This window comes from Numenius arquata, chromosome 11 (assembly GCF_964106895.1).
Source record: "Numenius arquata chromosome 11, bNumArq3.hap1.1, whole genome shotgun sequence".
In the NCBI taxonomy this organism is placed as follows: Eukaryota; Metazoa; Chordata; class Aves; order Charadriiformes; family Scolopacidae; genus Numenius; species Numenius arquata.
Genome location: NC_133586.1, coordinates 3,109,525 through 3,384,035, shown reverse-complemented (window position 1 = coordinate 3,384,035; position 274,511 = coordinate 3,109,525). Strand labels below are relative to the sequence as shown.

The following is a 274,511-nucleotide window of genomic DNA, read 5'->3' as shown; positions in this document are numbered from 1 at the left end:
GTCCTTCCTCCCTCTGCAGCCACGTTATTCCCATGTGGCTCATGGAAGTTGATCCTGGCTCGGAGCTCCTGGGTGTTGCACGAAGCGGGCAGCCATGTGCAAGTGAGTTCCACTCGCTCCTGCACCGTGGGGCAGGAGCCATCCTGGAGGGATGGGATGGGATGGGATCAGCAAGCGGGATGTGCCGGCGGTGTCCTGGGCTGCCTCTTAGTAATCCTTGCCGGCCCCACTGCCAGAGGGAGCGGTGCAAGAGGAACATCGATCAAGGTGTCACATAAAAAATACTTGGCGGTGGCCTGCACCGGCTCCTGTTGGTGTTTACTACTACGGAAAAGGAAAAAACACCTGAGATGTGCCAAAAAAATGGCAGAATATTTATCCGGTGGGCAAGGAGCACCTGGTGCGCCAGGGCCCCCTGACCTGCAAGATAAACACGGAGCTCGGCTGTGTTTCCCTGCTGTGATGAGGACAAGATGTGGGGAAGGTGCTGAGACCAAGAGCAAGGAATTAATCTTCCCCGGATGGCATCTACCTCCCACCACGGCTGTCCCATCCCTGACACAGCACTGATGCCTCAGCAGACGGCCCCCGTCCTGCCAGCTGGATGCCACGTGCTGGTATCGATATCCACCAGTCACGCTGCAGGGTATGGAAATGTGTTTTTCTGCAGAAGGCAAAAGATGTTTTTCTTTATGTTATGGAAACCAAGCGTTAGCACTAGCCCAGTGCAGCCGCAGGTGTTTCTGCATGGGATTTTTGCAGCCTCCTGAGCATAGGTGTCTCCTCCCCAGCGTGGTTTCTGCGAGGCCAGCTCAGGAGACGCATGTGTGGCTTCGGGAGTGGGTTTGGGACATGTGAGTTCATGCAAAAACCAAACCTCTAGAACAGTCTGGTTGCGCAATCTCGCTTGGCTTGGCCATCCCTCGCTGCAGCTCCGGCGTGTGGCTGACGTTGGATGGAGCAGCACGAGCAGTGTCCCAGATGTTTCCAACGCTGAGCACCACCGGCTGCACTGCGGCTCCGGAAGATGCTCGGCTGCTTTCCATCCACCCGAGGTGGACGATGCCCCAAACTGTGGGGCAGAGGGGAAATCCCGGTGCTGCCCCATGCCCAGGGTGGTTGTTCTGCAGACCTGTAGCACCCTTGCCTGGTGGGAAAGGATGCAACCCAGACCAAACTGCTCTTATCTCTCTGGCTGTGGGTTCAGGTGTCCAAGGCTGGTGTTTCCCAACCAAAGCATCAGTGCAGCAGAGCCACAGCCCCACAGCCCCATTCACCTCCCAGATTAACCCCCAGGGGCCCTGCCTGGCTCTCATGGGATTTTCCCATGATTTTGTCACCGATGTGTAATTACATGGCCATAATATATTTATGCAAATGCTGCCATGCTTAATGCTCCCCCCCATGCCAGTGCCAAGGATGGGGCAGTGTAAGAGGACTGTGATAGCTGACGGTGCAAGAGCATTTCCCTCTCCACACTCCTCCATGGTTGTCTCCATCGCTCTTCTCGTGTCCCTCTAATAAATGCAAGGGAAAACAGGCTACCGATCCTCATCCCTGCTATTCGTACCTCCCACCCTTTCCAGCACGGCATCAGCAGAGTGACCATTACCAAAAGCCAACTGCACTGCACCAGGAGAGGGATGTGGATGGTGGGTCTGCTCTTAGGGCTGTGTGTGGGATTTACAGGCTGTGGGGTCGGTGAAATGCTCTGTGGGGCCCATGAAATACTCTGTGGGATCCATGAAATGCCCTTTGGGGCCAACACTGTGCTCAGCTCCCCGCCAGCTGCCCCAGTCCTCCCTCCCCGCACCCTCTTCGCTCAACCGAAGGGAGCTGACGGTTATTTTCCCCTGCTGTGTGTTTCTGGTCTCTCTCCTGTTTACGGAGATGGGAGTTAAAATAACTGATTGATGACTTTGTTCCATCCCAAACACTTTGGGGAAGTTTGCTTGGTTTCGGAGGGCGAGCTAGGAGCTGGGATTTCATTAAGCACTTGGCTCCCGGCTCTTCCCCAGCCATGCTCCAGGGGTGGCTAATGTTGTTTTTTAAATCCTGTTTTGCTATCCCAGGAGCCGGACTGGCGATTTCCATGGTTTGCAGGAGAACTTGGAGATGTGGCGGGTCCCCAGGGTTCACTCTGAGCTCTGAACCACCAGCAAACCTTGCGGCCACCGCAATATTGTTTCACTTAAGCCCTCCTCCACCGCTTCATCAGCACAAAATCACACTCCAGCTGCCTAAAAGCTTTGGAAAAGAGCCCAAAAAATGAACTACTGGAGTTTGTTTTGATTGTGTGGACGAGGATTTACAGGCTGTGGCTGGGAGAAAAGGAGCGAGCGGACCTTTTCCCCCCGGAAAGATTTGCTTAGGAGCTAAAGCCTCCACCACGGCTCAGCTCCACGTACATCATTTATGAAAAAGATGCAAAAAGCACCACAGAGGGGGGCACACCGTGAAAGCCAGGAGCCAGGGAAAGACTGAGTTTAGCTCTGGAGTTTGGGAAGGCTTTCTGGAGGGGTGAAAGGGGGAGGCAAGCGGCTGTGACCATGCTCCTTGTGGGGTGTGGCCACGGGGTGAGCCCCCAGATGCCTGCTGGCACAGGCACAACAGGATTGAACCCCCTGGCATGTAAAACCGGGGGTGTCCCCTGCTCTGTCATCCCATCTGTTGAGGAAAAGGGCTTTTCCTAGGGCTTTTGCCGGGCACAGCTGTTATCTGAGTGCCCAGGGACTGTTAACTGCATCCCTGCTGCACGCATGCAGCCCTGCCTCCAGACCCACATGCCCTGAAGAGGGGTTTGCTGGTCACTGCGATATCCTGGACTGCTGGAGGGTCCCGCTGGCATTTCCCTCCTGGATGCCATGTCCATCACTACCATCTCCCCTTCCCCATAACAGCTCAGAAGAGCAGAGACGGGAGATGCTATGAGAGTACCAGAAGTGTGTCAACAGTGAATCCCTTTTTAATTATATTGCTGAGCTGGGGAAATTAAAATAAGTATTCTGGCTCATTTAAAAACTCTCTGTGAGATGGAGAAGGCCATTATTTTTGAGCCCTCCATGAGAAATGCACATCCCAGCCTCTCCCTGCATTACCTCCAGGGTAGCATCACGGTACCGCATCAATATTTGCCAGGAACATCTGTCGGCAGATGCGGGCAAGCGGCAGGGCCTGAATTATTGCACAACCTCGGATGGATGATGGCAACGCGGCTGCAGGATGCGAACGGGCGTGATGGGAATTCGGTGAGGTCCGAGCCAGGGCAGCACCTCAACGGGGACATTTAAACCACAGAGGAAGAGCAGGAGCAGAGCTCCCAACCCACAGCCCGCCAACTGTTTGCTTTAGCTCTGGACAGGCTCTGGTGGACAAAGACCATCCTGTGTCAAAGCACATGTTGCTTTGGGCAATTAATTGCTCCTGAAGAAATCCTGAATTTATTGCTCTAATTTACGGGCATTAGCCTTGGGCTCGGACGTGCTCTGGGCAGTGCACCCATTCTGGCAGGGAGGGCAGCCTCCCACCCATGGGGTGACGGTCCCTGGCCTCATCTGTGCCTTTTCCTCCTCAATTAATTTTTGCTATAAACCATGTCAAGGTGGGCAGGTTTGCACCTGATTTACACCAGCAAAGCACTGGCCGGTTTTTCCGAAAAAAAAAATATAAAAAAATGGTAAAATCCTGCACGTTCTGCCAGCGTGCTGGGGAGGGCTTGGGTCTTCTGGCCCGCTGCGATTTGTGTCCCTCCTGCTCTGCAGAGGTTCCTGGCTGATGTGCACCGGCAGCACACAGGCTGTGCAAGCCAGACCAGAGGTCTCTGGTGTTGGCAACAAAACTGGAAGCATCAGGCTAAAAGTTGCTTTTTAGTGTGCGGATGAGCCTCTGCTTGAGCTGGGCAGAAAACGAGGAAGGGGTGGAGCTGGGTGGGTGGCAGGGACTCCTCGTTGATTTTATTTCAGGTGAATTTATTTCAGGTTAATTATAGCAACGTGGAGCTGAGCCTGGGCTGGGGTAATCAGCGCTGATTGGAGCTGATCAGCTCCAAAAGAGTTTGCCTTCATCTGTGCTGGCAGAAAAGGGCAGAGAAATGCCTCCTCTTCCCAGTGCCTGTGCTTGTGGGGGTGAGCGGAGCTGTGAAATATCTCACCACCTCCCGCATCGTGCCGAAGGTATGCTTGGAAAAGCTGGTTTCTGCTGAACTAATTCTGGTGCTGCTGGGATTCCCCTTGGGGCAGTTGTGGCTGTACCAGCTTGTGCTGGAGGGTAAACGTGCATTTACCAGCAGCTCGGGCAGAGGAGTTTGGTGGGGGCTGAGCACTGCCCAAGGGAAGGGCTGGCTGCATCCTGGTGCGAGCGCCTTGGATGGGCTGAGATGAAAACTGCCGGGAATGGGCTGGGAAGGCAGCACAGGAGATCTTCCCGAGAGAGACACAGCGCCTAAGCTCCCAGCATCGTATCAAGCTGCCTCCTAGAAATGCTTCCCTGGGAGGAGATGGGGGGAGATGTCAGCACCAATGCTCATCCCAAGGGACAACAGGGTCCCACAGTCCCAGGGTTTGGCTCGGAGCAGTTTTCTTGCAGGAGGGTAAAATCAGGGTGGGGGAGCAGAAATTATATTCCTCTGGTTCATTTAATTTGGCTTTAATGGCATCTCTCCCCATTAAGCCACTGATTCTTTCCTAAAAGTGGTCATGTCCCCACATAAAGCTCACCCAAGGGTGTTTTTAAGCCTTGAAAACTGCTTGGAGATATGAAACACAGGGGAAAGAGGTGCCGGGGGAGGTTTTCCTGGCTTCTCCCTCCTGCAGTCCCTGGGTAGCGCTGCCAAGGGTCCTGCAGGGCTTTCAGCTCTCCGCACATCTCACGTCTCCCCCAGCGAAAGGAAGGAAGCCAGCCCTCAGGTCTAGCCCACATTTGGGAAGGAGCATCCAAAAGGAGCACTGAAACATGGCCTTGGGGCACACAATCCGATTTGGAAGCACAGAGAGAGGAGGATATTTGATCACAGAATCACAGAATCTTCTAGGTTGGAAGGGACCTTCAAGATCATCTTGTCCAACCATCAACCTAACTGACAAAAATAAACACCCACAAAACAACAAAATGCAACACCATCACTAAACCATGTCTCCCGGCACCACGTCAACCTGTCTTTTGAACACTTCCAGGGATGGTGCCTCAACCACCTCCCTGGGCAGCCCATTCCAATGTCTGATAACCCTTTCAGTGAAAAAATTTTTCCTAATATCCAGCCTGAACCTCCCCTGGTGCAACTTCAGGCCGTTTCCTCTTGTCCTGTCGTCTGTGACTTGGGAGAAGAGACCGACCCCCCCCGGCTACCCCCTCCTTTCAGGGAGTTGTAGAGAGCAAGAAGGTCTCCCCTCAGCCTCCTTTTCTCCAGGCTGAATAACCCTAGTTCCCTCAGCCGCTCCTCATAAGACTTGTGCTCCAGACCCCTCACCAGCCTTGTTGCTCTTCTCTGGACCCGCTCCAGCACCTCGATGTCTTTTTTGTGGTGAGGGGCCCAAAACTGGACACAGCACTCAAGGTGGGGCCTCACCAGTGCCCAGTACAGGGGGACGATCACCTCCCGAGTCCTACTCGCCACACTGTTCCTGATACAGGCCAGGATGCTGTTGGCCTTCTTGGCCACCTGGGCACTCTGCTGGCTCATGTTCAGCCGGCTGTCCACCAACACCCCCAGGTCCTTTTCTGCCAGGCAGCTCCAGCCACTCTGCCCCAAGCCTGTAGCGCTGCCTGGGGTTGTTGTGACCCAAGTGGAGGACCCAGCACTTCTTCTTGTTGAACCTTGTTGAATTTGATGTTTGGAGAAACGCAATGGGCAGGTCCCACAGGGAGTAAAAAAAAAAAAAAAAAAGCAGAGGATAAAAGAGGGCACGAAAGGCAAAGACAAGGAGAACAACTAAAACCCATCCAAAAATAAGGGCAAAATTCTTCACTTCCATGGATTAGTCACAATGAAAACATCGGGATTTCATAATTTCTTCCAGTTTAAGAAAAATACCCAGTTAGGGCGGTGAAAGCCCTGGCTGGGTCAGTGCATGTTGGAGCTGAAGGGGGCCCATGGTCCCTCCATAGACCCCGTGAGTGATTTTCCTGGTTTACTGGGAACAGGAGCATCAGGGGACAGGGATGCTGAGTGAGACTTCCCAAGTAAATTCCCCAGGCTGGGGTTTCCAGCCTGGGAAAGGAAGAAAAACTGCTGTGGGAAAGATGCACCATGGGTAGAGCAGCGATGCACGCATCCAGATTTTATCACTTGATGGTGAGCGGATGGGGCTTGGCACCGAAGCCCACCATGTTTTCTTGACCTTGACCTCAGGGTTTGGTCTAGGGTAATAAATTCAGCCTTCTCTCTTGTCTAGTTTAGAGATAGGGAAAGGGAATTTTGCTCTGGTGCAGCCATTCTGGTGAAAGATAGAGGAAAGATCCCAAGAGCTGCTGCTCCATGTGGGAAGATGTAAATTTGGGGAACCTCTGGGAGTGGATGGTCTGGACATTTGGTCTCCCCTGCCAGTGGGGTCCTTGTCCTTTTACCCATCCTGGCTGGGTCTGTGACTTGGAGATCCAGCATGATGTGCTGAGCTCAGCAACACCAGGAGCATCAGTCAAGGTATTAAAAGATGAGAAATGCATCAGGTTTGAGCACTGAGTGCACGTTTTCTCAGCAACACTGTCTGATGGCACAATAACCCCTGGAGAAGGGCTTTTACCAGCAAGGGCTCCAGCAAGGCTCCGATATACAAAGCCAAATCAGAAACAGAGCGTTATTTCATCAAGAAAAAATACAAAGACACAGTTTGCCAAAATATTGAGCCCGGTGGGCAGGAGAGTTCCCTCCCTTTACTTTAAACAAGGACTTTTAGGAGGAGGATGAGATGACCCAGATTATCCCCCACAAGGGACAGCAATTATCGTCCCTCCTGGCAGGCTCGGCCGGGTGAGCAGGCAGAATGAGATGCTGGTTTCTCCCCGGTGAGCACTGAGCTTTGGTCCTCTGCCTTTTGCTCAAAGATTTGGGGGAATTTAGGGTGATTCCCTATGATGACTGATGCCCAAGGTCAGTCTGCAGCACAGAGCTGGAGGCAGCACCGCATGGATGCTGTTTTTTAATGAGAAGGATGAAAACTGGGAGCTTCACAACCGCTTGCCTTGTGAACTTTGGGTAAGAAGAGAAGCCGTTCCAGAGGTGAGCTCATTTCTAACCCCGGGAAATGACTTCATGGACGCTGGTATTTACTCACAAAAACACCGCATGTCAGATGTCCCTGACTAGACTTTCTGTTTCGAGTCCAGTATGAGACAAAAATTTCCTTGGACGAGCTGCTCCTGAGACAATTCAAGGTTTGGAGGAGAAGAAGAACTCTGAAATCATGAGGTTTTTCTGAGCAAAGGGGAATTTTTGGACAGCCAGCCCGGCAGAAGCACCTGCCTGGGGTGATGGTGCTGGGGGTGAGAGTGCAAGCGGTGGGTGCTGCCATGGGATGGCCCTGCTCGAAGAAGAGCCATCATTACCCCCCTGTAATGCCCAGCAGCAGGAGTTCCTCTCAGAGGTGAAAAGACAAGTTTTTCCTCTCTTTTGTGAAGCCAAAGCACCGGCAGTGATTTATTAGGATAAACAGCAGCAGGCTCCCTGCCTGCATTCGCACGAGGTTAATGGAAATTATATCCCGTGCTGCTTTCCCTGCATGAGATTCCCATTTATATGGGATGTCCGATGGAAAAACACAGTGCTTGTATCCCTGCTCAAGGTCAGCTCGTACAAAAAATTGCCACCGGGGCTGTGCTACCTGGTGTGGCTTTCTGCTTTCTGTTTCCTCCAGCATCCTGGGGTGATCCATATGGATTTGGGGAGGAAAAATCCCATTTTGGGGAGCCTGGAGATGCTCTGGCTCCCTGTGACCAAGCATTGGGCTGCACCTCCAGGGATGTACCGGGGCAGCATCCCAAAAGGAGGGGATTTCGGAAAGAGCAGAGCCAGGGTGTATGGAAACAAGCCCTGCCTGCCAGCCCTGTTTCCTAATCCTGGGGACCAAAAACCTCTGATTGTTAAACCAGCGTTCAGAGATTCAGCTGAAGGCTGCTGAGCAGACAACATCCAAGCTGACCTTTGAGGAGACGAGCAAAAAAAAAAGAAAAGAAAAAAAAAATAGAAAACACAAGGGGGTTACTGTGCAAATGCCGGAGAAAAATAGTCATTTTAATAAGGGACCCCACCCTTAAAAGAAGACTTATTGCTAATGCATGCCCAGGACATTTCTGCGTGATGGCATGCTAAAAAAATCCTCTCTGAACAGGGACCAAAGGCTTTGTTGTGGCATTAGCAAGACTTACAGTTCCTAAGAAAAATCCTGTCCCTCTCTTGCATCATACAGTCGGGGATGGAGAGGACATTTCTAGACAAAAAGGCAGCCAGCCGGGAAGGAGGACAAACAGGGAATACATTCCTGACTCGCTATTTAATTGCTTTTGTGCAGGTGCAAACAGCTAAATGAAAGGAAAAATAAGGATGAGCATGTGGGGCCGAATTAATCTCGGGTTTAAGCAGGAGCCTAATGCAAGAAGGAGGTGGCTGCTGCGATAAATGGGCTTCCACCCAACTTCTTTGTGGTTTCTGTGCTTTTTTTTCCCCCTGGGGCCAGACTGGTGGACGATGCCCCTGCCAGGCACGGAGGTGATGGTGTCGGTCCCCTCCTGTGTGGCAGAGGTGGCTGGTGCTCACTGGGTGCCTGTCCCTCCGCACTGCTCGCTGGCGATGCCGGGAGTGGGCCTGCTTTTCTCTTTCCCCTTGGATGTAAAGCATTTCGGATCCATAAATTGCCCTCCATGGCTCTGAGCAGAGAGTTCCCAGCCTGGTCCCTTTCAGTGGTTAAATGCAGATGTGACAGAGGGTTTGGGGGACTCCGATGGACTGTGATGCCCCAAGGGCTGATGTGGTCCAGCGTCTGCAGCATCTCCTGGGTGTCAGGAGCTGGTCTCTCTGCCACACAATTTGACTCTTAGACCCACAAAGAGGAAAAAGTCCTCTTTTTTCTGCTGTTCCCAGGAGCACTCCTGCAAGCAGAGCAGCCTCAGAGATGGTGCAACCCCCGCTTAGACCTCAGGCATTTCCTCCCGAAAATAAGTGGGAATAAGTTTAACAACGGAAAATCTTCTATCCCAGAAAATGAACCTTTTCCTCTCAGGGAACAAGGCAGAGACACTGCCGTCAGCCTGGGACCTGTGGTCACCCTGTACACCGTGTACTTCTTAATTTAATAGACCGTGAGATGTGAAGGTCTGTTTGCATGTAATTAAAGTCCCCGTGATGCCCCGGGGAGCATGTTTGCCAGTGCTGACCCCATCAGGACTTGGGGCTGGCCCTCAGTCATCCCCACAGCTCTTCTGCTTGTGCTGTCCTCGGTTTCCCTCCCTATTTTTTAAGCCTTTGTGAGCTCTTTGTCCCCCCAAGGGTTTCACGCTGCACATCGAGCTCTCACTGCATTATGCTGAAAGAAATGCAAAAAGAATAAGGTGGGAACTCATAGAGTGCAGGAAAAAAATGTGGATTCATTAAAATGGCAAAATGACCCAAGTTTCTCCTTATTAATTACCTCCTTACAGCATTTTCAGTCCAGGCACGTACCTGTGTTCATCTGTGATGCTCCCATGGACCTGAGTGGTCCAGGAGCATCGCTGGGGTGTGTGTGTGTGTCTGTGTGTGCTGCGAGTCTCCCGGTTGTCTGAGCAACGGGATGCTCATCACTAACTCCAGGGATAATTAACTCATTTTCCTGTATTTATAGAAAACTGATGCAGGGACTGTTGGCACTTCTCCCTGATGGGGCCACATTTGGCCACAACATCTTGAATTTTGGCCATTTCTTGCAATACGGCGGCTTTGTCATCATCCCTGCCGCCTGCTCATTAAGCCTGAAGTCGGGCAGCTCGTTAAGCCCGCAAGGGCAGGGGTGCCCTCCTGGGGGTGAAACACCAGCAGATGCCTGAGCTGGGCTGCCCGTGAGTGCCCACCTCCGCCTGCCCCGCTCCTGCTTTGCCAGTGCAGGGGATGTTCGCATCAGCATTACCATCTCCAGATTCCTCCATACGCCTGTGCTAAAAACACCGTAGCTCCCGGCTTGGCCGCCAGCAAAAGGGAAATTTTGCTGCTTTAAGGGGTTTCTTGCAGGGATGTGATGCAAAGACACGCTGGAGCATCCTGACTCGGCATCGCGGCGGTGGGAGACCCCTGGGGCAAAACAAGGAGCATCTTCTCCTGGCATCAGGGCATGCGTATACCAGGTATGTTCCCATCAGATGGGACAAATCCAGACCTCGACATGGGTTTCCTCTTGTTTCTCCCAGACAGCCAGCAAGCAGCTTGGTACTTTTAAACTGCTTGCTTCTTTTCGCAGCTTGCTGGTTGGGTTGGTCTTTGGGGAGGGAGGGGGGTGAAGGTGACAAAGGGGCTCGCTCTCAGAGGCGCGGGGTGCGGGCGGTGGGACTGGAGGAGGGCGGTTTGCTGCAAGGTGTTAGCACCTCCATCCCGCAGAGCTGGGGAGCCAGGTTTGATCTCTGCTGCTTGTGTTATTTGTGCAAAGGTGGGGAATGTTTTATTTTGGTACCTGCAAAGCAGAAGGTGCTTGAAACGGTAAGGGACATACCCGACCTGCGGCTGGGGCTGTTGACGGTGTCCCCGAGAGCTGGAAGTATTTGCCCTTGAAATGTAAGTTATCCCCGAGCTGTTTGTGCTCAGGCAAAAAGGGCAATTAAATCAGGCTGTGGGGGACCACAACGCTGCTCATCACCCCCTAGGAACCCCCCATGTGGGTGTTTTTCTACCTTCACCTCCTCCTCCTGCTTCGCCTCCCAAAGGCAAAGGGACAGAGGTGTTGGGCTGGTGCTACCCAGGTCCTGGAATGATCCAGGCTCCTAAATGCCACCACGATCCTCTCCTGAGAGCTGCTGTCTGTCCCCGGACAGCGTGGGATCCCCCTTCTCCCCTCCTGGCCGCCCCCAGGTTTTTCCACCCACGGCTGTGGATCCGGTGCTGGAGATGGTGGTGGACCATTAAGGTTTAACACACTAATGGAAAGTGCCATGGGGTTTCCAAAAAGCTGGGCCCTGTTTGCAAAGCCCCTTTGGAAGGTCAAGTCCCTGAACTGAGCACGGCTGCCCCAGCACAGGCTCAGCCAGCTCCGGTGTGACTCATTCCCGACCAGGGGCACTGGCGGGCAGTGGCTTGTCCCGTGGTCCTGGCCACCGCTCCCGCTTCCCAGATGCTCAACTGCCTTGCAAAGAGCTAAAAATATATGTCTGTGTGAGCGATCGCTATAGCTACGGCAGGGGTTAGCCAAAGAGGGCAGCCGGGCAGTGTCACTGTGACCGGGAGGTGCGGTGGCTCGGCAAAACAGGCAACACAGAGGGGACAGGCAGGGACAGGCCAGGACTGGCAGGTTGCTGTTGGTGCCTCCAGTGCAGATCCCACCACATCCCCATTTCTCCTTCTGTTGAAGCTGCAGCACACTACCCAGCCCCTAAGAGGGGGTTCACTTTGCTGCTTGTGTTTCGGCAGGGGATGAGTGACGAGCAGCTCCCCGCATCTCCCCACCGCCCCGCTGTGGAGGGGGATGCCAACGTCTCGGCCTCTGGCTGCCCTGAGCACTGGGTCGAGCCCCGGTTCACGCAAGCGGCGAGGGTCCGTGTGATCATCACAGCCATCTTCTTCTTGCTGGCAGCGGGCAGCAACGCGGTGGTGCTCGGCAGCCTGCTGAGGAAGAGGAGGAAATCCCACGTGCGGCCGCTGATCCTCAGCCTGGCGCTGGCCGACCTGCTGGTGACGGTGGCGGTGATGCCCCTCGACGCGGTGTGGAACGTGACGGTGCAGTGGTATGGAGGGGACATCTCCTGCAAGCTCCTCAACTTCCTCAAGCTCTTCGCCATGTACGCGGCCGCCCTGGTGCTGGTGGTCATCAGCCTGGACCGGCACGCGGCTGTCCTCCATCCCTTCTCCCGTGCTCGCCGCCGCAATGGGCTGCTGCTCCGTGCCGCCTGGGCCAGTAGCGTGCTCCTGGCTTCACCCCAGGTAGGACTCAGTGGCCTCCCCATGTGGTTTGCCCAGGCCGGGGTGGTTTTGGAGAAGGGCTTCCCCATCCCAGCAGCGCTGACAAGTCCATCTCAATCCATAAACTCCACCACCATCGCGTTGGCTTTGCTGCGTTGGGTACTCAGCGCTGCTTTGCACCTTCCTTATAGCACCCGCTCATTGCTACACCATCAGGGTGTTATGTTGAGGGCTGGGAAAAAACGGTGTCTGCTATTTTTTATTCTTCATGAGCGTGGTTATGTTCTCCTAAAAATGCATCACTGCACCACTGAAAAACATGTTGGAGCAGACCAAGAGGAACCTGAGCAGTTCCTCACCAAAACAACATTCAGCATAGCCAGAAAATGGGATTTCACAGCCATCAGATCCCTTCCATCCTGGCCATAGCCATGAGTTAGGTGCCCAGAGCCCCTCTCCCAGTCTAAAAGTGGCAGGGAGGTGCTCTCCATGCACAGCCAGGAGCATCTGCAGGACGTGGTGCCCTGTTCCAAAGCCTCCTTGAGTTATTATTTGGTTGTCCATTTCAGCTTTTCCTTTTCCACCTGCACACGATCCCAGGAGGGAACTTCACCCAGTGCGTTACTCACGGGAGCTTCCGAGCGCACTGGGAGGAAACTCTCTACAACATGTTCACCTTCACCACCCTCTACATCACCCCCCTGAGCGTCATGATTGTTTGCTACATCCGGATCATTTGGGAGATCAGTAAGCAGCTAAAGATCAACAAAGGTAAGCAGGTCCCAGCCCTTTAGTGTCCACCATGACTCTATGACCGAACCTGCTCCAGTCTGGAGGGTTGTGGGGTCTGTCCCAACACCCTTTGAAGGGTAACCTAACTAAGAGGCTTTATGCAAACTTCTTGACCCCCCCCTCCTTGCTGTCTTCTGCTTCCTGTGGGCCATGGACCAGATCATGAGCAGGTCTCTCCTCTCTGGCAGAAGCACAGCCATGGATGGTTATGTTCTCCTGGTTTTCTCCCATCTCCAGCTATCCTTTTGGCTCTCCCTGGCAGGTTTGATAAGAAATCAAAACGACCACATCTCCAAGGCACGCATGAAGACTCTCAAGATGACCATAGTGATTGTTGCCACATTCATCATCTGCTGGACCCCATACTACCTGCTGGGCTTATGGTACTGGTTCCAGCCAGCCATGATCCGGAAGATGCCGGAGTATGTCAACCACAGCTTCTTTCTCTTTGGCTTGCTGCACACCTGCACTGACCCTGTCATTTATGGACTGTATACCCCCTCCTTTCGGGAGGATGTGCAGTTGTGTCTCAGGGGCATTGAAACAGCCATTACCAGGCATGAGAGACACAAACCCATCTCAGTCTCGGAGAAGAACATCAAGGATGGTGCTGTAACTGGTGGGGTGGCATCAGGGGGCTCCAATGGGACAACTGTCAACACGGTCTGCTGAAGAGATGTACCCACAAGGAGATGGGAGGAACAGCTTTGGGGGTGCTTTGTCCCATAGGATCATTCTGGAGACTGTCATAAGGAGGTTTGCCACCCAGCTTTGGTGGGTGAGGGTCTCTGGCCAGAAACTGGGAATGTGTCTCCTGCCTGTACTCAGGGTGAAAAACATTTGGGGGTATTTGTGATCATTCTTCAATATTCTGGCAGCCCCACGACAGCTAGAAAACCACCCCTTTTGCACCCTATGCATGCCTTAGCCCTGATTCTGGGATCAAGCATCTACCACCCTTCCAGCATTGACCCCTGGGAGGAGACGTGTCTCCCAGTGTGGCCAATCTGTAAGTGCCCTTTGCACTTACACTGAAGTGTGGAGCTGCACAGATGCACAGCGCTATGTGGTGTCACCCTGAGAGGCTGCAAAAGTGCCATCACAGGCTTTTACTCCATTTTCTCCACCTGCTGCAGGAAGGGCTTTCTTGAAATGTTGGCTCTCCCGGCTCAGACCCTACCTGGTTCTCCCACGGCTGTGTGCGAAGCCCTGGGAAGGATGTAAATCTTTGGGGAATGACTAATGCAGGGGCATTAATACCCCTGGGGTGCCTCCACGGCAGGGAGGGAGAAGGTGCTGTGGGGATGGAGGGGCTTGGGCAAGAGGGTATGAAGAACCACAGTGGGTTGGGTTGAGCTGGGATGGGATGGGATGGGATAGGGTTTCTTCTCCCTTTTGGATACAGCCCCTGCTGCCTTGTTCTAGAACAGATCCATACATAGCAGCTCTCTGGGACACAGGACTGACCAGGAGAGAGAGTATTTGGAGTAACCAGAAGGTGACATAGCCCAGTCCCTCTTGGCTGTCTCTGTCCCCAGCTTCTCTCCAAGGCACAAGCTGGCAGGTGTCAGACCACACACTGGGCTGTCCCCAGCCACCAGCACAGGCTGATGGAAGCAAATCACACATATTCTCCTGTTTTCCCCTCTCTCATTTATACACATTTATACACATTTTCTTTACCTTAATGGCTTAACCCAACACCAGCACCTTGTCTCTACCCCAAGCAGGGTGGGGGCAGCCACCCCACAGGTGATGCCTGGGGTGTCCCAACGAGGAAGATGATGGGAACCACCTGTGGGTGGAGGGGCCCATCAGCATCCATAGGTAGCAGGTGGGTGCTGATGGTCCTTGGCTGTGTTGGGAGGGCAAGGCAGGCTGCAGGAGGGGATCGGCTGAGCTGTGGTGAGTAAAATGGATTTTTTGCTTTTCACCAATGTGCAATAAGTTGCTTGTGAAGGTGGGTGCCTCTCCTCTGGGTGTGGGTTGAAGAGGTGGCTTTATTCAACTGTTTTGTTCCCTTCTGTGGAATTAGAAATAGTGGATTATCTCTTTGTTCGTTCTTTGCTGATTGTTATCAAATGTATTTTCTGCTTTTGAAGAGAAATTTAGTTTTGAGCCAGGTGGGGGTTTGTTTTTTGGTTTTGTGAAATCTTTGGGCAGCTCAGGAGCTCTGGACTTGGCAGGAGGCTGTTCCCTGCACATTTCTGTGGTGACTATAGTTTTGAATGAGCATCTGGATTTTATCAGGATGGAAGAGCTTTGTTTTAAAAACAATTCTTGACTTGCTGTGGTTGTGTGCTTAGGGAAGCTGTCTGCCCCCAAGAAAGCAAATCTCCTTTAGGCACTGAGGGGGCTTTCTCAACCTTGTCTCTAAGAGAGGATGGATCCCCATTGGTCAGAAAGGATCTGGACTGGTCTCCCAGTGCCTCGGCTAACAAATTATTAAAATTGGAGAGGTGGCAAGAGGTGTTTGCAGATTGGCTGAGGTTGGGCAGTGAGGATATGTGAAGCCACAATGCTCAGGGTGATGCCAAGCTGTGGACGGGTGTCGAGACCTTGCCTTTCCCCATACTAAGTATCATTTATGCTAAACATGATGCCCATGGAGAAAAAAATTCAATTAGAGCTGCAGGAGCCCAGGCTGGCTGGTGGGGATTAGTGTGAGCCCTTTAGGAAGCATCCAAACTCCAATGAGATGCGTAATCGCTGTTTGGCTTTCCTGGGCTCATTCCGCTCGAGGTTAATTACGCAATGCTAACGGGAGTGGGGCTCGAGGCTGCCAGGCTGGCTCTGCTCGGCTCGACCGATGCAAAAAAGAGTTTCTTGTAAGGTGATGGGAATGACTTACGGCAGGGGAAGCTAATTTATTCATCAGACACTCATTTGGTCTGTTTATATTACTGATGATCGCTAATGGGAGGCAGACCTTGGAGGTGTGTTGGTTTTCTGGCAAACCTCAAATAAGCAGGAAAGTGTCTTTAATCTTCTAAAACATTCTTCATCTGCTCTCTGCTGAGTGGGAGAGAACAGGTCCAGTGTAGCTCACACGCTTAAGGCCACTTGTCCTCTCTTGCACAGAGGCAGGAGAGCTCTGAGACCTTCTCTGGGGAGCATGAAGCACTTGTTTCCCTTGTGGGAGGGACCCACCACCTTTACACCCCACGGGTATGATAAGAGGGCAGAAGGAGGTTTGGCTTTAGGCAAAGATAGGACAATTGGGATGCTGGCAGGGATGTGTACCTTGGTCCTTGAGGGAAGGACAGCCAATCCCTTGGGATGTGCTGCTCCTTCTCCCCGCCTCTTGATGCTTTCCCTCCCATTGCTGGTGCTCAAGGCTGACATTTTGGGAAGCCTGGAGTGTGGGCAAGGTGCCCATAGCGACAGCTTTCACGATAGAAGGAAAATGTCACCAGAAGAAGGTGCTGCCAAGCCATGTGCCCAATGCATGCAGAAAGGGGGAGGGAGCAGGTGGGCAGCAGCTCCCCAGGGGAGATGGGGCAGCCGTTTTCCAGGCCATGGGCGATGAGGTGGACCAAAGCCCAGGCCTGGTTTGAACATCCCCGCGTGTCTGATTCTGCAACTCTCAAATCCAGTCATATTTTAGAGAGCAAAAGATTTTTGCATCGCTCATCCGGAGCCCAGAGCCTCGCTCCTCCCCACTCCGGGGATGATCCTGCTTTCTGAGCAACCTGGTCTAGTTGGATGTGTCCCTGCCCATGGCAGGGGGGTTGGAACTCGATCATCTTTAAGGTCCCTTCCAACTCCAACCATTCTATGATTCTGCGGTAGTTCCTTCTCTCCCCGCATTGCCTCAAAGTCCTGGTCTCCAATAGCACCTGCCCTTCTCAGCTGGCTCCTGAGATTTCTCCATATATATATATCTTGTACAGATAGATAAAGAAATACTTATATACGGTATCTGTTTCCCATTATGGGAGGAAAATTCTCCCACTTCCCCAAAATCTTCCTGTTCCCCCTGGGAACACTCAGCTGCCACGCTTCTTGCAATTACTGCAGGATCCGATTTATCTGACTGGGTAACAGCTCCTCAGTATTCACCGGAGTAACGCAACGACTATATTAATAAGCACAGGTAGCTCTATATTTTACAACTCCTCGACCTCGCCCTGGGTTCCCCGCTTCGGATACAGCGGTCCTTTGTTCGGGAGGAAATTCTGATTCATTCCCCATTAGCGTTTTCGTAGGGCTGTGCGTGCTCAAAGAGCCACGCAAGCGGCTCGAGAGGTTAACGGGAACCTGGGGTTAATTCCTAATACCCTGAGTTACTCCGCACAATACTCGCATTTAATTCAGCTGACTGCACCTCGCCACGTTGGGAAACACATGCTGAAACCAGCAGGGAGCACAGAAAACAAGTGTGGGAGCAGGATATTAAGTATTTTGCCGGCCCGCTAAGGTAGGATCAGAGAACCTTAAATGTATTTATTTTCCCGTTGCCTTTGAGGACGGTGTTACCTCGCCCCCCCCCAGAAGTGGGGCTGAAGAAGGGAGGAGGCTGTGCCCAGCTTCCCTGCAGGTCTGGGAATGTGTGGCACTTGCGATGGGTCCATGGGGACTCAGCCCCCACCTGTAGCCACCTCTTTGTGTGGGTCTATTCTTTTCAAAGCAGAAAAAGCCTTTTTTTTTTTTTTTTTTCCCCTTTGGTACCTGCTGATTTAATTGCAGTGCTGGACTGCACGTGTCCTCCCTGAGAGCCCCCACAAGACTTTTTCTCTCTGGGGATGTAGCCTGGAGCACCTGGTGCCGAAGATCAGCTTGGGAATGTGCTCCCTGCAGGGATGCTGTTGCCCCGCGCTCGGGAAGAGAACTCAGCTGAAGGGCTTAAAGCCAAATAAAAACCCAGACAGACGTTAGGAGACAGCGCTGAACAGCCGCTACACGTTCATTCCTTTTGCTTACTCTTCAGAAGCTTTCCTATGCAAAGAAACCCTGAGAAGGGAGCCTCAAAGCCTTCCCCGTCTGCTCCTTTCACCTGACTCGTGGATGCTCGGGTTCGTGCCTCTCCCTGTGGTGCAGACACCATCCACCCCCCCAAGCGCTGCCCATCCTCCTCTTCCAACGGGCTCTCAGGGCCCTTCTCTTCCTAAAGATGTTTCGTTTGTGGACCTACAAGCCTTCTAACAACACAACAACCCTTCAGGCAGCATCAAATACCTCTAGGTTTTCCGGCTGGCACGTTACCTACCCTAAACTGTCACAGGATGACCATGAGCCAGCAATGTGCCCCTGTGGCCAAGAAGGCCAATGGCATCCTGGGGTGCATCAGGAAGACTGTGACCAGCAGGTGGAGGGAGGTCATCCTGCCCCTCTGCTCTGCCCTGGTGAGGCCCCATCTGGAGTACTGTGTCCAGTTTTGGGCTCCCCAGTTCAAGAAGGACAGGGAACTGCTGGAGAGGGTACAGCAGAGGACTACACACATGATTAAGGGCCTGGAGGATGTCCCTTATGAGAAAAGGCTGAGGGACTTGGGTCTTTTTAGTCTGGAGAAGAGAAGACCGAGGCGGGATCTGATCAATGCCTATAAATACTTAAAGGGTGGGTGTCAAGAGGATGGGGCCAGTTTTTTTTCAGTGGTGCCCAGTGACAGGACAAGAGGTAACAGGCGCAAACTTGAACATAGGAAGTTCCATCAAAACATGAGGAGGAACTTCTTCACTTTGAGGGTGGCAGAGCCCTGGAAGAGGCTGCTCCAGAGAGGTGGTGGAGTCTCCATCTCTGGAGACATTCAAAACGTGCCCAGACACGTTCCTGTGTGACCTGCTCTGGGTGGACCTGCTTTGGCAAGGGGGTTGGACTAGATGATCTCCAGAGGTCCCTTCCAACCCCATATCATTCTGTGACTCTGTGATCTATAGGGCACAATTATATATATATATATATATATATTTATATATATATAACATGCTGAGGTGGACCAAAAATGGGCAAATATTCCTAGGAAGGCCATGCGTGTCTCAACCCCCCAGGTTTCTGCATTGGAATATCAAAGAGTAAACTACTACAAAGTAGTCGAATTTGTTGTGCCATAAATTGTTAGTTTATGTATATTTTAATTGCAAATCAGTGCTATAATTAGCATGTGCATTTCTTGGGCTGAGGCAAGGCAATGTGCTTTAACAGTGAGCGTTATTAATGGACTGTAAAAGGCAATGGGGAATTGGATTATAATGTTCTTGTTTTGCAAGCTGTATGGTGAATAAATAAATTTGTTCTGGCAGCAGAATTAACTGGAATAAATGCTTCTAGCTCCATCCACCAAGAAGAGGAGTTGTTGTAAATGAACTTATTCTCAGCTTTGAGTTAGAAAACCTGATTACTAGGTCATTATTTCTGGCAATTAGGTATCAGAGAAAGAAGAGGTTTTCTTTGAAATATTTAATGAGTAATGTAGTAATCATAGACTCATTTGCTGGAAGTGTGATGAGATTTTTTTTGTGTGTGTGCTTAGGGTTCACTGTGCGATGAAAACCTGTGTTTATCAAGTCTACTGCTAAAATCTAGACTTTTCCTAGAATTCCCTGGTCTCTTCCTGAGGTTTATCCCATGCCCAGTCACTAACCAGAGGACATTCCTTTGGTCTTTTTAGTTTTGGGTAGTTTTAGGTTGGTTGGTACCAACAGCAAATGTGAAGGACTTGGACAGGAGCGGGAGAGTGTTGCCCTGTTGAGGTTGCACGACTGCCTTGCATATACCTATGTGTGTGTTTTCAACCAAACCCCCCAAAATGCCCTTCTTCGAGATTAGAAAAGCCGAATCTGAGAGATACAGAGGTATTACGCACCAGCATTAAAGCCAAAGCACTTTGCAAAGGGCCTAACTGTCGGAATTCTGACCACAGAAAACTCAATTCTTTGTGAGAACTCGGTGTGGACGGTCTATTTTACAAATAGACAGTATTGAGTGCAAGTCACGTGGAGGCCTCGGTGAAGTCTGTATGAAATTAACTGTGCTACAAATATTCACAGACGTAAAACACACCTCTCCAGTTTGGCTGCTGTTTTATTCCATTTCAAACAAGTGTTTCAGGAAACCGGTGGCGCGTTACTGCTCGTTAGTCCATTTGTTCATAAAGGGAGGCTGAAAACAACTCAATACAGGCAAAAATGTTGAACCAGATCCCCAACCCCAGGCAGCGCCAACCCCAAAAATCCTGTCAGGTGGCAGCACAAGTGGAACCCTTCAGCCTCTCTCTTTTTAGTGCAAAAAATACAAGTGGAAGGCAGTTTGACAGGAATAATCCTTATTCAGTATTGATATCATGGCTGAGAACAAAAGCCTTGCAGATGTTTCGGGGGGGGAGGGGAAACATACTTAACGTCTTAAAACCATTTAACGTCTTTCATTTTGGCTATTGTTTTATTTCTTGTTGTTCTCTTACAATCATTATGCTCCAATATAAAAATTCCTGGCCAAAGTTAGTTTTAAAAGTGATCCCATCTGCATTCATACATGCTAAACGTTCGCTACATTCAGCTTCTGAAAACAAACTGGTAAGAGTCCCTACAGGTTGCTTTGCCTGACATACAGAAAAACCCTCCTTCCCAACTTGTGCAAATATCACCATCTCAGTTTGACATAAAACAGTTACACGTGTTTCCCCGCTTCATTTTCATTAAATAACTTTTTCCCATGGACCCTTAACAATTGATTCATGCTTAAGCTGCACCATTGTGATCCTTTTCAGCTCCTCATGAATCACAGGAGCACAGAAATAAGAATAAATGGAAAGATGCCACGAGAATTATATAGCGGAGGCAGAACTGGAAAGCTCCAGGCACCTTTACTTCCAGAGCTCTGGAAGAGACACAGTGCATCGCAGAATGGCTATTATTAAGGCACGTGGTGAAAATAAGTTTATCATCTTGGGCGATTCATCTCCTCGAGTCAAACATTCTGTGCCAGTAGTAGACGACGGTTGGCGATTTGCTGGCCCCTATCACTATTAGCAGCAGTAGGTACAGCAGCATCATTAGGGCAAAACGGTGCGTGTAAAACCAGGAAGATTGCCTGGAAGGCCTGAAAAGGGAAAAGGGCATGAATTCTCCCAGAGATGCAGGAATACATTGGCAAAGAGTATCTTAGGTTTTGTTATTTTAAATGGTTAAGCTGATGCAATACAATCAGAAAGTTGTTCTGCGATCCCTGTAACTGACAAAGCCTGATTCCCTAACTCTTTTCCCTAAATCTTGTGCACAATCCTGTCCTTTCTCCGCATGCTCATGCCTTTCTCCACCGTTTGGAGTGGTAACTGCTTGGCCTGCACCCACAAGTTGATGAGCTGGGTGAACGCTGCCACTTAGGATAGTAAGGGCAGAGTTAAAACCACCCGAGATTTAAAAGCTGCACTCATCAGTTTCACTCGTTTCCTGCCACAAACAGATTATTGGAGCTCTCAAAGATATTAAGCGCTTACAGGTCGTGTGAAAAAGCAAATTTAGCTGAGGCTGGGAGCGTCAAAGAGTGAGACAGAGGCAAAGTGTAAGCCTTATTTCCACAGGAAAACAGGCTAAACCCAAATTCAGGCAGTGCAGCACATCTTGCTTGTTTTCTGTTGTTTTTCAAAAATGAGATGTGTGTTATGTGGTGGTTATAGCGTGCTCGTCGCTCCAGACAACCGAACTCTTACCTCCTATGCTGTTTCTGTGAATATACTAGCAAGTATTTAACTCGTAAAAGCTGATTGTTTGTGACAACGAAGTATTTCTGTGGTACGTCACCCCCTTCGCTGTTTTTCACTCTTGCTCTTTTTCTGTCTATTTCTTCTGAATCTGAATGGGAAGAGAAAAGAAGGGGTCTTTGGGGGAACAGAAAAGGATGCACAACTTCAAGTGAGTGTAAAAAACCAAACAAACAACCCGCACACAAATGCACCCACAAGAGTGGGAATGAGATAATCAAAGACCTAGTCTTGGAATTCCCCCGAATCCCTTAGCATCCAAGAATAGACTGAAAAGTTTGCTTGAGGCTATACCACTCCTAGTCATCCTTGGTATGGATGGCATTACGGCCCAGCCCAGGGTGATAAGGGGGCAGGTCTCCCACACGGTGCTTGAGGAGCTGCTAATATTAACAGGGAAAGAAAAACAGCAAGCAGGAAGCAGTCAAAGGAGGATGATCTGAGCAACGGCTTCCTAGACATCTAATAAAGCTCATTATCGATACATTTGCGATGTTTCCGTTCATCCATCACAGGTGAAACAATCAGATATTATGGAACAGGATTTTATCATACTACTGAAACTAGGAAAAACAAATAATGCCACCAAAATATTTTCTACCCCTTAAATAGACCATTTTAGGAGAAGTTTCACAGGCAATGAGGCTGTTGCGCATTTGTTGAGGAGTCGATCGGAAAAGGAGTCAGCAGTTTCTGTTGAAGGGTATCCAGACTCCATATACTGCACTGTTTATATGGTGTGCACAAAATCCATGTGTGCACAAAGAGAAGGCTCAGGGGAGACCTTATAGCCCCTTCCAGTACCTAAAGGGGGCCTACAGGGAAGACGGGGAGGAACTCTTTTTCAGGGAGTGGAGCAATAGGATGAGGGGTAATGGTTTTAAACTGAAAGAGGGGAGATTTAGATTAGATATTATGAAGAAATTCTTTACTGTGAGGATGGTGAGACACTGGAACAGGTTGCCCAGAGAAGCTGTGGATGCCCCATCCCTGGAAGTGTTCAAGGCCAGGCTGGATGGGGCTTTGAGCAACCTGGTCTGGTGGGAGGTGTCCCTGCCCATGGCAGGGGGGGTTGGTACTTGATGATCTTTAAGGTCTCTTCTAAACCAAGCCACTCTACGATTCTATGATAATATGAGAAGTTCTAAGAGATGAACTACACAGAGTTATTATTCAATGGACTCACCTTTCTTTTTCACCTGACACTTTACATCTGGGTGGTCAATGATCTCGCAAACAGCTACACAGCTAAGGATAGAGCCCAGTGCGCTTCGCTGCCAGCCAAGACTATGGGGGCTGTAAAGGAGAGCCAGGCTCAGGTCACTGGTAAGGTAGGTACCTTCACCAAACAGAGACGTCTGAAACGGAGCAGAAATACATCCTAAAATCCTCTAGCGCAAACTACAAACAACATACAAGTGTTCTTTACTTTCAGACTGGCAGTTCTGTTTCTGAAGGTAACTTAAAAAAAAACAAAAACAAAAAGGCTTTTCTGACCTGTGCTGGGCCTGGTCCATGCACTGTTTTTTCTCCTGGCACAACTTCCTTGGGGTGGGGCAGCTGCCCCTTCCCATCCCTCAAATTAGCTGCTTGGCACAGCCCCTGGTGTGGACAGATTCATGCTTTCCCGGATTTGGATTTAGTTTGCCAGCCTAAGTATTTTATATCAACATGACTGCACTGCTATTAGAGGCATTTCACTGGTTTATTGAGACTGCCATCATTCAAATAAATAATCCAACCTCCACAAACAAGACAAGGCTTTACTTGCATTTAAATCCATGCCTCACTAGAAAAGAGGGAAGTACTTTTCAATTGCGAATTCCTTTCAAATATAACTGTTTTGATAACTTCGAATCAGAGGATTTGGCACCCTGGCTAAAACTATTAATCCAATAAGTCCACTCTACCTGATAAGCCATTACTCATAAAGAGCGTGGGAGAAAAACATGGTCCAGGCTGACTGGAAGGTTAAGCAGCTGTTGTGTCAAAGCTGTTTCACAAATGACACAAGAAGACCCGAGTCCCAACTGCCTTTCTGTTGAAATCAGAAGAGATGCAAATCCTACAGGATGTCTTCCTTAGCCAGGCCATTTTAAAGAAGGCTCTATTTGCAAGCAGTACCTAAAATTTAGTTGATTTTTATGCCTGGCCTCAAGTTTAAGAGACAATTTCTATGTTGCCTGGGTCACTATCCTCCTCCTCTGTGCACTGGCACTTTACAGCTGCAGGCTGTCAGACAGGCCAGTATTTTCAGAGGAATTACACCTCCTTACAAAGAAGCAAAGGGTAGCTGTAATTAGTCACACTGGAGAAAAGGGTTTCACGCTACTTCCAGTTTTTACCCTCGGGCTGCCTAGAAAATGCAACACAACCATCCACAAAAGCCTACACTGAAGTGAAAACAGCAGTATAAGATCATCGGCACATTTCATAACCCTAAAGGAATTTGAACCTATTTTTAAGAAGTGTCACTAGCTGCAAATGACCATCAGAAGATGGTGCCAACACCAGGAGCCTCACCCTGTTCAAATGGCAGTGCAGGCCGTTGTGCAGTATGGAATGGAAGTTCTCGAGGCGGCTCCCATGGAAAGCATAGATGAGGTCCCGCTCTCCCTTGGTCTCAGCAAACTTGGTATTCATTTGATCGGAGTACACAATCTCAAAGAGGTAGTCCGGAGCAGGAACAGCAGCCCCAGACATCCCCGTGAGTTCTTGGATCTTCTCATACTTAAAAACAGGAAGGAATGTAAGTGTTGGTTGCTGGAGGTGGATTACTCACTGGAAATTTTGCTTACTGTCCCTTAGTCTTTCACATTGCTTTAAGTATTTTGATTAAGCTTTTTGTGTTAGAATTCAACACTGTCGCAATTCAGAAGGATTAAGTGTACAGTGAGAATTCTGACAGTTTCTTGCTAGCAAAGCTAAATCCTAATTCTTCTTTCCGGGGAAAAAAAACCCAACCAACAAACTTGAATTGTGATTATGAATTAATTGATGATGTAAGGACAATATCACAATTCTACCATGCTGCTTTGGCTACTAAGACGATATATTCATCAGCTGATCGTGGAAGAGGAAAAAATGTGAAAACAGAAGTGGTTTTCATCTTGCTACTAATCTCTACCGCTATTTTGATCCCTGTTATAGAAGTTCCTCAGTGGGTCTCAACCTTTCCATTTTTGGGGTAGAAGTACAAAATCATCTTTCTCAGTGAGAAGCAGGACCTGGTTCCAGTACACCCGAGTTGGACTATCATGGTCTGCAACATGCAGGTATGTGCTACATTAATGGGAGTAACCAATCACAATCACTGCCCATCATCAACTAGTGACAGTGATAACTATTTCTTCCAAGTGAAATTTGGAAGACTGCTTCTTCTATATTTCACCCTAATAGGTTGTAAACTGAAAAGCGGCTCCTGCAAATTTTATTTAAAAAATCCTCTCTTTATACACTGAGAAAAGTACATTCACCTTGAACTGTCAAGCTCTCACAATAGCCAACTAAATTCTGGCAGGAGGAAATACTCTCTGAAGTGCAAGGTTGTCTTAAAGGACAAATTCTAATGAAGACTCAGAATTCAAAACTTACCTCCTGTTTCTTAGTACTTTGTATCATGAAGACCTTCGATGATAAAATCCAACTGAACAAATCCCAGGTCCTTTTCTCTGTGTTTGGAACAGACTCCAGAAGTTCTTTCAGGCTCGGTAGCGCATTGGTGTCTGCAAGCTAACGAGACAGGCATTTAGTACAAGCTCCTTCTTTTCATTATGATTAAACAGAGACCTCTAGTGAAAACAAAACAATATTTCACCCTAATAGGTTGTAAACTGAAAAGCAGTTTCTGCTCTGAGATACAAACATTTGTATCCAGTTTGTGGGAAAGTTTGTCACTTGTCCTCAAAACAAATAGCAGGCAAGTTACAAAATATTTATATTTACCAACAATATCTGTAAGGTGCACACAAGAATAATCAAACAAGCTCCTGAAAGAAAACAAGCCGTGACAATGCAGCATCTGCAGTGGGATAAACACAGGGGCTGTTTATATAAACCCTTCAGAATTGATTTGGATTTTGTGTAGGGCAAGTATCTTTGTATCTTTGGGGTCTTTGTATCTCACTACCGCATTCGAAGGTTTCCAAGGGTGGGTTTATTGGTTCAGAATCCCAAACGGTACTTTAAAACTTGGATTCCCTGCCTGGATTAACAGTTTACCCTGCTTTATTCCCAACCTTGAGGCGCCGCTGCTCTCACCTCCAGGGCCCCCTCGCCGGCTTCTCCCCCAGAGCTTCTTCCCCCAGCCACGCCACCCCGGGGCTTCCCCCCTCCAACCAGCCCTTCACAAGGCAGTTTTCTCCCTCCGAGGGGCAGAACACCGTACTCCCCCTTCGGATACACCCTCCCAGGCCGGGGCCGCTGGCACTCACCAGCCCCTCGAAGTCCTTGCTGTCGCCGCCGGCGTAGCGGCCCGGGAAGGGCCTCAGCGCCGAGTCGCGCTTGTAGCTCTGCAGCGCGGCGGCGAAGAGGCTGCACCGCAGGTCGGCGGCCAACGGGTCCCTCCCCGCCGCTTCCCTGACGCGGGCGATCGCCTCGCCGGGGCCGGGGCCGGGCGGTGGCATGCCCGGCGGGGGGCTTGCCGTGCGGCGGGCGCTCCCAAGGAGGCGACAGCTCCCGCCCGGGCCGCCGGTCGCCCCCTTCCGCCTCGCCGCCGGGGCCGCGGCCTGGCCCCGCCGCTCCGCCCCGCCGCCGGGCGGCCGCCTCCGCCCGCCCCGCGCCGCTCCGGCGCCTCGGTCCGCCCTCCCCGCGCCGCCCCGGGGCTCTCCTGACCCCAACGGCCGCGCCGCAAGGGCCGCGGCTGTGCCCGTTAGCCGGGGACGGGGAGGAGGGAGACCTGAGGGAATGGCGCCTTCCCCTCGGGTAGAGGCCCGGAGAGGGGTACAGAGTGAGGAAATGGTGCCTTCTCAGGTGGAGACTGGGAGAGGGTATGGGGAAATGGCGCCTTCCCTTCAGGTAGAGACCGGGAGAAGGGTACAGGGAAATGGCGCCTTCCCCTCGTGTAGAGACTGGGAGAAGGGTACAGGGAAATGGCGCCTTCCCCTCATGTAGAGACTGGGAGAGGGTATGGGGAAATGGCACCTTCCCTTCAGGTAGAGACCAGGAGGGGGGCACAGAGGGGACATGACGCCCTGCCCTCAGCAGGAGACTGGACAGGACTGTGGCCCGAGGGCAGGGAGAACATGGTGGGGGAGCCCAGGCGGAGGCTGGTGGGGATGGCGGCAGCGTGCTGGGGTGTGAGTGGCACCTCAGCCCTGTCTGATGGCTTGTGCCCTGTCCCCTCCATGGCATCGGGAGGGTCCCAAGCCCTCATCCCCAGCTGTGTCCCTGCTGGGGCACCACAAATGCAGAGTCCCAGCTTGGGCTTTGCTTTCATGCGAAACAGCAATGCTGATTAGCCCGAACGGCTAAGACAGGGAGACAGCTTTTTGTGTAAAATCTGGTGTTATGTAGCTCTGATTTTAACCGACTGTGATAGTAACTCAAAAGCACATAGATGCCGTTACTCCTCAGCAGTTGCCTTTATCATCCAAGCTTGTAGCCTCGAAGGATGAATCCAGGTTTGCCTGAGTCATCTCCCGTGGGCTGGTTTTGCAGAATTAAGGGAGAGGAATTTTACTTTTTAATTGAACCTCTTACCAGTGGTTTCGCTGGGTTGGTCGCTTCTGGATACCCATTATTGGGCTCTCATCCTGCAACTGTGTCTCCGAAGACTGTCTTGCTCCTTTTCTGAGCTGTAGTTTGCAGCCTTACTCATAAGGAACAGGAACGCCAGCTGTATTAAATACCGTCTAAGGGCAAACTGGTATCAAAGCAAATGAAATGTGAACTTCATTCCTAAGTGCAGAGCTCACACTCTTACCCCCTTGAACGGAGTAGAAAGAGCTTTCATAATTTTGGGTAGAACTGAATAGATCATAGACTGTCCACAGCTAGATTAAATTGAACATGGTTTCACAAAGACGTATATAAATTGAATTGAGTTGTAGGTTTGTTTGCTTGCTTTTTACTGTTTTATCAAAAATGCATCTTTCAATAACAGCTGCATGAAGGAGCCTGCAATATGAAGCCATCAATTCTAGGACAGCACTAATACTTGCTTGTGTCTGACATATTTAATGGCAACGTGTAGATAAAATGATTTTTAAGGTACCCTTGGTTTAGGTTACCCTATTTACTAGATATCTATACATGTTTTTATCTTTAAAACGTTATCCAGCCTGTGAGGTCCATGCTATATTTTCCTTCTTGAGATATTGTTGATGGATTATTATTGTGCAGGTTGTGGATGAAACCTTGAAATCCAGATTTTTGTCTGCTCTTTGCAGAACTTCTCCCGCCAATAGAGGTTTGTCAGGGTGTCACCACCAGCCTGTTTCCAGTTCCCCACTGTATTTTGTGCAGTTAGCTTTCCCAGACCGGGTAGCAGCACGGATGGGTGATTTTTAAGAAGAGCCCTGGCACCACACCAAGCTTTTTCTCAGGAGTTACGTAAATTGCCTGGACTTGAAATGCAGCCGGAGAGATTCCTTTCCATATTTCTATATCCATGAGAGGATGTATTTGACTTTATCTGATGTGGTGCCTTATTCTGCTGTAAATATCTGGTATCTCTGACAGGCTGTTAGCGACATCATTCAGTGATTCAGCTTGGGATGTGTTTATTATCTTGCATTATATTAAATTGTTCTGTGCGAGATCCCTTTGAAAATCAGTCGCTGGCTGTCTAATTGGCTGATTTCATTCACTAATAAATCATTAGATGTAGTAATTTTCTTCTCGGCGCCTGTTACAGAACAATATTAGAAAATGGTAGAGATTTCCACCTTTGGGTGGAATTTTACATTGATATTTTGGACTCTTGAATTGGTGTAATTCCAGGGAGTGATGAAATTGGAGGGGAGAGCTGGAGGAACAAGGGTTTCCTTGGAACCGCGTCACTTCTGGAGATGCTGGGCCCACCCTCCCACCACTCTTCTATTCCCATAAGAGAGTCTCTCAAAGTGAAGTGAAGGCCTTTTGTGGACTTGTCCTGGCATGAAGACATTAACCCAAAATAGATCTGAAACATCACCGGCATCATAACAGTTAATGGAGATTCTGAGAGCATTGATCCAAAACTGATGCCTTCCTTTGGGATTTCAAATGGATGGCGCTTCCATTACGGCGAGCTCAGCTGAGTTAGGCAGTGGCAGATATTGATGAGATAACAAGTTTGCTGTATCGATGCTGGCCGAGAGTGCTGTCTGGTCAAACTCATCTAGCACCGGACTAAAACCCTGTTTTACAAAGTGTCCCCTAAGCCAGAGATGAAGTCCTGAAAGCTTTTGGTGCCGGTGTGTGCTGGTGATGCTGACCATCAACATGCTGTAGACTCAGGCCTGCAAAATGTGTGAGGATAAGCCAGGATAAAGTCATCGTTCATTTGGAGGGGAAGCACAACTCCCCCCTGCTCTTAGCTACGGCAGATAAGGTCTTCCAGCCTGTTCCTGATGGAAGGCCCAAACCCAGAAGATCTCATCTCATCCCTCTCCTGACACCGTGTTGGCAAGGCTTTGGAGTCAGAGGAAATACATAACAGCTGCTGGTTTAGCTTGCGCATTGCTGCTTTTTAATTAAGTGCTGCAAGTATGTGCCGTGGGCTGGAGGCTGAGATGCAGAAGTGTCTTTCCAGGCCTCTTAATAACAACCTGATGAGCAGCCTTTGAGCAATATGACATTGACCTCAGCGTCTCTTAGTGGCTGCATCCCACCTCTCCAAGCTAGGTCAGGCCCTGTTCGCCCCTGCTTGGAGTCCTTCTCTCCTTCCATACCTACGGGCAGCCAAGACTGGCTGGGGGCACATCCAAACTCTCTTTTTTTTTTTTTTTTTTTTTGAGGAGTGCCCTTCAAACATATTTCCCTTTTCCAATTTTATTTTCCTAGATAGAAGAGCTATACTCGGTGAGTTGCTGTAATTCAGTGCAAAGATGGTTTTGTAAAAGATTCTGAAAGGGTCGGTGCCAGTGGCGGAGTTTGAATTCCGTAGCTCTACGGCTTCTTGTGAAATGGAAGATCTGATTATTTAACATAGACTGTAATAAAAATAGTTTCTGGTGTTGGTGGATGCATTTCAGCAGAGAAATGTGGCTTAAATATCTTCATTTAATTCCAGTGTGTTTAAAATTGATCTCATGGACCGGAAAAGAGATTTTTTTTTCCCCTTAACTAGGGTCTGTGAAGGAAATTAATATCGGGAAGGGAAAATAGAAATACAATACTACACTCAGTGAAACAAATGCTTATGACCGAGGGGTTCGTTACTTGCTAGCACCACTGGAAAAGCCAGCTGTATAAGGTATGTTTTATTATAGAATTAACCTTGACCTAGGGTTCAAAGAGAAAGGTTAGTTTGAAATAAATCAGTAGTATGGTCAGGTCACTTCAAAGAGTCTAAAGCTGAGCTTGAAGATTACATGCTGTTTATGTGTATCCAGTTGGAATAGAACATATGGTAAAGATAATAGAAGTAAACTATTTATCTCTTCTCCCCGCTCCCCCCCTTAGGATTTAACGCCTTTTTGTCCTTTACGTATATATGCTGCAGGGGATGTTTTTGTCCTGAGAGATTTATTGAAAACAGAAATGTGGAATAAACCAACCTTCTTAAGTCAGCTGGGTAAAATAGTCCTGCCTTTAACATTTTCCAATTACTCAGACAAAAGTAAGAACTGTTTTGGAAATAGTCATATGAATGCGATGAATCATGTTTCTCTGTCACTTGTCTCGGTGAATTCATATAGTCATAAGAAAATAAAAACGAAATGTGCTCGGCTCTGAATTATTGTAGTTCTGATCTAAAAGCAAGACCACATTTAATAGTTACATGTGAGGTACATGGATTTAAGAGCCTCCCAAATACCAGATAATTCATGCGACATCCCAGCAAAACGGGCACGAGTATCCCAGCTGACGTGGGATACAATTTACCCAAAGCCACTCATCATCTGTAGGAGAACTCAGACTGTTTGAGTTTGATACGGTTGATTCCAGCCCCTTTTGGGGGAGAAGACCAGAATCTCGCTTCAAATTTCCTGACTGCCTTAACCGCAGGACTGTCCCTTATCTTTTGGTCCGTGTTCCCTTATTCTTTTGCTCTTTGTGCAATAAGGAAAATATCAGAACTTGAAAGGTGGCGCCTCCCCCGGTCATTTGAGTCCGTGGTCAGCTTTGTGTAGGTCACTACGCAAAGGAAGTTTTCCCTTCTTTCAGACACATCAGAGGCTACAAAGTGCTGTCAGTTACTTCCTACGAGATGGCAGTTTTCCAGGGGCTTCTGGTGGCTTATGTCTATGATCAGAGAAGCTCTTTTCAGTTATTCGGGTGAAATTCAGGGACAACTGCGTGAAAGCGAGTCTAGTCTTGACTAAAAAAATAGCATGTGACGCGAGCTGGGCTTAGAGTGTGTAGAAAGGAGGTAACGAGCTGGTGTTCATGGTCTCGGATACGCCGGTTCTCCCCGTTTGAATTGCTGTAGCGTGTGATGTGCGAGGCCCACAGCGGAGTTTTGCGGTGGGAAGAGCGGGGCTGGTGGCATTGCGGGGAAGCAGAGCGGTTCTTTAGCTGAAATTAAAACCAGCTGCTGGGCCGAGACGTGGTCACTCGGTAACAGCTTTGCTCCGCAGATTGTTTTTTCCCTAATGTGCTACACGCAGTGTGCAGAGAGTAGCACGTTTTAAGATTTATATTTGCCTGATTTTTCCCATTAATGGGGAAATCTGATAATTACCCATTTTAAAGCAATTTCTAAACAATAGGAAGGAGTGTGCTTGTTAAAAGTAAACATTAAAGTGAGCTGGATCTATCTTAGGGTGCTGAGCCTTTGATAGATTTGCTCCTTATGGCAGTCTTTGATCTGCCACACTAGAAAATAAACTCAGTGGGAGACTGGATATGGGATATGGAGCAGTTCACCTCTGGGTCACAGGCTCCCATCCAAGCCAGGTCAGGAGCAAGCCTCCGGGTCGGCTTTGGGGGACGGCAGCACCCCCAATGTCTGTTCTGCACCTGCATGGGGAGCAAGAGGGAGAGCGTGGGTCTGCGGGGCCACCCAGACGGTGTCACCCACCGCCGAACCCCTGCAATGGAGGAGGGACATAGTGCTTCATCCCCTGTTCCCCAGTGAGAGCTCTGCAGCTTTTCCAAGGAGATAAATGGTGGGATCCTGCACCAGCCAGTGTGGGCATCCCCAGTTGTCCTGGAGGGAGCAATGTCTCCTGGCGAAGTGCTGTTCTGACCCCTTTTTTGGCAAAAGACAGGCAGCTCCATGCATCGCTCTTTAGTATTGCCATTCTACGGCACGAGGTGACAGTGTTTGTCCAACAAAAATGGCCTGTGGTACACAGTGGCACAAAGCTGGAAATTCCATGTCAACATGAGGAAAAACTTCTTTACCTTGAGGGTGGCAGAGCCCTGGAACAGGCTGCCCAGAGAGGGTGTGGAGTCTCCTTCTCTGGAGATATTCAGACCTGCCTGGACGCGTTCCTGTGCGACCTGCTCTGGGTGGACCCGCTCTGGCAGGGCGTTGGACGAGATGATCTCCAGAGGTCCCTTCCAACCTCCACCAGCCTGTGATGCTGTGAAAGCTGCTTTGAAGTTTGCCTAACTCACCCCTCCAGCCTGCTCTTGCCAACATGGTGATAACCATAAATGCTGTTCCATCACCTGCTCCTCGAGCCAAGGCAAAGAGACGTGGCAAGGACTTGTCTATGCCCAGGAGCCCCTGGAAGCTGTAGGTGCCCATATGGGAAACGCAGCTTTGCAGGTCCAGGGGCTGGGGGCTGCAAAGGGGGCTCATGGCCCCCCTGCCCGTCCTCCACAAGTGACACTGCCCAACGCCCCAAACAGAGGATGTTGTGTACAACCCCAGGGATTATTTTTTTTTTTAAGAATTGCTTTTCCATGACACCGGCACAAATCAGAAAGGGCTGGCGTCTCAGAAATATTTGAAGGCCTGTGTCTCCCCACCTGATTCCAAAGGGAAAGTTGTTCAGCTTTGTTTTGGAAGTGGTTGGATGTGAATGACTCCACATAGGAGGCACAGCACGTGTACCAGCTCGCAAATAAACTGAGCTCACAGCAAGCATGTACGGTGGACTATCGTAAAGTTCTCTGGCTATGAAATCTGAATTTCTGGCTACGAACCTCCATCTGAGCCGAGAAGGAACATGGGAGAGAAACAGAAATTAAATGTGAGAACTGAAAAGCTTGGGGTTTCTTGCTGTTGGGGAAGTGACTTGAGTTTCTGTCTGGTGGTTCCAAAAAGGGCAGAACCAGGGATTTTATTGCACTTCAGCTGTGTCAGACTGGGGAACTGGTTCTGCTTTATCTCATACAAGAGAGGGCTGCCAAGATTTATCTTTGTGGAGTGTTTTGCAGAAAGGGAAACAGAAGTGAGAAAGGTCTGGAATCTTGTGTTAGCTCTGGCCAAAACCGTGTTATCTGAAGTAACTGGTTATCTGAAGTTTGGCCAAACCTTGCTCTGCACGAGACTCTCAACGCCAGAGTAGAGCTGCAGGGATAAATAGCAGGACCCGGGCCATCTGCTGGGGGACTGGGCACCTAAAACATTAAGCCTCTGCCTGTGGCATTTTTGCAGTCAGTTTTCGCTTCCTTTTTAAAACCTTGTCATCATCTTTTATGCGTTTTTTCATGATTCTAACCAGCATGTGACAGATGCGTTATCGCAGGAAGGCCACCGAGCCTTCTGCTGCAGAGGTGAGGGCAGGCGGTGAGCTGTGGGATGGGTAGCAATCTGCCCAGCAGGAGGTCGGGGAACCCCAGCGTAGACACAATTTCCCCTGGCACAGGCCTGTGCGAGGGGCAGCTCCGTGCCACCAGCTCCTGGGGACGGCGGGGTCCTGGGGGCCTTGGCAAGGGGTGGCAGGGGAGGGGACCTGGAAATTAGAAAGTGAATGATATAATGTCCTGGTTTGGTGACACAGGGCTAATTTCTCTTCTAATGCTTGGGAAAACTGCATTTTTAGAAGACGCTAGTGTCTGAATTCGTGAAAATATTCGCTTTATAACCAGCTAGGCTATGTGGCATTCAAGGTCTCAGTGTTTTCGAGCCTTGCCAAGTGCAGGCATGAGGGGCAGTGAGACCCGGGCACTTGACCCAGGCTGGCCAACAGGATTATTTCATGCCGTGAACGTCATATTCAATATAAATTAGAAAGTTTGCTGCGTAGTGCTTTCTCCCTAGATGGTGGTGGTCCAGAGAATTCCTTGCCCTGGTACCAGATCCCTGAACCCTTCCCTTTCTCCCGAACTCACAGTGCTCGCAGTGTCCCTCATTGGCTGTCCCCTGCTGGGAGTGCACAGCTTCCTGCCCGTGGAATGGGCTGAGTGTAGTCCTTTTATATTTTATATTGGTATCGGCATCAATACTGGTTCTTTAGTTATTAACGTTAATTATTTAGTCTTATCCTATCAAATCTATTTATATTTCAACCCTCGTGTTTCCTTGTTTGTCCCCGATTCCCCTTCCCGGGTGGGGAGGAGTCAACGGGTGATAGAATAATTGTCTAAACGACAATAAATTGGTGTGGGTTTCTCAAACCGTAACACGTACCAAAAAAAAATATATCTAAATGAAAGATCCATGAACTGATGATGAATCGCAGGAGCTCCGTGGCGTTCGAGAGGATAAAGTGGCGCTTCACGTCGAGTTTTCCTTGGAGAGGTCCAGCCTCCCCCTGTGTCCGAGCATCCCATCTGCCGCGCTGCTCTTGTTTTTTTTCCGCCAAAAGATGCCTCTTCGGAGTGAAAACAGCAAAAGGAGGGTTTGACGCGTTAAGTGGCGTGTGTGTTGAGCCTGCTTTAGCTTTTCTGGTACCGGGGAGGGGATGGTGCCCTGTGCTGGTTTCCGTTTGCCGGCTGATGGCAGCAGTGCATCTTCATGGAGGGAGCGAGCGGGCAGGGGGCTGGGGCGGGCGGCTCTGCCTGCTCACCTGCCTCTTCCCTTCTCTGCTCTCCCACCACCACGTTTCCCCAGATATTGCAACTTTGGGTTATAAGGCAGCTTCTCGCTGCCCTGGTCCGAACCGGCCGTCGCCTCTGGCGAAGTCAGTGGAGCTCAGGGGAGCTGTCGGAGAGCGGCAGGGAAATAAGGCTCCCGCTTCGGAGGGGAAAAACTGCGAGAAACTTTCCTCCTCTCTACACCCACCTGCCGATTTGTCCCCTCCCAGCACAGCAGAACTGATGAATCATCTCCAAAAATAAATGCCAGGCGCTGAGTTTTTCTTCCTCGAAAAGACAGGATGGAAATTTCCACGGGAGCTGGGAGGCGATGGGGCCATTCCCTCTCCCTCGGAGGGGCTGTGGGGTTTTCCCTGCCGTTACCCTGCTTTTCCCTGGGATGGGTCAGCAAACATTGCATTTAGAGGAAAAGAACGCTCCCCGCTTGCCTCCTTAAACACAAACAACGATTTTAGGGGAAGAAAGAGGACAATACGCTATTGTTGTGTTGTTCCCTACCTCAGCCTCACACTGAAATATTTAAGCTCCCCCATGGATAATGCAGCTTCAGCCCCACGCCTGCTTTACACTTCACACTAACCGGGCCCATAAAACAACAGGATTGCTCCCGGCATACATTATGCCGTATAGGACATCTCCCGCCGAGCAAAGCTTTGTCTTCGCTGCCACAAAGGCTGTTGGGATTTTTTTTTTCCCCCCTGTCTCCAAGAGAGATAACGAGCACGAGAGCTCTCGCTTTAAAATATTAGTGGGAACAAGTCACCTGTGGTTTTTCACCTGGTGCTAACTAGCTGCCGTCCGCAGCGCATCTCCCACTTACAGCTGATCCCGTGTAGTTTCCTTTTTATCCCGCTGCCATGCCCTATAGCAGGAGAACTATCCGGCACTTAATCTACAGGAAAAATATGCCGTGTTTAGCTGACAGGCAAAGACAAAGCGAGCCAGGTCAGTAGTTTCCACCTTCACAACAACGACGACGATGACTGCATTTCTGTGATTTAAAGAAGGAAAAACATGCTGGGTGACCCTGTAGATTGAGTCTCTCTCTGAGTGGTTTTGCCCTGGCATAATCAGCGCCTGCAAGTGAGTGTTAGATCTGATTTACGTCCAGCTGAGAGCGGCCAGGTATTGTCAGGTACTGGGAGATACATTAGGAGTCAGGATTGCTCTGTTACCCAAAATAGGAATTATTTCTTTCTCATGATTAGGAATTTGAGGCAGCAAGGAGCAGGGTGGCATGCTGTAACAGCTGGAGGCTCACACAAACCATATCCTTTCCTGTGTCCTGGTAAAGTCCGAGAGAGACTTTTGTAGCATTTTAATGACGCTGCTATTCAGAGCAGGACCCCTTTGGTGTTGGGTTTAGTCACTCCCAGCCACGGTGTGCGAAGCTTCCACCTCCTCAAAGGAAAAATGATGCAAGAGGGAAAAAAAATGTGTGTTCCCCCCTCCTTCCCGTGAAGATACCTTTACACTCACCCTAAAATACAAAGGTGAAGTTCTTGATGAATTTTGGATTAAAAGGAACAATATGCCTCCCTGGACATCTGGTCTGTCGTCAATAATGACATTAGGGTCTGTCACATAGGAATTGCCATCTGTGATCCGGCCAGAGGCCTTTCAAAGGGAAGGAAACGGGAGGGCGGAGATCAAGGAATAGTTTGCTGCAGGGAAAGAGTGACTTGCAGGCTCCCTTCCTTCAGCTCTGCAAATCATTCCACTCCTCCATCAGCTTGAGGACAAAGGCAGAAAAATCTTGGGGTTTGGAAAAATCTTGGGAAACCTTTGCTAAAGGGAGGAGATGAAGCGGGGAGAGTTAGGATTGTCTGCAAAGTGGTTAAAAAAAAGGGTCGTAGTGAGCGAGTGCAAAGCTTCATCCAGATCTGAACCTTTTCCCCAGGAGAAGATGAGGGTGATGCTCAGAGAAGAATAAAGCAGAAGAGAAACACGCAGGGTGTTTCTGGTGTGCTGTGCAGCCCCCAGGGTGCTCAGGGGCTTTCCAGGTTAGATGTGGGATGTCTGAGTTGGAGAGGACCAAGCAAGCTCTGAGATTCGGTGCAAACCGCTGCAGCACAGAAAGCAAATTAAAAGTGCTGCCTGGACAGGGGTGTTGCCCCACTCCCGGACTTTTGACTTCTGAAATCGGGTATCGGGTTTTGATTTCTGAAATAAAGCAAGTCTGCCCTTGAAGCAAGGCTCCCCAGGCTGCCTTTGCAGCTTGCTGTGTGCCAGCACGTCTCCGGAGCCTGCTGTTCACAATTCCCATGGACAGGTTGCGGTAGTGACTCCCAGGACTGTTGCAAGCAAAGGTGAAAAGAACCATCAGAGACCTAAAAAAGCCGGGAGAGGTTCTCCAGCTGCTTTCTTGCACTGTCTGGGTTACCCCACCTGCTAACCCTCTCCCAAACCAGTGCTGTTAGGAAAGATGGGTGTCTCTGGAAACCCACCTGCTGCCATGGCTGCAAAAGCAATAACAGTAAAACCTCCAAGGACCCAGTGATGCTATTTTCCCCACGTTTCGTTTTTTCTCTTTATTAGCTAGGTATAAACTTTCCCCATAGAAACCTAAGATTAATCCGATCACCAGCCCATCAGCTATTTATTTAAAGAGGTAAGTCCTCATCTTGTATTTTGGCCATCAATCCCTATTAGTTTCCCTATATGGCTGATTGAATAGTCCATTGCCTGTACTAATAAGCACCCATTAGTTGTCCCACAGAGCTTTAGTTTTATTAGAAACAATTCATGTCAGTCTAGGCCAGATGAAATGCTTTTAGCTGGATTGTTTTGATTGCATTACTTGGAAGGTGGCATCTGGGTGCCTGGAAGGTTAGAGAGATGCAGCATCTGACTAAGCTGCTTTTACACATACGCGATGCAGGAGAAATGCAGATGATACCGTGGTGAGAAAGGCGAGGATTTGCTGCAAGGTTACACGGAGCACATTTAAGTCTGCAGAAAGGGCTCTTTGCTTTGCCCCAGGTCAATCTGGATGGAAGGGCCAGGTTTGCTCCAAGGATTCAAAGCGAACGTTCCCATCACCTTCCCTCTGGCTTTGGGCTTTCGAAAGCCAGTGGATCTCAATTCTTGCCATTGATGTTTCTCTTCCCTTTTCAGTCTCCCTCTTCATTCCCCACAAGTCCTGAAATTCCCCTTTTCACAGCGTTTTGGGCTATGGTAAGCTGTTTACAGGCAATTTGGCTTGCCGCTCTGCCAAAAAAAAAGTGTGGACGGCAGGAATTGCTGCAAATCACTATTCAGCTGCTCTTCATCACGCCAGCTCTGGCTTCCATCTACCTGACAGCCCCGCTAAAAGGATAATAATGCTTTAAAAATTAGAGTCAGCCAAACAACTACTTCATAAATTCATGGCCTTGCCCTGATCCTTTCCAGAAGTTTTTCTTTCAGATTGAGTCCGACGTCAGACCTTGGATTCCTTTCCTTTGGAAATGCTGCTGCTTTTCTACTTCCCGAGCGCTCGCTGGGTCACCCAGCTATGCAAAGGGGGTTACCAATTATCTGTCATTAGCTCAACATAAACAAGCCTCATTTCGAGATAATCTTGTGATCTCTCCTTCAGAGAACACGGGATAATCTCTGTGTGATATTGTCTCAGAGTGGGATTTTGTCCTTGATAGATAAACCGGTCCTGAAATCCTATTAAGAGCTATTCTGCCTCCCCTGAAAGGAGACAAACTCACAGATGAAAAAAACTCCTGGCAAACTCGGAAGAGACCCTGAGCTTTGTCTACCTGATGGGAAACAGCTCCGTGTTGCAGCAGCTGGTTCCATCTGTACCACTTCTGAAAGCCACTGAAGATCTAACACAGCCCCGGCTTTTTTATGGGACTGATGGTCCTTCTCAGCTCATCAAATCCACCTTGAGCTACCAGCAGGCAACTGGGGCAAATATACTGGGGGCTTGCTGGAGAGGTGGTAGGAAGGCTGGTTGAGTGGGTGATATCTTTTCAGTCAAAGTCCTGTCTGTGTTGAGAGATGAATTGTCCCGTTGGGTTTTCCACGTGTCCCAAAGGTGTCGTGTCCCTGAGGAGCAGGACAGGAGAGAGCTCCCATCATTGCTAGCCGGAGGCAAGGTTCAGCTTTATTGTTCTGCTTCATAAATTGGGGAATCCCAGCAGGAAGAGTACCTGGGTGGCAGCTGCAAGGATTTTCAACCTGGTTCCCTACAGGAGAAGACCTCTTAGTCTATGTGTCCTTCTCTCAAAATAACTTTGACCCCAGTGCCTGACTTTATCTGCATGAAGAGAGGAACAGAGCTCTCTAAAGCTTTCAGGTTTTGTAAAATAGAGATTTCCATCCTTGGAGATGCGTAATGGCTCTGCAAACTTTAAAGCCACTGTAAGACCTAATGTTTCAGGCCCTTTAAACCACCCTGGGAAGCTCTGCTTTGGCAAAGGGGCTGTAGAAGGAATATTTGCTGCTTATTATGGCTGAGGAAATGTGAAAACCAGCAACCTGGCCAACGCTGAGCCCTCCACAGCTCATGTTCAGTCCATACTCCCTCTCCTCTTTCCCTCCCAGCTCCATGCACCCGGGGCAGCTGTCCTGACTGCGCGCCCCTGCACCATCCACACCCAAACAGGAGCAGGGATATCCTTCCCCTTGCCTTGTTGGGTACAGAGCAAGAGAGGGACCCAGAGGTCCCACAGCAAACCCCGTGAAAAGCATCTCGGTGGCCAAACTGGGAGGTGAACCTCGGTGGGAGCCGAGTGGGTGCTCTGACTCCTATCAGAGGAGCCTGATGCAAAGCACATTTAGCCGTGACCATGTGGAGATGCTGAGCATGGCCAGGACAAGGCTGCTTGTGCCTGTCTCATACCTGGGTGCAGCATCATCGGCCATCAAAAACTGTGTGTGCAAACGTTGTCTTTGCTTGACTTCTTGGTTTGTGAGGAGAAAGGATGGTGGCATTGATGGGTGCTTGGTGGCCTTCTTGCTCTTGAGTTGATAACACGTTGCCTTTTTTTCCCCTCATAGAAAAATGTGGTAACACAGCGCTGCTGATTTCCCATGAATAAATAAAATCTATAACAAACATCCCTAACTTGGATAAAAACCACCTCTGTCTTTAAAGATACCCAGGTCTTCCTATGCCTGGGATTAAAGAGGAGCCTCGCAGAGAGGAAGCATAATAATACACGATGGAGGTCAGGCTCCAGGGAACCAGAAAAGGTGATTAGGATCCACGTTTCCTTGAAGCACGGTTTTGTACCTTGCTTAAGTCAGGACTTTATTATTAATAACAATATTTTGCATTACTACACCTGCTGAGACATGAAAGCCTTGGAGCCCTTTGCGTGGTGGGTTTTAGCCTGGGTTTCTTCTGTGGTTTGCTCTTTGATCTTGGGGGGCTTGTTTTAACCTTTTGGTGCTTCCTCTTAGAGGCACAACAAATAAATAGAGAATTTATTTTTGAATCTGCAATGTATTGGCTGGTTTCCCACAGCAGGTTCATCCCTCTTGGTCAACAGGTAGATTTTTAAGATGCAAGGAAATACCATCTCAGCAGCAGCCTCCCAGACACCCCTGCAATAAATACAAACTGTATCTTTTTTAGCAATCCCTGCTTACTTTTCAAATTTAGGGTCTTTATGTCATTAAGGGAAGTTGTGACGATAAAAGAAACGCAAATCCATCAGTCTTGAGGAGAGTTTGAAAATGTTTTTTTAAAAAGTACGTAGCTTTGATAAAAAATATTGAGTGAGGTGTAAGAAATGAAATCTCTTATTTTAGAAATCTGACAACTCCAGCAAAGTGAAATTGCCTCTCAAGGGATGTCAATGGGAAGAGGGAGCCTACCCGAGTCTGGGATTCATAAAAAAAGAAAGGAAGTAGTCAATGTTGTCTTAGATTTTTGGTTTTTTCGCTTGCTCGGATCCATTCAGCCGTGAAGGTCTCCAGTCCCTGCTGTGCATCTGTAGGGTTTGTTGTGCACGGGCACCGGTGTCTCCCTGTAGCTGTGTTCATGTCTGAAAATACTGACAGTGATCTACATCTCTCGGGTCCTTTTCCTTCTCAGCATTTTGCTTTTGGCCTCCTCTGGGCGTTGGGAGGCCGGGAGGTGCTTCACCCGCGAGTCGGGAAACACATCTCCTGCTCTTCGAGGTGTACAAGAAGCGATCGTCAGGCTTCTCCAGTTTTTTGGGGAAAGGTATGAATACTTTTCTTGGGAAGTATGAATATCTGAGATATATGAATATATCTCATATAATAAGGCCCATTCCCTCCAGTGGTGTGTTGTCATGTCCCACCAGTCCTATACTCCCCAACATTTTCTAGTGTCCATCAGTAATTTCCCTTGGTGCAAACAATAAATTTAACCCTGTAGATTCATTTTTGGTAGAGCTGCAGCAGGGTCCGGGTCTGGCACATCAGCCACCAGCGGAGCCGTGAGCAGATGGGAGAAGGGTCTCTTCCCCTTGCTGCAGAAGCCGCAGGGTCTGGAACACATCTCCTGCGTGGCATCTTTGCCCGAGGACTGGAAAGCATGAGTCCGACCCTCAAAAATAAATCCATCACAGGAGCAGGGAGCAGATGAAGCCACTGCAGATATAAAGGTCAAATTATAAAGGCCATGTTAAAATATGCTCATAGGAAATGACAGCTTATAAGTACTCTGTTATCTAATTACTTATGTCAGGCAGATAAGTCTGGACAGCAATTATTTTTAACCTAAATCATGCAAACAACTACTGTAAGAGCTTTCCTGATTCTCAACATTTCTTTGAATTATCATTTTGGGGGCAAAATGTGGAGATTTGCAGGACAAACAGCCGTCTTAAGGGGTTGGTTTTCACTTTCTCCAGAGTCTGAAGGTGGGGACGCTGCTTTAGTTGTCTTTTTTTCTCCCCTTCTGAGAAGAGTAAACCCTATGTGTTGTAGTCCATGGGCAGCCCATGGTGCTAAGCCTTGTTTGCATCGCATATGGAAAGGGTCTGGGGTTTATTTTCCTGCTGATGTTGCTGGAAACTGGCAAAGGAGAGAGCCGTGGCTGAAGACAGAAGGAGGAGGGCATCCCCTGGGTCCTGCTGGGTTGGTGAGATGGACGTTAGATGATTTGGAGAGGCTGAGAGTTGGTCCTTACCCTGCCACAGACTCATTGTATGAGTTTAGGCCAGGCACCGGATTGAGCAAGGGACCGCCCCCAAGAGAGGAGCCACACAGGAGAGGCTCTTAGTCTACACAAACACACAAGAATGGAGATTACAGTCTCTGACTCCATCTCTAACTGCACCCAAAGTGATGCTGTGAGATGCCACTAAGATCAGAGCAAGAGCATGGGATAGGAAACCATGTTGCCCTATTGCAGGTGGGTGTCACAGCCTTTTGCTCCAGCCTGGCACATAAAATCTTGGTCCAGCATCAGCTTCCAGCCTCTGGAGGATCTCAAATCTTCCCTCATGTTGCTGGAGGAGCTTTCTAGCCAAAAATATTTCTCTGTGCTTTATGGAGAGGTCTTGGGACCATGTATCATCTTACACAGTGCTTCAGTCTTGGCTCTTTGACCTGTGCCTGGGGGAGCTGCCCCTGTTCTCTCAGGGTCTTTTGAATATCAGCAGAGACGTTCATCATCCTGGGGCCTCAAGGAAGGTATTGATCACGTATGATGAATCGACACATGTGGCGTACAGGAGGAATGATTAGTTAATGGATGAAAGATGTGAGAGCTCATGCTTTCATCCCGGGTCGCTGTTCGTTCCTCCTCCCTGACACGAGGTTCTTCCTGCTTCAGTGGTGTGGGATGTGCAAAGGAGAGCAAGAGATGAGCTATGGGACGGGAGCCAATAGGCGTTGGTGACACCTTCTCCTGGGGGCACAGTCTGGGTCTTCCTGGGTGGCATCGCCACAGTTGGCAATCGGATTTTGGGGAGAGGGAAGGTTAAATGAAATGCCACTTTGTTCCAGTGGAACCAAGAGGACCTGGTGGAGCAGATGACACAGGAGTACCCTTTGAAATAAAGTCTTTCTCCAGTTTTCCATCAGTGCCATGGAGCTTAGATGGCCCTTTTGTCTGCAGCCACCACGGTCTGAGCAGGGCAATGAACATCACTCCAGTGGTGACCTTCCAAGCAGGATAGATTTCCAAACCAGGGGCGTTTATTCTGCAAGCAGCATTAGTGTTATTATACCAACCAAAACTGCTAACGAGCAGCTTTGGTGAAGATCAACTGGTTTAAATTGACTTTTCCTGCTCTCCAAAGATCTTTTACTTTAAAGAAGCATAATTCATTTCACCTCCAAGGCTAAATTGTCCCCTTCTTTTAGCTTTCCAACTCGGCCTGACTGACGCATCCCTGAGCAGCAGGTTTGCAGCAACGGTCCAGCCACGTGGCATGGAGAGGTGCCACATTATATGGTGCATAGGGACCACCAGGGGACACGGGTGGGTGCCTGAAGCGCCAACACTAAAAAATATCCATAGCAGGATAGCTTTGGAGGTCCATAGCTTTGGAGACAACGTGGAGAAGATGCCGCGTGCCTCTCGGTCATGCCTCTCTCCCAGCCTGCAGGAATTCCTGCAGTCATTTATTAAATCTTGGTAAACCCACACAGCGTTGCGTGTCCCCACTGAGAGCTATTCTGCATGAGATGCTGTTCCAAAGGGCTGCTTCTGATTGATTTTTTTTCACCCCCGATTTTTTTCCCCTATATGAATGTTTTGGAAGAAAAGCACATTATTCCAAATGCGATTAAGTAATTTGGAAGAGGATTATGGTGTTTTGGAATAACACCCTCTTATTCCAGAATGAGATCAGTCACACGGGGAGTTAATCGGAAACAGCTATTTTGTTCCTCTGGGAAGCCTCCACCACCATGACGAACAGTTGGGCTACTGGAGTCACTCCCTGCCCGCTGGTGCCTTCTTCCACCCATGGGCTACAAGGCCAGCTGGTGCGTTATGGCTCGATAATTTAGAGATATAATTTGATTATTTCTGGGCTTGGCTCTGGGCTTTTTGTCGTAGTGAAGACCCCGGACTCCTCCGTAGAAGTCGCAACGAATAGGCATTTCATGGACTGAGAATCGAGAGGATTCGTAAAGGTCTGTTGCCTTCAAGAGGCGTTTGCTTGCCCAAAAGCCTCTCCGTTTATTTCAGTAAGGGCTAAATCAAACCACCCTGGGGGCGTCTGCCCTCATGCCGGCAGCATCGCTCTTCCCATCAGCCGTGGGGCTGGGCTGCCCCATGGCGAGCTGCATCCTTTGGCCACAGCCACGAAGGGCATCAGCATCGCCCCTAACGCTGCATCCTCCTCATGCACACACGACTCCGCCGCCGCCGCAGCAACCCAGAAACTATGGGCTTCCATATGCCACAAATTATTTTTTTTTTCATCCTCTGATATGTATTTGTTATTGAAAATTAAAGGGTTTCCTAAATTTTTATTCCCGAGCTGGGCCAAACACAGCTTAGGCAGTAAGCAATGCATATTTATTTCCAGCTCGAGAAGGAAAAATATAACTTCTTTCCTCGTGTTTCTATAATTTCTTTTCTGTGCATATGCAAATTGCCGGTTTATTTGTGCAAGATTTATGCAGCTAAATGATGGGGAATTATAGAGGCAATTCAGCACTTAGAAAGGAGAGAGACAATTGCTGCAATTTGCTTGTGCCATGCACTAATTCCTTCAGAAAGCGCTTTTGCTCATTTATTTGCACCAAGCACCAATTTCTGCACCCTTAAGCAAGCTTGGGAAATTTTCTCCAGGGTCAATATACTGCAAATGGTATATATTTCTTTCCGCCTGTGCCATCGCCTCCCCGTAATACTTTATAGCAATTAGTAACAATAACGAAATATAGCGGTGATTTCTCAGCGCTGGAGAAATGCAGCCAGCGCTTGTGAATCAAGTACATTTTCTGGTCAAATTGGCCATTTAAGCATGCTGCTCAGGAAGCTTTAAATCCACCTCGATGGATCAGTGTGAGCTAGGCTCCGGGGGGGGTGGGTGAAAAACACTGTTGGAAGCGGATTTTTTTTTTCCCCGGATTTTTTCACTGCCAAAACTGAACCTGGTCTGCAAGGTGATGCTCACAGGCTTGAGGGAACCTCTCACCCTGGTGCGAGCTGGGGCATCGTGCGTGCTCACAAGCACTGTCCTCACGGATGTGGTGCGATGATGGCTTGCAAAGCCGGTGGCAGCAAGAACTGGGGCATTTCCCTGGTTTTCTTCCATGAACCTCCTGCATGAGGCTGAGCAGGGAAATCTCACGGGGCTGGGATCATAGAATAAATTAGGACTTTAAAAAGTCCTTTAAGATCATTGAGTCCGAATGTAAACCCAGCACTGCCAGGTCCACCACTAAACCATGTCCCTCAGCACCACATACACACGTCCTTTCAACACCTCCAGGGATGGTGACTCAACCACTTCCCTGGGCAGCCTGTTCCAACACTTGATAACACTGGCAGTGAAGAAATTTTCCCTAATATCCAATCTAAACCTCCCCGGCGCAACTTGAGGCCATTTCCTCTTGTCCTATCGCCTGTTACTGGTGAGAAGAGACCGACCCCCCAGCTACAACCTCCTTTCAGGGAGTTGTAGAGAGCGAGAAGGTCTCCCTACAACCTCCTTTCAGGGAGTTGTAGAGAGCGAGAAGGTCTCCCCTCAGCCTCCTTTTCTCCAGGCTGAACACCCCCAGCTCCCTCAGCTTCTCCTGACAAGACTTGTTCTCCAGACCCCTCACCAGCTCCGTTGCCCTTTTCTGGTCAATTGGTTTTTTGTAGTGAGGGGCCCAAAACTGGACACAGCACTCGAGGTGGGACCTCACCGGTGCTGAGTACAGGGGGACCATCACTTTCCTAGTCCTACTGGCCACACTTTTCCTGATACAGGCCAGGATGCTGTTGGCCTTCTTGACCACCTGGGCAACTGCTGGCTCATGTTCAGCCGGCTGTCGACTAACCCCCCTAAGTCCTTTCCAATGGGCAGCTTTCCAGCCACTCTTCCCCAAGCCTGTAGTGTCCATGGGGTTGTTTTGTCCCAAGTGCAGGACCCAGAACTGAGCCTAATGCTGTAGATCCGCTGCCCGGATACAGGATGGAGACTGGACACAGGGATGGAGGTCCAGAGCCCCAGGAACTAATCTGGAGGTCCTGCAAAAGGACTTGTTGTAGTTAAATGTCGCAAGACAGCTGGTGCCCAGCACTTAGGAGAAAGGGAAGTGATTTAGGTTTGGCCATTATCAGAAAAACATGTGTGGAGGACGGGGCAATGAGAAGAGCAGCCGTTTTCTATTAGGATAAGAGTAGGTCAGGTGTAGTTAAAACTGGGTAAATGGAGCAGGAAATGTGGCTGTATATTACTCACCCAAGATATATTGCACACATTAGCTTTGTTTGATCGGGTTGTTCAGAGATTCGGCGCTTCGAGTGGTGTTGTAGGGTGGCCAAATCCAGGCTTTGTACTCTATTAAAATAAATATATTGCTAGTGTTTAATAAAGTTGCTGAGTTTAAATGTAACCGAAAGCCTGCAAGCGGTCTTTTCTGGAAGTCTGGGGTCTTAATGAATCCGTGCCTGCGATGAGCTTTTGAAGGTGGAAGGTGTGATATTAATATTGTTTATGTAGCAAAATAATTTATGAATATTCATTTAATGATGTTACCGGCTTCCAATGTGTTTCTGCTCTTGGGACCTCTAATGGTTTTTCTATCCTGGCAGAGAGTTGCCTCGTGCAAGGGCTGGGGGCTTCCATGCAGGGGCTCATGGGCTACCCTGTGCCATAGAAACGTGGCCAGGCTGGGGGGGAGCGAGTCCAGGCTGAAAACTGCCAGGCTGGTCTGAAATTTGGTTATGAAAACTGCGCTGCTTTTGCAGAAGGATTAGGAAAATATGCTTTTCTCTATTAACAAGCCGCATGCAGTGTAGACGGCGTTATTGCCACTGGGCAAGTGAAAATGTGTTGGGTTGGTTTTTTTGGTGCTTGAAGCATTTGAGTGTTAATGAAGAATTGTGTGTCCTCTCAAAAGCAGAAAAGTGGAGAAGGAGCCGCTAAGATGGACAGTCATTATATGCTAAAATTAACTTGCATTAGGTGATCTTCTAAAAAACGATGCCTTTTATCTCAACTGTATCGTATGTGGCATCTTTATCTGCATTTACCTTTGATACTCTTTGACCCACCCCTTAGTGGACAAGCTCTTTATCATGTCCCTGTGGCTCCTTCCTAACCTCGGGGATAAATACATCCAATAAATTCATGCTTCTGGCACGGCAGAGTCCCTCTTTCCTTTCAGTGATGGAGGACTGAGGTCCAGGTCCCTTTGAGACACTTGGATCCACATGTCCAGGCTCACCCCATGGTCGGGTGATGTGATGAGGGAGAGCAAACCTCCCTGGGGGCCAAACCCTGCTCTGGGGCTCAGCTCCTTTATGGTAGCTCCAGATTTAGGCATCCCAGTCAGACTGGGAATGAGCAGGAAACCTCAGCCAAGTCTTGGACCCATTCCTTCCCCACCTGAGACCTCCCAAATCCTGTTTTCCAGAGAGGAGCCTCTGCCGCGGCTAAAGATGTGGCTGTACGTGCAGACAGAAAACCAAACCAAGTGTCCCCGTCGTGGGGAGACTTTCCCAGCTCCCCCTTCCCTGGGCAGCCCCGGGGCGATGCTCAGTGCATCCTCTGCGACCGCCGGCCCATCTGCGGGCAGTAAATCCCGCGGAGGCGTGGGGGGCTGACCACGGCTTCGCTCCCTCTTTGCCTCCGACAAAGCTTTATTGTTTCGGCATGACCTGCTTTTAGGAGCCCCCTGAGTTCCAGCCATATATCTGTCCTTGCTAGATCCTGGAGGGCAGCTGGGACCTCGGCAGGGTCAGCAAAAGGGTACGTCACGGCTGGACGGCAATTATCCCCCGGGCTGGGAAAAGCCAGGGCCAAGGCTGCGCCGTGACCTGGAGTCTTTTAAAAAATATCTTTGAAGGGTCCCAGGCCAGCGAAGCGCCGGGCAGCTCTGCAGCAGCGTGTCCTCCGCATCCTCCCCCGGGAAACCCTCTGCAAAAAAATTTCCCTGCTTCTGCTTAATGATTACTTTATTTGGACCTCACAGAGCAAAGACACAACGCTTTGCCCTGCCCTGGACACCCCTGGGCTAGTGGGCAACGTCCTTTGACTCTTAGCTGGGCACATTCTGATGAAATCCTGCAGGACCGAAGTGTTGTGCTTCAAATCTGTGGGTTCATTAGTTTCCCATTTCCCAGCTCCAGGCACCCTCCGCCCGGCTGAGCCACTCAATGGGGTTAAACCCCAAAGAAATGGCAAACCATGAGTGTGCAGACCGCTGGGCTTGTGTTAAACGGGAGAGGAGAAGCAGAGCCTGGATGGTAACGGGCAAAAGGTTCCTTCCAGCCCCTACCATTCTGTGATTCTGTGAAAATAAAACAAGGCGATTTGTACCCAGGACAGCTCGGGAGGGGACAGCCGGGGAGGTGTCACTGTCCCCTGCATGATGGGCTGGAGGGGAGGCAGCGGCTCTGGAGGGAATCCTCTGTGTGCCGCCTCCTGCTGCCTCCTCAACAGCGCTTTATTTGTTTAATCTCCAAGGAAAAGCAGCCCAATTCCCTCTCCTGGCCACAAGAAAACTCCATCCCCAGGAGTGAGCTGCAGTGCCTGGCCAGCCCCTTCCCGTGGCTCCGGCGGGAGTGAAGGCTGCTGGCTCCCATCAATCTGCTAAAATGAAAAAAAAAAAAGAAAAAAAAACCATGGGCAGAAGGTGCTAGTTTTGGGTGGGAGGAAAGGACACGGTCACCCCGGGGAGATGCCAGTGTGTCCTGTATGCATTAATGAAACACTTTTTTTCTGGTTAGGACTTGAAGGATGCTCATTGAAAATCAGGCTGCCATGGAAACCAAAGGTGTTTAGTCTTTTGGGAATGCTGTTGGACGGAGGCAGGGAGAGGTGTGGGAGGGGGAGGAACAGCCTCTGCAGATGAGGCATTTTAGCAAAAGCCTTGATTCGCCGTCGGTCGGTACCTATCTGCTGCTTGTGGCTGCTAATTGTGGGAGAGGAGGGTTCGTCTCTTTGCTCCGAGCATCCTTCTGGCTTCCTGCACCAGGTCCCCGACGGGAGGCAGCAGGTTGGGGGTCCTTTAGCTGCTCAGAACCCTCCGGTCCCGGCAGGATGGGTGCCAGCACCCCAGTCCCCTGCCCCCCCCTGCCCCGCTCCTCAAGGACATAGCCCTGGGAGGTGCAAGCACGGAGAAATAATGGAATTATTGCACCTCTCCTCCCCGCTCTGTCATGTACCATTCATTTTAATTAACGCGGCACATCTGCGCTGTGACAGCGGTATTAACGAAGGTTAGGAGGTTATTGAGAAACAGTGTCGTCTTCCTACACCTTGTCACTTCGAGTGCTGTCCCCGAACCAAGCTCCCTCTCCTTCCCCTGCTCGTTCCCCCCTCCATCCTCTCTCCGGCTCTTGCTGGGAGCTGTGGGCAGGAGCTGTGGGCTGAGCCCACCCCCCCTCAACCCCACGAACCCCCTCACCCCCACGAACCCCCTCACCATGAGAAGTATCTGCTGACGCGTGTTTTAATTAGGGTAATTAAATGAGTTGCGCTAGGAAGAGGGACCGGAGTGGGTCCCGGTTGCACACAGGACACAGCTCTTCGTGGTGGCTCCTACAACACCCTGCGACCCTTGGCTGCAGGCACTGGTGCTGCTGGAGGTTGTCATTAAGTCTAATTAATTGCAAAGATACCCAGCACTTTCCATTGGGCACCTTTCGATTAGGGGCTGCTGCTTTATTAGGGAGCACCTCAAACACAAGGTTTCTATTCCAAATAAAAGCATTTGCATTCACTTTTTCTCTTATACTGAAAGAGGACAGCGGATAACGTCCAAAATATTCCCCAAAGGGGTCATTTCTTTCAAGGTCTCCCCCCAAAACTGCAGGTTAAAAAGTCCTGAGAGAAGCTCGAGACTGTTAACCACATCTTGTAACATCCAGCATCTCACACGCAGGGCTTTTTCCCTCTTTTCCTTCCTCCCATGAAAGGATTTACCAGGTTTAATGGCGGCACATCCCGACCTGCGTGGTCCCATGTCCAGGGTGTCCTCAGTGACTGTCCCTGGGCCGAGCCCTCTGTCCCCAGCAAGGAGGACCCCTCTGCGTTTTAAAAATTCGAATAGGTGGGAAGATGCTTTTTTCGCTTTTTCTCATCGTTTTATAAGGCTAGCAAAATAAATAAATAAAATAAAATATAAATTAAGCTGCCGTGAAAAGCGCAATATTTGGGATGGGTCTGGGGGACCCTTATGCTGGAGACCCCATGGGGGTTGTGCTGGTCCGTGGGGCAACTTGGAGGTCCCTGGGAGAAGCTGGGGTGGTGGTGGTGGGGGGAGTTGTTTGCCAAACCCAAATCGTAAATCACACATGTAAAAAGTCACTCGGGGCACTCTCTAAACCAGCGTGCGGCAACGGGAAGTATTCCTCATCTAAAGGATTATTTTCTCTTTGGGAAGCGGGTCGCTCTGTGTGTGACTTATCTCGTTTCTAGATCGACGTACGCGGGGTTTTATAGGCGCGTGTGCCCTTGTATCTGCTGGTGGTTAGTCGATAATGCAAAAACATATGGGCTGTCGTGTACTTTGCCATGTATTCCTGTTATAGAGGATATGAAAATAACTTGAGGGTTAAAAAAAAAAAACAAAACAACCACCAAACCAATCTCGAGGACGGTATTGTTCGTGCTGGATAAAATCCTGTGAACAAAGCAATTGGCGTCATTTCACTTGCAAATTGAGCAGCGAAGCAAAATACCATTTATGAAACTGTAATTTATTCTTGGGAAATCAAGCACTTACAATGTCGACTTGTCGCAGGTTAAGTTACAGAAAAGGGGAAAAATAGATTAATGATGAACGTGACAACATTTCAGGGTAAATCGTTGCAGTGAAAGCCTTTGAAAAGCTTGTACGCTCCCTGCACAAACTGGATATTTCTTTTACCTCTCTCCCGAGAACGTGAAACCAGAAATTGCTCTGGGGCTGCTGGCTGCAGCCCAGCAAGCAGGAGCAGGGTCCGGGGAGGTGCCAGCACCCCTTTGCCCCCACCCTGCTGCATCATCCCAGGCTGAGGAGCCCTCGCTGCCTCCAGAAGCCAAAATGCAAAGTCTTGCTCATTATTTTTTTTTCTCCTTAACAATCCTCTTTCTTGCAGATGTGCATACTATTTTCTTATATTTTTGTCCTGTGCAACTAAAACCAGGCAGTCACCCCTCCGGTGGAGACATCACCGGTGCCACCACAATTGGGGCATCAACCCCCATCATCAGCTCCTCCGGAGGAACTGCAGAAGATGCTCCATGACCTGGTTCCTTGAAGAAGGTCTCCTCCGGGCTCCTTTCTGCCCTGGCTATTACTCCCCATCCCTCTTAGCCATTTTTCCTCTGACGAAATAATTCCCCACCGTGTGGGCACCCCTTGATAGCCGGCAGATGCCATGGAGTTGTTGCAATGGGGCTGGGACGAAAATTAATATAATTTGCACAAGATGAGGCCAGAGCTCAACAAACTAAGTCCGTAGGTAATTAGGAGGTCTGGCCTCGTGTCCTGGTGTGGGAGAGTTTCTGGACCACTTAGAGCCATGAATCCCAGCTTGGAGTCACACTCTGGACGAGCGTCTTAAGTCTTTATTAAGGGAAATATCAGAAAATAGTCCTAATCCCAGCGATTTCTGCACCAGCGTCTTTTAAGGTCTCATCCCAAGCGCCAGATCCCCGTTTCTTGCCTTGGGAATGGGTTCTTGGCAGGGAGGGAGGAAATTCCTGATCTTCCAAACAAAGTTTCAGATAAAGAAATTAATGAAACGGCCTCAAACATATCACTGCTGGTGGTGACTGTGTGGTGACTGGTACCCAACACCCCGCAGAGGGATGGGGGCTGTCTCGAGGGCTGTCTCGGGGAGCGTTTGGGGCTCATGGAGTGATGTGGGGTTCGGGGGGGGCACTGCAGGTCCCTGGGGGAGGATGGGGTCAGGCTTGAGGGGACCCTCGGGGGGAGCTGCGTCGGTGCTTCCCCAGCAGCACGGTGCTTTCAGACCTATCCTCAAAAGGTCACCCCTTTGTGACGGGGTTGGGCAGCTGTGATGAGTTTGCAAGTGCTCAGCGCAGGTGAGGGGACTGGGGCCAAATTCCAGCCCCCTCCCCTTCCCTTTCCTCTTACAATGCTCTGGGTAAGCCCCTAGATGAGGGGTCTCATGCAATTAAGATTTAATTCCGCTTTTTATGCTTTGGTTATAGGCAGATAACATCAAATGCGGCCGGGGCGGCGTGAGCAGAGGTGCGCTTTTTTGCACGCCGTTAAATGGCAATCCCCGCGACGAGCTCTTTGGGGCAGGAGCTGGGTATTTCCATAATTCAGGCCGCAGCATCGCTCGTCTCCCCGCGGCGCTCGCCGAAGGCGATGGTAAAACGGAGTTCGCGACCCGAGGAGATATTGCCGGCTGTAATAGTGTGTCACGTATTAAGGGAGCATGTTTGAAACCACATTATATTATTAAAATTCATAGGAGTGATTTATAGGGGTTTTTAAAAACAGCAGCTTGCCAATATAAATTGGCTTAGGAAAGTCAACTGTAATCCACCCAGGTCCAAATAATGACATTTCCTCCAATACATCCAAAAAGCTGAAAAGCAGAAAATAATATCCAGGCTCCAGAGATAAGGCGAGCACCCAAGGGAAAGAGGACTCTGAAATATTCATGCAATCGTAGATTGGATGGTGGAAATGGCCGTTCCCAGCGGCTGTGTTTAGGGACTGATGAATTTAGTTACTGTACCTTTATATTTATCGCTCAATAAACAAGACAAGTTCCTTTACGACGCCGAGCAAGACTAATTTAGCTATTTTAGCGCTGAGGAAATGGCTTTCTGGGCAAGATGAGGGTTTGATAGTTTTGTATGAAATTAGGAGCCTTTTAATTTTGCCAAGGCAGGGAGCGTTGGTTAGGCTCTGATGATGCTGTGAGTAACAGGGCTGAAGACCCAGATTTGAGGATTAAACCCCCCCGGACCAGGTCTGCAGCGGGTTGGGGTGCCCAGCCTTGGATTTTGGGGGCCTGAGAGCCTTTTGGGGCCGCCTGCACCCTCTGATGAAGATGTTCCAGCTCTTGATTTTTAAAGATTATTTTTCGAGGCGGAGACCGTCGCTATAAAGGTTTTACAGCAGCTGTGCCAGAATTAAGCGTGGCTTCGTAAAAGTGTCAGCAAATGAAACAGTAATGCCCGAGCGGTATTAGTGTGAAAATGACCTTTCGGATAGTTAGGGCTTTATGGGATATTATAAATTCTCCCCGTGTTGGCAGGGTTATAACTGGGATATTAGCAGTAACATCTTCTCCAGCGATACCCGAGGCAGGAACCCGGCGTTTGGAGCCAAAACTACCCAACGCAATTATTTTTTTTTCCATATTTCTGGAGCTGAAGAGCTGCTATGAGATGTTTCCAGCAGAAATTTGAATGTGCGTGGTCAAAAGGAGATTTCTTTTATCAAAGATGAGTTTTGACAACTCAGGTAGAGGGTTTTTTCGAGACTAGTAGTATTTCCAACAGGCAAAATCAAAGCGATTTAAACATATTGCTTGGGTTTTTTTATTTCCTTAGTTTCTAAGACTTTAGATTAATATCGTCAAGCCTCTGTTTTATTGCTGTGAAGGCAAGGAAAGTCCTTTTTTAATGAAAGCCACGAGCTCTATACAATACCTTGACTCTGCAGCTGCTATTTGAAGCACCATATTCCACTGAACTTACACAAAAATCCCCCCGAGTGAGCCAGCTCTGATCTTTTTTTCACCTCTTGCGTTGCCACTGGGAAACAAAATCAGGTTTTATGCTTGTATTTATTATGAAGTATATATTTAGACAATCCGTGCTGCAATTTAGCAGTTTCAAGAGTTTCGAGGGGGTTCTTTGAAGCGACTCTTCACTCACCTGCTTGTTGAAACCGTCTTTAGACAGCGCTGCTGGGCTGGGTCTCACTCATTTATTCCCCACAGCCCTTCGCTTTGACTGTCCTTTGGGACTGTCCCCACAGCCACCTTTGTCCTGGGAGGGACTTTCTGGCTGAGAATGGTGCGAAGGAAGCGAGAAAAAAGCCTAAAAGCACCCGGAGAAGGCCAAAGGCATTGCAATATTTCAAATTTGGGGGTGAATTGATGCTCAGGGGCAGCTGGAAGGCCAGGTCCTGCAGCTCGAGCTGCACGGAGGGGCGCTGCCTCCAGCTCCCTTCCCTGCCTTTGCACAGGTAGCGCCTGAAAACGTGGCTGAAATAGTCCAAAAATACAGGATAGCGTAACCAGATTGGCTTTCTGGCTGGTGTGAGCTGGCCAGGCTCCCTCAGTCCCTGCAGGGTTGTGTTTGTGTCCCCACTGGGATCAACTGACACACACACACATACCCCCCCCGCCAAAATCACTGTTACCCCCATACCAGCCATCTATTCAGGTGGGATAAAGAAAATGGACCGAGCGCTGAGCCACCATCAAACCCTCCTTCTCCGTGTAGCACATGGGGCAGTTGCAAGAGGATGGCCCATGGTTCACAGCCCCCGTTTTGGGGCAGGGATAGGCCAGATACCTGCAGCCTCATGGACACCATCGTGTCATTGGGCTTTGGGCTTCATACCTGGCTCACTCCTTGTGGAGACGGGAACGTTGGGTTTAACCCCTCTGCCCGCGATGCCGAGGTTTGTGCCGTCCCAATTGGTGGTGCCCGCTCCCAGGGATGCTCATCCCACCTCGGCCACCACAGACCAGTTTGCAGCTGGGCGGGAAAAGGCTGGAGCACGGCTTTAATCCAGGGTTTCTGGAAAGAGCCACCAGGTAAAGCGATGCCCCGTTAGCGCCCGAGGCGGTGGGAAAAGCAGGCGGCAGCAATAGCTGAGCAAGAGCCAAGATTAATTGGAAATTAATTTGCACCTCCAAGCACGAGGTAATCACACCGTGACCCTGGAGGTCCTCATCTCAGCCACCTCCCCAGCTGCCAAAGAGCCACCAGCAGCCCCTGATGCTCCAGCCCACCTCCGCTGATGGCTTGGCCCAAGGTTTATGAGCAAAGCAGCAAGAAACCCCTCCAAAACCTCCTCAGCCCTTAAAAACTGCATTTTGGAAGCTGCTCTTTCCAGCCCTCCGCATGAAGAAAGCACCACTCAGGCTGAAACCGCTCGAGCCCATTTATTCTAGCTTTATTTTTCTTGTACAAGTAGCCACAGGCTAAAATCTAAACAGCGCAAACTACAAAAAAACTGGGTTTTATTTTATTATTATTTTTTTTTTATACAGAGCTAACAATCGTAGGATCAGTGGGATTTCAAAGATCAAGACAGTTCAAAGTAGGAAAGGTAGAAAATAAACAGTAGAAAAGTGCTTTGCAATTTGGGTTTTTAATATTACTCTTTAACAGTTGATTCCCGAAGAGGACTGGGACAAAGGTTTAGCATCGTCTTTATTATTACTTTATTACAAACGCAAAGATATTGCAAGTTTACATGATGGAAATATGATCAAAGTGGAAAAAAAAAAAAGAAAAAAAAAATCCCTCTTTGCTTTGTAAGTAAGACCCTGATCCAAAGCCCCGTGAAATCGGGCTTTTCCCCCGACTTGTTGGGCTTTGCACCGGCCCCGTCCCTTCTTGTTACCCGATGCTGAAGCTCAGGCTCTGCTCTGGGAGGAGACCCGGAGCCACTTCACTGATTCACAGCCTTACGGTGGGTTTCGGCGCCACGGCCCCACACCAGCATCTCCCTGCCGGCGGCTCCAGCCCAAGCGTCTTTCCTTCACTTTCCTTTCCCTTTTTTTTTTTTTTTTTTTTTTTAATTTTTTTTTTAATTTGGCGGGCGAGGGAAATAAATGAGCAGGCATCGAGTTGCCAGATAGGATCTTTACTCTGCCCTCGCTGGCGCAGCACGGGGAGGGATGGATTTCCAAATACTGTTTGCACAGATGAAGTAAAGTAAGTAGCTCCCCCCGTGCCGCTGCCGTTTATTTTCATAAGCTTTTAATTTCCTTTTTTTAAACCCATCTTCCCAGGCTCAAGTGCTGTCAGTCAGCTCAGAGAGGGCTCAGGCACTGCGCCGATTCCCCCCCGCCCCCCCGAAATGCCGTGGGGTGGTTATCCCGGAGAAACACCCTCACGGGCAGCAAAAAAACCTTCCCTTCACCATCCAGAAGCAGCAACGCTTCATAGTTTCTCTCCTCTTTTATTACCAACTTAAAACGTACAGTCCCTTGGTATAATTTTGGGTGGAAGCTTTAAAATTCCCAAACTGGTCCAGCACGTAAATATTTCAGCGTCTTTACGAAACAAGGAAGAAGAAGAAAAGTACGGTAGACAAATAAATACCTGAATCCAACAGCGTGAAAAATACCCTGTCACAGCATAAAACTATTCCCTGTTCAACTAAAGACAATGTGGATACTATCCCTGAGGTAGCAGCCATCTCTGGTAAACTTGAGAGCTCCAAGAATAGGTTGTGCCCATTATGGGTTACGGAAAAAAAAATAAAAAATAAAAAAATCAGGTTTTGGGTACTTTATTCCTTGCTGTAATTTCATCTCACCACAGCCAGAAAAGAAAGAAAAGCAAGAGGGTCTTTTTTTTTTTTTTGGTTCTGCCCAGAAAAGGCAGCAAGTTGAATTAGTGGAATTATTTGCTTGGAAAAATGCTAGAGGATGAGATTCCCACCCCAAACATGGGTGGTTGCCAGCGGCTTGCACCGGATCCAACACCTGCCTATTATCCAGTGGTTTTATCTCCAGATAAAACTCTGATTCCTCCCGTGAAGAAAAGGCGGGGGGGTGGGGAGGGAGGGAAGCTGTTCCTTGTATGTTTGGGGTGTATAAATGAATTATCGGGGTGAAGGGAAGGCCACAGCACAAAGCCAGAACGTGCTATCGCAAGAGGGGTTTTTTTGCCCAGTTTGGTGGACTTGGGAGGCATGGATAATTCAGGGAAGACCATGTTCTCCTGCTGGATCTCTGGACTTCAGCCTCGGACCTCCAGGGGCTGACCTGCCGCAACCGTCTAAGTTAAGTTAGGTCCCGATGGTACGGATTGACAAGAGCAGAAAAGAAACCCCAAAAAAGAGGAAAAGCTAAACATCTAAAAAATAGTCTTTAAAGATTCACATCCATCTTCAACCGTCTCAAACCAACACATAATCTGCATTGGTTTAAGCCATTACATTTCTGCATAATTATTTAAAAAAAAAAAAAAAAAAGAGAAAAAGCTCTATTCTTGACATACTATTGTATTTCAACTAGTCAAATGGCACAGCATTTCCCTTTAATAAAAGGAAGTAGTGACAAATACTTGTTACTATTACAATATCACAATAATATGATATTAAATTAATAGCACGTTCACAGCTCCAGGAAGTCTGAGCTGAAAGCTAGTCTAAATTCTGTGTTCACTTTGGCAACAGTACTTATTCAATGTGAACGTCGGCGTTACACACATTAAAAAAAAAAAAAAAAAAAAAAAAAGCAATAAAAAGCAAAGCTGGGCTGGAGCGGGAGCGGGGTGGCAGGAGGAGATGGGGATTTCTTTGATATGAGGTTATAACTCAACCGTTTGGCATCTCCTCCTCCCCCCTTGCCCTTTCCAAGCCCCGGCATCCTCCGGATCCCACGATGAGCTGTGCTACCGGTCTCGCATGGTGCCACCAGTGCTGTCCCCCCATGGTCTCTTCCCAGGCTGGCTCCAGGTCCGGCATCATGAAGGAGGGAGCATCCCCCCCACGGTAGGTGTGAGCAGGAATCAGTCTGACAGCCCATTGAGCCTCTTTGGTGGGTTGGGGAGAGGCTATTTGGGCGTTTAATACATATGAGTTTAACCCTTCACATTTTTCCTGTCCTGCAAGATGTCTACAGGAGGAATTTTAATGGTCAACGGCTACGAACACTGAGCCTCAAGAGCTCCTTGCTCTCAAGGTCAATGCCGTTCCATCTGCTTGGGCCAAGCTGGACGATTTGGAAGGAGAGAGTCCTGCTCACAGGCAACCCAGCCCAGCATCAGGACATGGCGGAGGGGAAGAGATGTTTGCCTTATCGTTACGTGTACTGTAGTAGTTACACAATTACCAGTAGCATCCCATTGCCAAACGGAAAGGCGACGGGGCATCTTTCTGACACAAGGACTCTCCCACTGGTACCATTTAAAAAAATACAATTATTATCTTTTTTTTTTTAACTTAAACTCCTTTCCTTTCCTGATTCCTTTCATTTTTCCTTGCAAATATGGTGCCATTTGATTTACCACCACCTACACAAAGAGTTCAAACCTTCACATTCGCCTGGTTTTAACCAACGCACGGGGCAGGGAAAGGGCTGGCCAATGACCCTGTCCCCGTGCGTGCCCCCATCTCGCCCCATGGACAACACTAGTCACACACCAACTCATGAGGCTGTGCATGCCAGGACAACCCAAAACCGATGGTGGCATGTTGGTGGTTGGTCCCTGGAGGATTGGGGTCATGCCCAAAACCTCTCTTTGGTGTTGAGAGCTGCTCTGCCCACCCTGGGCAGGGGGAAGGGGCAGCTGCTGGCAGCCCCCAGCATCCACCAGCGCAGGGTCCTGCTCTGCCTCATTGCCCGGAAGCCCTCCACGCCTCATCCCTCCCAGAGAAGTGAGGCCTTTTTTGGCTCAGGTCACCCTTTGGCCATGCCTGCCCACCCCGGGATGAGCCCCAGGGATCTGGAAATATGCCGGAGGAGCTGGGAGCAGCTCAGTAGCATCTCAAGGGGTTTGGGAAGTGCTGTATTAGGGTTTCCTCATAGGTGCTCCTGATGGCGGGGTGGGCTTTGAAGGGACGAGCTGGTGATGACCAGGTTCCCACCTCCCAGGGGGCTGCTGCTTGTGCCAGCACATGCCATAAATCATCCTGCGGGGAATCAGCCTTGGGGAGCCATATACTGGATACACCTGGGATGGACCAAGGCAGCCACCACCACCAGCGCCAAATTTGGCCCTGCAAGAGCAATGGTGCCAGTGAGCCACAGGACATCGAGCCATGTGCCTGTGATGGCCCCAACAGTCTTTAAAGTAAAAAAACCATGTTACAAATCTCCGCCACGCAAAAAAATCATACCAGAGCCCCACTACATGCCTAAAAGTAAAGCTCATAACGCTAGCGAAGCACCTTGCTTCGTGCGGGGCTGGGTGGGAGAGGCAGGAATCGGGGAAGAGGAGAGGACACACACACACTCTCACACACGAGTTTCTATCACGCTTGAGGTAGAACATTGCTTTCAAGGTTTGGAAGTGCTTTACATGGGAACGACGACAACAAAACCACCAAGGCGGCAGGTACAGAGCATGACGGCTGAGGTAGGACCAAGCTTGTACTGACCAAGTGCTACGCTACTTGTTTTTTTTGAACACGAAGGAAGACGCAGGTATTTCTGCTTCCCAGAAGACATTCATTCCGGTTGAGGTAGGTTCTGAGTTCACTCGGGTTGTCTGTCCAAGTCTTTCAGTAGCCCTCAGGCAGGCATCCTTTGACACACACACTCTTTTTTTTTTTTTTTTTTTTTTTCTTTTTTTCATATTATTTTGAGTCAATCAGCAAAAAAAGTATCCTGAGAAATAGCGAAAGTGTACAAAATCATCAAATCCATGGAGAGACGGCCTCCCCGGGCCTCGATTTTTGGAGTCAAGTTAAAAGGATTTCTCCGAATCCAGTCTTCTGGAAATAAAAAATAGATCCAAAAAGTAGTCCTAAAGCTGCTGATGAGGAAAAAGTCTGGGATGCCAAGAGAAGGAGGCTCCACCGTATCCCCAGTCTGTCAGAGACGGGAATGTTTGCCAAACTCTGCCAAGGAGTCTTTTACTTAGCAGCTGTGGGGAAAATTCATCCTGACCAGTCTCGATAAAGCCGTCATCGGAAGAAACACCCCGAGAGGCCCGAGAGAGGTCAGAAAGATAAACTTCACAGAGTTTCCAAAAGGCTGTATACATATATATATATATTTATATATATATATAAAAAAATAAAGCAAAACAAAAAAATAACAATCAGACTGTAGAAATCTTCAATTGACCTGAGATTGACGACTCGTTGTAAAGACATCACCAGCCGCGGGTTTGGTTTCTGGTAACTCCTACAAGAGGGTTCGAGTCTTGGTGAGTTTTATCCTTCATTGGCGGGACCGTGGTCGGGAGCCGGAGCTGCAGGGCTGCCCCCACGGGGGCTTTTCCGGAGCGGGTCTGGCTGCTCCTCGATGATGCTGAACTCATCCAGAGGGAGTGTGGATATCTGGGTGTCGTCGTGGGCAGTTGGTGGGCTGTGAGCCACCTGGAGAGAGAGAAGGGGACAATGCAATGACAGCGACAGGTCACCGATGCTCTTAGATGTGCAGCTGCATCTGCGTTTCCCAGGTATGCTCCCATCCTGCTGGACTTACCGTTCTTCCCTTATTCTGCTGCTCCTGCAATGGAGATGCTGGGAATAACCTCTCCAGCTCGTTCATATCCAGCTGCTTTCCATTCAGGTCCCGGTCATCCCGGTCCCTGCGAGCGGCTCCGTTCAGGACAAGGCCCGTGGCACTGCGCTGGCTCCTGGGGACCTGCGGGGTGGACAGCTGCTCCTGCACATTTTTGCACATCAGCAGCCTGAAAAATAAAGAGACAGAGCCTGAGGTGAGCAAAGGCAGTGCCTCCCTCCCCACTTCCTTCCCCCAAGCCTGAGTCTGCCTTATCCTTGTTCCTTCACTCCTTAAATCCCTCTTATAAAGTCATGTCTCTTCCCCTTGCTGTGAAAGGGCTTTTGGTTTACAGGGAGGATCAGGGCTTGCCAGAGCAGAAATAGTGATGCTCCCGGGAAGTACCGGGTCCCTCGATGGGGAGCAGAGCTGATGGGGTGTATTCAGAGAAGCCGGCTGGGTCTGGGCTCCTGGGATGCAGGAGCTGTGCTGCAAACAGCACCCGGCGTTCACAGGAGCCAGGCTGCGCAATCACACGCCGTGGGATGCACATGTCAGGATGGGAAACAGCCCATCATCACACTGGGGGTGTGAGACCCCTGCGGGGACACCCACATGACATTAGGGGACCATCGCCCCGCCCATGAGCAGCGGCACGAGCAACCCCTACCTTCCTCTGTACCCAAACATGAGGAAGAGGACGCAGAAGATGATGCACGTGACGCCGATGTGGATCCCAATGATGATGCCGGTCGTGGAGGTTTTATTGTTCTGCTCATCCTTCATGCAGTCGCAAGGGGGATTCAGCACTGCCGGAAGAAAAGGAGGGAGAAGGAGGGGGTCAGTGGTGCTGTTTGCCTGTTGCTCCTCCAGCTTTTGGGGAGCCCAGAGCAAAAGCTCGAGCCTGGGCAGCACTGGGAGCTGTGTAAGGGGACGAAGAGAGCAGAATGGGGGTCTGGAGAGGGGGTGTCACTGCCTGCCAAAGCAACCCCCCCGCTCCTGGTACCGTAGGAAGGCAGTCACAGCAAGCACAGGCTCTCTGCTAGGTGCGTAGAGGGCCAGCCCCATTACCCAGGCCGCTGTTATTAGACACAATTAATGAACAGAAAAGACTCCGATGTTAATTTTTGCAAACCCTGTGTCTGAGGTGGGAGGTGAGAGGCGGCCACCAAGGCAGAGCATGCTGCTACCTGATGAAAAGCACCGAGCAGCCAACAAGATTAGTATTTACTCCAACACAGACAGAGGAGTAATAACTGTCTCTTGAAGATATTCCCACTGGAAGGCTTAAAAGGCTTCCAAGAGCAGCAGGATGTTTTTTACACATAGATGAATACGAAAGGTGTGATCAGTTAGAGATTCCCTCTAGAGATTTCCCCTTTTCTGCCACATAATGCAGTGCTCGTGCTCTGCAGCCCCTCTTTCCAAAGCCGTGCGTTCTCCCTTCCCGGCACCAGTGAAGGTTAAAATATCCAGGACAGCTCCCGGAGAGCTCCAGGAATGCTCCAGAGATGCTCCGTGTACATCGCGCTCGAGGCTGGCAGCTCTTAGCTTATGCATGGAGGCTTTGTTCATGTTCATGGCCTCACCTCTGGCTGGAGCTTAAGGAACAAAACTGGAAATTACAGGAGCATTTGGTTTGTCTTCTCCCCTCCTTGGCGAAAAAGTCACCAGGTTGATCAGTGCTGCAGAGAGGTGTGGGCTCATTAATGCTAACGAGGGCCAACGGGGGTGGTGTAAGCCACCTGGCAGGGAAGCCACCCCTATCAGCACCAGGAGGTCCCAGCCCTGCAGAGTTTTGCTTCGTCATTATTTGTGATGCTGAAAATAAATGAGTGGTTGAAAGTGAGATGGGGGAATAGAGCCCCGGTGTCTGGGGGATGTGTCTGGGAGAGGCCTCGCCACCTTCCTGCGAAGCGGTTTTCACAAACCACCACCAAGACCGGTGTCCCGTCTCACCTGTCCTCTCCACAGTCTCCCTCAAGGACACGAAGCGGACAGTCGAATTTCCATCCCCGTGCTGGTTGTAGGCGAGGAGCTTGACTTCATACACCACCGACGCATCTGTTTCGATGGAGACACAAGAAGGACGGTTCAGGTTTAATCATTAACGCTATCTCCCCGAGTGATGCTTATTTAGGAAACGCACATCTTACCGAACACACACAAAATGCCGCAAACAAGTACCTGCTACTGGGAGAGCACCCCCAAAACCTGGGGGAGAGCTGCAGCATCTCCCGTTTAGCGGCTGTGCAACACAGCCGAGCTCTCCCATCAGGACAGGCTCTCCCAGGGCCAGGAGGGGACGTGGATCAAGCTGTCACCGTACTCACCCAGGTGGGTAATGTTGTACGCTGTTACGTTGCTGGGCAGTAGCACCGGGCCCGTGTACTGGGAGAGGTGGACCTTGCGGTAATACAGCTTGAAGCCTTCGTGCTGGCCCAGTTTGATGGAGGGCTCCCACGTAGCCTGGACAGCCGTGCTGTTAATGACTTTAATAAAGAGGGATGGCATGGCTGGGACTGAAACAGAGAGAGAAAGACAGAGAGTGGGTTGCACGTGTTTGTTTTTTTTTTAGTCTGCATGATGTGAAAAATCCCCTGCAGCCTTTCCCTGTGGTCACTGCACCAAAGAACATGCTAGATGAGACTGAGACAACATCAGATCAGACCAGATCCTGGTTTAAGAGCTTTGAACTTCTTCAGGGAGCTGTAGAGGTTTCCAAGGGTTTCCTTTGCTCAGTTCAGCAAGCAAAGAGGCTACTTTTACACTCCAGTTGCAATCTGATGCTCAGCCCCCCGGGTCAGGGCAGGAATGCATCGACTTTGGCAATGCATTCCCAAATTCCACTTTTCTGCCCTCGCCCTGAGGGTAGTGAGGACCTTTCAGAGTGATTAATCCCCCAGGGAGGAAGGAACCAGAAGGGATGGAGTTGGAGACATCCGTCATGAAAGCGTGCTAGGTACCTGCACTGGCTTGCAGGGGGTGCGGGAGCTTGCTCTCCTCGTCGGCTTTGGGAGGGAGGTTTGTGATTCTGTGCTGGGGACTGAGGAGAGAACCGGGGCACCTTCATTAACAGCCCTAATTACTTGAGCAGCCTCAGATCCCTGCATGGCTGAGGCTGGCTTCTTTTGGTAGGCAGGCACTTACCTGGCCTTAGGGGCACACACACAGGGGGTTTAGCTGGGAAGATGTCCCTGCTGCTGCCCGGTGTCACCCAGCCTGATTCAAAGTCCACCAGGACGCCTTTTGCTCCAGTCAATGCCCCAAAACCCTTATTCTCAGGGTGTGCTGTAGCAAGGGGTCACAGCCATTTCATCCCCAGGTCCCCAGAAAAGCTGCCCGACCCCATCCTGCCCTGGGCTGAGAGGCAAAGGTTTGCAAACCAAAGCCATTTTCTTATGATATAAGTATCTGGGTTTTCCAAAGCTGGTTCTGCGCAGACCCTGCCCCGGAGCCCTGTGAAGTGCTGGGGGACACAGGACCACATTTCCCCCTCCAAGCCTTTTCCTTCCCCTCTCCCTCCCTTTCTCACATGCTGATCGCACCAATACAAAGATGTGTCTCAGCAGGACATTTCACTGATGATTTTTTTTTCCACCTCATTTCCACAAAACACCCCCAGGCCAAATGCTCCCATCAGTTCCCCAGCTCTTGGCACCATGCAGAAGGTGCAAAGCACCAGGCTCTGGAGGCTCTGCCCTGCCCAGGGCTCTGCTCCGGCACCGGGAGAAGGTTTTTCGGGGACTGCTGTACCGGGCAGCAAGCTCAGCTACATCCTGCAGCAAAATTACCCAGCAGAACAACAGCCCGGCTTCTCCAGCAGCCTCCAGGCTTTGAGGTAGAGCTATTTTTCCAGTTCCACATGATTACAAGCTCAGAAATTCCCAGATGTAAGGACTGTTGGGTTTGTATTGGACCGATGCTGCTTTTTTGTCTTGTTTTTCTCCCAAAGGGTCTCCAAAGGATGATCTGTGCAAACCCGGCCTTTGGCAGAGTTCAGCACAGCCATTTAGTGAGCGATGGTGAAAAGCAGATGAAATGTGCCCGTGTCAATCTAAGACTGATGAGAGCTAAAAAGGGCATTTCCTCCATTTAATAGCAAAGGCAAAAACTGCACAGCACAACAGTTTGCCTTTTCCCAGGCACCAAGAGCTCAAGCTTTCCCACGAGGAGGTTTAAGAGAAGGAAAAACATGTCTCCTGGTGAGCAGGAGGGTCTGGGCAACCCTGTCTCCTCCCAAAGCGATGCTCTCCTCAGGTTGCAGGGGCTTTGCCTGATGCCCTCTGAATAAGCATGGGGAGAGGAACAAGTTCCTGCTGACTGATGAGCATCTCCATGTGGATTCAGGAGGAAAGACTCAGAGATCAGTTGTCCTGGGTCAGCTTAATGAGATCCCATCCTGCCTGAGTGCTGCCAACGGGAAAAAATGGGTTGAAGTACCTCTTCTTGCAAGGATTTTTTCTGATTTCGTTGATGGAAAGGCTGTGCTTAGCAATTTCTGGGTGCAAAACACAGGGTAAATTCTATTTATACCAGAATGTACCATTCTTCCCAAGGCTGCATATTTTTGCAATCCAATTAAATACTCTTTTTTTCTAAATGTCCCAATTCCCTTTAGGGCAAAATTAGGAATTGTCTGAATCCCCCCCCGGGAAGCTGGACTCTTGCTTAAAGCATCATTTTCCAAATGATGGGTAAAAACGCCACAGAAAGGGAAATTGCATTATCCCATGGACAAAGAAACACTGATGTGGGCCATCCTGATTTGCGAAGAGTTGGCTTTATTTTTATGGTTGCAGAGCCTTACATTTAATAAAAACCACAAGAATATCTCTCCTTCAAAAGTATGGAATATATAGTATTTATTCAAACTTTGATTATATATATATGTATAATATTGATTATATGTATGCACTCGCAGAATGCATGTGCTGCTTATAATGTTATTACACAAATAAGTGTATACAGATGGAGTATATCTGCGTGTGTGTATAAATATATGCACACACACCAGTGTATACGTGCTTCACAGAAGTATATATAAGACATAATATGGATCTACTATAAGTGAGGCATCTCCCTCATGCTAAGGGCTGAGATACTTGTTTTCCTCTTCCGTGCTGTTTGGAATTTTCCCCAGGTCATTTCAACTTTCTTCTTTAAGGCGTCTTTAGCCGAAGGTGACTAAAGGAACAGTCTTCATCCTAGAGAAATGTCAAAAAGTCCTGGAGAAAACCCTAAAAAGCATTAAAAGACAAGAACAAGGAGCGTGTGCTGCTTAATGAAGCAGAGAGAGTTTTGAGATTTAAAATACCACGGCATTTGCGAAACGGCGTACAGGAGACCGGCAGGGAGGAGACAGGAGGACCTTCCTAGCGAGAGAAGTTTATGGAGGACAAGGTTCACTTGGGCCATTTCTCTACAGCGTCTTCCCTTCTACTTTTTATACAAAATTATCACTGGCACCAAGGAAGGAGCACCACGCTTCTAGAAAGCATTGGAGGCTTCAGCCAAGCATACTCTCAGCATATTCCTAGCCCTGAAAAGCTGAGCTACCCAAGCCGAGAGCAGCCCTGCTCCTCGATACCTTCACCATATTCCTACTCCAGACAAAACCAGTATAACACGGTCACTCAGACCAGTCTCCAGCATCTCGGCTGGCCACTCCAACAAGCACTGCTCCGGCTCTGCCCAGCCGTCCCTGGCTGGTAGATTCACTCACCGTGTCCTTTCCAGGCAAGGCAGGACATGGCAGCATGGTGACACAGGAGGTCCTGCCACCACGGGGCTTCGCACCAATCTCTGCACACATCTCACACATGTCATGCTAAGCCAGGATGGCAAAGCCGAGACACGGTATGTCGGGGGCAAATCCCATCCCTTTCTGAGGCTGTTAGCACAGATCCAGGGGCTCCCTGAGCCCGGAGGAGTCACAGCTCTCCGGTGCACCTCGGGAAGGCATGGGGTGAAATGGCTTGGCTGTGAGAAGAGGCAAATCGGCAGCAAAACCTTAATCCGGTGACAAAAAAGCACCCAAGTGAAGGAAAGCAAACAAATCAAGCCAGAACTGGGGCTTTTAAATCTCTCTCTATCTTCCTACTAGGCAAACGCGAGCTGGGGTTGAGTGATCTTAACCCGGCCAGCCTGTCCATCCTGAACACGGCGCTAATTGCTGAAGCTTCGTTACACAGGACAAGCCTTTTTTAAAGGGTAGCAGAGCAGGACAGTGACGCTTGAAACTTCAGAGCACCAGGAAATTTATGATCCCGTTACCAGATACCTAACTATTCCTGTCGTAATTGAAGGTAATAATGACAAAAAAGTCCTCTCTAGCTTGACCCAGACTTCTGCAGAAACACCAAGCTCCATGAAGCATGGCTGGCTTTTAGCTCCAGTAGCTGAACTCACAGCATCGGGTCAAGGAGTTTCAAGTTTTGCCTTAGTCCATCCTTCTGTCTCTAAATTGGAAGGAAAAACAAACTCTAAGGGTGACCGATTCCCTGCCGAGTACCAAGGAAAATAAACTTGCAGGGTAACAACCCAGCAGGGCGAGGATTTATTGGCGTTGTGGCTTAAATGCTGTAGTAAACATCTGCAGGGGCTGAAGATGGAATGAGAACTGGGTCCCCCACCTAGAAGTCAGTGCACTTTTTCTTTTGATCCTAAATAACATCCTCACACCCAAGGCCCTCTCTGCTGCAAATTCATAATGACCGAGTGTTCACGAGAACGATGCAATGATCCAGAGACACGTGAGATGAGCCAGGATTCCGAGGTGCTGGAGAGGTACATGAGTCTCTATGAAAATGCTGCTAAAATGCCAGCTGACATCACACTGGGGCTGTGGTTTTGCGCTGGTGTCTGTGTGCAAGGGTCCTGCATTAGAGCACCCACTTTCTTACTGGGGAAGCTAACTGGTGGCCACATCTGGGAGGCTGAGTCAGGGGAAAAGCTTTGGAGATCATCCTAACTTCCCACTGAAAGGGAAGGCTGCCCTGAGGCAGGGACTTGTAGGTCAGGACAGCTCAGGTCTAGTGTGATTTCTCCAGGGTAGAGCAGAAAAAAATTCAAATTCAGAAAAAATGTGGTACCTATCAAGTCAGAGCTGCGAGTACCAGAGCTGCTGGAGGATGCTGAGGTGCTGCTTGAACAGGAAATCTGCATTTAGCAAGCAGTTTAGGAAAAGCCCAGAGCGGCTGCGATGCACGAGACCAGCCAGACTTGCGCTCAGCCCCTGCTACAGCATCAGCTGCGAGAGGCAACGCCGCATTTAAGGCCATCAGTCAACCCCCGCGTAATGACACTAGTGAATTTTACACAATATCCCGGAGTACGAGGAGGAGCGGGAAGGAGGAGCATCAACACCACAGGCCATGTGCCAAAAGCGCCCCGGAGTGGGTATCGGGGTGACGGGCGCTGCTGCTACGCACAGCGGGTTTCAGCGTCTGATGGTCCAAGCGCGAAGCGTTCCTTACCTTCTCCCAGCGTGCTCACCACTGTGACTTCGGAGGCTTTGCTGGCACCCCGGGAGGTGTAAGCCTTTATATAAAAGCTGTAGCTGGTCGAGGGCTCTAAATCAGTCACTAGCTGCTGGAAGGTGCTCTTGCTAACAGCCTCCTGATACTCCATCTCCACGGGATCTGAAGTGCAGAGAAAGAGAGAACAGAGCAGTGTTAGGCTTTGCAAGAGGTAGAGAGACTAAACAGACGTTGCAAGTGGTAATTTTGGTCCCTGAGGTGGATACGTATCTGCCCACATCATTTTCTGCTGACATTTCTGTGCGCTTCCACAGAGACCTAAGTTGGCAAGATCTGACCACGCAGCTTCACCCTCCCCACCCTTTTGGTATTTACATCAGTGTTACTGCCTCATCTCTGTCTTTCAGGAGATGATGGAGACCATGGGTGGCAGCACTGTCTACTGCAGTGCAGCCCTGGTGGGCCACGTTACTAAATTATGGGAAGGCTGGGGATGCTCTGGGCAGTGGGTAGAGCACCGTACCTGCAGCCTTCCGAATGTGCAGCACGTAGCCGATGATCTCCTTGGTGTTCTGCAGAGGCTCTTTCCAAGACACCTGGATGGTGGTTGCAGAGACCGTCTCAGCCTTCACGCTCTGGGGAGGGCCAGGCAGCCCATCAGCCCACAGGACCGTCAGGCGAGCGCTGGCTTGCGTGGAGCCGGCACTGTTCTCGGCGATGCACTGGTAGATGGCTTCATCCGCCTGGTTGATCCCGTAGATGGAGAGAGTGCTGAATGGGGACACGAGAGGGACAAGCATCTTGCTGGGTGCTCTGCAGCAGATGTCCCTCCCCTCCAGCCATGCCGTGGCTCTGATGGCAGGGTATCCCACATGCCTCTACTTCCACAAAAAGCTTCCGGGAAGCTGTGGGCTGGTGCTTTTGGGGAAGGAAAAGCCCAAGAGATGGATGCATCGTTCCCTGGATCCCATGACCGGGAAGATTGTCTCGACTTGCAGAGACTGTAGTTCAAGTACAGCCAGATGGGGACACAGGGTGGGACTGGGAACGGCAGGATCTGAAGCCCTGAATTCAGGAAGATCCCAGCCATGCTGCCGAGATAGCTCTGTGGCAATTGCATCCATACACCCAAACCAGCTTTAACTGGCTTGGCTCCAGTACACACCAGTGAGACCCATCCAGGCACCGCACACAGTTGCTAAGCCAAGTCTAATCAAGCGCAGCCAGAAAGCCCTCTGGTGATGCTCTAATTGCATTATAGCACATTAGAGCAGTCTTAGGGTAACACTGGGATTAGCTGAGTTATCCGGCAGGGTTACAGCCACAGCTCCTGCTTCTGCGTTTTCAGAAACACAGTCACCACGAGCCAAAAGCCAAACCTTTGAGTGTGTTTTTGATGCTGGCACATCCAAGCTTGCTCTCCCAGGGCAGCAACCAGAATGGTTCTTCTAGTCTGCTCTCGGCAGCCTCCACAACAGGCTTAGATGCTGTTTTCAGCCTCCAAGATAAAGACAGGCACTGGCTACCCTGGTGAAAACATCCCCGAAGGAGGGGGAAAAGCCAGCCATGTACCATCTTCCCAAATGAGCACGTCCCTGAGCACGGTGCCCATCTCCGCACCACCTCCAGGAGGGGTGTTTGGTGACTTGATGGGCACAGGGACAAGCAGAGTCCTTGTACATGTGGCCACATGAACTGAAGGCCCTGTCTGTCCTGCATGACCCTCCAGCGATGGTTGTATACAACTGGAGCAAGTTCAGAGCCAGCCCAACGCTCGCACTGCCCAGTATCTTTAAAACAACACCAGCAAATATTGACTCAGAAATAATTGTGCAACACATTAGCTCCATCTTGCCACTCAGCGTGCAAACCAGCTTTTCTTAATAACATTTGTTCACAAACAGGGACCTGTCAATGAAAGCCCTGCTCTCCCCAGGGCTCGTGCCCTTCCTCAGAAACCAAGCCAGGAACAACGCGCTTCAATTTGTGAGTATCCAGCAGACACAAGGCCACATAAATAAATACCCAGTGTGTCTCCCTTCCAAGACATGGCGGGGGGAATCTCACCACACTGTGTCTAGCTCCGAGCTGCAAATGGAAAGGCAGCCTTTGATGTTGGAGATGCTTTTACCAACCCTGAGGCAGCAGCTCAGGTTATGATAAAACATGCTTACAATGCCCTTCGTCCTGGTAGGATGTTCTCCTAAACAAGGCATCTTGGGGAAAATGTCAGAAATAAAGGTCTATTAGGGGCCCAGACTGGACCACCTAAACCTGGTGATTGCTTTTACACCACTGTAAATTGTATTTGTTACCGCAAATCGTGAGGATTGACTAGTCCTATAGACAGACTATATGATATACCCCCACAGCACTGAATAAAACACTACTCACCACTGTCTCCTCCCCTCTTCTGCTTTAGAGCATCACCCAAACATGCACCGCTCTGGATTAATCCCTATTTGTGCATCTCTACTTCCAGTCCTGTCCAGTTCGTTTGAACTGTGGTTTGCTTCTGGTTTGGAGTGAATGTTTGGGAGACCCCAATGCCTCCGAGCTTCAGCATCATCTCATTGGCTTACACCAAAGCTTGCATGAGCTTTTTAGTTGCTATTTTTCTGTAAGAAATTACCCAAACCTAACCAAACCTACACCCACTGCTTGCTTCTAGGGAGAAATAAATTATTTTCTTCTCCTGCAGTGAATTCCAGGTGGACTTGGGACTTGACTGCACACGAGTAAATCTCAAGCACCCCTGCTGATGTGAGGGGCACTTGATGGCTTTTTGGGAGTCATAATCAAAGCTGCCTTTTATGTAAATAAAAAATTGTACACGGAAAGTGAAAATGATAAATAGCCTGCCACTGCCTGCCTGTATGTCAGAACGAATGCTTCTTCTAATTGCAGCAAAATATTGGTCTTCCTATATTAAAATTTATTATTGCTGTTGATTTAACATTCATATTTTCTGCCTTGCAAATTATCGGGGCCATGGTGAGTGAGCAAATGTTTAACAGTCATCTATTTATGTCCTGTGCCTTTGTTTCCTTGGAAACATTGTAAATGGAATATCAAATGTGATGCTTTCAGCTGATATGGTGATTTTAGAGAATCAGCCCTAAGCTCCCCTTATAGCCACGGGCTCAACGTATCTGATTAAATGGAAGGAGAAAGGCAGAGCTGGGGGAGAGGGCAGGGGGGGCCCAGGGAGGAAGGACCCCGATGTGTGGCTCAACTGTGTCAACAAGGGCTGACGGCAGCGAGGACAGATGGCAGAAGGCAGGATTACGCCGTCCGAAAGCTGTACTTGCAGCTCCGCACAAAGCAGATGTGTGGAAGGAGCAGCCGCCCTTCCTTCTGCCCTGTCAATGCAGGGATTATTTCCAGGCGGCCGCTGTGCATCTGGGCACCCGGGAGAAGCCCGGCTGGACTGGCACGCAAGTCCAGAGCAGCCTTCAGCTTCCCAAACACAGAGCAGCCCAGGAACAACAAGGAGTTTTTAGGATCCGCTGCAGCAAGAGGAAAAGATGCGGAGGAGGGAAGAGGGGAGCCTGGCTGGAAAGCAACGAAAGGGTGGAAGGAACCTGATGGCAACGGCATGATGGTGGGGCCAGAGACATCTCTCTCTCCCGGGAGGATTAGGGGCTGAGCAAAGCTCGTCTTGTGCAACACAGGTGATGTGCTGGATGCCATGGGTCCTGGAGCAGGACACCACTTGGGACCCAGAGCTGGGCAGAGTCTTAGACATCCCAGCTGCCTCTCCCGAGATGTCCCACGGTGGCTAGTAACACTGTCACACACAATCAAGTCAGAAGAAATAAATAAAATAAATTTCTGCAAAGTGGACATGGCAGGTAGCTGGAAACTTGCTTCAGGCTTTGAAAAGTTCATTTTCATTGAGGTTTACAAGGCTGTGTTTGGACGTATGTGCAGTAAGAGCCTCGACCATCCATCACCCAGGACCCACGTTACCCAGAACGATGCGCAGGCAGGGGGGGGAATAAAACAACCCGATTTCCAGCTAAGCCTATAAACCTAGATAAGGAGCAGAAACCAAGTGTGGAGAAGCTGGCAAGCAGAATGCCCAGCATCTAAACACCAGCTTCATGAGAACAGGGTTTTTTCTCTCTCTCTCTCTGTCGGTCCCTCTAACACCCACAGGCAGATCTCTAAAAGAGGTTGCCGAGCTCCCTGCACACCCCGGGTGAGCTCTGTGGCTGCGATGAGGAGGGCAGGAGGTGGCAGTGAGTTACGTGAACCTCAGCATCATCCCAGCTGATACCTCTGCTGTGCATCTGTTTTCATCTTAACTACTGACACATCCTTCCTGCCTTTGCCCACCGCGTCGCCTCTGGGATGCGCAGGATACAGTGTGGCAGGGTGAGTGTTCAGTCCAGCAGCAGACCCCACTTTCCCAGGTTTTGCTGTTTTTTGTCTTTTTTTTTTTTTTTTTTTTTTTTTTTAAGGAAGCTCAAACAAAAGGAAAATATGTAAGTTGCCGTGCGAGGAGGCGCAGAGCGTCTCTGCGTGTCAACCATCTGAAATATGCAGTGTCCTTTTATTTCTTCCCATCAACAGGAAAAAAAAAATCTGTCACTTTGGGACATCTGCTGTTGGAAAACTTTCCCGCGAGTGCCAGACTGGCAGTGCCGCGAGCACGTCAGACGAGGCGAGATGCCAGAAGGCTTTCTGCTGGTCACCAAAGCCGCTCGGTGAGCCGAGGGCTCCATCACATCCCCGCACAATGCCCTGACAGGCATTGATGGAAGTGGGGAGAGGAGCCGCTGCAGATTCACACCCGGCTGAGCTGAAACGAGAGGCCTCCGCCGCTCGAAAAGCCGCGGTATTCCCAAGCTGTCTTCCCAGCTCATAGGCAATCAGGATGACTGATCTGGCTCAGGTCAGGGGTCCGGGCCGGTGACCGGAGATCGGCTTTCCAAAGGCTCCTCTGAAAAAGTCTGAGAACTGAAGGAAGCCTCTTCATCGATTCAGCGGCACAAAGAAGAAGAGGGGCCCATCTGGAAGGATATCGGCATGCGCGCGCACACAGGCGCACAAAAGAGGGAGTGTGATGAAATTAATGCAGAGAGCAGGCTGTGGCTAGCGGGGAGAGCTTTTTAAGCGCCGGCAGCTAGAGAAAGCCACCAGCGCCACGTTCAGATGCCCCGTCTCCGTGCCCTGCTCTGCCTCTCTTCGTGCCACGCTGTGCCGAACGATGCCCTGCTGTGCCATACAAACCACTCCTGGGCTGCCGACCGGCACCGCGCTGGAAAGGAGCTTTTTTTCCCCCTCCAGTGCTGCTTGTTGGCAGCTTTGCAGAAATGCCCTGTATTTTGAAGGCTGCCTTGTACAGGCTGAGAATAAGGTGCAAAGCTTGAAGAGTGACAGTCACCGGCCCAGAGGGATGCTGCAGATCGTCCCCAGCCCTCTATAAGTATGTTCTTACACCTCCAGAAATTAAATATCATGCAGTGATAAGTGAAATTGGTTCGTGTTATGCAGGAGAAGGATCCCTTTCGATACCTGCGCAAAGCAGGATCATGCTGATGCCCCACTGTTTATTGGGGCTTTGGGCACTCGTGCAGGGACTCTCCTTGCAAAGGCCATTTCCACGTGTCTTCCACACAAAGTCAAACCCATAAATTATTCTTAAATCAGGAGCAGCTGGTTCACATCCCAGTCCTCGACGTACTTATTTGTCATGCTTCTGGGAACTGAAACACGATTTGCTATACAGTACCTTCCCTTGGTCACCAATGGTCTTCAAAGTCACTGCATAAATAACCTGCAGGCTTGCATGTCCTCCTTTAAGGTGTCCAAATCCCCACAAATTCAAGAGTTTGTTGGTCATGTGCACTATGAAGGGATGTACAAACCCATCTGCATCTCTCCGCACCCAGGTAACATGGGCTTTATAGAAAAAAAAAGCCACCTTGTGAATGACAGGCTGTAGTTTCCCTGGGTTTGGTACCAAATGGGTTGTCCTGTCCCAAGCGCTTGTTCTAGGATTAAGCAACACGACGAGTGCAAGAAAAGCAAAGTTGTCCTGAAGTTTATTTAGGGAGGAATATTTTCTCTGATGAACATTAAGCATTTGTGGCCCTTGAAGTGAGTCATTCCCAGAGCACTAAAACAAGTGCAAACCGGCGAGGAAGAATTTAAAAAGGAGACAGTTCATCAGCAAAGGTCACTGAGGAGAGCAAATGCCACCTGAGCCCAGGTTCTAACGAAGCCTTTTTCCGGTGGAACAAATGAAGTCCCTTAATTACCATTTTGTAAATAAAATCTTCTTGGAAAATCAATATTTAGAGCCTGCCTTCTCTGAAGATGTTGGCCTTTGTTCCTTGCTATTACGGCAATATAAACCCCACAGTGTGATATACTTCTAGGCTGAAAATTACCCCCCTGAACCTGACTGGGTCAAAGGAAGAAAAGCAATAAACCTTTCAGAGCTGTAATTCGGGTACTATTTCATGCTTCCTTGTAAATTTTGAAGTAATAACCAAGAAAGCATGATTTTACACAAGCCCACAATTAATTTGGCCAGTAACTGCCCCTTTCTCCTGCAGCCTGCTTTTGGGATGGGCTGGTGATGCTGGGTGGGAATTTTGCTGGAAACGTCCATTACACCTCTCAGGCATTTGCGTAGTGATTAATCCGAATCACCCCAGAACAGTACGGTCAAAATGGCATCTCTGATCAACAGAGAGGGACAGACAGATCCTGTGGCTGCTGGACACGGGGACGGCTCCACCAAAGTCAAAAAGGCTTCTCCATCTGAGAGCACGGTCCAGTGCAGCATCACCCTGACAGCTATTGGCTCCATCCCCAGCCCAGGGACTGCATGGAACGACAGCCCTATCGTCAACTCCTTCAGTGATTTTTATTCACAGCTTTTAATGGAAAACCCCACAATTCCCTACGCCTGAGCCTTCATGCATTTTTCATTAACAATTATCTGCTATCCCAGAACTGCTTTTGATTTTTGCTAATCATCGATTGGATATTTTGTTCCCACACAGCTGGCATTTTCAAAACATAACAACCACCTCTGGAGAGGGCACAGCAGAAGGCTGATCTTTAATGCTAATGTGACCAGAAACCGTCAACACATCAGGTGATGAGAATTCACATCTGAGGGACCACAAGGGAAGAGGTATTTATCGGACGCAGCCTGTGAGGCTTATTTTACCACGCTGAAAGACTGGAAGTTGCTTAGCAAGAGACCGTGTGGTGTCAATCACATCCAATCTGCAGTGAATCCAGTCCCAAAGCTGCTGTCCCATACAATGACGATGGGCTTCTGAAGTCTCCTGACCTTGAGGGTTTGCCCTCCTTGGGCTTGAAGTTACGGCATGAGAGAGACAGTGTGGGGCGACGTAGACGCCAAAGGGCCCCTCACAACTTTGTGCAGCAACAGTTTGATGGATGGATCTTCCCATCCCGCAGGATGCGATGCCTCAAGCTTGCAGGAGCAGAGCAGCACCTCGAACACACCATGTTCTGCAGGTCTGGACCTCACTTCTAGCTCTGTTTGTTTACACGAACGAAGCTGCTCATAACAATACGTTTTGCAATCAATTAGCACATGATATGATTTGGGATGATTTACTCTTTTTTTTCCAAAAACCCCTTTGGGGGCATTCAGACCTTTATTGCCATATTAAGCAGAGTTTTAATCCAAATGAATTTTCTAGGAAACCGTGTAATCTAATTAAAAAGCTCATAGTGCAGTTTAGTAGCTCCATTACCAGTAGATTCGAGATCCATCTTTACACAGACAAATATTTTCCAAGTGCAATAGACTGATAAATCCAAGGCATAATCACAAACTGATTCTGCCTGGAACTAAGTGGGTTAGTCATGCCCATGGGAATGAAACAAAGGACAACTTGAAAAAGCTCAGAAGAAAACCCAGTTTCCTCCAATGCCTGGAGCACCCAGCCCTGCTGTACCAGCGAGGGCATTTTTCAGACTGACAGCTTTGGAAACTACCAGGCATGACCACTTGCCTGAAGTTGGGGGGGTCAGAATAAACCAAGACTAGCGCGAAAGAAGCCTAAAGTTCAACATCGTGGAGCACGATGGCCTTAGGGCTCAGCTTTACAATCGCGTTACTATAGCTTGAGACGATGCCACATGTCAGCTGAGCCCCTGTCACTGGCTGAGCTCCCCCAGCCTGTGCCAGATGCAACGTAATCTGATCATTTAGAGCTGGCAGTGGAAAAGACTGACGCTAAATTGCATTAAATGATTGCCATAAGAAAATGATTACAGCAATGCTCACCAAGTCGCAGTTCACGTGCACGTATAGCGCAGCTCCAGGCACAGGGACCTGGCCAGGAGACATGACCATGACCAAAGACCCTACTTTTACTTTCCTCAAACAGTGAAGAGGAATGATGTCGCAGGCAAGACATCTGGGCACGACGCAGAACTGGATTCGGTGTGAGTTTGTCATGGATTTAATGACCACTTGTAAAAGTCTTTGGTCACTTCTGAGTCCGCTTCCTGGAATAAAAGCGGATGGACTAATTTCTCTTCTCCCATTTCTGCTCTGTTCATATCGTATGGGCAGGCATACCTCAGAAATTCGTGCTGTGAACTACAAGATCACAAGCCTAGACTGACTGGCATCTGTCTGTGCACACACAAAGTTCCCTGAAGCACTAAAAACTTCCAGCTTGGAGAAAACCTCCAATGACTGAGAAGATTTTATTACAACTCACACCTTATCCTTCTTGCAATTCACATCCTTCCCTCCCTCATACAACAAAGCTTTAAAAAAGCCTCAAACCTCAAAAAAAAAAAAGCCGTATTATAGAGAAGCTTAGAAAAATAAAACCGCTGCTCTCTCCTGAGGAACAAGCCATGGCGCCTGCACAGTACTTCCCAACAGTCTAAGCTGAAGGTCTGAACCCTCCAGCGAGGTTGGGATGTTGCATTCAAGAGACGCATTTGTTAATATGGATAGCAGCTATATGACACCATAGAGTACAAATCTCTATCAATAATTTAGGTTTACAACGCAGGTACTATTATTTTTCAGTATACTGTTCTGCGCTATTTCCATAGAAACTGTGTTGTCAACTTGTAATTTTTACACTAAGTGCATCCCACCATACCATTTCCTCAGTGCAAACATCCCCACCCTCTCACACGACAATGCAGTTACTCAGTACTCAGAGAAAACGCTCTTCCCTGGTGAGATAAAAGGCTGAACTTCAGCTTAAGTCATCTTACATGCAAATATCGTTTCAAACATTTTCAGGGAAAAGCGTATTTGCATTTGCACACTCAGGCAGGTCAACAGTCAGGGGTTGAAGTGTGGTTCCTCCACTCTGAGTGTGGTCCCTGTCAACTCCAGAGACAACATTTGGTCCTTCCAGAAATACCCAGATGATGATTAGGACTGAAGACAAACTTTTGCTGGGTGCCTGCATCATCAGTTAAAGTCTAATGCTGATGTCCTGGTACAATAAAGCACAAAATGCTGAAATGTAAGCCTGCAAAGGGCAGCCAGTAGGACTGGGGCAGAGGTTTAATGTATCAAAGCCCAAGTTAAATCCACAGACTTGCTTCTGAACGTTGCCGCCTTCACATTAGCTCTTTGCTAACGCAGAAAGCAAGCCAACATCTCTCCCACTTCCCTTTCCACTGGAGTCTAGATAGTTCAAAAGAACGGCTTTTAATTTAGGCCCCCTCAAGAGCAGGGTCAGGGAGCTTTGCGTGAGAGAAACCCACCTTGCCTGCTGAAGCGGAGCCGGCTCTAAGGCACTCCCTTTCCAAGGTGCTCCAGCAGGAGGGCTGCAGTCGTTCTGGATCACTCATGCCCATCATGGTCTCGAGCACATCAGCCACTGCCCAGCAGAACAGGGCTATGGCAAAAGCAGGGCTTGCACAGCTCACCAGGACATGCTGCAGACCCCGCTGCTCTCTGCCAGCCTTCACCCATCAATCCAAAATGAACCACCGCACACAACTGCCTCAAATCCACTGCCTGCACAAAAGCTGAAGCCTGTGTGAGCCAACTTGCTCTTTGCCCAGGAATGACATCTCTGGGGGCAGCTACTTCTGGACCATCAGGTAGGTGATGTCACAGAATTACAGAATGATATGGGGTTGGAAGGGACCTCTGGAGATCATCTAGTCCAACCCCCTGGCAGAGCAGGTCGCACAGGAACTTGTCCAGGCAGGGTTTTGAATGTCTCCAGAGACGGAGACTCCACCACCTCCCTGGGCAGGCTCTTCCAGGGCTCTGCCACCCTCACAGGAAAGAAGTTCCTCCTCGTGTTTAGATGGAACTTTCTAAGTTCAACTTTGTGCCCATTACCTCTTGCCCTGTCACTGGGCACCACTGAAAATAGACTGGCTCCACCCTCCTGACACCCACCCTTTAAGTATTTATAAGCATTGATCAGATCCCCCTTCAGTCTTCTCCAGACTAAAAAGACCCAAGTCCCTCAGCCTCTCCTCATAAGAGAGATGCTCTAGTCCCCTCATCATCTTCATAGCCCTTTGCTATACCCTCTCCAGCAGTTCTCTGTCCTTCTTGAAGCAGGGAGCCCAGAACTGGACACAGTCAGTCCTCCCTGTGTGCAGACTGACACTGGGGAAGGGCACAACCCACCTGTGCATCTCACACTGTCCTCCAACCCACAGTGCCAGTGGGGCACACAAGGACTTACCTGTTGTTATTCTTCAACTTAATGTGGTCGCTGGTCTCCAGGATCTGCCCATTCCTCAGCCAAGTGATCTGTGGGGGCGGTTCCCCTTGGGCCACGCATGTGAAGATGGCAGTAGTCCCCACGGGCCTGGAAATGGACTGGGGATGCTGCACAAACTCTGCAGGGGCTGCAAGGAGGAAGGAGAAGGAGGTTGAGAAAAGTCATGATGATCCCACTTTATCCTGATGCAAAGAGCAACCTCATAGCTTGGGCTTCAATAAGACTCATCTGCCTGGGAACACGGGGTACTTGGCCAACCCACAGCAGATGATTATGGTTTGGATGGTGTGTCCATCCTGGTTGCCCATCCTGGAAGTCACAGCTTCACAGCAGGGACCTGGAGGTCAGCTCAGTGCTGCAGGGAAAGCCAAGGTGAGTCCTGCAAGGTTGAGGCAAACAGCATCAAGGTCTAAGCCCCCTCACCTCTCCCTAGTCTCCCACCGAAAGCAACCCCAATGCTGCAAAATAATCCGTATCCAACAAAGGTTATTTAAAAATGCATCCTGCCTGTTAGGGGAGCAGGTTGGAAGGTCAGCAGTCTCCGGTCATTTGCACATGGATAAAATGGAAAGTGCGTGTAACCTTTCGTAGTGCATGGCACCATGCAGGGCCACAACCCTGGCAGAAATGAGCCCTCTGCTTTGAGGCTTTCAAAAATCAGCAGATATTGACAGTACGAAGAGAGGTGAAGAAAGAAGGCTGCGGTAAATGCGGTAAATTATAGTATTTGCGGTTGGGAAGATCTGCTGTTTCATCAACGGCAGAGCTAGAGCAACGTCTCATGGCTTCACACAAAGGGCCCGTACGGCATTAGAAACTGCTTGCAAATGGAAAGGAATGTGCAGATGTGCATATAGCAATCTGGCGGGTTGTTCTTTCCCCAGTCAGATTCGCTGCTGACTCTCCTGGTAGCAATAGACTGGGGAGCCTTTTGTACCCCAGATCTACAGCCTGGGACCCTTGAGGTCCTGCCAAGCCTGGCAGAAGACCATACCGTGCCTGTAACTGCTGCTGACCTCGTAACCAAATGTTTTTACCTTTAACAATAACATTTTTAAACAGAAAGCAATTCCGCTCCTTCCAGCAAACCATAATAGTTAAAAAATCATTTATCAGAATAAAACAGTGTACCAGCCTACAGAAAGCAGAGCCCGAAAGACACTGCCGAAGAGGTGAGTTTATTCAAGCAGTTACGCTTCAAAGGGCAAAGTGATAAATACACTCCACGTTGCTGCTGAGACCTAAAATCAGGTAGAACTGGCAGCAGCTGCAATGAAGACAAAGAGATGAAAGGCATGGGCCCGTAATGAATTTACTGACCAGCGTCACATAATGGATGGCTGGTGCTAAATTTTTCCAAGAAAAGCAAGATTATCCAGAGACACATGCTCAGTGCCACTCTTTGGCATTTTCCAAGCATGGGGCTGGTGGGCTCTGCCACTAGCAGAGATTCGGGGATGGGAGAAGGGAGCAAACTGGTCCAGCAGAATGTGTTGTGTGGTGGCCAGGCTGCAAGCAGGAGCAGCTACGGAAGAGCAGAGCCTTGTGGTTCACGGCCAAAAAAATACCCTCAGGCTTTGCTGCAACAGCAAGGGGTGATAAAGCTCTTCCCCAGAGAAGAGCATCGCTACTGCTGCAACAAGGCCAAACCGCAGCCGAAGGTGCTGATGTGTGAGAGCAAAGTCAGGCATATTGTGAGTCCCGCGAGCAGAAAAGACACAGAAACTCACTGAGGAGCCCGTCTACCTCGAAGGAGCCCCCTCTTTCATTTTTAATAATCAAAGGGAAGCGGAGCATGGCAGGTCTGACTGATGTTAGCGGTAGGGGGTACCCGCTGGCAGAGTTTATTGTCAGGCCACTTCTGCCGGCGCTCGGGTCTACTAATGAACCTGATCTCAGCAACCTAATGGACACATATTTCCAGAACCTCCCGCTAGACTTCCCCAGGTGCCAATCGATCCCTTGTCCTCCTTCTTCCCCCTCCTACATTTTTTCCCCCCTTCTAGACTTATAAATTAAATTCAGGATGGGCTCAATAAAAGTTGGAAGCATGGATAAACAGGGGGAAAAACCCCTCTTCCCTGCAGTGAATGGTGCCTTTGTGGAGTACAGTGAGAGCATTAGAGACTTGATTTTCAAGACTTCCTTAACCTCCCGCCCCCCGCTTTGTGCTGGCGCGGTTTTGCAGGAGCAATTATTTTGCAAGTGGCTGTTGCACCTCCCTGCTTTTATCTGGGTTCAAGAGTTGCACCCACAATACTCGCAGGTGCACAACCACGATGCCAAGGAAGGGCACAGCCATCTTCCCAGCTCCTCGCCGAAGCTTCATTAAAGATCCCGCCGCTTGGCTCTTTGCCTCTGCCTCCCCCACCCCCAGCCCTGCCCCGGCTTCCCCAAATCCCAAACCCGCCGTTTGTTCCAGCAGAAACAAAGTTTAAATACGGTAAGAGGCATCCGGCGTAACCCTTCTGGAATCGCCGGCTCTCCTTATCCTCCCTTATTAGCCCGTGTCAAGAGGGAGTAATTGGAGCGGTGTCGCGTGTGACTCGGGGGTAACGAACGTGCAGCTGTGGCCGCTGGCTGGGCGCCAGCGATGCTATTCAGGACGGCGGCCCCTTGGGTTCCTCAGGTCCCCGCTTACCCTCCGCCGTCCCTCCTCTTCGCTGTCTCGATAAACACCCCCAGCCCCTGTTTAACTTGCTTAAACTCTCTGGGGAGCAGGCGGCCACTCCTTCAAAAGGCTCCCACCTCCACTGTGCTGAGCTGTCCCTGCTCGGTGGCACCCCTCACTGCAAGACACGGGATGCTCTTCCACTGCTCCTGCCTGGCTTTCTCCAGACATCACTCTGTCCTGCTCAGGTCTCACCCTCCTCCTTTGGGTGCAGTGTGAAGCTGTAATGGCAAAAGGGCTCAGGCTGCAGCAGAAACCCATGGAGTTAAAAGGCTCCTTGTCCCCATCACTGGCTTCCAAAGCATCAGAGAAAGGACATGGTCCAGGTGCTACCAGGGTCTCAAGTTGGGGATGGACATTTACCCCTCTGCTACCCCAGACCAGGGTGCACCCAACCTGGTGTTCATACCAGGCTGGGTGCCTTGAGATGGGTGATCTGGAGTGAATGGCTCCTTTCCTGGACAGGAGAACATCTGCTCTCCTGCCCCTGGGTCCTCTCCCTGCCCTTTCAAATGATTTAATCAGGAACCGAGAGTTTGCCTCCCCTGGCCCTGGGTTAGCAGGAAAGGAGCAGAAGCAAAGCCCTGCCTTCAGCCAAGCCCTGCCTTCAGCCAGCCCTCCCCCCGCCTCGTCATTCATAATTAATAGAGCATCTTGTCAGTACTCATCTCGCCCTGCACGGAGGCACAGCAGCCTGAACGCCCCCCCCTTCCACCCTACATGCCAAAAGGCTATGGCAGGAGGTGAGAGGAAGCGTCTCTCAGCCCTCCATGAGGATCTTAACAAATATATTAATGAAGATCACAGTTAAGAGAAGAGGGTTCAAACCTGGCAAGGAGGAGCAGGAAGGATCCAGCCCTGGCTTGTGAAGCATTGATTATTCTGGACTTAATGGGAGGGAGGGGATCATGCAGTTTTAATGAATATTTAAAGACGTGACATTGGTATCAAAAAGCAATAACACTTAATACCACCCCTAGAATCGTTAACGAAGTGCTTCAATAGCTTTTACTGTGCTCAACAAACTGTGATAGCATGAAGACGCACTGTAACTGCGGGTTGTAACGGGAGACCCGGATGGGCTCCAGATCTTTAGGGACATCTCATCTCAGCAGTGACCAGGCACCAGTGTGTTCCCCAAGATAACAGGGAGCTTGGCTGCCCTTGCCGTGAGGTTGCGGCGTGGTGCCAGCGGCAGCACCCGACAGCTCACTGAGAAGGGCTGTCCTAAGGATCGGGGAGCGCTGAAAGCCGATGCACCGGCGCCAGACGAATCCTTGCACCTCAGTATGAAGCCACCATTAATTCTCAAGTAGCCAGAAAGGCAGAAGGAGGGAGGGAGGCTGGGGTGAAGAGAAGAAAGAATAACATGGAAACAACAAAACCTCATAAATTAGGCTACCGGAACCTACCATAAGGGTATAAAGGAGAAGACAGGTCAACGGGGAAGTCAGTCAAGCACAACATCAAATGATGGGAGATTTAAGACAAAGAACTGCTGCCCGCTTGGCTTCTCTCTACTGACCAGAGAGGATGCCCTGATGCTTACGTAGGTAACTTCAACAGTTAAGTTGCAGAGCTGGTGGGATTGTTAGGGCCAAAGGTGGAACCCGTGACTGTGTCCCTGGGAAACAGGCAGAGACTACTCAAGGAGGCTGTGATGGAGGCTGTCCATCAGCCCTCGGTGGGTATCATGAACTTCTTGTCCCGGCAAGGTGCAGGGCTGAAGCTCTGCAGCAGTGGGATGCATTCCCATGTCACCTACCAGCGTATTCCTGGGAGGATGCTCCAGAGGGCTCAGGCACCCATAACCCACTCCAGCATCCTGATGGATGAGATCCAAGTGCCTATCTGTCCCTGCGTGGTGGCTTTGCTTGAAAAGGAAAACATAGGCAGGAAGGGGACTGCTACACAGGGCCACACTGACCCATGCAGCATGTACTGAAGCTGTTTTTGCAGCATGAATTTAGGGCAAAACTCGAGGATAAGCCAAGTACCACAGAGCCAAGCCTAAAACACAGCAACCGCCATACATCTGCTGATGAATTCAACCCCGCAGACAAGGCTTGCAATGCCAGCGAGCAAGAACGATGGAAGAAACATCAGGAAACGCAGCGGTGGCTGGATCTGCTGGACCAAGGAGCGCTGCCCGGTTCTGGCAGCAGAAAGCAAGGCGAACAAGGCAGTCATTGTCAGCAGAGCCTTCAAAAACGTGTCCTTAAGATGGGCACTCATTTATGAGATGGGATCTCATTTTTCTGCATAGCTTTCAGGAGGAAATGAAGCGTGGAGTGGAGAACACTGGTGACCATCTGGCCATTCACAGCCCATCAGTTTGTTATGACACCAAACACATAATAAAGCACAAAAGATTGCACAGGAGGTAGAGAGAAAGCGCTTTGAGATACTTTTTTTTTTTTTTTTTCCTTGCCACCGAAGCCTGCTCTTCCCTTGCACCACACGCACGCACGCCCTCCGTTTCAGCCGGCGATGCATTCGGCCCTTCCACAACTCCCCCCGTGAGACTTTCATTCGCAGCCCGGCACAAAGCAATATTCAAATGGCTGTGCCGGGATCTGAAGAGAAAATGGAAACTTTCTTGTGTGAGAACCTTACAAAAGAGATCAAAGGAGCCTAAATGGCCAGGGGAGGGCAGGGAGGGAGGGAGCGGGGGATTGACGCCTTCTCCTCTGAAGGGAGGAGGAATTCCCAGGAAGATAATAAGATGGCGTTAGATGATCTGAAGGAGAGCCCGCAACGCCAAAGGACATTACTGCCGGAGCAAGAGCAGAGCCCTGCACCAGGACACCTCTGTCCGTGCGGCTGCCGTGATGGGGGATAAGGATCACCGCTGGCAGCAGGAGGGTGGATGTGGTCTCAGTCCCAGCCTCCCGCTAACTCCTTGCCTTACAACAGGAAACATCACTCCTTCTCCCCCAGTTTCCCACCTATAAAACTGTGCCTCCTTCAAAAGACAGGGCCAAGTTAATTTGTGCCTCCAGGCACTTCAAGGGCCCCTGCATAAAGGCAGCAAGTACCTGGCCTGGTGTGCTTTGAGGATGCTGTATTGTCCTCGCCCTGTGCTAACTTCCTCTCCAACCAGGCTTTTGATAGCCCGCTCTTTGCTTTTATTCTCTTTACGGATGTAATTTGCATCACTGACATCTTGACAAAGATAAAACCCACAGTCTCCCATGTCAGTCATTATCGGTGTTTTCTTCCCAGACAAACCTGAACAGCAATCATTTGTAGCTCTCAGCTGGAAAATTTAGGCAAAATGAGATTCAGAGGAAGGAAAAGCTGCTTCCAGAGGGAGGGTGAGAAAACCTTGGATGAGTCCAGCTGCCTGGCCAGAGTACGCCACTAGCTCCCCTGGGGAATGACAGGCCCCGAAAAGCATGAAGCATTTTATGGATGGGCAACGCAGGTTGGGGTCCTGGACACCACAGCTCATGTCTAAGGGCTACACCAAGGACACACTGGCCATGTTTCTCCATACCGCTGCCAACTTCTCTGCTAATGCCGAACTCAGGAGCATTCCCCTCCCACAGCGAGGCCGGGCTGCGATGGCCCTGTAATTACCACTTTAGGGACAAATTCTCGTTGTGGTTCCCCAGGTGAAAATCCACAGTAAATCAATCCCAGATGAACTCCAGCACTAGATCAGCTGCTCAGGGGCTGATGTTCAAGTCTCCAAAGAGACTGAAAACTGCCCATCTGTAGCAATGAGAAGTTGTGCTACCTTTCCCTCTCTCATCCAATTGCAAACAGGAGCAGTCAACGGTATTCAATAGCTGTATTTTTTACAACTTCATAGATTTCCCAAGTAATTTCTTCTGGCTCTGCCTGCCTGCCTCCTGTACATCAGCTTTGTGTGTGGCTTTAGTAGACCTCAGCTCTAAAGGGTTTTTATCAGTACAGCAAGGTAGTTCTTAACGTCTGGGCTTGTGTTTCTTAATAAGGGGACTTACAGGTGTGCCATAGTGTCAGCTGCCTGACGTTTGGTATTTTGTGTGCCAGCTGGGAGGCCCCCTCCTTGCATCGCTCCCCCAGAAACCCAACAGCAAAAGAAACGGCGAGTTTCCACCTCCTGCTGTGTCTGATCAGCACATGGGACTCAGAAGGCACGAGCATATTTATAAGCATTTCTACCTTGTTCCTCGCTGCTCCCAAGGCAACGGGGGAAAAGGGATGGCAGCGCCCAGGGACCATGGCTGCTGCACAAGCGGCGTGGTGCCGGATCACTGCCAGTGACTGCCGGGACCTGTCAGGTGAGCATCAGGGCTGGAGCAGGGCACTTTCCCCATCGCCAGCATGAAAGGTTCAATTAGCTCACTCCGGCAGGAGGTGTATAATTTTAGATTCAGGATATCATCAGTCAATAGTTAATGAGTGAACTGATGAGAGCGCGAGATGCTTTAAGTGGACTAGCTTGAAGAGGAGGTGAGTGCCTGTAATCAGGGGTGGATTACTGCCATTCAGAGCACACTGCCAGCTGGGTTTGCCTTCTGAAATACTTGCCTGGCTCCCCTCACCATGGAGACTGGTCGCACAGAGCATGAGGAAGGGATTTGTTTGGTTTCTTGAGTGCTGATCTCTACTCCGGGCTGGATCACCCTTTAAAAGTGGCATTTCAGGACAGTTGGTGTGGGGAAGGGGAGCAACCTACATCTTCCTACATCTCCCCCAAATGTGCTTTATCCACATCATGGCAAGGGGCTCAGTGTTGACTGCTAAAGTTTTGGAAATAGTTTTAGACTTCCTAGTGCCATTTCAGCTGGAGAGCAATACTCTGAGTGATACCCACTCTGGGATATCACTGCAGGAGTGACATCTGTCATGCAGAGGGGTCCTGAGAGGTCAACAGAGCCCCTGTCCCCATATCACTAAGGACCATACAGGGGTGAGAAATGAATTTGGCTGATAAATTCAGCCCAGACTTTCTGCTGAGATGTATTAGTGTGATAACAAGTAACAACTGTGCCTGTTAAGCCACATAAATGCCTGTAATGGGGTGGGAAACCATCACAACCCATGCAGCTGAAGCCTCAGTTGAATGACACCTGGTTGCTACTCACCTGCGTAGAAAACCACGTGCCTAGAAAAGAATTCCTTTGTCTTATCCCCTCAGAGAAGCAAAGTCAGCATCTGTCCGACCCAACCCATCCCAGTGTCCAGGCAACATGCAGAGCCTGTGCAGATGGGCACAGCGAAGTGGGCATCACCATTCACTCCCCAAGCCCCAGGTTTGCTCACCTTGTACAACAAGCCTGCCCTGGGCGGTCCTCCGCACCCGAGTGCCAGGTTTGTTCGCGGCACACACGTAGATGCCAGAATGCTGTACGGTGAGGTCTGAGATCATGAGATTTCCCGTCCCCAGCACCTGGATCCCCTCCACGCCGATCGGGCGGCCATCTGAAAGAAGGGGAAAAGGGTAAGAGTCACATGTTGGAGCTTTGAGTGAGGTTCTCCCTGGCACAGTCCTCAGTGAGGTCCAGTCTAAGTACTTACGGAGCGGTGCCATGCTCTGTTACTGAGATTTGCCAAATAAAGTCAGTAGGTTTTAGCTGAGGCTCTTAGCAGAACCGCCTTCTGGAGAAAACCAGGATTCTCACTTACGGGTTTGTCCAAAACCATGCTTTGTGCTGCTTGAAAAACCAAGATACGATCACGGGAAATGTGAAAGCTTTCAACCACGTGTTCAGATTAAGATGAAGCACCCAGAACACTTCAATAAAGTGGTTAAACCAAATTAAATCATATCAGCTTCTGTGAGCCATTGCCTGGGTTCTTATGTTAGACTGACCGAGGATCCAACCAGCCTGTTTCCAACAGAGATGCTCTGGGAAGGAGAAGACCAGCCAACCTACAGCAGTGCTTCCCTAATGCACTCTCCCAGCAATTTATGACTTGGGGATTTCCTGAGCCAGAAGTTATGCCTTTTTGCCTGCTAACCTTTGATGGATTTTCGTGGCTTCGGAAACTCTATGAACACTGGATTTTCGACTCCTTAGCTCTTGAGCACACAATAGCTCAGGGCCAAGGAGCCAAACTCTGAGCTGGTGGTTAGATCTTGCTCAGCTGGGCAACTGGAAAGGGCTGCCTCCATCCTGAGTGCTGGGTCTGAGGGAGGCTGGAAGGAGAGCAGCAAAGTTTCCAAAAAACATGCCTGGGCTCTAGCACAAGGTCTTCAGAATTGAAGCACTTAACGCAAAATAGCTCAGTATCAGGGAATTCACCTTTTTCCAACAAAGCCTGTTTTCACTGGAAAATTCCCAGCCAGCTCTAATTACAATGTGTTTCATTAGTATCAGGCTATTGCTTTTTATTGTTTCGTTGGTTTGTGTTTTAAGACACTGTCTGACAAAGGCAGCTCTAAATCAGTCCTCGCATGTGTCAGGGTGTCAGAGCAGAGGGGCAAGGCAGGGGAGTAGTTTTACTGGAGGAGCAGTTAAAGGGTGCACACTTTCATCAGATGGGAAACAGGAACCCAGTTCCTCTCTTGCTCATGGGGGAGTTTAAAGAACCTACAGAAATGGGAGAAGCAAGAACCAGCCCTGGTGATCTCCCCACCTGACCATCCCACGAGCCCTCCATACACGAGTGCTCCACAACAGCCGAACAGCCTGTGTCTTGTGCTTCAAGGTTGTGGCTAGTAAAAGGGAAAATTCATCTGAAAACTGCCTCCTGGAAGTTCTGTCGGTCTTTGCCTTTCCCTCTTGCAAGGGAAATGGAAGAAGCCAAAGAAAACCAGAACTGCTCTGTAGGAAGGAATGAATGATGGGGGAAGACCTGAAATGCTCTAGCTGGTTTCCACTCCTGTGGGCCACCTCCTGAGAGATGCTAGGTAATGGCTGTTCAACGCGTTTTAAAATTTATTATTATCCAGTGGGCAAAACAATTTCCAGCGCTGTTTAGCGCTGAATAGATTGGGGAAACATGAAGACAAAGCGGCACTCAAGGAAAGGGACAAATTAACCATCAACCCAGAAATGCCACTTTGCAACTTGCTGCCGAGCGAGTGGTTGGATGCCCGTGGAAAGGCACGTGATGGGATGGAGAGCAAGTGTCTCTGGCAGCGTTAGCGAGAGCAGCGCACGTCCATCAGCTCCCAAGCCTGGACCATACGAGTGAGGGATCCCATGTCAGATTAACGGCAGCATCCTCTAGGAAATGCTGGCAAAACTTGGATTGAAAGCTACAAAGCACTTCCCAAACGTATCTCCTGCCATACTCCTTATATATCGTTTTTCAGGAAATTTTTAAACTTAAAGGTTTCCTTGCTTCATTAGGCAGGCAATGCCAGACCGCTTCATTATGTGCATTGCAAAGCAAAACGCTCGGGTCTTTTAGAGAGAGAAAAACAATGTCATTAAATGATTAAATGATCACATAGCTGGCCAAGACACTGCAGCAGCAAATGGCTCAGTCATAAAAAGGACAGTAAAACATGACCTGTCCCACATTTAATGAGCAGTAAGAAGGAACCATTCCTTTCAAACATCATTTGAACTGAAGTGTAAAGAGGTCTGAATTAAATTCAAATTGAACTTGATTTCATCTTTTAAACTAGACTTTTTTTGGAAATCCATATTTATAACAGACGTAAAAATCAAATCTCTCTCTCGAGGGAGGGGCAGGACCAGTGAAAGATGCGAAGTGGCCATACCTGGATGCTTCATCACATCATTGCCTTAAGAAATACCACAGAAATGTGACTTGAATGTCAGTAGTTTTACTGTATTATTTATAACATGCTACATAATTTAAGCATGCAAAGACCCAGCCTGCAGCAGGTACTCCACACAGTGCAAATACCATCGATACGTCCTCAGTTGCCTCTCAAATTCCAACTATTAATTAGAGGTGTGGTGGTCTGAAGAAACGTCTCCTGTCAACCAAGCATCTTTCATTTCCCTGAAGAACAAAGCTCTCCAAGCTCTCTCAGAAACCTCGAGGGATCTGCCATTTGATCCAGGGAGTGTGGCCACCTCTCACAGCCAGCAAAGATCATCCAGTATGCCTTGTACTCAACTCCTCCCTTCCAAAGAGCGCTGAAAAGGGCTTCTAGAGAAATATCTCTGCTTTCCCAGCCTGCTCCATCGTTCCGACTCCACTGCCTCACTCAACCTGAGCCATCCCTGTGATCGGTTAGAAGCTCTTCAGCCAATATCAAGTCCAACTTAGTAACACTGACAACACATATAAATAAAGTGCTGTGCAGAGCACACCTGCATTGCAAAGGTTGCTACCTATTTTAACTCTGTTTCACTTACACAGAGACCTGAAGAGTGGCTTGGATCAAGGGATCCAAACCCTGAAAACTCACCTTCCTGGCACCGCTTTCCATCACCAGTTCATCTCTCCATAGAGGAGATCCAAAAGACTGCCAAAGCTAATATTGTTTCTCAGTTCCCAAAACTCCCAGGACCCACACAAGCTTGAAACTGCTGCTCATTTAACATGACGTTCTACTTCTTTTTATGAAGTCAAAAGCAGAAAAAGCGCCGGTCTGGGTGGAAACGTCTGACAGATTCCCTCTGTCGATCCTCAATTGATTAGGGCAGAAGGGGGAGGTTCAGCTGGTTGTGAAGAGCTGGCAGGCAACCGATTCATAAAGGAGACCATTCTCCAAATGGGAGATGCTCCCAAAAGACACCTCGGCTATGGACAAGTAGAGGCTTCCAGGTCCCCCACTGGGGTGAAGTCGGGATGAAAGATGCCTGCGGTTTGGGAGCCACATTATTTATTTTTCCAAGGTGTACGTGATGCTTTCTGGAGTCCATTCTCCGCCTGCTAACCAAGTGATTGGCACACCGGCACCAATTATGGAGACCCGTTAAAACGTGCCAGGCGATATGAATATGCAACAACACGAACGCCTTTCTTTTATAAGTAGCAAGTAGAAAGAAAGTAACAACTTTCTAATGTTGATCATTTAGGTCTTTTGTGAATTCTTTGTATTGTGCCATAGTAGCCTTCCACTTTTTAGACACATGGGTCTCCTGCTCCAGCGGACACTGGGCACTGTGGATTAGCATATTTAGAGTACATTGCAACAGTTGACTATTCAGTATGTGAAGTGGTGAAATTTACTCTATTATTTCTAAACACTTACGGGAACGGTGCTCCTGTCAACCAGTCAGCCATCTATTGCAAGCTTCTGTGTCCAATAAGTTACCAATTAATTGGCTCCTACAATTGTTGTATAGTTTACTTCTTGAATGGCTCCCTCTTTAGTAATTTCCTTCCCATTGTGCGACCCTTTCTGACAACTTCTGTATAACGCTATCAGATAATCACTGTCTTTTCTCTCTCGCCTCACTTTTCTGTATCTCTCTAAATAGTTTATTATTCTGCCTTGGTACCTTTTATGGAGGCCAGCTCAGTGGCCTGTCAGTTAAAGGGTAAGGATACATTAAAATAGTCATTCATTCAAAAGGCTTTGCAGTAAGTGCCCAGGATATTCATTTGTGCACACATACAGGTCCAAGCCTGAAGTGCGTAGCTCTGAAAGGAAAAACCCTATCTTCCCTGAACAAACCCTTAATGATTTTACATTTCTCTCAGAGCCTGCTCTCTAATGAATGTTGACATTTCATGCACGGCGAGACACAGGAATTCTGTTTGTGGTCAGGGGCTACAACATATTCCCAAGGAAATTAAATTCAAAATTGATTGTGTGACACTCAAAAACCGGCCCAGATTTGAATTATTTCCTTCAAGCAAAATACAGCTGCCTTTCCTGCTAAAAACCAGTCAGCTTTTTAGCAAAGCCAAAGCAAAAAGTGCAAATGTTGTAAAAGCAAAATTGTTCTTTTGCTCCTTCCTTACAGATGAAATGCCACAACGTCAAAACTGTGAGAAAAAGGGTTCAGAGAGACGCTCCGAAATGGCAGTGTGTCCTGTGCAAAGTCCTGGCGTTATGGCAATAACACGACTCTTCTTTATTTCAGCCTGGCAAGAAAGAGGTCATACAATTGACCTTTTTTGTTTAAATTAAGTCAGGCCTATTGCTAAATCCGCTGCATCTCTCTAAGACTTTGTGGCTATGGACTTTTTTACTTCTGGGAGTGGATTAAAAGTGTTTTTCTAAGTTGAGTAAACTAACTGGTTATTTAAGCTGAACCAGTTCTGTAGGAGGAACTTCAGGAAGGAGACCCTCCATGGGAGGAAGCCACATGTACAGACAACAGATGCTTGGAGGACCTTCCCATCCAACATAAACCCCTCCACCTCCTCCTGATCACAGAGATATGGAGACATGAAAGCACTTCTGAAATGGCTACAAAGAGATGACAGACCCACCAACTCATCAGAGAGCCTGTACGCCACATCGCTGTTGAGGCCAGTATAATACTAAATAAGATCTCGCAATGTTTTGGACGGGAAACATTCCTGCTGAAGGGGAGGAAAAATAAGGGGATCTCTTTCCCATTCAGTAGCTCTAATTCTGCTGCTGTGCTGCGAAGCAGCGTGGAGAGGGTATTTATTTTTGGTGGAAGGCAACGCTGAGCTCAGACCATCCAGACAAACATCGCACGAAGCTATTACATCTTCATTATTGTACTGCTCTATAGAGACAAGTGTTTTGAAGAAGGTAATAAGCACTTATAATTAAGGCAATTATAAAGTAGTTTATTATAGTTGAGCGCTAACGTAGAGCCGCCTTGTGTCCAAGAGAACCAAAACAGTGATACAGCCTATCTGGGGAATTTTTAAAACAGCATCAATCTGACGGTTATGGCTCTGGAGGAAAAAAAAAGCAGCTAGTGGCAGACACCAGCTGATTTTACAAGGCACCAGAGGATGCAAGCAGGAGGGCAAGCATGGAGAAATGCTCAATTGATGCTGGATTGGTGCTGGATATGTGTCCTCGTTCCCTGGCAGACAGCTCTGGAGTGAGACGTCACCCTTCCCATGAGCTGGACCCACGGGGATGAAGTCGCACATCCAGCACAGCAGCACGAGACAGGATTATCCCTGTTTGTGCTTCAGAGCCACCTTGGGGGACTCGGGAAGATTAGCATCCCAAAATGACGTGACCTCGCAGATCACAAGGGCTTGGGAAATACTAACTGAACCCAACCCCACAGCGTGCACAGGCGGAGTTACAAGCTCCGGAAGATAAAACAAAAGCCACCAGCTCTTTGCTCAGCACAGATTTCTGTAGGGGAATGGAAGTGTCACTCTGAGCAAAATAGTTTCCAAGTTACTATCACAAAGTGAGAGCCTAAAACAACCCTTGCTTTCAGACTGGAAGAAACACGGCACTTTGCTCTTCCTTGTTTGTATGATGCCATCAGACACTGCCTTTGGTTTCCCTGCTGATTAAAAAAAATATCACGGACCACAGCAGCAAGCATTTGTTTTTTCAGAGCTTCAGACACGCTACTTTAAACACTCTCTTCCCCTCAACATTTTTTTAAAGCTCCCTGAACAGGCAAGTTTCTTTTAAGTCTGTTTTACGTAAAAGATGTGTTTGTGTATGATTTTGCTTCTCTAGGCCAACAGTGGTGATGTTTTTGATGCAGCTGAAGAAGATGCTGTCACTCGAGAAAAGATAAAATTATCACCTTTCACGAAACATCTACAGGTTTAACCAACCCACTTCACTCACAGGTAAAAACAGGATCTTGGCAGAGAGAAAAAACAAAGCGTAGACGTGAGGATAAAAAAGCACTTCAAGCCTACAATTAACTCCAGTGGGAAGGGAATGGGTGAATCACTTGTTGCATAAAATAGTCAGTGGCACCTACCTATTTCCCACACGATGGCAATGGAGAGGAGGAGGAGGAGGGAATCCCAGTCACCCCTGGGGCTTACCTAGGCGGCTCCAGGAGACGATGGGCCGGGGATTGCCCGTTGCGATGCACTCCAGCACAGCCGTCTGGTGCACCGTCAGCGTGAGGTTCTCCGGCCCGACGAGAATCATGGGGTCCTTGTAAACGGTGGAGTGGGAGCCTGCAAGGACAGCATCATCATTAAAAGGCACCTGATTCTCTCTTTTTTAATGGAAACGCCAAGGGCTTCATGCATCCTCTAACCACAAATGATGTGGCTGGTGTAATCCTCAATAAATCTGAGACATACATGAAACAAAAGGAGCACTATGTTTTCATGACAGTCACGTTGTCTGACCGGGTTTCAAGTTTGCGCCGATATGCCAGGGGAAAAACCCTCAGCCAACTCACCCAAGCACAAGCAGCCCTGTTAACACCCAGGTATGGGCAGCACAAAGAAGGAACCACGCTGGAAACTTCAGCGAGCAGATGTGCAGGAAAAACATGGTATATAGGGAGGACACAAGCTGCCAGGCCAGCTCGTGCAGACAGGAATGCAAATAAATGAAGGAGTTGCTTTATCTTTCAGCATCTCAAGCCATAAAGTAATCCATGCAGTCCACAACACTTAAATCTGCCTCTCTACAAGCATCCTCTCATGCTGTTGGTGTCACTTGCTCCAAAAGCCCTGTCCTAGGACATGGAGAGCGATGGAGGTGCCAGTCCCTGACTCCTGCTGAGGATCTCCTTGAGGATCTCCTTCCCTTGAGGATCTCAGGGGAATTCCTCTGACGACTACAGCCCACAGGGGGGTCATCTCCCCTGTCCTGGCCCACTCTGGTGTAACTGGGTGCAGGGAGAGGACGCATCACATTGCGCTGATACAATCGTGATTCATTGTTCACGATGCAATCACTCATCGTTTATTTGCACTACAGTAGCACCAAGTGGCAGCAACCAAGAATGAAACCCATCGTACAAGATGATACACAAACCTTAATAAAGTCAAGTCCTGGCACAAGGACTCTGGAAACCAGACAGGCACAGGACAAGCAAAAGAAACTACATTTCACCAGGCAGGAGGAGGCTGTGGGACATAAACATCATCCTGTGTCAGGTACACCACAGCTGAACCCGCATCTCCTGAGTCCCTAAAAAGTGCCTTATCCCTGGGCAAAAGCTCCCTTCAGCCTTCACTCCGTTTTGTTGGGAGCAGGAGAGGAGGAAAAAAAGGAGAAATTCTCATTTCTCCATCAGTAAACAGGAACACTGATAATCTCTGCGTTAGTTTTCTCCCCTTTTCCAACGAGAGCTCGGTTATACTCCAGAAATGCTGAGGTCAAGCAGTGTTTAAGGAATTTCAACAATCTGACAGCTGCTGCTGGCAAAAATGCTCTGTACACCTGCAGAGAGAAATACTTGGGTCGGTCGTCTGCCCCCGAGCAGGAGAGGGGCACAGGGAGGGCTGGGGAGCTGAGCTCTGCCATGGGCTGGGCTTTGCTGTGGGGACCGTCCCATGCTGACTCCCGTACACGGACTTTCCGATGTCCAAAAGGCTTGTTAAAGAGAAGTGATCCATCAAAAACTATCTGCTAGGGCTTTGCTCCAAGCCCAAATTCCTTTTTTTCCTGCACTTTGTAGCGTTACCCTGTCACAGCAGCTCAGGGGCTGAAGTCAGGGTGTTAGCAGAGGGATTTCGCAGCGGTCCAAGGGCAAGCACAGATCAGAGCGGCTCTTTGTTAATCGTTCCTACAGGGGCTAAACGAGGAGCGATAAAGCGACCGAGAGGTTGTGTCTAAATGGGCAAAATCCAAGAAAAATCACCGTGTCAGTGTGACTTAAGAGCTGACTTTCTCACTAAATGCATTTCACTGCAAGCCATAAAATGCAGATTTTTTGATGAGAACCAGAATGCACAATAAATTCATATGACCGGCTGGTTAACCCCAAGAGATCTGAAAAACAATACCTTCCCTCTCAGTACCTCGGAGCGCCTTTAAAACCCATGTAGATTTATTGTTCTAAATCACAATACTAAATGTTCACGCTTAGAATAATACGATATTATCATCGTATTATACAGTGATTTCAATATTTCAAAACACAGAGAAATGAAATGAATTGTCCAAGGTCACCCAAGAATATCAGTAAGCGGGAGCTGAGACCAAAGCAGAATTTTTAAAGCACTCTATTTTGACAATAAAATATAAAAAAACCCACATTCTTTGATTTATACTCTGAGTCTTAAATAGGCATTCAGGTTTTCGGGCATGGGCTCAGCTCCCCGAGTTTGGCCAAACCCTGCCCAGCTCTGGAAGTGGCATTTCCACCACTGCTCACCTTCTCCTGCAAAGGCCACGTAACGGACCCGTAGCTTCGCTGCCAAGCCCAGTGCCCACAGCAGTGCCAGCTCCAGGGCCAGAAGGAACGGTGACCCAGCAGGAACATGCTGATCAGACACCGGCGCCATGCAACGGGGTTGGCCATGCCCAACCATCAGGGAGGAGGCTTCTTTCTCCAACCAGAAAAGCTCTTTGATGCAGGGTCAGGAAGGAAGGAGTGACAAAACGAGGGACTTGTGGCAAGTGAGCACTGCTGGAGCACAACAGGGTTCAGGGCAACGTGGGGGGGATTTTTTTTGAAAGGGAAAAAGGCTCTAATGATGCACGTGGTCCCCAGGGACCCTGCCAGCAGAAATCTCTGGGAGGATGGGGAGGTCCCCAGCACTGCCAGGAGTGACAGGCACTCTAGCAGGGACGGCAGCGTCGCCACCACGGGCTGTTAGATCTTGATCAAAAGGAGAGCAGCAGAGAGAGACGCAGCTCGCGCTGAAAAGGTGTCAGCGCAGAGAGGCAGGCAGCCCCTCGGGAGCATCTCCGCTAAGCAGGCACTTGAAAATAATCAATCAGTAGGGCTGGAAGACATATCCGTGCTGCTTGCTGCTGGCAGCCCCACCACCGCTGCCGGCGAGAGGAAGGAGACTGCTACAAGCAGGCTCCTTCATCTCCCTCAGGCAGCCACCCTCCTCCTCCTCCTCCTCTCCAGCCGGGCTGTGGCAGTGCCCTGCAGGGCAGCCGCTCCCAAAGACCATCTCAGTCCTCTCCATCCCCAGCCAGGGCTCGGTTTGGAAACCCCAGTGAGGCAGAACCGGTGCTTTTCTGTGGGTGAAGCAATGGCTGAAGTTGCTGCCCTGTTAAGAGGAGAGGGAGCCCTCCTGCCATGACAAAGAGCAGGGAGCACCATTCCCTTTACCCCTCCACACAAGAGGGAGACAATGGAAAGATTTGCAAGATTACTGCTCACCCCATCATGGCGAACGCCATGTGCACAACAGCACTCACATTAGTTCAGTATTTACTGACACAACACCCACACCAGTGAAGCAACGTCCCTGTGCTACCTCTGTGGCACACGGTAGCCTCTGCTGGCATGCCAAAGCCTAGGGTTAACATGCTAGCACATACCTGCAACATGCTAGCACATACCTGCCATCCCGGTCTAACAGATACAGGTGTGCTCTTAGCAAACACCACAGAGCACAAACCTTTTTCACTGGGGTTTAACCCAGTGCAAGGGGTTTTCCACGGGCTGAGAGCATGCAAACGTCCCGTTACGGCAGCACTGCTGACATGCAGTCACTGAAGCGTGGATCAAACCCTTCAACAGACACTTACACATGGTGCCCGTATTCATCATCCGACTGCTTTAAGGAAGAGAAAAACCACAAATGTTTTACAGACAGGAAACCTGGAAAATATCCATCTGAAATGAGGGATGGTCAGATGAGAACAACTAGCACTTTCTGTCCTGGGAGAAATAATAACTCAGACCGGTAAATTGACACAAAGAACTTCACCGCGCTGATAATTTACTGTTCCTTTTTCCCTCCACGTGGCTACTGTTCATACAGATCAAGAAAACAGATAAGTAACAGGCATCAAAAGCTCCCAGGTCTTTCAGAACCAGTTAACCTGCTTTCTTTCCCCGTCAGAGTTGATATATACAGCATCGCTCTTTCCGTAGCTTCACCCCAGCTTCACACAAGCTGCTTTTTTACCATCGGTAGAGGCTATTCTGACACTCGTTACAGGCATTAAGTCTCCCGCTCCAGAACCACTGGCCAGGCAGCTGTTTCGGAGGGTGTGAGATACGAGCGTACGCTGGCAAGCCTCCAGCCACTGGCTACCAACAATCATGTGTATCTGATGGACAGGAGGATCACAGCTCATGGTGTGGTGGGGGGAAAGACCCTTTGCTGCAAATAAAAAAAGCTCACAGAGAAACACACACCCACCCAGCCCTATGCAGACTTCCCTCGCCTCTTATCTCCACAGCTGTAATCTCCATTTCCACAGGGAATCTGGGATGGTTGCCCAACACAGAGACACGGATGCTATCACAGGAGACCACAGTGGGTACCCACCGTCTCAGGGCAGTTCTGACCTGCCCAGAGTCCTTTATCTCAGAGGCCACCCTGCCAGCAGGACATAGCTATAATTTGCAGGTGACTACTTCTTTGGCACTCTTATCTTCTCTGAAGGTAACCCACAAACACTCTGAAGTCCAGGAGAAGCAAGCTGTCCTGTTTTCAGAAAAGGAGGTTGAGCATATCAAAGGCATTTCCAAGGAGAGGGCACAAAGGTGTCATTCACTCCTGGCTGCTTGATCCAGCTGGGTTGTATGATTTGACTTAATACTTCCCACTTCCTCCATACTAGGAGCAGCTATTGAAACATCAAGAGAGACTTCTGAAGCTAAAAGTGTTTCAAATTAAAAAGACTGACAAACAAAGCAAGCCTAACTATAAAGTGACAATCTAACGTCAGGTTTAGAAACTGGCTGCTGAGTTACTGCTCAAAGGGGCTCCAAGAGATCAGCTTGGGTCCCACACGGACAGCAAGCAGAGGGATGGGCAATGGGCAGGGCGGCGCAGGGCAGCACAGCTATAGAAACCTGGTAGTGTATTTGCACCCTAATCCCTCCTTCACTGTCCCCAGGGTCACTTGCACATGTCCTTTTGTGTGCTTTCACAAACAGGTCAAACTTGTGCACGTGCAAAGCATGGATGCAGGTTGCTTTGGTTTGCCCTCACGGCTTCATCACGTCCTGCCTCCGGCGGCATGAGACCAAACAGCAAGTATGTGATTTTGGCCCTTTTTTTGGAGAGGAGACCGTAAGGCACCGTCATTTCTTCAGCTGGAGCTTTCAGGGGTGAAAACCTGTTTCTGTCACTGACTTCAAATGTGGATAGAGAACAAAGTTAAAATTCAGCCTGGGGTGCTCAGGGCTTCTCCTTCTCACCTTCCAAAGCAAGGTTAGCCTGCATCGGTCACAATGCAATGCTAACAGCCCACAGAACATAATTCCCCCATTAGATAAATAATTGATCACCCTGTGTGCTGCAATTACTTCCAGAGTGGGCAGGTCTCATAAGGAAATGATGAATCTTCCATATTTCCAAAAGAATTTATTTAATGTAAAGCTGCTGTAACTCATTTTCTCACCGTCCTTCCTCTGCCCAGAAACTGGCACTAATTTAAAGGCAGAGAGACAGATTTATCTGCTATCAAATGCACTGATCTGGCAGAAACTAGTAACAATTCAGAATAAAGAAAGTGCTATGGCTGGACAGAGGGAAGCTTCTCAGTGCCATTAGCCTGAAGCTCTCTGTAACTGTCCTGATCCAGACCAGCAGTGGGAAGAAAAAGATGGAAAGACAGTCAGGACAGCGTTTACTGGTACTAACCTGACACAGTGAGTCTGGCCTCCCGGCTGAACTTCACATTAGCAATATTGGTAGCAACGCAGTGAAAAATCCCACTGTCTTCTGCCCTCAGTCCTGTAATCTGGAGGACCCCCTTAGGAAGCAGCGTGTATCTGTGGGAAGAGAAAAGCAGAAACAAAAACTCGCAAAGCAGGACATGATGTGAAAGCAGGCTGCACTCCCATGCAGGTGGGGCAGGCTGGCTCCCCACGTTCCGCTGCAGAGGCACCAGTACCACCCAAGTGACACAGCCCCCACAGGCTGAGCCCATGCTTATCCCTGCATCAGTTCTTCATTTTTTTTGGATATTTGAGCCTCTCATCTTCTTTTACAGGGGGTTATGTTATAGAATCATAGAATGGTTAGAGTTGGAAGGGACCTTAAAGATCATCAAGGACCAACCCCCCTGCCATGGGCAGGGACACCTCCCACTAGAGCAGGTTGCTCAAAGCCCCATCCAGCCTGGCCGTGAACACCTCCAGGGACGGGGCATCCACAATGTCCCTGGGCAACCTGTTCCAGTGCCTCACCACCCTCACAGTAAAGAATTTCTTTCTGGTATCTAATCTAAATCTCCCCTCTTCCAATTTAAAACCATTACCCCTCGTCATATCACTACATTCCCTGATAAAGAGTCCTCCCCATCTCTCCCGTAGCCCCCTTTAGGTACTGGAAGGGGCTCTAAGGTCTCCCCGGAGGCTTCTCTTCTCCAGGCTGAACAACCCCAACTCTCTCAGCCTGTCTTCATAGGAGAAGTTCTCCAGCCCTCTGATCATTTTTGTGGCCCTCCACTGGATCCATTCCCTTTCTTTATCTTCCGATGCATCTTTGGGGGACTCTTTGTCAGGAGATGTAGTGACAGGACAAGGGGTAATGGTTTTAAATTGGAAGAGGGGAGATTTAGATTAGATATTAGGAAGAAATTCTTTACTGTGAGGGTGGTGAAGCACTGGAACAGGTTGCCCAGGGAAGCTGTGGATGCCCCATCCCTGGAAGTGTTTAAGGCCAGGTTGGACGGGGCTTTGAGCAACCTGCTCTAGTGGGAGGTGTCCCTGCCCATGGCAGGGGGTTGGAACTCGATGATCTTTAAGGTCCCTTCCAACTCTAACCATTCTATGATTCTATGACCCTTGGGAAAGGATGACTTTTGCTGGAAGGCTACAAAGTAGATGTTTCCCATTTGACCTGTGGAAAAGCTTAGGCAGTAGATTTGCAGGTGAACGGAGCTGAGGTGAGAGTTATCACTCATCACCTGAAGCATGGTGACCATGGACAAGCATCAGGGGAAGTGCGTGCTCCACATTCCCAGCTCCAGGACTCAAATCCACATGACCTTAAAACCTCAAATGCATGGGAAGTCATGTTTAAAATGTGTATTGAGCAGGCGCACATAAATATCAATAAATATTTTATATATTTAAAACATAGGTACATTTAAATCATGCATGCATACACACATATATGTATACATACATTACAGGTTGCTTGGCAACCATGTGTTTAAATTGGCTGGTAGTAAGTCATTACACTGTGATGAGTTAATAATCCATTTCCGTCTGGAAGATGAAGAATATCTTTTTCCATATCAGCATATGGTTAAGTGCCTATAACCTGCTCCCTGCGCTGGGTTCCAAACGCGCGGCTCGGTGTCAGTGGCAGCGTGAGAGCAATCAGTTTTACACGTCCCGAAGTTGATTGCAATCTCTCTGGGACTTTAAAATGCCCATTGTTTTGGATGAATTATACCACAAGAAGCCTTCATTTTTGTTAACAATCTGCCCACAGCATTAGAAGATTCAATTCCAAAGCTATTATTCTGCCTTCAAAGCCTCCAAGTGCAAGACTCAGCATACAAATTTATATACACTTTATACGCAGAAATGCATCAAGCGTGATTAATGCAGAAATCCAATTCAGTTAGAGAAGCAACCCTCATCACCCAAGCCCGTTGGTGTCAGAGATTAATCTACTGAGCTGACAATAAAAACCTTTCCCAGTAACTTTACTGCTACAAAAATATGTTCAAAAATATGTTCAGGACACTGAATGTAGGGAAACTGCTCCCAGCCCACGTCCTCCATGGCTTGGGCAAGCTCTCTGCCCCAGAGGAGAAGCAGCTTGGGGCTCTCTGGGTTGGAGAGCCCTTGGAGATCCTCAGTCCCATCAGCCTTGGAGCTCTTCAGTCTTGGAGAAAAGAATTCCTGGTCACACTCAAATCCCTGCCACATCTCTGACCATCTCCACGCCTGTGACCCTGGGCTCAAGTGGAAAGGAGCAATAAGGCATGAAAGACTTCAAAGTAAATTCATCTGTCCTGCAACATCTCATCAGGATGCGCACAAGGTGTCAGGCCCAGTTCTGCACCCCTTCCTTCCACTGACAGCACCTCAGATCACTTGCCCTGCTCTGCCACATCCCCAGTTTAGCACTTGTGTGAGTAAGGAGCCTTCAGAGGAGATCAAGTGTAACGAATCAACCCTGTGCTGGGCTAAAAAAAGCTCAGATGAAAAATGCAAGGAAAAACAAAACCTGACAGTTGCAGTTTTCCACAGCAGGGCTGGGCCTCTTGGGTCCTTCTACTGTAAGTTCACCACAACGCTGAAAAGGTCAGGCATTGTTCCAGCCCTCATGTTTTCTCCTGCCTCCAAAGCACCCAACTACCTTCTGCTGCAGAACTGGCATTTTTAAGAATAGGGGCTTTCAGGAAAATATTTACAGCTTCCTGGTTTCGCCTATTCCCAACGCACGGACGTCAGTTCGCGATCGGGGTGTGCTGCGGCCGATTGTCTCCCACCATCGGTTGCGCGGCTCCCGAGCCGCAGCTGGGACCGCCGGAGGCCGCCGGCACGGAGCACGGAGCGTTTCCTGCCACCTGTCCTCCGCCGGGCCCCGCTGCCGCTCAGAGGATCAAACCGTGATGAGGGACGTTTCCGACGTGAAAGGAGCAGCCTGTCAAACACAGGAAGCGAGGACGTGCCGTCCCAGGTCTAGGCTGGGGAAAAGGGGGGGCAGCTGGGGTTTCTCTTTAGGAGGGTTGCATGGGAAACGGCAGCCCAGGGTGCTGCGGGATGCTCTCTGCAAGAGCTTCCCTCCTGCCACACACAAAGCACCGCAAGGGAGTCAACCCGGGAAGGAAAGTTGAGAAGCCACAGTGCAATTCAGCACTTGCAAGAGTTCAGAACCCCCATGCAAGACCTTAAGTCATGGATCCGGCTTGGAAAGAGCTGCACAAAGTGGATTCACAGAGGGATGGTGGATACCAAAGATACCCCAGCTCTGCTAGGACTGCTGGGTGGGCTCCTCATGCTGGAAAGTAAACCTGGAGGAGGGCTGATCAGGGAAGGTCAATGCAAGCCCTTGCCCCCTCCAAAATCAGCCATCATGCTTTATCTCCTGGGAGATGCGGTGTTTGTACACAGTGTTTGGCCAGAAGGAGCGCAGACAACCCACAACATTAACTGAAAGAGTCTTCCATGGCAGAAATGCTGGCCAAGACCCTCAGCTCCCGATCAGTTGTGTCCTAGCACAACTGAGAGAGCAAGAGCAAGCCTGGCCAGCTTATTCCACCTGGAGAAAGGACAGCAGTACATGGTTTGGATGTGTCCTACCTTTCGTTGTCTGTGTTGACTGGCATACGGTTCTTTTGCCAGAGGATGACTGGTTCAGGCAAGCCATGGATCTGGCACTGGAATCTGGCTACACCACCTTCCTCCACCACTGCGTTCTGAGGGTGGATGTGGAAGTCAGACATCGCTGGAAGACACAAAGAGAGACAAAAATATTCACATGTGAAAAGAGATCCACTGCCAACAACTTCCCATGACCTGGAAACACCCCGATTTCCCAGAGACAGCAAATGGGATTGTAATGCAAGAACAGAAGGCTGGTTTGCAGCCTAACCTCCTGCATGGAGAAGCGAGAGTAGTGGCAAGTTCTTGCTTTCCATCTGCCTCTGCAGGGCAGGAGACGGTGCCAACACCAAAGTGCAAATACTGCATTGGCACTTATCAGAGGTCATTCTCAACAGCTTCAGCAGACTTTGGATCTAAGCTCCAGCTCATTGCCTACTCTGCCTTCCAGCACCACAGAAGGAACAAGGAACGGTCACATCCCCGCGCTGGGGAGCAACAGGCTTCAGTGGACAGAAAGATCAGCTGCCAAGAGCTCAACAGCTCAACCGAGGCTTTTGGGGCTGGGACCACCCCACAGCGAATGACAAACCTCAGCGTGCCCACGCAGGATGAATACAGACCAGCCCGCTTCAGCACAGCCACAGCTGTAACCATTGTGCGGAAAGACTCTGGCATGCTGTTAGAGCTACATAAATAATACAGTAATTATTACTATTAATTAATTGGAAGGTGCTGCCTGTTGACTCTGCAATAAACATATTCGAAGCTAATAAACATCCCAGTGGTTATTTAGCTCATGATTCATTTATAGTGCCGCATCCGCAGGAAGATCTCTCACATTATCATACAAAATAAACTCTAAGAGAGCCCCCTGCTCTGCCACCCCAACCCGATAATACCCCTCTCCCCAGCGAGAAACCCTCGTCCCCTTTTACATGCGTCAAGTGTAATGAATGTACCTCTGCTAAGGAACAAGCTGCCTATGTGTCAGGGCAGCTTAATCATTCATCTGCAAACTCCAATTGGGCTCAGGCAGATGGGAGATGGCCATTAGCAATCATACATTAAATATGTGTTGCATTAACCCGCCCTGCTCCCGCAACCACCGCTCTCCACCCACCAACTGTAGATTTGTTAAGCTGATGGAGTAACAGGGAGCAAAGCTCCGGCCCCCCACAGCTGTAGGGTTGGGAAGGTTTTGCAGCCGTGGGATGAGCAGCCAGCCCCACGTCGGGGTGCGCCGATGGGGAGCAGGACCAGGAGGTGGCCGTGCAATGCTCCAGCCAGAGGGGAGCACACCAGCCCAAGGTGATAGATCATGCAAAAATAGATTTCCCTTTCCCAAGATGAAAATAATGCAAATATTCTCTCCGGCATATTGCGTGGAGCGCAATGGCGGAATGGCAATTTACCCAATTCATACACATTTAGCCTTGAAACGAGACTGCACGTGGCCCAGAGCACTCAGCCATGTGGGAAAGAGCCCAAAGGCTGCTGTGAGGGGATCTCCCACACCAGGCAATCCCCATTCCAAGGTGGCAGGGGCTGCTCCAAAAAGTGGGAGGTCTGGGGGAGCCCGCGGCAGGAGAGCTTGAGGCAGCCTGCAGAATATTCCAAGGCTGCCATTTGGAGCTCCAGGCCAGGGCGAGCATCTTGCAACCAAAGCTTATGAACTCTCACCAAGAAATGAATCCAAGAATTAATGAGAACGACACAAAGCTTGTTAATAAAGGGAAAGAAAAAAAAAAAAAAAGAAAAAAAAAGGGAAAAAAAAAAAAAGCAGATTCATATGCCTGCAGGAAAATTCCTTTCAAATGTACAGATGCTCAGTGCTGAGGTTTTTCGGTGGCTGACAGGGTTGATAAGAAGAGGGAGGTGTGAATGAGAATAGCCCTGGCACAGACTTTGCTCTGCTTGCTACAGAATTCATTGCCATTCCTTTATTTCAATAATATCACCTCTTATAGGTAAAACTACAGCAATAACCTCTACTCTTAAAGACACTAGTATTAATATTTATCATGAATAAACCATGGGAAGTTATAAATAATTCAGTTATGAGGATGTTAAGTAAAATATTACTCTTCAATGACCCTATAATGTGGCTTTGAAGCACAGTTTTATGTTAAATGCCTAGGAAACACTGTGACCCTTGCCAAGACCAGCTGGTTTGCAGAAGATGCATTAAAAATTCATGCACCGAGCTACAAAATGCTATTTTTAACACAGGTTTACGAGTTTATTTACAGTTGCAGAGACAAAAGCTTTTGTAGCATCTCCTGTAAAACAGCAACAAAACTGGAACGCGAGTGACTACCTGGGATGCTGTTTTCAGCCTGGAAATAAATCACTGGGTGTAAGGAGAGGAGAGGGATAGGAGCACAACTGCTTCACAGGGCATGGCTTGGAGGGGCTAAATCTCTGCTGACCCACGTGAGATTTTTATATAGAATCACAGAATCTTCTTGGTTGGAAGGTACCTTTGAGATCATCGAGTCCAACCACAAAAAAATACCCAAAAGAAACAAACCAAGAACAAAACAAACAAACAAAAAAACCCAAACCAAACACCAAAAACAAAACAAACACCATACAAAACAAACACCCACAACCACACACCACACCCACCCACAAACAGACGCAAAGCAACAATCTCGGGCACTAGAGCATGCCATGAAGTGCCATGTCTACATGTTTCTTATATACCTCTAGGGATGGCGACTCCACCACCTCCCTGGGCAGGCCGTTCCAGTGCCTGACCACTCTCTCAGTAAAGTAATTCTTCCTAATATCTAATCTAAACCTCCCCTGCCCCAACTTCAGACCATTTCCTCTGCTCCTGTCATTATTCCCTTGGGAGAAGAGGCCAACACCCACCTCTCTACACCCTCCTTTCAGGGAGTTGCAGAGGGCAATGAGGTCCCCCCTCAGCCTCCTCTTCTCCAAACTGAACATGCCCAGTTCCCTCAGCCTCTCCTCATATGACTTGTTCTCCAGACCCCTCACCAGCTTGGTGGCTCTCCTCTGGACACGCTCCAGCAGCTCAATGTCCTTCCTGTAGTGAGGGGCCCAGAACTGAACACAGCACTCGAGGTGAGGGCTCACCAGTGCCCAGTACAGAGGCACGATACATCCCAACTGACTGTCAGAAACTCATACAGAGGAGCTCTCGCTCCTATTTGTCACTTGTCTTTCGGCAGCAAACACCAGGAGCCCCATTATCAGCCGGGCGCTATTGTTTCAGCCGCCGCAGAGAAGAGCTACACCACCAGCCCCGGTGGGGTTGGCCAGCATCCAGGGAGCTGCATCTCATTTCTATGCTAATGGCCATAATCATTTTAAAAATAAATACATGCAATCACAATATTCACCCGTGAGCTCCTAAGAAGGAAGGCACCTTCTAATCCATCTGCCTGTGGTCTCTGTTGTCCAGCAGTGCAGCGTCCATGTGCCAGTGGAGGGACTGGTGCTGCCCCAGGCCCCTTTTTACTGTCATCAGACAGGGTGAGTGTCACCCTGTTCCCATTAAACTTCCCTCTGCCATCTCCATGTGTAGCACAGTACCATCCACACACACAGTGAGCATAGGGTACTCATCAATCCATAAAATCAGACCCAAATCATGCGCACACTCATTGCTCCATATTGATGCTCCAAGCCACGGTGTCTCAGAGCTTCTGCTATCATCACACCTGGATTTTGGCCACACAAAAACACACAGACCAGCATGAGGCAGGGAGAACCAAAATAAAATGGGCTCCAGCAGATGGGGAATGGTCCCAGCAGCCCTCCCATGCTGGAGGTATGGGTGCAGCTTCTCCCGAAGACATTGGTCAAGGCTAGATTCAGATTGAGTTGCTACAGCCAGACTGACACATAAGGCAGAGGAGTTACTCTTCATCTCTTCTTCCCCTGTGGCGTATCATGGAGGACCTCAACTAGGACGAGGTTAGATGCCAGGTGTGGCTCTTCCCTAAAGAGAAAGTCATGCTTGGGATCTCCCACCACCTAACCCTCACCAGGATGCAATTCCCAAAGGCATGAGCTATGGACACAGTGCAGGTGAGCAGCAGCTCTTATCCTCATCCATATTCACAGAGGATTCGTTCTAGCAAACGAGTTTGCTGCGTCTCCCCTAATCGAAGTGCAAACACTCTCTCCACCTTAACAGGCCCCGTGGAAAGGCCAATGGAATAAAAATGAAAATAGCTATCGAGTGAAATTTTCTTTACTCCATGAAAAACTAAATTGAAACCATTAGTGGCCAATCCTTTTTTGCTCAGGACAGCATTAGTGCTAAGCTGGAGATTGACCTAGATTTGATATAGAAAAAGAAAACATTAACTTGTTATGTCAAAGCAAATCCCAGTCCTGTTAGAGTCATTAAAACACAAACATTATTATCAACTGCAGGCACAAGGGGAGGGAGAAGACTTGAAAGGTTCCATGCCAAGCCTGGTGTTAGGAGAGTATTTGGGAAGTCGAGCTAGTTCTGCAATCACATTGCTTTTTGCTTTTAAATTAGGGGGAAGCAGATACCCAGGTTGGCTCTAACACGAGAGGATGCTTGGGAGGAGCTGAGCTTCCTCACTGCCACTGACACCAATGCAGTTCACAAACAACAGGCTGCAAGCAAAGACCCTTTCTCCACATTGCTGCCACCAACCTGTTAAATTCAGACCTCTTCCAATGCAGGCATGTGGTCAAAAATGCCTCAAAGTTGAGACAGTATGAGGAACAAGAGTTTAATGGGGACATGCCTCCAGTACCTGGGCTCCTAGACACCCCTGCCAAGGAGGACAAGCTTCATTAGTTCCATTACAACTGATGAAGGTGAGGCCTGGGAGGCAAATGAGAGAACAAGCCATGGGCAGAGCCAACCCCTTCCAAGAGTGACTCCATCCTGATGCTGGCAACAGCTGCTGATTTTCATACTGAATTTTCCAACTTACCAATAAAATCAAATTTCCCCTCGGGCCAGCAGAAGTCAGGGTTGTTTTTAAAACACAACAACCACCATGCCAATTAAACCCCAACCTAAACCACTCTCACGTCAGGCTGACAGCTCCAGCAGAACCAACCCTCAGTATCTGTGAGATTTATTAAGCCCCCATCTTCCTTGGCACCGCAACTCCTTCCCAAATGCTTTCCCTGCCCCAAAGCAAGCAGAGGGATTACATCCTCTTCCATTCCCTCCTGGCTTAAGAGACCTTCACCATTAAGTTAGCAACCTGTTGGGGAATGTTTTCAAGGAGGACGTCAGGTGAAGGCTTAGCAGACACAGGTATCGTATTTGCTCTTCTCTGTACTCTGGAAATGGAGGATTTCTCTGCAAGAAAGAGCCAGCACAAAAGATGGGGGGCGTATGGACACCACAAATCCCATCCTCTCCTCTCTTTCCCCAGCTTTCAAACAGGCACGCTTTCCCAAGTCTTTAAGAAAAAGACCCTGCATCTTCTTTCTCTACATCTTTTTTTTTTTTTAAATATGCATTTTTATAAAGATAAAAAAAGCCCACATCACAACAGCCCGGTGGCTACTCCAGCTGCAGAGCAGCCCCCGCGCCTGCGAGCCGGCCCTGCGTGTCTAATGATGCTATTGTGCGAGGTTGTTGCTGAACTGCCATGAGCCCAATTTTGAATGCAAGTTGCTTTGTGTATAGTGAAGCGTGAACAACAGCGCCGCCCATTTATCTATTTAATTCTTCAGGAGTAGCAGGAGCGGGGGCCTTCGCTCACATCTAAAGGGAAGAAAAATCGCCTTTCTCTCAGCTTTGGAAAGGGAGGGAAATATTAAAGACCAGCCGTGTCTCTCCCAGCACAGAGGAAAATCCCCTCTGCCTCTGCCCACTAATCATAGGGGTGAAAATCCCAAATCTCTATTGTCCGTGCTGGGCCTCAGATCTCAAAAGAAAATAGGCTGCGAGATTCAGGAGAGTTTGAAGCAAAGAAGACATTTTGGAAGAATGTAGCTCATTTAAGAGGAACCAAAACACGTGGCGAGACAAGAGAGGGAGGAAGCCCCATTTTGCTCTGTGCTGGGCAGGCGTAGAGGGAAAGAGGGTCAGTCCTGCACACGTTTTATTTGCAATACTTGCAAACAAATGCTTATTTCTCTTTTGCTTTGGCTGTGGCTTCTCCCCCTAGAGCTGGTACAACTGCTCAGAGCAGGGATGGAGGATGGTCCAGGCCCTCCGCCCTCTCTGCATTTTGCATCCTTGCGCCTCCGTTGTTATCTCAGTCAATCAAAGCAGGGAGAAATAATTTAAACGAGGTTGAGAAGATGCCCCATCAGACGGACTTCTCTGGTTGAGGAACAACAAGTCTCCACCTGGCCTGTTTTTTCTTCCCCCTGCCCTAAGCCCCTGGGATGGGAATGAAAGGGAGACAACCGAGCTAATGCCTCACAGTGGGACATAGCAGCTGCCCACTGGAGGGAACATGCAACAGATATTTTACAAGGCGGGGAGGGGGAAATAATCTACCGCTTTGTGACTTAAGTCCACCAGGAGGCAAATTGCTGCCTGACCTGGGACTGTGGCTTCTCAATTTTTTGCATAACACATGAAATGACTGCGAGCCAAATCCAGCCCAGGTCGCCTCCTGCTCCTGCAAGGAGCAACACCGATGGACTCATGATTTACTGTTTGTTTTGGTGCTTTGAGAAGCAAGTGAAAAAACAGCACAGAGCCCTACGGGGGCTGCTTCTGTGTAGGGATGATAAATATCCTCCAAAGATAATGAACACATCTCCACTGCACACTGACCGGGTGGCAGAGGGAACGCGCTCAGGGGTCCCTGGTTGCTCTGCGCGCCCTGCACGAGTGAAGGATGAGGGCTGGGAGGAGGAGGATGGGTTGTCCCTGCAAAGGTTCCTCCAGGGACTTTATTGTGGCACCTGGAAAACCTTCAAACACTTGTGCTGCAGCTCCACTTCTTTTCCTGAGGCTCCCTTGAACGCCCTCCCCACCACCAGCACACCACAACATCTCCCGCACGATCACACGTGCCTCCAAGCCGGTCTCCCAGTCCTAAAGAACGTTTAGTAGATTTATGGTATTGATTATAGCTCGCTTATTGGAAAAATAACTACACCACCATCAGTTGTTGATGCAGGGGTACTCTCCCATGAGTGGGAAATAATTTTTTCTGGATAAATGCAGTTTCTGCACCACGCATGGAAGTAACAGGGGCCGTACACCCCAAGGGCTATTTTATACTGAAGTATCTCACAATTTCTATAACGCTCACAAAGTGTTATCCCTCTGGAAAGAGACTGCACCCACATTGTCCTGATACAGCACCCCCAACATCCGACACCCCACCACCCTCACTGTCTTGACCTGGGAGGATGGAAAGCACCAGGGGAGCTGCCAGTGCCAGGGGAAACCCCCTAAAGCGGCTGCCCTTTAATAGTGCAACAGCACTGCCCAAACGCCGCCTGCTCAGACCCACAACCTCCTGCAACTCAGCTGCAGCCAGAAATTATCCCAGCCTGGAAATAAGGAGTAGCAAGTGCTGGTGCATCAGTGTAAACGCCCTCTCTCAAGCCCAACAAGCAACCAGGGCTTTCAGAGCATCCGCAAACCTTTCCTATAAACATATCGGTCATTTTACAGAGAAGGGGAGAAAGGCACAGAGGACACAAAGTGACACCCAGGGTCACAACTCAAATGCAACATCATCCCTCGAGTACCAATGGTACGCTCTACCCGCGAGGCAACGCTGCTCCTTATAAATCACTGTGAAAGATGCACCTCGGCAACCCCACAGACCAAATTTCTCACTTCCCTCCGCATTCAGAGCACACGGCAGCACCCCATCACGTTACCCGCTACGCAGAGCAGCACAGCAGACAGCCCAAGGTGGTTATTCGTCTTCCAGCACCCTCTTGTTTTGCAGGGGAATCGAGTAATAAACAGCCCCTTTAGCGCTTTCAAATTGGTTTCAGGGAGAGAAGAAGTTTCTGGCGAAGAGGGAGGCATCGCTGGGAGAGACCTTTATCAGGCAGCGCTATTGCAGTAATTTTTCAAGACGAAATTGCTCTCTGGCTCATGACAGCGTTTAGTGTATCCTGAGGCGACCATTTGTGAAGCCAAACCCATGGTCCTGCCGCCCTGCTGCTGGAGGGAAGGGGGAGTATTAAATGTCATAAACAACTCTTAATTTGCTTGGGCGGACTGCATATGGGGCCAGCGATTCTGCAGTGCAGGAGGAGGTTATCTGTCATCATTACAGCACTTCGGTACTGAGGATGATGCTGGCAGGGCAACACTGGCCACTGTCATACCTGCCCAGCGGCACGAGGCACCACGAGTCCTGTGTTTCTGCGGGGTGACTTCTTCAGAAACCCCAGCATCACGCAAGGTTCCCCCAACCCAAAGCAGGGCTCCCTTCCAGCGTCACAAGAAGATGCTCCCTCCTGTTGCATCCACAGCTCACTTTGCTTCAAGCATCAGCTTCTTCAGGACCTTCCTACCTCCCAGGCTTTCTTCTGAAGCGCACGTTTGGTCTTTGCAAAATACCTATGAATGATCACACTCAAGTGCCCCTGCAGACCCCTGAAATCATGAGAAAATGAAGGGCAAGCTGTCCAGCAAGCCTCTGAGAGAGGCTGGCTCGGTGAGGGTAAAGCAAAGCGTGCAGCACGCTGCCAGCAGGCAGGGCTCTCCTGCCAGATTTCCATCCGGAGCTCCTCGGGTTTCTCCCACTCCGACACACGCAATTAAGACAAATTACATAGTTACCATTTTGATTTGTTGCACAATAACAATGTTTTCCATCCCTCTCCCAAATATTGATGGAGTTGGTACAAGAGGAAGCTCCCGCGCAGCTGTTTTTGGCCCTGGACCACTTTATTCACAGCCAACTGCTTCCGATACCAAGCGCGGACGAGCAATCCTGCTTTTTACCAGCTTGGAGAGGCAACAAGCCATCCGAGCACGAGGCGTTATCCCGTCCCGTTGCAGTCCTTGCAACACCTCTAGGTAGAAATATCCCTGCTCAGACCTCCTGGTCTGCACAGCCAGCGGCCATCCCTGGTTTTTTGGGCTTGCCAACGAGGGCACGCTGCGTTTCGGCATCTCCAAAGGCAACAGTGGAATCCAGAAAGGTGGAGGAAAGGAAGCTTTTCATCACGACTGCCCACGGAAATGCCATCAAGCCCTGCTTTCAGACAGGGAGCTGTCCTGATTTACAGGCTAATGAATTTTAAATGAGATGCATTTTTTAATTTTTTGTTGTCAGCCCCCATTTTTCTGCTAGCAATCATTCCAATAATAGCTTTAAATTTTCAGCATCTGTTTTTACCAGCTCTCTTGTAATTAGTTTACTAATGTATTTCACTGCGCCTTTGTTATTTTCAGAGAATTACTTCATTCCCAGCTATCAGAGATAGTGCACTTCAGTCTATAAGGAGTTTGGCCTTTGTTCCCTCGTGGTTATTCACATGGGGGAAGATGGCTCAGTGAATGACAAGCCTTTCTATCACCACACATTCTCCATTTAATGTCTTTATACTGGCTCATTAATTACCACAGAAAACTCCTTTCCGAATGGAACCTGTGATTTATAGAAGACTTGGGCAAGGTGCCATTTGAGTCGGGTCGACAGCGAGCAGCACCACTGGTATTCACTCTTCATTTTCCCTTCTGCTGCAGCGGGGTCAGCCCCACCGCGCTGGGAGTTTTGCCTGGGCAAAGGAGCTCAGCAAGTGATCGGTGCTGCCGAGCCACGGCCATCACACTGGTCCTGCACGGCTGGGGCCACCAAGTCCATAGAAAATTGAGCTACAGCCCATTCTGCCTATGTACTCCCTTGGGCAGCGGCTGGATGAGTGCCTGGAGGAGGTGGGACTGCCTCCAAGCTGATGCCCTGCATCTTTTTGTTAAATCTGGTGGTCCAAGGTGTTGCAGTGCATCCAACAAAGCATCTCAGCACTCGGCAAAAGCCCAAGCACAGCACAAGAGAGACTCAGGCTTGTGTTAAGGAGTGGGCAGTGAGATGGACGGACTCCATGGTACCTAGACGTGCCTCTCTGCCGTGTCCCACTACACAGCACGGGCTGGACGGCAGGCGTGAGACTCAGCTGTATCTCTCAGGATCTAAAACATGACAGACTTGAAAACCTCCCAGCAGCAGGGTCCAGCCAGGGGGAAGAGCTGCGCGAAGACACAAGGTACAGGTTCCCTGCAGGAGAAAGATGACTGTCCTGCCTTCGAGAGGGAGGAACCTGAACAACGGTCTCTCTGTCCAACGGAAATTAACTTTAAATCCTTCAGAACAGTATGTCTTTCACCACATCCTTACTTTGTGCTGAGCATGATAAACTGCCCCCTTCTTTATTAAAGAATGAAATAGAGGTGGAAACGGTTCACACATTGACTAAAGAAGTTATTAAAATAGAAAAACAATCACAAAAGGCTGGATTTCCATCACTTAAAGCAGAGGAGCCACCTCGCACCATTGCAAAGGGAAAGTACTCAGCATCCCCTGTCCACATGGGAAGGAGAGAGGAGAGGCCAAAAGTCCCCAGTGCAAACATAGAGCAAGTCAGACACGGAGTTAGCATTACAAAGAACTGCTCTAAAGCTCCTTTCTGCTTATTTTAACTCAATTTCACTCAAATGCAGGTGGTTTTCCAAAACGCAGAGGGGTCCTCTGCTCCCATCCCTTGGCGGTGCACACAGATGCTGTGTTACGATGTTGCTTGATCCAGACTGAAGGTGATAATTTCATAGATGTAGAAAGGACAGAACCACTGTGATACTGAGAAAATCCAGCTTCCTCCAAGGTCTGCTTTTCCTCCTAGCAGCGGCTAAGCCGTTAGCTGTCATCTCATCCCTGTGGCTGAGTTACATATATAAATTCCTGTTCGCTCCTTGGCAATAGCAACAGCTTCCTATTTTGCTGGCAGCCATCCAGGGGAAATTCAAGCTGAATTACAGCCGTTCTTCAGAAAAATAGGCCAAATCCACGAAAGCAGGACACATGACCGCAAACGTAGAGCTCGTCCTTTTTCTATTTATTTCGCGGCGAGAAGCCCCGTTGGCTGAAAATAGCTTATCTCTGGAAGTCCCCCTTTCCGTTCGCGGCTGCCGCTCCTGGCCGCTCGCCAAACTATTACCACCTCAAAGAGAAAGTTCATAGCTCCGGCGTATCAGCCCCACTGTACAGGACGTGTGGTTTGATGTTTTCACCGATTTCTCTCTGGGAGCTCGGAGGAGACGGGGATTGTATTTCTGTGCGTGAGCCAGCGAGTATTAAGTCCTTTCCTGCGCCTCTGTTGGGATGGTTGTACTTGGGGTTGTACCCCAGCATCGCTTGTAAGCACATACACAGCAGCATGTGTACACATGCGTGTATGTGCATGTATGGACACAGCACGGGTGATAACACGGGCTGGACTCCGTGAGCCAGGGTCCCTCCAGACACCCATTCCCATGACAAGGTGACAGCTTACACTTCACACTGGTTTCACTCCATCCAAAAGCACCTCTGCACCCACAGTAAGTCCTCTCTCCTCCCCGCGTACCCCATCTCCCTAAATATAACTGGGGGACACGTGCCCATCCCGAAGCATGCAGACAGACAAACATGAGTGAGGACACAGAACAGTTAAGAAGGATGGTCACAGAGAGGAAGGAAGTAATGGCATAGTTACAAATCTCGCCATCTTTATCTTCCTTGCTATCAGCAGACAATCACCAAATCTGGATGCATTCCAGAAAACACAGCTCTCCAGGGGGGACCGGCTTCTTGTTGATAAGAAGCAGGGAGGCTTATCTCCCAAATTCACAGCGACACCTCACCCCAGGCCCGGTTTACCAAATTAAACTCATTACCTTTGAGGACTCGTTGAAAAGAGGTGGCAGGAGAAGAGTGGTGGGTCAAGGAGGCAACGGCTCCCACTGCCCTGCTGTGTCACTCCCGGCTCAGCGCATCCTTACCGGCACGTGCTGAGCAGCGGTGGTGGCTGGTGGGACAACACTGCCTGTGAGACCAAAATGTCCCAGGGTGTCGCGTCAAGGAAGAAAAGCGACAGAAAGAGTTGATGCACTGATTTACTGTGAGGCCATGGCACGGCTCTGCAGTTTATTGTACGCACAGCCACACCATGCAAGGCCACACTCACTGGGTGTCTTTTCTGCGTGTAAGATGGTCTACAACAGTCGGTTTCTATACGTTAGAAAGACAAACTCACCGTGCCTACAGCAGAGCGATATATCGGTGATTTGCCATCATCCCATCTCCGTGCTGTGTCACAACCAAATGCAGTATTTTGCATATGCATCTATTACCAGCAAGGAGAAATAACCAAAACTCTTCTATGAGGAGTTTTAAAAACAAGCCAAGCAAAACAACATTCCAGCTTTCAACACTTTGCTAAGGCATTCAGATATATACTTCAGATATTTTGTTGTTGTTGTTGTTTGGTTTTTTTATCATAGATTAGGCAAACACTGGTAACCTCCGGTAGTGTCTCGCCTCTCTGCTGAAAGCCCTGTTTATGGGAACAGGATACAACGAGAAGCCCTGGGTACCACGAGGCGAGAGCAGTGAGGCTCGAGAAGCCTTTGAAGAGCGTAATTCCTGAGGGGTGCTCCCAGTTGGGATAACTATTAGTTCACAGGCCTACAAGGAGGGGGGGCTCGATTGAATAGCTGGCAGGAAAAGAGATGGGAAGAGCCTGTATTATTTCCTACTGTGGAATTTGCAAATTTTCTAGCCAAATGAGTTTCAGGACGCAGAAACACATGAAGCAGCACAATGTGGCAGGTCAAGGTGGGCAGGCTGCCTGACTCCCCAAGCAGTGGTCCCCTGACTAGGAGACACAGATTCTCCTGTGGGCTTGTGGCAACCACCAAATAAACCCTCTGCAGATGCACCGGGTCCCTACGCCCTTCATCACTCTGCACCTCTGCTTCCAAACACCCCCTGGGCAGCAAAATTCAGTGTGATGAACAAAAGACAAGAGGAGAACGTGATAAGAAACCCAGCACCCAATGCCCAGCCTGGAGAAGGGCTCAGCACCCACAGCTCCTGCCAAAGGAAGGAGAGCTAGAAGAAAGGCTGGGCACTTAAGCAGCCATGCAACCCAAATTTAAATATCAGCATTTGCCTTCAAAGTCTCTCAGTGATGGGAGAGCCATACAAAGCTGCAACTGCACAGCTATAATGCAGAGGAGGGGTGAGGCCATGTCTCTTCTGTGAAGTCTCCCTGGCTTTGCTGGCTGGGTGGGAGAGGACGATCTCACCTGGGACTTCTCCATCCCCATCCCTACTCATGCATTTGTGACCCCATTTACTTCCCAGCCACATTCCCCATCCAGATGCCAGGGTTAACAACATTTAGCCACTTAAGCTGTTGTCACAAAATTTCATTTTAATTAAAGTTTATTAAGGGTTTGAGATGCGCACATGAATGTGGAAACCTGCCTGGGCTGGAGCGACGCTAAACATCAAGGAATGGCAGCATCGCAAAAGCGATGTGGGTTTTTGAGAGTGATGTGGGTTTTTCCGAGGTCAAACGCTGTGCCTGAACAGTGGGGCTGGGTGTGTGTGTGTGTGTGTATTTTTCCTGGCTTTGAGCTTTGAACTTCAGCTTTGCCCCAGTGTTTGCAGCACACTGGGGAAATCAGAGCCAAAGCCCCCTAAGCTTGATCTTAAGGGGGCCTCCGCAGGGAGGTTCAGCTCCTCCCGCACCGAGCCTGGGGAATCACTCCTCTCTCTCCTGAAATGTGCATCTTCATCAGAAAAGACACTTACACCCCAAAACAGGCACCCCTCTGGTATTAACAAAAGAGATGAAAACTCAGTAACAAACGTGTAACTGTAAACTGTTAGAGACCTGAAAAACTGCTGGGACACCTGAAATATCCAGGATGGCGATTAAATCTGTCTTAACAAAACCTTGTGGCACATAATGGCTCCCCAGGAGACCCACTATGGTGCCCTAATAACTTGTCTATGTGACCAAATTGTCCAAGAAGAGATTCTGTGGGGGTGTGCATACACATGGGACCGCCCACCCCACGTGAACATTCAAGCAGGGAATAAAAGACAGGGAAATAGCAAAGTCTGTAAGATACTCGCGTGGGACAAGGCAAAGGCATCCGCATGGAAAACCTCACCAGCAACTTCACAGCCCTCCCCACCATGAAATAAAATAAATAAATAAAGAGAGCTCCAGGAATTAGCTGTGAGGGTGACTGCACCCAAAGAAAATGAAAGCAGAAGTTTGGGGTGGGGTGGGGGGTGGGGAATGGGTGGAAAAATCCAGCCCGGCTCGCTTTTGTGTTCTCGCACAATGGGGCACGTCAGCTCCGGAGCCTTCGCAAGCCATCACCCACCATCTGGCACCGGGCTGGACCGCTAATGGGAGGCCCCGGCGCCCCAGCTGACTCTCAGAGCCACGGGGGAAATCAAGCTGACGAGCTCCCCACATTAAGCCGTCTAAATTAATGCAGATGCGCGGCCCGCTCGCTGGAAATTTGGCTGGTGAACGGCGGTGAGGAGAGCGGGGTGAGCCGGCCGCAGCGTGCCACGAAGCCCGTGCCAGCTCGGAGTTACAGCCCAGCCACCGTATGGAGCGGGGCCGGGGCGGACGCAAGCCCCCTCTCCTCATTTGCAAGAGGAATTGTCGGCGAGAGGATCTGGAGGCGCAGCCCTTTCCACCGAGCTCTCGCAGCTCAACTGCCAGATGCACAACGCCGGCCAGATGCAAATTCTGCAGCAGCGGGGACAGCCCAGATGAACACCGCCTGCCCGACACGTCGCGCTGGAAACCAGCCTCATTAGCTAATGTTCCTGTAATGCCCTAACGGAGCAGATCAGCTAGGAAATTACTGTGCAGGGGGGAAAAGGCAGGGAAGGGGATGAAGATGTTGATATAAGCGCTCGGGGCCAGGTTCCTCTCCCCAGGAGTAACCCTGCTGATTTTGGCAGGGTGGACACGAGAGGTCTCATCGCCCCAAAGGAACATTTACTGCCCTGACCTTAGCACTATGGTACTGAATAAGGGTGCCAGAGCCCGGCATGGAATCACGAGGGAATATTCAGTGCTGTCCTGGGGTTGTAAAGGGTTGGCTGAGCACCTTGTTGAGGACATGATGTCCAGCTCCAGCCCCTTCTCTTGCCAGCTTCTGCATGAGGAGCAAGAAGAGAACAAGCCATAAGGAATTAAGAATGCACAACACTCCTCAGGCATGGAAATGCGTATTGGAAAGCCCATCTCCAGCCTGTGGGGGACACAAGATCCCACCTCCTCCCCTGCTTCTAACATGACAGTGGGCTTTGGGGACAACGCAGAGATCGGTGCCTCCGCAAGCTCCTGGGGTGCTACCCTGGGGACATCTGGGTATGCTGACCAGTATCTAATGATGTTTTTGTGGTGGAAGATGCATGTTGGAGTTCTCTGAAGGGACTTGGCCCTGGCTGGAGCGTGCAAAAAGATTTGACCCCTCCATCTGGGCACAAACAGAAAAGTCAGCCTTCAGGAAGGGATTTTGCTTCTCCCCTCCATCAGCAGCTTCAGAGAACTGACAGGAACCCAGCTCCGCAGCAGCCCGAGCAGGGGATCAGAGGCAGCAGGGTTAATTCAGAAGCAGGTGAGGAAGAGCCTGGGAGGATCAGAGGAGCATCCCTACGAGCAGGCTCTCATTGCTGTGGTTTCATTAAGGCGTGTGCCCCACGGCAAGCAGCACTGCCTGCCTGCAGCCAGCCCCACACACGCTGCCTCGCACCCCAGCACGACAGAGGCAAACGATGCCCTCGCTGGCTTTTTGCATGGAGCCAGCAGCCTGCTTATCGCCAGCATCAAAAACCAGCCACATATCTCTCCAGGGTGAACTCTCAACCAGCAGAGACCTCCAGGGAATCGCTGTGCCAAACCTCGGGCCAAAGAAAAACCAAATCTTTTGCAACTGAGGCACATTTCAGCATCCCAAGGTCCAGCTGCTGTTGCACAGCCCAGGGAACCTCTTGGGGTGGCAGCGATGCCTCGCAACAAGCATGTATTCGGGGATCCACCACTGTCGCTGACAGCTGAGCTCCTGCTTACAGCACCAAGGGTAAACCCAGACCCTTTCTAATGACTTTTGGACTCATAACCTATTCCCACAGATGGAAAATTTTATTCCCAAATGCACAGAGACCCACACGGCAGCAGCTTGAGTGATTACGGTCTCTGCTCTGCGGAGCTGCTATCCTTTGCAGGGAGGCAGCAACACCCCCATTTTACCTAAAGGGGAGGGTGGTAGCATATGGTAAGTGTAGGTTACACTCAGCCCCAGGAGCAATGCTGTAGCTCTTGCACAGCTCATGCCACCTCCGAATCGCATTCCAGGTCCACAACATCCCACTAGAAGAGAAGGAGAATATTTGCTGGGGTGGGAGAAAACCTCTCCATGCAATTAATTTGCCTCCAAATTCAAGCTAGTTGAAATAATCTGTTGGTAAACACAAAACACCATTGGGATAACAGCTGAGCAGAGGCTTATATTAAACAAGCATCTTCAGATGAAAATATCACTCATCTAAAAGGCATCACCATTCATTCATGCTCAATAAAACACAAAATGGTTACAGATAGAGCTGATGGAAAATGAGAGAGAGAAATGGAAGTAAAGGTAAAGCTGCCAGGCAGGAAACAGCACAAGGAGGAAAAAAAAAACACAAAACCAAACCCAACACTATGAAGAGGTTGATTTAGCATTCTGCTTTAGGAGAAATTTCAAAAGCGGGTTTTAATATCTGATAAAACTTCACTGCTGGTTGCCATGCTGCCCGACGGAAGCACAGAAGGGGACTAATAGCCCTGGCATATGACATGATAAAACATTTTAAGCTGCATAGCTTTACTTGGACTTGCTACTTTTAAGGACATTTTATGGTTCACTGCTATCTCTCAGTGTCTTACCAACAGCCCCTGAGCACGCACAAGCTCTCATCTACCCGCCAGGCAGGTATTTTCCCCCACAGCTGAGTTTTCCCAGTCTGCAGATTGTTGCCACAGTTGAATATTAGCACTTGGCTGCATTGCTGCAAGGAACTGCAAAGGGGCTGAGTGCAGGACCACCCAGGCTGGTAGCTCTCGTCTTCTTGCCTCACATCTGGCTCCTTTGGGGCTCTCCAGGACCCCCTCGAAGCCCCCCGTCATCCAAACCCTCCATCCAACCGGCTGCATGCTGCTGTCTCAGCATTAATGAGAGACATGGGGGCTCGGTTTCAAGTACACTTCTGCTTTATAGATGATTTCCCAATCTAATAAAGAGACAAAACATTATCTGTCTTTTCTTCTCTTATTTCCTGAGGAACAACAAGGCTGGAAACATCTTTCTGCTTCACTAATAAAACCTTTATAACCCCCTTCCCTGACAGTCCCTGAGCAGGGGGGTTCCTTTTCCCAACGAGGAGCCTGGGATAAGCAGGGGAAGGAGCGGCGCAATCTGTATTCACAGCCTGTCCTAGCTCAGGTGGTGGCGTGAAACATCAGAGTCACACTTGGATGCAGGCTGCAAAAATACTCCCCTTTGCCGGCTGCCCAGGGATTGTTCTTGCCAGTCAAGGCAAGCAGAAGGCTTTATTGGACACAGCACAGTAGAAGTCCCACTGCCAGAATTTAAAAGCTATCTGGCCACTCCAGAAAAAAAAAAAAAAAAAGGCAACTAAAAAAATAAAGGCAACTGAGATGGGATTTGTTGGCTGGTTTGAGTCCTATTTTGTTTAATTTTTTTTTTTTTTTTCCAATGGTCTGGTACCAGCTTGTATTTCCTGGCAGCCATCCCGCCATTTTCAGTTTGATTTTACATTAGGGGAAGAGCTGAAAATCAGGCAAATTTGGCCATGGGATGGCCAGGTCTACCTGCACATCCCTCTATACGACCACCAGTCTCGGCACAGCGCTGCCACACTGGTGCTGCTGCCAGGACAAACTGCTCCGGTTACCGCACAGACTGCCTGACATCAGGACAGAACTCTTCTGACCCACACCTCTGCCTTTCCAGGATTGCCAAACTGCTATAGGTGCATGGGCAAAACTGTTGTAGATACCTACAAGGTATCTACTGCCTTGTAGATACCTGGAGGCAGAAGATGACAGCAAGTTTTCCAGAAAGCATAGTCATCAGTGCAACAAATAAACCCAACAGGTTATCAGTAATTTCCACACTATATTTCCAGCTGGAAGGAGGAAGAATCAGTCCAAAACATGCTGTTTGCAAGCAATAATCTTTGTCGTGGTCTTCCCTGTGATGCTGCCCAACACAAAGTAATACTTTATAAACGATGCCTCCCCTCGTGGGAGACAAGCCCAGCAGGACGAAGGAGAAGAGGGACAAACCCACTGACTCACGTCACAGCTCTGGGGCTGCACTAACTGCGAAAGGACAGGGTTGGCCAAAACAGGTAATTACCACGAAGCCCTAATTAGGATGGAGAGGAAGAACGTGGAAGAGGAAAAATACATCCAATGCAATGTGGCTTAACCACCCTGGAGGGGTCTTCCTTGATGGTCCGCTATTGCCTCCATCCACACGTGGATATCTTTTAAGACTGTTCTTAAATCCAGGCAACCTCTCCTGGCCACAAGCACAGGGTCAGGAAGGGGAAAAAAGGAGGAAGAAAGCTACTGAGGAGGAGGGCAGGAAACTTCTTTTTTTTTAAATCACATAAATCAAGCCAAAGGAAAGACTTCATGCCCCAGAAACCCAAGGCCAGGTTACTCATACATTCAATCATAAACTCCAGGAAGGAGAGGTCTCTCCTTTCTTTCTGCAAAAAGCTGTTTTTATGTCAGGAATGGCTTTAATTAGCATGCCCGAAGCTTGAGAGCAGCTCTGGGAGCTGAGAAGCCTGCCCCATTAATGGTCTTGGAGAAAGCTGAGCACCCCAGCAGGAGTCATCCTGGCTCCTGAGGACAACTCATCCTTCTGGCTCCAAATCGGAGAGTGGGCAGGAAAACAAGGCATGGAGTAGGTGTCCACGTCATGAGAGATAGCCAGGTTTAAAAAGGCCCTCACCATTTCTTGGGAGACTCATAGCGAACTCCAGGTATGGCTCTGAGCAACACCAGCCCTTTCCTCCCTGCTTCTGAGACATTTGCAGAGGTCACCACAAATACCCCTAACGGGTTCTTCACCCGGTGCTGCTTCAGGTTAGAGCTTTCCACACATGTCTGAACGTTGCTAAGAGCTCCAAAAGCAGGTCCTCCGATTGCAGGTCCTGCTGGGCACACCTTGCCTGCTGAAAGGTCCAAGCCATTTGCAGGGTACACATGTGACACCCACACACACTTGGCCTGGACCACAAGTTTGCTCAGATCCTGGCTTGGCACACGGCAAACAGAAAGGGAAAAGCTCTTTTTGAAGATACCATTACCATTTCCCTATACTTCTTTAGCCCAACCGATGATAATAACCACTCATTAAAGCAGAGTCTTGTTTAGAAGAGCACACACCACCTCCCTCTACATTAAAATAGCAACCCGACCTCAATAAAGTATAAAACAATTAACTTACTAATTAGTCAACAAATAACTGTTTCACCCAAGTAGATAGTAAGTTGTTAGGAAATCTATTAGCATTTCCACTGTAATTTCATGCTTTGCTGATGATGAATAAAACAAAGTTGAATGGGACCTATTCACATCCAGAGCACAATGCCCAGTAGCTGTAAGATAGCTAGTGGGAAACTTCCTCAAAAGAGCCAAATACCGGGACCAGAACCACCGGCTGGATGGTGTCACCGACACCACAGCAGCACCGAAACCCAGTGGGGACGGTGTGTGTGGCCAGAAGGAATAGCACAGGCTGAGAAGGTGACAGGGAAGAAGCAAGATCTGCTTATGTGTAGGACAAATTCACGCACACTAGTGGATTGGGCCAAAAAACCCCCAATATTTTGCTTAAATCGATTGTTTTAAATTCTCCCAGCCAGCTCTACCACGGGCAATAGAAATCTTACCAAAAAAGCTATTTTTTTGACACATCTCCATGTGCCCTTGTGCTGTGGTCAACAAGCAAGGCCATCAAAAGCCACCAACCCACATGCATCCTCCTCTCCGCTCCCTTCCAGAGAAACCAAGTGCCCCTCGAGCATAAGCCAAAGCTCAGCAGACTGCACAAAACCCCCTAATTTACAGCATGCTGCCACCAGCCCTTCCACTTAATGTGGGTAAGGGTTAATATAATTGTCTGTGCTGGTCCCCAGGATTGGGGTCTCCCAAGTGACATCCATTCGCAAGATCCTCTTCCCACGTCAGGACATGCTCCTCGGTTACCTTCTGAAGATGCAACAGGGGAGATCTGAGTGTCTTCCAGCCCTCCCTGCCTTCTCGCCAGCTCTGGCTGTGAAACCTCAGTGTGCAGGCCAGATGGGACCCCATCATGGGAAGGGACAAGGACACAGCCAGCTCAAATGGTAAGTCTACACAGTCTTGGATGAGCACACACGTGTCCAAAGATGTTCAGAGACAGCGATGATAATAACTAGGGCCAGAAGAAGGGGCAAAGCGTGTTAGCTGCTGTTCAACAAGACATACTAGAACACCCTTAGGTCCGTGGTCTCTTTCTTACCGGTGGACGAAAACCACCTAGAAGACGAGAGTGGAATTTGGATCCAATATAGTGAATCAACAGGTGCTTTGGACCGGCAGCCAGGCAAGGCATGGTCTGTCTGCTAGGGGTACATTCACAGAATCACAGAATCTTCTAGGTTGGAAGGGACCTTCAAGATCCTCTTGTCCAACCATCAACCTAACTGACAAAAATAAACACCCACAAAACAACAAAATGCAACACCATCACTAAACCATGTCTCCCAGCACCACGTCAACCTGTCTTTTGAACACTTCCAGGGATGGTGCCTCAACCACCTCCCTGGAGGACAGCACACACAACTGGTTTCACAGCCGTTTGCTGGGGAGGGGAAGGAGGCTGTAGACTCAAGCTCATTCACACCGAAGCACCCGGATTATCAAACCCCATGGTAGGGACCTTGTAGGGAAAAAAAAACAACTTGAGTCACAATGCTTGAATTAGTGAAATATTCTACAGCCATACACAGGTCTCCCCATCCAGGCAAGGGCTGCTGTTTAGTTGCATTCAACTGACGCTTTATTCACCCAAAAACCAGCATCACTTCAGGATTCCTGGAGAGCTTCTCAGAGACCTTGCAGCCAGAATCAGGGACACATCCAACTGCCTGCAGGGTGCCCGATTCCACCCGTATAGCCTACACCCGGGAAACGCAGCCTCTGCCTTCCTTTTAACCTAACGTACGCTGGCTTTGGAGAAAATTTGCATGTTAGAACAATTAGATGTGAAACATTACATGCCTTATCTCAATGATATTACATAATTGGATTTGCGGCGTATACAGATAATGAAAGCCAGAGCTTCCAGCAGCCAGAAATATAAATCATACACTGGATTCTTTGCAGTTAAAGTTAGGAATATTTTAAGAGGCCCCAGCAAATACGTTGTTTATATTAAGAAATCGAATCATGTTATTAGGCCCTCCATTTATCTAGTAAAATCTTTAAAAAGCTCATAAACTTGTTACTTTATTAGTTCAGACTTATTATATGTATTTGAAGCAATACTCGGAGGTATTGTTAAGCTACTGCAGGCAAGGGTTACAGGTCTTATGTATTTTCCTTTTGGTAGTACCAGATGTGTTGGAGGCGGTGGCTGTGCCGGGGGCTTGTTGGGAAGCCCACTGCTCGGAGCCAGCCCAGGAAAACTTCCGTGCGTCGCTGTGCACCGGAGACCTCGGGCACATTTAGCACGCGGGCAGCTTTGCTTTTTCCATGGGTAACTCCTCACCTGCCTGCCCACCCCTCCAACCCATCCTCCCCCAGCAGGAAAGGCCACCTGAGAGCTGTCTGTGCAAAGGCAGCTGTAATCCTGCTCCAGAGGTAACGAGGCCTGGACTTCTTGCACTAATTAACCCAAACGAGTTCCTGCTTTGCATCACCGGAGCACCCACGGAGAGCGTGCAGGACTTGCCTATCAGGGAATCATTTACAGAGCTGCTCTCACAGTAATTCATCTCCATCATCCTCTCGCATCCAGAAGATTTATGCAAATAGCTTAATGTGTTAATTTACATATTTGATGAATATGCATTGTCGTGCCCATAGAAGTGACAGCAAACATCCTAATTACCAGAGCACAAGCCTGATTGGGCTGCAGGATGGAAGGAGCTTGGGAAGCAGAGCTGTGCCATGTTTCTGGCTGGGTTACACCAAACGCTGCTCCGTGCGCTGCCTGGAGCTGCTGCCCCTCATATCTCAGCTCCTCCATTGCCTCCCGACATGTGTCATCCACTGGAGCCCTCGGCTTTCATAGGGGCAGGTCAAAGAGCATCTGATCCCAGAAGCCTCCCGGTATTGCCAACACATGTGCTTTCATCTCCAGCGGCCAGCACTCCTACCTGACCCTGCTTGCGGGGATCTGCAGGAGGGTCTCGGCTTGGATCGGAATAAACAAACCCGGCCACGGTGTCTGCAGAGAAAAGCCTCGCCTGGGGACCCCAAAACATCCTCAAGGCCCAGAGTGCAAAGTCACAGAACCCCAAGATGAGGGGGATTTTTTTTCTTCCTTTTTCCTCCTTTCCTTCCTTGTAATTTTTAACACACTCTCTTGATTTCAGAGGGTTGGATGTGATTCAGGAAAGCTTAAGGCTATCCAGAGCAGGACATATGAACACAAGGAACCTTGTGACCAGCCTCCCCAAAAATGAGCATCCCCAAAAAGTCAAAACCATGCTCCAGAGTCTCAAAGAGACATGCAGGACCCCATCATGCCATTTTAGGCAGAACTGCTCCAAGGGGACCATGCTTTTAACAGCTGCTCTAACCCACAGGCATTGCTTTGCACCATCATCCTGGCACCGCAAAAGATCATGCCCCCAGCACAGAACCCGCACACCAAATTTGGCAGGCTGTGGGGTGAAAAGCATCAGCAGTATGGTTTTCCCCATCGTTCCCCCTCTGTCCCTCCACTTTCCCAGGGCTCCTTCCTCCCAGAGCAGCTGTGCACCAGGTGAGCTGGCCCGCGGGGAGGCTGGACAAGGGGCTCGCAGCCCCCCATGACCCTGCAGCTCCTCTCCCCCCCCTTCCTGATCCCTGACTGCCTTTGAAGCCCAGCTAATGACAAAATGACATCCTGCTCCCTCCACCTTCCCCTGCCCGCTAACGGGGGGCCCCTCGCCTGACCTTAAGGTGTGATGGCTCCTGAGGTTCAAAGCAGAAAGAGGATGCTCGGAACTGAGCCCCAGCCGGCAAGAGCGGTGCTGCCTTCGGTTGGGAGGGGTGAAGGGGCACCCCACATTTCAGCTCTCCCCTCCGACTGCTCCTCATCGCCTGGCTGAGAGGAAACCAGCCATTTCGCAGCCCCAGATGGAACAGCTCTCATGAACATTGCAACCCACCGTATTTTTCCTTTCACCACGGCCCTGAAAGACTCAGGACAAAGCTGCTTTTCTCCAGCTCCTTTTTGCCAGCTGTTGGCAGATTCAATCACTACATTAGGAGTTTTCACCTGGAAATCAAGCCCTTTCCAGGTGATTGGTCACCACAGCTCCCTGTGCCACCAGAGTATAAATACTTTATAAGGTCTAATTATTGATGCAGACAGGGCACTGATCACTCCTCAGCAGTGTTTCAAAGAGGGATCAGATGGGACCTAGCTCTCTATTTGATATGTCATTAAATCAGGTTCCCTTTACCTGCTCCTCAGCTCAGACACTGGTGAAGAAAGACGAGACTATTTCTTAAAGTGTTTCCTATCTTCTCTTAAAAAACAAAAAAAAACCCCAAAAAAAACCCCAAGACTTGAACAAAGCCCTCCCAAGCTTTCTAAGCAGATGGGGAAAACATTTTTAATCTCTCCCTCTGCAGTTTAATATCAGCAATCAGTTACCATAGGCTCAGATTTATTTAATGGGATGTACAGCATGAAGAACCAACTGTCTACTATTAGAAGCTGGGGATGCAAAACTCCATCACTGGTGGCTGCAACCGTCGTAAAAGCCATTAAGGGAGCTAGTCTACCTAAATGCACATAATCAGCAAATTTATGGCCTGTTTCTTTTGTTCAGTGAGGAATTGGTAGAAGCAACAGAGACGTGTGATGCTGACAGCTTACAGGCAGGGGCTGGCGTGCAAGCTCGGAAATACCGTCTGCACGAAACCTGCAACAGTTTGGTGTACAAACGTGCCACGCATCTCACGACAGCCCCATCGCATACATGCACAAAGCTGCCCGCTTCAATTTAATTGATTCCCCCAAGGGCTTTGGTACGGGTTTTATAGTGCATAACTAATACTGATAAGCAGGCGCGATAAGGTAGTGTTATTACCCAACTAATGGGTCACTTCATCCACAAATACTTTCTAATTTAATTGAAAACAGGAACACAAGCTGCGAGCAGTCAAAACCTCCGGTATCATCTGCAGCAGCATTCCCGGCAGTTTTTTTGCTCTCCCCTTCCCACCTTCAGTAGCCGGTGAACCAAGGCAGATGTCACAAAACCGTGTTTTGTGGCTATGGATTCACAGCTGAAGATCTCTGGATTCAATTCAGCCACGCAGCGAGGAACTGCAGCTCCCAGGAACTTCAAAGAGAACTGCATCCATCACTTTCAGCAGGGCTGAACTGGCCTTTGCTTATACCTACCTCCCTAGGTCTGCCCTGGAAAGGAAATTCCTTGAATAACTTTCATGTGCTTAACCCTTCGGAAATGGTAGGCATTAATAAAGCCCCTCCTCAGCATCCGCTTGCCTGGCAGAGGTTGGAGGCCATCCGCATCTGATCAGCAGAGATGTTTGCCGGTCATTAGCAGAAAAACGCACCTCCGCATTTCCATTCTGCTGAAAAAAGAGCGTGTTTCCAGTCTCTCCCGAGGACATTCCTGAAGAGCACAGCTACCATTAGGCAAATTGCTTTTACGAAAGCCTGGCCTCCTCTAATAACAGCTACAGGACCAGACAGAAATATCAGATGAACTTCTCAGTTACTGGGTACTAGAGAAAACCGCAATGACTTCTAATTCACAGAGATAAATAAAGTATTTTCTACATTTTCAGTTGGTCTACTGCTAGCCCTCCTCTTCATGGGGAATTTTTGCCCGTTCTCACTGATCCCGTGCTCAGTACCGTGGGGTGTTACCGCATTGCAACACTTTAGCTTGGCTCATGCTTGGAAATCAGCCCAACGCCTATGGTTGGAACTGAGAATTATTGAAGTATTAGTGATTACATCTCCCCCTTGTGCCTACAAACTCTGTGAAAGGCTACAAGCCCAACTTCTGCCACTGTTTAACATCAGATGTTTTCTTCAACTAGGAGAGACGGACCTTAGAGCAAAACTGAGCCCAGTCCAGCAGCAGAGGGCAAGGGCTCGACGCGGTCCGAGTACCAGAGCATCGCTTGTGCCGTGGGTGGGCACATAAGTGGGCTCACACTGTCAGTGCACACCTCATCCGTCAGAAAACACTGGGTTTTCCAAAGCTTTGAAAATAAAATGCTTCCCAGCCCATCCACGAGTGCATTTCCCTTCATTAGCACTAAGATCAACAATTTAGCAGGAGGTAGCTAGGGGATAGCAAGACCAATCCAAACAGTTTTACTTAAACTCTATCTAAATGAACCCAGTTTTCTGGGCTTTTAGCAGCGGAGGGATAATGTATGCCTATTAAAGAGCATGTCAAAGCCCCAGTCACACAGTCTGGGCATTCAGTTAAAGCGAAGGTCACAGATCTGTGCCCTGGGGCCAGGGGAGAAAGGCTCAGAGGAAGAGGAGTGGCCATCTGGTCCCCCCTCTTATGCAGAGGTCACTGCTTTCTGTCACCCCCCCTGTGGCCTCTGACTTCTAGGACTCAAAGAGGGGAGGAAAAAAAAAAAAGCCAGGCATGATGAAAGCGGGGCCCTGATGTGCTGAGACAACTTGCTAAAAGAGCTCTAACTAAAAACAGCCACATGCTCTGCACGGTTAAAGGGGCAGCTCTCCCTTTCCCAGCGCCCGCCACAACGGTGCCTCCTACACAGGAGCATTTTTCCACGCGTGGAAAATAGCTGGAATGAAACACCGGGCACGGTAAAAGCCTACCAAGCCATCAGCACTCCAGCAGCTCTAACGGGGAATACCCATGAATCCAGAAGCAGCATAATCAGGATGGAAAGCGAGGGGCAAACCAGAAATACAGCCTGTTTGCAAAGCTCTCTGGAGTGCCAGATCCTTGCACATGCCTGAAAAATAAGATTGATGCTATTCATGCCCAGCTTGCTTGTTTCCTGCTCGGCAATGGCATGTGCACTGAGTCGAATCTGCTAATTGTTCGTCCGCACCACGATTTGCAAACTAGATGGCTTAGGAGCCAAGGGAAAATAAATGAGGTGTTTATTAGAAGGAAGGCTGGTTTCATATTCTTCATAAAAGCAAACCAGCTCTGATTCTCAGCACCGTCTCCAAATCGCCTTTCTGGTTGAGATGTGACTTTGAGCTGCTGGGGCTTTTATTCCTCCGGAGATACTCATTCAGCATTCAAAGCAGAAAGGCATTATAGTAACTCTGCCATTTATTTTCAGAGTAAACAGGTTTCTTGTTCATTAATTACATGGGTCTTCAGATAACACACACAATTTCCCATTACCTGGACTCGGTGCAGTTTGTTCCCTGCATGCCAGAACACTGTAGACTTTTTATCAAGCAATTCTGCTTCATTTTAATCTGTGATTTATCTGAGGGCCCAGAATCGGTGCCTGAAGGGTATTGTTTAAGGAACAATACTGATGTACACATTCCCACATCAAATGTCAAGGGAGAAGAGGGCTGCTCCGGAGGATGCATGGACTCAAACAAAATCATTAAAAGCCACTGGCCTGCAGAAACTAAATTGTATTCAAAAAGAAAAACTAACAACAGACAGGAAGCTATTGGCAACCAGGCACGGCTTAGGAAAGCAGCTCTGGGGGGAATAGCTCGGTTTCCCCTTACAAACTCTCATCGTGGCCCAGATTTCTTTTGTAGAAATTTAAAAAACAGACACAAATTTAAAATCCAGTTCATACACACAACCCCGGTGCGTGGATCAGTGTAATTTGGATTTAATTCTTCTTTTCCCCCAAACTGCAGCAGCATCACATCACATCCCATGATGGCAAACCTGCCACCAGCCATGGATGGAGCCAGGATTTCACCAGCCTTCCTTGCTCCCTGCCAGCTTTGAAGCCACTGGAAATTAGCGCAGCCCCATCAAAAGCAACAACTCCAATTAAAAGCTGTTGAGAACCTTTCCCACTTTATATCCCAAATGTGCTCCTGTTAAAGCACACCCTCGAGCAAGTGCAAATCAATCTCAGGAACGCCGCAGTTTTGTGACAATAGGAAAAAGAGATGCTTCATATTTGCTGACTCTTCCTATATTTGCTCAGAAAAGAAGTATTTATTCCTAGGATGTATGCAATCTGCAATTGATTTAGAAGCTACTTTTAAATTAAGGGAAGGGTGCAGTGCTATGTAAAAGGCTAATCAGTGCAATGCTGGGAGAAAGCAAACCGCTAGTTTTGTCAGAATAATTTTTAAAAGAGCAAATAAAGCAAGACACGGTTCTTTCATCCCTGTTCCTCAGAAAAGGTCAAAAGATGCTACTAACACGTCAAGGGTGGAGGCAGCTTTCAAAGGTATTGTGCAAGGAGTCCTCAATCCAGCAGAGCTGTAAAGCACCTACACAATTTACAGCTGAGAGTAATGCCACCAAGTGTTGACTTTGTGGCCTAGATCCTAGAAAAGCTAACGTTTCTGGAGACCACAAGGAGATGGGTAATACAAGCCCTCTGGAAAGCCAAGCTGTGCATGTTCCTCCAAGGAGGCTGGATTGGAATCTATGGAGGATAGAAGAGAAGAGCTGCTGGGTTTATTTTTTCAGTAACAGATCACGTTAACGAAGTCTTGATGCTATGGAGGTCCTCTGCAGACGTGGAGGAGCAGCGCCAGGGAGGGGGACCCTGGCACACAGTGGCCCCATATGCCACTCTCCACAGTCACATCTTTTCAATGAGTTTCCAGCCCCATATTCTCTGAGGGAACGGGGCATTTCAGGGAAGAATTTGGGGCAGGGCTTTGAGCCCCAGCATCATCAGCTCTTTTCCTCCAGGAAGCCCAACAGCTGTGCAGATCTTCAGGAGCACAGGGCACAAAGCTGTCATCGCTGAGCTCTGGAGCACATCCCAAGATAAAGTAGCTACAAAGGTGCTGTTTCCATAGAAAACCGATACAGAGCAGAGGGAGAAAGGGAGGATGCCTTCTAAAATGGCACAGATCTAGGCACCACCGAACTTCATTAGCAGGCAAAACCACAGCTGCTTTCATTTCACTGCTGTTTCACTGTGTTCTGTTCAAAATCAGATTGCATTTTACTTTACCAGCTCTCAGCAAAGCAGCTCCAGAGGTCCATGTTCCTGGCTCACTCATACGATGGTGTCTCCAGCAATTAGGATTTAGCTCACAAGAGTGAATGAACACAGCTGGCCTGATCTGGGCCCAATTCCGGAAACATCCCATCCAAGAACAGCCTGATTTTAAAGGGTCTTTAAGCCCACACCTTGGTGCTGTCCTGACTACGGATGCTTTCCAAGAACTACCATCACAGGAAAAATGTCATCTTGCACCATCACCAACATTTTACTGTGGGCCATGGGTCTCTCCCAACTGAAGGACCGACAGCTCAAACCACTTGCACAACTCCCAGCTACTTCTTTTCCTGCCATTTCTCTGCTTTGGCCACCTCCAAAATGTTGTCACGAGCCTGCACTCGCAGCCCATGTGAAGTCCACCAGCTCTCCATGACCACAGCAGCTTGCTAGGAACCAACCTGGACTGCAAGGTCCCAGGGACACACGGTTTTTTAGCACTACGGGACTCTTGGTGATGTCATGTCTGAAAAGCAATAGCATCGCCAGAAATGCCACTCACCACGCAATAATCGATAAACATAGCTGTACGTAGGGCGGCTGCACCGTGAATTCAAACAGCAGCTCCAAGATAAGCTGGAGATGCAGCAGATCTCACACATCTCCTCCCAAAACAATACAAAATACCGATGTCTTCAGGGAAAAAACATTTCCAGTGTGCTTCACAATAAGGAAGGGATAGAGGAATTAGATGCTAATTCATCTGCAAATATAATTAAACTCCGCAACACTAAGACTTCATTGTTAATTTACTTGCACGTCCATGTCATATGCGCAACAAATCAGAAACAGGCCTATTAATTTACAACTTTATGTATAATATATTCGGAATGTAGCATAAAATGGCAGGAATACAGGCAGTTCCATCTAAAACTCTGCAGTTGGTAAATTAAATCTATTTGCAGCAAAGTAAATTGAAATACATACTGAACTTATTACTGTGTCTAGTTTAATATCTACAAATGGGTTGGATTTCTCCAGGTGAATATTAGCCATATGCAGTGAAAGAAATTTGGCTGTTTCCATCTCTCTGCTCACAATATCGCTCCCATCCTGGAGGGGCTACTTAGCCCTGGGGGCTTGGGGTGCATGCTGGGGGTGGAGTTGCCAGCAAACAAAAGTTTCAAAATTTGAGTCTCCTCCAAATAATAATAGGAATAAATATTGTCTTTTCAAAACATGGCAGTGTCTTGTAGTGTCCCTGCAAGATGTCTGACACACAACTGGAAAAAATCAAGGTGTTTTGCTCCTTCACAGAAGCATTTAGATGTTTTCATACCCAGGGGACCATCAAACATGCACTCAGGAAGGTCAGGGATGTCCCACAGGCTATTGCAGCCGAGGCTTAGGACACAATTCAGGGTTGAGCAGAAATTTGAAAGGGAAGAAAATACTAATGTGAAATCTTTTTTCCACCCAAGACAGTCTACAGGACCCCTTTGCTCCAAAGACAGTTGGACCAAACATCTAATCGAGACACCCAGCCTGAGCTGTGCAATGATTTCCTAACTTTATTTAAAGAAAACCTGAACCAGCACATGAGACTGCACTTGAATTTAATTTTCAGGAAAAAGAAAACATCCCCTTTTTCCATCCCCACCACACTGCTCCTGCCTAACGGGCTTTATTTAAACAGGACTCACCAACCGCTCTCCCCCCACCCCCTTTAATACTTTCAATCCATAATGCCTGAAAGGCTCTTTCCCTGGACCTTACACGGTTTATAGGGTTAATTGAATGCACACTGATCTACTAAGTGTCCATAAGAAGAAGCGCTATTCTTTAAGATGTCATTTCTCCCGCCAGCCCCCTCCTCGGCCCCCCGGACAACGCTGTGGGGCTGTGCCTGGCCAGGCTTGGCCCCAGCGAGGTATTGTTCTCCGGCCGGGGGGGCTTTGGAAAACAAAGCAAAACAAAAGAATCCCTGACATGCCTAAAAAAGGAGACTTCATGCCAGAGCTAACCTTTGAAGATTTATTCCCCGCTGCCCTTGTGACCCAATTCAACCTCCATTACTCAGGAATTCCCCAGACAAGCCCCGAAAGGCAGAGATGGAATTTCGGACTTTCTAACTCATTTGTTTGTGCAGGACAGGGTGGTCTGGCAACCCCAGCCAGACAGGGAACTCGTGTGCTGGGAGAGGCTTTATATAAATATACATCTGTATTTATAGGTACTTTAGGTATTATATGTAATTATCATGACGATTCCCTCTCCCTCCGCTTAAAATTGCAAATCCCCACCTTGCACAATGCGACTGGATTGTAATAGGCTTTTGTGCGGTTGCTTCCCTCAAGCCTTAGAATTCACCGCCTACTTTTGGGGCTGGAAACTGGAGAGGAAAAAAAAAATATGGGAAAGAAGGAAAAAAAAGAAAAAAAAAAGAGGCTCATCTACATTATAAAACTGAAGCATGTTTCTCTTGAGAATATCTCTAGTGGGGTGAGAACTTGGGAAATGCTCATTTGGGACATCTGCTCCAAAATACCTCTTGCAACAAAGCCTTGGGAGGACTGCGGGGTAAGCAGGGTACGCAATGTGCCGGGCTGGGCGGCCCTTCATGCAGGGCCATGGGAGATGCCCAGAGATGCATCTATGCCTGGCAAAATGTCAGAGAAATCCTAAAGGAAAGATGTAAGAGCCATAAAGTCAAGACAGACCCACCCCCAGGAGCGTTATCTCTGCATCACTCTTCTGTCTGCAGATGGCTTTCCCAACAACACCGGGGGGCTGGGGGGAAGAATCCAATTTAACACTACAAACTTGGAGGAAATAGCTTGGGAAGGAGTCATAAAAATGTCACATATGCCTAGTCTCATTAGTCCAGCAAGAGACATGCCCCTCCCACCGTGCCGAACGCAAACCAAGCCGGAAAGTGTGATTATCCCACGTCCAATTCAAACCTCCGAAGGCCTTTTCCCAAACACGAGCTCCCTCGGGGGACAAACGCCACAGCCCCACAGGGTGGTCATGGCCCATGGGAGTGAGGTGGTTGCAGCCACTGAGGTCCAGGGCAGGAGCTGCACCCTCTTCGGAGAGTCCGCTTTCTCTCCCTGCACAGCAAAGTAACGTGCGTGAGATTTTTGGCCCGTGTTTTGCTCAGGGCTCACTAATCAGCCATGGTTACCCTTGGACCCTTTCCTCCAGGACAGCAAGAGGGATTTTGCATGCCTCAGGTGCTGGGAACAATGAGGTCTCGCACTCTGGAGGCAGGGGGAAAATTCTCTCCCCATGGGTAGCGGTAGGTGACAAAACCTGGCTGGACAGAAAATAACTGCCTGGCTCTCCAGCTGCCCACCGGTCATGTCCTGCAAAAATAGCTATACTCTGTCTGCAGAATTCCTCAGCTTGGGAAAAGCTCAGGCTGAGGCATCTCTGCTTCAAGCCAACATCTCCCAAGGTGGAGGGGGACCTCCCTAGGGAATCAATCGTCCTTACCCCAGTCCCACCGCATTGTACTCGGAGAAAAAGTAACACCATTAGAGCAGCTGAACCAAGAAGTCAACAGAGGTTTATCTGCAGGAGACCTCAGAGATATTTGTCTCAATGAGACAAGGTGCTCCACGCTCCCACAGCAGGAAATACTCGCACTGCTGCTTCCCTCTTCCAAAAGGCATGATCCTGCCTATCTACCTGGGCAGCAAGGCAGGACCAGAGAGCACTCGCAGGCCATTAAGCATGACATGAAAATATTCTGGGCTAAATGGAGCTTATACACAGGCACAGATGTGCCTCTCTGGAGAGCAGGCAGCTCTTGCCTCCTTGCAGCACCATCCAGCCTCACCAGCAGGCAAAATCCCTGCTCTTCACTTACAGAGCCAGAAAGATTTCACCAGCTCTTGATACTCACAGACACATAGTGTTTAATCACTGAAGTTGGTTAAGTGCAATAATTAATGATCTTGCTGCCATTTGTGTGTTAAAAAGCATCAAATTAGAATGGCACCTTCTGATGTTGGCTTTGAAAGAGCAGGAATGACTCCAGCAGAGCAAGGTCTGAATTCCTCTCTGGGCAGGGCACGCAGCCCCAACGAGGGACTAAAGGCTTTCACGCTCGACATCAGCTCTGCAACAGAGCTCTGGACTGTCTCAGCAACATCCTACCCCCTTCTGTTCCTTCGAGTCCCCTCTGAAAAATGACAGTGATAGCATTCACCTGCTTTGCCAGCCCTGCAAGAATTCCCTCCCTAATCTTGGCGCAGCCCTTTGTAGATAGAAGGCTGTTCTCAGCTGGAGCTGTGCTGATACGGGCCAGCTGGAGGTCTGTCCCATTAAGGGGTAGGTGTTGCTCGGGTCTGTGCTCAATACCTAGGAAACAGGCTTGAGAAATGAGGTTATGCGCACAGCATGGTGCTGCACGTGAACTAGTAAAAAGAGCTTTACTTCTGCCTAGTTGATGCAGCCCTGAGTGACTGGCTGATTACTCCATCTATATACAGTAAGGCTACACTGTAAATATGTCAGCATTGTGTCAAACAATCCTCAGAAGTGGTAAGTACAAGGTGAGAGTCTGGAATGTAAAAAAAAAAAAATAAAAAATCACTTTTTTTTTTTTTTTTGCCAGTATCTGCTAAGTAGGTTGCCTAAATGTCTGAACTGTTATAGGAAAGAACTTCAAAGTGACCATTGCTTAGCACAGCACACATCTCACATCTCAGATGTATGCGACACAGCCTGATGCACCACACCAGCCAGGGAAAAGTTGCCTGCAAAATTCACTATACCATCATCCAAATTGTTTACCAAGTCACAGCAGACATACTAGGAAGTCTCCTGGATTTCTTCTAAAACCTCTCCCCCTAGGAAAGACTTCAGAGGGTATCAGCATTAAATCCCAGGTAGCCACATCATCCCAGCTAAAAAGCCCTGTGGACCCAAAATGTAGAGATGTCTCCTAACCAAACACAGGGTGGGCTGAAACACCCTCACTAAGCAAAACTCCATTAAACTCCTGACCCTTCTCATTAAGATAAACGAGGTCTGACTGTCACTTTACCTTGCCACCCTTTCACTTACAGCTGAGAAGCAAGCAGATGCTTAATTAGCATCTATCATGGGTGTTCACAGGTCTTGGTGTAAGAAGTAAGCAATCTGCTGCTACTTAGAAATCCTGGGTGACATCCTCCACCCTACAGCGCTGCACACTGCTGAGGTCCCTGGAGGGATGTCTGTGTATCGCTGCAGGGGACGGAGGGACAAAACTCCAGCTGTGAAACTAGAGCTTTGCTAGAAGCTCATCTCTAACTTTCACAAGGCAGCCAGATGCCTGACTCAAACACCTACAGCTACAAGCTCTGTATGATCTCTGTATCTGTGGTTAAGCTTTAAGATTTTCTAGCTCTTAGCCAAGATAACTTATCCACCCCCGTTACAGACCCAGGAATGGAGTATTCTACAGTCAAAAATCCCATACACTATTAGGTGTGCACAAACTCCTCTTAGCTGGGGCAAGGCTGGGTGGTGAATGAGCTAAACTTGGCTGCGTTACAGAGCACTTGCTTTGTTATTGCTGGAGACTTTCCTACCACGGACCGAAAAACTTCCAAATCAAGGAGCACTGAAAGGTTTCAGGAGGAAAAAAAGAAGGAGGGGAAAAAAAAAAAAAAACAACCCAAAACCAAAACAAAAAACCTCAAATCTATTTTTTAAATAGCCAGAGTTTAAGCTGCTCATTGAGGACCAGCAGCTACAAGGAGACTCTGGCACAACCTAAAGGACCCAAACAAAAAGTGATGTGTATACAACTAGTGGAAAGCTCCAGACTTTTCAACTCCACAAGGACAAGTTGCATTTAACACAACCACGAGCTACCCTGGTCCTTCTCCCTGTAGGAGACGCACAGATTCTCAGCTAGGAGATAACCAGAGGGAAGCAGTTTGCACTTACGCTAGCTCGGTCCAAGGACGTGAAAAGCCAGTCTGCTTTAAGCTCTGTTCGCAGCCCTCGCGCCTTCATAACACTTTGCAGCACCCGGGGACATCATAGAATCGTTTAGACTGGAAAAGACCTTTAAGATGATCAAGTCCAACTGCCAACCTAACACTGCCAAGTCCACCAGCAAATGATGTCCTAAGTGCCACATCTGCACATCTTTTAAATACCTCCAGGGATGGTGACTCAACCACTTCCCTGGGCAGCCTGTTCCAGTGCTTGATAACACTTTCACTGAAGAAATTTTTCCTAATATCATTTAAACCCTCTTTAGTTCTTTGGGAACTGGTGCCGAGCCCAGTCTGTTTGCCCACTCAGCCCCAAATTTGTGTGGGTCAGCAGGCATCGCATCCTGCTCGGGTGTGCCAGACATCGGGATAAGGGTCCAGCCTCACGTGAGCTTCAGTTTCCTGGGCCTTTGTCGTATCTCGCCATGGTCCACCTCGTCCCATAGTCTCTTTGGTTGAGTTCCTTTACCCAAAATGCTGCAGCCATCAAGAGCTACCCAGCTTCTCCAAGGAAGATAGGAAGAGACAAAAGTATTTCTTTGAGAAAACCAGGAGGAAGGGGACCCTGGAAGAAAGGCACCAGAGCAGCACTGCAACGAGACCCCAGAAGGATAAGAGCTCCATGTCCAAGGTGGGTCCTCATGCTGTCGTGCAGGGGGTCATCTCACACCACCTTCTACTGAACCACAGGAACTATACTGCTGCTGAGATGGGACTGTGACCCAGAGTTTGCATCTTCCAGCACTATTCACCCAAATCTCAGGCAGGAGTTACTACAAGGAGCACTAACGAGGAATAAGAAATCCCCAAGGTGCTGAGATTGTCTAAATAAATCACACTCTGAGGTACGATTCAACCATTCTTTTTCCACCTGACAAGACACTCACTGACTTTCCTCCAGTGAAAATACAGCAAGTCTCCAAGTGAGAGAGAGCAACAGATTAGACCCCTTAGGAAAAAGATAAAATGGACTATTGGCTGGTTAAGAGCCCTTGATTTGAGGAGGATGGGATTGTGGTTCAATTTTATCAGCTACTCAATAGGTACATTTAATGAACTACATTGCTGGCGGTCTCTCGACTCAGATGAGGATTAGCATTAAACGGGAGAAAACAAAGCAATTTGATGGAAAAACACATAACTGGAGGAAACTGGGACAGAGACTACTTCGACCTCCACCATATCATGGAAATTTGTGGCTGAACCCATTAAAAAAGTCCACAAATACCCTGGATTAAAAATTAAAATTCCCAGAAGTCACCTTTAAGCAATCCTCCATTTATTCCCCATTAAAAACTCCTGCTTGTGTAAATTGGATTCAAATGAACGTATTTACATTTGCAGTAGGAACCTGAAGTCGAGCTGTCAAAATGTCACTCTGTCACTCATGTTTTCATTGCACCCCGTCACAACACTGAGACATTCCCCCCCCCTCCCACCGCCTCGACAGGCTCCTTGGACACAAGGGAATGAGTGGCAGGAAGGAAGGACGGCTGCTGGGAGGGTGTCTCGTAAGGATGCTGTAGTGGAAAAGTGTTATTTGCCTGTGAATTCTGGCACGCCGGGCTCTTATTGTCATTGGCGTTCAGCCAAGCACTGCCAGGACACAAAAAGTCAATTTATGTCGGGATTTTCATTGACTCACTACCCCTCGTTCCTCACGTTTTTGGGGCAACTTATTATGAAAGCTGGCACTGGCCATGTGTGGAGTTTTCACATAAGCGTTCATCCTAATTAACAGCATGCCAGGATGGAGCGTAAATTACAGTGGGCTCGGATTGTGTTCACTGTGAAAAATAGTGTGTTATTAATCTGGGACAATCTATTGTATGTCGAGGATTACATGACTCCTCTCATTTTTCTTAAAAAAAAAGCCCACAGGGAAAAAAAGAGTCTTTAAAACCGAACAGTTTAGAGCCATAAAATTCCACTCTTCTAAGTGAAGTTTCTGAAGGCAGTAAAAATCTCCAGAATGAAAATAAATTCCAAGTAAGACCAAGATTTACCACTTGAGGCAAAACATTCAAGGGAAAGCATCAGTAAGTTATTACTGTTCGTTTCATAATAGGATGCTAATGGTACAGTGCAGATGAGGACTACATTTACATCAGCTCCTACACAAGGACAGGGCAATGATAAAAGGACCTAACCCCATTTTGTTTGTTTGAAAGAGCTCTTTCCAGGGTCTCTCTCCAGGCTCTTTGGGTAGCAGCTCCCAAATATTTTGGGACTGACTTTCTCTTGGGAAGACAGGATGGAGCTGCACACAGGATGGTGAGAGGAGAGCAGCATTTTAGAGGAGACACTCGCGCAAGCCAGGGGCAGAGATTCATCTCCTTTTTGGCTACTACTTGATAGAATTCTTGCAGAATGAAGCAAAAAAAAAAAAAAAAACCCACAAACTGATACCACTCCTAAACAGAAGTCAGTGCTAACAAAGCTGGAAAATAGACCTGTAGCTCTAAGCACCAATGACAAAGTATATGAGCTGCCGATGGAAGGAGCGGGTATGGTGTTCCAGCTCCTGCCTAGGTGCTTAGGCTAGCAAACTGCTCTGGCAAGGTTTCTGGGACCTATGCCGTGAAGAAAAGCTGGAAAATGGGATGCTTACAGTCTCCAAAACCAGGAGACAACCCAAGATATCTCTTAGGAATGACCTCTAAGACCAGATTTTGATTTTTAAACATAGCTGCTCCCAATCCAGAGCTGGAAGCACACCCCATGTACCAGAATATCCCAGGTTTTACTAATCAGTATGAAAAAATTAAAAATACTCATTCTCAACACCCATGTCTTGTCCTTTTCTCTGAACCAGCTGGTTTGGACCCTGTCAGAGTCAGGAGACTGCATTAACCAGAGCTGATGTACTAACCCATCAATCCCGCACTCCTCTGAGATGTTTTCTTCGAGCTCATTATCCAAAGCCTAAATTGCAAAGAATTAGATACCTTCACTCCGCATACCAGCAGGAAAAGGGGGGAGAGAAAAAAAAAAAAAAAAAAGAGAAAAAAATCAAATAAAATTCACAAGCCCACAATCTAATTAGGAAAAAAACTTCCAGTCCTGAAGCATTTGTCAGTTTTTCATCCTGCAAAATGCATACTAATACCCTCTCCCCTGCACGCTGCGTGGGACTGCCATTCCGCTGCTTCCATAACATGCCAGAAGTGATCAGCATTAGGCCTTCCTAATGTGTCTCAGAAACAATAGCAATTACAGAGTCGTCCATTCATATCTAAAGGCTTACCAGACTACAACTTCCCTCAGGAGGCTAAAGACATTTCATCGAAGCAATTATATTTATGTAGCATTAAAGTACTTTCTTTAAAGCCCCGGCAGTTACCTTTTTGCATCAGAAGCAGAGCAGTAACGAGGAGCCCTCTCACCCCATACAAACTCCTCCAAGCACATTTTTTGCCTGTTTAAAGATTGGTAACACACACACCTTGGGGTTTCTGCTGACTTTTTTTTTTTTTTTTTTTTTTTTTTAATGTTATTACACTCCCTTACCCAAGGGATCTGACATGGAGATTGGAGCCTATTTACATGACAAGGGACCAGAATAGAAGAAGCTCATCAGTTTATTCAGCTTTCCCAGCTCTCATCATGTCATCAAGGACCTTGTGATGTCTGGCAATGCCGAGAAGCTCCAACTTTCAGCATTTCGCGGTTCTGTCAACCTTAGCTCTCGTTATGTTAAAAGTGAGATGTTTTCAAGCTTTTTTTTCCCCTCCATGAATCACAAATGCTGGAAACATGACTTAAGTTTATCATAACAGCTAAAAGTAAATAGACGACCTAAACGAACTAATAATTTGGGGTTTTTCAATATCAAGAATTCAAAACAAGTGTTACGATTTTGGGAGGGGAAAGTCAGCTCAAATCAGGTTTTTAAAGCTGGAAGCTGTCAATATAGCACAATATTTATCTACCACTTTTTCCCACCCTTTTCCTACAGGAAGCAAAGCAGCTCCCCAGAAATATTCCACCTATGAATTTCACAGCATGCATTGAAAAAAATCGAAACACGAAGCCTTGGCGTGACATCTCAAATCTTCACCATTCAACAGCTGATGGTATTTTCCCTTTGAGCTGCACCAGCTGTACCCACTGGCATGCCTGGCTTGCACGGAGCTATCAGGAGGGGCTGGCGGCAAGTTCAGCAACCGGGAACCTGGCTTGAAGTGATGCTTCCTTCAAAGCAAACACTGCACCCAGCTCTGATATACAGAGGGGACTTTTTTAGCGCTTGAAGCACTGATAAGAGGAATAGATTCCTTGTGTTTGACCAACATGTCCTTGGATCTGTGCTCTCCATCTTCCTTCCTGAGCTCTTTGCATTGGAGAGCAAGAGCTATCATGACTCTGCACTCAGGTGCTGCCCAGCTCAGGATCCCAACAGGATCACCCAGCACCTCGCCTGTTCTTTTTGGGTAGGAAACCAGCAGCCCAAATTATGCAGCTGGCAGAGAGCATCTTGCTGGCACAAAACCTAACCCCATCCCTCCTGCCTCCCTGGGTCCTTCTGGGGATGCTGCAAGGCTGGCCCAGCTCCTGGCCTCCTTGCCACGTTGCAGCCCAACTGTTTGACTGGCCTAAGGATGAACTTGTTGCCATGGCAGGAGTGGAAGCATGCGTTGCACTGCCGGCATGGCAGCCAGCGGCAGCACGGAGCGCCGGCTGCTCCTCCACAACGGCTTTTTGTTGTTCCTTTCTCACCGAGGCAGCCCCGCCACATTGCACCCATCCTCTCGCCACGCTGGAGCAGCCTGGCAAGATCCAGCTGACCGTAAAACACAGCGGCACCATGGCCGAGGGCCCAGCATCGCGTTTCTCTGCTGCAAACTCTGCCTCTTCCCTGCCTGCTGCAGGGCACACCGTGGGAAAGCAAACCCCACAGCACAAGATGAGCTTCCCATCGCAAAGACAGGACATAAGGGGACGCCAAAGTTTTGAGGCAGGAGCTCTGTCCAATACAGAGAAGGAAATTTTAAGTGAGGGGAAATAGCATCACTCGAAAAGGAGGTTGTCTCCAGCAAATGCCATTTCCTCACTGCTGCTGGGATGTTTGTCACAGGACAGGCTTAGCTGAGCTGCTGGGTAGTGGTGCCTTTTAAAACTCCCTTACAGCTTTGATTAGCTTTGCTAAAACTAAGGGCATCTCTCATTCATACCCTAATTAATGGCAGGCTCAGAAGAGGTTGGTATCCCTCATCGCTGCCGATTTTAACAAGGAGAAATACAAAGGTAGACTTAAAAATAAAAGCAATGCTCCTTCCTGAGCAGCGGTTTCAGTGCCTCGGAGATTACAAGCCAGCCCTGCTCTGCGTGTCAGCAAGCCTTTCCAAAATAATGAGCCTGCTTCCGTCCCAAGCAGCTCCTGTTGCACTGGAAAAATGAGCAGAAAGGTATTATGGGCTCACACTCACCAGATGGATGTCCTGCTTTGTTCTCCGCTTACAGAAAACCCTACACATACAGTTTGGATTATCTTCATTGTAATTCTAATCACCACCTCTCTGTAAGGGAGGGAGGGATCCTTGCCTCGGTCAGGAGAGCTAATTAAAAGTTGTGAGTCATCCAGACTTCTCCGCACATTGGAAATGCTTTTGGAAGATCAGGTAATCTCTCATTCTTGGGGGAACCTAGTTAGCAAAAGAAAAATTAAGCAGTCCCCTTGGGCAGGGAGCTGTACAAAACCAAATCCCGTTTCCCCTGTGGGATGTGGCAGCAGGAATCGCAGAGGTGCTTCAAACGTATGCAAACTATGCTTTAAAACAGAAAGGCTTGCATGTGTTCCCCAGCACAGAAACACAAACCCCTCCTGTCTACCTAGACCCACACTGGCTTTTAAAACTCATTGTCTAAGAGACTTTTGCATACAAATATACGATGCGGCGATCTCTGTCCTCCCCTAAAAAGAACTTCTGAACCCTTTGGCTGGTGACTGGGTGGCTGGGTACAACCTCAAAGGTCTCAGAAAAGCCAGACCCATGAACCTCATGAAAATCGATGGCCGGCAGCAACATGAGGGCCACGCAGCACCCCAACTCCTCAGCCCCGATTAGCCACAGAGCAATCAGTGCGCCCAGAGGGAACTGGCCTCCCCAGACCCTCTGCGGTGGGAACGAGCTGCTGGTGCTGGTAACAAGCTCTGACAGCTTCAAGCAGGGTCAGGGCACCCCCCCCACCAGCTCAGCACAAACAGGCTGTGGGCAATGGGCCCCCACACCTAAAGGGGCTGGGAGGAGCTGAGGAGCACCAATGCCCCCATCCCCAATTCCTGGAGACACAAGGGCATCGGAAGAGTTGCTCAAGGTCACAGGGGACAGCAGGAATGGACCCAGGCTTCCCAAGGCATCAACCACCACGCTGCTTCAGCTAAAATGGTCGAGTCCGAATCCTTAAAACTAGCACCCAGATGTTTACCAGTCCCTGTCATTTAGAAGTGCTGGGTGACTGCAGAGCCTGAGACCTCGCAAAGGTCTAGAGCACCCATGGCTCTCCCAAGGAACAAGGAGGCTGTTTTCTCTTTGGCTACCATAAAAACAAAAAAGATTATTTTTGTTGTCATTTTTCAAAGGGCCAGTCCAGCACGTGAAGATTTTTTTGTCTCTCTTCCCTCCCTTTTTTGAGAGAGAGAGTTCGAGCTGACCCCCTTAGGGCCCTGCCTGTCCTCTCCCCTGGCGCATTAGGATCACTCATGAAAGACACAGTGAGGACTCTCCCTCCCACCCCTTTACACATTGCCATGGGAAACCACAGTGAGCTGGACGTGGATGCTGCTCCGACCTAACAAAGTGCCTCAGGCAGTACCCTCACCTCAGCAGGAGCCATGCTGGAGACCAAGGGTCCACGGCCTCATTGCTTGGCATTCAGGGCAATGTCACTGCAGAGAGCTCAGGATGAGAGCAAACCCCTGGACCAAGGCTGAACATCCCACTGCCCTCTGGTGAAGATGCTGGGCTGCAGGGGAAAAAACTGGTAATGGGCAAACCACACCAGGGAACCAGGGGAAACAGGGGGCTGCTGCTTCCAGCTGATCATTTTGGAGGTTCGCTCAGCACCATAAATCAGTTTGGGCTCAAATCTATTTAGCCTTTGCTTCATCTTGGCAAAAGGATGCTCCAGCAGATGCTCCCACCTTTCTGCCGAAGGCAAATCAAACCTTAAATAGACACGATGCACTTCTACTACCAAAACGATTTGCAAACTGATTTTAACTGCCACAGCTTGGGGACCTGGCCATTCACAACCAGCTCATCCCAAATACACATTAGCTCTGACTTTTTGTTGCATGTGAAGGTTTGGGCAAACCTGAATCATGTTTCTTCAATGCCCAGTGAAGCCATGAACCCAGTTTGTGCACCCTTGGCTTTCCCTTGTCCCTCCTGCTGCATCCATGACATCCTTGTTGACGGGTGCTCACTATCCCTGTTCCCTCTTCGACACCTCCTCCAAATCAGCGTTTCTCTAGAGTCTCAGCAAAGCAATGCAATGCCTGGTGGGGCGAGCAATGGCCTGAGATGAGGTGAAGCATTGTCCTGCCCAGAGAGAAGGGCAGGGAACGCAACGCACTGCGCTCAAAACCCACCGGCTAATTTGCAGTGCCATGCTCCAAGATGAGCAATGCACCTGAAGAAACCACAAGCTCCTGCTCCTGGCCAAAAAACATCTCGCAGGTATCAACCGTGACTTGATCCGGCAAGTTTGCTGTCCCTGCCCCTCCTGGGCACAGCAGGCAGGAAAACACTTGGTTTTTCCTCAATGAACAAGCACAGAAGTATTGATCGAATGCAGCGGAGCACAATGCTGCAGATGAAGTATGCACACACTGAGCCTTTTCTGCTACCGCAACACTGCCACTCATTTACACACCAGCAGCCTAAAACTATCTCTTTTGTACACCCAAATTGATCCTCACTCTTAATTAGTGCTCTCAGTTGCAGGAAAATTTCGTTTGTTTCTTCCAAACGTGGCCTGATCCATTGTCCCTCTCCCGTGACCTGTAAAAATTAGTCATTGAGCTCAGTGACAGTGGTAAGTGCGAAATGCAGCATCAAAGGGACATAATGGGGGCCTCTTAGGACTGACAAAAAACCACCATTAATCAAGGCATGCTCAAGAGGTGCCAACTTACTGAGGCACGTGAGTGGCACTGGTCCTGAGTGCGGGCTCTCCTGTGGGAGGCTGGAAGCAGAGGGGTGTGCGGGTGCAGGAGAGGTCCCCACCGCCCCGAGGACCACAGCCTGCCCCAGCATCACCGCTCCCTGGGCAGATAGTTTCTGCTCTGCATGTCCCGAGGATTTGCCCACCTCCTTTCCAAAGCAGGTCACGGAGCCTCACTTTTCCAGGCAGCTCCTTGGTTTAGAGAGTGGGGACGGAGCTTGTCTCTTGATACCCAATGCACTGCTTTAACTGCATCTACTACTGCCAGGAGCGATGTATGGGACGCCACACCAGATCAGGAGGAAGATGTCAGCATCTCCACCTGTGTTTCCAGAGCTAACACAAGAGCCTGCAGGCTCCCAGAGCCAAACACATAACATCGTCCGTCCAGCAGCACCCTGCACTGACCCCCAGGACCAAGCTAAGGGGGAAGGCACAAACTGCACAGAGAGACCAGAGTGGTGTGGAACCTGCAGCAAAATCACCCAGGGAATTATCATGAGGATCGGGGCCTGAGATCCCTATGGACAAAGCAGCGCAGGTACAAATTCAGGGCAGCCCCACTCAGCCGATGAGACCCCATCAGGGCAGCTGAAAGGGTAAGGGACCAATCTTAGCCAGTCGGGGCAGAGAGAGTTTTAACACCATAAAACCAAAGCAAAGAGGTAAATCTGCAAAATTCGAAGCTCCATAGCAAAGCAGTGTTTTTAAACCCTCTCCGGCAAATCCATGTCATTAAACAGAATAACTTGGACTCGGCAAATCCAAATGACTCTCACTTTCAAGGTCCTGCATTCAGAAGCCCACAATGGAGAACAATGAGGTAGAGAAAAAGCCGAGGATCTTGACGCCGCATTCAGAAGGCCATCTGGTCCGGCCGGCACAGCCAGCGCTGGGAACGGGCAGCGTCGTGGGTTGAGATTTAATCTGAGCCACTTATTGAGTGACCTCAGGCGAATCGTTTGACCTCCTTTTGCCTCAGTCAACCCAACTGTAAAATTGGGTTTAAAGCAAGAACCTCTCTGAAAACCATATGCTGTGCCTAGGAGGAGTGGGAGCAGACTCCCTTCCCACCAACAGGGCTGCAATGGTGGGTACAGACAAAACCAGAGCAGAAGAGGCAGTGCACGGAGCTGGGATCCAGCATACCTTGGTGTTGGGGTGCTCCACCTGACAGCTCTCCCAGGTCTCATCCCACCAGCACCGGGAAAGCAGCCTTGGGCCCCGGATTTGTGGGGTCTGCCCTTGCTTCTATCATTGCTGTGCCCATAGGCCCCAGACATTCAAAGCAGGGTCCCCAAATCCCAATCTCATAGCGAGCAGGCTGCGGCGGGCAGGGGTCAGCACAAAAGACATGGCCCTGACAAAATCGGGTATCTTTCTCTGCAGCTTCTGTGCCCTTGTATTTATTTACATATTTTGCTGTTTTCAGTAACTGTGAGTTACAGCCATGACCGGAGCTTCAAGGCAAACACAGCGATGCTTTCCTTTAACTCGCTGGTTACCCACTAGATCAAGAGCATTGATTGCTCTGGTCAAACGCCCCCCAAAATCGATTCTTACTCACAGCCTTGCCAATGAACGGTGGCAGAAAAGCAGCCCCCCTTCTCACCTGGGCACCAGCTTTTCCCTGGCACTGTGTGCCCTTCGCCTCTTGGCAGGCTTGCAGGGAAGCAACGGCGCAGATGAAACACCATCCCTAGCTAATGCAGGTCCCCAGTAAACACAAAATAGCAACTTTCCCCCCCACAAGGTGCTCAGGAGGGTGTGCAAATGATGGCACTGAGGGTAAACCCACCCTGGGTTCAGAGAGGGGGAAACTGAGGCACAGCTGGTGTGTGGATGTTACTGGCCACACGATGGCCAGCTGGGACCCTTGTAGGGCAGAATGAGAGTGAACACCATATATAACCATCACATCACCACCAGCCTGCTGGAAAAACAACCGTATAACTCGTGGCATTACAAATCCTTAAGCTGAGACAAGCCTAAGTAGATAAAGAGCTGCTCCAGGTGACAGCACCAAAGAGATCACGGGGTGATGACTGCAAGCAGAGGACCAAGGTAGCAGAGACCTGCCCTCCCAAATAAAATGACGGAGGAGGGTGGTCCCACGCTTCAAGGAGAGGCTGGAGCAAAGCCGCAGGCAGGGGGACAAGCAGTGTAAAAGCACATGAGGGTGGCCACCGTGCTGTCCCCACAGAGCTGCCTGGGCAGGTACCGACAGAGCATCACCCCGTGTTAAAAAAGCAGGCAGCGAACTCGGGAGTAGCCTCATGCTGCAGAGATGTCAGAACTTCCTCAGCTGTGCTCCAAGAGTTAATTGAGACAAATAACTCAACAGTGCTACCATTAATGAAATTCTTCTGATATATTTCCCCTGAGCTTTCTATAAATGACTAAGTGACATTACTGCCTGCAGTGCAAACCCCTTATATGAGAGATAACATTGCCGGAGCTAAGGTTTGTGCATCCACGTTAGAAGCCTCGCGAAGAAGTGCAAGATGATATTTAAATAACTATCACACTGCTAAGAAATGAGCAGCCAAAAGAAATATGGCCTTATAATGTTCTCAAGTCTCAGGATGAATCCTGGCTGCTACATGCAGACACTGAAATGCGGTGGGTGGTAAGTGACAAACTCTTTTAATCCTGCAAATCTATTAGAATTCCCAGTCAAATCTCTCTGATCTCCCTCCAGTGACTCTTATATTTGTACATTTGTTTTGCAGGACACACAGGGCCAAATACTGCAACAGTACAGATGTGAGATGCAGCATCATGTGAACCAGCATGTCCTAGAGGCAGCCAAAAGAGCTGATGGAGGGAAATAACCCACTCACCCATCATATCCCTCCCCTGGGAACCTCCAACAGTCTTCTTGCTTTACTTAATTTCTTTTTCTTTCCTTTTTTTAGTAATTCCTCACAGGTCTCTTTCTCCTCTGAGACCCACTGCTACAAGCCCAGAACTTGCTCTGGGCTTACCAAGAACCAGGAACATTCAAAGTACAGACAATAAAGAAACATCACTGGGATCAGGACTGAGCCCTTACGCTCAGCATTTGGGCAGAAAGGGCATTAAATCCAAGCAGAGCCACAACTGGGAAAAAAAAAAAAAAATAAATCTTGTTTGTGGATGCAGGCAACTTGGCATGCAACACCAGGGGTTAAACTGCAATACAATGAAGCGACCGTTAGCCAAAAGTTCCTGGGAGTAACAAGACCATGACTCCAGACCGGCAAACCGACACCAGGGCACTCGCTTTAAAAACTAACCTTTACCTCCAGCACGTGTTTCGCACCACTAAAATGTGTCCTCACAAGAGTATCCCGCTTCCGACTGCGGACACAGTTTCACTTCATCTAAGCACAAGCTATAGGTAGGGCTCTGCTGACAATACGGATACTGCACATGCACGAGAAAAACCAAAAGCCAACCCACGTGTTTATGGTCTGCCTTGATGTTTTGAGCCGAGATTCGCAATCTGCATCCAAACAGTGGCGCTGCCCAGGAAATACCTTGGTGACAACTTTGGTGCCACCTTATTTAAACCTTAATTTAAAATGCTAACTTCATAATGAGTGGAACAAAACTGTGTAAAAACATTTCCCACTCTAATCCTGGTTTGATCCCCCCAGTATGGCCTTCTTTTGTAATTACATCCCTTTGTGATCTCACTCTAATGCCTTGTATTGTGACCCATAAAATAATCAGCCCCCTTTGTCTCTCCCTAATCCTTTTAGACTTCCTTCTTGTCTCTACACTCTTATAAATGCTGCCATTATTTGGGCTCAGCAGCTCTTCCCACCACCCCAAAGCCTGGAAAGGGGGCTGCAGGTTAAACCCTGAATATATTCTGTGCAGAGGAGCTGAAATGATGGGAAGATCTTTGCTGCTTTAAACACACTGCAATTCCCAACCTCCTCCCCTGGCCGCACAGCTTGGCAGGGAAAACAACTTGCAGGCGTGCAAATGCACCAGAACTCCTCCTTTTTCATATTCTGCAGATGACCTTGAGACCCTTGGCCTGGAGGTCATGGTGGCCAGTAAGTTTGCGGGGAGAGCGTGCTTGGCCCCAGGCTGGGCGAGAGGAGCTGCTGCTGCTGCTGCCTGCAGGGATCAATGCGGAGAAGAGACATGGCATCTGCCTTGCCCAGGCTATCAATCCTGCCCTCCTGCTGGCACGGTAAGTGCCATGGACATCCAGGCAGAGTGGGATGGAGCAGTGGGATTTGGGGTAGGATGCAGAAGGAAGGCGCAAGGATGTGTTGTGCTATCCTTGGCTACAAAACAGTCCCCCCACAGCAAGGCACAACGAGGAAATCATCTTCACAAGCCCAGATCTCTCCAGAGCTATTCTTGGGTCCCACAGTACTTCAAATATTGGGCGGGTCCATTTCACCAAACTTGAAGAAACCTCTTTGGCTCTAAGTTGCACAACTGATTTACTTTCCCTACTTTCCTGGGTTTTTTTTAATAGCATCAGATCAAACAGGGAAAATTGCTACTCTCAGGCCGGATGCGTGCAGAGCCTGATCCAATACCCAGTTTGATGGTGATTTCCAATTAGTGGTAACTGCTTGTTATTGAGTGATATAATCAATGGGTCTTACTCCACCGGCTGGGCTGTGATTTATGATGATGTGGAGCCAGCTCCATCAAATTACAGCATCAGCAAAAAGGGCTGGAAATGCCATGAGACAACACAATCAGAGTCAAGTGAGGCCAAGTTAAGTGAAGGGTGGTGATGAGGAGAAAGGCGGCTGCGTTTTGGGGAGCTCACCTTCCAAAGGAGTGGACTCTAGCCATTAATTGTTGCTCAGAGGGTATCTTCATCCACAAACAGCAAAGGCGTGCATCAGCTTCTGGCACACACAAGGGAAATACAGCTCCTCAGAGAGACTCGCAAAGACACAGCCAAGCAGTGCCTCCAGAGAACGCTCTGCCTACAAAACTGATTTTAATTAAGACAGCTCAGAGTCATGCGAAATTATGAAACTGTCATTAGGAGGAAGAAAAGATCTGTATTCAATAACCTGATCAGATTATAAAAACATGTTGCATTCCACAACCTTTTAAACTAACACACCAGGGTCTGAACAGGCACAGAAACAGCAAGCGAAAGAATTCCATCCGGCGTGTTTGGCAGAGGGTGGAAATGCCGAGGGCCTCCCCTCAACTCAATCACGCGTGGGCTTCTTGCACACTTGTTCAAAAGAAGGTTATGCCACAAAAATATTATCAATGTGTTTAGCACCTGACCTACCAATCCATAAACCAGCCACAAGCCCTCTGCTGAGCATCCTCAGTTAATAACGACATATAGAAATTCCCTTGAATTTTAGTTAAAGACATTTCATGACCCCGTTTCTAGGATGAAGATTTTAAGTGGCCGCTCCGTGGGGAAGCTGCAGGCACCTCGAGCTCATCGGGGCCGCACGCGCAGCGGCTGAGAGCAGCATATTCTTCCAGTTAAATTTTACTCAATGCCAAGTGTTGAAGTAAATTTGAAACATAAAAATATGATATCCAGCCCACATTTCCTGAATGCAAATATGTACATTCCTCCGAGCCAAGAAGATTATATTCCAAGCAATAATACAAAGCCAGGGTCTGTAACGGTGATATGAGACTAACAGCCTGCCTTTGAAGACAGCAAAAAGTGCAGCAGAGCTCTCGAGGGGCTCCGGTCTGTCAGATCCCTTTTATTCCTCAGTAGCATGGCCTTGATCAACTTTCAAGATTTTTGTTTGTGAAAGGTTTTTATTTTTTCCTTTGCTTTTGTGTTCAGATGTCAGGCTCAGAGGGAAGAAGAGATCAGCATGGGGATGAGGTTTTACCCACCGGCAGTATTTACTCTGCTCCGCAAAGGTCTGCTTAGCAATTGGGGTTTTTTTTTTTCCCTTCCAGGCAGCCAGCACCCAGGTTCTTCGATGCAATGGTCCTGTCATTTCTAAAATGGGACAATCGCCCTTCCTCCTTTGTTTGACTTGCTTATCGGGACTTGGGGCAAGGAAAATCCTTATTACTTGCGTGTAACCACCCTGAGACACGGGGGCTCAAGGGTACAACTGCGATTCATTCTTAGGAGATTTCATCTACGTTTAAGCTGAGTTCTAAGTGCAAGTGTGTGCTCCTGTGGCTCAGGCACAGCAGGGGAGCTCGCCCTGAGCAGCAGGTTACATTTGCCCACAACATCCTGTTTTATTCCCCATTATCCGCAGGCACCTGTGGCATTGAAGGCCAGGTGCCTCCTGTTTTGTGCTGGCTTCACCCAGACCTTTTCTCAGGGCTGGCAAGAAACCAAGCCTCAAGCAAAAACAGGGTTCAGAGCATTTTCAACACGATCCCTTTTTCATTTTGATTCACGCGAAACTAGGGCTACAAAAAGAAATGCTATTCAGGGACACACAGCACATCGCATACATATTGATGCAGGAGCTGAGATAACAGTGTTTATTGACAATCCACTATCCCAAAGGTAATTCCTCCGGCTCTCATGTCTCCTGTTTACAGGTCCGAAAAGTTTGATGTTGTGCTTGTGCCTCAGCCAGCTCCCAGCTCATAAATGCCAGAGCCGTTCACCAAAAGTGCTCCAAGGTTTAGCACCACAAGATTGACAAGTTTGAGATCCAGCTGCTAATCTGGCAGGGCCCCAAAGCCCTTGGCTCCTGGACAATGTCACTTCTTACACGACTGAAAAAGCTAGGTTTGCAGATGGCCACTTCATGCACTCGGGGATTGTTATACACAAGGGCTGGAGTGTTCCCTTGGTGGGCTGCCAGTCGGCCCCGGCGCTGCGGGGAGCGGGCGGCAGCGCTCCGAAAGGCCCCCCCAGTTTGGGGAGCGCAGCCAGGGGACCTCAGCCCCAGACTTTGCTGTAGACATTTCCTGCTTTGCACCAAAAAAAAAAAAAAAAAAAAAAAAAAAAAAATCACAGTGCAATTTGCAAACACAACAAAAGCAGTAGTAAGTGGCTTGCACAGAAAAAAGAGTGGTAGCCATCAGCCAAACAAGTTGGAGAACCCTTCAGTAGAACTTATTTAACAAACCATCATTTGGCCAAATCTCAGGGCTATACCGGACACCTGTCCTCACACCCATATATAAAAGAAACCCAGCAGCAACTTCTGGTCAAAGGCAAAAAGGATTAGCAGCTGCACCCCAAAGCCCCCAGACAGTCTGTGGGCAAAGCTGGCCACCAACACGACAGGGACAGGAACTACCATGACACCTCAGCTCTGCTGCCATCAGTCCCAGGGCAAACACAAAACCAGCAACCAAAGCCGGCAAAGGGGGAACCTTTGCCTGCATGACAGGAGACCCAACAGGACCAACCGCTCTGGCCACAGGGATGCAAAGGTCTATGCCGGGTTATTGCGCAGGGCTGGAGTCAGCCTGCCCCATAATTCTTCCTCCCCCACCTTTAAATTTCATTCCCTCACTGACATTTTCATCTCTCTCCTCTTCCAGGCTCCCCCACCAGACAATCTGTCTGGTGTTGTTAGCCTTGCCCCCAAAGACATTGCCACGCCAGGTAGTAAATAAGACCTTGCTGCCTCCACACTGCCTGCCTTACATAACAAAATGAAAGAAACTGTGACCTTCAGAAGGTCTTTGCCTATGGTTTGGAAAGCGCTGCCTGCCAAGCAGAGCCCAGCCACGCTGCACAGCAAAGGGGCTTCCAAACCCACCGCAGGAGATACATAAACCACAGACTACTTCACTGCATGACTTCAATGTCATTTACCCCTCCAAGACAGGGAATCTACAGCTAGAAGGTGGCTTTCAGTTTTCTCCCCAAGAAGGCTGATTAGCTCTTCTTTTACACCTGGACAGCTACACAGATTAGACACCAGCCAGATCCCCGCACCAGCTCCAGGTTCTTTTTTCTCTTCCCCTTCTTGAATCCTCTCTCCCTGAACACCCAACACGCTTTTCTCCTGCTTCCCGGCAAAGCCAGGGCCCCGTTGCAGGATTGCTTCACGAGGTACAGGTGGGTTGATGCCCGTACTTACTCGCTGCCTGAATCTTCGCCTTCCGGCTCACCACCAGCCCGTAGTGGTTTTGCGCCATGCAATCGTACTCGCCTTCATCCGAGGACCCATCTCCCCGAACCCTCTGGAAACGGGAGACGTAGAGCGATCCGTTGGCCAACATGAAGGCATTCTCGCTGTCCACGATCATCACGCCATTCTTCCGCCACGTGATGGTGATGGGCTGGATGCCCTCCACCTGGCAGTAGAGGATCAAGGGCTGCTCCTGCACAGCTATGTCATCGCTAGGCTCCACAACGAATGCCAGCTCGGAGGAATGGCCAAAATCTAAAGTGAAGATAAAAGGACAGAGTCAGCAGCGTGCCCACAAGAAGCAGCAAGAGCCAACTGCTATGGCAGCTTACAAGGGATGATGAAAACATTTCAGATAGAGTGGGCTACAATAGGGCTACAGGGTACAAGTGTTTTGGAGCAACACAAAACCCTTGGGCATGCTTTGCCTCCCAAGGCTTTGCTATCAAAGTCTCAGGGTGCAATTTCCAAAGGCACAATCACAGGCACAGTCCTTCAAGACCCACTTTGGAGACTCCAGTGAAGGGGACAGGCAGGCAGGCTCTTGCGGTAGCTTGCCAAGCCCCAGCTCCAACTCATACACCCCTGCAGACTGCCTCTTCACCTCCCCATGCAGGGGTGCAGCAATAGGCAGTAAAAACTTGCACAAGCATGGGGCATCGGCTGTTCCCATCCCAGGAGCAGAAGTTTACACGAATTCAAGAAATCTGCTCCTCTCCCCCATGTAACCAGACGGAAGGGGGGCTGCACCATGCCCCAGACCCCTCTGCAGCACAGCCGGCGGGGGCATCGGCAGCTCCCGATTCAGACCATATCGTCACCGGCATCTCTGTGACACTTCTCCCGCTCGGCAGAGCAGGAGGCTGCTTGCCTCTCGCACCTAACACCATGCCTTTCTGTCGTTTTGGTCTCTCTCGGGCTGTAACAGGCAAAGGATGGTGCTATCCAGTCCTTAATGAAGAGCCAGTTAAGCACCAAAATACAAATGCACCATGTTCTGGCTCAGCGACACAAGAGGTGTCTTGCAAAGCACTTACGCTAAACGAAGTCCACGAGAGACAAGTTGTGGCAGAATTTGTACCAACAATAGGCAAACCCTCGCTTCCCATCATCTAGATACATCCTAATTTACTTCTTTTGCCAACAGAACATTTAAATACTATGTCTTCGGCATGTTACGCTTCACTTGGTCCAGCACACCTTTTGAGGGTATAATTTGCCATACAGTCATGATTAGACGCTACAGAAGATGATAGAAATAGAGCTATTGTTCAAAAATTAGCACAAAATACACGTTGACATGAAAGACAAAAAGCAACCAAGAAGCAAGAGTCATATAAATATTTGAAGGGTGTAAATGCAGGGATGGAGGAGAATTTTTTTTTTTTCCCAAAGAGCAATGGAGAAGAAATTCCAGCAGCGTAAGAAAACTACAGTTTCATCCAAACACAGGGAAAACCTTTCTAACAGCTCTCCTGCGCAACAGCCCCTTGATGGGTGGAGGTTTCCAGCTGCTCAAACCTGCAATACAGCTTCTCCCCAGTTTCATGGGCTCAGGGGGACCAGCTCCGCAGCTGCTCACAAAACTGGGGGACACACAGGCAATTTCTCTTGGCAAACACCAGCCATGGCACAGTCTTTGTAATGCTTGTCCCTAATATAGACCCCATCAAGGACAGGATCCCACCGCACTAAGCTCAGAAATAGAGTGGAGGCCATATCATTAATGCATGGTAAAAATAAGAGATGAGAAGAGGCAGTTCTCCTAAAGAAGAAAAAAAAAAAAAAAAAAAAGTCTGTCTTTTCTGCTCTGCAAACCCAGTAAGATTTTTTTTCTTTCTTTCTGTAAATCCCCATTGCTTTCTACGCCAACTTAAATTGGATTACGGGGGATAAACATTGAGTGCAACCTGAGCCGAGGCAGATGGACGGAGAAGACAAAGGCGGCAGGGGTAGTGCACGGCAGGTCAAAGGTACTGCTGTCAAGGTATGAGTGTGTGCAGGGAATGGACAAACTCTACTTAGTGACAGACACCTAAAACATGCTCTTTATTAACCCATTAAGTCTTAAAATGTCAGGCTAGCTCCAGCCATCTCAGTGATCTATCGCTCACTGTGACTTCTTTTTATGAGATAGCCCTGGGGTCCTCTCAGCAAGTTAGACTACAGCCAGCACAAACCCATCAATTACTTTTTTTTGGTGAAAATTAAGGAATTAGATGAATGCTCCGCATTTTTCTGCAAAGTGGCCAGAGTCTCAACAGCACCTACCACGCTGGGGCCCCATTCCCTGCGTGGGCCCTCCTGGGAGTCAGGCAGGGGAAGGACCCTCACGTCCTGACACTGAACCGAGGGGGTCTTTGGACTCCAGAAAGATTGAACAAGATTTCAAGATTTAGCCTAACAGGCAATCAGAAAAAATCCCTAATGAAATAAATGCCCCATCTTCCCCCAGCTCCCCTGTACTCTTAGATAAAACAGCTTATTACTATATGTATAATAAAAGGAAGAATCAACATAATTACATGCCCTTCCCACAATAGCTGTCATTATAATAACCATCATTAAGGCCTGTGATTGGAGATAATCATGTTTACCTCCATAAACATTCGGTCTGCATCCTAACTCCAGGCTGCTCAAGCAGCAGAAGCGATGACACTCATAATTAGGGCTGGTGCCCTCAGACACACACCCGGGTGGGGATGGACACTGGCTGATCCTGGGGTCTCCTGGGCTATAGTCGAGAGCGGGACTGTGCCTCAAGTTGTGACACTGTACAATGGAGAGTGTGCAACTGGTTTGTAACCTGCAGACACCTCGCGGTGTCCAGAAGCACTCAAATTCCTCCTCAATGGATGCTTTTCTCATGGGATGCTTTTCAGACCTTGAAGAAATCCCACTGTCTCTTTCCTAGGGCTTCAGGGCCAGGTGACCAACTAACTGGAGACACAAGGAGAAGCAAACCCACCCTGTCTGGGGATCTGGGAGAAGCCAAGCTCTGTCTTTCACCCCGACGTGGGCTTTCCATTCAAATTCAGCCAAAAGTCTCTCTTCTCCCCAGATACTTAGATCCTGAAGGATGCACAGAGGCATCTGCTGCTCTTCAAAAGTCCCTACGCCCCTCCCTGGCACCACGCGCACATTAAACATCCTAAAGCTGCCTATCTGTATCCTTGAAAAGATACATCTAGCATTGCTTTAAAATACTGAGCTTTGGTCCTCAGGAGTCTTAGTATCCCAGTTTGCAAAATCCACAGGCTCTGTCTTTTGTGGTGTGAATGTCTGAGTCTCACAAATAGGTAAGTCATTGGTGGCACAGTTGGCAAGACCCAAGCTAGCCAGCTGACCTGAGCATGTCTACACCACCATAACATTGCTGGCGCAGGGAAAACTGAGCCCAGCAGGTCCCCAGCAAGCAGAAAGGTCTGAGGAAGTGGCCATGGGCTCTTCTCCAGCCAAACGTCACCTTTAGGCCAGCCCCATTCCCTATGGCCCTCAGCCTCGTGGTCTAATCTAGGGGCACAGAGCAGGTTTGGTGAGAAGGATAGCCCTCTCAACGCCAGGGCATCATGTTCCTGGGGGTTTTCTCAAAAAAGAATGAGGCCCTGCGATGCTGCACACCATCAGGTATGAGGAACTGGTCCACAAACAGCTCAACCTGAGATCCACATAGCCGCTCTAGAGGGAACTGGGTGCAAGGCACGGTGGAAACTAGGCGCCTTACACCTTCTTGGAGCGGGTGCAGCGGAGGGCCACAAAAATGATCAGAGGGATGGAGCACCTCCCCTATGAAGACAGGCTGAGAGAGCTGGGGTTGTTCAGCCTGGAGAAGAGAAGGCTCCAGGGAGACCTCATAGCAGCCTTCCAATAGCTGAAGGGAGCCTACAGGAGAGCCGGAGAGGGACTCTTTGTCAGGAAATGTAGTGACAGGACAAGGGGTAACGGTTTTAAATTGCAAGAGGGGAGATTTAGATTAGATATTAGGACGAAATTCTTTACTGTGAGGGTGGTGAGGCACTGGAACAGGTTGCCCAGGGAAGCTGTGGATGCCCCATCCCTGGAAGTGTTTAAGGCCAGGCTGGATGGGGCTTTGAGCAACCTGCTCTAGTGGGAGGTGTCCCTGCCCATGGCAGGCGGGTTGGAACTCGATGATCTTTAAGGTCCCTTCCAAGTCTAACCATTCTATGATTCTATGATTCTTCCTCCCTTTCTAAATACCTCTATTCATCCATTTGGCCGTAACCATGGCATTATTTGCATTAAAAATGGTTTTCAGGGATCAGGCTTCAAACAAGGACATCGGGATTTGACCTTCCAAGATTGGCACCGTGAAGCTCCAGGTCTCACAAATGCAGAGCTCAGTCTCCCTGGGATGCTCAGGATGAGAGACAAAGGAACAGAGACACTTGCAGAGGAATTTCCAGGGCGGGACAGGAAGGCTCCTGGTGTTTGCTCTAGAGGTCAGCTCAGATGGGCAAGAGGGAGAGCACATCAAAGCAAGGAGGTAACGGGGGAAGAGGGGCAGCCAACTCTGTTAGCATAAATAACTGATTGCGGTTAGCAGTGAGGCACAGAATTTATGCTACAAAGTTGGAAGTAAACGACGTTCCAAAGGCACAAGGAAACAGTAAAAGTGCAATTAATTGAGAGAGACAGAGAGGAAATCACCGAGGCCATGCACATTCACTTGGGGAGTCTGAAAGCCCCGTGTCTCTCCAACGGCTGGCTGCGTATCCAAACCCAACTCATCCCACACAACCTCCCGGGTATCTCCCCAAACGGACTATGAGGCAGCGTGGCTCACAGCCACTCTCTGCTCGAGACAGAAACTGTAAAACTTGGCTCACGGCAGCCGGAGCTTGTAGTTGGAGGCAGGGGCGTCCGGCAGGCAGCTGAGCAGAGTGTTTGTCTCGGCGCCGGCAGGCTGTGCCGGGGACCGCGCGAGGGAAAATTGCTTTGCTTTCTGCAAAAGGATGGAGGAGGAAGCGTTATTAGCTCTGACATAAAGGCCACAAGAAAATTATTGGAATCCTCATCCTACAAGTCTCCTTTTGAGAAACATTTACCATCTCCCTGAGCAATACAATCTGTGACTATATGTGCAAATATTTAACAAAAACTATTTTCCCTATTGATCAAGCAGACAGGCATACTCAGAGAAACCAATTAGCACTTGTGCTTTTGAACCAAGAGATTTATTTAGTGCTGAGAGAAAGAACTTCGAATTAATGTGAAGCTTAAAAGACACTTTGAAGTTCATTTAAAAAAAAATAAGTTTAATTATTTTTTACTTGACACTGTGATTCATGTTCAAAGCTTCAAAAGAGCTTGCTCATACCCTAGCATTGTCCTTTTCCATTTGGGAAACACGATTTTGGCTTTCCCTCCTGTGCTTCTGAAAAATACAGCAGCTAATCTCACCACTCTAATTAGCAGTGACATCCATCGCAAAGGACCTCAGTCACATCACAGCTCATCCTCCTGGACCCTGTCCAGACCCACAGCCAGCAGGGCCATCCCTGCCCCAGGAGCTCATGATCCCGACAGATGAAGCCCGTATTATTACTCCCGTTCTAGACAGGGAACATTAATCACAGGGAGATGAAATGACCTGCCAAGGGCCTGGTCTGAGCTCATGGGGAAGCGAGATATTGCAGGAGCAGCCAAGTCCACCTTGGTCTTCCTCATGCAGCATCACCAAGAGCACTGGTGAGGAGACTGAGGCAGCCCCAGCTCCTCTCTCATCACATCCACAGCACAACGTCCACCTGTAAACAGCCTCTCATGCTCTCCCGAGCAGAAATTTGTCCTCTCCTGATTTACTGTGTTTGCTCCCAGCGTAACACAGCATAAATCAGCAGTGACCCACCGGTGAGCTTTACCACCGCCAAGGTTAGCCACCCAGTCCTGCTTCAATAAAGGCACAAGAAAATGTCCCTGGGCTCCCACCAGCCCAGGACCAGAGGTTTTTATAGAATCATAGAATCATAGAATGGTTAGAGTTGGAAGGGACCTTAAAGATCATCGAGTTCCGACCCCCCTGCCATGGGCAGGGACACCTCCACTAGAGCAGGTTGCTCAAAGCCCCATCCAGCCTGGCCTTAAACACTTCCAGGGATGGGGCATCCACAGCTTCTCTGGGCAACCTGTTCCAGTGCCTCACCACCCTCACAGTAAAGAATTTCTTCCTAATATCTAATCTAAATCTCCCCTCTTGCAATTTAAAACCATTACCCCTTGTCTTGTCACTACACTCGCAGGTGAGTATTAGCATCAAAAGCCTGGGCGCAGGTTGGGACAGCCCTAAAAAAAATGCCTCCTGTTTTTTCAGTGGAAGTTTGGGGTTTTTTGGCATTTTTTTTTTTCCAAAATCCTTCTGCAAATGCGAGGATATGGAAGGAAGAGATATCTGGACCTGAAAGATGTTCTTCAGCAGATTATAACAGGTTTCAGGCTGATGAAATTGGCAACCTAAAAATCCAGCTGGTGCTCCCTTAAATCTCCTTGAGGCTGACCCAGACCCTAAGGAGAAAAGCACTACACTGCAGTAAAGTGCAAATTGGCTCTTAAGGGCATCCAGAAAAATTTACATTTAAAGAAGAAGAGAATAGGCTGTAACAGGCCCAACATCTTGCTGGCAGTAAAGTTTACTAGCTCAGAATTTTTTTTATTCCCTTTCCTTTCAGACGAGAGGTTATATAAAGCGATTTTTCCATCAGGGTGCATAAACCACATCCACTCGTTAAGTGATTGCAGGAGGTCCCTGTCGAGGGCAACGAGACATCTCAGCCACCTGATGCAGAGCCCAGAGACATGCCCAGCATTGCTGCCCCCAGCAGAGAGACAGATTTTAGCTGAGGAAGGCAAACACAGCCCAAAGAGCCAGAGAAGTTGCCCCAAATAATTTTCAGATGTTTGAGACCAGACTGGGCAAATCCCAGGAGGACGATTGTTAAACACAGGGTGGAAGCTGGAAGCATTCACAGCACAAAGACCCTTTCCAGGACGAGCTCCGAGTCCTTGTGGGCTCCCCCATCCCTGAAGACAGCAGGGTAAAACCTGTTGGTATAAGCTGGAAAGGGCAAAAAACCCTTTTCTGAGATAGCCCACAGTAGCTCCATCCACAGCAGCAAGCCGAGCGCAGGATGTGTTGTTATTTGCATTCCCCACATGTTTCACAGCCCTGACCAAATCACAGTCTCACCGCAGAGGGCATCAGTGATACAAATTCAGAGCAGGAAACAACCCGCGCACGAGAGGACGGCAAAGGCAGTGGCCAAGATGGGAAACACCATGGCCAGAGCCGGGGTCCCCACAGGCTTCAGCCCCCAAGGCTCCTTTAATGCAGAATGGGGTAATAGCTGGTTTCAGCCCCCAACTCCGCAAGAAAGCATCAAGGAGGTGGCTGTCCCTGTGTCCAGTCCCTTGCACAGACGGGGCAGGGAACAGACTGGCCACATAGTGAGTGACAATGCTCGTGGATCACAGGTACGTCAGCTGGATGGCACAAGGTTGCCAAGAGAGCCACAAGCACCCTGGCATCACGGTGCCAAAACCATCAGCCAGCACAGCCCCGTCACCCAGCCCTTGAAATTCAGCTTGAGCACTGGCAGGCAGGACTGGCTGGTGTGCAAGGAAAGGAAAGGCAAGGTCCTTCTGGGGGAAGAGAAGTTTCTGTGCACATTAAAACCTTTGAAACTCTTAATTGCATCCAGGGGATTTAAAAGAAACACAGCACTCTCCCCTCCCTGCCATCCCCTCTGCCTTATCACCTCCCACCCTGAAATTCAGGATGGAGGAAAGCATCGCCTCACTCCTCTCTGGCACTGCCAAGCACCTCACCCGTCCCTGCTCCCTCCAAAACCAGAGCCATTTTAACGAAACTAGCACTTTTCTCCCTTTTCACATACTCTCAGGTTTCAGCAGCAAAGACCCTTTTGCAAAAGCATCTTCCCAAGTCAGCAGAATCACCCACCACAACCCGCATCCTCCTAACTTGCCATTAGCTTCATCAACACAATTACACGTCCAAGAACGGGGCTGGGGCTGGGGGGGGAAGGGGAAAAAAAAAAAAAAAAAAAAAGGCAGCAAATCCTTGACTCTGCTCTGAAACTCTGGTTTTAAATTACCAACGCAGGAGCGGGTCTGGGTTATTAAGTGACTGGGCTCCTCTCGAGTGGAGGGTGCGATACAACAGTGACATTTGATATAATAGCAAGGCCAGATCAGAATGCTGTGTGCTTTTTTTCTCCGTGCGCTGGCCTATTTGCCTCTCTCTTCTCTTAAAGTGCAATTATTGACATGTTCGCCTCCTTAACCATCAGTTTTATATGCTTGCCAATGACTCCTGAACATGTGTAAACAATTATTTTTATTTTCTTGCAAAACCAAAATGTTGCATATTCTTTTGGATAAACGGACTCGGGTAGATTTTCATGAGCCCTGCTACATAATTTATTAGTTTCTAAACTCTGTAAAACTAAAAGCTCCAGTAAAGTTCAAATAAGTTTGTGATTTCAAAGTAATTTTGAATGGACTATTCCTGTTCCTGCCCAACGTTATGCAGTTGATTTAAATGGGAATTCTTAATCTGCAGAGGGGGGCTCCCGCATTGTTTTGTTAGATCAAATAAAGGGACAATATCCGGGGTCAGAAGCCCAGGAGCGCAAAGCATGAAATAAAGGGGAAGGGGGGGGGGGAAGGGGGCAAGGAGAAAAGCATCTTCTGTCCCAGATCTGTTAAGGGCTGCAAAATGAAGCACGTGGTCTGCTCGAACGCTCGCTGCTTCGGCGGGGAAAGCCAGGCACCGGCAGAGGCTTCGCACAAACCCCACTGCACGCTGCTCCCCACACTGCAGCCCCACGTCGGGGACCCATCCCGCTCCTGTCAGATTCAGCCCTGGATCCTAACGCTGCAGCAAGCAAGCCAGGGCGTCCGGCCATCCCAGCATGGCAGAGAAAGATGCTTTATGGCAGTGGGATGGGGAGGTGTGGGGGGAGTAGTGTCCCAAAGGTTTGTGAAGCAAGGGGCTGGCGTTGCGTGCGGTTGCTGCTTGGGACTTCACACGCTGCGATGTGGGACTCTCCAGAAACAAGGAAATCGGAAAAAGAAAAGTTAAGAGAAACAGAAAAGAGGGAGAGAGGCTTTCCCATTTGCATATATAAAATGAGAGCAGTTTGGCAGCTCTCCGCCGGACAGTACTGCTGCTGAGATGCTCCACGCTGGCCCACACCAGGCTCATTGCACCAGAGTATCTGGGACAAAACTGGGATTCAGCAGGGAACTGGGTTGTAATCTTGGATCTGGGAGCCTTTTGCCCAGCTTCTCTCCCTGGGAAACCTCTGCCAGCTCCTCAGCGAGCGCGAGAGCTTGCACTGTACAAGGTCCAGAGCCTGACAGGTAATAAGAAGAGGAGCAATTAGACTGGTTTAGGATTCTAACTCCCTGTGCAGGGGGTGGCAAGGCAGATCAAGAGGGGACCAACCTGCCCTATTCCCCTCTCCATCGGCTGGCTTTTAAACACTTAGAATCATAGAATCATCTAGGTTGGAAGGGACCTTTAAGATCGAGTCCAATCATTAACCTAAAACTGTTTTGGCAGTGCGGTGGCCCCAGCAGACATTTGCGTGCCACCAGCATGGGTGGCTGCATGCTTGCACCCCTGCGTGAGCTTCGCAGCCAGCACAGGTCCCAAACATGGTGCACGAGTACCTGATTGTGAGACCACCAGCCCATTTCACGGGCCGCCCGCCCGCCCGCCGCATCCACCACGTGGGAAAACCACGTCCTGAGGTTCTCCTGTTGAACTCCCCAAGAGAGACAAAGCCCAAACGTGGGCTTGAATTTCATACAGTGTCTCTGAGTGTTACTGAGGAAATGATACCTGATACTCTCTATGTATATTAAGAAAAAAACAACAGGGTATTACACCAATTTAGGAGAAAGCAATCCTTTTTTTGCATCAAAAAAAACAAACCAACACAGCCACACAGAGTAGGAATTAGTGAAAGCTTATAGCTTCAATAATTTAGAAGTTAAGCCTACTTAAATATAAATGACGATGTTTAATTCCAAGGCTGTTACTGAGCTGAGCCGGGGAGCCTCTCGTATCCTATGCCTGCCTTTGAATGCCGGGCTCAGCAATAAGAGACAAAAGCTGTCCACCACCCAGAACAAAGAGCTCCAGGAAATTAAAAAAAAAAAAAAGGAAAGAAAGAAAATACTGTCTCTCTGCTGAGCCCACTCCAGCAGACTGACCAGCAGCTCCCGACGCCTGGTTCACAGTCACCCAGGCCAGCATTTTGGGGAGTTTGAAAACCGCAGGGGTGGGAGGGGAGCATCCCATCCCGCACAGCAAGGCACCGCTCCCGACGAGCATCCGTCCCCGCGGTGAGGCTTTCTGCTCCCACACTGATTGACACCGACGCGGGAGGGTTTATTAAATTCAGAAGAGCACAGAAACGCGTTATCTCACTGTTAACCACGTCTAGAGCATATAAACCCACCGAGGGGGGGGGGGGAAAAAACCCCGGAACACAAAAATTTCTAAAGTGCAGTCAAGCACTTTCTAGCGGGACCAGCAAAACACGCCCCAAAGTCAGGAGCCACTGAGCTGCCAAGTCACAGCACAAATAAACACACAGGACAATTTGGACAGCAGCAGGCAGTAAACTAGATAAAAACTCAACTTACTAAAGTTTTGCTTTCAAAAACTCACTTCTTTTCCTTTCCTCCTCCCCCCCCCTCCCCCCCAAAAGAAGTACTTTTCCAGCCATCCTTACTGCACTGTTGCATGCCTCCTAACAGAGTAATGAGATCTGCCTCCTTACATCCACTTCACAGATAACTTATATTTTCTGCGAGTTACACTGGCTTCTCCTCGCCGTGGCTGCTACGAACCACGTGGCGAGATTTATTATGGGAATAGCCCACAGCCTGGTTTCCTAAACACCGCGGCAGCTAATCTCTGATTAATCTAACATACGCTTTTTTTCCCTTTGACCACGCTGGGCTGCTTGCACATTTTCTAAACAACTCCTACTCTTCCTTATCTTTAGGGCTGCTAAGCGAGGCGAGGGCAAGATGCACATGGGTATTTCGCTGCAGAACAGCATCTTTCTCTGCTTCCTTCTCAGATTAGACCCATGCTTAAGCAACGTCACCAGCAGAAGGAAAATATTGCAATTTATCAGCAGGGCATGTGCACAGTAGGTCCAGGGAAGAATCCCTTTGATGTTTTTGTAGTTCGGCCCTGGTCCGATGGGTGGTGTTACCGGTTGCGGCTCCGTGAACCGAGCCAGGCGCTACAGGGCAGCACAATACTTGTGGGTTTAAAGTAGCTCGCCGTCACGCCCGCAACTTGCAACCCAACATCTCTTCTCCGTAGCTGCCACCTTGGGTGACAAACCCGACTCGGTCGCGCCGGCGCTGCCTCCCGCTCCCATCGCCGGTGAGGATTTCGGGTCTGGTCCCCGGGCACGGATGCCCGACCACACCACTGCCACGGCTGCCACCCCATCCCTCCCCAGTGCCAGTCGTGGGGGCGAGAGCCCCACAAACACCGCGGTCCCTTCCCCGCAGCTCCCGGCGAAGCGGGGTTTCCAACTGAAAACACGGCTTTAGGGGAACACTTAGGGCTGCCTTCAGATCACGGCTGATGTAGAAGCCTTCAGCCGAAAGCCACGACCCCGCAGAGCGCCTTCCCGGGAGGGATGCTCCCCCGGCGGGCGACGCGGGCAGCCGCGCATCGCCGCGCTGCACGGGCGGACCCGGGCGTGAGGGACCCCGCAGCCGCGCTCGGTCCCTCCAGCCCCCGCAGCTCTTCGGTCCCGTTCAGCCCCCACGGCGCCCGACGCCACGGGGACGGGCTGAGCGCGGGGCTGGGAGCGACCGGGGAGGTGTGAGGGGTCGGGACCGGCTGGGGACGAGCAAGGCGGGACCGGGACACGGCACAGAGCTGGTGAGGGACGCGGGGGAGCGGCGACGAGCACGGCTCCGGCCACCACGGAGGTGACGGGGGGATGCGAAGTGCGGGAGGGACCGACCGACCGACCGAGGGGCGAAGGCGGCGGGGGGCAGCGCCGGTACCGGGCGCGGCGGCGGCAGGTCCGTTCCCCCGCCCGCTCCCCAAGCCCGCCCCGGCTCTTACCTCCGCGGCAGCCGAGCAGCAGCAGCCCCAGCAGGCAGGCGGGCAGCGCGGAGCCCGGCGGAGCCATGGCATCCCGGGCGGGCGGGCTCGCCTCCCTGCGCCCCACGGGGAGGGAGCAGCCCGCGCCGGAGGGAGGGAAGGAGGGAAGGAGAGAACCACCCCCCCGGTTGAGGCGGGGGAGCGGAGAGGAGGGTGGAAAAAAAAAAAAAAAGGAAAGAAAAAAAAAAAAAAAGCCAAAAAGCGGATTTCAGCGCTGCTCCCCTCCGCGCGAGCACGCCGCCGCGCCGGGCGGGCGGGGGGGCGGCGCTGAGGGAGCGGGGCCGGCGGCGGGCGGGGGCGGGCGGGCAGCGCCTTGCGCCATCTTGCGCATCCGCCAGGCCGCCGGCAGCGCCGCGGCGGGGGAAGGCGGTCCCCGTGAGGGTCTGGTCAGCGACCGCCGCGACCGGGGCCCGCGGGGACTGTGGCCGGACCCTCAGCGGGGCTCCCCTCACCGGAGCCCTGTCACCGGGGCAGCCTCACGGGTCTCCCCTCACCGGTTCCACTTCACGGGGCTCCCTTCACCGATGCCCGCTCATGGATCTCTCCAGTCCAGAGCCCCCTCACCGGGGCTCCCTTCACAGGGCTCCCCTCACCGGTGCCCGCTTACGCATCTCCCGTCAATGGAAGCCGCTCACCAGAGCCCCTTCAGGGGTCTCCCGTCACAGGGCTCCCCTCATCGGTTCCAATTTACGGGGCTCCCTTCACAGGGCTCCCCCTCACCGGTGCCCCCTCACGGGTTTCCCCTCGCCAGGGCAGCCTCAGGGGTCTCCAGAGCCCCCTCACAGGTTTCCCCTCACTGGTTCCACTTTATGGTTCTGCCATCACAGGGCTCCTCCCCTGGCCAGTGCCCCCTCATGGGGCTCCCCTGACCAGAGTCCCCTCACGGGGCGCCCCTCAACAGAGCCCTGTCACCAGAGCTCCCTCATGGGTCCTTCGTCACGGATCTCCCATCGTTGGTTCCACTTCACCGGTCTCCCATCACAGGGCTCCCCCTCACCGGTGCCCGCTCACAGGTCTTCCCTCCCTGATGCCCCCTCATGGCCTCCCTCAGGCCCAGCCCCATGGGGTGCTGCGGACCCCCAGAGCAGGAAAGCCCTCCAGGGGTCCAGCTGGGAATGCCCGGCCTCACCATGCCCAGGAGGTGGCAGCCAGCGCCAGACCTTCCTTCCCAAGCTTGTGGTAATGATATGGGAAGACGTTGCCTTGCTCTCTGCCCGAGGGCCTCCCTCCCACCTGTCACTGCTCAAAGGGACCAGATCTTGGCAATGGTGTCCTGGTCTGCCACAGCGGGGCAGAGTCCCATCCCCGAGCCCGTGCAGCTCTGCCCCAGGCCATGGAGCTGACTCTTTTCTGCTCTTAATCCCCAAAATCTGGCATTAAAACAAGGGCAAATGCTGATGAGACAGCACGACTTCCAACTGGTTCCACCAAGCGTTTCACTTCTGGGTTTTGTTTTTGAAGAACAAAATGTTGGCAGTGCCTGGAGGTGACTGGTGTCCCCCCAGGAAGCAGGGTGGTGGGATCACAGAGCCCATACACAAGGGGATCCCACGTCTGGGAAGTCCCAGAGGACAGGAATGAAGAAGAGCTTGGCTCATCCCAGTGCTTTTTATTTTAAATGCCGTCATAAGGTGACTTGCCCAGGTCAGTCACACAGATGTTGGACCAAGCAGCTCACCCTCGAAGTGGCCCTTATATCTGGATCCTGCCCAGTCCCCCGCTCACCACCAGCAGCAGTGAAACTCCTCTCTTCAACGACAGCTCAAAGCCTCTTGTGGTGTTTGGGAAAAAAAAACAACTGAAAAAAAAAAAAAAATCCAAGTGGCTCCGAATTCATTTATTTTTTTCAGAATAAAAGCAGAGCTTGACGGACCGGGTTACTAAACCCTATAACTACGCCCAGAAACCTGATGAAAAACCCTTTGTAAAGCCAAGCAAATGCGTGTCTCCCCTTCACGGTGCACCCCGAGCGCGTTGGAGTCGGCAAACGAGGGAAGAAGACGTCACTACATCTGCTCCGCATTAAAGCTTCCCTCATTTAGCAGAGGGCTGAGCTCTACGAGGCTGCTTTCAGCCGGGGAAGAATTTGCTCTGGCTCCATCAGCCTCTCGGTAACATCTGAATTTCGGCGCTGTCCCTGACCTTTTGGCACCAGCCCTGCTCCTGTTCCCCAGCCGCCTCCCTGGCTCCTGCCGCGGGGCCCCGCCAGCATTTCTGGAACGCTGTGGCAGCTCCCGGGATGCCGCCGGCACCGAGGATGGCTTGTGGGAATTAATAATTCCAAGGGAAATGAAGCACAGTGTGTTTTACAGGGCGCATTTTCCCCAGGAAGCACAGATTTCGGGTGCTTTTGCTCCCACGCACGGGCAACGGCAGTATCCGGGAGCCGACGTGTTCAGGACATCACCAAGTTCAGCCCTGTGTCTTGCAAGTGACAGTAGTGACATCACTGGTATCACATCCAAAAATCACAAGTGCGGTCGGTCTTGCCAAACATTAGGACTCATGAAAAGGCATGAGATTTTTAAAGAGAAAGGCAGTTTTGGGGCCCTTAGAGCCACCCAAGAGCAGGAATCCCGGAGCACTCATGGTTTTCTGTCCTCCTCTGTAACCATTAGGGTTTAAAAAAGTTGCTTTGTACTGGAGGCAGGAATTTGCTTATCACACTGCGAGCAGAAATTGGAGCTTTTTTGGAAAGCAGCAGGGTTACAGGAGGGGCAGTGCCCAGGCCCAGCTGAGGCTCCAGACCCTTTCCCTGCAGAGCACTCTTGGGCTCCATCCCTCCGTCCCCCCTCCCGCAGAGGGGCACGGGGTCTGTCCGTCCGTCCATCTGTCCTCCCTCTCCGCAAGGGGATCCTCCACAAGCACCAGCCTTGGAGGGTGTCGCTCGCCCCTCACCCTCTGCACAGCAAATTGCCATCAGCTCCGATAGCGCTCCCGATTTACACCAATTAACTGCAAACTGAGGTCCCCAAGACCCCATTAGCAGTTTCGGCAGATGAAGCGGGAGATTAACTTGTCTGAATTCACTCCATTTATTATTCTATGTGTAATTGTGGTTTCCCTGTCCGCTAACGGCCTGGGAGCTTTTCACTTACATACGTACATGCGGGGTTTTAGCATCTGTTTCATGGCCAGTGAGCAACAGGGAGGGGAGCCAAAATCGTGGCACCCACTCGGAGGCACTTGAGAGCCATCCCGGCAGCGGTGGGACAGCCCCGGGATGTACTCCTGGAAGCTGCTTTCTCCAGCAGAAACCCTTTCCCCCCTGTTTTTTGGCTGTATAAGGACACAGGTGTCACGGTGGCTCTCCACAGCGTCTCATGCTGCAAACTGAGAGCTGGAAGTGGGATTTGCAGTCACCACTCACCCCCCTCCCCAGGTCCTTCCTTGCTCATTTATGGGGTTACCTGTCATTAGGAGAAAGACCCATCAGAGTTACGCGGCCCGACCCCGTTCCTTCAACCACTATCAGAGAACACTATGCTAAGTGCAGATTTATTACCTCTGTAACGCAGATAAAATGAGATTTTATGGCTCTGTAGTCCTGGCAGCATAGAGTAATAATGGAAACCATTTACTCGAGTAGGGAATGCATCCTGGGAAGAAAGGGAGATGCACGGGAGGTGAACGGTGTGTCCTCGGGCACTGCCAGATACCCTCTCCCCAGTCTCGCTGGACACAGGCCACTGAGTGTTCAGCCCCACATGCCACCCGAAAGCAGTCTCACCATTCGTTTGCTAGATGCTTCTGCTTAGTTTTGACATTAAAAAATTCCCCAGCTAGATAAAGCATGAAATGGGACAAATTTATTATTATTTTCATTTTTCTTACAGGAATCTGTTAAAAAATGAGAAATAAGCATCAAGAAATGCCTAATGAACCCAAATTCTGCCCACGCCTGAAATCCCTGAAGCGCAGTCTAAAGAACCAGGAACATCACCCCACGTTCCCAGCCTCCACAGTTATGAGCTCAGGCACTGAACTGGCACCAGCGTGAATCCCGGCTCCTGCTCCCACCAGGGAGGTACAACCCTGCTGTGGAAGGTGCTCCAGCTGCAGGGTCTTGCTCGGATTCATCCAGACGTGAGTTGCTAAGCTAAGAACAAGGCTGGATTTGAGCTGTTGGGAAATGCACACACAGGTTGCCCCAGACCACGAGACACATCTCCAGCCAGGGTGACACTGCAGGGACACCTCACAGGTCCCTCTCTAACAAAGCCAGGCAGGCAGAGAGGTCCCCGGCCACCCTCCCCATGTTTTGAGGGACAGGGTACGGCCCAGCACCTACCAGCAAATTTCCCAGGGTCCAGCCACTCCCAGCACAGCTGCAGGATCCCTCTTCCACGACAACATTCTCTCGGAGCAAGAGCTGTAACAGACTGAATCGTGAGACAAATTCTACTCTTTTTTTTTTTTTTTTTTAAATATTTTATTAATAACCCATTAGTTAAGGAATATAAGGACAATGTCTTCTTACACTTTAACACTAAAGAGTATTTGTGGAGTAAGAACAGTCTCTGAAGAAAGAAATTTATAATTAGGTACAGCATGGAACCAAACACAGACACAATCTTCAAAGGAGATCAAGTTCTGGTTACACATCCTTATGCACTGTGTAGAAAATTAAATGAAATTTCATTTTAAAATACAAGCAAGGGAATACAGTAACAGAACTAGGTGGTAGATTTCTGCTGGACTAGACACCTCTTTTCTAACAAAAGTATTGATTAGAAAAGACACGATGATCCCTTCAAAACATCTATTTCTAATGAGATCAAAAACATATATAGTGCTCTATTAAAATGGTTGCTTTCTTACACAGCGTATTTCACGGGCTGATCTCAGGACTGTTAGCTAGTAATGTAAAAAATTCTCAAAACCTAGATTATAAATTATCTCATCTGAACTATTTAAACCAGAACTTTGCTGTCTGTTAAGTACGAAATCAAATCCACAAAAAGTCGAAAGAGATTTTTATCCGAGTTGTGTTTCGTGTAACAAGGAATTAAAAGAAAGAAAAGGATGAGAATTGTGACTCTCGCAGCAGCATGGGGAATATACAGTTGTGTAGCCAAACGGTAACATTAATACTACAAAATTATGCCAGTGAGACAAACCTGACATTTTAACAATGTAAAACAATATACACCAGCAAAAAGTTGAACAGCAATAATCTTTAGTGTTACTGAAAGGAAGAAAAGGGAGAAAGGAGCCCGATGTGTAGGAACATATATTAAGTACAATGAGTAATTAAAGGTATCAACAGTTTGTGTTGTCTGTGAGAAATCTGCAAGAAAGCTACTTATTTCATGATAAAAAAATATATGCACTGGTTGTTTCAGCTTTACACATAAAAATGTGTATTTTCTGTCTTCTTCCATTCATTTCTAGCTGAGACTTGAAAGGTCCCAGGTGCGTTCGGGACAGGAGGGACCTGGGGTGCAGCTGAGTCAGCCAAGGCCACCCAGCACTGCCTGGACACACGTTCCTACAGGGAACAGCTTCGCTGCTGCCGGTCAGGGGTGATATCCTGGTTCCGAGGGAACTGCCTTATTTCTGCAGCTGAGGTCTGGCACACCACGGGCACCACAGCGCTCGGACATCCAAACGCGGGCAGTTTCACACTCCGGTACAATTTGGTGGGGTGTAACGAGAGCAGAGTAAGCCTCAGCGTTGAGGAGGCAAAGTATTTTTGTGATGCATAAGTAGAATTGTTTGCACTCCTCTGCATCTCCCCCAGAGCTCTCAGAGCATGTAACTAACTTGGTGATTTCATGATCGGCCCAAGGTGATGCAGGGGAACGGTGTCGCCCTGTGACTGCTTGTGTTTGCTTCGGTGACAGGCAGGGACAGCTTTTAGGCAGATCAGCAACGTTCACCCCGTGGCTATATGACTGCTAAGGTCAGTACGGACAAAGCAGTGGGTGCATATACAAAGGAGCACCCCAGAAACCATGGCAACTTCCTAAATCAGCCACTGGACTACGTTTTATGCCCGCAGGCCCCTGGATGGAAAGCTCAGGGCTGGTACGTGACCTGCCCCAGGTATAGTGTCACAAGAGGGAGTTGAGAGGAGAACTCTGGTGCCCCGGTTGTGCCCACTGACAGTCACACTCCCCTTGGTGCTGCCCTCCAGCAGCTGAGACGCTCAGGGAAAGCAGTCCTTTGCCATGCTGTCATGTTGGCAGGCGATGACTTGGTTTTGGAGGTGAAAGTAAGTCACCAGGAGTTCCTCCTTCCGCACATCAGCAGTGGCAACATGGCTTGTATAGGGTCTGTTCTGTCACTGGGGAAGGGCAAGGACTCTTCCATGAAACTACCTGCAAACTGAGGTCTAGCTGCAGAGATCCCCCCCACCCTCCGCAGCTGGTGCCTGATACCCCACAGCTGGAGGGTTTATACCTCTGCCATTGCATCCGCTCCCATATAACTGAATTGCCCTTATTGCCTGCAATAACACTTCACCGCCTTATCTGTAACCCTGCTAAGTCATCAGTTTCAAAGTCTTGTAGCAGTGAGTTCTGGAGGTTAATTACACACTTCCCCTGCCCAGTTATGATTTCTTGCCTTTCTAGCTCCTTGCTCTGGTAGCGCACACGCACTAACTCCTGCCTACCCGGCTCACTGGCACCGATTTCCAGTCTTTGCGTCACAGCACCTCAGAGCATGGAACGGCATTTCTGAGACTCCTCGAGATACCAAGCAGCAGCTGGAGCAACAGAGCAAGTGAAACGAGTGGAAATAAAGCCGTTTTACCAGAACGGTGTGTCATACTGGGAGGAGGCGCTGTAGGATGGGGAGAGGTGGAAATCCCAGTATCCTTCCCAACAGAGTACAGGGAGGCTCAGAGGCAACTCCTCTGCTGAAGAGCCGGTGCTAACAGGGTTTGATGGAGGATTACAAGGACATGGGCTGGTCCAGCTCAGCTCCAAGCACAGGGCGCGCTGTGGCTCTTCACAACAGGGGCAGGAATAGGATGCTGGTGGAACACGGTTCTCCTTGCTGCAAGCGGTGGTATCTCAGTCCATGTTTCACCACAAAAACCACCACAAATCAGCACTCAGCTCCCCGTATAGCTCTGGGGGAGTTTCAGTAGGAAAAGAGGGAGATGGGCATCTTTTCCCTCATTTTTTAATAAACAAATGGCCAGATGTCTGAATCCTCCAGGAAGGCTGAACATTTACCAAGCCGATGAGCAGAATTACCCACGCTTGTTACCCCCGAGGAGCTGGTCCAATCTGTAGCCTTCGCAATCAGACTCTGAAGCCTGGAACAGGGCAGAGACAGGCTAAAGACAAGGTAGACACAAGTTTACCCCACACCAGAGGTCCAGGCTGAGAGACACGTCAGCAGTAGGCAAACAGCGCCAGCAAGGAAGTGTCAACCAGATGATTTTCAAACGTTATCTGTAATAAATCCAGACTGACTGGTATAAGAGCGAAGATTTATTTTTAATTTTTAAGCTCTGGTGGTGCTCTGGTCTTTAAAAAAGAAAGAAAACCAAAGCACTTTGTCCAGGACTGTCAGAAGTGACTAGAAAATTTCACTTGTTCATCCCAAGTCAGCAAGTCCACTGCTTAGAGAAGGCCAAGAGCCACTCTCTGGATATCAAAATTATCTGAGATGTCTCCACTTGGGCACAAAACAAAGAAACAGATGTCCCCAAGATCAGAAGTTACTTTTGCAATTGTTGGTTCTTTTTTCTCTTTGCTAGTATAAGCTTCTTAAGGAAGGATGGATCAACATCCCTCCAACTGAAGGACTCTCCTTTGGCAAGCTCCTGCAAAACACAGTCCTCCAGAGAAACACAACCCACTTCTCCAGCTGTAGGAGAACGACACTTAGAAACAAAGCAAGAGAGACATCAGATCTGCAGCACTAGGCATTAAAAAAAAAAAGAGTCAACAACCAGTGCAAACATATTCTTTAGAAAAAGACAGTATAAGAATAAGTTAAAACCTATAATGGACTATAACAAAAGAGTAGATCTACTGCTTTTTTTTTCTCCAACAGACATGAGGTAGTTGTGTTGTTAGGGAGGAAAAAAACAAAGAAAGAGAGAAGTAGTAAAAATGCTACTCTATACCACACACTACTCCACTTTATAAAATTAAATAATATAAAGATGTTCCAAGGAAATAAAAATACATGTTGTACATTAAAAGGACAGATGTGTACCTAAAATATTAGGTACAAGAACCTACGTAAAACAAAGTCCAGGTTGGTGAAATGACCCAGACACTGAAGAAGGTTCTATATAGTACAAGTTGTTAGAGGCACTCGTAGAGTGTGTAATAAAAGGCCACTACATCAGCCTGCTAGTAATAGTTACTGCGGTAGCGTACAAAGAGAGCCTTATAATCCTTTTAACCACGGGAGGGCAGAAAAGGTTGGTGGTTACAGCTCACAGAATTTGTTTGGGTTGGTTTCCACCCCCTTGCGGGACTCCTGTGACAAAATTCATCCCAACGCTGCGGGCAGTAGGTAGTGCCGAGGCGGTCCCTGGTGAAGAGTGAGTTGAGAAGAATCGCTCGGTGTACCCTGCCTCATCCCAGCTTTAAAAGACGTCTCGCCGGTCACCTGGAGGACTACAGCGAAGTGACAGCCCCAGTCTAACGCGGAAGGGTCTATTCTAGCCGTGGTTTCACGTCAGACTTTGGCAGATAGCTTAATCCTGCTCCCATGAAAACCAAGTTACTCATGAGCTTCAGTGGGAAGAAGATGGGCCCTTTCCAATCACCTGCTGATTGTAGGTGCGGGCGATATGTACAGCTGACAGGGCCGGCTCCTGTTCTGGTGAGATGCTGCACCTTCTTAGCTCCTGCTGGGCTCAGTGAGTCAAGGGCACGCAGTACCTCCCAGGGACAGGCCCTTACTAGTGCTTCTAGCTCTCCCATGATCAAAATCAGATTAGTTCACTCTTCTAATGATTGTGGACACTTGCCATGTTCTCAGATGCTGAGGATGAACTGGTTAAACCAGAGTTACTACAGAGGGGGGCCTCCTCCAGGGCTGGGGAAAGCGATTGGCACTTGACTGGCTGCACATCCCCCCCACCTTCCTGGATGGAGTCCGAATCTCCGCTCTCCACTGAATCCAGACTTTCCCCGTGCCTGTGGAAGCCATTGGTGAGCCCACGGATGCAAACGGCCTCTGTTTCGTTAGTCTTTCTGTCGGTACCTAACAGCTCGTCCTGGGGCCGAACCTCAGAATCGCCCGTGCGGTCCACCAACCCTTGGGTAGCATCCCGCTGGGTGCTGGGAGAGTTGGGAAGAGCCAGCTCTCCAGAGGGGAGCTCTTCAGGCTCCTGGTCCTCAGTTTCCGTCTCTTCACCCTCCAGAGTGTGCAGCTGGGAGTCGTAGTCTCTGTCAGAGGCTGAAAAATCAGAATGGACGATGACCTCTGCTTCCACTTGGTGGAGGTTGGCTGGCGGATGGCTTTTCTTTGCTTCATTCTGTTAACAAACAGGTGGGAAAAAATAAAATAAAAACAATGAAAAGAAAAAAAAAGTTAAAGTAAACGAAATTCAGATAATTGATGCTGTGACCCAACCAAGCACTGAAATGTATTCCTTTTAAATCCCACGGAGTGCAATGGGATGTACACGTGCCTCTATTAAGCATTATCTTGATATGTTTCTCAGTCTTAAGAAGCATCTCAAATCTCCTCAGGATCATTATTCCTATATTACATTTGGGAAAGCAAGATCCCAAGGGAGTGAAGTGATTTGCCCGCGGTTTCTTGGCAGGCTGGAGCAAGCATTCCCCCAAGCCTCTGCCAAAGACCACAACTTTCAACACCCACCAGTCTGTTTCCATATTAAGGGCTGGATTTCTAGAGGGCGAGTGGGCAGCGCTCTAAAAAACCGGCTTCTGAGACAGCTCATGATACAGATCCACAACAGAAACCAGGAAAGCAAAGGGAGCCCTGGTGTAATTTTGGCTACTTATCACAAAACTTTTGTTTTGAGTCCTGGTCACAGCTTGCAAAAGTTGGTGTCAATTCAAGCACTTTAATTCAGAAAGAAACCGGTTGGCTCTCCTCCGCAGTGCTCAAGTGGAGTTTAGGATACAGGTGTCCACAAATCCGCATAACAAGCAGGTCACTCTGCTTGATTATCATTCAATAAATTAACAGGCAAATTATTCTGGAAGCTCACATAGAGCTCTCTAGGCAACCAGTGCTCAGATTCTGGGCTGAGTGTGGTTTTGTAGCAAGAAGCCAATTCAAAGTATGGAAGTGAGATATCCCACGTGCAATTTGCGCTTCCTGTTGAAGCCAACTTTGTGCATCATTTACATATTTTAACACTTTTCTCCTTTTGTTGACAAACTCTGATGGGTAAAGCTGTGCTGTAAACGGTGCCCTGTAATTGGGTTGTAAAACATTGTCTTAACTCCATCCACAATGTTAATTACATCCTGTGTATAATTGATTTTCACACTACTATCTGGGAAGGAAACATAGGTAGGTTACATAGAAGTATTTGCTGAGGGGGAAAGTGGGGGATGAACTTTTTTAAACAATAATACCAAAGAAATCTTCTGGTACAGAGTCAATCTGAGCAGATGTCAGCTCGCTTTGCTGGGACTGTGGCACAGACATGATCCTTGTACAAGCTCTCCCAACCACGGGAGTGCATGTTTATTGCAAAGAAGCAGTAACAGAAACAGGATTTCCTCCCAATCCACGCACACCCATAAAGACAAGTGCAGTGGAAATTGCTCTACCCTATCGGGAGAAGGAGTTTAAATCAACCCTTGATCTTTGACTCCTTTTACAGGCAAAAATGCAATACCTCCTCCAGGCGAGCACGCTGGAGATCTTAATGACTGTGCTGAGCCTTGCAGCTCCTCACTCATTCGCAGGCTGCCACAGCAAAGACCCAAAGCATATTCCTGGTGCCCGGCTCTGGCTCCTCAGGGACCGGGACTGTCACAATCCTACTGACAACTGAGCTGTCAGAGCCCACTTGACCATCACCAAAAGAACAAGCCCCCAGCACAGGCCCTCAGGGGCTGGCTGGAGTCAAGACAGACCATCAGGGGAGAACCAAGGCTTTGAGCAACGCTTGGAAAAACCAAACAGCTTTTACTCAAATCCCATCAGTCTCGCTGGCATACACTGCTATATCCAGGGAAAAAAAAAATAAAGCCCGTGATCAGCCAACTAAAGCTAGCTCGGAAAAGAAAATATTTTCTCCTGTGCTGGAAAAAGGAGAAAGGGAGATGGGGAGCATAAATGGAAAAAAACACATCAGAATACACAAGTCAACACATCAGAAGACACCCACCATCACGGCATCGTAAACCAGAGCCTGTAACAAAAGCTTCTGTCCTGCGCTGGAAGGGAGCTTCAGTGATCCGTTCACAGCAGAGAGAGGCTCCTTTGTGATCGTGTCCCCATATCTGGCAATGCTGTTTGTCCAGGGCTGGTTAGCTGATTTATTCCATGAAGACTGCAGGAGAAAATTAGGAGGAGAAAAGATCCAATTATCACAGATAAGAGATTCTTAACCTCATAAACCTGAAACAAGAAGCAGCTTGAAAAAAAAGACAATTTCGAGTTGGGGAAAATACTATGGTGTTAGAAGACGTAAGTTAAATGCAGAGATCACTTCTGATGGCATCGAAATAAAGATGCTGCCACGGACTGGCACCGTCACCCCATTACAACAGGCTTCACTGCTCTGTGACATGGCCTGGTGCAGAGCAAGCGGATAAAAGCTGCCAGATGGTTCGCACCCAAAGTGGCCTTTCCACTGATTCTCCAAGTCTTAGGCCAACAGGTACATCACGGCACAAGCCATCGCTTACAGGTCCACTGAAAACAACTCCCCGCAAAGCTACAAACAACCCAGAGCAGCACGAGCCTACCGAAAAACAATGCAAAGCTGGAAAGCAACTGGGACAGTGGAAAGCTGGAGCAGAACGATTAGAGTATTTGCTTTGGCACAAGCAATGCTCTGCAGCACGGAGGAGGACCCTCACCTGCCTGCGCTGGCATGAGCGCTCAGGTAAGAGTTGAAGACAACGCTAAACTGCTTGCTCTGCAGCGCAGACACATTTCCTGCTCTAAGCCAGGGCTTGGGTAAACACTCTGCCATTCCCCACCAACACAGAGGCACAAAACGGGGGGCCTTCGGTTTTTTAAATTTTTTTTTTTGCAACAGACCACCAAGCAATTCTTAGCTCAGCTTTAAATCCCCTGGGCAACCAGTGTTACCTTGTTTGTAGATCTAATTAAATTATATGGGCTGAACGCAATTTGTTCTGGGTTCTCTCAGCTTCCCCTTGCAATAAACTGTTGAATGCACACCTCTGTGTATGGGAAATGCGTGCCTTTAAGAGCTGAAGTTATTTAACAGCTCAGACTATTAGTTCACAGGCAGAAAAGTATTTTCTTTCCAGGTTTTGATTTTATTGGGCTGTCCTGTGTATACCTGAGCTCAGCCTCGCTGCTGACTCAAATATATAGACATATATGCACACAGGCACACGCTCAGATTTAAGGCACACATGAGCCAGTTATCTCTGGGCTCATTCCACGGATGTTACACGTTGCCTGGATAGAAGAGAGAGGACGACGCAAGGCTGAAGGGAAGGAGAAAACCCTAACCTGACACAACTGCGAGTGTGCACACAGAATACTGGCGGTGTGAGCAGGACGGTTGTGTAGGGTGAAGATATAACAGCGCATCGATTCAAACCCACTAACCACCTATTGCTCGCTGTCAGGCAGGAGAAACCCAGGTTTCTGCGCTGCGTATGTGGACGTTACTTACACAGGCCAGACCTATTCCAACAACAGCCAACGTAGCACGAGTCCAGCCGAGATGGCAAGGAGATTTCTGACATCAGCCTGACCTTGCGTGAGTCATTTGACCTCCTTGTGCCTCGGTCCATCTGGCTGGAAATTAGGTAGAAATACACGACCAGATGTTGTATGTGAGCCAGGCATTCCTAAGTCAGCAATTTAGCAAGAAGCAAATGCTACCTCGTGCTGTCGGTGCTGGCAGAAGGCACATTAAAAGCGCTCATGTATGCGCCGAAGAGCTGCCGGAGCCTTTCCCGAGCACTCTCTGTCCACCCCAACTTCAGTGCCCAAGGGGCTCAACACCTCGTGGGAGGCAGAGCAGCGTTACATCCCAGCTCTAACACCAAGCCATAGGAGCTTTGCTGCTGCCTCAGGATCAAACCTTAAGAAAACAAGTAGAAAAGGCCTCATTTACAGGACAGGACCCTGCAGAACAGTGATGTCTGAACCCAGCACTCTGGGTATCAAGCATTTGCTAATTTAGAAGTGGATGCTGGAGGCAGCGTCTTTACCATTCCTCTCTCTGAAATCCTCAACAATATATTCTGAGCCAAGAGCATTCCCTAATTGCTCCCTTTCTAAGTGGACAATCATTAAATTACCGTTTAATAGCAAGAAACCAACCAAGCGATCATACAGAGCTCACAACAAGGAATATCACTACACGCGAGCACTCGAGGAACATGTTCAATTCGCTTCTGTTGCCATCTGAAAGGCTTTCCGCAGCTACGTCGCTGACTGATGGCTTCTGCGCCTTTTCCAAGGAACATACGTTACTGAGCAAATACTGCCTGGAAATTTCAGCTTTGAACCTACACAAATATGCGCACACGCACACAAATGTGTGTCCTATTATAGATGCTCACATGCGTATTTGCCATCAGAAAGATCTGAGCATCGTATGCGTACACACACACACACAGAGCAAACTTGAAAACCTTCTTGCAGGCATCTTGTGAATACCAAAAAACGTGGAAAGAAACAGGCAGCTCTCCTGCAATCCCCAAAGGACCATCTGTTAGCGGAAACGTCAATCTGCCATGTTTACATAGGTTTTGATGACTCTGGGAACAGCCTGTTCGGCTCTGGCTGAAATTGGCTGCAACGAAGAACAAACTTGTTTTGTACCAGTTTGCAACTTTCAACAAACAGAAAAAACCATCAGCCACACAACATGGCCTATATCCCACATGTTGTTCAAGCACATTATGTCTGAGAGGAAAAAAAAATAAATCCCTCCTGGGGCTTAGTGTCTAAGGTTGGGCTCTGGCAATTAACTCGAGGTCTGTTTTCATCACAGACACGAAGAAGGTCTTGTGTGCCTGAAAGCTTCTCTGCTTTTTTAAGCTGTACCTTTTGCTGTAATAAATGATACTTTTTCTTTCTACTCGATGGGGACTAGTGAATGGCTGAAGGAAGACAAGGAAATGTCCTTTTGGTTTTTACAACAGAGTAATGAGGGCAAGGAGTGTCAATCTAATACTAATTTAGAGAGGGAAAGATCCCTTTGTCAGTTCACTGCAAACACAAGAATGAAAACTAATAAAAACATCTTCCAGTAAAAGGTGTTTCCATTACAGCTAAATCCTTATCAAAGCAAACAAGCCTTTTCATTTTAGCCTTTTTATAGAAACTCCAACTGGTAAAAATGTGCCTAGATCACGTTACCTTCTCAGTGACAAGTAATGATTTCATGCGAATATATGAGCTGAGAATGAACGTGTAGGAAACGTTGATCTCGAAACCTTCCCTGTTTTATGAGGACGGTTCTTTAAACTAGCCTGAAATCCTTTGGAGAACAAGGCTGGGGACACTTCGGATGTGTCCAGCTTTTAAGGGTGTCGCATCGGAGAAAAAGGGTTCGTTGCTGGGAGTGGGAAAGCTCCATGCCACGCAAACACACAGCATCCCTGCCCGTAGCGGGGCTTCTAAACAAGACACAACATAACACAGACCTCTCCCCCCGCCAGATAAAGGAGAATCTCCGCCAGCTGTCAACGGCAGCACAGCCCTCATCTAAAACTTTTCAGAAAACATTAGGACTTTTTTTTTTTTTTTTTCCACACAGAAAAATTTCAACACGAAAATGACAAACAACCCGGGTAGATCCAAGTTCCCTGATGCGTTACAGCTTTTGCTCTCAAAGTCATTGGGATGCTTCATGGGAAATGCAGTCCTCGTGGGGAGGAGGCCCACAGGGAAGGAGCACGGGCAGCAAGCAAGGAAGGATCCAGCTTGCAAGAAGCATAACCGCAAACATTTCCAAGCCAAAACGCTTGGGTTTGGCTTCATTCAATGAAAAGCTGAAGTCTTCCATGGAAAGCAGATGCTTTTTAACATTCTCCCCCACCCCCTAAATTGCTTGGCCCAAAAGCAGCAGTGACAGAGATGTCTGGAGCAGAGCCATTTTATCATCCTCAGTCCATCTGTCAGGGGAAGCAGAGCTGCACCACCACAGCCCGTGCGTTACAGTGTCATTTATAGCACGGGCTACTGAGGGCATCGGTCTGGGGGTCACCTGAAAGGGGAAGAGAGTAAGAGAGGAGAATCACTTGTCAGTGTGTTTACAAAACCTCACGTGTGACCGCTGGGGAACCCCAGAAAGGAAGGAAAAGGGCCCACTAAATGGCCGAGCACACTCCTGCCCCATGGAGCTGTCAGCTGGCCAGAGGGGACCCGTGCCAACAGCTCGGCCACAGCAGCATCTTGCTGTCCCACAAGCAGGAGCAGAGCGGCCAGAGGGCTCCCATGGGCTCTCCAGTGGCACAAAGAATGTCCCACCTTCCACTTGCACCATCCAGCACCCCCAGCATTGCTTGTAACAGCTCGAGAGGAATCACAGCCCTACATTTGAAGGAACTGGTGATCTTGACTTGAAAACACATAAGGGGACTTCTCAAAACCCTTCCCTGCAATTCTTTGCAGGAGTCAGTTCGAGTCTCAGCATTGTCAAAGACTTCTTGCCCTCAGTCTCACTGTTCTCCAGTCCCCACACCTAAAAAATGACAGTCACTCATGGGGACAGTCCCTTCTTTGTGCTTGTACGTCTCCTAACAACACGGAGCCTCCAATCTCCACTGGAGCCTCTGGCTGCTGTTAAGAATAAAACCAATAAAGAATAATCCATGAAATGCTAAGGAACGAGCCAGCACGTGAAAAGCCTGCAAGCATGGGAGCAGCTCTCATTGCCACCGCTAACGGCAAGTGCTACCAGCCAACACAAAACAAGTTTCAGGAGCGTAACTTGAGGACAGAGGGCCCAGCAGGCAACTGGAGAAGGTCACATAGGCCTGGAGCTGCTAGTTCCTTGGCATCACAGCTACACAAACCTGCCCAACAGCAGCGGCAGCATTCTGAGTAAGAGTCTGTCCCAGCCAACATCTGAGCTCTGTGGTGACATGATATGCTGTTAAATAAAAAGGATCTTCGAGGCATTTCTCACTCCCTTTCTTCACTGACTTGGACTGCAACTGATAGTTCGCGACCTAGAGCACCCTGGGGAGCTTCCCCTTGCCAGGCTGGACCAGAAGTTTCCTCCCACAAGGATTTTCTCTTTCCTGTGGCTCCATCACATTCCTTGCTGTGGGTTTTCACAACCCTAACCACAAACAGCACGAGAAAAGAAAAGAGAAGGCAACAAAGGAGGCTGGTCATTGTGGGGTACAAAGCTCCCAGCAGCACGCAGTTCCAGGCAGGGTCCCTGAGGGCTTTTGGCAGCCCAGCTGAAACGGCCACTGGAAGACACTATTTGCAGCTCATAAGACAACCCAAGGAACCCACAACCCACTCTTGGGCCTTGGCTAGTAGCATTTTGTCTACAAGCCGGGAGATACACACCCCCCCAGCTTCACCTCACTCTGATTTACCTCTGTTGTGGGGACCTGGTGTGTGCGCGCTGGTCTGGCCGTGCTTGTGAGACCTGCCCAACTCCCTGCCCACCCAGCCAGGTAAAATCCCGTCGCCATCCAGACGTGTGGCCTCTTGGCAACTGCAGCATAAAAATGTTTGTGGCCTGAGTCTTTCCACCCTTGATTATACATGTCAGAGTACAGGGAGGATGCAGCGGTGCTCAGGGCTGGCTCAGGTGGCACTTCCAGCAGGAACTGGGCAGTGGAGGGAGCAGGGTCTCCTGCGTGGGAGTACATCTCCCTCCAGTGCCCACTCCCAGCAACGACAGCCTGTTGCTCCCGGTCACCACTCGAGCTCTACTTCACCTGCCAGGTCACACGGGTGACAATGCTGCTCTCCGGGTGGCTGCGTGCGACTGCTCCTCAGCGACCCGTGCTTCCCTACCCACATCCATCAAAAAAACAAGCTCTTTATTCTGCTGGCAAAAATCCTCAGTGAATTTAACTCTCGGTGGCCTTTCCCCATGCAATTAGGGAGGCAGAGACACTAAAGCCAGAATTGCCCTTCTCCCCGAAGCTCTGATATCTGAGCATAACTCTGCTGCCTGGCACTGCCAGCCTCTGCCACAGACGCTGGGGGCCCCACGCTCCCAGGCTAAGCCCCGAGCAGCCAGGCCTTGGCACTGCCCTCTCCAGCCCGTGGAGAAATCTGCACCCGTGAAAATCTTCATGTAAACCTTTGCAGAGAGGATCACTGCTTTGGAAGAGATCTGGATATGCTGCCCCCAGAAAGGTCTCCCAAGGGAGGGAACTTTCCCCCGCCCCGACCTGTTCTCAGGGTAAGTCACCATCACTGAAAACATTTGTTCCTTATTTAACAGAAAGAGCTGTAGGAAATTCCTCACACTCTTCGGCTTGGGTCCAGACAGGCAGCAACATTCCACCGAAACCCGTAGATGCGGCTTGGCTGCAAACCACCTCCCTCTCCTTCAGCTGAGCGCTCATCTGCCACGGCACGTGGGGACGGCCAAGAGCACGGCTTCAGCTCACAAGACTATTAAAGCCAGCAGAAGACGTTGGGTTTCCAGAAGACCATACCCAACAACACCACCACCACCAGCAGCAAGGACTTGTCTCGTGGTGAGCCAGGTATCCTGAACTCACCTTCCCTCCGGTGACACGCGCGCACATCGTTGATGCAAACATGAAATCCCATGCGCTCACAATGCATTTGTTTTACTGAACCTCCTAATTACTTTACATGCTCTCCCTGGGCTACAAAGAGAGACATAAACTGATTAACTAAATTAGGCCAATTAAAGGTTCCCTAATGGAATGAAATGTTTCAGGCGAGCTTGAGAGAGGAAATGGGCAGAGAGGAGTGAAAGACAATGCAATGTCAGGCAAACCAAGGAGGGCAGGAAAAGACTGCTTCAAAAAATAAGGTTCACAAATAAACCACAATTTCATCTTTTGTGTATCTTCAAGAGTGCTTCAGCAAACCCAGCATTTATGGACAAAGCTCCTTTTACTCTAAGCAAAAGAGTATCCTGGGAGGCAGAGGATCTACTCTGGACATCACACTTTCTTACACCGTTTCTATGCCACAGCAAAGAGCAGCTTTCTGCAGCCCAAAGTCTGGTAACTGCTTCTCCAGGGACGAAGGGTCACTGTCCCAGGAGGTGAAAAGGGGTGGTAGATGGCACTGGGATCCCAAACTTAGATCTGACAGCCAAGACGGAGCCAGTAGGTTTTACAGAGAGGGAAAAGCATGGCTGCCCAGCATCAGCCTGTGGCCTGGACTAACAGCACCTTGCAGAGCCAGGACAAGATCAGATCCTGACTTTCCATCAACCACAGACCAAGCAAAGGCTCTTGCCTAGGGTGGGAGCCCAGCCACCATGCACGGGTCCTTACCTTCCTCTTCCCATGGAGGACGTCCTCAGGGAGGCTTGTGTGGATGAGGCTGTGCACTTCTGTCAGTTCTGTGATGTCCCCCAGGGGCACAGGTGCATCCTCTGGGAGCGGTGACATGAGGGACTCCAGCTCATGCGAATCTGAGGTGGCACTGGGAGCTGCCACCCCTTGCCTGCTCCGGTGGTAGTAAGTGTGGTTGCCGGCTGCCTGGGAATCCAGGCCTGGTAGAGCCTCCCTGAGGGAAAACAAGCAAGAGGTGACATCTCTCGTGAGCCTCACTTTCCTCTGTCCCCAACAGCCACGGACCGTGATCCCCTCCAAGTCACTTAGCTTGTCCTTGTGGAAGTGACCAGGCCCAAGCCACTGCTGAGGAAGGAGATACTCCATCCACATCCTACAGTTACAGCTTTTGCTGCAGTAACCTCTCCTCAGAGGCATCTCTTCACCACCTTCACTAACCCTAGAGCTCACACAAAGCACGGTGCTGGATGCCACCGCTCCCCTTACCAGCAGACAACACAAGTCCCAGCACCAGAGCAAGCGCTCTCTAACCCCCGCCCCTGGGGACATGTGTCAGTCCTGTCATCTCTGCTTCACAGGTAAGAGACGCAACAGGACGGAAAGGTTTGGTGGCCACGTTAGGATGAGACTTCAGAAGTTTCTTGTTACTAGTCCTGAGATCTGCTGCCAGCTCAAAGCTCTTCTCAACAACTAATAAGCTGTTTTCCAATCACGGTCTGTCCAAATGCTTGTGGCTGGATTGAGACCCCTGGGACAGCCGGGGGCCTTGGACCCAGTCCAACCCACCTTAAACCAGTCTGTCAGTCACTGGGAATTCTTTCATCATTTTCCCAACTGGAAGTTAACAAACCTTTTCCAAACATCCTTACAGCTGTCTGACCTCAGAAGCGTAATACTGTCCACACTAACACATGCAGGTAACAATCTGGCAAATAGTGGTTTTCTCCCTTTTCTTGGTATTTTTTTTCTTCTGTAAAAAAACCTCTTAGTCTAACAAAGCAAATCAGAGAGAAATTACTGAGAAAATACATCAGCGAAAAGATCACACTAAATATGCTCCTGAGCTAGCTAGCACTCCTAAGACTCTATCTTTGTATTAACTGATGTCACATACCACGTCCCAAACAGCCCAGCTGAATACAGGGAAGATGCTCACAGTGGTTTTTTTTCTCCTTCCCCATCGGCCTCCTTCACCTCCCGCGAAGGCGAGGTGACACCTACCTCTGCTTGCTGTTGCGGAAGCTGGCACACATGCAGAAGAGTATGCAGAGCAGCCCCAGGCAGACTCCCACGATGATTCCCGTCACAGAGTGGATGTCCAGAACATCTAGAAGGGGAAGGACAGATATTTCAGCTGCAAGCAGGAAGAAGGTACAAAGTATCTTACGTCCAGAGAAGCACCATTTCACTAAAACCAATAAGTGATGCCTCTATACGCATAAAGGAAGAAGATTAGTTGGCAGTGATCATTTAGAGAAGCTTAAAGCAAAGTGACATTTATGCACATTCATTAATTTCACGCTACGCAGGTCTAGCAGAAAGGCAGCAAGATGCAGGTTGCACGTGCCCTTCCACAGGAGCTGGGATGGGGAAGAGAGACGAAGTTCTGGGGGATGGGTTCTGGAGCTGCCTGTGGAGCCGCACGTCTGAGGACCTTGCCGTGACCCTCTGCACTGGCCCACACACAGTCACATCTCTCAGCCTGAGCGGTGACATCGGGCCATTGCTCGGCAAACAGAAATGCCGCTGCTGACAAATCACGGTCTTCAGCTAAGCGACTCGCTTCCTGCACCAGGACAAGGGGGAAATTCCTACCAGACAACTTCTCCCGGAGGGTGTGCACGTCCTTCACGTTTGAATAGGGACCAGAGCCCACAACCGTCTTTGCTCCCATCTTGAAAAAGTATCTGGTATCACTTTCCAGGCCATGCACTTCAGTGCTGAAGATATTTCCTAATAAAAAGGCAAGTCAAAAGAGGTTTAAAATATGCAGTGTCAAGAGTATTCACAGGCTGCGGCAAAGCCACAGTGGAATTCTGTTAGACCCTCAGAAATGAGGGATTTTGTGTCATGAGCTCTAAGAGGTTATTCATACACCTCTTTGGTATTAACAAACTTGCTGCTTAAAGAGCTGACGCTACAGAGTGTACGTGGTGTTGCTGGCATACATTCTCCTGGGAATTACTGTATCTGCAGGATATTTACTGGATGGTAATGGCTATTTCAGCCCTAGACTTGCATGATTTCTCAGTAATCCTGTCCCTGGACTCTCCTAGATGACCAGGAGCAAGGCCTAGCACATGCTCCAAGAAAGCTGGCAGCATGAGCTCTTGAATGTTTATGTGCTCAAAGTGAGTCAAAAATCAGGGCAGCCAGATGGAATAACCATGGCCCTGAAGGCAAGGAAGGTGGCAGGAGGAGGAGGACCTGGTGGGGTATTATGGTACCTCGAGGAGGCTCACCTTCTCGCGTCAGCAAGGTCCACATGTCGTCAGGCTGCGTGTTGTTGGCGTTGTACAGGATGAGGTACTCCACGATGATGCCATTGGGCTCAGCAGGGGGGCACCAGTGCACCTGGACAGCGTAGGGGTTGAGCGGGTGCAGCCGCAGGTCAGATGGAGGGGTTGAGGGACCTGAGAGAAAAGTAAAGACCCGGCATGAACAGCAGAAATGAGAAGAGCAGCATTGCACCTGAAGGGCATGATGACTGCTCTGTGTCTTCTGTGAACCCTTCTCAGCGGTGCCACGGTCCTGTTTTCAAGCATAAAATCCCCAGTGACCTGGGTGGCCATACATCTCCTCCAAACAAGCTGTGGAGAGCGCAGCGGGGAGGCTACTGAGCCCAATACAGGGCGTTGTGGCCAACCAGCCAAGGGAAACATGACAGCACTGATGAAGCCACACAGCTTTGACACCGCAATGTTGGTCATATTTGAAAGAATGTCCCTAGTGCACCCCTGCTCCTCATTGCTTTCTTCTTGGTGCAGACGACACCAAGCTGGGTGGCAGTGTTGATCTGCTGGAGGGTAGAGAGGCTTTGCAGAGGGATCTAGACAGGCTGGATCGATGGGCTGAGACCAACGGGATGAGGTTCAATAAGGCCAAGTGCCGGGTCCTGCACTTGGGTCACAGCAACCCCAGGCAGCGCTACAGGCTTGGGGAAGAATGGCTGGAGAGCTGCCTGGCAGAAAAGGACCTGGGGGTGTTGGTCGACAGCAGGCTGAACATGAGCCAGCAGTGTGCCCAGGTGGCCAAAAAGGCCAACAGCATCCTGGCCTGTATCAAGAACAGTGTAGTGAGTAGGACCCGAGAGGTGATCGTCCCCCTGTACTCGGCACTGGTGAGACCCCACCTCGAGTACTGCGTCCAGCTTTGGGCCCCCTACCACAGGAAAGACATTGAGGTGCTGGAGCAGGTCCAGAGAAGGGCAACGAAGCTGGTGAGGGGTCTGGAGCACAAGTCTTACGAGGAGAGGCTGAGGGAGCTGGGGTTGTTCAGTCTGGGGAAGAGGAGACTGAGGGGAGACCTTATTGCTCTCTACAAGTACCTGAAAGGAGGCTGTAGAGAGGCGGGGGTCGGTCTCTTCTCCCAAGTTACAGATGATAGGACAAGAGGCAATGGCCTCAAGTTGCGCCAGGGGAAGTTCAGGTTAGATATTAGGAAATATTTCTTTACTGAAAGGGTTGTCAGGCATTGGAATGGGCTGCCCAGGGAGGTGGTTGAGGCACCATCCCTGGAGGTATTCAAGAGAGGAGTTGACATAGTGCTTGGGAATATGGATTAGTGTTGGGTGGTGTGGTGGTGTGTGTGTGGGTTGCGTGTGTGGTGGTTTTTGTTTTTGTTTTTTTGTGTTGTGTTTGTTTGTTTGTTTGTTTGTTTGTTTGTTTTTTTTTCATTGGTTGGACTAGATGATCTTAAAAGGTCCCTTCCAACCTCTGTGATTCTGTGATTCTGTGATTCTGTGATTCTCCATCCTAGTCCCAGCTAGGAGCAGGACACACCACACCTCCAAAGCCCATCACTGCTGTTCTGTGAAGCTGAATGCCAGAGCTCTTCTTGATGAGTGGGATTTCTCTGAACCCAGAATTAATCCCACAGTAACATGCTGTTACATGCCTACAGGAGAGCCGGAGAGGGACTCTTTGTCAGGAAATGTAGTGACAGGACGAGGGGTAATGGTTTTAAATTGGAAGAGGGGAGATTTAGATTAGATATTAGGAGGAAATCCTTTACTGTGAGGGTGGTGAGGCACTGGAACAGGTTGCCCAGGGAAGTTGTGGATGCCCCATCCCTGGAAGTGTTTAAGGCCAGGCTGGATGGGGCTTTGAGCAACCTGCTCTAGTGGAGGTGTCCCTGCCCATGGCAGGCGGGTTGGAACTCGATGATCTTTAAGGTCCCTTCCAACTCTAACCATTCTATGATTCTGTGCTCATCTCTGTTTATGGAGGACCACTCCTTCAATGGGCTTGAGAAAGCCACGGGGATGCTTGGCGCCTCTCGGCCTTTTAAGTACTCAGGGGCACCAGAGCTTGGAGGTGATCTGAGATCATCACATCTCTCAGGGACACATCAGGAGGGATTTGACAGAGATTCAAGAAAAGCCAGGAGAAATCAGGATTCAATTCCCATAAATACTCACGGTCAGGAAGGGTGAACCGCTCCACCACACTGCCGAAGGGCCCATCGATGCCAACACCATTGGACTGCACGGCAAACTCATACCTGGTGTAGGGCTTCAACCCACTAATGAGAATGTCTTCATCCGAGCTGCCGAAAAAGGACATATTCACAAGGCCATGAACACTGGATGGTTCTCCCACCAACTGCCACCTTGGTAGCTTACCAGAAGCACTGTAAGAGATTATCCTAAATCCTACAGTATTTGATTTTTCATCTAACGCTTCATCTCCTGCAGTCACGTGAATGCAAGAGCACTCAGGTCCCAGCTACAGAGCAAAGTAGGTTCCCAGCCTCCAGGACCATTTTTGATGAACTTGCAGAGAAAAGCTTGAACACACAGCCTGGTTATAGGCTGAAAACCCGTTCAGGAATCCGGATTTAAAATACATCCCCAAATCATTATAACTGCTTAAACTCTAGCAATTTTTAAACCAAACTTGTGAGGACCATCTCACAAATCACGAATGCTTTGAAAATGGCCGTAATTTCACTTGGCTTTGTTATTAACAGGGAAACGAGGATGTAAGGTCCGATCAGAGCAGAGAAGATGCAAAGACCAGTCTGTAAAGGATCCCCTGCTATTTAAGTCATGAAAAAGTCTCAGTGCCACATTTCACCAGCTCTGAATGTACCTGTGACCAAGGCAGACCTTTCCAGCATGTGAAACACCCAGAATTTTGCTCAGCACCGGAACTTCCATAAAGGTTCCCCCTGCCGTGTGTTTATTACTGTCATGAGTGATACCTGGCAGATGAACCCACTTTACCTTGTGTAGTACGTAACGAGAGAGGCATTTTTCAGGCCCCAAGGGCTGAAGCGCACAGTGTAGTTGACAATCTTGACTGTGGTGAAATCAGGTTTCTTCCACCTGAGCCATATGGAAGTTGAGCTGTTGGACTCTGCATAGACTTGGACTGGAGGCAGCGGAGGACCCTTCTGCAAAGGGGGATCTACGGTGCAAGACAAAAAGGAAAGAGACGTGGAGACGTATGTGACACTAAGGCAAGGGACAGTCACCATGGACACAGAAAACAAGGAATAAAATAGGTCTAGGTTGTAAAGTCTGTACTGATAATGGTGGCCTCCAGCGTAAGCCTAGATGCCCAGCTTAGTCCTTCTGTGCATGCAGCGGTTCATGCTTTTCCTCACGTGTGGGAAAGATCACAATGAGGATCCACACACCAAGGTGGTGGCGTGCTACTGTGGAGCACAGGAGGCCAGCTGCAAAGCCACCCACCCAACAGGCCCACACCCAGACTGTTCACCATCCCATAACCAACTGGCAGAGCTGAGAAAGGGGCCTAGGTCTTCAGAGCTTTTACTTTCTTTCTAACACTGCACAAAGCCTGGCATGCTGCTAATTCATGTTCTCAATTCTTTGTAACGTAAGAGATGAAACCCAGGTGATTTGGCATTTCCAAGACCACCCCTGAGCCACCATCGGGGACAGAGGGAACACAGTGAAGGTCATCCACACCCAGTACAAGAACCACCCTAATGAGAAAGGGGATATTCTGCTCCTTTCTCTCCTTCCTGAGATAATTCCTCCAATGCTATTTGCAATGACTGTCAAAGGGCGTTTCCTTATACTGGGGTCTTCTCCATTTTCGTATTGTTCATCTTCTGTAACTTTACCTCTACCCTTCCTTTGAAGCCACATGCCAAGCAGAAGAGACAGACAACAAACGAAGGGCATTCCTCACCTACTGCTGTCGCAGGTGCCTTTTCTGTTTTGCCCTTCCAAACTGCTGCATAACCATCTTCGTGCTTATTGAATGCCACCAGCTTCACCTCATAGAGTTTCCCAGGAGCTGGAAAAATCAATCAGGGTTTGTCCGGGGTTATTTTTGTCACCACCCTTCCCCAGTTAGACATGTTTTCTTTGATCTGACCAGCTTTTCTCACCATCCATGGAAGTAGCTTAAACAGAGTTGTAGTTGCTAAAATACATCAGCGAGCCCCCCCCACCTTCCTCTTACAGGCTTCACATTCAAATGCCATCTCACAACTGGTGCACGTATCGTCATGGCTGCTCTCTAATTCTCCCCTCACTTTTTACAGAAATTATCAGCAGCAAATGGACTTACCCCAACCACCAAGGGTTAACCAGTGTCATGGCCTGTAGCACATCATCTCGGGATCTCCTGATTTTTCTCCCTTGCAAACTATTAAAGAAACCTACACACGATGACTCCTCTCTCTCCCTCAATGCATTGCTTATTCCTGAGGAGCGCGGACACCCTCTCCTCTCCGAAATGCACCTCCCATTTCTAAAGTCCTTTCTGATTTATCCCCTGCCGTGAGGATCTTCCTTCCAGCAAGTCCTCACATGCCCCGTTAAGTCACTGTCAGCTTTTGTTGCACAGTGACTATTTTTCCTCCACAGCAGAGTTTCTTGATTTGCAATTAGAAAAGCAACAGCGCACACAAGACCCACACCAGAAACCTGTGGGTCCATCAGACAGCCATGGGGAACATCACACTTTGACCCCAACTGAGCTGCAGGAGAGGGTGCGCTGTCTCTTAAGCACTGCTGCCCTGGTCCAAAATTCACTTCCCTCTTTCCTCCAGCCTTTCCTCAGCTGAAACACTCCTCTGCTGTGTTAAGTAACATCTGAGGGTTTTTTTTTAATGGAGATGTTTAATCAAGGAAACAACTTGGGAGATGCAAAGTTCTCCAATAAGCTTCTCCCTTCAGCAGCCAGCCCATTCAGAAGCTCAGCGAGAGCAGTCCAGGCTGTCTTTGGTTGCCTTGGCTGCAGCGCATTGATGAAGTTTGTTAATTTGGGACGTGCCCGTTCACTCCCTGCCCTGACAGATCACTGCTCTCTTTGCCAGACAACGTAAGCAGAATAAAACCTTTCTTATTGATGCCAATTTTATTATTACTGCACTGATTACGCTCCCAGAGGCTAATGGTACCAATTACCAAAGGCTTTCTCTGCTCCACAACACATGTTCGCGCTCAGAATATAAAAACAGTTCAGCCACATTTTTCTCCCTGAAAGAATCCCAAAAGCAAACAGAGTTTTGTCTGCCTCCAAGGCAGCCTGATCTGCATCTCCACACTCTCCAGCCACAGGAAAACGCTTCAAATCCACACAAGGGGGAAAAGGCCAAAGGGTGCTCAACTTCCAAATGGCTGAGACCCCGGGCTTGGTGGAACAAAGAGCCCCAGAGCCCGTCTCTCGCCAGGACACACACTCCGCCTCCTGGCTGAGCGTTTGGCTGGGCTTCACTGGGACACGAGCTCACGGCAGATGACGCGATCCAAAACCATGGGGAAGAGCTCACAGATGTGACCCAGCTGTGGGCAGCTCCTGCTGGAGAATGAAGTGAAGGAAAGGACAAGTCCTCCATCTCCATCCCCGGGTAGGATCAATACAGCAGCCACTTCCACATGAAGCCAGAGGAGCTCTACTACAAGATCAAGCAATTCACATTCTGAAAAGAGGGTTATTTTGGATTTCCCGGTCAGAGGCTTGGCTTCAATTTTCATACACAGGCCCAGATGTTCAAGCTCTTAGAACATGCAGACATAAAGCTCTATCAAGCTGTCAAGAAGCTAGTAGGCAGCACGAAAACAGATGTATTTCACTGCATTCCATCATACATTAAATATAAGCAGAATAATCCAGTCCAGATCATTTCAAATCACTAATCTGGATGACTGTGTAATATATCCAATACGCTAAATATGTTGTTTCATTCAGTTTTTCAAGGTGTTCATGTTGGCCAGATGCCATATGCCATACTTTCCTGTAAGTGGGAAAATACCCTGATCTCCAGGGAGTCACTCCCAGAGGAATGCACTCCTCCTTCATGGGAATGTGGAAGACAGGATCGGATCAGGATCAGATCCTTACCGTTTATTTTTCATGGCAATTACGGCCCTGGTAGTTGCACACCATTGCAGAGACTAAACTGCTAGAATGTAGATGGAAATGAATGAGAATTTCTCAGGGAAAAGCCTTCCTGGTGATTCAGGATGGCTTCCTTTTGATTTTGTGGGCTTGTGAAATTGCTCTATTTCTTTTGTGCCTTTAAACAGCTGCCCACCTCTCTCACAGGATTTCAGAACATACCTCTCAGACAAGACACAAGGCATGTCATTAGCAATATCGCTCTAAGGAGACATGGTTTGCTCCAGAGGATAGCACTAGCATGGCAGAAAAGTCATCTTTTATTTCAGACAGCTCAAATGGAGATAGCTGGGACAAAGGCAAAATCAAGAAGGCAGATGTTGGGGGTAAGGCAAAGGATGAGGAAGCCTGAAAGACAGAGAAGAGGACAGAGAATCCACCTCTGTCTGAGGTGTGCCTCAAAAGGAGCTGTCTCCCCACACAGTGCTTCCTGTCTTGCCCTGCTGTGCTCCTGGGAAAAAGAAAAACCCAAAGAAAATAAGGAAATCAAAATCGAGCTCTGCAGGAACAACCAGTGGGACAGGAGTTTTGTCTCTCAGGCCACCCCAAACCAAGACAAGACAAGGGACAAGAGCCTTGGCTTCAGTGACACTGCAGAGACACGGAGCCAAGGGGCATTTAGTGACTGCGTTGAAGCAGTACATACCCTCCAACGGGGAAGCTGGACCTCGTCTGCACTGGTACGGTATGCAACCACGTCTGAGCTACAGCCTTGTATTCCCAGTGCCTTATCCTGGGATTTCCTGATACCATTTCAAACACTGGAACAAGCTCCCTGGAGCGGTGGTTGATGCCCCGTGCCTATCAGAGTTGGACTAGATGATCGTTGTAGGTCCCTTCCAACTGAAGTATTCTATTCTATTCTATTCTATTCTATTCTATTCTATTCTATTCTATTCTATTCTATTCTATTCTCTTTACCCAATTTGTAGTTTCAGCCATGACACCTCTTCAACAACCCACCTCCAGTGGGCCAGCCTGGGCAAATTTCCCTCTCCCACCCGAGCATGCCATTCACCAACATTCAGCCCCCTTTCCCTGACATCCAGAGATACTCCCAAGAGACAGCGTTGGGTATTTTTCACTTGTTTTTACAGAGGGATCTTAGGAGAGGTTTCCACTGCTGTGCTCCCCGGGCAGACATCCATGAGCTGGGAAATCCCTGTGGCTGATCCCAAATCAGCCAATGTGCAGAGGCATAGATCACGTTAGGGCTGCCAACCTTTCCCAAGGTGTTACCCACTCCGCCTACAAGCCCCCTAATGCAGATGTAAGTACCTGCACAGGGTAGTTCCCTGCCATAAACCTAAACCCTTCTAAATTCCAGTCACTCCTCCTCCTTGCTTTATGTCCAGACCCCCTGCCTTTATCTGCACAGCCAGATTCCTGACCTCTTCCTTTACCGTACGCGTGCAGGAGCATGTCATTCACCAGCATAAGGGGGAGAAAAGAGAACATCCACGGCTGGAAGAAACCCGAGACACTCTTCCTGACACGATGATAGCCGATACACAACCACCACATCATAAGGAAACCATTAGGGCTTGACGGATGCCCAAATTTAAGGAAGTAATTATAGAAGAACAAGCAGCCTTCTCAGCATCACCGTGCCAGAGCATTTGGAACCAATTCAGCCCAGTCCCGAGCCCCTCTGCTAACTGCCTTGCCAGTGGTTAGTGCAGCGCGTGATGATGTTCACATGTGGTTTCCACAGCGTAATAATTACAGACCTAAATTCTTCAGAGAAACTCATAACTGTTAACACCCTCGCAGTGGCAGGATGGCTGCAACATGGCTGGAAACCTCCTTAGCGATGACACAAACTGTCTTTCCAGGTGCTGCAGCCTGACCTTTACACCATACATAATATATATGCCAGACGTGTAAGATGAACCAGCACGAGAAACACTCGCCCCGCAGTCTCAGCTCACTGGGCAGTAACAGGGATGAAGCATGAAGTGGGGGGTGGAAGAACCCTAAGAAGCAGAATCCTGTTTCAAGGTTGCATCTGCCATGACTCTCTTCTCTCTCTCCATCCTGTATCAATGGGCAAATCAACTAATTAGTATGATCAGATGTTAGAAACGTAACTCCTTATGGGAAACACCAAGCGCAGGCAGATCTGATTGTGGGGCAGTCTTGCTCTCCAGCCACGGACACTCAGTCTTCTACCTCTTTTCCCTTAGGGGGAGATGGAGGAAAACACTGACCCAAAATTAGCACACTGTGAATTAACCCATCTCTGCACTTTATTAGAGAGAGATTTTAAACAGCATTCAATTATGGAGCTTCTTAGAAATACACAGGGAAAGAGAGATCATTGCCCTGACTAGAGATTTTAATCTAGGCACTCTTTATAGTGACACAATTAAAAAAACCACTAATTGCTCAGATCCACTTATTAGCGTATACTAAGTATATTAGTAGCCCTTCATTAAAAATGCAATCCCTGCTACACTGGCGTCAGAAATTTCTTTGTTTTAAACTCTGCATAGAACAAACTCCCCAGAGCCCCACTGCAGAAATGATCTTGGGTGCTCTTATATAAGACCAGGATCGTGTGAGATTTTTTTATCTGCCGTGAAGCAGATAACTGAGCCTCTTGGAAGCATCCCGGGACTGCTACAAAGCACAAGAGACAGACCCTGCGTTTCCACACCAAGTGCTAAGAAGATGTAAGCAGCTAACCTAGTCGGGTCAGCTCGTACTGCTTCACTTTCTTCTTTAGTTTTATGGGTCCTACGTCCCAGCTCTCATCTTCAGCACCATCCAAAGGGCTTTCATCGCTGGACTCCTCCGGGCCCACTTCGCGGTAGTAGAGTTTGTAGCCAGATATCTGGGCATGGTTGGCTGGGGGCTGCCACGTTATCAGGAGAGACTCCATCTTCGCTCGGACTTTTAATTCTGTTGGGGCAAATGGAACTAGAAGAAAAGACAAGAGAAAACCATTGAGCCACTTGTCTCCATTTCCTTACTCTACTGAATCCCTCCTGTCCTTGGCACTGAGGGAGGGGTGTGAGGAAAGGCTGTCCTGTGAGTGGGATGTCTCCGCAGTCTGACAGAGTGGTACAGTTACGCTCTACTGTTGACTTTACCCACCGGGTGATACAGGAAAAAACAACGTCACAAAGCCACTATGGGAATTTCTCAATGTATTCTAAGATAACACCATCTTTAACCACTGCAGGAGCCTGGCTTGGGCTCAGATCTCTTTGGCAGAATTGTCTATCCACTCCCAAATGCCATAACACTGGGGTTTGGGGGGTTTGTTTCTATCTTTCTTTCTTTTTTAAGAATTTTCACAGCTGCACATGGAGGAAGGACCAGGCAAGCAGCAAAACATACAGAGGCTGCCCAACAGAAAGATAAAATTGGGTACCAAAACCAACGGTTACAATTCCCTAATGAAAGCAAACATCTCCAATCACACCTCGAGTTCCCCAATACCCTGCACACCCCACCCCGAGTCCCAGGCACCGCCCAGCCTCCTACCATGCGTCTGGTTGTCTCTGTCAGGGGTCCGATGCTGGGTCCACTCCGAAGGGGCGCCGTAGCCCACGCTGGTGCTGGCTGCAATGCGGACTTTGTATACTTTGTTGGGATGGAGCGAGTAGAGAGTGATTTGTGTTTCATTTCCACCCACTTCAATGGAGGTAACCTGATCTGCTGGAACCAAGGAGACGCCATTGAAAACGTGGTTTTTCCAGTCACAGGGAAATACATCTGAGCAGCCACAAAGCCCAGCGGCTTGGTTTTGCCCAGTGCAATCTCACACCACAGGGAAAAACCAGAACTAAAGACCAGGCAGAGCCAATATCCCGACTGACAATCTCCATCACGTTCAAACACCAAGGCTGCCCAGAGGGGAGCTGTCAGAAACCATCCTGATGTGACGGCAGAACGTGAGCACAGCCAACGGTAGCTGATGGTATGTTCCAGTGCTTCTTATTGCTGTATTTAAATCCTCACTTTAATTTGAACCAGAACCATCCAGCAGCGTTACTTTCTGCAAAATTCACACCTTCACCACACCAAACTGAGGTTTTATCACTCCCTTTTCAGCCCACCCAAGTTCATAATGGAGATAACAGGAAATTTAAACTGAGAATGGCCTGGGATTTTCACTGTAACAACTAATTGATCTTGCTGAAGATTCATATTGCCTGTTTGGTGAACGAGGTCTCGCCTTTCAGCTTCACCTGGTGTAAACTCAGCTGGGAGCACCGTCCCTGCTATGTAACAGCATATTGCTGAGTGTGATCCCTGGACTGCAAACGTTTCCAAGGTTTTACGATGCCACAGAGCCACGTGCAGGCTCAGGGCATAAAACCAAGAGCCAGGAGTCACAGCACAGACTGCTAATCCAGATCAAACACATGGGAACATGTCCAGCACTTCATCACACTCCCCATCCTTCTCTGAGTAAGAATCATGACCCTGGGAAGTGAGAAGCTGCAGAGCTTTGACGGTTTTAAGAGCAAATACCCAGAAGGATTTGCAAAGCAAGCACACGTGGAATTGGAACAGCCGCATCCAGCAGAGGTAAATGTTACCAACCCTGCTGGAGGCTTCTTAGGGTGTCTGACAATATAAATAAAACCAGATAAAACTCGGCAATAGAGCAACACAGCCTGGCCAGGACACTTGCTTTTTTTTCCAGAAGGATCACTTCGATTAGACTCCATTTTAAAGGAATCAAACACATTTACCCTCCTTCCCCAACCACCATGAAACTCTTCCCCCAAAACACAGTGCAGATGGCACTCAACGGCTGCTCATGCAGACGTTCATGGGGCGGCACAAACACACAAGCGTCAGGCCATTCCCCTGGGGACACGGGCTCCTCCAAAGTCACAGAAAAAGGCATCTCAGGATAGTGTGAAGTGACCAACAACAGCAGCGCCAGGCTAAGAGGGGGCTGTTTCTCTCCTGGGTAAAAAGGGGTCCCTCCATTTTCAGCCTCGCACCTCCTCCCCTTGACACGACATGCTGTTAACACTGCTGGAGCAGAAGACACAATTTCCCCCCAGGTGGTGTTTCCCCTCACCTTCCTTGAGGGTGCAGTAGTCAATCTTGTACTTCGTTATCTTGCCATTACTCAGCTCTGGAGGAGGCGGCAGCCACGTCACACGGATGTCACCAGGAGTCATGCTCGACAGGGACAGCTGAGGGGCAGCACTAGGAACTGGGTAGAAGCAACAAGGAGAAGTCAGCAAAGTCTGGGACAAGACCTCTGCCAACTCTCTGAGTTGGCTGGAGGCCGCTACATGGTCTTGGCCCTGCCCAGCCACTGGTGACAAGCTGTCTGTCCCACGGGGAACCAATATCCCACAGCTTTCCAACAGCTTGGAGCACCAGTGGGGTGTCTCGGGAGGGGAGATGGTAGGCTGCTCAGCTTGAACAGCCTCATCAGAGCCTGCTGGCCACACCACTCTGCTCCTGTGTCCACTGCAAACTGGGCAGGTTGGCACAGAGCAGCTCATCGGCCTACACTGTACTATGGAGCACAAAGGAGACACTAAAGGAAGTGGCTCACAGACCAAGAGACTTCATTTGGGAATCCCCATTCCCTCAGGAATCACAGCTCTGTGCCACAGGCAGCTCTCGTGCTTTCAACTCAGCTTTTCAGGCTTCAGACACACACACATGGGACCACACAGTTTGCTATGTCAGGAGTATTAAAAGCACATCATGCACCCTGCAGGATAGCAGGGGCTTGCACGAGGTCTGCCAAAACCACCGCTTCTTGCCTCCGTCCTGCAGGCTATTGAAAGCTGTACATGTCCTCCCCCGTTGGGCAGCTGTCCTTCTGGCACTCTGCCTTTACTGCTCGCAAAATGCTACATGATAAATGGTAAAATCAACACAAACTATTGGCTTTTAAGGGATCCAACCTCAAGGCTTTTCCCAACCCTACAAATTGCAATAGATGTCTTTCTTTGGAGTTGAAATCAGGTTTGGCCCAGAGTCAAGTTTGGAGCAATATCACGTTAGCCAGGTGAAAGCCCAGAGGAGCTCACTGCAGTTTCTGCAGGATTCTCACAGGCCCCAGTGTCAGTGAGATCATCGTCATGATATTCATCACCCAAGCTGACGGTCAGACCAGGGTGTTTGTTTTTTTGTTGATTTGTTGTTTATTCTTTTTAAAAGGGCTTCTGGCAAGAAGCTGTAGGAGCAGTAGGTTTAAGTTTCTAGGAGCTGACGGTATTCTCCATAGCATATTCAATGCTCACCATGGAACAGACCAAGAACACTTTTTAGGCACCAGTACCCATCTAATTCAACGCACCATCCTCCAGGGTCTGAACAATAATGGAAGAGGATGTCCGGCTGGCTCCGAGCTGAGAATATGCCACCACGTAGAAGACATAGTTGGTATTGGGTTCTAGGTCCTTGACTTGCAGCTCAGTGGTATCGTTATTGACAGCAAACTGGTATTCCACGTTATCTGTTCCTAGAGCCAAGGAAACACTGATCAGCAGGTCAGTGAACTGCCAAGACACTCCTCAAAAAAAATCACTTAACTCACAAAGTCCATAGTATAAATCCATCTTAAAAATCACGGTGTCTTCTCCCACTTCCCCAGCACCCATACAAAACCCGTCTCTTATGTGAATTCTTTGGGCACAAACATTCAATGCCGCAATGTTAACATCTCCATTTTGACTCAAGCTCCTTTAATCCATGCTAAAGCAGCTGAAGTTACCAGCTTAATTTTCAGAGGAGCTCTGGCAACAGTTCAGCAAGAGTATTGGCTTGCTGGCTGTTCGGGAAGACAGACCCCAAGAGGCCCGAGTGCCTCACTTCAGATTCTGGGTGTGAATAATTTAGTGATTACCCCTGTACACAATGTAGCTGTTTAATACCTCCATTAATAATCACGCTCTTTGCATATAAAATCAATGCGTTGGAGGAAAAAGTAAAGAACAGAAATAAATTTCCAGACGTGTCTGGTCCCACTAGAGTCCAGACAACTCAGCTACATGGATACGCTACCGCTGGTCAACAAGTTAGTAAGTGTCAGCTAATCCATAGGGACTGTCACAGGCTGACGCCGACTCCAAGAGAAAATTCCTGTACCTGCAATGAAAAGGGCTAAACTAACTGGAATTGCCTCACGCTTGTCACTAGCTGGGAAAGAAAGTCAACGTGTGCCTTGTGTCTTGAACCTGCAGCACAGCTGTGTTGCACAGGCAGGTAACACCTACCCGCAGCCCGCTGGTAATGTAAGGAGAAGCCGATGATCTGCTCGCTGTTGTGCTCTGGCCGCTCCCAGGACACCAGGACTGTGGTGCTGGAGAGGGACACGGCTGACACCTTCTTGGGAGCGCTGGGCAAACCCTCCCGCACGATGACCGAGAGCTTGGCAGTGGCACAAGCCATGCCCAAGCTGTTCTCAGCCACGCACTGATAGTAGCCAGCATCCTCCAAGCCGATCTGGTTGATGACGAGGCTGCCGCTGCTCTGCACCTTCACCCGCCCGTTGGAGAGGATGGTCTGGCCGTTCTTCAGCCAGTGGATGGTTGGGGCTGGCTCGCCCTCTGCCTTGCAGACAAAGCGAGCCGTGCTGGCTCGGGTGCGAGAGATGGTTTCAGGAGCCTGGGAGATGCTGGGTGTAGCTGGAAGGAGAGAGGATAAATTAATGCAGGAAGGAGGAGGAAATGATAGCAAAGCAAATCCCTTCTCCTCCCCACTCAGTGCTATGTTTTATTCAGTAGCAGCTTTGCTTACAAGATAGGATTTGCCAGGCAGACTCTAGAGGCTTAATTTAGACTCTGTCCAAAAGGAAAAATAAATTCTGTATCAATCATGTGCTGCGTTCCCTGATCCTAGGCTGTTCTCCCTGCTGGCTTCCACGATACTGAAAGTTAATTGCTGATAGAGATTTCCATGGGGGAACCGTGGAGAACAAGAATAAGGCATAAAATGGTTCAGTAAATACAAGGAACTAAACCCCAAATTAAAGAGGTGACACTCCCACCGAGAGCTACCCCAACCCAGGGCCTCCTGCCTCTAACCTGGCTCCCATCTAACCCAGCACGGGCCACAAGCACAACTTCTTGGAGATCTCCTGGATGTCAGTCCGGGTAATCCACAGCTACCTGGAGCATTTCTCCTGCTCTCTACTCACCAAGGACCCGGAGTTCCGCTGCGGCTGTAACGAACTGCCTGGTCTGGGGTTTGTTAGCACGGCAGACGTACACCCCTGAGTGATGGGGCTGGCTGGAAGGAATGAGGAGATTTGTCCGGCCCAGAACAATCACATCTGTGGAAACCGGCTTTCCATCTGCAGGAAGAAACATGCACAAATGTGAGAGGGAGCCCCAAGCTGCCCTTTAAGAGGGCCCATAAACAACATGTCTACTAGAGCCAGGATCCCAGCTGGGGAGCAGAGACACCCCCAAATCCCAACCCCCAGCCCAGAGGAAGAGGATTCCTGCTGGGACACTCCTCAGTGCTTGACCGAGCATCAGCCAGCCCAAGCCAACACTGGCCAAAGGTTTAGTTTAGCCTCTAATAACTGGAAAAGTTCTGTTTTGGATCAAAATAGTCTCTGATGCCTAGGGTGTGCCTGCAAGGAGAGCCCCCAGGAACAGCAGATTCAAGGGAAAGCTATGCTAACATGCATTTTGGAAAAGCTGCTGGATCTGCCTGCTGACCCCGATGCAGGAATGCACACACACCTCCCCTCACTCGATAATGCAAATGTCAGCAAGACCGCTCAATCACTAACAACTCAGGGGTTCTTCCCTCCTCTGGGCCCCAGATGTGAACCCAAATTTGCTGAGCTTCCCCACTCATTCTTTGGCCCCAGCTCAGTTCCTGATCTGTAAGGTTTCAGGACAGCATCTGGTTTTCCGGTTCTCTCATCTCTTGGGGCTCTGGTGCTTGGGTCAGAAACATGGGCCATGAGCTGCCCTCTCCCCTTTCTCCTGGCTAGATGTTCAGCGCTGCTGAGCAGGGAAAGAGGAAAGGGTGGCTCCGGCTCCCTGGCTGTCCTTCTACAACTTCAGCTCCTCAGCACATCATGGACAAGGCTGGTGCTGGGCCCTGTTTATTTTCAGCATTGCTCTGATGCGAGAAACACGGGGACCACGATGTTGGAGTGTGGGAGAGCAAAGCCAAGAGCTGAGGACAGAGTATCAGCAAGCACAGTCTGGCTGAGGAATGGCTCAGATGGGAGGTCAGGAACCCACGGCCAGCTCTGGCACAAGTTAGCAGACCAGGAGAGCCAGCCAGAACCTGTGCAACACCAGACCTTGTCCCTCTCCACCTGCAGAATCACAGATGTCCTTCAGACAGCAAAAACTCAGTATTCGCCTGCCTTTGCCTCTGACAGATACAGCTGAGCCTGTATCTCCAGTCAGGAGCAAGCTCTCCACCTCCGCTGTGAGCAGCTGCACCTACTTAGCACCATCAGCAGGGAACGCAGCTGAGATCAGACCCTCTGCCCCCTCCATCCATTTTGGGGGCCTTCAGGTGGCCTCACAGTTCGGTGGCTGCACGCTCAGAGGAGGAGAAAATCTGTGCGCCCCATTTGCACTGCAGAGGTTTGAAAATTTGACTCCAGATGGTAGCAATTAGCTGACACCACCAAGGCTGGCAAGAGCCAAACTGGCAACATGGAGGTACAATCCTCGGTGTTACCTACATGACTAATCATCCAATAACCCAGCCTGATCCTTAATGAAGTCTTGGAAAGAAATACGCTTGTATAACACAGAACTGCTAGCATTTTTAAACCATCTTTTCTAACTGGAGAGTCCGCATCGGGAAGCAGAGGGGGACCATGCAAACATTTGAAAATAAAGCACACAAGGAACTGTTTCCTCAACCTTTCCTGCCCTTCCTCCTCCTCTTCCCCCCACCCAAAAAACTTTCACAGTGATAATTAACTATAATATCTACTCTTCTACAGGCATTAGGAGCTCTCAGTAAAGCAATAAGTGATCTAGCACGGGAAAGCTGAGTATTTGTAATTGTGAAGTGCAGAGGATAAACCAGAAACATTTCTGCCAGAACGTTTAATCCTTGCTGATTTGATTTCCAAAGTTGTATCCTCTGAGATTCTTTTTGCTCCTTTTTAGTGGGGACGATGAAATATTTTTATGCACTAAAATCACTGCCTGTGGACAAGTCTGGGCTGAAGACCAAACACAATAAATGGTTACAGGGGAGAGGAGTCTTAAATCGTGACCCGGATTTATGAAAATGACTGACTGAGAGCCTTTTTGGGGGAGATTCGACTCCTGAGCTGAGAACATCTCCAGTCAGAGCCTCAGAAACACATCTGATGGATGTGACACTTAGTGAAGCGACACTAGCATCCTACTCTTGACTTAGGCTATCAGCCCTGGGTAACATATGCCAGTCTGGTTCATTTGTACACCTCTGACAAGACCTAAGCATCTTCTCCATCCTTCCATGACCAATCTGACCACAGTGAGATTTTTGAATAAAAACCTCCCAGCAACACTCCCAGCCACTCCAATGATTAACAGATCTTATCAGGTTTTATAATCCTGCAAGATAATACAAGTTATTTCTTCAGTGCAATGGCAGATTCCGCAGAATTCCCACTAACCCTGCATCCCTGGGAGGAGTGGCATAGAACCTGACCCCGTCTCATGACCTTCACTGCTCATGTTCATACAATAAAGATGACTAATTCAGATCAAAAGGCATCCAGGCACTAGAACTTCATATATTTCACAGGTCAAATAGCTATAAAGCGAGCTGCGTGCTTTGTAACCTTCTAGATTTAATTAGTAATTCCAGTTTAGCAAGGACACCCTACACTGTGACATCACCTGCGTCATTAGGTACCGACGTAACGAGCACCCTTCCTGTCCAACAGATTTTTCTGTCTTTTAATAGATTTTAAAAATGAACTGTCCATAGGTTCCTCTTGACAACAAAAGCTTTATTCTGTCCCTCAGGCTCACCCTGTCGTATCCAGGAGACGAAGGGGGTGGGATCGGCAGATGCCATGCACTCCATCACCACGCTCTCCCCAGCCACCACCGTGGTGTTCTCTGGAGCGGCGACGATGGTGACATCTCCTCCTGCTGGCTGGGAACCTAATGCCAAAAAGAAAAAGAAAAGTCTGTCCTTCCAAATTGCAAAGTCCCTAGAAAAAACAAAGAACGCAGAACCCAGACGCCCTGGCCATGTTTCCCCAGGTAGTCTCACGTGTGGTAACGGCTCATGCCTTGTTGGAGGAGAAAAGCAGGTCTTGCTTTTACATGACTACAATATTTTTGTGAAAGAAATGAACAAAAGGGTGCCCTGCAGATTTACTCCACACATGCTGGCCCTAGTAAAAACTGATATCAGGATTTTCAAATGGAAAATAAGTAGTTTCAACCCAGCACCTTCATTGACTACTGCTAAATGGATGTTTGTTAATTAGACAAACCAAAACACTGCTATCCTCAAACACAGCAACAGCAACACAAAACACTCTTTGCCAAGGCATTTTAAAAGCTCAAAGAATCTAGAGACTCGATTAAAGAAATTCTAACATCCAGACACCGTACTGTAAAATGCAACAAAGAGAGGTCAAGCTTCCAGGCCTTCACCTGACGGCGCAAAGACTAAATCAGTCACTAAACATCTGGAGGAGAGAACGCTATTTAGCTTCTATGTGCACAGACAAACAGCCAACATGTAAATCAAGCAGCATTTACAGGAAGCTCTATAGGCTGCACTGCACAGTGTCCTGAGAACGGGATGGGGATTTTTTGCTTGAAATGAACCTTCTGCCCGTGTCTGCCCACTGCTGAGCAGAGGTTAAGGGAAGGTTAAGGAAATGCCTTTGCAGCGGCCAAATTTCTGTTGTCAGATGAAAACAACCGGAACACTCTTGAGCAGACCAGACTGTTTGTGACCCTTGACAGCAGTAACCCTCTTCTTCCAGTTCTCCCAAACGTGTCTAACTCTGAGGGACACTTTTGTTGTTGTCCTCATGAAGGGAGAAATAACTGCAGAAGAGTCACGTAGTACAAGTAATTCTTAGGCCTGCTCCGGGTATTCCCACCATCTGGCGAGAGAGAGTCGGTGGCAGCAGGTCTCAAACAAATAAAAGCAAGAGGTTTTTTCACAGCACGCAGTTAAACTCACTGTCTCAGGATGCTGTAAAGTTCAAAACCAAGAGGTTCAGACAGGCTCATGAAGGACACGTTTACCAGGACTGTTAAATACAAAGGTCTCACTGCAGTCCCCAGCCCAAGATGTTCCCGCACACCCAACTGTCAGTGATGGAGATGTCCAAGGAAATCACCATGTCCTCCCTGCCCAGTTTTTTTTACATGCTTTCCTCCAGCATCTTCTGTGGTCACTTTTGGAGATGGTACTGCAATGGCTGGACCTCTGGCCTGGCCCACACTGGCCATTCATGTGGCATCTGAGCCACACTCCTTCATACTTGACTTTCTTGGGAATACAAACCAGGGAAGCTTTGGCCTCAGCACGCAAGCCTGCATGGCAGGAAGCTACACACTGCTGCACCGAACGTGCTGTGCTCAGCCCATCTCCAGGCTCGTTGTCATTTCCTCCAGCACAGAAACCTTGCCAAAGAGAGTTGGTTCAACACTGAAATTTTCTTGCAGTCCATACTTGCATGAAAGGGATTTCCATCTGTAGCATTACGTGCGCACAGTTTAAAAGGAGTGAGCAAAATCCCTGAGGCACCAAGGGAAAACGGGAGAGAGCAGGAGCCAGTGCATGTCCAGCAGATGGAAGCAGAGACCGAGGAGCGCCCGCAGTCCCCTACCTGGGGGCAACAGCTGGACCACACTCAACTGCAACCCCAGCCCTGGGCAAACACCAGCAGTAAGAGCTGCCATGGGGCAAGAAGGAAAAGCCAAGCCAGCCACCCTCCTTCCAGAGGAACAAGTACGCTACACAGAGGGCCTGCTGTGTACAGGGACATGAAATCTCCTTTTGTCCCTACAGCACGATCTGGGCTGGCCAGGGCTTTGCTCCGTTCATATACATTTGCCGTTCGCATCCTTCATGCCTACAGACACTTTCAGCCTCCCAGCCATCGTGTCTAGCTGCAGCAGGACAAGTCAGGGGACAGAACAGGGACGAGAAGAAACCACACCAGACTACGGATTCAGAGGTCTCACTGAAAAACAGATCAAAGTCCTGGCTGCTCTTAACTGCAGCACCAAGGCTGGGCTCGAGAACTACCAAGACGGAAAACGGGCTAAATGTAAAAACAAGCATGAGAGCTTCCACAACAGACATGTAAGCTGAGGGGTCAGAGAAATGCAAGGCTCTTTGGAACAGCAGCTTTCTTTTAAGTCCAGCTCCAGTTCAGCAAAACACTAAAATCCACAAGTAATCAATAGTCCTGCAAAAAAACTGAGTGCGGGGACTCCAGCAAGACCCAGCTGGATGGGTGAGGCTGCTCAGGACATCACTAATGTGAGGTCTCCTCCCTTTCTCTACCCCACACGGCCGACAGCGATGAGGCAACATTGGGGAAAGAAAAAGGAGAAGGAGCTTATGAGAAAGCACCAGAAGCAAAGGAAAAGGCTTTAATAGCAGCTATTAGAGGCACCAGGTCCTGGGAGCAGGAGTATATGGGGACAGACTTCCAGCCTGCCACGGGAGAGAGCTTCTCTACCCAACACCACCGGCTGCCCAAGTACCTACTGGGCAGGACGTGGCTGAAAACGCGTCTGTGTGCATAAAGCTGTCCCTTTCTGCAGTGCTGGGGGAAAAAATAAATCTAGAGTGAAAAAAATAACACTAGCCAGATGGCAATATATTCCTTGCCAGATTTCCAAGCAGCTTTCTCCACCAAGCTGAGGGCAGAGGAAGACAGAAAGCTCCTCAAACCCCACTTAAACACCCGTCTGTTGCATTCAGGTGCTGGCTGGTAAAGACACCTTACAGGTTATAAAAACTTCATGTGAAGGCACTTGTCCCACATCATTTCGTCCCTCGACAGCTGCCTTGTAGTGCTGCCAGTCACTAGGGGAGGGATTTTATGATTTTACATCCCCAGGAACCATCAGCCCAGCTCTGTAATCTCCTGGTTTAGCAGAGCCACCGTGGGGCTTGTATTTCTTCACCTTTCCTTGGGGTCTTGCATTTCTCCTGGCTGGGGAAGGACCGTCGAAAGGCTTCATCACCCTCACCCTGAACAGTCCCATGTGCCGCCCTTCCCTCTGGCACCGCCCGTCCTGCTCCATGGGTGCTCTGGAAGGGAAAGAGCAAGGAGCTCACTGGTGGCCAGGTAACCAGCCAGTTGGAACGGGGCTTGGTGACCCAAAGGGCTGACAAGTAGGGACTTACCGACTCCACACTTACTCTGCAGAAGGTAGAAAGAGAGAAAGAAGGTTGACTGTCAGGAATCCCTGATTTCTAAGTCAAGATCTCTCTGACAACCAAGAGCGGTAACAGCCACAGGCATCTGTAGCTGAAACATCCATTTCTGCTTCCTTCTCCCTCGGCCAAAACTCTGGTTTCAGCCTTGAAAAAACTATTGGGAAAACATATCAGCCCAGACACCATGTCCGTTTGTCCCTGATTATTATTGAAATTATATTACGAAACCAAATAGCTCTGCTTGCTTTCCCAGTGCATTCCTGGGTGCGTGCACGGATGAATGCCCCATACACCCCTTGCACACACAACTGCATTTCTCTCCAGCTTTGTATTTCACCGTGGGACTGTCAGAGCAAGTCTGTAAGTCAAGCTCCTTTTTAAAAGGAGCCCCCTTTAGAGTACATTTTTCACCTGCTATCTCAATGGGCTGGTTGGACAGGATGGATCACAGGGTAACTGCTACGAAACTAAGGTTTCGGTTGGTTTGAAGAGTTCCCAAGAACAGTGCTAAGTAACCAGGAAAACCTCCACACGGGGGATTCCAACGAACGTCAAAGAGTAAAACCAGCGTGAGTTTTTTTGGTCTCCACTGCCATTAAAATAATTTCAGGTCAAGAGGGAATATTGTTAGAACCAAAGGAGAAAAAAAAAGAGCTGCAGTTTCCAAGATATCTTTCTCTGCCTGAACAAAACAGGTCACTGAATGCACCTGCGCCACGCTGTCCCTTCTGTGGTACTAAAAGCTTTCACAGTGATGCTATTTAAAACTCGGACTTTGAGATTCTCGCACCCCCAGCTTTGTTTTGTCTCTCCAAGTAGCAAAGCTGCTCCAGGCAGAAGCTTTGCACAGCCCAAGGCACAACCTGTGGATTCACGGCAAAACTCGCCGTCGCTGATGGCCTTTGTGGACTTTTTGCCTTTCTGAATCAGATCGATCAATTTTACCCTCTTTTACTGAAAAAACCCACCTGTAGGGTGCCAAACACGGCCCTGGGGTGACTCGGAGAAGTGCACTAGGAGTGAGAGAAATCCTCTGGGCACTGGAAAGAGTTAGCAGGGACGTGAAGGAAGGCACCGCGGGGAGCTGTTTGAGACAAAGCTCAAAATATTTATTTGAAGTTACAGTCTGAGTTATAACACACACGAGTGATTTCAAACTCCAAGAGTTTACAACTTGAGTCTGCCTCTGATGCATCCAAAATTCATCAGCTCTCCTCTCCCGCCTCCCCGCTCCTGTTTGTGCAGAATATCAGCAAAGAATTCAGGCAGCAGAACAGGAGGAAAATGGCGTTTGTTCCGGCAATTTATGCCAGTTGTTTGCAGTGACAAGAGGGTGACTTCTTGGACAGGAACTAACACCTTTCTCCTGACTCTACAAACCCCCTGCCTGGGCCAAAGCGCTGGAAGGTTAAACATGACATGCACGGTGACGCATTCAGCTCTGGGCTGTCAGCAGTTCAAGATTTGGAGATATCCAACAATCAAGCAACAATCTTCTGTTCTGTGAACTTTCTCACCCTCTCTGGAGGAGGAGCATGAAACCTTATTCATCCCCGCCAGCCTCCTCCGGGAATAGATTCTAGCACTGAGCAGCTGTTCATTAGAGAAAGTCAATGCTGTCACTGCTGTTATTCTGCAGACAATAAAGGAGCAAATTACCCATTGCAAAAGCACACACCTTCAAAAATGCAGGCGCTGTGTTTGCAGAGCATGTCCTGCTCCCACTCCCGAGCTCTCTCCCTTTTCTCAGACAACTCCCAGACCTCCTGGACTGAGCAGGGAGAAAGCTGACAGCAACCACGGAGGAGAAAAAACATCCTTCCTCCTCCCTTTACACTTTCCTGGAAATTTATCTACAATTTATTTCTACTTCTGGGCTAGACCCAGGACAGGAGATAACAAGCATGCAAAATCTCCAGGCAGGACACTTGCCTAACTGTATCCTAACACTTTGTGACATCTGCTTTGGGGGCAATATAAACAATGTCAGATCTCAAACCTGAGCACGCTTACCAACAAGCACTTCTTCTTTCCTAACGGTTCTCATCCCATCACAGCAAAGCACGGCTTTGTGTGTGTGAAAGCAAAGCAGCCCAGAAAGGACAGGCACCAGTGATTTTCCGAAGTGGCTGAATGAGATGTTGCGTGCTGCCCTACAACTCGGGCCTCCCAAAGTATCACAAGCCAAGCACTGCTTCCTCTTCTCCCCAAACACAGCTCTCGCAACCACGCATCCTTTCCAAAAATTACCATTTGATTTCTTTGGTTTTTCTTCCACTTTTGCTATAGCAGTCCCTGTGGCAGTTCGGATTCGGGTTCTGTTTTCCTTCATCACTGAAGCTGGGGAGGGATGACTTTGGGTTCCAAGATTATGGGCTCAATTCACCAAACATTTGGTGCTTTGATGGTTCTCAGCACTGAAAACTCCTCCTCTGCAGAGGATCAGGCTTTGGTGCCCAAGCCTTGCAGTAGCTTTTAGATGTTTTTGACAGGCTGAGAGAGCTGGGGTTGTTCAGCCTGGAGAAGAGAAGGCTCCAGGGAGACCTCATAGCAGCCTTCCAATAGCTGAAGGGAGCCTACAGGAGAGCCGGAGAGGGACTCTTTGTCAGGAGATGTAGTGACAGGACAAGGGGTAACAGTTTTAAATTGGAAGAAGGGAGATTTAGATAAGATATTAGGAAGAAATTCTTTACTGTGAGGGTGGTGAAGCACTGGAACAGGTTGCCCAGGGAAGCTGTGGATGCCCCATCCCTGGAAGTATTTAAGGCCAGGCTGGATGGGGCTTGGAGCAACCTGCTCTAGTGGAGGTGTCCCTGCCCACGGCAGGGGGGTTTGAACTTGATGATCTTTAAGGTCCCTTCCAACTCTAACCATTCTATGATTCTATGTGTGCCTCAGCAGAAACTCCAGTGCTGACAACGCCTGGGTACCGGGACTGCAAAAGTTGTCCCAGTGGAGTCCGGCAGCACCAGTGCCCACAGCCTCCATCATTAGAAATGCTCCTTTCTTTCCCTTTCCAGGCAGCTGCGGTGTGTCTGGGTCAGCGCTTGAGTCTTCTTGGAAGGGAGGCTGAAAATGAACCCGGCTTTTATTGCAGAAGTGACACTGTATTGGCGTAGCGGGGTATTTTTCTGCCCAGTAATATAAATGAGCTCAGGAAATCAGTTTTCTATTGTCTTTTTCCCTCCCATCCTTAAAAGATTTTGTAAGTAGCTATGCATCTGTCAACGCAAACATTTAATTGAAAAGCTGAACGGGGAAGAATTCATGTCCACATTTTGGAATGGGGACAGTTTCTCTTCCTACTTACTAAATTAGTGCTGCAGCAGAGCAGCTACATGTCCTTTGTCACCTTTAAAGCAGCATACAAATAAACATGTAAAAATGACGAAAACACAGAATTTCCATCACTTTCATAGCGCTGTTAAGAGATCTCCAGATACACCACTTGTATCTCAACCTACTATCACAAAATCCCCAACAAAGAAGTCAGCAAACAGGTCCCAAAATACACGGTGCAACCTACACTTCCAACAGGCGGCACAAAACCTGCTCCTTTAACGTCTGCATATACGTACATGCAAAAAGGAGAATTTAATAGATGCAATACACTTCTATGATTTTTAAAATAAAAAAAAAAAGAAAAAAAGAAAAAAAAAGGAGAGAGATTAATGAGCTTGGATAAGGAGTGTTCATTTACTACCCGGACACAGTCCTCAGACCTGCCACAGGTTCTGGGGTACCTCCATGGAGCATGTCACACGTCGAGTGTGGCAGGAGGAGATGCTCTAGGAACCGCCTTTCACTTGGCTTGAGAAACAGCCTGTTAAACAGTTTTCCCAGCTCTGTGTCCTGTGTCTGGAAGCCTGGGGAGCACACGGATCCCATCCAGACAGGCAGAGGGGCCATGAGGCACTCTCCTCTTTAATTGCCCTCGACTTCTTTATACAGCTGACAGGTTTCAGCTCAGAAATTAAATCCTTTAATGTACTAGCTCAGCCACAAGCTGACACCCTGAACTAGATGTAACCAGAAGCCCAGAAAAGAGGCTGAGCAGTGGCAGGGTTCCAGGAACCGCCTTGGGTTTTTAGGGGGCTCTTCCTCCACCCCCAACCCCTTGATCCTTCAGGGTATGGAGTTTTCCATGTCTAAGGTTGGTTTAGCTCTGCTGCAAAGCAGTCAGAGTGGCTTTGCCCACCACTCTACCTCCTGTAGAGCTGTCAACATTGGCTCTCTGTTTGCCTACACGCATTTGGAACTGCTCTTCATCACGCCAAAAGGGACGGGAGCCAGCCAGACTGCACAACGAATTCCTCCTCGCTTCCCCAGCAAGCGCTTGGAAGCGCCTACGTTTGCACCGCTCCGAGCGGGAACCAGGCAAAATAAACAGGAGGTGCTGAGCCCACAGCCCTAGCCCCGCTGTACAGAGAGCTGCCGCTTCTGATGAGAACTGGGGCTCTTCTGGCTTTCTGCCACAAGCCCAAGCTAGCCAAAGGGTTAGAGACCTCAGGCCACACATCTGAATCCTTGAGAGGCCTGAAGACTTGTCACAGAGTTCCTGGGAGGCAGAAGCAGCAGACCATGAGCTGGAATGGGGCAGAGGCAATAGGAAACCCAAGCTTAAGTTTCAGCATCCACTGTGCCCTATCAGAAGGAGCATCATTGATAATGTCACCATGTGTTAAGAGTGTCATTGATAATGTCACCATTTCAGATAATAACTATTAATTAATAAGCTTCTAACCATTCTTAGCACATTTTCACAGATCTTAGCGCAAACAAACTCCTTGAAGGAAAGTCACACTCAGTGTACAGTAGGATTTAAGCCTCTAGATCAGATGAGAAGCCAACAAAAAAAGAAGTGAAGAAAGGAGCAGAGGTACCTTTCAGTGTCTCTGAAGCAGTTTGGGGAATGGCAGAGCAGTCTCCCTGCCCTAACCCTCAGACCCAGACAGCTCATGTTACTCACATTGAGCCCTTAAAGCACTGCCAGCCCCAGCCATTCCCCAGCAGCTGCCAGGAACACAGACGAGAATGATGAAGGCTGCAAGAGGATGCTTTGCAAAGTTATCGCCACAACAGGAACCACCATGTCCCAGGCATGTCCCACGGCTGACAACACTGATGCTACGGAAACCTCCGTTCTCTGCAGCACAAAGGGCACAGCCAGAGCCCATCCTTGATGTGACCTGAGCTGCTCCAGTCCAGTCCTTCAACCTGCCTGGCTGCTGTGGTCCAGGCTCTGGTCCAGTGGTTCGACAGAAAGAGAGTCTGCCCTGGTCTCTGCTGCTAACTCACTGTGCTGCTCTGGGCATCAATCAGCATCTCCGTGACTCCATCTGCTCAGAGTTTGCAACATCACTAATTCACAGAAGTGAAAATGCAAAAGTAATAGCCAGAAAGCATCAGAAGACCCTTAACAAGAGCCACACTATCAGGGATTTAAATACAGACCCCCTCTCCAAATCAGTGAACACCGAACAGCCCTGGAGACCTAAGCTCGCCCATCTCTGGGATTCAGTGGAAGCATTCCCACACTTCTTTAACCATCATTACACCAGCTCTCTGTCATTTTCCAAGGCCAGCACATCACCTTCCAGGATGATGCAGGAGAAATCTCCAAGAAAAAAAAAGCTGTAAGACAAGTAAAAATACTCTGTTACCTCTTGTGACAGAGGTATGGTCAACAGAAGACCCTTCTGGCTCACAGGTCACAAATCCTGGAACTCCTCCTTACTCGGTCACCTCCCCTTGTCTTAGTGACTGGAACCATTTCACTCCAGCAACTTCCTCCCTGTGCTCAGAAGCTGATGTTTCCCGGGGGCTGACACCTATTTCATCAGATCTATTTGCAATTCAGATTTATTTGCAACACCAGATCTATTTGCAATTCCCGACAGCAGAGAGGGAACAGGCAGAAGGCTCTGCAGAAGGAACCCTTCTTTTAGAGCCGGGCTTGTGCTCTGCCCCATTCTGTCTGCCAGCGATGGCCATTCACACTACTGTCACTCATGGCTTTGAAAAGAGAAACATCATGGGAAGCCACCTCATAGTGTGGTCTCCCTGATGCCAGGTACACAGAACGCTCCCTACAAGCTACGCTTCGAACACACAACATGCTGGGAGCCTACAGTAACACAGTCTGGCAGCAAACAAAGACTGCCAACTTGGAAGGAAGAACTAAAAGCAGATGGATGCATCTGCATTAACTGAGGACAATGCAAATCTGTTTTTCTAGGAAAAGTCTGGAAGGAAAGCTGGCTTTCCATGGGGAAAGTCCATTAGTGATATCCACAGATTCTGTCAAAGCCCTTTGGCTGGACACTTGCTGAGTGCTGCAGAGAGCCCCGATCTGTCTAAGGCTGTGCCTGAAAATGCAGTGTTTGGTAACACCACCCGCCCCTCCTTATCCCATCCTTCTTCTCTTTTCCTGCTTCTTGCTCTCGTCCACAATCCATGTGGCATTGTCCCTCAGCAGCACTAGGAACAGAGTTGGGCAAGAGCATCTCCCAGTTACTGAAGGCAAACTCCCAGCTGTGTCCTGTCTCCTGACTCACCCCATTCTTGTTCCCGAGCGCCACCGAGCCTGTTGACACTGGTGAGTCTTTGGGACAGGGAAAAGCCTTCTCCAGACATCTGTCCCACGCCTAAAGCAACGGGCTGAGATTCCCTGTGCCTCTGGACACCCGCAGCATCTTCACTCCAGCTGTTAGAATGCTGTAAGCGCCGTAGGGCACCGCTAGCCCTCGACCTCAGAGAGCTACTGAGGCTCTGCTGTAACACAGACGATTAATAATTAACAAGTGCCATCAGGAACCCAACCACATCAACCCCCCTGTCCCAGAGCCCATTGCAAGCTGCTGACCTAATTATGATCTCCATTCTTAGCTCCCTTCCAGGCTCACTGTGCAGGCAGAGCCTGTTCAATACCCTCCAGGAGAGGCCAGGGGTGATCCCTGCAGCGCAGATGTGCTGAGGCACACCACCAAGAAGAGACTCTCCGAGGAGAGCTGAATGGAGCCTACTGCTTAAACCTTGCTTCGGTCTGAGCCCTACCAAACACCAGCTCTTATTTCAGGAAGCCCCAAAGCACAGCAGATCTGGATTAATAAGAGATGCACGTGGAGAACACCGGAGGACCACAAACCATCCCTGAATCCCACCATCCTGAGTCGTCAGGAGCCGGAGGCAGAGCTGCCTGTAACGCGGGAGCCTGCCCACATCTGACAGCTCCAAACATCATGCATAGCCAATGCTGCATGTGGAAGAGACCAGTTTCCCCTCAGGACCTGGAAAACAGCTCACCTATTCCCAGCCGTACATCCCTTGTTCTGCTCTATTATCCTTGACACCTCTGTTGCCTCTCGCTTCGGTGCCAATCCCGGGCTTAGCTGTTCTGCTTAATGGGAGGTGAGGGCTCTGAATTTTGTATCAAACCCTCTGTCACCGCAGGCTGCTAGAGCTGTCAGGAGCACGGCATATCATAGCCCCGCCGAACTTCACAGGCAGCTGAGCTGAAACTCCCCCTCCGGCTCCTGGGAACAGGCTGCTGACACTTGAGCTACGAGCAGCTTTCCCTCGGTGATGCGAGTGGTGTGATACACGCTGGCCCCGCGCGAACTCCAGCCAAGGAGAGAGCTGCGTATTTGGGTGGGTGCCTGACGCGTGTCGGCACCAGCCCTTCACAAGTTTCACCCGAAATCTGTGGTCTCAGTCCTGTTCCATGTGTGCTCGAAATCACTAGCATGGCTAGGCTCAGCAAAAGGGAGATGGGAGTGAAAGTTTACAGCTCATATTAGGCAGAAGGTCACTTTTAGCTTTAAAGATCTATTAATTAAGCTAGAAACGCTGTGTATTTCCTCCTTGATCTTACCATCCTCCGAATTCACACTTACCGTGGTTCACTGAGCACTCTCTGCCATAAAGGAGGATCAAGAGCATTTTACAGAATCCAGCAGATGCGTCATGCAAACAGGTTCAGATACCTGCTGCCCAGGAAACCAGAGCTTCGAAACACACATAAACAGAGTCCTCGTGGCTGAGCTTTTGCGATGTGAAGCAGAGACCAGCTCCCTGCCTAACTGCTAAAAAAGCGAGAGACCAGAGGGCAAAGAAAAAACAGGATGCTAAAAGAAGAGAGGGAAAAGCAAGCAACAGAGGTCTGTGCCCAGCAGAAGAGGCACAAGGAACGGGGACACAGTAGTTGCAGGCTGGAACTGGGATGTCCCCTTCTCCAGAGGTGAAGCATCATTTGCTGGTTAAATCAACAACTCAGTAAAAATACAGCTGCCTTATCCCACCCCATGTTTTCTCTCTCTACACATTTCCATGACTCTCTTGCCTCCTAGAAGAACAGCCTTTAGCAGCCTCCTGTGCCCACAAACACAGCCATGGAAGCTCTCCCCCCCACAGGTCTGTCCCACAACATCAGAGGGCCCTGTTGCCTCTGCCACGGAGGTTCCTGCTGGAGAAGACCACCCCTGACCAGGTCAAACCAGTACCCCTGTCTAGCTAACGCCGCTCTTTACCACCAATGGCAGCAACCACAACAGGATCAACGCCAGGCTATGGTCAGGGAGGCCAGACCAGAGCAGTGCTAACCCAAATCTGAAGTTCCTTGTCTCTGGATTGCACGGTACCCACATTCAAAGCTGCGAGGGGAACACAGCACGTGCCGTCAGGGCTCAGGCTGCCAGCCAACCCAGCAGCCAGCACGTCATTCGCACATGCAGGGACTGAAAATCCACTTGTGGTAACAGCACGTCTGTTTCTGCGAGGTGGTGGCCAACTGCGAGTGCTGCTCACTTCATCACCACCTTCCTCTCCGTCCCCAAAGCTCACCCCATTCAATAGCTTTATTCTCCTACAGCCCTTTGGAGCAGAAGCCACCCGGGTCCCAGCACCCAGAGCCAGGCTCTCCCTTGGTACCTGCAAGTCACTGTAATACAAAGACCGAAAGAACAAAAAACCTGAAGGTGTTTCAGCTGCCTCCAAGCTCTGTCCCTGTTATCATATTTCATACAAATATTTGGCTGAAAAATACATTTCCTGGGACACTGCTGCAGCAAGCTGCTACAACTGTCAACGTAAATGATGTTCTGCCAACGGCAATCTCGCAGTGTCATCTCTAATAACACAGTACTAAATCCCGACTCACAGGGGACGTGCTCATCTGCGGGAAGACTCTTCAGCGGCACGTTCAGCCCAGACCTCAGCCCTGCTGCACCTACGCCCACCGCCCTCATCCATCTCTTCTTCCACATTTATCAGGATCACGAAGAGCACGACTGTTAAGACCATTGCATGAACGTCACCGCACAGACGTTTTGTTGGTGCTGGAGGAAGGCTCTTGCACATTCTGATTCTTTCCAGCCTGATCCGAGGCAAAGGTTTGTACCCATAGACCAGAGTGACGTGTCACAGCAATCACAGCTACTCTGCAGGCACCGATCAGGAGCCGGGTGTGGAGAAGAAAAACAAAGAAGAAAAACCCCTCTTCCTCTGCAAGTGCACCTTGATGCCCATCTCACTAAGCCCACAGACCTCCAGCAGCACAAAATGCCCACATTCACTCTCCAGATGGACCCATCGCTTCTAAGAGGGCAACTCCCAGCCTATTACATTATCCCTACGTACAGACACAGAAATTAAAGTGTTGAGGAACTGATTTTCCTCTGTAGCCCAGACAACAGAGAGGAAAGGAGAACCCAAGGTACTCCCAGGACCACGCTTTGTTGATGCTGATGGTTATTTGGGGATGCAAGACACTGAGTACCAGACATGGGGCAAAAACACAGCAAGAGGTAGCCCCTCTCCCCAAGAAAACACACAGAAAGCATGACACAGAGGGGACAAGTGAAGTGGCAAAGTGACCTGCTGAGACAATATAATGTCACGTTCCCCAAGCCTTTCTGCTACTCTTTTTGAGAGACACTTTATGAACTATGGCAGCACTTCCTCGTGTACGCCAAGGACCTGGGAACATGATCAGGACACACTGAGAATTAACACTTTATGTACAATTTCAGAGTGGGGCTCCAGAGCCTGCTTCCAGAAAAAGGAGCTACAAGAAAGAAGACACAGCCCCGTGAAGACCTGACTCCAAGCAAAGGCAGCAGACAGGGATGAAGCGCCTGGGAAAAGCATCCTGCAGCCAGCTCCTAATGCTCTTTTTGGCAGAGAGCGCAGCAGGGCTGCGGCATTCATTCATCATCTCTCCAGGTGAGGGGCGAAGGGACAGAGCTGCCAGATGTGTTTGGCGCTCCGACCGCTGGGGAGCAGTGGAGATCCAAGGGGAAAAATCCAAGTTATCCCGATTTCAACAGCAGGCTGCGTGACTGGATCCCACTCTCCGTCTGCTCTCTTCCCTCCCAGCTCAAAACGCCGCTTCCCCAGGGAACGTCTGGAAATTTGCACCATGAAGTCTGCACAGCTGAAACATCTGCAGCGCTCACAGCACCACCATGCCCCTGTCGCTCTCTGCCCTGCCCGGGCAAGGCCAGCACGTGTTTAGCCACCGACACACAATGAAGCCTTCCCCACGCGATGGGGAAGTCACAACATCAAGAAAAATGACACTTTTGGGGTTTTTAGGTCATGCAAATACGACAGAAGGGGGTCGTGCTAATCGCTGCATGGGAAAAGGTCGTTAATAAGGGAGATGGAACAATTCCCAGCCATCATAGCGGGAGCAAGGGGGAGAAGTGGGAGGAAAAGGACAACTGGGCAGATGGGCTACAGGGAAATGGATTCTTTTGCCATGCACAGCCAGTTCACATCCAGCGCCGTCTGGCAGGGGCAGAGGCATGAACAGGAGACTATCTCAGGCCTAGGGCCAGCAACCCTGTGCACGTGGAAGCATTTGCACTTCCAAAATCCATCCCAAGCACACAGACTCGGTCATCGTCACCTGGCACTGCCCAGTGCTGTCACTGGAACACCAAAGCTGTGGGCACAGCTGGGAAAGGGGACATAGGGTACCACTGCACAAATCCTTTCCAGGGGCCTTGGCAGCGCAGTGGGACTGAACGACTGGAATCCCATCTCACCTCCGCACAAACAACTCACTAGCCATCAGCAGGGAGGGAAGAAGCAGTTTAGTTGCTCCTGCCTGCAGACACACAGGAGTTTGGTCCCTGAAATGTCCAAATAAGCAACTTGATAGCTGTATTTCAGGCTATTGTTGTTTTGTTGCTGTTGGTTTGGTTGGTTTTTTTTTTCTTTTCCATTGGATTTTTTGTTTGGTTTGGTTTAGTTTAGTTTGGTTCTATTCTTTACAACCAGCAAAGGATTTCTGCCTGGCCAGGTCACTCCAACTACTGTCAGCTGCTTCTGAACGGGGAGGAAAGACTCCTCAAGCCAGTTCAGGCATCCCAAAACGTGCCTCTGGTGGTGAAGCGCTGAAACAAATAAAGGATCAATACCACGCCAGTCACTCATGGAGGAGTTTACAGCCTGCACAGGTCACTGCAGTTTCCCATCTGTCTCAGAGATACTTCTCCCCAATTATAAAAAACCCCAGAGATTTAAACAGGCATGTTTTTCATCACTAGCAGCTCAATCTGGTGAAAAACTCAACCTCACATATTTGTTTTTGCAGCCAGCGGGTGGTGTGGTGCTGCAGAAGCGAGATTTGGGTGAGAACTCCAGGCAGAAATCTGCTCAGGCCGGCTGGTGCTCCAGAAGGAACGCTTCCCGTTTAACCTCTTCCATTGCCTCCATTTGCAAAGCAGATTAAACATTGCAGAGTTACAAGATACAGTTATGCAGAACGAGTTATGATGCCAAGGACAGCATATTCGCCTTTGTAGTTTGATCAATATTACTTATCAATAGCGAACCAGACCCAACACAGGAGCTGCCTCTGGAGCGTGGAACTGCCCACAGCAAGCACTACCCTCGCCTTCCGTGCTTCATTAAGCACACAGAGGATCTGGCAGGAGCTGGCAATTAGATACAGAGCATTCAACCCCTCATGAATTCTCTGCAGATTCCACACAGATTACCTCCACGACACAATCCATTGATCAGAGGTGTATTCTCAGGCTCCGCAGTTAATTACACTCCCTGCTGATGGATGAACAGCAAAGCCATCTCTGTGAAAATACATTGGGAGCAGAATGCCAAGCAACGCAATCCTAAACAAAGACAAAAGGGGCTGGGAAGGATTTCAGAGCTTTCAAGGTTAAAGCTGCCTACAAAATACACTGGGGTCAGCAAGAACAGGAGACAGACGTGGCAGGGGGGCACTGTCCTGAGAGAAGGGACAGCTCAGCCAGACTCCCAGCCCTGGTGAATTTGCCCGCTTGCAGGATGGGGATTATACAATACTGGGGAGGCAGCCAGGCGTGCTGGGAAGGATGCTGGGTTCTGGAGACCCCCACAGCACTTATGCTCACAGCTACGTTCTCATGTCCAGACTTGCCCACTGCACTCTTGGTTTACAGAGAAAAACGCACTTGGAGACGGAGCCCCAGATCTGGAGGTGAAGGACGGCTCACATCCAAACCCTTGCTCCAACACTGTGTCACCAGAAGAAATCCCAGCTGAGGCTGTTCCCAAATACCACAAAGAGATCTCTGGAGTCTACCCAACAGCTCAGCGAAGAGCCAGCAATATGGACACAGAGTGCAAGTTGAACATCACTGTGTTTAACTTCCTCTGGGCTCTGCTAGGCAACCCGGGGTAGACACAGCGCTGCCAACTACTCCAGCCTCCAACTACTTCTCTTGCTTCCTCTGTCCATGCCAGCCTTCGCTTGTCTTACCATCCAAGGCCACTGGAAATAAGATTGCAACAACACTGCACTTCCCCAAGGTGCAAGCAGGGTGCCTGACCCCTTCTGAGAGGCCCACACCATAAAGGAGTCCAGGGCTATTAAAATCCACCTGCTGTTACAATCCACCTGCAAAAGAAAATCCCTTGGCGCAGAGAGAAACCACCCCATTATTACTGTTGGCTGTCGAGTCCTGGGGCTTGGCAGAGCAGCCAACTGTGACTCCCAGGTGGCAATACCTCCCAACCCAGCTTGCTTATCCTGCTTATAAAGTTCAGAGAAGTCTTTATTAAAATGCATTCTCTGCAAGTTTGGGCCAAACTCTGCCACGTGCACAGCCACACCAGCAGGAGAGATCGTCAACGACACAGCAGCTCAGCTTGCCATCACACACAATGGCTACATGGCAGACATGAGCCCACGCCAACGCACTCTCTCCTGCACCTTACCTTTCAGGACACTGAGGACCGCATCGTTGCTGTAGCGTTTTCGGGCAGCATTAGTTGCCACGCAGTGGTAAGCTCCAGCATCACTCTCCCGCACATCCACGATTTGGAGGACACCATTTGGAAGAGTTATAAACCTGAGTGACCAAAAAGAAGAGTGTGAGACAGGCTACGCCTTACCCGAGCTATTCATCAACTCAAAGTCCTTTCATCCCTTCCTTTTCTCCTGCAAATGTCACGTGCAGATCCTGGTAACCACAGCAGAATAGGACTGAGCAACCTTAGACCAGCCCAACTGGTGGTTCTTAAAAGGCAGCAGGTACAGACCTATCCATCTCCCCAGAGTCTTCACAACACAGGATAGGACTTTGTGAGACCAGGCCAACAGGTGCTTGCTAATACAAACCAACCGTATAGTATAGAACAAGTACAGACACACATGTACTTTTCTACATACAGATTTGTAGACACCTCCAAGCATACAAGTGCCTTCGCATATGCTACGGCCAGTTTCACCACTTCCTTTTCACAAAGGTTTGGTAGTCAGAAGAAAAAAAACCATCACAAGCAAGTCTGATCATCATCATTTTCCTGCTGCACCTCAAGTACATGAAGGGACCAACAGATACACAGCTGCACCTTCATGGCCCCAAGCAGCCAGGACACAGCCACCTGAAGCCGCACCATTCTGGGGCTGGGTTGATTGCTTTTGTTCTTCCAAGAGTTTCTGGCTCTCATAAGCTGACAAACTTACAGCCGGGCATCCAGTATCCCCCCAGTTTGCCCATGGGGTGCTACTGGGCAACACTTCCATGGAGTGAAATGGCTACATGGCTCACAACATGAACACAATCCTTGCTGCATTATACTGAACAAAGCAGATGATTAGCAATTAGCATAAAAGTAGGAGCTGGCTGTCAGCATCTCCATTTTCTGCCTGGATTCCTAGATGGCAGCCTCTTTATTCTTGAATGCAAGGCGCAAAGCCTACGTGATCCTTTTTAATTATATATGAGATCCATTTTTAATTGCAAGCCTCTATAAACAGAGCTGCCGAGCTTTGACAGGCAGCTCTGGGTTATCAGTCTTCATTATGAAAAGGACACATTCAAAGGCAATTGCGAAGGGGAGGGATAGCAGCTATTCCACAGGAACAGCACAAAGACAAGTTATAAACATGAATGCCAGTCCTTCCATCCCCAGAGATCCCAATAAGTAAATCTGATAAGTAAAACTGTGGTTGTCCGGGTGCTGAGACAGCTGGAGTGCCACAAGCAAGGGTCATGGAACCAGGAGGACCTTAAGAGATCGCCCATCCTGTGTTCACGCCATGGTCACCAACAGCACATCTGCTGCTGCAAACATTTCTCCTAAATCTCCCATAATGGAAATACCTCCCTTGACCTAAGCAGTCTGTTCCAGAGACAAACATCCCTGCTGCAAGTCTAGCATCTATCCCAGACCTCACTTGCTGCAATTTGAGCTCATCACTTCTTGTCCTCTTCACAGTTGATGAAGAAACAGAAGAGCTAACAGAGCTCCTCCAGAGCTGTCTCCAGTGGCACAATCCCACAGCCTGATTCATGGACACAGATTTGTTGAAGCTTCCCACATACACAAGGGCAACTGCCCTACATCCCTACACTACTTACAAAGACACTTATTTCGGGATCAAGCTCCAGAGACCTCAGAGAGGGTGGTACCCACAAAGCTCTCATCAGGATGCCTCGTCAGGACCCAGGAGAAACATGACAAATATTTGCATCCTCTCAGCTCTGCGGAGGGAAAGCCTCCCACTGCGATAATATTTATTTTTGTCGTGCATCTGCTATTTGAGTCTGTAATTAATATCAACATATTTCAAACACTAAACAAGGCATCTTCCAGTCACAAAAAGACACTCCAATTATGTATCACAGATTCGTTGAGGCTGGGAAGGACCTCTGAAAATTGTCTATGGTCTTTCCCCTCTCAGAGCAGCGTCAGCTGCACCGGGTTGTTCAGGATCATGTCCATGGTCAAGTTCATCCAAAAAGCCCAGTTTCTCTTGAGGGCAGAAAACAAGCCACTGTGTTTCTAAAGAGAGCAAGAGCTGGAGGCAAAGGGGAGTGAGTGGGGAGACTCCATCAACGCATAGCTCAGGATGGTCCCTTCGGTGAGGCCAGCAGTAGAGAGATCTACTAAATGCAATATGTCCTCTTGGGAAAGCCCAACAGAGGTGAGCACTGCTCTCCCAGGGAAGCAAAAAGGGAAGAAAGGTAGGATTTCTTTCTCTATCCACAATTTCTCCCAGCTATTCACAAAGCCTCCAGCTCTTCAGGCTCCTGGCAGCTTGGAACTAGAAGACTCCAGGCAGCCTGCAAGGGCGTTTTGCTCCATCCCCAGGCTCTCTGCAAGGAAGCTGAGTTTGCCTGATAATTGAGAGCAGACAGTTGGCACCAGCTTTTCTTCCACACAAAGGACAGATCTTTTTATCTGTTCACCTTCACTACGGATTAAGCAGAAAACAAAAGTCAAAGGGGAGACCAAGGCCCTGGGAGAAACAGAAATACAGGCACCTTGGCTGTCTGAGGAGCACACACCCTAAAGCAACCGCAATGTAGAGAAATCCTGCAAGTTACCTCTCAGCAGCTGCTGCTGATTTAAGACTATGTTTTTTTAAAAGTACTTCTGTGCTTTACTCACATGAAAGTAAGATTTTGTCCTGAAATTCAGCAAGGCAGGAAAGGTATTCCGAAAAAATTACTAAGCACTTCTCTACCCTTTGGGTTGTCTAAGGATTTTTTAAGGCTCAGCCTTCAGCACCTTCAAGGTGGCACCTTGCTAGAACCTGCACCCAATGGCAAAAGCCAAAGAGTGCCCAAAGGCAAGACCAACACAAAAAAAAAAAAAAGAAAAGAAAAAAAAAGTGCAATGTCAGTTTGCCATGATTATTCTATCCCTCTTAAAAGAAATCATAAACACTGCTGTAGCAGCAGTACCTCGTGTTGTATCTACAGTCCCAGAACCTGATTTTGCACATACACCTCATCATGCTATTCTGGAATATGAAATCATCATCCTGATGCCAACCTATCCAAATGACTGCGTTTTCACAGGCTCATCAGATGAGTGCACCGGAGGGAGTCCACAGTAATCAGAGGCTGGCCTGAGATCTGGTCCCTAAGCGTGATGGGGTAAGGCTAACAGAGAGCTCTGGTCAGCAGCCAACGTTTCCTGGAATTCCTTCGAAAGTCGGTTATATTAAAATCCAACAACAACAACTAGACAAGAACGAAAAAGCAAATCCTTCTGAAAAGGCACATTAGCTAAAACACGATTTAAAAAGCAAGATCTGCAGCTAGAGATTATGGTCTGTTTTTTTACAAGGGAGACAATTTTCAGGCTGCCCGTGTTGAAAGCAATCTCCGAGCAAGTAATTTCACAACATCCATCGAGCTGTCTCATTAAAAAGCCATTGCCCTATCTATGGCACACTTCCCTCCGCAATCCTTTCTTTTTTTGTTGGTTTTTCTTTCTTTCTTTTTTTATTAATTAATTTTCTTCTTATTACAAAGCAACAGCCTCCTATAAACCTGCAGATGCCACACTTCAGACTCAAAAGATATATGTGGTTATTCTTCCAGAAACAGTCGTTGCTGCAAAATTATTCCTAAACTTTACCCCACCCCTTTTTCCTTCCTCTCCTCCTGTCTCTTCACTTAACTTCCCTGGGAGGAAACAGCTCCTTCTGCAGAACACAAAATTCATTTTTAAAGGACAATGCAGCCACTGATCCCCTGCAGGAGTGACATCTAAAGATCAACTAATTGTTTACCCTCTTCTCATGCCTGTAAGTGACTTTAACTAAGGAAAAGATATCATGCTGCAAGATTCTTATCTTTCCTCTCCCCCCAAAAAAAAGAAAATTCAGAGTCTTCTACTAGATGACCTCTAAACACAGGAATAAAACAAATAGGAAGACCTTCCAGGTCACCAAGCACACACAGTACTCCAGAAGAATCATTAGCCCTGAGCCATCGGTCCATCATGGCAAAGGTTCCAGAACAAAAGATCAGGAATAAAAAAGAGCTTGTTTTGTCTTTTTCGGGGTTTTTTTGGTGGGTTGGACGATGTCTGGGGAAAGGTTAATTTTATTTAGGTGTTTTTATCATCTCTCTCTTCATTCTACCTTTTCATGAAGGATTTCTACATTGTAAATGGTCAAATTTTGTTTTCCTTTTTTTCTGTGTAACCCAGTGGAGCAATCAGGGAATCACCTGGGTTCTGCTGGAACAGCTTCATGGTCCTTCTCCCACGTGATGACAGGGGAGGGCAGTCCTTCGATCCGACACTCAAACCGGGCCATACCATTTTCTTCCACTGTCTGCGACTCCGGCTGTTGGAAAAAGCGTGATAAGGCTGGGGAAAGAAAAAGGGAAGGCAAGTTAATAACTCAGTGTTTCTGATGAGAAATGCAAACCTGTTATGATGCGTGAGTTAAGAGGAAGAAGGCTTTTCTCTCCTGAAGATAGCCTGAAATGTAATTTGTCACTTTCCCATGCCCTACAGACCCTCAGCAGTCCTAACAATAGTAACTGAAAGGTGTCAATGTGCAAATTTGCTTCTTGTCTCATTTTCTCCTTTACGGCAAGAGTGTGAGAGAAAAGACAGGCAATTAGCTGGTTTCAGCAGCTGCCTTCCTAAATTCACTTGCTTCATTTGGGAAGGACACGTAGAATGAGAAAAAGAGGAAAAATGCCACAACCCTGAGAGACGAGGGTTTCCCCTTGCCTTGTGGCATTCCCGCAGCCACAGGATAATAAAACAAGGCAAGAGGAAGAACAAAGCCAGATGTCAAGTTACTTACACAAACCAGCTGCCCACAGGCTGGCAATGCTGGAGACGAGGGCGAGAGACCGTAGGAGTTATGATCCTCCTCCATAGTGACCAGCTTTGCCTGCAGAAACCAACTTCATCCTACTGAAGCAGATGAGATGCAACTAAGGGGATACAGACACAGCCTTGCTGAGAGGAGGAGGATGGACTTCATCATCCATGCCAGGCCACTTGTTTGCTCTCCAAGGCTCAGCCCTGTCTATATGCTTCTTTCTATACTAGAGAGGCTGAACTTGCTTAGGAGACAAAGCAGTAAACATTTGTGATTGCTCTTGGACCGCACCCTTCCCATCGTTCTTACACAGCTGCCCGATCTTCCTCCTCGTCCCCATCCGCTCACTTCAGTGGAACAGGAACACTCCCCCTGGGACTGTCAGCATCTGTCCTATCAACGCCACAACCCGAAGGCATCTCAGTCACACGGCGGAGTTTTGAATATGCATGCAGGCTCCTCGATGGGGGCAGAAAGCTTGTATTCTTCTCTACCAGAAGAACTGGCTCCTGCTTTCAATAAGTCTCTGTTAAACCGCCTTTGCTGTTAAACCCACCCTGCCGTACACATTCATCCAGCAATGCTCTAACACGAGTGCCAGAAAGCCTGAACGTGGCACAATAAACATAAATCTAAGCCAGAAAACAGGCTTGACTGCTGGGCCAAGCACAGCACTGTGCTTCTAAGGACCCCAAGTGACCTTCTGGTCCTCCAACACAATCATGTGCTTGTCCCACCATCGCTTCCCAAAAACATCCATCAATGCTTTGGATTTTATAGGATTCCCAAAACTGAAGTTTTCTTTGCATCACACACACGAACATACTTTATTCCAGTGTTAGCTTGAGAAAATATGTAAAGTTTTTGTCGTGGTTTAGCCTCAGACGGCAACAAAGGACCACGTGGCAGCCGCTCGCTCAGATGGGGCCCTCCCCCCCAGCGCGGCCGGGAGGGGAGAATCGGAAGAAAAAGGCAAAAACTCGTGGGTTGAGACAAAGGCAATTTAACAGAACAGCAAGGAGAGCAAGAAGCAACAACAATAATAACACCGACAGAGGAATACACAGCCACGAGTACGATACCACCGCTTGCCGATCGCACCCGGGACGCCCCCGACCGCTCCGCTCCCCCTGGGGGATGACTTCCTGCCCCTCCCCTTCCCCGGCTAGCTCCTGTTACCCCCTGAGCATGGCTCACATGGGATGGAATACCTGTGTCCCTGCTAGGTCCTGGGGAGAATTAACCCTATCCCCGCCAGACCCAGGACATCATCCACCCCTTATTCCATACCATTTCATGCCATGCCCAGATCTTACAGTTTCCAATTAAATACTATCAGTTTCCCCTGACATACATATATATATATATACATATGTATATCTCCATACAGGCGTAATGTCCTTAGTCTGTGCGCCATCACTCTAAAATGTCCGTTGAGTTCATATAGTCCATGACTTCGAGCTCCATCTGTTGGAACAGTCCCTCAGGGCATGCAAGATAGCGTGTGTGGAGCTGGACTGTCGCATGCTGTATTCTTGGGGCTTGTGGCTGATGTATCCGGTGCGGCTCATGTCCATGGTCCATGGGTTGAAGATGTCGATCTCAGTGAAGTTGCTGGACGCCAGCTGCTGAGGTCAGTTCTGGTCCCTTCGCTGCTGCACTTTACTTGGTTTTTCATCAGAGTCCATTTGTCATTAGTTTGGGTGATTCTTATTATAGTACAACCAATAGCAGTTACAGAAATGAGATGTACAGTCGCAGGGTTATTTAGCAATTAACATCATACAGTTTCATTCACTGGCTATTCTCGCCCAAAATCAGGTCCCCGTGTGGTACACATCGAACTTCCCCATCCTTCCGCATCACCCACCAAGTGCACCCGGGTCCTTGAGCAAAGGCAATCCCACGGACAGGTTTGCCTTTGCCTGAGGCAGGACTAACCCAGACTGTCTTCCCTAACATATTCTTCATGTGCACTACGGGGACTTTATCTCCCTCCACAGTACGTGGAGGTTTTGATTGGGCAGGGCCAGCTCGGTTGGTAGACCCCCTGGTGTTAACTAGCCAGGTAGCCTTTGCTAAGTGTGTATCCCAATTTTTTAAAGTTCCACCACCCATTGCTCTCAGTGCAGTTTTTAACAGTCCATTGTACCGTTCTATCTTCCCAGAGGCTGGTGCATGATAAGGGATGTGATAGACCCATTCAATACCATGCTCTTTGGCCCAGGTGTCAATGAGGCTGTTTCGGAAATGAGTCCCGTTGTCCGACTCAATTCTCTCTGGGGTGCCATGTCGCCACAGGATTTGTTTTTCAAGGCCCAGGATGGTGTTCCGGGCGGTGGCATGGGGCACAGGATATGTTTCCAACCATCCAGTGGTTGCTTCCACCATTGTGAGCACATAGCGCTTGCCTTGACGGGTTTGTGGGAGTGTAATATAATCGATCTGCCAGGCCTCCCCATATTTGTATTTCAGCCATCGTCCTCCATACCAAAGAGGCTTTAATCGCTTGGCTTGCTTGATTGCAGCACATGTCTCACATTCGTGGATGACCTGTGCAATAGTGTCCATGGTCAAATCCACCCCTCGGTCACGAGCCCATCTATATGTAGCGTCTCTTCCTTGATGGCCTGAGGAGTCATGGGCCCATCGAGCTATGAATAATTCACCCTTATGTTGCCAGTCCAGATCCACCTCGGCCACTTCAATCTTAGCAGCCTGATCCACTTGCTGGTTGTTCTGATGTTCCTCAGTGGCCCGGCTCTTGGGTACATGGGCATCTACATGACGTACTTTCACAACCAGATTCTCTACCCGAGCAGCAATATCCTGCCACAATTCAGCAGCCCAGATGGGTTTGCCTCTGCGCTGCCAATTGCTCTGCTTCCACTGCCGTAACCACCCCCACAAGGCATTTGCCACCATCCATGAATCGGTGTAGAGATAAAGTACTGGCCATTTTTCCCGCTCAGCAATGTCCAGAGCCAGCTGAATTGCTTTCACCTCTGCAAACTGGCTTGATTCACCTTGCCCTTCAGTGGCTTCTGCAACTCGTCTTGTAGGACTCCACACGGCAGCCTTCCACTTTCTATGCTTTCCCACAATCCGGCAGGACCCATCAGTGAACAGGGCATATCTCTTCTCATTTTCTGGTAGTTCATTATACGGTGGAGCCTCTTCTGCACGCATCACCTCCTCCTCCGGTGACATTCCAAAATCCTTGCCTTCTGGCCAGTCCATAATCACCTCTAGAATTCCTGGGCGACTGGGGTTTCCCATTCGAGTTCGCTGCGTGATCAATGCAATCCACTTACTCCATGTAGCATCCGTTGCATGATGTGTAGCAGGGACCCTTTCTTTGAACATCCAACCCAGCACCGGCAGCCGAGGTGCCAAGAGGAGCTGTGCTTCCGTACCAACCACTTCTGAAGCAGCTCGAACCCCTTCGTATGCTGCCAGTATCTCCTTTTCTGTTGGAGTATAGCGGGCTTCAGATCCTCTGTATGCCCGACTCCAAAACCCTAGGGGTCGACCGCGTGTCTCCCCTGGTGCTTTCTGCCAGAGGCTCCAGGTAGGGCCGTTCTCCCCAGCTGCGGTGTAGAGCACGTTTTTAACATCTTGTCCTGCCCGGACTGGCCCCAGAGCTACTGCGTGGACTATTTCCTGTTTAATTTGTTCAAAAGCTTGTCGCTGCTCAGGACCCCATTTAAAATCGTTCTTCTTCCGGGTTACTTGATACAGAGGGCTCACAATCAGACTGTAATCTGGGATATGCATCCTCCAAAAACCCACAATGCCCAGGAAAGCTTGTGCTTCCTTTTTACTAGTTGGTGGAGACATAGCTGCGATTTTATTGATCACATCCATTGGGATCTGACGGCGTCCATCTTGCCATTTTACTCCTAAAAACTGGATCTCCTGTGCAGGTCCCTTGACCTTACTTCGTCTTATGGCAAAACCGGCTTTCAGAAGGATTTGAATTATTTTATTCCCCTTCTCAAAAACTTCTTCTGCTGTGTTGCCCCATACAATGATGTCGTCAATGTACTGCAGATGTTCCGGAGCTTCACCCTGTTCCAGTGCAGTCTGGATCAGTCCATGGCAAATGGTGGGGCTATGTTTCCACCCCTGGGGCAGTCGGTTCCAGGTGTACTGGACACCTCTCCAAGTGAAAGCGAACTGTGATCTGCACTCTGCTGCCAGAGGGATTGAGAAAAATGCATTAGCGATATCAATTGTAGCATACCATTTGGCCGCCTTGGACTCCAGTTCGTATTGGAGTTCTAACATGTCCGGCACGGCAGCACTCAGCGGTGGAGTAACTTCATTAAGGCCACGATAGTCCACAGTTAGCCTCCACTCTCCATTAGATTTCTGCACTGGCCATATGGGACTGTTAAAGGGCGAGCGAGTCTTGCTGATCACTCCTTGAATCTCTAGTTGACGAATCAGCTTGTGGATGGGGATCAGAGAATCTCGGTTAGTTCGATACTGCCGCCGATGAACTGTTGTGGTAGCAATTGGCACCTGTTGTTCTTCGACCCTCAACAACCCCACAACAGAAGGGTCCTCTGAGAGACCAGGCAAGGTAGACAACTGTTTAACTTCTTCCACCTCCAAGGCAGCTATGCCAAAAGCCCACCGGTACCCTTTTGGGTCCTTAAAATACCCTCTCCTGAGATAATCTATACCAAGGATGCATGGAGCATCTGGACCAGTCACAATGGGATGCTTTTGCCACTCATTCCCTGTTAGGCTCACTTCAGCCTCCAGTACAGTCAATTCTTGGGATCCCCCTGTCACTCCAGAAATACAAATGGGTTCTGTCCCTCTATAGCTTGATGGTATTAGGGTACACTGTGCACCTGTGTCTACTAAAGCTCTATACTCCTGTGGCTCTGATGTGCCAGGCCATCGAATCCACACTGTCCAATAAACTCGGTTGTCCCTTTCCCCCACCTGGCTGGAGGCAGGGCCCCCCTAATACTGGTCATAGTATCCGTCACTCACCTCGTGCAGAAATGCTCTGGAGGTTCCTTCAAGGGGATCAGAAGTAGGCTCAGGCCTTCTATTCTGTTTGGGGAACTGCACATTGGAAACCGGGGCAGCACTTTTCCTGGGGAGATCTGCTTTTGTGGTTGTTCTTCCTTGCAATTCCTGTACCCGTGCCCGTAGGATTGAAGTAGGTTGTCCATCCCACTTCCTCATGTCCTCTCCGTGGTCACGCAAGCAGAACCACAGGGTGCTTCGTGGGGTGTACTCCCTGTATTCTCTATCTTGAGTGGAAAAACGTCTGTTCCTAACAGCTGAGATACTGGCTCGTACAGGCGGGGAGGACATATTCTCTTCAAGTTGCTGGACCTTCCGGGACAGTTTCTCCACAGCTGAGACGAGGGGAGAAGACAGATTTTCTTCATATTGCCGAAGTCGGGCAGCCACCTCATCCACTGTTGGTCCCTCTTCGCCTTTCCATTCCATCACTGCTAATGAGTTGGCATATGATGATGGTGCGCTCCGTACAAACTTCCGCCACATGGACCTTGTGCATTGGATCTCATCAGGATCTGTGGGAAACTGGGCATTGTCCAGGTCATAATAAATCATCTCCCGCACGGCTAATTCTCTCAGGTACTGAATACCTCTTTCCATGGTGGTCCACTTGCTCGGATGACATACAACATCTTCACTGAAGGGATACCTTTCCCTCACGCCTGACAGGAGTCGCCTCCAGAGGCTGAGAGCTTGTGTCCTTTTCCCAATTGCCTTGTCAATGCCCCCCTCTCTAGACAGAGATCCCAGCTGCCTGGCTTCCCTACTCTCCAATTCCAAGCTACCAGCTCCGTTGTCCCAGCACCGGAGCAGCCAGGTGACAATGTGCTCACCTGGAAGTCGGCTGAAATCTTTTCGCATGTCCCGCAGCTCACTCAGGGACAGGGATCGAGTGATTATCTCTGGTTCTGCCTCTTCCTCTTGTTCTCGTGACAACCCTGGATCATCGTCATCCTTCGCTGAGCGAACTGATTTCTTGGTGTATTTCTTCTTCTGGATAGGGGCAACTGATATGGGCACAGGTTGGTTTTCTGGTTCAGTTGCAGTGCCTGCCACTGGGGCCGGAGCAGCCACCGCGCCTGCTGCAGGGGCCGGAGCAGACACCGTGCCTGCCACTGGGGCCGGAGCAACCACCGTGCCTGCCACAGGGGCCGGAGCAACCACCGCGCCTGCCGCAGGGGCTGGAGCAGACACCGTGCCTGCCGCAGGGGCCAGAGCAACCACCGTGCCTGCCGCAGGGGCTGGAGCAGACACCGTGCCTGCCGCAGGGGCCAGAGCAACCACCGTGCCTGCTGCAGGGGCCGGAGCAGACACCGTGCCTGCCGCAGGGGCCGGAGCAGCCACCGTGCCTGCCACAGGGGCCGGAGCAGACACCGTGCCTGCCACAGGGGCCGGAGCAGACACCGTGCCTGCCACAGGGGCTGGGGCAGCCACCGCGCCTGCCGCAGGGGCCGGAGCAGCCACACTGCCTGTCAGCCTGGTTTCCATCTCTTCCTCCTGAGGATGCTGCGCACCATTGAGCAATGCTTGGTAGATACTGGCCAGGGCCCAGCACAATGCAGTGAGTTGTGCCTCTCTGGAATAGCCACAGCATTTTCCTTTCAAATATTCTATCACTTTATCGGGGTTCTGTAATTGTTCGGTGGTGAAATCCCAGACCATTGGAGGTGAAAAACTCTCTAGATACCTGCCCATGTTCTCCCACATGCCATGCCATCCATGACTCTCCAGCCTTGGGGCAGATCTCGGGGTGGTAGTCTTAAATAGTTGCTTAACCCTAAACAAAAACTGAAAAACATTCAGGAGACCGAGCAATAGGACCAAGCTGGTCTGCATGTCCCAAGAGTATTCAAAATTCTCAAAAACTGGCATATCCAGCACGAAAGAGAAAAGGGAGGTGAAAGAGCTGGGAAAAGCATCCCCCCCTGCTTCCCCTATAGACTCAGTGTGTTTATTAATAAATTCCCCGAGATATGGGCAGGAAAGCAGTGCCAAATAAACAACCCAACATAACCATCTGAACAGTGATGCTATCATATCATAAGTTGATATCGCACAGGACAGCAAAATTATAATCCTGATCCCTCTCCCAGAAGTGATAAACATCATCACGGGGAGTACATAGAGCATGTAAGAGTTTACATAACACAGCCATGAAAACAAACGAAGCAACATTGTCCCCAGTAAATAATACAATAAATACCGATAACAAATTCCTTTTAGCACACTCTGGTCAGATCTGTTTTTATCTCAACCCTCCGAGTTGCCCCACGTTGGGCGCCAAAAAGGACTGTCGTGGTTTAGCCTCAGACGGCAACAAAGGACCACGTGGCAGCCGCTCGCTCAGATGGGGCCCTCCCCCCCAGCGCGGCCGGGAGGGGAGAATCGGAAGAAAAAGGCAAAAACTCGTGGGTTGAGACAAAGGCAATTTAACAGAACAGCAAGGAGAGCAAGAAGCAACAACAATAATAACACCGACAGAGGAATACACAGCCACGAGTACGATACCACCGCTTGCCGATCGCACCCGGGACGCCCCCGACCGCTCCGCTCCCCCTGGGGGATGACTTCCTGCCCCTCCCCTTCCCCGGCTAGCTCCTGTTACCCCCTGAGCATGGCTCACATGGGATGGAATACCTGTGTCCCTGCTAGGTCCTGGGGAGAATTAACCCTATCCCCGCCAGACCCAGGACAGTTTTGAAAAATCAAATGCTTTTACATGACCCATTTTAACCTCAGCGTATTCTCAGCTGTCATTAATGTTTTTCTTTAATTTAAATAGTTATCACATGTTTAAAGCAATGCTTTAACTTGCTTTCCACAGCAGCTACAGACTGAATTCTCCCACCAGCTGTCCGCCAAGTCTGGTTTTTCAATTCAATACAAATGGCAATGAAAAATGTTTTCCTGGAAAAATTTGACAAAGACATTAATATGTAAGGCCCCAACTCAGTCAACTGCTTTAGTATTTTCAAACATACACTGCAGACCACTTTAACACAATTTCTAAGGATTACAAGACCTTTTAAGCTCACGTTAATATAACTTGCTGAACTCAAGAGTTTAAACGAAAATCCATCAAATGCCAGTTCACGTTCAGGATGGCACCATCAAAACAGCCTTCTCCTGGCAGCAGATATCCTTAATGCTCTTTCACATTATTCTCTTTTCATCCGACAAGTGTAAATGAAAATACTTTGGTAGGCTCTGAATCGTCATGTACCTGGAAAGGTCATGATGGGAGACAGGAATCCTTCTGAAAAGACAAAATCTGTTTAGATCTGTTTCCTCCGCTTCGTGTTAGATCACCTGTCTCTCTTCTGATCATTATTAAGTGGCATCATCTAAGCTGATACGATGAGGTCCTAAAGTTTACAGCAGCTTTAGAGCAGTCTCCAGAGACTGGAGAACCTAAGTACCACATGGTGTGCATGAACAGCAACGTCACTGTCACCAACAGCGATGAAAAGGCTCCGTAAACCCCAGAGGGCAACTCCCTGCTCTCTTTGCTCCCCCTCACAGCTGCACGTTGTATATTTTTTACAGTTTAGTGTGAGATGCAGGATGTTTAGTGAGCCCTCTACGTGTTTTGGCACGAAGTGCAAAGCAGTACAAAAGGTGACAGTGGCTCCTGGGCTCCCCGGGGTTACCCAGACAATAACCTGTTCCAAAGCAAGGGGCTGCCGGCTATTCCTCCCCATCGTCTGCCACACCTGCGTCTGCCAAGCTTGGAATTCCCTGCTGAGAACTGGATCCTGCCCTTCACCTCCACCCAGCCCCATCTGCCTGCTGTGCCGGGCTCCGCAACGGCTCTTCAAAAGCAAAGAGCCAAGAAATGCACCCGTGACAGATTTCTCATTAGGATGTGGAGAAGCGTGACTAAACAGCGACCCTGATTAGGGAGCTCAGCGTCCCTCCTGCTCCGAGTGGCTCCAGGCTTCCCAAGAAGAGTCACAGCTCCCCGGCAGAGCCAGCAAAGGCTCAGTGGGTGCCGAAGGTTCAGCTCCAGCAACGCAGACCAGACCTTGTTCTGTCTGTTAGTGCTTTCCCGTGATAACTCTTGGAGTGGGATTCAGAGGCTGAGCAGCTCAGTCACCTTCCTTTTACAGGATCAGGATAGGGATAGTGGGAATTGCTGAGGACAGGCTGAAAAAAAGCCTCTGAAAGAAGCAGCCTGCAGCCTCCCCAGTCAAGGAGAGGACGGGGAACATGAACAGGGATCTTTTGTGCACAGAAAGCAAGATGAAAACAAGATAACAATGGTGAAAAAGGTTTCTTTGATGCAGGACCAAACACGAACCCTGGATCTCGGCACCAGCAAGGCTCAGGCAGAGACAGATTTGCTGGCCAGGCTCATCACTGTTTCCACAAACATCCTCTGAATCAGCTTGGGGTCAAGACCAGAGCATACTGTGATCCCTTGTGTTCTCCCCCTCTCATCCCCAGGGTACCAGGGTGGAAGGGAGGAAGCAGAACACGTTCATCACCTACAGCACGACCCAGCCCAGGCTCAGAGCTGTGCTGCAACCAGCTGGTGCTGGGAGGAAAGAAGAGAACAGCCAGAGCAAGGCAAGCCCTGCAGTGGAAGGAGAGGGCTGGAAAGCAGGTCCTGCTACTCTGCAAAGACGTGCGTGCGGGTCACAGCGAGCGCAAGACAGGCTCCAACACACTGCTCACCCCAGGGCCACCGGGATCCTTAAGAGGGGCTGTTCTCCTCCCAGAAACACGTTCCAATGGAAGGGACTACTGCAGAAGTGCTGCAAAGTGAGAGGTTTTCACGTAGGGAGGCAGGGACAGAAGATGCTTGAGGGGAAAAGGGAAAGAAAGACAACAGATACATATTTGACATTATTTTCAACTCCTCGACTAGGGTTTAGCTTTGCGAAGCCATCCCGAGCCACAAAACACCTCCCAGCCCCATTGCACTGATTAGCCTGAATACTTTAATAGGCCACTCAGTAAAAATTACCCACTGCAGGTGAGAAGGTGAAGAGCATTACAGCAAATTGCCCTCAGCGACATGCCAAAGCACCAGGCTCGGCGCCTTGGGGAACGGAGCAAGCAGCTCCCTCCCTGCTGACACGTTAAACCCAGCTGGAGGGAAGCCGTGTGCGCCAAGGCTTTTAGCCCCGAGCCCAGTATGGTGAAACCCAGCACCCCCCCCTCCTCTCCCAGCAGCCTGATCGGTGCAGGAGGCCGCGAGCTTGGAAAGATTGCCAGCCAGCAACACTACACCCCAGGCAGAAAATGCAGTCTATGCAAGGAATTCAGCCTTCTGAAACGGGCTCGCTGCTCTCTCCCACAGCGCTTTGCCCCCAGACTCTCCACGTGCTCGTCCCCTTTGTATCTTTTATAACTATTAGTAGGTATTTCTAAGATGGGGGCAACTACAGCCCCCACTGAGATCACATACACGGCCCAGATGACCCACCTCCGAACAAGCCTGAGGGGGCGGTGGAAGGGAAAGACGCACAAAAAGTCATGGAAGCGATTTGCCACGGCCCCACGGCGGGGTGGAGGCAGAGCCAGAGGAGCACTGGGTCTGCAGGGCCATATGGCAGCACAGGACCTGCACTGCCCAGCAAAACCCGTATGGGGCTTGCTCCTGCCTCTTCACGGATGCCACTTGCCCACCTACTCGAAACTGCATCTGAAAGTCATGTCTGTGGATGGTCCAGAGCCTCTGCATTCATCTGCTAGAGGTTTCCCTCCCCAGCCTGGCTCTGCCTATGGTCACCAGCCTTCACTTACCTACGCACCGAAACCACAAAATAAATAGCATAAAATCCATAAAATAAATCCTTAAAATAAGAGTAAATCCCAGTCTGCCATCCCTCAAATCTCAGACACACCGCGCATCACAGAGAAGAGACTCTGTCCTTGTGGAGAGCGGATCCCGGGAGCCCGTTTGCGTCGATTCCTGCTGTGGCCTGTCCCTCCAGGGGCATCAACGCACCAAACCCCTCCTGTGCTCGCTGCCAGCAGCCACGCAGCGCGGGGACGTTCCCTCCAGGCACAGCAAACGTCTTCATCTGACAGTCACAATTACTGTAATTTTCTAGAACCTCCCTCGCACAAAATGTTTAAGCTAAATTAACAGCTTTAACAAATCTTCACAAATGTAGTTATTAACAGGGAGAAAGCTACACCTTCCCACAACTACAATAACGCCCCTGGTATTTCCACGTGGGAGCACGCAGGGCTCGGAGAAACCCAGGAACCTAATTCATCAGCCTGAGAAGCTGTTCACTTAACAGGAACCCTCACACCGAGAGCTGTCGCAGACTCGCTCCTCCTCGTTTGCCATGGCGGCCACCACCACGAGGTGTGGAAGGGGGGACTGTGGATGGATCCCCCAGCTCAGGGAAGGGAACTGCTGGTCAGAAGCACAGGCTGATGGCAGAGTTAACGTACCCCACCTGCTGAACAGGTTTTCTTCTACTGCCCCCATACTGATCAGCAGCGCCCAGGGCCATCAGCACAAAGGGTAACTCCATCTACACGTAAACAGGCTTGGACAGACTGCTGTATTCAGCAGCAGGGATTAAAAATAAGGCCTTTACAATCCCCATTTGCACCAGCTGAATGCTAATGTAGCAAGCGCTTCTGCCCAACCCACAAAACAAATCGAAGCGAGAGATGCATTTCATTAATCAATTCCCTCGCTGCTTGCCATTCAGAAATGAATACGTTCCATCAGGTGTGTGCATGTGCCACAGGAGCAGCACTTTCCCTCTGCAGATGGTAATAAAAGGAGACATGTGAGTACACACAAGGAGAGAGTTCACCTGAAGTTCCCATTTTCTGGGAGAAATCCAGAATGAGATGGAGAGATGCATCATCTATGTACGTTCCTCTGGAAAAATTCAGGTGGAGTGAAGGGCAATTTAAGTCAGTCTCTAGTTTTGAGATATCTCCACTGTTCTCACTGTTGTCACCAAAAATAAACCCAGGCTCTTAACAGAGGCACAAGCCATTGCTACCGGGCACGAGGCATGGTCCAAACTTCAACACAAGTCACCCCTAAAGGGGAATATATCCTAACTCAGGGTGGCTGGGATTGGGGCAGGAGCAGCCTAATAAATCCTCCTGGATTAATGACAATTCTTCTACTCCAGGTCTCCCATTTTCCCAGACAATATCTGCACGCAGGATCCCCAGCTCCATCTTCACAGCCCTCGGGGATCCCTTCACTTAATGAAACACTGGAACCAGCTATTTATCTGGCGCTGAATCACTGAAAATCACTGAAAGGAGGGAAGAGGAGGGATGGGTGACCAGCCATCTGTGGGTGCTGCAGGCTAAATATTTTCTGAGCAGAAAAGGAGGACAACGTTGCAAAGGTCAAAGATTTTCCCCTGATCTGAGAGAAGCCATGAGGAGCATTGGTTTCTACAGCACAGTGCTCACAGACTGAAACACATGCTTGGCCAAACCCGGACAGCCCTGCCTGGGGTACCAGAGGCTAAATACATCCCAGTGTAAAGCAGGTGTTGGGACGTCCACTCCGCATCTTCATCTACCTCAGCTCTGAGCAAACGCAAAAGCACCTCGTCCCTGGTGATGTGCTACACAGCTGCATTCAACAACATTTACATAAGTCACTGTACTAGAGAGAAGTGTTACTGTATTTGCATTATTTTCTAATCTCACCTGTTCAGTAGGTCAAGGAATCATTTATTGGAACTCTCACACTTAAAATAGCTCCAGGAACCATTTCTGAATACAAAGGAATTCTATTCTTAAACGCTGTGCAAAGATTCAGCAGTTCAGATATTGGAGTGTCATTCTCAGAGATCGAAATGAAAAACAGCCTGAAGAGCCCTTTCTTTCATCTCTTCCATTATAAAGAGATATTCACCTCACAAAACAGTCCCAACACCAAGTGGGGCCGCAGACTCTTTGTCATGTAGACAGCCGTCTGTCCTAGCCTCCACGCTGCTCTTCATTGTCTGGAGTTTCCCCTGGAGTCGAGAGATTTGCACCAGGCTGAGATGGGGTAAATTCTGCCTGTTGGGAACATCTGAGCAAACCCAGTGGCACCTCCTGCATTCACCAGCTACTGAGGGACCTACAACTGCTTGGCTCTTCCCTGGTGCCAACATTCCTTGCTCAGCATCAAACTCCCTGAGTCCCTTTCATGCTCCTCCCCAAACTGTGCCCACTGTTCACCAAAGAACCCACATGAGACCAACGGTGACCTGGAGGCAGCTGAGCTCCTGTGCGTGGCCAAATCCTGTGTGTGACACCTAGAGCACATTCCCGAGCTGCCATCTTCTCTGCTCAGGGCTACCACCTCCTCCCTGCAGCTCTCCCCTTGAACTTGCTCTCAGTTCCTTACAGAAGAGCTTTTCCAAGTCCTTATGAGACCAGACCACCCTGTCACAGCAGGACAAGCTGGAAAGTATTTGCTCAGCTCCTCCTTTGGATTGCACCCAGCTCTTCAGATCCAGCACCAAGAACTAGGACTGCAGGAGGGAAACATTCAAATTAGAAAAAAGGTGTTGGAGAGGAGAGAGGGGGGAAGAGGGGGGAAGAGGGGGGAAGAGGGGGGAAGAGGGGGGAAGAGGGGGGAAGAGGGGGGAAGAGGGGGGAAGAGGGGGGAAGAGGGGGGAAGAGGGGGGAAGAGGGGGGAAGAGGGGGGAAGAGGGGGGAAGAGGGGGGAAGAGGGGGGAAGAGGGGGGAAGAGGGGGGAAGAGGGGGGAAGAGGGGGGAAGAGGGGGGAAGAGGGGGGAAGAGGGGGAGGCAGACAGAAAGAAATGATGGTAGAAGGCTGCCTGGAAGCACAAATCCAACACCACAGTATAATTTGGTCTGTGTGGGAGGGGAGGATCTCATTGTAGGCATTTCAGACCATGCTGGTGCACAAAGATTTCCTTATCCAGAAGCCCCAATCACACTGCTCTCTCCCACTGCAAAATGCAGTTGAATAACAGGGTGCTGGACACATCCTTCCATGCTGGAACATGCTCACTGGCACCAAAGCATTGTAAAACTGTTTTGGCTTTACTTGCTTTCCTCCCACACCTGAAATCAGCAGCACTGTGCTATAAGAGAGTGTGTTTGGGCAATGAAATTCAGTGCATCTGTCCCCACTGGGACCCTGGTACCTCCCTCGGCTCCACCAGGCACACACAAAGCCTCAACAACCCTGCTCACTACAGACACCAGCCTGGGCTCTCAATCAGAGCTTGGCTTTGCCAAAAATTAAGCTCCTGCTCTTCCGCTACTCACTGCGCTAAAGGCAGAGATAAGCTTTCACAGACAAAAGCCACCAGAAGGGGAGACGTCCAACATCCTGTCCGTCAGGACCCACAGCACAGAAGATGAAAGATCCCAATGCCTCCCCTGGTGCATCAGTTCCCAGCTATGTTGACAGACTTTATCATTTTCATAAGGCCATATTCTGACACACTGAAACTGTCAAAGTCATCAGACATTCCCAATGGGGAGAGCAGTAGGTGCCACTACAAGCCTGTTAAGACCTAAGTCTTAACTGAGAGCAGGGACAAAAGGGAACCTGGACCACCTGAGAACATCCTGGCTTGTTTCCAGTGCTTTTTGCCCTTCAAGCGGCCACCCACATCCACTTGACTGTCTCTCAGTAATTAATTCTTTTTCTGAGTGTAACTCTTCATGCGGGGCAGATCCTGACCTAGACAGAGCTGCAGGCCACCCACTGCCACCTCTGGGGTGTGGACAGGATAGAGAGCTCAGCACAGTGGAGCTGGGAGCACACAGCACACCAATGGAAGTATCCCCATCCCAGTCACAGCTGGTTCTTCCAGCTGCCCCTACGCAGGTCATGCAGAGGTCCCCATACACCATCCAGAGGGGACTCATGCAGAGGAAAGGCAATGGGTGCTTTCTCCCAGCCACTTCCCCATCACCCAGCCCTTTAAGCTTCAGCCAGAGCTCACAGATTTAGGGCACTGCTCCTTAATTATGTCACTGGGGCAACAAGCCCATCTTAACCTTGGCCAGGAAAGCCAGAGCTGTCATAGCCAGACCCCCACGGTCACGTTCCTAGGCAGAAAGTGTTGCACTCAGGGCTCTGAAGTGTTGAGTTCTCTGCAAAAACAAGCACTGTCTTTTGGATAGTGAGGAGGGTCCTGTTTTTAATTGATGGCTGATGGCACTTACCTGGGAGAGTTACACAGGATGTTAACAGTGGGATAACAGAAAGAGACCAGTGCTCATCTGTGGACTATCCCAAATCCCACCTACACATCATTAATAAAATTTCACTTCATAGACACTTTATCTCAAACTCTGTGGGAGGCAGATGGTCCGTAGAAACACCAGGAGAGGGGGTGGAAAGTCAGTTCAAAAAAAGACTCCCAACACTTACTTGAAAATCTGACTGCAGCCGTTTGACTGGTGACAGCCCCTAGGGAGCTGTGAGACACGCAGGAGTAATTACCCTCAGCCCCAACCTTCTCAGGATATTTACTGTCCTTTGCCACAGCCTGGGCTGAGATGAAGAGTGATCCATTCGGAAGCACGTGGAGATGTTCCTGCTCCACTAATGGAAATCCATTCTTCTTCCATGTGATATTGATCACCTGCTCAACGGGGGCCAGGTTACAGTCCAAAACCACGACTTGGTTTGGCTCCAGTATCACCTTTGCAGGACCAGCGCTACAGCTCAGGTCCAGAGAATCCCCTTCCAACAGCCTCCCTGCAAAGAAAAGACAGTGTTGCAGTAGGAGTTGCTTTCCTTGGTTAAATCACATCCCAGTTTCACACAGCGATGGAAGCACAGCTCTCCATGAGTATGGCTGGAGACAATGGGTGAAATTAAGCCCTGTTAGGCAACCATCACCTCGCACGCCACTTGTGCACTGCATTCTCCATCACACATCCCTAGGACTGCACAACCCGCACCATTTCTGCCACCCGCCACTGTGCCCAGCAGCCACCCCTTCTGCCCACACTTGCTTTTTCCATGCTGGATTCAAGTAAAGAAGAACTGGAAGAAGGTGAAGTCATGGCAACAGCAAGAGCAAGCACAGAAGATGCAGCAAGGGCCCACATCCTGACAAGTGAGGGCTCCCCCTCACCAGAGCCTTCTCCAAGGCTGATGAACCCCCACAAGACAACTAAGTGCAAGCAAAGGTATTCAAGCCCTTGGTACGCCAGTGCCAATGATCACAACTTGGTTGGAGCAGTTCGCCCTCAGGGGGACCTGGCAGTAAGAGCTCAAGCCCAGCTGGGAATCCAGAAAGACAGCATCTCCCGCTGGTGTTCACGTAGTGGGAAACTAATTTTAAAGGAAAGACAGCAAAAGAACAGCTAAAAATGTGACTTGCTGTCTCTGAGCGTTTTATCCCATATAGGTGAATCCAGAATGAGAACGGATGGATGCATTTTCCCCACTTGAAAAGGATATTCCAGCTGCAAGCAGACAGTACCCAGAATGTGCCCTCAGGCAACCTGCCTGCTGCAGCCAGAGGCCGGAGCAGTGACCAGCAGCAAGCTGAGCCCAACGGGTCTTGGTCTGGCCGATTTCCAAACCCACGTACTCATAGGAGAGCTCCACCTCTGAAACAAGGCTCAGCGTTTCCTAAAAGAATATTGCCATTAATAAAATGCATTTGCCGTTAGAGTTCTCCAGAGACACTAAGTCAATGTTAGCTGGCAGCGCTGCTTCCACACACCAGCAATTTCAATCTCTGCTGCGCTCAAACCATCACCATCCACTCTTTTTATGGCTCCGCTCCAAATTATTTTGTCACTGCTCCAATCAGAAATGTTTCCTGCCTCTATAACAAGTTTATCAACACTGGATATGAACCACATGGCTCCCTGCCCGTCTCCTATCGCAGAAGGCTACAGATTAATTTTATAGGAATTCAAACACTCTATTAAACCTGCTACTACCTACTGCTGATAAAAGGGCTGCGTTTTAAAAGAGCGTGTGTTAAGCATGCAATTAGGGGCAATGACACGCAAAATTACACGTGCAGGGAGATGGAATTATTTCAAGGCGTGCGCCGGAAACTGCAGATGCCCCTGAAAGGAAGGGCCTAACCCTGCCCACGCGAGGGGCTGATTTGGTGCCCACCCAAGCCCGTGGGGACGGGAACTTGTCAGGTTTGCCCTCATTGCCGGTTTGCAGAACGACCACCGAGAACTTATGTTGGCCAATTATGTCCCTTCAGTAACACAAGAACCCTACCCATCTGCTGCCTGTTGATTGCCATCGTTACGGGACCCAACAGATCCTGCCCTGAGCACCATCATCTTCACTAGGACATCCAGAGGACAATCTCCCGGTCCCCAAAGCCAAACCCCAGCAGGATGCAGAGATGCCCTTTTCACACCATGCCAGCACAACAGCCAGGCACTGCACTCCATGACAAAGGGGCAGCTACAGCCAACACAGAGTCACCTCCGAGTCCCTGGATTTGAGGTTTTCCTGCACAGATGCTTCTACTGCACTGCAAACTCATGGTCTGCAGGAAGGGGCACAGCTAGGAGCAGCAGATGCCATTTTGCTTCAAATGTAAACCCACTGCAATGTAATTTCTGGGTTTGTCAGCCAGCACAGCCCTTTCACAACAACAACACAGGAAGGACATGGACCTGTTGGAACGGGTCCAGCAGAGGGCCACGAAGATGATCAGAGGGATGGAGCACCTCCCCTATGAAGACAGGCTGAGAGAGCTGGGGTTGTTCAGCCTGGAGAAGAGAAGGCTCCGGGGAGACCTCATAGCAGCCTTCCAATATCTGAAGGGAGCCTACAGGAGAGCCGGAGAGGGACTCTTTGTCAGGAGATGTAGTGACAGGACAAGGGGTAACAGTTTTAAATTGGAAGAGGGGAGATTTAGATTAGATATTAGGAGGAAATTCTTTACTGTGAGGGTGGTGAAGCACTGGAACAGGTTGCCCAGGGAAGCTGTGGATGCCCCATCCCTGGAAGTGTTTAAGGCCAGGCTGGATGGGGCTTGGAGCAACCTGCTCTAGTGGAGGTGTCCCTGCCCATGGCAGGGGGGTTGGAACTCAATGATCTTTAAGGTCCCTTCCAACTCTAACCATTCTATGATTCAGGTTCCTTGCTGCCTGGCCCCCTCAGGCCAGCGAGCAAGATGAGGAAGACCACTACACAGGGACTGTCACCAAATGCCCTCCTGTAAGGGCAATTCTGCCTGTTTGTGTCCGCTAGGGAAGATTAGTCCTTTGAGGATCACAGCAAACTACACAACTCACTCGCTGCCTCCACAGGAGACTAGAAGTAGGGGAACATGAAGCTGAAAGGCTGCCCAAATGTTCTGGAAAGACACTGCCACTGGAAGCCTTCCATCCAAGACAGCCAGTACAAAAAAAACCTGTATGAAATTGGGAGAAATAAAGCACAGAGCAAGTTACCAGTGAACATGTGCAGAAGGTGACATGAGCAGACACAGGAGAGGGTTAACAGTCTGAGGCTGGTGAAAACTCAGCTGAGCTAAGGACAGGAGGCACAGTCAAATCCACAACAATGTCACTGTGGTGAGAACCCCCATCCATGGGGGAGCTGCGACCCACACTTCTCTGAAGAGATCTCTGTAGCAGCTGCTCCTGGCATCATGTCACTCGGGGCTTAGTCAGCCTGTGTGTATACACCACCTCCAGGGAGGTAGGGCTCCTAAGGCAAAGGCTGATGCATGTGATGCTGAGCTTATTTCAAAAGATGTTGAAACTTTCTTGGCTAAAGTCTTAATCCTCTGCCTTTCTTTAAATTTGTTGTCTTTAAAAGCACAAGTAGAGATTGAGGAGACAAGGAATTAACTCAGGTCACAAGTCAGTCCCCCCACGCCGATGGCTCCAGCTTTCTCTTCGCATCTTTCCCCTTGACTTCTCCTTTACACGTCACTACCAGCAACAACACACCAAGGCATCTCAGGTGGTTCTTGTGCAGCACCAGCACTACGGGCACCAACTCTTACCTTCCTTCAACATTGACCCTCCAGTAAGGCAGCAGGGCTGGGTGGGCACAGCCACAGGGAATCAGCAGGCTCTGGCTGTGCCAGGCATCCCACATGGCCCCTGTCACCACACACACAGGCTGTCCCCCTGCCTCCAGATTCTCCTGCTCTGTGCCAGGCACTCCTCTTCATCACTTGGGAAAACAGCCCGTATATCTGTCCTATTTTCTATTTTCTTCTGACAGCAATTAAAATGGTATTTTGCTGAAAATACTCCTCCTCTTCGAAAGGTGAAGCGCGAGGGGACGGCTGGCTGGCTCAGGCAGCCAGGAATAGAGCGGAGATCTGCAGTGCAGCTTCCCACGCCAGCACAGGTCAGTAAGAAGCAATTATCAGCCTCTCAAACCTCAATTCCTTAAAAATCAACTCAACCTGTTTGCAGCGGGGTACAAATAGACAGCTCCATACTTTGCACCACAGTAGAAGTAGTACTTGCTTTTTTAAAAACATGTGATGGTGTTTCTATATGCTTAAATATCACCCCGCTCTTCTCCCCAAAGTCAAAGCCTACCTGGATCCGAGCTTCTGGTTGGCGTGTTACAGAAAAAAGGGCCAGTTACAAAACTCGGTGCCAGACTGCAGAGCTCACCCATACTAACACCAGGTTGCTTTCTTTCATGCCTTCACACCAATAAACACACGATTGCACAACATCTTTATAAAGAGCAATAGTCACTCCTTTCCCGGAAACCTGTTCCTACCACATAATCCCCCCAGTAACAGCAGAAACCATTTATAAGCAACCAACCTCCGATATGTTTCCATTTGCAAGTGTCTGCTGCATCGTCAAGCAATGCAGGTTCCACACGATGGTAAGAGCTCGTGACCGTACTCAAACCACCACCCTTTATTCCAGGAGCACCAAAAATATTTCTAGACCAAAAAGCCAAATAAAAAGCCCAATAAAAACTCATGACCCACAGGGCTCAAACTGAGCACCTGGCAGAAGACCGTGACATGGCCAAACACATGTGACAATCAGTGTCTGTCACTTAACACAGTCTGAGGAGGCTCCCTGCTGGGCATATGAACCCCTTGACTGACACGAAGCTGCTCTCATAGGTAAGCACAGACCTGCCCTGAATCAGCCAGCCCTTTTCCTGCCCCTTTGGCCCCAAAGTACTGCAAATTTTTGGGGACAGGCCCTTTGCATGTACAGGGGTTGGAATAGCAGGGCCCAGAGCCCAGACTTAGCATTGCAAAAAAAGCCCCACGATGACTCTTGTCCTAAGATGTTTAAAGAACTGTATAAAGACTCCCTGATTAAGGAAAAAATACCTTCCAGGCTCTGGAAACGTAGGAGGAGGTCTGGTTCAAAACACCGCACTAAATTAGCAAGCCTGACAGTGAGATAAAAGCCCCTTCAAGGGAAAGGATCAGAAGAGAGTAAAATTACTCCAAGCGAGATCAAAGACAAATGAAATCAGGAATGTTAAGTGCTTACAGAAGCTGCTGACTCTTTCCAACCTCCATTCTTCATCGTGTAGTGACAGAAGTGGATACAATCCTGTTTAAACACAGAGGCACATGCTGGCGCAGCCTCCTGTTCACCTTCACCCTCTTACCTGCCGGAGGTAAAGCTGTAGTGAATGTAGTGAAGCCTACCCAGAACAGCCACGAGCCTCACACCGCAAATACAGCTATTCCCATGGACATCGACAATAACACAGAGATGAGGTTCCGAGTCAGAAGCCAGAAGGTCTTTCCACATATCGGTTCAAGGCAGGGCTTTCAGCTACAGATCTGTGCTTTGGACCTGGAGAGCTTTTTGCCTTTGGCTCCTCCTGGTTATAGCTTCAAGCATCAAAGCCTGGCAGAACTGGAGGTTTTCAGCTCATGGATCTCTAATTTCACAGAATCACAGAATCGTCTAGGTTGGAAGGGACCTTTAAGATCATCTAGTCCAACCTTAAAAAAGAAACAAAAAAACCCAAAAAACACCAACCCTAAACCATATTCCCGAGCACCATGTCAACTCGTCTTTTGAATATCTCCAGGGATGGTGCCTCAACCACTTCCCTGGGCAGCCCATTCCAATGCTTGATAACCCTTTCAGTGAAGAAATTCTTCCCAATATCCAACCCGAACCTCCCCTGGCGCAACTTGAGGCCATTTCCTCTTGTCCTATCGCCTGTGACTTGGGAGAAGAGACCTACCCCTGACTCTCTACAACCTCCTTTCAGGGAGTTGTAGAGAGCAATAAGGTCTCCCCTCAGCCTCCTCTTCTCTAGACTGAACAACCCCAGCTCCCTCAGCCTCTTCTCATCAGACTTATTCTCCAGACCCCTCACCAGCTTCGTTGCCCTTCTATGAGGCCAGAGAACCCTGTACAGCATTGCCCTACAGTGGGAAACACCACACGTACACTCAAAGCAGACTTTTATATCACAGCACACAAACCTGCTTGTCTACCAGCTACCCAGAAACAACCCAACGCAACTGAGAACATCTCAAAATACTTCTCTGAAGGAAAAAGGGCCAAAAGCAGAGCGGTGGGTTGGAAGGAAAGAAGAACCACGCGGTCTGTGCCCATCCAGTCCCAGGTAACCAGCAGGGTTCATGCTAAACTCCACTAAGCCCAGCAAACTGCTGAGCTATCCCAAGACAGACAGTGGTGGCTCCAAGATTAAAAACGTATGTGCAAATACATACTTACATATATAGATATATACCACATATGTGCATGCAGATGTATTGAAGCGTACCACATGCCCCAAAATTGAGAGTCCTTGATGCAGCAAGTTAAAAGCATTTTGTTTCCTTGAAAATTATATTTTCTGACCCAGGCTCTGCAGGTTATTTTTCCTCTCTCCTGTGTCACTAACCCCGAGGCTACATTACACACAAAAGCAGCCCAGGAGAAAAATGTTCTTTTTCTCCCATCTATTTCCTGACTTCCATCAGCCAGGTATCCACCTCCAGTGTCCAGGCCCAGTGAAGTAAATGAAGAAGTCTCCTGTTGAGTGGCATAACACTCAAGGCGTTTCGGATGAACAAAGGTTGTAAAATCTTTAAGGCACAAAGCAGTCCTCTGCCCTCCGCAGGAGCACGGCCCCTATCAGCATCAGGCTCGATTCCAGATCCAAAGCAGGCATCTGAAAATCCACTTTAAACCAGCTAATGTCTCCCTTCCCAAACGGCACATCTCCGTGTACAGCCAAAACCCCCTCCTACGATCTCTGCTCCCCTCCATCAAATGGGGGCAGGAACAGCACAACTTACCACTGAGCAAAGGGGAAAAAGGATCAATCCTCTTGTTTTTCTAATTTCAAAACTACAAATAACGAGGTGAAGTGTGAGCTAGCGACACAGTGAGGTTTGGCAGATTCCTGACAACACAATGACTTGGTCAGAGGCAAGACCCTCAGAGCAGTGTTCTCACATCCAAGACACACAACGCTCCAAGCCCATGGATCTGTTGGGAGCTTGCACTCCATGGCTGAGAAAACCACAAAACCCAACTTGTCTCCTTGTACTTAGGGTTATTTCCCTTCCCTGGGATTTAACTACTTAAATCAAGGAGGAAAGACCTAGACAAGAGATGCTTGTTCTGGTGAAATTTTGGCTATCAACAGTAAACACGTCCTTGAGCTCTGTTACACAGCACGAGCAAATAAAAGGTTACTGTTCAACAGGAGACAAATGGCTTTGTTCGGAGGAGGATGAGTTGGGTTTTAGTAATTACTTTAAAAACTAAACATACATACAGGCATGAACCAAAAGGGATGCATTTCTGGGCACTGGCATACCTATGCTTCTTTTCTTTTTTTTTTTTTTTGTACAGCACCCAGCATAGCTGGAATTAGCTGATCCACAACCTCCACTTAAAGTCCATGAGTAAGCTCAGTGCCAGCTCCCAAATGGCACATCACCAGGAGGACACACAGCACTGTCACATTGGTTCAAACAGACAGGCAGAGTATGTCCCAGCACCAAATGCAGCACTGCCATAAACGCAGCAGATAAACCCATCCCAGCTACACAGTACAGCTCTTCTCTTCTCTGGCTGGTGGGAGGACAGCCCCAACGGCTCCCCACCATGACCTTGTCACCAACCAAGCCATCACCCAAAGGGGCTGTCCCAAAAGTAGTATTTGGAGGAGATGTACTATTTTCTCTTTGACAAACTGATTCAGCTGGGGGAAGTCAAAGAGATTTATGCACATGCAAGATCCCAAGGCACAATCATTCCTAAAAACGCCAACCCATTCCTACAAACACACTGTCCAGCAATTACAAGGCTTAGACCTTCATTTCAAAGCAGGGGAGGTCCATCTTTAGCAGAGCTGAGTGAGGCCCCAGGATCAGCTCAAGGACGGGACCCAGCCCAAAGCAGCTAAAACCACTGACAGCTTCCAGTGCCTTCACGCGAAAACCCTCAGACAGCTTCCAGCCCAAAACAAATAAAGTTGCGCCAAGCTAGACAGGACCCATTACAGCACAGGCCTTGGGAGATTAATACTTCACAGAGAGCAAAGTACAAGGGTTTCTAATCTGACACACTTCCAGAGCTGACATCACTTCTAGTTCTTGGCAGCCAGAGATTTTCCTGGGGAGCCGCTGTTGTGCTGCAGGTCCCACAGCCTGGAGCCCGGCCAGCACGTTTCCTATTCCACACACACACACATCTGGCACTTTGGAACTGGCTTGTGCACCTTGCAGAACTCCAGCCAAAGAAAACCTTCCCGGGAGCGAGGGAAGCGGCTCAGGCGAGGCGAGCAGAGCGCTGGGTCGTCGTGTGTGTTCTGCGGGATATCAGGCGGTGAGAGGAAAGGGCTCCTCTCTCCCCTCCACATCCCACAGGAGGTGGCAGGAATTCAAACTGCAGTTGAGCCTCTGCACTGTCGCCTTGTCTTAATTTATGTATTTATTTTGGATGCTGAACTCGTGGAACTCAACAGCACAATTAATCTCATTTAATCGGGAGTGAACAGCACTGAAGAAAAGTGGAGTTACTTCTTCCAAAGGGTTTTCCTACCTCTCAGCAAGCCAACTACTGTGCCATTGTTCTGCTCAATGTAACCTTCTGCCGATGCTCTTCAGACACTCTTAGAGCTGTAGAAAATCCTTACGTTGTCATCATCTAATTCAAAGAGCGACTATACTTCAGTGTGTCCCCATTAAAGCAACACAAAGCCCTCTTTCTTCTTGGAAACTTTATGCGTTGACAATTAAAAGTCAATAGCTTGGTCTCAGCCTGTTTTTAGGGCAACTGCACTTGACGAGTGGTGACCCAGAAAGAAATCTGGAGGGAGGTCTCTGTCGAGGTCTGCATTCTGGGTGCTCAGCAACATCGGCACTGAAAGCAGAACCAAAGGAGCTCTGGGGATGGAGCACTCGACTCCCATGATCTCTACAGAACAGGAGGCTGAAAGAGGAGCCAGACACCTAAATCCCCTTGTGCCTCAGATCTTCCACCTTCCCAGAGCACAATAAAGCAGAAAACATTCTTCTACTCAACCATAATGAGGTCTATGAGATGGAGGGACCTTCAGCCCCCATTTAGCCTCTCTGGAAACGAAGGCTCCTAAAACTATCTCCAGGTCTGCCAGAAAGCCCATTTTATTAGCATTTGATATCCACACAGAGCAGAGGGGTTCCAGTACCGAGCAGCGCTCACCAGTGGGAAGCAGGCCTTATCCTAATTCTGCATATAAGCAAGCTAGATGGTTTGTTTAATAATGCAGCATCTCCCACTGCTGCAGGAATATTCATCCAGCTGGCAGCAAGGGACTCTCAGATCATCCCCTGTCACTGAGCAGATCCCAGTCTTTCAGGAGCAGCTGGGTGCCAGACCGTCCCTGCGTGCAGCAAAGGACCGCACTCGGAGACTGTCACACCATCGCTGCGTCGAGGGGTAGGGTACGAAGCTGTGCCAGGAGCCATCCCCTCACACCCTGCACAGACTCAGCGGCAGGGAAGGAGTGTGCAGTGTCATGGTCACTCCCCAGCTTGGGCTCATAGTGCCCCTCATGTCCCGGTACACACTGGGACCCAGGATGAGCGCTGGCAAGGCAAGCTCAGCTCTGGCCACACACAGACCACTGGAAATGCTCTGGAGCTGGCTGCTGAGCACAGGCTTGGCCATCCCATGGTCCATCTCAGCATCTACAGACAGCTCTAGAGCTGCATTTTAGACAGAAACACTTTGCTCTCCGGATGACAGGCATTGCTGTAAAGCTTTAGGAGGGTCATGGTCCAAACACCCTTTGAGCAAAGCACCACGTAGGAGCAAACACACTTGAGCGTTACCAACTGCATCTGTCCAAGCAGGTGAGCTGTGCGTCCCTGGAAAGGTGAAAAGGGAGCCCAGATACTGCAACAAAACCAGCAGAGGGAGAACACTGCCAACACAGAAATACCTTCTTCCTACAGCTCTACTTCACTTAATTATAAAGATCTTTGCATCTAACAAATCTTTATGAGGCTTTGTGGCTTTGGGACATCGATCCAAACCATTCATTTCATAGTGGTCCATTATTATATTTTCACATGTATACAAAGCCCTTCCATTTAAAAGTTAAATTAATCATAATTTATCTATTTGTTGTTGCGTGCTCCAAATTCAGCTCTCCCTGAAGAAAGACGCTGGGAAAGAGCCTCTTGTCTTTGTTCTCTTCAAACCCCCAGATAAAAACAAGAGAGCAGAAGGGATGGCATGAAAGAAACATCATCTAAAACACATGCAATGCCACATCGCTGTTTATAGGTCATACCTGAAAAGCTTGATATTATCTAAAGCTGTAATTAAAGTAAATAGGTTAATGACTAGACTCAGATAAAAGCAAAGGCTGCCAAAGCCCTGGATAAATGAATATCGTTGTGTATAAACACAACATACCAGCCATCAAGCAAATAAACCAGCTGAAAAGGTCTCTGTTTAAGTATTTTTAAAGACACTTCTGATGCTCCTAATGCTGAAGCCAACTGTGGCTGTTCATTTCATCCAGCCAAGACCATCAGAGCCACCATCCCAAGGCTCATGTAACCCTGGAGACTCCAACCCAGTAAAGTATCAGCTGATTTCTAGCAAGGACTAAATGCTCTCGTGCTTCCGTAGAAGCATCAGGTTTGCCCAAACATCTTATCTGCATTGACAGATCATGCCCAGCAGATAGGGGAAAACACAAAACCAGCTCTCAAGATTGAGTTCAGTGTCACTGAGATGTGCGTTACTCCGATGTAACCCCTGCAAACAAATGGTCCAGAAAGATGAAACAAATCAATAGCAGTAATAATTTATTCATTGTGTCGAATTGTCAACGGCAATCATAACGGTAAAGTGCTTGACTCTTTCATGAAGGTTAAGCCTTTGTGTTTTCTCCTTTCTGACCTCAGAAAGGCATCTGAAACAGCAGCTGAAATCTGGAGCAGAGCAAAACCCAGACTTGTTAAATTCAGCCTTTTTCAGCTCTTCTCCCCAGCGTGTCTCACACGACTGAGAGCAGAGCAGGGAGAGCTCTCCCTGTGTACAGTAATATCACCATTAGCCCCCCTTGCATCGAAGGATGCTTATTTAAAGTGACTTGAATACTAAAAATTGCTGCAAACCCCTTGGCAATCCCCCACACTGCCCAACCCAGGGAGGGCCGAGCTGTTTCTGTGCCTTTCCCACTGCTCCACGCCAAGCACACAGCACGCTGGACTTCAGGCTTTTCTCTAGAAACATCTCCGAGGAAGCCTCCATCCCCTGGCTGTCATCTTTCCCTTCTTAAAAAGCAGATGAGGAAGAGCCGAGACGTTCTCTGCAGAAGCTGCTGCGAGCGCGGGATGCACAGGGAACTCAGGACAGAGCCCTGGGTTTGCATTCATAAATTTACAGCGTAGAGGCATATTAAAATTACAAGCTTCAACAAGCGCACTGGAACAATAACACATCAGAGTCCTGTAATTGGGCCCTGAAATACACTTAGTGAAAAATACAGACCAGCTGCAATGTTGGAAATGCTCCTAATGCAATCCAAGGTAATTATTGGTAACAGACCATCAAACAAGTGCATTAATATGCTCTGATCAGACAGGGAATCAGATGGACGGTCTGGCACAGCAGCTTGTACCTGCAAATTATGTAAATGATTGGAAAGAGCAAAGCCCCAAAGCCCTAGAAACACTAACTCGAATGAAAGTTATTAAATGCTATTTTTGTTGTCTGCTGGTGTTAACATTAGAAGGCCCATTTGCCGCGGTGACTATAATTTTGCTGCTGAGCAGCAGTCCGAGCTGAATAGGCCTGATATTTGCCATTTTAAAGGACCCCATCACGCTAAAATGACTGGCTTAGATTTGCATGATTTCACTGACAACATTTAAACACATAACTACTTCCTGCATTTTTCACCGATGCTGGAAAGGAAACCCAGTCATTTTTCTTTTGTTAGATGCAGAAGTTCCCGATTTTATTTCATGCATCATCTACGCGCGTTTGATCTGCAAACAACACAGGGGAGTCTGAAACAAGATCTCGTGTTAGAACGTTACCTATTTTTGCACTTGAACTATTTAAGTTTAGCATATTTTTAGGATATACTTTCATCTCTCCAAGTCTGAGAAAGCTACAAGTATGCAGTATGATACAAGCTTCAGTGTCATGCCTCTTGAGAATAGTCACTTAACCACACACTACTATTACCAAATAAAATACACAAAGAACCTTCACCTGTGGGCTACAGTTAAAGTATATTTTGCAGCTCTTTTCCCCCCGGTTAGTGGCTCTGTATGTTTCAAAGACACAAATATAAACGCATTAAATTGAAAAATGTTCAGCTCCAACAGTATTCCATCGGTGCATTTCTCACCACCCTACAGAGAAAAAAACAAAAAAAACCCAAACAAACAAACAAAAAAAACCAAAAAAAAAAAAAAAAAAAAAAAGAGAGAAAAGCACCATACCCTATTTCAAACCCTGGGAAAAGTCAATGCACAGAGGAATGAAACAGTGTCCCCACTGCAAGTCTGAAACCAGCAGCCAAACTTCCCAGCAATTCAGTCCCATCCTCTCTACCAGACAATTCTTTAGCCTCTGCAAATCCAACTTTTATATACAAAAATGTGGTGTAAAGCTCTGGGGCAAACTGACAGAGCATATCCTGCCCATCCCCCAGTTCAGAGGCCTCCAGAAACTTAGGCTATGCTTTGTAATTTCCAAAGGCAGACACCACCTGTAATTTTATTTTATGTTCTTCACATTGCAAGGCTGTTGAAACAGGGCTGGAGAGCCACCCTGACCGAGAGGGTAAATATTAACCCTGTGATAAGCAGCCTGAGGTGGTAAGGTGGGTGAGCTATCCTTAACAAGAAGGATGCGCTTCCAGCTTTAACGAAGGACCCAAAGACTCATCCTACCTCGAAGGCAGGGGCTCAAACCCAATGAGAGCCAGAGCTATTCCCAGTGAATTTCATGGCCCTGTTCGTTGTCCATTCTGCTTCCCAGCAGGTCAGCCTTGTCCTGTGTCACCAAGGCCAGCGAGAAAGCTTGGCAGAGGGAAGAGGAAGACCACGTTAACAGGGAAAGAAGGACACGAGACCATTTGCTCTGCCCTTGCTTGGGTGACAAAGCCTGTGCTTCCAAGCATCAGCTTGGCCCAACAGCCCTAAATCACCCACCCCGGCAATACGCGAAGGAGGAAGGCGATGACAACAGCTGCTCTAATTTATTAGTTGTCTCTGTTCACGCTCACCAGCCCTGCGCTAGGACGCGCTGCTCCATTTGCAACCAGACGGAAACAAGGAGTGTGACTCGAGGCAGCGGGAGAAACACTTCTCCATCATGTGTACTTTCCCCTTCACAGGCTCGGCTTCCCCTTGTCTTGCCTGTCATTAAGGGGAACTTACAACACGCTGCTGAATGATGTACTGTAATCAATACAAATAGCCATGAGAGCCCCTGAAAAGGATGTGGAAGTACAGCTCAGCAGTGATATTTATGAGCAGAGGATACCTCAGACCAGAACGGTCCCAACTCTCCTGAGTATTTCCATTATTTACACTGAGATCAGAAAATTAAAATGATATTTTACGCTTAATGGTTCCAACAAGACCTGTGAAGTCCTTCTCTCGGTCCCATTTACAACACAAACGCCAATGACAGAGCAGCAGATGGTCAGAAACACTCCCCTAGAATATTCAGGCGATTCAACTTGAATCTGTGCCCAAATCATTTAACTTTAATGGATTCTTTCATTAACAACCAAAGAAAGGGAATATGGTTGCCAGGACATTAAAATCACTTTTTCAATTATACTGTTATAAAATCGAACAAATTAGCTGTAATTCTTAGCTGAAGCCTAAATGGAAGCACGACTTTATGAAAGAAATGAAAATTGATTTGGATTAGTGGGCATCAAGGGCTTTTTAAAAATTAACAAGATTCTTATGACTTCATAGCATGGATGGATTAGCTGAAGGTTTCACTGCCCTGCGTTTGCTACCTGCCAAAGCACAGCAGCTGGCTTCACAGCATTGGTTACAGCGGGTTTTAATTAGACCAAGGGAAGAGGATGCAAGGATTGAAGCTGGGAACAAAGTTCTGGAAAAGCTGGGTGGTGTCTGAATTCACCTTTTGGACCCAGCCCCACAGGGTCTTGGCAAAAACCAGGGAAATCAGAACCTTTAAGCTTTAGCAGTATAAGGATTGCAGGCTGCAATATTTTGCTTGGGGTGGTCTTGCTCAAAGATCAAGGCAAAACTGCACTAGATGCTTCACAAACACAAAATAAAAATCAAGCTCAAGATGCTTGGTGCAAAGAGCATGCAAGTTTAATGTAGGATATTAAAAAAACAAAACCCAACACAAAAAACCCCACGCAAAAAACCCACAAACACCCAAACCAGGTTAGGATAACAACAGAAGGAGCAGAGTGAGTGATTCATAAAGGAAACAGGAGCTGTAACACCAGGTGCAAGCAAACTACAAGAGATATGGGGTCACACTAGGAAGGAAGAAAAATGTCCTTTATATTGTATAATACAAACTTAGACATTCACTGAATGCAACCTGCATTGATCTTACTGACCAGGAACCGGAGGATATATTTTGAGAGCCATCCACCTGCCAGGGAAGGTAATGATTTGGAACTGCTGCCCAGAAAAAAAGAGACTGAAAACCAAGCTGGAGACCTTTACACCCGCACTGGACAAAGCCTTTTTAAAATTTATTTATTTAAAAAAAAAAAAAAAAAAAAAAAAAGGCACCACCGGGAACAATCCTGTTCTGACCCCTATGAGATGGACAGGATGTTCTAGCGCTCACACTCAACCCCGAACATCTCCAGGATGATGCAGCGCCGAGAGCAGCTGCCAGCTGGAAGAACCGGCCCCTCTGTAAGGTAAATGCAGCAGAACATTTCAAAACCATTTTCATGAAATCTTGCAACACAAAGCACTTTAGCTGACTCCCCTTTACGAGTCAGCATTTCATATTTAGTTAATTCTACTCTTTATTGCAACACAGCGGTTGACAATTTGCATCGGTAAAAGCTGGCTTGAAAAATTAATCTTTCTTTGGACAATCCTGAATATTACTTCTTTGCCATAATCATGCTGGTTTGTCACCCTGTATCTGGCTTTCAGATATGCCACAGGGTATTATTTTCCAATAATCCAAGAAAAGCTGTAACCCTTTGAGCCAAGCCTTGCATTGTAGTTGCTGCAAGTCTCCATGTGACTGTTAGCAGGTTTTGTATTTAAGAAAACAGAAGAACACGTTTTAATGCAGAACCTTTTGAGCTTCACATCTTGGAGTTCTTTTAATGATGCAAAAATCAGGGCAGTCTCTGGTTTTCTGTTTTAACTAATGGCAAGATTTGGCCTCATAGGGTAGTAATTATATAGGCAAACATAACATGCACAACCAAGAGCTTTATCTCATCTAGGGTGGGGATCTGAAAAGCCTGGAGTGAGAGTGCTTTAAGAAAGGACACCCCCACGTAAGACTATCACTGACAGTGGTCCTTTTGCAAGGCAAAGCAGAAGGGGCTTCTCCAAACTGACACTTTAGGCTGAAGGTGACTTAAGCAACGTCTTTTACTTTTGCATCACTGGAACAGCATAGGAGCATGCACACATCAATTTACTCTGCTTCTGCTGAATGGCAGCAAATGCCAGAGTAAGGAACAGTAATTTCCAGCTAAAAGCACAGGAACTTCCTGACCCAAACTGCCTGACCCAACCGACTCACACAGATCAACACATTCAGCTTTACCTGTGAAAGCTGGCCTCCAGGCTCATACTACCCCCAGGCAGAAAACCGGCACTTCTCACCATGTTGTACACACACCACCACCCTCCTGTCCATCAGCCGTGATTTAGGAGTACCTACGGGGACTTCTGAACATCCATTTTGACTACTGTCTGTGAGAAGAAGCTTATTATGATCATAATTATTAGTAACAATTATACAACTATTATATATGTTAATATATGTCAACAGAATAAGAATACTAATATGTTCTCTACAGGGTATTCCACAGAATTAATGAGATACAGTAATGAGCCTAACCTCTCTGACATCTTGCTGATAACGTATTTCTAAGCAAGCTACAAAATTCAGTGTGCATCTGCTCAGGCAGTGCACAGGCTTGCAACTCACTCGATGCCTGTAGGTCAAAAGGATGTGGACGCTGATGAACAGAGAGGTTTGTGCCTCGCTCGGGGCAGTGATGGAAGAGGGAGACATGCATTTTCTCCTGCTACCTGTGTTATCAAGCTGGTACCCTCTGCCACAGGGACAGGCAGCTCTGAGCAGCAACTCTACAAGCTGGGACTTGGAAAGAACAGATAACTTGCATCGTTTCAGCAGCAGACCCTAAAAGCTCTAATTCTAGTGTAGTGAAGTCAGCAGCAAAATTCCCACAGACAGAGGGGCGGAGGATTTAGCCCTAGAGATATTCAAAACAAAAGCAGCATCTGTGACTCACCCATGAGACCCACAGAGGACAACAGTGTAAAAATTACATTCATACAGACCTGATGCTGCTTCACGGAAAACAACTCCGGAGCCTTTCTGCTTGCAGATCCCATCTCTAATGGGATCCCATCTCTCTCCCCCTCTTTTGTTCTTTATAGGATATTTGCATGGAAACAAGAGCTCCATTTCTCAGCTGCTCATCTCCTCCTGCTGTCTATCCTTCCCAACAGAAGACAGACTTTACAGAGAGCCTGTTTTTATGCAAATAGCCCCGAATGACATCTCCAGAAGAATAGAGCCCATGAGCACCTCCCAGAGCCGGTGTGCGAGCCACCATACTGAGGATACCCCATGTGCACAGAAACCATCTCACCAGTTTGCTGGTGAAAGCTGCTGTGTACGTGGGAAGTGTTCACCGGGAGACTTTCAGAGCATCTTCCACGAAAGGCAAGTCTCTTACTTTGAGACTATGTTGAGAAGGTCCAACTGTGTAGGATGCAGTATCAATCACCAGCCAGGAAAAGCCCTGTGGTATCCCCAAACTCAGCACCAACACGTGGCACTGGGGAAGAGGAACCATCAACATGAGACTCAGCTCCCTTCAAAAAAACAATGCAAAGGTTACAGGAGGTTCAAGTTCTGCTCTTGCCCCTGTGATTTTTACTCATTTATAAGCATATTACTGCTGTTCCAGAGGACTGGTTATGTGGAAAATCTAACCAAAGGGGGGAGCTGACAGTGACCTGCTCGGGGTATCTAACTTGGAGTGTGAGCCAGACAGCGCTGTCAAAGGGCAAAGAATACACTCTGAAAACAAAACCTCTTTGTTCCTCTAATTTTGTTCCAGTTAAGTCAGTTCAGCTGTTCCATATAACTAGTCAAAAACATTCAGCATTTCCCAAAGTATTTTAAGACTTCAAAGTTGTAGGTTTTATTTTGACAGTTTTAAAGCACATAGCTTTTTTTTCTTTACAGATTTTTTTGCATTAAAAACAAGGCTGTTTAATAAATTAAGCTTTACAACAACCACTGCCGCTCTTCTTTTATCACGGCTTCAATTAAAATATTGTTTCTTGAAGACAGCTAACAGCTTCTAGGGGGAAAAAAAAAAGAGGGTATTTCACTGAGAATGTTTTCAATAGACTCAATTTGTTAAAACTTGTGATTAAAACCAAACTCCAAGTAGGGCAGGCTCAAAACCATGGGTGTTTTAAATTTGATCAAGTTGCTGATCTGAACTCAAAACTTTCCAGCCGTAAATGAACATACCTAAAAAGCAAACTCTCCAACACTCACCGACGAGGAAAATGTAGGAAAAACACTGTTTAGACTAATGCCTGGCAGCTCAGCAGAGACAGGAGCTGATCAGGAGCAAGTTGTTCCAGAACAAAACCTTTCTACATAACCCAGGCAACAAATCTGACCTTTTCATCTAAAAAAAAAAAAAAAAATCACAGTCAACCCACAACTGAACTCTGGAGGGAGTGTGGGAGATCTGTCCCTCAGAACTGTTTTTGTTCAGTCTCGGGGCCAAACCTGTTGTGACATCGACTGCCTCCTGCCAGGAAAGTGCTGGAACGGCTCTGGGAAACCAAACCTGAAAGCAAACCTGTCTGAACTGTCCCCGTGTAACAGGAGCTTCACACACTCACACTGACATTGTCACGACACCGAACAGGAGCCGGGCGAGCAAGCGAGGGACCCGTGTCTTCAAAAGCAAACAAAAGAGGGTTATAAAAACTAATTAGCTCTCCCTGCTCACCAATGCGCTTCTCTGCAAAGCTGTAATCACAGCAGTGATTTCGAAGCGAGAACACCTCCGAGGGCAGGCAGCACTGGGATGGACTGGGCTTGGCGAGCTTGACGGTGCCAGCAGCACAGGCCCTAATCCCACAGTTTTGAGGCCAAAGCTCCACTCGCAGAGTTCACAGTGCGGCCCACAACCAGCTGTGTCAGCACAACCGAGAAAGCAGGATCAAGCAGCCGTGGGGAGGGAGCTTTTAAGCCTGCGATGCTGCCAAATGCTTCGTATCACAGCCCTGCCTATTTGCATTTCTGCCTTGGGCCCCATCTGTAGCTTCCCATCCATGTAAAAGCTGTCCCCAGGGAGAAGAAAGGCCACTGTCCATTTGTTCAACACATCTCAAGCGCATCCAGTTTCAAATGAAGTAGGTGGCAAAACTCCTAACGCTAATCTTTTCCATGCAATTCTGAATCTCTTGTCATCTGGGGGCAGGGAAGATCAGAAATGGAAATAGCTGGTCCAGCGGCCCCCAGCAGTCAGCGCCAGACACCAGTGTGGTTCCCAGCTCCCAGTCCTCCAAGGCAGCCCCACGTCCTCCCCATCAGAAACACACACACACACACACACTTGATTCTTTTCTCAGCCTCCACTTCAGACAAAGTGATCTGACAGAGTAGGTCTCCAAATTGCAGTATCAGTTAAATCACTTTGCAATAACACATAAGGAATAAAGTATCTTTTAAATATGGTTACATCCTGTTCCAAAAGTCTTAATGGGCCATATTTTTAGCCTAGGAACAATCCGAAAGCCAGCTCAGAGATCCTGCAGCACTGAAACTATGTCACCACAAAGTTATTTCATTACAAGCCACAGCTCTCTTTGCAAAGACAGTTTCTTCCAAGAACCCAAGGAGGCTGGTACAAGGTTTTCCAGCAAGTGTATGTGCAGGGCAGCCAGAAATGAGCCAAATACATGATGTAAAAGTTGAGAACCAGGAGAAAGAAACCAAGAAACACGGGAGATGGGTCCCTTTCAACACACGTCTCAGCAGAGGTCACCGCAATGACTTTGAGCTGGAGGAGGGCCAGGGCACCACGCACGCATCTGTTAGAGATCCCACCCAGGCTCCAGGCATCTTCAGACACATGCAAACTGCAAGACCAGAGGAAGCAGGAGCCCAAGCTGAGACCACCCGTGCTCTTGGGCCTCTCTCTACCTGCAGCCACAAACCGCCTGGCACAGCCGAGGAGGTATCGGCTGGCAGAAGAGCACAAGGGAGCACAGACCCTCCTCAAAACCACACCATGTTCAGAGCTTCGTTCACAGCCAGGTCAGCACAACACTGAGCCACCAACACTTGGAGGTGACAGACACATGGAAGGCAGAGGCAAGACCAGGCATCTGGCACCTCAACTTGGTTAAGCTCCATGTGAGCAGCTGTGTAAAGAAAATGGCAGATGGGGTACAAACCTGGGTCTCAACGGGATCCAGAGATGTCAGTGCCAGGCACTCTGAGATCATTTCTGCTCATGCCCAGGGATGTGAAGAATTCAGCAGCCCCCAAAGCCCCTGGGAGTCCTGCAGTGCTGAGGAGAGGCACCAACACAGCCCCCACCACCCATCATTCTGGGGGGAGGACCTGCATCGCTCTCCTATTCCCTCTAAAAGGGCAAAGAGGTCACAGACACTCCAAGCAAATGCTGGGGAAGCTGAGACCCTGGTCTGTCGCAGAGAACCAGCGTGAGATTTCGGTGCCTCTCAGACTGTAAAGAGAAACTGTACATTGCTTTTCTGGAAGCTACTCCCCACCTTGAAGAAAGCTGGAGTAAGAGAACACCCATACAGTCCTTATCACCCTCATTACAAGGAAAAAAAGTTGCCCAGGAATCTAAAATTCTCTTCTCCTCTGAATCAGCTCCAAAGCTATCTCAGGAAAGGCACGTTATCTCCCACCAGCCCAAACCACTCCTATTTGTTACAGAATAATAAAGCCATTAGTACTGAGCAATCACACTCTTACACTGTTGTTTTCCATGGCTATAATTTAACAGTTCCTCACTGTTTGCTTTAGGAAATCTATTGTTGAAAGGTCTATAAAATTATGAACTCTTGCTCCAGTTTGAAAACATAGGCACGAGCAGGCATTTCTGTTCTCTAATAAATCACATTCCCCTACTAGTAAACACCAGCTTATAAGAAACATCTTTTGTTTATTGAAAGTAAATGGCATGTGGACATTTTAAACAAAAAGAAGGTGATAGGCTGAAGGGAACAGACAGATTATGTTTTCCACTTTCATTTTGCTTTGTGTCTAAACAAACGGTTCCTCAACAGCTTTGTTTTCCAAACCAACTTTCTCCCAGCTGCTATCTGGAACCACAGAAAGGGAAAGCAATACTCAAGATGTGCAAGGATTACTCGACTTTGCACACTCGTTTTACTCAGCAGTCAGTGTTCTGGATACGCCAGCCACAGGGAGCATTACTAGGAGTAAGCAATAGCTTTGTAGAGACTGGTTGGCTTCACCTACAAAGCAGGACTGGGAGGGTTCACTCAGAACCCCCCTCAAGCCATGCAAGGGGGGACCAGCATTTTGCCCAGCTTTTGTGACAAGTCAGCGTGTCACAGGACCCGATCCATTGCCTTCCACCCATCCACAATTGCACATATATTTGGAAGATGACTCTGAACCTGTACAACAACAGCTAAGATAGAAGTTCAGAGAAAACAGCTCTTACAGACTCCTCGGTGATCAGTCACTTGTAGCATCTGAAAATAAACTGCCACCCTTAATTCTTTTTGGCTGTTGTCATGCCCTTTGCCATAAGGAAAGGGCAGCACAGAGATACTGACCCAAAGAAGACTCAAGAAATTATGCAAGGATGGAGTACATTCTAACGTTGCTGAATTTTTCATCATGTTAATGATCAAAGATCCTAATCATCAAAGATCTTTCTCATCCCTCTGCCTTCAACTGACGATCAAGGCATCAAACATTCCTGCACTCCTTTTCCTTGCCTTCTTGCTACACGCAGTTTAGCGTTACTTAGACCATATCTGCCTCAGAAGTTCCTTGCCTACACAAGAGATGTGGCAACACTTTGCTAAAGCTTCAAGATGGGAATAGCTAGAGTTAACAATATTTTGACCCGTTTCACTCAAATAGCAGAAGACTCCTGGTACCCAATACAGAGATATGTCTCTATCAGAGTCTTGGAAATGATGTGGTCTATCACAGCCCTTACACACACACACACCCCCCAAACTTGATACATTTGAACCACCACCTTTGTAATTATACAACACAGCCATTAGGAAGTCACGTACATAGAAAACAGGCCTGAACCTTCCCCAGGGACAGTAGATGACGTTTAGCCAAATGGCAGATTCTCCGTAACGTTCATCTCCTTTTACAGTCCTGACAAAGAAAGAACCCAACCTTGGAAGCTGGACCTTCATGAGCATTACCCAAAAAATGGCATTTGTGGGGCCACGGACGGAGTCCAGGACACGGCAGCTTCTCACTTGCACCTCATTCACCCCATCCAGGTCTTGCAGGAAATCCCTGTACAGCTGGGAACGTGCCAGCAGCCCGAGTGGGCCCGCGCTGTCAGCAAACCCTCTGCAAAAGCCCGTCCACGAGGCCTTTTTCTCACCCCCCTATACAGCTGGCACAATAGCTAAGTCTCCCTGACAGCACATGGATTTTGCTGCTACTCACAGCACAAATGAGATAATTAAGCCAGAAATCTTCAAAGCCCTGCCACTGTCGTCGGTAATGAGATTCTGCAGTTCACCTGAAAATAAAAATGGAAGGAGGAAAGCAGGTAAAGCCCCTTCTCCACCAACAGCCTGAACTCCAACTGTGAAGCCATCCACCAAACAGCTTAGTCCAGCTTCCATCAAAAGGTGTCTCGCAGCAGCTGGGAAGTCCATGTATGAATACAACCCATAATAAAAGAGGAGCATTCATACAGGGAAACCAGTGGTACGACATTTACCAGCAAAACACAAGCTACAAGCAGAGAAACTGTGATGTTTTAATCAGTGACAGCCCTTTTATCTTCCTGTGTGCTGGCTTTCTCCACACAAAAAGGGACCAGATCACATCTCTATTCCTACCTGAAATGCTGCCTGCAAGGAAAAAGGGCAAAGAACCCCTCTGCAGGGGTGACACTGCTCTGACACACCTCCCAAGACATTTTCACTCCTCACACAGAGCTGAAAACTTTCACAAGAAACAAATAAAATTCTCTGGCATGTACTTCAAGCTATTTATTGCATGTTTTTGTTTCCTAAAGTTAAGCAAAGAGCCTCCTTTGTTTGCTCACATTTTCTTGATAGGCTGGGGTTCAAGTCTGGAGCATCTCTTCTGGAGAGGGTGTAAAGTGCCTTAATACACAGCAGACACAGAACGTCAAGAATGGTCTGGCTTCAGTCCTACCAGGTACCCAAGAAACCTGCGTATGTAGCCCCTCACTCTGCTCCTTGTGCTTTCCATCTCTCCTCCAAAACAGCCAGCCTGTCCCATAAAGCCCCAGAGGCAAAGCCGGGGTGTGCAACTTGCCCCTCCTAGAAGCCAAGAACCAACTATGGCAGGCTGCATCATTACAAAGTCACCTACCCCCGAGAAGTCAGGCTCATCAAACTCCTGACAGCTCTCCTGCACTTCCCAGGTAATTGCACAAACCATGAATTAATGAGAAATAATGAGCCAGCACACAGGGGAAGTGAAGACAATTCAGAACGGCAACAAAGAAAACTAATGGGAAAGTATGTTTCAATAGCTCGCTGCAGAGGACTGTCACTGCAAGCCTGCATCTCCCAGAGAGGTCTCACTTCTCCGGGAGGACACAAGGACTGCAGAGCGCACCCACCACCCAAGAAGCACGGGAATACAAGAGAAAGGTGACGGGGGCTTAGAACAGGAGTTAATTTTGCTGAGGACAGCATGGGCAGAATGTCCAGGCGTAACGTTGCCACCATCCACCGCACGGCCTCCAGAAGTCACAAAACCCCTCTGTGCTTCACTGGCTACAGCGTCTGATGCTGGCTCCCTCCATGGGTGTAGACAACCCCCGGCTTTATCTAGCCACGCTCTGCTCCTTTTTGTTATCACTTAACCCACAAAGGTATGTTATCAGTACAGCTAGCCAACCAGCCTTACTTGGACAACAGCAGATAAGAGGGTGGGTTTGAGAAGGAAACACTGAAAATAATAAAACAGGAGATACTAAACTGTTAAGTCAAAGGAGTGCCCACAGGTGGACAATGCAAGGTTCTTACCAAGGGCTGGACCGTCTCAGGACTTTGCATCCTCCCGGCATAAATTCTCACCTAGACCAGTTTTAAGACAGTATTTGATTGTGATCGGGAAACCCCGTTATCATTGAAAATGCGACGTGAGCTCTTATAGCTCTGGGATGGTGTTAGGAGAACCAGCAAGATAATGCCCATATCCATGGAAAAAAAGGAGCAGCCCCACCTTTTGAAGATGGTTAGAACTGAGGGACAGAATGGGTGGAAATTTGCCCTCCCATTTCCAAATTTAAACTTACTTCTATCGCAGCAACAGGAGGAAAATATATTTCATAGCCTGTGTTCCACAATCCCTCACACCTACTTGGCTGTTTAACTTTCCAACATCTACGGCACATTTACCCACTGTCAGCACAAGTTTCTCTTCAGAGCACATAAATCTTTCCTTTTTCCAAAGCTGCAGCCAGCTGAAACCTGACAGTTTGAGGACAAAGTAGTAAAAGGACTGGCTCTGCTTCCAAATGGTGAAGGACACGCTTTCAACGCTACAATATCTGAGTAGGAGAATGGCTGCGGGGACCTTCACACCACTCTGGGCTCTCCCGTATCAACGGGGTCCAGGCTCAGATGTGATGCTTCTTCCTGCTGTCTCTGGGCTTCTGCTTATTTCACCAGAACACTTCTGAAAACAACACCTGGACTTATACTGAGATTTCAGCAAAAACCCCCAAATCACCCATTTTTTTTCCACAGTGAGGAGAGATTTTGGCCTCTGTGCATCAGACTGCTAGATGAGCACTACAGAAGGTGGCTGCTCTGGACCAAGGAACACAACCTCATTTGTTAGTAAAAACAGATTTATTTCCATTAATCTAGACTAATTACTGCTGCTCCTCTTCTAATGAGATCCTGTGTGCCTCCTCATATAACATCAGCACAGGAGAAATCCTCACCTTCATAACCAGGCAATTTTGGGGCATTTTGAATAGCTCTTTCTCTAGTGTAAGAAGGAAATTATGAAAATGATGCCTCTTCAAAGAACCGTTTCATTTTAGGAAATGCTGTGTGATCATTCTCATGTTCAGGTCGGTAACAGCCTTGCAAAATCTCCTTGACTTTATCCAACTTTTACTACTACTGAGCAGGGATTAACATTAATTGAGCCCACCCCATATTAGCCAAGGATTATTTGTTAGTCACCAGCCTATAATCACTTGCATTTTCCAGTAGAGACCTTCACATCGCTCAGATAGCTAGCAGGATAATCCAAGTCACATTTTTAAAGAAATCTACATAAAAACCCACATCCACACCCTTGTCTTCCCCCTTCCAAAATACCCAATTAGTTCAGCTTAGAAAATGCCATAAAAATTAATACTGTGAAATTTCCAGTCTAACAAGTTTCTGGTGAGAAGAAAATATTCCCTACAAGGGCAGCATTTTTTTAAACCCACAAACTTTAAAATATATAAACATGTAATCAGGCATTTTCATTTACAAGCCGGCACATACCTTGTACACATCTCTGCATTCACACTGCACACATCTGGTGTTGACACACCACAGACAGGTAGGCAACACCATGTCTGCACAGCCACACACGCAGATGCATTCTGTACAGAACATGTTTCCTTCCTAAAGCCCGAGAAGTCCTAGTATTGGTTTCCTACTTCCGAAGGCTCACTGCTGCATCGCGGACACAGCTGGGCAGAGGCTGGAGACATTTACACAAGAAAATAAAAACCGTGTTGTGTAAGTGACGTGGAAAAGGGCAGAGGCATCTTTATGAGCGGGAGAGGGCAAAGCTCCATACGCTCCACCTGCACTTGAAGTGCTGATGGAGGACGTGGCGGAGGTGTTATTTGGTGAAAACTGCTTAAGACTAAGGTAGTATATTTACTTGCCAAGTGTAACTACGTGGTGTGATTCCAGTTTAGACAGCAGACTTTCTCTCTAAAAGCTATACGGAAGCTGCACATACATGCCCCATACGGATGTGAGCGTCCCACTGCAAAACCCGAGATCTGCCTCGGCAACGGCTCAGCCGCTCAGCGAAGAGGTGTTCTCGGAGGTGAAGGTTTCTTTACTTTTCTCGCTGCTTGGCTCCGATCCTGTCACATCTGGAAAGCCGCATCCAGCACCGGCTGTCCCAGCTGAAAGGCAGCTTCTGCGCTGAGCTGCAGGGGAACAGGAGCCCCGAGGGACTTGCGGGGTCCAGACCTGAAAAGTCAGGCTGCGAATCAAAGCAGTTAAGAAGTTTCCTCAGCTGAGCAAACACCTAACTCTGGAAAAAAAACAGGGCTTTTACTTACACTAGTGTTAGCTATAGAAGGCTGAGATTAAGGGATGGAAAACAGGTGAAAGACTCAAGGACCTGCATATATTGAGCTTAGTAAAGAGCAGGTTACCAGGAAATTGGACCAGTGTACACATACTCACAGGGAGGCTTTTCATACCACAACCTGTCTTCACACACACACCTATAAACCACAGCTAGGTAAATTCAGACTAAATCAAAGTGCATAGCAGTGAGCGAGGACAGCAAACCAGCTCACTGAGGGGCTGGGACGGACAAGCACAAGACATTTTTAAGTCAGAAGTGGGTGTCGCTCTTTAGAAGATGCTCTTGTTCAAGCACAACCACTAAATCTCAGCTTCCCACAGTACACGTGAAGGCAGCGCAACCTTGCTATAGCCTTAAACCTACAAAACTACCCGAGCGCCTTGACTGGTATAAAAAACAAAGAGCGAGAAGAATTATTTGACAGCTCAGCCTCGTGCCCGGATGCTGAAGTGTTACTGAAGCCTTTCACCCCGCACTTAACTCCCTCTGCTGCTAAAGAGAAAATCCTGGCAGCAGCCGCAAGTGTGAAGTAAATGGGAAGCTATTCTCTGCCAGCAGCTGGGAGAAACTTCCTTTTCTCCCCACTTTGCACGTAAAGAAAACCCCACAATAGTACTTGAGGTAATGCTGCGAGCCAGATTTTCAACCGACAGACTCACGAGGAAAGCCTCCAGATATGAAGTCTGCTCCCAAGGACCCTCTTCAAGCGGATGACATTTGACTTCGGGAACGTATGGCAGCTCATCCGCTCGAGGAAAGGTTCGCTTTGTTTTCAGTACAGAGAAAAGAGCACAAAGGAAAAGAAAGAAAAGTTGCATTTACTGTGACCTAAGAAAAACAGAGCTAAATAATTTTGATCAATATTTTGATTTCTCTGACAAAAGCCACAATCAGCGCTGACATAAACAACTGGTTAGCAAGCCGGGGAGAGGGGGGGCTGGGGGGGGGGCAGGAGGGGTAAATCAAACCAGAGTTTCAAGACACTTATCTTTCCATCACAACAATTGCCACCAATGACAGTAATTTACATGGCTAATAGGCAGCATTATGTTTACAAAACCATTCTCGGGAAGGAGGATCTAAACATTTTTGCCAACCCAGCAAAGGAGCTGGTGTTGGATCAGACGCTGGGTTTCTTTTTCCTCTTTTATCTTCTATGTGTATTTTGCCAAGACGCCTCGCTATGCAGAAAATCTTGCCTTCGCAAGAGCACACCAACCTGTGGAGCACTTGATCACCCTTCTGTGACAACCTGAATTCTCTAACAGCAGGGCTGCTTGAGCCTCTGTGCCGGGGGAAAAATACCTGTCAAGCAGGAAATAATGGAGTCAAGCTGGAAGCCCCAGATCCTCCACCCCATGTCATGCTTCTTACCCCACTGCTGAAGATAACGAGCCCCAGCATCTCATACACAAGCCTTATCTCCCACAGAGTGACAGGTCCCGTAACACCACAGGCTAAACCCCCTGAACATCAGCCTGAACATCTGCTGATTCTCTGCCCTCCTCAACCCTTGTCTTTTTCTTTTTTTGGTCACAAAAATTTCCACGTCTTCTTCTTAACAAGCTCTCTCAAGGCTTTGCCAGGAGCAAAACAGGCAAATGGGACTGAGAGGGCACAGAAATGGGCTGCAACTGGCCCAGTCCCACTGGGTCAACGTGATTAAGAGGACTACACACCCTTTAAAGCAGCACTGGTATTTCTGGAAAGGTAAAAGCACATCACATCAGCGCTACAAGGAGCACACCAGAGTTTTTCACTAGACCATCTCCAAAACAAAAGAGACAATAAAGGGATAAAGATTTCCAAAAGAACACAAAAGCCTTCTCAGTTGCAATAACAAACAGGGAAAAAACACATCAGTGAACATTTGAGTAGTTTTCTTCTAATACCAGGCACAGTTCCGTTTCTGTATGGAAAATACCAGCACCCATTCTGCAAATCGGATCAAACTAGCCAGACGAGACACACAGAGAGGACAGTCCTGCATTAGTGCAAAACTTCAGGTAATTTTAGAACCTGTAAGCACTGCTGATGCTTCTGAAAAAGAAGCTTTACCTAAGCCCTGAGTGCACAAGCAGCCAGGTTTTGCCAAAACCCTCAGTGTATTCACACAACACAGCACAGGAAATCCATCCCATAAAACAGTGACCTTTTTGGTCACACCAATTAACTTGATCATCTATTGACAGTCAATTAAGAAACTATCAAGGACGCACATTTCCCAGCACAGACAGCGAAACATACAGCAGGACCTCATCAAATCCCCCCCAACCCGCTGCCAGCCTGGCATCCCAGGTTTGCTCCACCTCTGCTCCAGGTTCTGCCAGCACCTTTCCCAGGAATTCTGTTTTCAGCCTCTGGGGTTGCTCACATCACATTAACACACCTTTAATATTACCAACCTGTCCTCCAGAAATCCACACAAGAGATCTTGAAAAAAAATTAAACATTAAAAACCAGAAAAGCATAATAATAAACCAGGTTATTCAATAGCTCAGCTGAATTTAAGATGGCAGTAATAGGAAACTGCATTTAAAATGCAGATACAGATTTTTAAATAATTTCAGAACATCTGATTCAAAAGTTTCAGTGGAATACAGTTATCACTTATCATAACCACCACAAAGTATGTTTATTACCTACAGAGATAACACACCGTCTCTGCTGGGCTTCTCAGATAAAGCAGGCCCATATCATAACAGCAGGATCCCACGGATCAAGAGCAGGAGAGGATCTGACTCAAACATTGAGACACCAAAAGGCATCAGTGCCTTGAAAGAGAACACATCCAAGGAGAAGCACCTTGACTTACACACTCACCAGCAAAGTGTCTCGACACCTGCAAGCAGCAAAGTGTTAGATATGCTCAAACAAGGCTGATGACAAGTGTTTGGGTTCTCCCAGGGCATTTCTCTTCTCAGCAGCATCAACTTCAGCAGGTACCAACATTCCTGGAAGTAAACACTGACCAGCCCTTCCCCTCCCTATAAAGGCTCTGTTCGCTTCAGAATTAGGAAATTCAGTGGTGTTTTAAGGATGACTTCGGCATACCAGTGAAAGTCAGACAAACTAGAAGCAGCTCTTGGGTCCCTCTCCCCATGTCTTAGCATCTCTAGAGGGGCTCATGAAAACACAGCTCAATTCCACTTTTTATGAAGACGGCAGATTCAGTTTTAACAACTGTGGATCCTCTCACCAAAAAGCTGTTAAGACAGAAAAGCATAAGCAGCACTTGGAGGTCACTTACTCATAGGATTTTAATAAATGCTATGCTAATAAAAGAAGGATACTTAGAGTGACAGTGTTCTTCATATGCTTACTGCGTGCAACAGCATATTCTGCCCAGCTGGAACAAAGAGGGAAACCGAGCAGAGACAGCAAGTGATGAAAACAAAGACAACAGAAAGAGCCAATGTCACAGCAGCTCCAAGTCCTGTGTTCAGAAAATGCCTTCCCAATAAGAGAGGGAAGCAAAACAGCTACTAAGCCCTGTGACGTGAATGCTGGCGTAACCGTAGAACAGCAGCATGTTTTAAAGCATAAAAGACTTCAAAAATAAAATAAACAAGTGGATACAAGGATCTGAGATTGTGAGTTCCTGCAGCTTTGTGTATTGTGATTGATTCCCCCTGTCCTACAAGATGCGAGCTCTGTTCAAAGCTCTCCCTACAACTGAGGCACTTCAGGTTCCTCCCCGGGTGGGTTTTCCAGTGCCTCTCCTTCAGTCCATGCAGAAACCACATCACTCTCCTCTACTCATAGAATCATCCAGGTTGGAAGAGACCCTTGGGATCATCGAGTCCAACCATCTACGCTACACTACAAAGTTCTTCCCTATATCATATCCCCCAACACCACATCTAAACGGCTCTTAAACACATCCAGGGATGGTGACTCAACCACCTCCCTGGACAGCCTATTCCAATGCCCGACCACTCTTTCTGTGAAAAATTCTTTCCTAATGTCCAGTCTAAACCTACCCTGTTGCAGCTTGTCCCATATGATCGAGATCACTTATTTTCAAAAACTCTGAATTCTCCATATCCACCCTAGCTGTGACTGACCAGCAGGTCCAAGAATTACCTGGAAAAGGAAAGGGAGACAGACAGACAACATGACTACGTATCTTTTCCTTAGAAAACCAGGCTAAAACTCAGTAGTCGAGCAGGTCCAGTTCTTCTCCAGAAAGTAACAAAATTGCACCAGGGTTGATTTTGGCCCAACGTGCACTTGGCAAATACTGATAACAAGGATTTACCATATCAACTCTAGTATTACAGCTGGCTATAAAGCAAACATTTGCTTCCTACAGATAACAAAATGACTATGATGGCTCCAGGTTTAGAAAAGCTTAGGGTTTCTGCCATCACCCAAGGCAGGCCTATAATTCTCAGTGTCCAAACAGAAAACCCCCCTACGTGTAACACTGGCCTCAGTTTTCCCTCAGGTACCCACTCACCTCACGCAGAGATAGAGTTTGGGATGGATTCCAGCAACAAATTACAATCAGATTAAATATTAATTCCCATCTTAATTATATAACCATGACTAGGTTTTAATGGCCAGGCAGCCATTTAAACAAGAGAGGAACGTGTAAATTGTGCAGGCAGCATCTCTTAGGCTGCGAATGCCCAAACTGGTTCACAAGCACCTGGATTTTTCCCTGGGAGAACAAGTCAGCTCTGAGGGAGGTAGAGTTCAAATCACCCAGAGAGCAATACGGTATCAGGAGTCACGAATTCGTGTGCCAACATGGGACAACGCAGTACCCTGCCCTTGGGATAACTGTACACTATAGTGACGATATACATGCTGAATACCTGTTGATGGAATTCATCTTCATTGATGGATTTTATCTTCTCAACTCATTCAACAGAGAGAAACGTCTCTACTTTTACCTAAAGATGGGCCCCGAGCAGATGAAGCAACTGGCCCAGGATCACAGCAGGCACTCAAGCGAGATGTCCCATATGCCACGGCAACACCCAGCCCACCCCACCAGTTCCCAAATGCAGGTGGCTCCGGTGGCCCTGATGCAGAGAGACCTTGTGCCGTACCACAGAAGCTGCCTCCAGCTCCAAACCAGACTGCGAGCACACAGGCAGGGAGGATCGTCTCCTTTCTTCCTCAGGGAACGGCAGATTGCCAAACATTTTCTTTTTTAAATTATTACTTGCGCCACTCCGGAGCGGCTTGCGTCCCATCGGCGGTACACCCGCCCCGCGTGGGGCCCCCTGCTGCAGATCAAACTTGCTGCAGCTGCCAGGAGAAAGTCTGCTGCGGAAAAGGGGGGAGACATCAGAAAATCAGCGGGTTCTGCTTCACTTTGGACTTCGAGGTAGCGAAAGGAAAGAGCACAAAGAAAGAAAAAGAGAAGGAAAAAGCCAGGGAAAACAGAAGGAGAACCAAGCCCGAGTGGTTTCTCCTTCAGCCTCACACACCAGAGGAGAAACTGGGAAACACCAGAAGAAACGTCCCCCACTTTTCGAGCAGCCTCTGCCATCAGGGCTCAGACTGGCTGTCGTGACGGCCACAGCACAACGGCAGCAAGCTCCCACGCCAGGAACCTGCCCCTGGAAACGTGATACAGGCAAAACCTCGCCGACGTGGTGCGCACGAGTGTTTAGCACTGCCGGCGCCCCCCATTTCTTGGGAGATGTAAGAAATACCCCTTCCCTGGCACCGCTCATCCTGCCTCCTCGCCACCCAGCCCAGGGATGGGTGACACCGCAACACCACAGCCACCGGGGCAAGCGGATCTGCAGGCAGGTGACGTCCTGCGGCCGCAGCGGCGGGGACATGCGAGCCCCGAACAATGGCAACACTGACTTCCCATGGCAAAGGCACTAACTGCAGGCAGCAGGCTGTGGGGTTACGCCGCCACGGCGAGAGAGCCACAGGAAGGATAAAACAAATCAGAACCAAAAGTCGGGTGATGTCGAAAAAAGGAAATCTGTTCTGCAGCGAAGAGGACCCGACCACAAATCCAAACGATGTAAACCCAGATGGATTTCAGCCGGTGCCTCGGATGGGAAGCTCAGCCCACTTCCCACCAACACGTCCCCCGTAGGGAGCCCCAAGGAAAGCAACCGGCACACCCCCCCTGCCAGAGTCAACTGAAGAGGGGTTGTTTTGGTGCTTTTTTTTTTTTTCTTAAGCCTTTTTCCTGCTACTACAGGGAAAACAGGCTCAAAGTAGGACAGGGAGAAGGCTTTCAAAACACTGGGTCGCATCCCCAGCTAAGTAAACTGGCACCGCTTCCATCAAGTCCACCGAGGGGGGAACGTTTTCCAGTCTACTTCTCTCCAGAAGTATTTCATACCCAGCGAGGCTTGAACTTTGGATCAAAACACACGGGCTTCAGGATCAAATGCAGACTTTCCCCAAACCATTTCAACCCCCTGCCAAATTAATTTCAGATTGAAACAAGCCCGTGTTTTTCTTTTCAGAATCAAACCCACCTGTTGGAAAGCACATCTGCGTGTACCGAGCGGCATGTCCGCAGACTGCACGGCCGCACTCATTACCTCTACGCGATACGTGGCCCATTGTTAGAAAACAAACAATTTTCACTAGTTGCCCAATTGCTCGCAAAAAAAAAAAAAAAGCAGTGAAGCTACAAGTGCAAATTCCCGCAAAGCATTTGAAGTTTTCTTGTTGAAGTGGGTTTGAAAAACAACATCCACTCCACCATCTCCTTTTTTTCTTTTCTTTTTAAATCATTGTTCTCCATTACGAGTCTCAGGATCCACTTAGCTGTTCACTCACACACACAGGAGAGGCAGCTCCCACCCGTTCGTCTGCCGGTAGGGTCACAGACCGCCATCCATCTAGAAAAACCCACACACACCCGTGACAATGGGCCATTTACATGGACCGTTATTCATTTCTATGCACAGCCACCGTAACACCGCACCTATATCAAATGTTAACCTACCCCTTACGGGAGCTCACGATGTTCTGAAAAAAAAAAAAAGAAAAAAAAAAGGAAAGAAAAACAACCCTGCACTGCCCACCACACCGTATTCTCCCCCAACAGCGTGTTTTTGAAGCCATAAAGACTAAACATCCTTTGTGCTGACGATGTTCTGCCGAACCTGAATGAATCATAAAAAGGAGTAAAAATGTACAACGACACAGGGATGGCTCCTCTGCCACAATCCCCCGTTTAGGAGGCTCTTTTAAACGACAGCAACTCCAGGGCACAGACTGGGCTCACATTTTTCAGTGCAGCTCCGCCAGCTTCCACCTTTCCAAGCCCTTCTCGGGGATGCAGACAAAAGCTTTTGCGGGTCCGTGGACACAGAGGGAACGAGCCCGGCAGCCCCAAGGTCCAGAGCTCCGATGACCCTCGGTGCAAACTTTGACGGCAACCACAGCACGTCGGCCAGCACGACAGGCGTACGTGTAGCCACACATGCAGCCGTTTGCGTAACGGTTGCAAAACAGAGGGGGCGAGGAGTGTGGCTACTCCTGGGTCATCTCCTTGACCAGCAGGACATCTGCCCACCCTGATGTCCTGCGCTGGCGGGGCAAGGCGAGGGTCCCCACCATGGCCCCTTCAGACACCTGGGCCTGCTCCGAGCCAGCCCCACGCTGGACGAGCGCTTTGGCCACCAGCTGGCCTAGGACAGTAGCCATCCCTCCAAGGGAAACTTGCCACAGGGCCAGGGGTCGCTGCTGCTGGCCCGCTCCCCCCCAGCCCAGCCCTCTGAGAGGGGCTCCCTGCGGGGAACGCCCTGTGTCACCCCCAAAAGGGAAGCACCGTCCAGCCAGGGGGTGAGGCCACCAGGGTGGCCATCGCCTGACTCAGGGGGAAGAAGCGGCCGGGGGGAGAGAAGGGGATGGAGGCGAGGGGGGGAGCGTGTGAAAAATGACCACGGGGCGGGGGGTGGCTAACTGGGGCGGGGAGAGGGCGACTGTGGGGAGGAATGGCCACTAAGGGGGAACGAAGGGTGCTACGGGCCGGCGAGAAACGGCCGGAGAGAGGGTCCCGGCCGAGTAGCCGGTCGCTGCCCGTGGCCGAGCGGTGTAAGGGCAGGTGGCACCGCGGCCCCACGAGTGACCGCGACCGTCCGTGGGCTGGAGGGCACCGACACCACCACCCACACCCCTCTTTCCTCACCCACCTTGCACGGCGAGGACGGCGAAGCAGAGACAAAGCAGGTCCTCCAGCGCCATGTAAGCCCCGCCGGGCGCCGGGAGCAGGGGCCGCCGCGGCCGCATCTAAGAGGGGAGCGCGCTCTCCCGCCGCCCCACCGCCATCTTGTGCGAGCGCCCCAGCCCCAGCCCCGCCGCTGCCCGCCGGCGCCGCCGGGCCCCGCTGCCGGGGGCGGGGGCGGCCCTGGCCTGCCGCTGCTCCGCCTTTGTCAGCGGGTTCGCCGCCGAGCCGAGGGGGGCTCCTCCCGCCCTCCTCCACGGCGGCGGGACCAACAGGTTGTCGCCAGCCCGCCGGGGGGGGGGGAGCGGCCCCGTTTCCTGAGGCGGGGGACGGGCTGCCGCGGCAGGTGCGGGGCTCCTCCGCCGGGCCGGCAGCTCCCCGGGAGGGGTTAGAAACCTTTTACGTGCTTTTTTTAATTTTGCCGCAGGTGAGCGCGAAGGATACAGCGCTGCCACCGGCCG

The 274,511-nt window shown here is 49.1% G+C and overlaps 4 protein-coding genes across 4 annotated transcripts; 1 reads left to right on the top strand and 3 right to left on the bottom strand.

Annotated features, from left to right (window-relative positions):
* The first annotated feature begins 11,581 nt into the window (after positions 1-11,581).
* On the top strand, positions 11,582-13,531 carry LOC141470346 (gonadotropin-releasing hormone II receptor-like). The gene is made up of 3 exons (XM_074156333.1): positions 11,582-12,088; positions 12,637-12,838; positions 13,122-13,531. The coding sequence occupies exons 1-3, from the start codon at positions 11,582-11,584 to the stop codon at positions 13,529-13,531; spliced, it is 1,119 nt and encodes a 372-aa protein (XP_074012434.1).
* Positions 13,532-19,865: 6,334 nt separating this feature from the next.
* On the bottom strand, positions 19,866-26,304 carry PARP16 (poly(ADP-ribose) polymerase family member 16). The gene is made up of 6 exons (XM_074155960.1): positions 25,994-26,304; positions 25,155-25,292; positions 24,084-24,290; positions 22,747-22,918; positions 21,510-21,651; positions 19,866-20,899 (listed from the first exon to the last, which is right to left on the bottom strand). Exons 1-6 carry the CDS (start codon positions 26,183-26,185, stop codon positions 20,755-20,757), a joined length of 996 nt encoding a protein of 331 aa, XP_074012061.1. The 5' UTR covers positions 26,186-26,304; the 3' UTR covers positions 19,866-20,754.
* A 33,479-nt stretch (positions 26,305-59,783) lies between these two features.
* Positions 59,784-165,001, bottom strand: IGDCC3 (immunoglobulin superfamily DCC subclass member 3). Its single transcript, XM_074155982.1, has 14 exons — positions 164,935-165,001; positions 152,736-153,041; positions 102,110-102,254; positions 98,484-98,614; positions 92,781-92,918; positions 86,211-86,369; positions 78,245-78,410; positions 68,080-68,327; positions 67,554-67,718; positions 62,409-62,597; positions 62,035-62,139; positions 60,746-60,884; positions 60,058-60,265; positions 59,784-59,948 (listed from the first exon to the last, which is right to left on the bottom strand). The coding sequence occupies exons 1-14, from the start codon at positions 164,999-165,001 to the stop codon at positions 59,784-59,786; spliced, it is 2,331 nt and encodes a 776-aa protein (XP_074012083.1).
* An 8,898-nt stretch (positions 165,002-173,899) lies between these two features.
* Positions 173,900-274,115, bottom strand: IGDCC4 (immunoglobulin superfamily DCC subclass member 4). Its single transcript, XM_074156497.1, has 20 exons — positions 274,019-274,115; positions 240,016-240,345; positions 224,005-224,146; positions 219,749-219,882; positions 203,128-203,262; positions 200,313-200,468; positions 199,390-199,800; positions 198,471-198,635; positions 197,229-197,366; positions 195,674-195,847; positions 194,870-195,103; positions 189,962-190,069; positions 189,025-189,208; positions 188,218-188,345; positions 186,041-186,211; positions 185,394-185,531; positions 184,800-184,905; positions 183,558-183,792; positions 176,270-176,434; positions 173,900-174,430 (listed from the first exon to the last, which is right to left on the bottom strand). The coding sequence occupies exons 1-20, from the start codon at positions 274,113-274,115 to the stop codon at positions 173,900-173,902; spliced, it is 3,882 nt and encodes a 1,293-aa protein (XP_074012598.1).
* Positions 274,116-274,511: the final 396 nt, after the last annotated feature.

Coding starts and splice junctions, on each gene's coding strand:
- IGDCC3 (XM_074155982.1), bottom strand. CDS start 165,001: ATGGCTCCGCCGGGCTCCGCGCTGCCCGCCTGCCTGCTGGGGCTGCTG. Junction 92,919..98,483: donor GGCCAGACTCACTGTGTCAG/GTTAGTACCAGT, acceptor CTGTCCTTGCAG/GCTCCCACTCCACCGTTTAC. Junction 59,949..60,057: donor AGCAGAATAAGGGAAGAACG/GTAAGTCCAGCA, acceptor CTCTCTCTCCAG/GTGGCTCACAGCCCACCAAC.
- IGDCC4 (XM_074156497.1), bottom strand. CDS start 274,115: ATGCGGCCGCGGCGGCCCCTGCTCCCGGCGCCCGGCGGGGCTTACATG. Junction 186,212..188,217: donor GCGGTTCACCCTTCCTGACC/GTGAGTATTTAT, acceptor CTTTTCTCTCAG/GTCCCTCAACCCCTCCATCT. Junction 184,906..185,393: donor CCTCCGGGAGAAGTTGTCTG/GTAGGAATTTCC, acceptor TTCCCCTTCTAG/ATGTTCTGGACATCCACTCT.
- PARP16 (XM_074155960.1), bottom strand. CDS start 26,185: ATGCCACCGCCCGGCCCCGGCCCCGGCGAGGCGATCGCCCGCGTCAGG. Junction 25,293..25,993: donor GCAAGGACTTCGAGGGGCTG/GTGAGTGCCAGC, acceptor CTGTCTCGTTAG/CTTGCAGACACCAATGCGCT. Junction 24,291..25,154: donor AAAGTACTAAGAAACAGGAG/GTAAGTTTTGAA, acceptor CCTGTTTTTAAG/TATGAGAAGATCCAAGAACT.
- LOC141470346 (XM_074156333.1), top strand. CDS start 11,582: ATGAGTGACGAGCAGCTCCCCGCATCTCCCCACCGCCCCGCTGTGGAG. Junction 12,089..12,636: donor TGCTCCTGGCTTCACCCCAG/GTAGGACTCAGT, acceptor TGTCCATTTCAG/CTTTTCCTTTTCCACCTGCA. Junction 12,839..13,121: donor GCAGCTAAAGATCAACAAAG/GTAAGCAGGTCC, acceptor TCTCCCTGGCAG/GTTTGATAAGAAATCAAAAC.